Here is a 243,793-nt window from a genome sequence, read left to right as displayed (position 1 = left end):
GACGCCCAGTTAAACTTGTTTCATATAAAGGAACAATTTTTAATATATGTTCCAAAAAAACAAAAGTAAAAAGTATTTGTTGGAGTTCCAACTCTGGTGCAATGGGATCAGTGGCATCTTGGGAGAGCTGGGATGCAGCTTCAACCCCTAGCCCGGCCCGGCACAGTGGGTTGAGGATCCAGCATTACCACAGCTCTGGCATAGATCACAATTGCAGCTCAGATCTGATCTCTGGCCTGGGAAATCCATATGCCTTGGGGCAGCCAAAAAAAGAAAAAAAAACGTTGTTTATCAGAAATCTAAGTTTGAGTTTCTTGTTTTTAATTGGCAACCTTACCTATGTGGTACAAAACATCAAGTAGCAAATTTAAATTGTCCCTGGTTTATAGTGCCCCCTGGTGACATGGAAACAAACCAATATTCTTTTTTGAGGAATAGAAATTCAAATGAGGCTTCAAAGAATTTCCTCAGATAAAAAATCCAACACACACTCACAATAAAAAAAAAAAAATCACACAATATAGGAGTTCCCTGGTGGTCTAGTGGTTAGGACATAGCACTTTCATTGCTGTAGCCTGGGTTCGATCCCTGGTCTGGGAACTGAAATTCCCACATCAAGCCATTCATGTCATGGCAACATAATAATAATAAAATTTTTAAAATCACAAATAAATAGGAAAAAAGGGAAATATAAGTATGAATCAGGAAAAAAAAAGCCAGAAAGTATAGTCAAATCCACAAAGACTTCAGGAATTAGAATGAGCAGATACAAAATATAAAATAACATGGTTATTATGTTTAAACAATTAAAAGAAGAGACTTGAAAATATGGGCAATAAACTAGAAAAAAATACAAGCAGATTTCATAAAGAACCAAAAGGAGCCCATGAACGAATGAAAATATAATACTTGAAATTCAAAATTCAATGGCTGGGTAAACAACCTATTAGACAAAGCTGAAGGAAGGATTAGTGAACTGGAGAAAATATTTGAGGACCCTATCTAAAATGGAGCTCAAAGAGATTAAGAGATGGAAAATAATGTAGAGAGGTTAACACGAAATGAGGACAAAGTCAGGATTTCTAACATAAGTCAGAGTCTTAGAAGAAGGAAAGAGATTATGGCAAATAGGCAATAGTACAAAAAAACAGTGGTTGAATAGTTTCCTGAATTATTAAGAGATACCAATTCTCAGATTCAGGAAGCCTTTTGTTTCCTAGCAGATAAAGAAAATAAATTCATGCCTAAATACAGAAAAGTAAAACTATAGTTCTCCAAAGAGATTTTTTTTTTTTTTTTTTTTGGGTCAGGGAGAAGAGAGATGATTAGGCAACAGTAGTAACATATCATCAAGGTAATGAAAGGTAACGAGAGGTAATGAAAGAAAAAATCTTCTAAGGTCCTTTTGTTATTTGGGAAATGGGTAAAAATATGATCTTTAGGTTTTCATAAGTATCGCTGTTAACTATTTAGGATAACCTCTTAAAAATCGATAGAGGAATATCACTTCCATGTTAATGGATGGGGGAGATGCAATTAGAGGTTGCTGGGGGATCTCAACCAATCCAAAATACAGCAAATGAATTGGAGGGACTCAGCAAATCACTGGAGGAGCCCAGTCACTGTGGAGAGGACACCAGAGACCAGGACTGAGGGGTATGCCGCTCTCAGTCCTTCCAAACACTGAAATGAAGCTGCTGGTAAACTGCTTGCTTCTGTCAAGATTAGCTCAAGGTCTTGGGGTCAATTACTTTGTGATTCAACTATGGGAACTATGGAAGTCGAATCTCTAGTGAAAACAAGGCGAAGACTGGAAAAAAAAGTGTAGCCACGCAAAGGTTTTGGTGAGGAAATCGTTGGATCATCAATTCAAAAATATTATTTTGGAGTTCCCGTCGTGGCGCAGTGGTTAACAAATCCGACTAGGAACCATGAGGTTTTGGGTTCGGTCCCTACCCTTGCTTAGTGGGTTAACGATCTGGCATTGCCGTGAGCTGTGGTGTAGGTTGCAGACGTGGCTCGGATCCTGCATTACTGTGCCACCTGTGGCATATGGAGTTTCCCAGGTTATGGGCTAAATTGGAGCTGCAGCCACAGGCCCATGCCAAAGCCACAGCAATGTCAGATCCTAGCCGTGTCTGTGACCTATGCCACAGCTCACCTCAATGGGGATCCTTAACGCACTGAGTGAGGCCAGGGATAGAACTTGTGTCTTCATGTATACGTGGGCACTAGTAGGGTTCGTCAACCACTGAGCCATGACAGGAACTCCATCCCTGAAAAATAATTATAGTACCTATTTAAAGTGAAAAATAATCCATTTAAACATAAACTGCTTTAATACTTTTCTTTTTCTTTTTTTTTCTTTGCTTTTTCTTTAGGGCTGAACCCACGGCACAAAGAGGTTCCCAGGCTAGAGGTCGAATCAGAGATATAGCTGCTGGCCTACACCAGAGCAGTAGGAACTCTGGATCCCTGACCCACTGAGCGAAGCCTGGGATTGAACACTCATCCTCGTAAGATACTAGTTGGATTTGTTTCCATTGCACCATCAAGGGAACTCCTAATACTTTCTATCACATGAAAGGACAAGGAAACCAAGAAATAATATACAGCTTTGATTACCCCAGAAAATGGAATTTTACATAGCTCTTAACACTTTCTTTTTAGTATTCAGGAAATCTTACTAGAGAGGAACAACAATAAATCATTCTTGTAGAATGTTCAAATGAAAAGTGTAATGATTGTTTACATGATGTATATGATATAAAAAATAGCCAAGAAAACATAGTTTCAAGCTAAGAAGTTTTATAAGGTAAACTATCAAATGAGAAACTAATCCCCAGCACTAATCAAATTCAAGAAGCATAATTAGAGCTTAACATAATTAGACTTAACAGTCTAATCTCCCAATTTGGCATATGCCCAAAATGTGGTCGGGATCACTAACTAGTTTAGGGTATAAAAATAGATGATTGTAAAACCAACAGTTTAAGAACATCATTCTCTCTGAGTAAGGATACAAAACGGCATATTCATTATAATACTTAAATGTTCCCTTTCATTTGACTGAAGACACAGAAGCATGTTCTTGATGAGTATGTTCTTACAGTGATTCTTTCTTATTCTTACCCAGAAAGAAAGAAATGAAATTAGTATATAATAATTCAGACAGCTGAATAAATGTATTTTTTAAACAATTTAGAGTGTCATCGGAGTTCCCGTTGTGGCTCAGTGGTTAATGAATCTGACTAGGAACCATGAGGTTGCGGGTTCGATCCCTGGCCTTGCTCAGTGGGCTAAGGATCCGGTGTTGTTGCCATGAGCTGTGGTGTAGGTCGCAGACTCGGCTTGGATCCCAAGTTGCTGTGGCTCTGGTGTAGGCCGGCGGCTACAGCTCCGATTAGACCCCTAGCCTGGGAACCTCCATTTGCCAAGGGAGTGGCCCTAGAAAAGGCAAAAAGACAAACAAACAAACAAACAAACAAACAAAAAGAAAAAACAAAAACAAAAAAAACCAACCAAACAAAAAAAATTTAGAGTGTCATCACAAAGTTGGTGAAAGTGTTCCAGTCATGGTCCCCCAAATCCACCCACTCTCCCTGCGTGACCTCACCTAAAACCAGTTTCAGTAACCACTTGTACATCTATAACACTTCCAAATTACCAAGGAAGGTTCTTCTTTCAGTGTCATCTTCTCCTTCCAGCAAATGGTTTCACCTATTTTCATTAGGAAAACTGATATTTTAATAAAGTTGCTCTCCAACCACAACCCCATCCAAATACTTACTAAAATCCATCTGTCCTAACTTGCTTCCTACTTCTCTCTCCTATCTAGGATCAATGGCTTCATCTTGTTCTGACTTTATACTCCCAATATTCCTCAGTCTTTCCTCCTTTATTGTATCACTATCTTTTCAGGGCATTTAAATGGAACTCAGCCCAATGTCACTCTTGCCCCTCAAGATCCAGTGAAACTGGTTCAAATTTTGATGGCATGCGAAAGTCCAAATTCTTTTTTTTTTTTTTTTTTGTCTTTTTGGGGCTATACCTGTGGTACATGGAGGTTCCCTGGCTAGGGGTCGAATCGGAGCTGCAGCTGCTGGCCTACACCATAGCCACAGCCGTGCCAGATTGAGCCTCATCTGTGACATACACCATGGCTCACAGCAACACCAGATCCTTAACCAACTGAGCAAGACCAGGGATCAAATATGTGTCCTCATGGATACTAGTCAGATTTGTTTCCACTGAGCCACAACAGGACTCCAAAAGTACAAATTCTTGGAGTTCCCATCGTGGTGCAGCAGAAACGAATCTGACTAGGAACCATGAGGTTACAGGTTCGATACTGAGCCTTGCTCAGTGGGTTAAGGATCTGGCGTTGCCATGAGCTGTGGGTAGGCCAGCAGCTACAGCTCGGATTAGACCCCTTTTCTGGGAACTTCCATATGCTGCAGGTGCAGCCCTAAAAAGACTAAAAAGACAAAAAAAAAAACAAAAAAAACCCAAAAGTACAAATTCATAGGTGCTGACAACCACAGAATCCTTCCAGCCTCTGAGCACAGGAATCTTTGTACTCTCTCTGTTCCTCAGCCTTCTCATTGGTTTCCACAGCAAACTCACTCACAGGTAAGATCAGTGAATTTAATCATTGACTTTACTAAAGGGAGATTAAGGGCAAAGCGAGTCTCGTCACCCAGCTCACACTCTCCATCTTGCTCACTCCATTCCCTCCTCTGTGCATCCTCTCACTTCTCGCCTTCATTCTGGATTTTACTCTGGGAGCACCTGATTCACTCCACTTCTACGTCTTAGTGTCGGTCAACTAATTTTCTCTACATTATTGATTGCTAAATTTTGCCAGCTATTACCTTGCAATCTCTTAAATCTATCACTTTTGATTTTATTTCTAGGACATCCCCTTGGTCTGGGTTTCTGACCCTCACTCATGGATTTTGGCAGTACTACAGTGAACAAACTAGACACAGTGTTTGACTCTGCCCTCTTCAATAAATCCTGCACAGACCTCAAAGATGGATGTGTCTTTCTAAAGCCACCCTTTACCCAATTAGTTCCAAGGGCAGTTTTTGTTGTTGTTTTTTGCTGTATCCATGGCATATGGAAGTTCCTGGGCCAGGAACTGAATCCAAGCCACAGCTGCCACCTATGCCACCACAGCTGTAGCACCAACGGATCCTTTAACCCACTGCTTACGAGACAGAATACTAACTCAGGTAGTCAGTGTAGGAGCAGGGGCTTCGATGCCTTCTTTGATATGGCCATTGATTAACATTTGTGGCTTAAGGGCTCCAGGGAGTAACATCCCCATAGGCCTTGTTTACTATAGAGAGTGTACCTACACCCAGATGGACATTAATCTCTAATCCCCGGTGACTCAGTTTACTGGAAGAAAAGGGCAAAAAAAAAAAAAATCCCATGAGACTTACAAGACATTTCCACCCTTAAGACTCCTATTGGACAAAGACTGATACAGGTAATTGGGCATGACCAATGGGAGAAAACCACATCTTTCTAAACCCCATGTTGGTACCCCCCATCTTTAAGGGATAAAAACCCCTATAAGACAATAGAGAGAAGTTCCTGTTGTGGCTCAGCGGAGAAGAATCCGATTTGGAACCATGAGGTTGTGGGTTCAATTCCTCTCTCAGTGGACTAAGGATCCTGCATTGCCATGAGCTGTGGTGTAGGTTGCAGATGTGGCTCGGATCTGGTGTTGCTGTGGCTCTGGCATAGGCCAGCAGCTACAGCTCTGATTCCATCCCTATTCTGGGAACCTCCATGTGCCATGGGTGCGGCCCTCAAAAGACAAAAAAAAAAAAAAAGACAATAGAGAAAGGGGGCTCTTCTCCCTACTCCCAGCTGTCCTAGGAACTATTTGCTTTCCTGTAATAAAGACTTTGCTTGCTTGCTGTCTGTGTGTTCGAGAAGTTCATTCTCCAGCTGCGTGGACAACAACCTGGATTCCGGTAACATCTTTCTGGCATCACTGGAGCCAAGGATTGAACCTGCACCTCCACAGTGACCTGAGCCTCTGCAGTTAGATTTTTTCACCACAGCAGAACTCCTAACAAATCCCAATTCTTATGTAATAAAATCCCAATTGCTTAGTCTGGCATTTATAATTTGGTCCTAAACTAATTTTCTGGCTTTATCTCCTGGTCCTCTGCCACACTTGAACCAGTCAGACAGGTAGATCCACTCTTTTGCATCTGCTTGCACTTTCTTGCCTCCCAAGCCTTAAATGTATTATTGCCCCCACCTCAAGCTTTCTTAATCCACTCATTTTCAGATCTGGTCTCAAATATTACCTCTTCTTCCGAGTTATTCCCAGTCCTTTCAGCCTATAAAAATCTTTGAATTATCTCATTTCTCTCCACCTGCATGAGGGTGACAAACGTCTCTTTTTTGCCAGGGACTGAGGTGTTTCCCAAGACATGGGACTCTTCAATGCTAAAATTCAACAGTCCTGTGCAAATTGGGACCGCTGTAATATATGTGGTGAGGGTTCTGGGGCACGAAAGGAAGGCAGTGCTTTTTGTGGATACTGACTATGGAAATTGAGATGGCAGAGCTGGCTACGAAAAACTCTGGGACGGTTAAAGGAAGGTGGTAAAGACACTTTTTGGACCTAAAGATGGGTCAAGTGAGACTGCGAGCTTCAAATAAATACATAGACAATGGAATCCCACTTCTGCAGTTCCCTTCATTTTTTTTCTCTCTCTCCTTTTTCAGGAATTAATACAAGCAAAAGGGAATAAAAAGATACATTCTGAGGAGTTCCCGTCATGGTGCAGTGGTTAACGAAACTGACTAGGAACCATGAGGTTGCAGGTTCGATCCCTGGCCTTGCTCAGTGGGTTAAGGTTCCGGCGTTGCCGCGAGCTGTGGTGTAGGTTGAAGACATGGCTCGGATCCCACATTGCTGTGGCTCCGTGTAGACTGGCGGAGCCCCGATTCGACCCCTAGCCTGGGAACGTCCATATGCCTCGGGAGCGGCCCTAGAAAAGGCAAAAAAAGACAAAAAAATAAAAAAGATACATTCTGAGTAAAAGAGTTTTAATCACGAGTTTAGTGGGTGAGGAAAGTACAAATCTTAGAACTGAGGGGAAAATCTAGATAGGGAAAAACCTTTTCCTTTTATTGTTACCTTGGAAACAGGATCAGAGCTAGTCACTAGTAGCAGAATTACATGAAACCCAGAAGTTAAGGTCAGATTTTCTGAAGGTTTTCTGATGCCAAGTTGCACTCCAAGGTGAGTTATAAAGGTTTGGTAAAACAGCAGCAGATTAACCAGTCAGAGCTTTGTGTTAGAGATTTGTAATGTGTATTTGTTGCATTGCTTGGGAATATTCATATGTGTTACAGAAGAGAACCATTGTAATGGATGGAATGAACAAACTAAGATGTATTACATACAGATCAGTAGCTAGTGAGTGAAGCATGTACGTGTTAAATGCAGATGCTTTGGAAGGAATGGAAGGACCAAGAGCTATCTAATAATCCTGAGGCCGGAGATGTAAACAAGGCACTCATGGCCGGGAATACTTGTCCCTGTATCTTTCCAATAAAGCAGGTATGTCAGTGGCTTAGGGACACTTCTATAGATTGCTCGCACCTCAATTCGGGTTCTCCAAACCACACCATGAGCAGAGAAAGCTGATGAAGCAGCCTAAAGAGACAGGCTGCAGGAAAATTGCGGACTCCAGGATTCTGGTGGTGTAGCCCATTCACCGCAATTGCATGCAGCCCTAAGTATGTTAATGTACCTCTTTTCTTTACCCTTGTTTTCTCACTGTGTGGTTGTTGGGGTTTTTTTTGTTTTTGTTTTTTTTTGTCTTTTTTTGCCTGTTCTAGGGCTGCTCCCTCAGCACATGGAGGTTCCCAGGCTAGGGGTTGAATAGGAGCTGTAGCTGCCATCCTTTGCCACAGCCACAGTAACTCGGGATCCAAGCTGTGTCTTCAACCTCCATCACAGCTCCTGTCAGCGCCAGATCCCCGACCGATTGAGTGAGGCCAGGGATCAAACCCACATCCTCATGAATACTAGTTGGATTAATTTCTGCTGTGCCACAGTGGGAACTCCACGAAGGTTTTATTTTTAATTTTTTTTTTTTCTTTTAGGGCTGCACCCGCAGCATATGGAGATTCCCAGGCTAGGGATCAAATCAGAGCCACAGCCACCAGCCTACACCACAGCCACAGCAAGGCCAGAGCCGAGCCACATTTGCGACCTACACCACAGCTTACTGCAAGGCCGGATCCTTAACCCACTGAGCAAGGCCAGCAATCGAACCTGCCTCCCATATGATACTAGTCAGATTCATTTCCACTTTAAAAAAAAATTTTATTAAAGTGTAGTTGATTTACAATATTCTGTCAATTTCTGCTGTACAGCAGAGTGACCCAGTTATACATAAACATACATTCTTTTTCTCACATTATCTTCTATCATGTTTTATCACAAGTGATTTGATATAGTTCCCTGTGCTGTTCAGTAGGATCTCATGACTTATTCATTGTAAATGCAATAAATAGTTTGCATCTACTAACCCCAAATTCCCAGCTCATCCCACTCCTTCTCCCTACCCCTTGGCGACCACAAGTCTGGCCATATGACAAAGGTTTTAAAATTATTAATAAATAGACAGATTTTATGAAGCAGTTTGCTGAAACTTGGCCTCTGTCCACCAGTGCCAAATAGAAATGCAGAGACAGAGTTTTGGGCAAAGGAAAAAAAAAAAACTTTGTTTCTTTGCCAGGTAAACAGCAGGCTAATGCCCTAAAGACTGTCCTCCTTTGGGAGAGAACTGAAAGTGGTTTTATAATTTGGGAGTAGAAAATAGGGCCACAGAACAAGGATCAGGGCAGATACAAGCTTCTTGAAAGTTGGTGTTTAGTGGCCCCAGGGCTGGTTCTGGTGGTCCTCCTTTCATTTTCACATGTTGGGGGTTTTAATTCTGCAGAAGAACTTAGATATTGTTCTGTATATTCCTTGAAGAGGAACCAGGACCCTGTCCCTAGGCTGCAGGATAGTTTCTTGACTATTCCCCCTTTGCCTCTGCACCCCCTCCCTTTCCTGATTAGCAACGGTTTGAACCAGACTTTGGAACTCAGGGAAGGTCATGGAGGCTGATACTTACTCCCTAAAAACAAGAAATGGGGGACGTAGAAAAGGCTTGTGCTCTAGAGCCCTACAGGGCTTGCTTGGTTCGTAGAAAAAGTAAATAATCTAGAAGAAAAGTAAGCAAAAGATTTTTACAAAGAGATATGCAAATGGCTATTAAACGTGAAAAAATATTGACTCATTAATAAAAAAGTCATTAATAATTAAAGAAATTCAGGTCAGAATAGCAAGCATTCATACCTTACCAGTGAAAAATGAGGAAAGGACTTAAAATGATCAAATCTCATAAACTGCTTAAAAACATGTAAATTGGTAGATAATTTGGCAATATATTTCAAAAGTCTTAAAATGATTCATAATCTTTTACCTATCAAACCTCTTTCTGAAAATAATATAAAAAAATAATAGTAAAATAAAAAAAAAAAGAAAAAACCCTCTTTCTGGGAGTTCCTTGTCATGGTACCATGGTTAACGAATTCGACTAGGAACCATGGGAATTCGTTAACCACTGAGCCACGAGGGAACTCCTAGAAAAAAGTATTTATCATAGTGTGAAGTTTGGCACTTGCCATCAGCCTCTACATGGAGTAAAACATGAGCCACTGCAGCTCCCCACCTGCAGCATCCCCTGAGCAAAACTCTGAGTGGAGACCAGGAGCGAGGCACCCTGTCCTCTGGGAAAACTGATAGAGAAGGTCTTCAGACCGTTAGATATTTTTAGGGGATCTCAGGAGCCCAGGTCTTGTATCTCCTCATAGCTAGAAAAACTTTAAAATCTGACAATGCTGACCGATGTCTGTGACTAGTAGTAACCATCACAAAATCAGCAGCAAACTTCTGTGAAAATGGTGCATGGCTGGAGTTCCCATCATGGTTCAGCGGAAATGAATCTGACTAGTGTCCGTGAGGATGCAGGCTTGATCCCTGGCCTTGCTCAGTGGGTTAAGGATCCAGCATTGCTGTGAGCTGTGGTGTAGTTTGCAGACTGGGCTCAGCTCTGGCCTTGGTGTGGCTGTAGTGTAGGCCGGCGGCTATAGCTTCAATTTGACCCCTAGCCTGGGAACCTCAATATGCCATGGGTGCGGCCCTAAAGGAAAAAAAAAAAAAAGAAAGGTTCATGGCTGCGTGCACCTCCGCCTTCACCTTTATGACTTATATCTTGGTATTTCTCCTTTCCTCTTTGGGGCAGTATTTCAGAGCTATCTGCAGTTAGTGGACAAAACATGTCATTTGTGAGAACAGCCATTCCCAAAGCTGGGCCATTGAGCCCTAAGGGAACTCAGGAAAGAAACAAACACTGGCCCATAGTTGAAGGAGTGATTCCAGCAAGCCCAGACCTTTACATCTTCCCAAAGAAATTGGTTTTCTGTAAATCTTCCGTAACTCTGGTGATCTGTATACATTTTGTTTCTATTACCTTCCCTTTGTTGCAAAAACGCTTATATCCTAGCTCCCCCCTCGCCTCCTCGGAGTGGTTTCTCGGGGCTACCTGAGATGCTGTCTCCTGGGCTTAGGTCCAAATAAAACTTAACTCTCAACTTTCCGGTTGCATTTTTTTAGTTCACAATAGAGTTATTTTTAATAATGAAAAAACTGAGATGTATTTAAATGAGACCGAACAAGTTCCCATCGTGGCTCAGTGGTTAACAAATCCAACTAGGAACCATGGGGTTACGGGTTCCCTGGCCTTGCTCAGTGGGGTAAGGATCTGGCATTACCATGAGCTGTGGTATAGGTTGCAGATGCAACAAAAAGACAATACAAAATAAATAAATAAATAAATGAGACCGAACAATGAAAATATGTGATCAATCAAATACATTATGATACATATATGTAAAGATTTAGGAGTTCCCATCATGGCTCAGTCGAAACAAATCTGACTAGTATCCTTGAGGATGCAGGTTCAATCCCTGGCCTCGCTCAGTAGGTGAAAGATCCTGAGTTGCCGTGAGCTGTGGTGTAGGCTGGCAGCTGAAGCTCCGATTCAGCCCCTAGCCTGGGAACCTCCATATGCTACAGGTGTGTCCATACAAAAAAAGATAGAAGAAGAAAAAGAAAAAAGTAGGCTACACAGCCATATGCAACACAATTTTTTTTTTCTTTTCTGTAACTGTGGCATGTGCAAACTCCTGGGCCGGGGTTGAACTTCGGCCACAGCAGTAGCAACTCTGGGTCCTTAACCCACTGAGCCACGAGGGAACTCCAACACGATTCTATTTTTATAATAATATATGACAATGGTGTATGTGTATGTATATGTTTATCTAGAGAGATAGACTTCTGGTTGATGCCTTACAATTTTAATGTTATTCCATGAATTTTTCTGAATTTAAAAATTGTATAAAACATTACAGTTTACTTACAGATATTAGAAATTAAAAATTTGAAGTCAGAAATATTTAAAATAATTTAGAATGTCCTTCTGATGGTTATTACTATCAGACTGTGTCTGGCTACTGAGACAAATCTACTACAAAATTGAGGCAGAATAATAACTCAGGTATCAGTGTAGGAGCTTGGGCTTTAATACATTCTTTGATATGGACATTGATTAACATTTGCGGCTTAAGGGTTCCAGGGAGTAACATCCCCACAGGCCTTGTTTACTATAGAGAGTGTACCTAAACCCACAGGGACACTAATCCTTAATCCCCTGTGACTCAGTTTATGGGAAGAAAAGGGCAAGGAAACCCTGAGATTTATGGGACATTTCCACCCCTAAGACCACTATTGGACAAGGACTGATATAGGTTAACTGAGCAAGGTCAATGGGAGAAAACCACATCCTTCCGGACCCCATGTTAGTAACCCCATCTTTAAGGGATAAAAACACCTATAAGACAATGGGGGGGGGGGCTCTTCTCCCCACTCCCAGCAGCCCTGGGAGCTATTTGCTTTCCTGTAACAAAGACTTTGCTTGATTACTGCCTGTGTGTTCAAGTTCCTTCTTTGGCTGCGTGAACAAGAACCCAGATTCTGGTAACATCTTTCTGACATCAAAATAACTGAACTGATTCCTTTTTTAAAGAAATGAAATAATCATGGCCTCCTTTTGCCCCTTTATTATTATTTTAATGTAATAAATAGTGATTTTTCTTAAACAAGTATTACACTCAAATATTAATTGAAAAGCATATGCAGGAATTCCCTTCATGGCTCAGTGGCTAATGAACCCGACTAGTACCCATGAAGATGCAGGTTCGATCCTTGGCCTTGCTCAGTAGGGTTAAGGATTCAGCATTGCCATGAGCTGTTCTTGCCAGAAAAATAATACTGGAATCTGGGTTCTCGTTCACGGTGGTCAAAGAATGAACTCCTAGAACACAGGCAGCAAGCAAGCAAGCAAAGTTTTTATTAAAGGAAAGCAGATAGCTCCCAGGGTTCCTGGGAGGCGGGGAGAAGAGCCCCCCCCCCTTTCTCTGTTGTCCTATAGGGATTTTTATTCCTTAAAGTTGGGGGGGTACCAATGTGGGGTCCAGAAAGATGTGGTCTTCTCCCATTGGCCTTGTTCAAGTACCTATATCAGTCCCTGTCCAATAGGGTCTTAGGGGTAGAAATGTCCTGTAAGTCTCATAGTTTCTTTGTCCTTTTCTTCCTATAAACTGAGTCACTGGGGATTAGGAATTAGTGTCCATCTGGGCACAGGTACACTCCCTACAGTAAACAAGGCCTGTGGGGATGTTACTCCCTGGAGCCCTTAAGCCACAAATGTTAATCAATGGCCATACCAAAGAAGGCATCGAAGCCCCTGCTCCTGCACTGACTACCTGAGTTAATATTCTGCTGCACTCTGGTGTAGGTTGCAGATGTGCCTTGGATCTCTCGATCGGAACCCTTCTAATCCAGTTATCTTGCTGTGCACCTTGTTATCTGGGGAGGAATAGGGCTGTATGTATGCGTTGTTTGAAGATAAATGGAGGCATATCACAGATTTTTAAGAGTTTTTTGAGCAAAAATCAATTAGAATCTGGCAACATCAAATCTAGCAGATAGAAAGGAGCGCCGAAGGGCTGTACCAAATGAAAGACTATTATAGGCAGAAGGGAGCAGGGACAAGGAATTTATACCAGGAAAAAATTGTGTTGGTTATTGCTTTTGGGGGTGACAGGGGTCTATCAGGCAGATTACTTAACTAGTGCTGATCAGGTAATTCCAGATTGACTGCTTTAAGTTTCCATTTCTGGAAGAATAGGAACTAACATCAAACTAAGTCTCTGGTGATGTGGCATAAGCCACTCCATTTTAGGCCTGTTGTTCTGTTTTTAAGAAAAGGAACATGCTACCTCAATGAATTCTATAACTCTCAGATATCCAAGTAATCTTCCTGACATCAATCACTGTGCCCCATCTACTAAGCAGTGTAATGTATGGCGGACATATTGGTCTATTCATTTATAAATGAATTGTCCCCAGAGAACTGAGCAGATCCACCATGACCAAGTGAACCACCAGTCAGCTGATGTCTGGTGAGGAAAGAAGACTTCCTGGAAAGGAGACTGGACCAGTGGAGTTCAGTGAGGCAAGGCCTGGGCATGGGTCACAGCCTGAATGCTTCATTAGCGATGTCACAGTGTGGAACCTGAAATATATTTTGGAAGGATTTTACTAGGGGTTGGAGTTCTGGCTCGAGCAAATAGGTTCATTTAACTATCAAGATTTAGATGTTGGACGTCCCTTCATGGCTCAGCAGTTAATGAACCCAACTAGGATCCATGAGGATGTGGGTTCGTTCTCTGGCTTCAGTGTGTTGAGGATCTGACATTACCATGGGCTGGGGTGTGGGTTGGAACTGGGCTTGGATTCCATGTTGCTGTTGGCCTTTGGCTATAGCTCCAATTTGACCCCTAGCCTGGGAATCTCCATGTGTTGCAGGTTCAGCCCTAAAATAAAAAATAAATAAATAAATAAAAAAGATTTAGATGTTGGAGTTCCCTGGTGGCTCAGGGGGTTAAGGATCCAGCACTGTCACTGCTGTGGCTCTAGTTACTGCTATGGCGAGGGTTCGATTCCTGGCCTGGAAACTTTCACATGCCATGGGATTGGCCCAAAAGAAAAACATTTAGATGTTATTAGCCTCAAGCTGGTGAAACTTTAGGGAAATAAGATTAACCATGATATTGATTTTCTTTTCTTTTTTTTTTTTGAAATTTATCTGGGTGTGTTGCTTTTTTTTTTTTTTAGCAAATATGATTACAGATTTGATAGTTATAAAACTTTTATTCATTCATTCATTCATTCATTCAATAAGTAGTCCCTGAACAACCACTGTGCACTTGGAAAAACAAAACAGCCTCTGCCTTCCTAGGAAATAGTGTGGTAAATAAGGGTTGTTAGGTAAGGTCTGTTATGCAGAGATTTATTCTCCTCTTCTGGCCCAAGGGAGGGAAAAGCCTTTACAAGTGGAAATTCACGTCACCTTCACAAAATAAAATTTATGCCCTGCTTTTAGGCAGAAAGGAGGCAGGCAAAAAGTTCCTTGAGTGTCTGTTGTTTCTCAATTACTGCTAGTTCAAAATAATCTTTAATGCTAAAGTGGCATATTTTGATCCCCTTCAATGTTGACCGTGGATTTCCTTTTTGCAGCTTTTAGTTGACTAGTTATTGCAATGACTCCTGTTTCTTTCTCTGCTGTTAGGTGACCAGCTCCTTAAGAAAAAGACCCATCTTACTCATCTGCAAAACCTCAGGATGTAGTAGGCATTAGGGGAACCTGTTGTCCTTCTCTAATTATCCAGCCCATAATTGCAATGAGCCTGTCAACCAAATACTCAACTTGGTAGAATTATTTTCCAACCAGATTAATGAGCTTTATGACTAGTTGTGTAGGGTATTTCTGCCAACTATTGGGGTTGTGCGCAAGTCCTTGCTTCCATGTTCAGTATAGGATGCAGTCAAGATAAGGCAAGTGTTATCATTCCCAAGATAGTCTCTATTAATTTGTTGAAAGAGGAATCTACTTTTCCTTGCTGATTGGTTTCTTTGCACTTAGAAAACTCCAGCAGAATTTGCTTTTAAGGGCCGCACCTGCAGCATATAGAAGTTCCCAAGCCAGGGGTCTAATCAGAGCTGCAGCTGCAGGCCTACGCCACAGTCACAGCAGCCTGGGATCTGAGCTGCATCTGTGACCTACACAACTCACTGCAACACCAGATTCTTAACCCACTGAGCGAGGCCATGGGTAGAACCTGAATCCTCATGGATACTAGTGGGGTTCTTAACCTGCTGAGCCACAAGGAGAACTCTTCCAGTAGAATTCTGATCCAAGGTCAAAAGGTTTTGTTTTTCTTTTTAAGGCAGCACCTGCAGTATATGGAACCTTCTGGGCCAGGGGGGTTGAACTGGAGTTGCAGCTGCAGGCATACTCTAGAGCAACACTGGATCCCAGCTGCATCTGAGATCTATGCCACAGCTTGCCTCCAACACCTGATCCTTAACCCACTGAGTGAGGCCAGGGATTGAACCCCAATTCCCACGGAAATTATGTCGTCTTCTTAACCTGCTAAGCCACAATGGAAATTCCCAAAGTTTCTTTTTTTTTTTAAGTAAATTTTTTTCCCTAGTTATCAGTCCTTTAATATGCAACCACAAATAGCTGCTTTCCATTTAATTTCTAGGCATGAAACCAGGGTTAAAAATTTGAGACATTGCTACAACTTGGCTTTTTTTTTTCCTTTTGGCCGCACCCCAGGCACATGGAGGTTTCTGCACCAGGGATCAAACCAGCGATCCAGATGTGACCTGCAACAAGGTCAGATCCTTAACCCCCTACGCCACAAAGGAACTTTGGCTTTTTTTTTTTTTTTTTTCCTTTAATGCAAAGTAAAGATCTAATTATACAAACCGACAAGGTCTCATTCCTGCACATCTCGCTCTTTCCAAGTATTTTATAAGCAGAACGCTGTGTTTTGAAAGCTCTTTGCAAAACCAAATACACGGATTCTCAGGAGAACCCATACCAGAGAGTTCCTTCTTTAAGGGCCCAATCTCACTCCCTCCGCACGGGAAGGAAAAGCCGGGCACTGGGAAGAGCTGAGCGCAGCGGAAGACCTTAGCGGCCCCCGGCGGGGGCGGGGCAAGGAGGGGGTGGAGCGTCGCCGGGCCGAGAGGCGCAGTAGTTGCGGCTTCCCCCGCCTCCCTCGCTCGCGGGAATCCGGGTACCGCGGCCACATCGGGTCGGCCCCTTCCACTCCCTCCGGGCGCGCGGCCTGGGCATGCAGCTCCTGCGAGGATTGACGATCTGGGGGCTCGGCGCCTCCGCAGGCCTGGCTGCCGCGGCCCGAGCCCCCGCCGCCAGCCGCGGCCACCGCCCCCCGCTCCGCCCCAGCGCGCCGCCACCCGGCCCCCAGCCCCGCCCCGCCTCCCGCCTCCGCCCCGCGCCCAGTCCCCGGCCGCAGCGCCCGGCCGCTGTCGCCGGCTGCAGAGGCCTGCCGCCCGCCAGCGCCGCCACCATGGAGCACCCCGGAGCCGGTGAGCCCGGGCGGCGGAGCGGGCCGGGTGGGGCGACTGGAGCCTGGAGGCGTGGGCCCCGCTCGGCCTCGGGAGGGCTTGGTCTCGCCCCCAGACCTTGCAGCGCAACCCTGAGCCTGCCCTGCTCCGGGGCTCCTCTCCCGGCTCAGCGCGGGACTCAGTGTAGCCTCGAGAAAGCCATGCACTGGGGGTGTGATCGGTGCCTGCAAGCAAGGCTTTCAGTGCACGCACTGCTGCTGCCACATGAGGCCGGGGGTGTTTCACCTTTGAAACACCCTAAGTTTCGCACCCTAAATTTCGCTTTCGTTTTCCTTTCTGATTTTGTGACCTTTCGGAAAGTTCATGCCAACGCACACCCACCGACAGTGTTTGTGTGGCCAGCAAAACCTAGAAAAACTCCACTTTTATACTTTATCAAAATTAAAGACCTGAACCACCACTTTTAGGATTTCCTGCTAGGATTTTATTCTAGGATCCCTTTAAACTGGCGCCAAATCTGCGGTAGGGCCGGGAATTAATTTCTAGTTTGTCAGCATTTCCTGTGAACTGAACTTTGTGGGTAGAGCGAGGGTTAGAGGCTGAACTTTTGGTGAAAGGGACCAACAAACCGGTTAGAGAAAAGGAGCTCTTCCGTGAGATTTTTGTAGTATAAACGCTTAAAAAGGTATAAAAGGCGTGAAAATGTTATGCAATAGTTTACAAGAGTTAAGAGAATGGAAAAGCGAAGACCTTGTAGGTGGATGCGGAGAGCGGGAGTTTCGAGATGGATGTGGTTACCGAAGTGAACGCATAGGTGGTTGTCACTGTCAAAGAGAAAGGTTTCACATCCCGGTGTCTTGAGTGCTTTTAGTGTATGGCCAACGTTCGAATCCTGATGATGTGCCTTTAAGATGTTTGTTTGTCTTCTTACATTTCATTTCGGATATTATTGGCTTATTTTGTGTATTTATAGTGATTTGGATTGTACTTTTGTTCTCTCTCTCGTTCATTTTTTAAACGATGTGGAAACCAAATCATGGAGGTCAGGTGACTTGTTGATTATCACCCAGCGCTCAATATTTGTCCAGATGTAAGATGTTTCTATTTTTAGTAGCTAGGCCAAGACCGGCATGAATGATGGGATTAACCTTTTCCACTGGCTCTTGGGAAGTGTCCCTGCTGTATACCTAGTCGAGTGAGTTGAAGAGAATCTTGCCTAATAAAGTTGTACTTTGTTATCCAAATAGGAAGCTTGCATTTTGTGTGATAAAGGATGAAGTATCCTTGTTTTCCCCTATTGGTCTGTGACAAAATCATTTTCTAAAATGCATGTATATTCAAATATTAGTGTATATATACTTCATGTATGGTTTTGTAATATATTTTAAATGTATGCATTAATTGTTTTTTTATGAAAGTAACATTAAGGAGTTCCCATTGTGGCTCAGTGGAAATGAATCTGAGTAGCATCCATGAGGTTGAAGGTTTGATCCCAGGCCTCGCTCAGTGGGTTAAGGATCCAGCGTTGCCGTGAGCTGTGGTGTAGGTCACAGACACGGCTCGGATCCTGCGTTGCTGTGGTTGTGGTGTAGGCCAGCAGCTACAGCTCGGATTCCACCCCTAGTCTGGGAACCTCTGTGTGCCATGGGTTCGGCCCTAAAAAGATTAAAAAAAAAAAGTAATATTCTATGTAAGATGTTTGGATAGCAGAAACGGGAAAAATACAAATATATTGAGTACAACTATGGCAGCATTTAGAAATAATTTATATCCTTTAGCCTTAGCCTATGTAATTGCCAACATAGCACAAGTATATATAGTTTTATATGTGCTTTTTAAAAGGTTAGTGTAGGTATCCCCTGCTTTTCATAAGTTCTCATTATGCCACTTCGCTTTTACATTTATTTTATTTGTTTATTTTTATATTATTTTTTGTCTTTTTAGGGCCGCACCCACAGCATATGGAGATTCCCAGGCTAGGGGGTCTTATCAGAGCTATAGTTGCCGGCCTACACCACAGCTCACGACAACGCCAGATCCTTAGCCCACTGAGCGAGGCCAGGGATCAAACCTGCGTCCTCATGGATGTTAGTCGGGTTTGCTAACCGCTGAGCCACGACAGGAATTTCTCCTGGTACCTCTTTTGTAAGAAGAACATCATTGCCAGATCAGTTTACAGAACCGTAAACACTGTTAACTTTCCATCAGGCTTTTTGCTGGAAAGGGCAGGTTTTTGTGGTTGAGTAACTGGTTTCAAATTATAGCCCCAAGACCTACTAGCTTAGTAACCTGGGGTAAGTTACTTCATCGGCTAGTTTGTAAGATGAGTATGATAAGAATACCTCCCTGGAGTTCCTGTTGTGGCTCAGTGGTTAACGAATCTGACTAGGAACCATGAGGTTGCAGGTTCGATCCCTGCCCTTGCTGAGTGGGTTAAGGATCCTGTGCTGCCATGAGCTATGGTATAGGTTGCAGATGTGGCTCGGATCCTGCATTGCTGGGGCTCTGGTGTAGGCCAGTGGCTCCAGCTCTGATTAGATCCCTAGCCTGGGAACCTCCATATGCCATGAGAGGGGCCCTAGAAAAGGCAAAAAAAAAAAAAATACCTCCCTGATACCATGGTTAAATGGATTACTCTTGGTAAAGTGCTTCCGCTGTGCCTGGCAAATGTATACATGCTCAAATGTTAGCTGTTGTTACTGCTAGTGGTAGTTGACCAGTTTAACCTCATCTTTATAGTATTAATGCACTTAGCAGTATTACTTTTTTTTGGATTTGTACGAAAGATAGAATTTTGTTTTAATTGGAGTTAAACCAAATTTTAAGTACTCAGAATGATAAATTTACAGTTTAAATATTTATTTAGAGGTCGGTTATTTTAAGGCAGTTTTCCAAAAGCAAAATATATATACTTTTGTAAAAGAAAGTGTAATTGTGATGGATGTGTTTAATTCACATCTGCCAGCCTTTGCTCAAACACTAGAGCTCTGGGAACTGGAGGGAGGCTTCCAGATTTAAACCCTGTTGAGAAACATATTCTATAGAATGACCAGCAGTTCTTTTCAAGAGATAACTTGGAAGTGGTATTCTCTTTTTTTCTGAATTAATAATTCATATCTGCAAAAAATTTTTCAATTGTTCTGTAACTTCATACAACAAAGTTTGTATTTCAAATTCTAGACTCTTGATTTTGATATAATATTGCACTCAAGAGTTTTTAACATGCTTCGTTTAACAAGGTGGAGAATGATGTTGAGCAAGTTATGATTCCATTTTGGCTATTCTGTCAAATAGGATATCAGTTAGCCCGTGAAAATGAATCCGTGATGTGCTAAGAATGCCATTAAACACCAGGAATTATTTTTGGGGGCCCTGAGATAGCTGTGTGGCAGTGGAGCTTGAGTGATTTATTAACCACTCCCAGATGGGGCTCACTTCGTTAAGTACAGTGTACGGAGCACCTCCCGAAAGCCGAACACTGAGCTACGCGTCACGGAATCAACGGAGAGCAAGACACAGCAGTTAGGGAACTTAGAGTAGCACAATCCTGTAGATGGATAGGGATATAATTATGAAAAAGTCCCCCTTTCACTTTCAAAAGAGTGGTTTGGGCAGTAGCCTCTGTGGTCACTTTAGCTTAGAGTCTAATGGAGAAGACATGCCTGTGGACACCTGTAACATGATGTATTTGTGCTGTGGCTGAAGGAAGCCTGAGGTACCTGGAAGGAGATTGGATTCCCTGACTCAGCCCTGAACGTGTCATCAGGAAAGTTTTCCCTGCCAGGAGATGATTACTCTGAGTTTTTACTTTGAGGTTGATTGTTCTCAGTTGTTCATATAACTTCTTTTTTTTTTTTTTGTCTTTTTGCCATTTCTAGGGCCGCTCCCGTGGCATATGGAGGTTCCCAGGCTAGGGGTCGAATTGGAGCTGTAGCCGCTGGCCTACACCAGAGCCCCAGCAATGCAGGATCCGAGCTGCGTCTGCGACCTACACCACAGCTCATGGCAATGCTGGATCCTTAACCCACTGAGCAAGGCCAGGGATCAAACCCACAACCTCATGGTTCCTAGTTGGATTTGTTAACCACTGAGCCAAGACGGGAACTCTGTGTTCATATAACTTCTTAGTCTGGCATAGAATCAAAGTGTGGAATAAGGAAAAGGGGAGCAGTGGTTTTCAAACTTCCGTTGCACAGAAGAGTCACCCCGTGAGGCTTTAAAATATAATTAGAGGCTGGCCTCATCCCTAAAGATTCTGGTTTAGTTGGCATGCGGTGAGACCAGGATGTTGATAATTTTATTTATTTATTATTATTATTTTTTGTCTTTGTAGGGCTACACCCACAGCATGTGGAAGTTCCCAGGCTAGGGGTCAAATCGAAGCTGCATCTGTGACCTACACTACAGCTCATGGCAATGCTGGATCCTTAACTCACTGAGCAAGGCCAGGGACTGACTGTGCCCTCATGGATACTAGTCGGGTTCGTTATCACTGCGCCACGACGGGAACTCCAGGATGTTGATAATTTTAAACAGCTCTCCAGGTAATTCTAAGGTACAGCATAGCTTTAGAGCTTTTCCACTAGGACAACCTTGTCGTTTAAAAGATGAGGTAGCTACCAGGGCCTAGAGAGGTCACACAACGTGACCAGGATCACACAGCTGGTGAGTGGTAGGCTCAGTACTAGAATATCTGTGGCCTGATTTCTAGTCCCAAATCCCTTCTTCTGTGGTAGCCACCTTGCCTTGCATCATTACCCAAATGCCACCATTGTCCCTGTGGAGTTGTCTTTATGGTATAGCCAGAGTGATCCAAATAGTACTTGCTGTCTGTTGTTGAATAATTGAGCTCAAGATAAACTAAACATTGAATCATTTCAAGAACATTTTTCATTTTAAAAAATGACTACATTTAATTCCTCCTGTTATCTAATTCTTCCTTTTGCCTTGAAAATGTGTTGTTAGAGAAACGCCTTCTCTCCCCATTCCACATATTGCTGAGAATCCAGTATATTCCCAAATAGCATGTGGACTTTCGAGCTGGTATTGAAGTGTCACTGTTAGATGGGCCAATTTCATATCACTAATTTCTCCCTTTCAGCTTTATTTATTGAGGTACAGTTGACAAATAAAATTGTATATATTTAAAGTATACAGGAGTTTCCTGGTGGCCTAGCAGATTAAGGATCTGACATTGTCACTGCTGCAGCTTGGGTTGCTGCTGTGGCTTGGGTAAGATTCCTGGCCCGGGAACTTCCTCATGCCACAGGTGTGGCCAAAAAAAAAAAAAAAAAAACAGAATGTACTCTTAATTTTTTTTTTTTTTAGTTTTGGTATTGAACACAACTAGTTGATATACAAAAAACAGGATTTTATTGTCATTTTTTGCTTTTATCTAAAAAATAGGCATGTGTGTGCATGTATGTAGGGTATGTGTAAGTAAGAGTAGAAATTCCTCCAATTGTAATAAAAATTTAGGTTTTTTTGGTATATGTTAACTATCATGATATTTATTATGTTACATATTATAAGCCATATTCTTGTTTTATTTTTTCATAGTTGCACCCACGGCATATGGAACTTCCTGGGCCAGGGATTAAATCCAAGGCTCCATGACAATGCTGGATCCTTTAATCCACTGCACCAGGCCAGGGATGAACCCGTACCTCTGCAGCAACCTGAGGGCTGCAGTAAGAGTTTTAACCCATTGTGCCACAGTGGGAACTCCTAAGCCTTAGTCTTAATGGAGTGTGTTTATTGAGGTCCGATGTATAAAAATAGAGAATTACAAAGGAATGAAATAAATGACTTCTTTAATATCTTTAGTGGTAAATTAATCTTTAGTAAATATATAGACTAGAAATTATATATGTTTTCCAGGATTTTGTTTAGTTCTAATTCAAACATCTGTGTCTGTCAGTGAAAGCATGGAGAATAATGGTACAGGAGAGACCACCTACTGATAAATGTAGCAGTTGACTATCTGTTTAAACAGATACTGTCTTTCCCTTAATTTCCTCCCAAGGCATGTAGTTGTTCCATCCATAATAAGAAAACAAAGCATGGGCCAAATGTGAAATGTGGCTTTAATATTCTACATGTCCATGGGAGAGCTGTCAAGGAAACTAAGATCTTTTTGATTTTTTTAACCATTGAATTTCTGGAAAAGTATATTTAGGGTTTTTTTTTTTTTTTTTTACCTTTTTGGTCACACCCACCGCTTGTGGAAGTTCTCGGGCCAGGGATTGAACCCTCACCCAGCAGCGACCTGAGCCGCAGCAGTGGCAATGCCAGATCCTTAACTGCTAGGCCACCAGGGAACTTCCAAAAATGTAGTTTTATTTATTTATTTATTTATTTATTTATTTTGTTTTTTTGGGTCACACCTGCGACGTACGGAGGATTCCAGGCTAGGGGTCAGATTGGAGCTATAGCTGCCGGTCTATACCACAGCCACACCAATGCCAGATCCAAGCTGCATCTGCCACCTACATCACAGCTCACGGCAACGCTGAATCTTTAACCCACTGAGCAAGGCCAAGGATCGAACCTGTGTCCTCATGGATGCTAGTCAGATTCATTTCTGCTGAGCCACAATGGGAACTCCAAAAATGTAGTTTTAGAATTAAGAAAACATAGCTATAAAATATCTTAAGACCTATTGATTAACCCAGTCTTTATTTAGTCGTTGAGTTGAGTGCCGTGCTTCAAAAAATTATTGGGAGTTCCTGTGTGGCTTAGCAGGTTAAGACCTGACTAATATCCACAAGGATGCGGGTTTGATCACTAGCATTGTTCAGTGAGTTAGGGATCTGGCATTGCTGTGGCTGTGGTTGTAGGCTGCAGATACATCTCCAATTTGACCCCTAGCCTGGGGACTTCCATATGTGTGGGTGCAGCTCTAAAAAGACAAAAGAAAGAAAGAAAATTATTAAGGCTGTTTAACATAAAAGTGCATTTATAAAAATTAGAATATGGTATAAATATTATATCAATGGCTGTACAATATATTTGAATACCAGTTTTACAATTTCTTAACACATGTTAGTTTATATTGAGTTCAGTTAGTTTTAGTTTAGGCTATGAGTTAAAAAAAAATAACATACCTCTTTTTTGTGATGTTAAAGGAGGAATAAATTCCAATGAGTGTGAAAATGTGTCACGAAAAGAGGAAATGTCAGAAGAATTTGAAGCTGACGCTATGGAGTCTCTGGCGGATTTGCCATTTGCTACTGTAGATATTAAAGATGATTATGAAAGTAAGTACTTTATTAAATATGTATTTAGAAGCAATGAGTAAAAAACTGATTTTTTTCTTAATTACTTCATCTTAAGTACTTGTCATGTTTTTGAGTTTGGATTTTTTTTTTTTTTTTTGCTTTTTAGGGCCACACCTGTGGCATATGGAGGTTCCCAGGCTAGGGGTCTAATTGGAGCTACAGCTGCCGGCCTACGCCACAGCCACAGCAGTGCCAAATCCAAGCCACGTCTGCGACCTACACCATAACTCACGGCAACGCCTGGATCATTAACCCCCTGAGCAAGGCCGGGGATCGAACCTGCAACCTCATGGTTCCTAGTCAGATTCGTTTCCTATGCGCTGTGACGGGAACTCCGAGTTTAGATTATTATTAATTATTTGTTGATATTCTGTTGTCAAAACTATCGCAGGTAATACTAAGACGTGCCACGCAAGCCTTGAAACTTCTGCATGCCAAAAAAAAAAAAGATGTGCAAAATTTGAGGCTAGATCATTCCATAGTTTATAAGCTACTTCATAAAATAATGGGTTATAATATTCCAGGTTTAAGCCACCTTAGTTATTCTGGAGCCACTGCTAATTTTAGCTGTACTTATTCATCTAACAGATGTTTACTGGCCTTTTATAGGAGCCAGGCTCCTATAAAAGCATTGGGAGGGTTACCAGTGAACAAGACAGATATAATCCTTGCCCTTAGGGAGTTTAAGAGGCTAATGTTGAAAAGAGTTAACCTTTTAATCAATTATGCATTTATTAGATCAGTTCAGTCCTTGAGAGCTGCATCCACAAACTTGAGAGAGGTAGTACTTCCTGGATTGAGATACTGCTAGAACTACATTAATATCTAAATCTGAAGTTCATGTTGTGGAAACAATACATGATTTTGGAAGTTCTCTCCTCTGAAAATGTGACAGATTTGCCCCTTTTCCAGGTTATTTGTAAATAGGAAAATAAAGGAAAAGCATCAGTGTCTTCCACAAATATTTATTGACTCTGCCACTCACTGTTTGCAGCCTTACATAGAACCTTGCTGTGATTTGATAACAGTTTTACCTTGATCAGAATTCTGTAACTGGTAGGTCCATATGAAATTACCTAGTTCAGTCTCTCCATTTTTTTTTTTTTTTTTCCTTTTTACGCTGCACCAGCAGCATATGGAAATTCCCGGGCTGGGAGTTGAATTGGAGATATAGCCTCAGGCCTGTGCCACAGTCACAGCAACACCAGATCAGAGCTGCATCTGTAACAGGCAGTACTGAATCCTTAAACCACTGAGCAAAGCCAGGGTTTGAACCCACATCCTCACAGAGACAATGCAGGGTTCTTAACCTGCTGAGCCACAATGGCATCTCCTGTCTCTTCATTTTTTAGAAGAGCAAATGAGACTCAGAGAACTTAAACTGACTAACTTTGTACAATTGAGAAGAACTAGTTATAGAATTTGTGATTTCTGATTTGTTAGTCATTTCTTTGAAGAACATTTGTTGGATGCCTGACAAATGCCAGGTATTGGTGCCAGATACTGGGACTTTTGAATTGTGACAATATTGTAGCACATGACTGTCAAGAAACTGTTAAGTTTCTCTGGGGAGCCAATTCACTAACAGCCATAATCCTGTTAAGATAAGTCTTGTCTAGGGAGTTCCCTGGTGGCTCAGTGGATTAAAGATCCAGTGTTGTCACTGCTGTGGCTCAGATTCCTGCTGGAGCATGGGTTCAATCCCTGGTCCCCCAAACTTCCTCATGCTGCAGGGGTGACTGAAAAAAATGAGTGCTATCCAGGATGCTATGGGAATCCATGGGTGAGAATGTGTGGGCCAAGGCACTGACCTGGCTATTGGGTAGAGGCTCTCCTGGAAGCCTTCCCAGAGGTTTAGCAAGAATGGGGGGCCTGGCTAATAACTATGAACTATCCAGGGTTCATTCCGACATACTAACTGTCCTTGACCTTAATTGAATGGCTCTGTGGTAGACAATAACCTTGACATTGTCAAGTATGTCAACCTGGTGGTTGCCCTTAGTTCTCTCAGTTTCCTTTGGTGGGTGGAAATTGTGAGTTAACTGGCCAAGAAATTCTTGCCGATAGAAACCCTGGCAAAGCGATGAGGAAAGCAGTGCTGACAGGGAAGAACATCGTGGGCAGGGGAGTCCTTGCCAGCAGGACAACTCCTTAAATGTTTGGTTCAGAGTGTCTCTGTTGTCAGCTGTGTTACTGTCGGTTGGTGCAGTGTCATGATTAGGTGTCATGTGGTCTGGCTGGCCTGAATGGGCCTTTACAGTTTTTTGTTGTTGTCGGTTTTGTTTGTGAGAAGAGACTATGTTGCTAGTTTTATGTTGGATTATATATTAAAATATTATGTTAGAATTAAATGTAAAATATATTAGAATGATATGTATTGGAATAACATTGGAGTTCGTCTTGTGGCTTAGCGGATTAAGGACCTGACATTTTCTCTGAGGATGCAGTTTTAATCCCTGGCCTCACTCACTGGGTTAAGGACCCGGCCCTGCTACAAGCTGGGGCATATGTCGCAATTGCGACTCAGATCTGGTGTTGCTGTGGTGCAGGCCAGCAGCTGCAGCTCTGCTTTGTCCCCCAAGCCCGGGAACTTCCATATGCTGCAGGTGTAGCCATTTAAAAAAAAAAACAAAAAACCAACCAACCAAACAAAAAAATCAACCCCCTCCACATATACATAAATAAGTAAATAAATATATATGAAATAAAATATGCAAATGTATATAAAAAGAAAATCTTTTAGAGTGCTGAGGAAGCAGTACAAACTGAGCCCCACCTCTGGCTCTGTAGGTTGGGTGTTTTCTGGGAGAGAATCTAGCATTGGTGTGCTGTTGACCTGAACCTGGATGGGTCTGTTCTCTTTCCAAAGGTTAGAAAACCCAGTAAACCAGAAAACAGAAGATGTTTGAGGTTACTGTGAATCCTGTTTCTGAAAGTTAGTTGGGAGCCTGCAATGAAGAGTCACATTACTGCTGATAGAAATAGCTTACTGTCCTTCCCACTAAAAATGGGAAGTGCAAAAATTTGTGAAGGGCTTTAGTTTAATTGACTCTGTTCTCTTAAGAGAATTGCAGACCTTAACTCTGAAGTCATACTTCAATCAAGTTTCAAAATAAAATAGTGTATTAGGGTTTTTTTTTTTGAAGTCACATATCTAAGTGTGGCATTCAGTTCTCCTTGTATTGAAATTATTATAATCCTTATTTTCACCTCACACAGAATTCTAATTCTAACCTTTTTTTTTGTCTTTTTGTCTTTTGTTGTTGTTGTTGTTGCTATTTCTTGGGCCGCTCCCGCGGCACATGGAGGTTCCCAGGCTAGGGGTTGAATCGGAGCTGTAGCCACCAGCCTACGCCAGAGCCACAGCAACGCGGTATCTGAGCCGCGTCTGCAAACTACACCACAGCTCATGGCAACGCCGGATCGTTAACCCACTGAGCGAGGGCAGGGACCGAACCTGCAACCTCATGGTTCCTAGTCGGATTCGTTAACCACTGAGCCACGACAGGAACTCCTCTAACCTTTTAATTATTGGAAATTTTAAAGATATGAGAACTTATTTTTTTACTTATTCAGTAGCTAATACTATTAAGTTGTATATTAAAAATACTTCACATTTTAAGTATTTTAAAAAATTGAGACTTAGCTGAAAACAATTTTTTAACAGAAAAATGTGTATCAAATATTGAATCTCAGTACTTGGTATAGTGATTATTTTGAGTCAATTTTAAAAAAAGTAAATTGTGTTCTTTATCGTCTCTGTAATTAATTGGGGTAACCTGTAATGCATTGTCCAAATTTTATTTTATTTTATTTATTTATTTTTTTTGTCTTTTTGCCATTTCTTGGGCCGCTCCTGCGGCATATGGAGGTTCCCAGGCTAGGGGTTGAATCGGAGCTGTAGCCACCGGCCTACGCCACAGCCACAGCAACTAGAGATTCGAGCCACGTCTGCGACCTACACCATAGCTCACGGCAACGCTGGATCCCTAACCCACTGAGCAAGGCCAGGGATTGAACCCGCAACCTCATGGTTCCTAGTCAGATTCATTAACTACTGCAGCACGACGGGAACTCCCCAAATTTTATTGTAAAAGGACTTAAGGCAAATATTTGTCCCCAATAATCAAAAATAATTGGTGCCGAGCAAAGGATATAAAAGATATTCAGTAAAAAAAATATGGTAATTAGTTAAAATTCATAGGTATCAAAGGATGCAAATATGATTGTGCAAATTCAGATGATTAAAATGTGATTATAACTTATTAGATTAGCAATATCTTTTAAAAATAATACTCAATGATTTTATTGTCAAATCTTATGTCGCTTCTGACAATGTACTGTTATAGTCTTTCAGAATAGAGTTTGTTGGGATCTTCAGCAATGTTCATGTAGGGGGTAAAGCCACTCATGGAGTTTCTAATATAAGGATATGGTTTTACTTGTGGAAAGACATTTTATTCATAAATATGTGTGTCATAGTGTTTTTAGATAGTAAAAAATCCTAGGGGCAAACCTCAATGCCCATTTGGGAGTGGTTGAATAAGCTATACTAATGCCTTTAGATTACATAGTATGCAATTATATATTATGAAAATAATATTTCTGAAAACTGTTATAGGGAACATTTCCTGTACAAAATGCAAAGTGATGAAGTAGGGGGAAAATATATGTGCTGTTTGTTTATAATTGTGTTAATATTTTATGTGATTTGTCACCAAAATTCATATGGTTGTGTTAAAATAGGTTTCTGAGCAGTTTATTTTTTCTCTCTAATCTTCAGGTTTTAAAAATTCTCCTGACTCTTTTCATGTAAAAAATACGATTTAAAGTTTTCTTGCTTTCTGTGCCCCTGGCGTGAGGAAGTTCCGCGGCCAGGGATTAAACCTGCACCATAGTGGTGACAACGCTGCCGATACTTCAACAGCTGAACTGCCAGGGAATTCCATGCTTTAAGAATTTAATTGTGGTTATAAACTTGCTTTTAAAGATGTAAACTTCACTGTAAACAAAGAAGTGGATAAACCTATTTTTCTTTGATGCCTTCCGCTAAGCTATCACTAATAGCCTTAAACTCAGGTGGTTAAGAGTGAGGGCTGTCAAGATACAAAGTTTGCTCCTACACTTTCTTTTTTCTTTCTTTTTTTTTTTTTTTTTTTGCTTTTGCCTAAGCCACAGCCATAGCAATGTGGGTTCCGAGCCTCGTTTGTGATGTACATCGAAGCTAACAGCAACGCCAGATCCTTAATCCACTGAGCAAGGCCAGGGATCGAACCCGAAACCTCATGGTTCCTAGTCAGATTCATTTCGGCTGCACCGTGATGGGAATTCCACTCCTACACTTTCTTGTTGTGTACTTTTTTTTTTGTCTTTTTGCGTTTTTTTCTAGGGCTTCACACACGGCATATGGAGATTCCCAGACTAGGGGTCTAATCAGAGCTGTAGCCACTGGCCTGCGCCAGAGCCACAGCAACGCGGGATCCGAGCCGCATCTGCAACCTATACCACAGCTCACGGCAACGCCGGATCTCTAACCCACTGAGCCAGGGCAGGGATTGAACCCGCAACTTCATGGTTCCTAGTCGGATTCGTTAACCACTGCGCCATGATGGGAACTCCTTGTTGTGTACTTTGAGCAGGTGTGTAGACTGACTTACTGTCATTATATCTAAAGTTGGTATAATAATGGTAACTTGTTCATAAGATTGTTGTTATTCAACTTGTCAATAATGTAAAGTCTTGACAACAGTGTGTGGCACAGAGCTAGCCTCTGTCAATTTTTATTAGTTTAATCTTACCAAAATTTTGCCTAAATATAGTTGTTGAATTAAATATTTAAAAAAATTAGCCTCTTGAAAGGTGTATTTTGTACTGTCATTGAGTCCTAGAGTATCACTAAATGCTTTGTATTTCTTTGTTTAATCTTCACAGAAAATGAGAAGGGTAAAATTATTTTTTTAAGAAAGTTTACTATTTGCAAAAAAAAAAAATGTAAGGGAGGTCCTGTTGTGGTGCAGTGGAAACGATTCCGACTAGGAATCATGAGGTTGTGGGTTCAATCCCTGGCCTCGCTCAGTGGGTTGAGGATCTGGTGTTGCTATGGCTGTGGTGTAGGCCCGCAGCTGTAGCTCCGATTAGACCTCTAGCCTGGGAACTTCCACATGCCTTGGGTACGGCCCTAAAAAGACAAAAGACCAAAAAAAAAAAGTTTACTATTTGCCAAAGATGTTTAGAGACTAATTCTATGAAATTATAGAAGGTAATTTTTTTTAACCATTTACCATTTTTAATTTAATTTAATTAAAATTTTAAAATTATATCTGATTTACGTTTTTCTGCCCGTTTCTGCGGCACAGCAGAGTGACCCAGTCACACATCGATACACACTCTCTTTTTCATATTATCCTTCATCATGTTCACGTCATCGCAAGTGATTGGACATAGTTCCCTGTGCTCTACAACAGGAGCTCATTGTCTCTCCATTCTCAATGTAACGGTTTGCACCCATTTACCCCGAGGAACTCCCAGTCCATCCCATTCCTTCCCCCTCCCTTTCCCTCCCCTTGGCAACCACAAGTCTGCTGTCCATGACTGTGAGTCTGTTTCTGTTTCTTAAGGTTCATCTGTGCCATATTTTAGATTCCACATAGAAGTGATATCATATGGTATCTTTCTAACGTCACTTAGAATGAGGATCTCTAGTTCCATCCATGCTGCTGCAAATGGCATTATTTTGTCCTTTTGTATAGCTAAGTAGTATTCCATTGTATATATGTACCACATCTTCTTAATCCATTCATCTGTCGACAGACATTTAGTTTGTTTCCATGTCTTGGCTATTGTGAATAGTGCTTGGCTATTGTGAACATAGGGGCGCGTGTTTGTTTTTTGTTTTTGTTTTTGTTTTTTTGTCTTTTTGCCTTTTCTAGGGCTGCCCCTGTGGCATATGGAGGGTCCCAGGCTAGGGGTCGAATTGGAGCTGTAGCTGCCGGCCTACGCCAGAGACACAGCAACGTGGGATCCAAGCCTGGTCTGCAACCTACACCACAGCTCACGGCAACAACGCTGGATCCTTAACCCACTGAGCAAGGCCAGGGACCGAACCCGCAACCTCATCGTTCCTAGTCGGATTCGTCAACCACTGCGCCACGACGGGAACTCCTGCATGTATCTTTTTGAATGAAAATTTTGTTTGGCTGTTTGTCCAGGAGTGGGACTGCTGGATCATGTAATTCTATAGTTTTCTGAGGTACCTTCATACTGTTCTCCATAGTAGTTGTACCAGTTTCCATTCCCACCAGCAGTGCAGGAGTGTTCCCTTTTCTCCACACCTTCTCCAGCATTTGTTATTTATAGTCTTATTAATGATGGCCATTCTGACCCGTGTGAGGTGGTACCTCATTGTAGTTTTGATTTGCATTTCTCTAATAATGAGTGATGTTGAGCATTTTTTCCAAGAAGGTAATATTTTAAGTTGTATGCTTAAGAAGTTTTAAGAATGGTTACTTCAGAGATGTTGACGGCTCAAGTAACAAGAAAGAAGGAAAAGAGTAAAAACAAAATCAAGCTTATTCTCAGCCTTTTGGCTAACAGCAGGTGTGAAAACAATTAAGCAACAGTAACAAATGGACTACTTCATTGTATTAACTTCTCACGTAATTCATTCCCTTGTAGTTTGTTGAGGGAATGAATAAAACTTGAGGAAAATTAGATAATTTACATAAAATGAAATATGTGGTGCTTTAGGTTAAAAAAAAAAAACCCCAAACCAACACATAGATGCGAGAGTTACAGCCTTTGTCAATAAGACCAGATTCATTAGGGCACATTAAAATGGCTACTGAAATCATTATGAAAATAAACAAATGTAATAAATTAAATTTATGGGACAGGTTTACAAGCTCTACTACAACTGATTTTTTTTTTCTTGAAGAATAACATTGCTCTAAATAATCTAGTAAAAGATCCAGAGCACATGGCCAATGCTTTCTATATTTTGCTTCTATGGTCATTGATCTTTAATGTTTTTATTGTAAACTTGATATTATTTGCATACTTTGCTCATAGTATTTTCATATGAGTGAAGTAAAGAGTGGAATAGCAAATCGTATTTTTTTTTTTTTAATCTTTTTGTCTTTTCTAGGGCTGCACCTGCAGCATATGGAGGCTCCCAGGCTAGGGGTCTAACCAGAGCTGTAGCCACCGGCCTGTGCCATAGCCACAGCAACTTGGGATCCGAGGTGCATCTGTGATCTACACCACAGTTCATGGCAACGCCAAATTTAACCCACTGAGCGAGGCCAGGGATCGAACCCGCAACCTCATGGTTCCTAGTCAGACTTGTTAACCATTGAGCCATGACGGGAACTCCAGCAAATCATATTTTGGATCTTAGATTATGGTTTAAAAGTTAGAAATAAAATGACGTTCAGTAGGGAAAAAAAGGGATTTTAGGGAGTTCCCGTCGTGGCGCAGTGGTTAACGAATCCGACTAGGAACCATGAGGTTGCGGGTTCGGTCCCTGCCCTTGCTCAGTGGGTTAACGATCCGGCGTTGCCGTGAGCTGTGGTGTAGGTTGCAGACGCGGCTCGGATCCCGCGTTGCTGTGGCTCTGGTGTAGGCCGGTGGCTACAGCTCCGATTCAACCCCTAGCCTGGGAACCTTCATATGCCGCGGGAGCAGCCCAAGAAATAGCAACAACAACAACAATAACAACAACAAAAAAAGACAAAAAAAAGGGATTTTATTCTCTGGCCATACAAATAAACCTATAAATGAAAGGCAAAGAAGATATGCAAACAAGAGAAAAGAGATACTGGGTTCAGTGTCTAACAAGTTGATCATAAGTCAGCAGGACTCACTGAAATTAAAAAAAAAAAAATTCTTACAAGGGTAAATTAAACTGTACCATAACAATAAATACAGGATTCCTTTCTCCTTTTTTTGCCCAACTCTCATCAGATAATTTTTTTTCTTTTGTCTTTGTCATTTTAGGGCTGCACCCTTGTCATGTGGAGGTTCCCAGGCTAGGGGTCTAATCGCAGCTATAGCTGCCTGCCTACGCCACAGCCACTGCAACACCAGATCTGAACCACGTCTGCTACCTCCACCACAGCTCTTGGCAACGCTGGATCCTTAACCCACTGAGCGAGGCCAGGGATCGACCTGTGTCCGCATGGATACTAGTCAGATTTGTTAACCACTGATCCCCGACAGGAACACCTCATCAGATAATTTTAAACTTTACCCTGTCCGGGATAAAAGAAAAATTTAGATTATGCAATTCAGAGGAAAATTAAATAGTTATTGATAAAATAAGAGAAAGCTAAGGGAATTTAGAAAAACCCTGTTCTTTATTTTCACCAAGAGTTTATATTCTGAATTGGGGCTTAATGCTATGTTTCATGATATTAGAATTATTAGAGCTATTATATATTATAACCATTATCTTCAGAGATTATGATTTTCCTTCTCCGATGTCTGCAAAATGGACTTAGGAACATTTGAAATGGCAAAAATCAGTGGCAACAGACAGGAGGAGACTTTAGTTTTAAGCAGGTAAGGTACAACTTAAAATACTGAAAACTTCAGTGGTTTTGTAAATACTGTGTTATTAAGTCTGTTCTTAGCATTGTTCATACTGAGTAAAATACCACAAAACTGATACTATGTGTTATGTTCCCATTAGGAAATAACGTTTTTACATGGTCACCCCATATACATACAAATGTAAAAAACTGAAATTTCATGACTCAATACTACATATACTATAAGGAATGTATTATTTACCATTCCATTCTTTTCCTTGCCTTTCCTTTTCTTTCCATTCCAATCTCTTCCATTCCAGTTATTAAACAGTTCTTGTTTTATTATCTTTTAAGGTGATTTCATAACCCACTAGTGGGTTGATATTTGCAGTTTGAAAAAAGAAAAACCATAGGTTCAGGATTCTCTTTCTCCTATGTTAATTTTGACATGAACTAAAGATTATAGAATCAGCTACATTATTAGTTTGGACACCATTCTTTATTTAATTTCATCATGAAATGTCCTAATTAGTACAGGTAATAAGAGTTAGTACCTTCATGCCAGGTCACAGAAAACCAGAACCAGAAGGGACCCCTAGATCAGAGACCTCTAGCTAAGGGATTGTTCCTCCCATGTCCCTGGGGTTTTAGAAACATTCATTATAGAAACTATTAACTATTCAAAAGTACAATAGTATGAGTCTGATGTATTCAGTTCCTCTTCCTCACTGGATTATTTGGAAGTAAATCCTAGAGACGTCATTTTATCTGCAAATAATATATATCTTTAAAAGATAAGGAATCTTGTTAAGCATCTAATAGTAGACATATTCTAGATATCCTTACTGCCTGAGAAAAATAGCTAAATAAATTACCTAATCAATAAAATTATGTAATTCCTAATGTCATCAAATATCCTGTCAGTATTCATATTTCTCTGATTATATTGTCATCCATAAAGAAAAAATAGAACCCAGACTTTTTTGATTTAGGACCCAGAGTCTCTGCATTGAATTTGATACATCTTTTCAGTCTCTTTTCCTCTCTAGATCTCTTCCTTTGGTTCTCGTGTGTGTGTGTGTGTGTGTGTGTGTGTGTGTTTATGGTTGAAGAAATCAACCTGTGTACAAGTTTCCTGTTATGGTCATTTGTTGCTTAAATTGTCCCATCTTTGGCCCATGGGCAGACTTACAAATTGGCTCTATAGATCTTCTGACATGATCCCAGGAGTCTTTGAATTTCTAGCCTATTCTTGTGCATTTTATCCTCCACACCTAGAGTTAGCTCTTTCTCTTGGATTGCCCAGATTCTTAAGTTCTCAGCTAAAGAAATGAGGCAGCTTGATGGGCAGATGCTTTTGGAAGACTAGTCTTTGGGTCAGTGCGCTTTTCAGTATCTCATGCTGCCTGTGCAGGACTGAAACAGACATTGCTGGTTGCCTTCTAGGCAGCCGTCCCCCTCCCCCTTTTCCTTTTGTAGGTTACTTCTCCACAAAGGCAACAAAGGTTGATAACTGTCAGATACTACCCCAGATTGCCGTGCTGCAGAGGGTTAGTTCTATGTTATGATTTGGACAATGAGATGTAAGGGGAAAGATACTGGGATCTTATTTAGAACTGGTGTTTAATTTTACTTATAAAAAATTGTTATTTTGGGAGCTCCCTGTTGGTCTAGTGGTTAGGGTTTGGCGCTTTTACTGCTGTGGCTTGGGTTCAGTCCCTGGTCTGAGAGCTAAGATCCCACATCAAGCTGCTGCACACCACAGCCAAAAAATAAAAATAAAAAATAAAATAAATTTGCTTTTGAAAATTTTTGATAATATATTTAATTTTAATTTTTTACTTTTTAAAAAATTATTTTTACCTCACATGCCCCAGCCCACACCCTGGCCAGGTTGCATTCCTCTATGTTTTATTAAAAAAAAAAAGTGTTTGAGACTGTTTTTCATTTTTTTATACTCAAGTGGTTTGAATGACAAAAAACAATAAACAGCTTATGAATCATCTCCATTTCTTTTTAGAGTCCCCTGAAAGATCCTAGTAGATACAGGTTTATTTCTATAATTTTGTTTGGCTCTGGGTAACATCTGGCATAATTGCTAGTAATAGTGCTTACTTTGCACCAGGAAGTAGTCTAAGAGCTCTCATGTATTAACTCAGTCTTTCAGTGTTCCTATGAGATAGCTATTATTATCCTCAGATCATAGAGGAAGGAAACTTAGGTGAAGAGAATTTATGTGACTTATCTAAGATCACACAGCTAGAGTGTGGAAGAGCCAGGATTCCACCCCTGAAACTCTGGTTGCAGATTATATGTAAATTGGTTTCCATTTCCAGAATGCCAATTTACTAACAGCAGATGAAGATGGGCTAGAAATATATTTAAAATATATGTCCTGAATTAGCATGTTTTGTGGCTTCTCTTTAAAATTAATACATTTAATTAATGTTACTACAATCAAAGCTAAGATTGTTTCTTAGCTATCTGAAATTACAAGCAGCTCGACATATTGACTTGACTTTCTGTATTGAAAACGTTGCATGGGAAATAAAACCCCAGGACATCATATGAGGCAATTTAGATAATACTGGTAATACAGATGAAAATGCTAGGAACTTTTTATAAAGTTCTGAACAGGCTCACATGTGTAAAAGCTAGTTGTTTGTATTTCAAATAGGTGTTTTCTGTGAAGACGTATCATTTTAACCATAGTAACCATTACGCATGTTGTTGAGACGTAATAGAGAAATGGTTGTACAAATAGGCCAGGTAATTTTGCCTTAACCCATAATGATGCAATCAGATTTATTACCCTGATCGCCTTGCTCTTAATTTACCTCTGTCTTCTAGGTCTCCTCCTAGGGCTCACAGACATGTTAGTCCTAGAAAGAAAGCCTGTCTAGTCCTACAAACCCTTAGTTTTAAAATTTTGCTTTTCTTTTTTCATTAATGGCCACACCTGCAGCATATGGAAGTGTACAGGTCACGGAATGAATCTGAGCCGCACCTTTGACCACTCCACAGCTGCAGCAGTGCTGGATCCTTAAACCCACTGTGCCAGGTCGAGGATCAAATTTGCATCTCTGCAGTGACCCAAGCCACTGCAGTCGGATTCTTAACGCACTGCCCTACAGTGGGAACTCCTAAATTTTAGACATTTTCTATTTCTTAGAAGTTAGTATTAAAATATATGTAACAGTCATTTAAAAATTGTTTATTATTCATATTTCAAAGAGCAACAGAATAAGGACAGTTCCTTCTGCTCTTTGGTTTTTGTGTGTGGTAGTAACTTGTCTAGAACTGTCCCAGGGCAGCAGTTTCATCCAGTAAGAAGGACACTAGAAGGAGAGAGTTCAAAAAGACTGTGACACTGAGCTGCTTTTAAGTTTTTCTGCTCTTCTGTTGCATCATAGGTAAAATAAGGAATTTCGTTAATTAGATGCACACAGGTCTTGTGCTCTTGGTTGAGCTCAGGCTTTTCTCAGAGTCCTTCTCAAGTTTTGTGGGCAGATAGTCATTATGATCTGTTAGAGCTGATCCCAAAGATGAACCTCATGGGACTGAATGTAAGGTGAGGTGCTTCCTCCCTCCCTCTTTCCAAAATCCTACCTCCAAAAATATAATTATTTTTGAATTTTTTAACAAAGTCTTGATGAGAGATGCTGTGCTGAACAGTCAACTACTGTTCAAGAGAACACAGCCTGAAAATCAGTTGATGGGAGTTGTGCATGCATGTGGAAGCCCCTGATAGAATCTGTAAAAGAGACCCATGGCATTTCACACTGATTGGGAAATTATTTCTGGGGCTATAGCTTTATAATTAGAATCACTAGGTGTTGGAAATGTCTTTTTGAAGATGACTTTAAAAAGTAGGATGCTAAGTGTTTCTCACATTACCTGTAGTCAAGGACCAGTTTTTTTTCTTTAATTTCTTATTTGTTGTTGACTGATACTTTTGTAAAATACACTAAAACATGAATTACTAAAAAAAATATGTTAAAGAAAAAGGTCTCCAAAATAGAAACCAAAAATTGTCAAACAGGGGTTCCCGTTGTGGCTCAGTGGTTAACGAACCCAACTAGTACCCAAGAGGACGAGGATTTGATCCCTGGCCTTGCTCAGTGGATTAAGGATCCAGTGTTGCCATGAGTTGTGGTGTTGGTCACAGATGTGGCTTGGATCTTATGTGGCTGTGGTATTGGCCATCAGCTACAGCTCCGATTTGACCCATAGCCTGGGAATCTTCACATGCCTCGGATATGGCCCGAAAATGACAAAAAAGACAAAAAAAAATTGTCACAGAATTCCTTTGTCTAATTGGTCCGAAATGTTTGTACTGTGACACTGGCCACAAATTGAATTTTGAGTGGTACTGTTGCAAGTGGGTTTGTTGTAAAAGTTATAAATATTTGGGTATAGAATGGATGAAAAGTGATCTTTCCTAGGATCAAGAAAATTGTGGCAGAGGAAAGAGAATAGCTTTTAGTTATGCTTTAGATCAGGGGTTAGGGCACCATGACCTTGGGCCAAATCTGGCTGACTGTCTGCTTTGTAAATAAAATTTTATTGGAAAACACTTGTTCCCATTCATCTGTGTTTTGCCTACAGCAGACTTGGGTAGTTTTGACCAAGATCATATGATCTGCAAAGCCTAAAATATTTATTATGAGATCCTTTACAGAAGAGTTTGCCAATTCCTACTTTAGATTTGAAAGTGACAATTATGGATGGTTGTTACTTGTTTTTTCTGATTATATTATCTTTGTTTTAATGCATTAGACGTATTATTGTTTGACTTTTTTTCTCTAGTCATTGATGTACCGCAAAGAAATTTGGAGAGAAGTAAAGAAAGTGAATGGAACAATAAAGAACAAATAAAGAAGAAGAAAAAAAGGGAAAAAGATTATCAACCCAACTATTTTCTGTCCATTCCCATCACTAACAAAGAGGTGCTATTTTTTTTTCTGTTTTCATTGGTGTGTTTTTTTTTATTACTCAAATGAAGTTAACACATCTATAGTTGTATAAGGATCTAACAATCCAATTTCACAGGGTTTCCATCCCATAACCCAAGCACATCTCCCCACCCCCCAAACTGTCTCCTTTGGAGACCATAAATTTTTCAATGTCTGTGAGTCAGCATCTGTTCTGCAAAGAAGTTCAGTCTGTCCTTTTTTCAGATTCCACATGTCAGTGAAAGCACTTGATGTTGGTGTCTCATTGTATGGCTGACTTCACTTAGCATGATAATTTCTAGGTCCATCCATGTTGCTAAGAATGCCGGTATTTCATTCCTTTTAATGGCTGAGTAATATTACATTGTGTATATGTACCACATCTTCCTTAGCCACTCCTCTGTCGATGGACATTTAGGTTGTTTCCATGTCTTGGCTATTGTAAATAGTGCTGCAATGAACATTGGAGTACATGTGTCTTTGCCAGTCACGGTTTTCTCTGGCTAGATGCCCAGGAGTGGGATTGCTGGATCAAATGGTAGTTCTATGTTTAGTTTTCTGAGGGATCTCCATACTGTTTTCCACAGTGGTTGCACCAATTTACAATCCCACCAACAGTGTACTAGGGTTCCTTTTTCTCCACACCCTTTCCAGCACTTACTGTTTGTAGACTTTTTGATGATGGCCATTCTGGCTGGTGTAAGGTGGTACCTCAAAGTGGCTTTGATTTGCATTTCTCTAATAATGAGTGATGTTGAATATCTTTTCATGTGTTTATCGGCCATCTGTATATCTTCTTTGGAGAACTGTCTGTTTAGATCTTCTGCCCATTTTTTTTTGAGGTTGTTTGTTTTTTTGGTATGGAGCTGCAGAAGGTGTTTGTAAACTTTAGAGATTAATCCCTTGTCAGTCAATTCATTTGAGAAGATTTTCTCTCATTCTGTGGGTTGTCTTTTTGTTTTGTTTGGGGTGTCCTTAGCTGTGCAGAAACTTTGAAGTTTGATTAGGTCCCATTTGTTTACTTTTGCTTTTATTGTCATTACTCTAAGAGGTGGATCTGAGAAGATGTTGCTTTCGTTTATGTCAGAGAGTGTTTGGCCTATGTTTTCCTCTAAGAGTTTTATAGTATCAGGTCTTATATCTAGGTCTTTAATCCATTTTGAGTTTATTTTTGTGTATGGTGTTAGGGAGTGTTCTCATTTCATTCTTTTCCATGTGGCTGTCCAGTTTTCCCAGCACCACTTATTGAACAAGCTGTCCTTTCTCCATTGTATATTCTTGCCTCCTTTGTCATAGATGAGTTGGCTGTAGGTGTGTGGGTTGAATTCTGGGCTTTCTGTTCTGTTCCACAGATCTATATTTCTGTCTTTATGCCAGTACCATACGGTTTTCAGGATTGTTGATTTGTAGTATAGTCTGAAGTCTGGGAGCCTGATTCCTCCGGCTCCATTTTTCTTTTTCAGGATGTCTTTGGCTATTCTGGGTCTTTTGTGCTTCCAAACGAACTTTACAATATGTTGTTCAAGTTCTGTGAAAGATGTCCTTGGTGATTTGATAGGGATTGCATTGAATCTGTAGATTGCCTTGGGTAGTATAGTCATTTTGATAATATTAACTCGTCCAATCCACGAGCATGGTTCATCTTTCCATCTATTTGTGTCATTTTTGATTTCCTTTATCAGTGTCTTATAGTTTTCCAAGTACAGGTCTTTTGTTTCTTTAGGTAGGTTTACTCCTAGGTATTTTATTCTTTTGGATGCGATGGTAAACAGATTGCTTCCCTAATTTCTTTTTCTGCTCTTTCATTGTTAGCATATAGAAATGCAGTCGATTTCTGTGTATTAATTTTGTATCCTGCGACTTTGCCAGATTCGTGGATGAGCTCTAACAGTTTTCTAGTAGAGTCTTTGGGATTCTCTAGGTATAGTACCATGTCATCTGCAAATAGTGATAGTTTTACTTCTTCCTTTCCAATTTGGATTCCTCTTATCTCTTTTACTTCTCTGATGCTGTGGCTGGGACTTCCAAAACTATGTTGAAGAGTAGTGGCGAGAGTGGACATCCTTGTCTTGTTCCTGATCTCAGTGGGAATTCTTTCAGCTTTTCACCATTGAGAATGATGTTCGCTCTGGGTTTGTCATATATGGCCTTTATTATGTTGAGGTAGGTTCCTGCTATGCCCACTTTCTGAAAGGTTTTTTAATCAGAAATGGGTGTTGGATTTTGTCAAAGGCTTTTTCTGTGTCTATTGAGAGGATCATATGGTTTTTATTCTTCAGTTTGTTAATGTGGTGTATCACACTGATGGATTTGCGGATATTGAAGAACCCTCGTATCCCTGGGATAAATCCCATTTGATCATGATGTACAATTCTTTTAATGTATTGTTGAATTTGGTTTGCTAGTATTTTGTTGAGGATTTTTGCATTGATGTTCATCAGTGAAATTGGCCTGTAGTTTTCTTTTTTTTGTGGTGTCTTTGTCTGGTTTTGGTATCAGAGTGATGGTGGTCTCATAGAATGAGTTTGGGAGTATCCCTTCCTCTGCAATTTTTTGGGATAGTTTCAGAAGGAGAGGTGTTAGCTCTTCTCTAAATGTTTGATAGAATTCGCCTGTGAAGCCATCTAGTCCTGGACTTTTGTTTGTTGGAAGTTTTAAAATCACAGTTTCAATTTCCGTTCTTGTGATTGGTCCATTCATCTTTTCTATTTCATCTTATTTTAGTCTTGGGAAATGGTACTTTTCTAAGAATTTGTCCATTTCTTCTAGGTTTTCTGTTTTATTGGCGTATAGTTGCAAATAGTAGTCTCTTATGAGCCTTTGGATTTCTGTGATGTCTGTTGTTAGTTCTCCTTTTTCATTTCTAATTTTATTGATTTGAGTCCCTCTCTTTTTTTCTTGATAAGTCTGGCTAAGGGTTTATCAATTTTGTTGATCTTTTCAAAGAACCAGCTTTTTGTTTCTTTGATCTTCTCTATGGTTTTCTTTGTTTCTATTTCATTGATTTCTGCACTGATCTTTATGATTTCTTTCCTTCTACTAACTTTAGGTCTTGTCTGTTCTTCTCCCTTGAGCTGCTTGTTTATTTGAGCTTTTTCTTGTTTCCTGAGGTGGGCTTGTATTGCTGTAAACTTTCCTCTTAGAATGGCTTTTGTTGCATCCCGTAGGTTTTGGAGTGTTGTATCTTTGTTGTCATTTGCTTCTAGGTATTTTTTTATTTCCTTTTGATTTCTTCGGTGATCCGTTGGTTGTTTAGTAGCATGTTGTTTAGTCTCCATGTGTTTGTGTTTTTTGCAGTTTTTTTCTTTTCCAGCCAAATAGTGTTGTGGTTGGAAAAGATGCTTGATATGATTTCAATTTTCTTAAAGTTAACCAAGGTTGGATTTGTAGCCCAGGATGTGATCAGCCTTAGAGAATGTTCCATGTGCACTTGGGAAGAATGTGTATTCTGTTGCTTTTGGATGGAATGTCCTATAAATCTGGTTTAATGCGTCATTCAGGGCCTGTGTTTCCTTATTGATTTTCTGTCTGGATGATCTGTCCATTGCTGTAAGTGGGGTGTTAAAAGTCCCCCTCTTTGATTGTGTTATTGTTGACTTGTCCTTTTAAGGTTGTTAGCAGTTGCCTTATATATTGTGGTGAACCTATGTTGGGTGTGTAGATATTTAAAATTGTTGTATCTTCTTCTTGGGTTGATCCATTGATCATTATGTAGTGACCTTCCTTGTCCCTTAAAATATTCTTCATTTTAAAGTCTGTTTTGTCTGATATGAGTATTTCTACTTCATGTTTCTTTTGATTCCTGTTTGCATGAAGTATTTTCTTCCATCCTCTCACTTTCAATTTGTATGTGTCCCTAGAAGTGAAGTGGGTCTCTTGAAGACAGCATATATATATGGACCTTGTTTTTGTATCCATTCAGCCAGTCTGTGTCTTTTGGTTGGGGCGTTTTCCATTGACATTTAAGGTAATTATTGATATGTATGTTTTTATTGTCATTTTATTAATTGCTTTGGATTTGTTTTTGTTGCTCTTTTTTCTTTCCTTCTTCTCTTATTCTCTCATCTTCTGGTTTGATGACTATCTTTAGTGTTGTATTTGAGTTGATTTTTCTTTTACTTCCTGGATTTGAGTGAGTGGTTCCTTTCCCATGTTAGGGAAGTTTTCTGCTATTATCTCTGTCCCCTTCTCTATCTCTTCTCCTTCTGGCACCCCTATAATATGGATATTGGTGCATTTAACATTGTCCCAGAGTTCTCTGAGACTCTCTTCATTTGTTTTCAATCTTTTTTCTCTTTTCTGTTCTGCATCCATAATTTCCACTAATCTGTCCTCCACCTTGCTTATTTGTTCTTCTGCCTCCTGTATTCTGCTGTTAGCTGCTTCTAGTGAATTTTTTATTTCCGTTATTGTATTTTGCATCTCTTTTTCTGTAAGTTTTATATCTTGTATCTCTTTGGTCAGTGTTTCCTGTAAGTGATCCATTTTTGCCTCCAATGTCTTGCATCATCTTCAGCATCAACAATCTAAAGTCTTTTTCGGAGTTCCTGTCGTGGCGCAGTGGTTAACGAATCCGACTAGGAACCATGAGGTTGCAGGTTCGGTCCCTGCCCTTGCTCAGTGGGTTAACGATCCAGCGTTGCCGTGAGCTGTGGTGTAGGTTGCAGACGCGGCTCGGATCCCGAGTTGCTGTGGCTTTGGCGTAGGCCGGCAGCTACAGCTCCGATTCGACCCCTAGCCTGGGAACCTCCATATGCCGCGGGAGCAGCCCAAGAAATAGCAAAAAAAAAAAAAGACAAAAAAAAAATAAAGTCTTTTTCCTGGAGGCGAGAATATCCTGATCACTTAACTGTTTTCTGGGGTTTTTTCCTTTCTCCCTCATCTGAGTTATAGTTCTTTGTCTTTTCATTTTTATAGGTTTTTGGTGTGGTGACCTTTTTACAGATAATAGAGTTGTAGCCTCTCTTACTTCTGGTGTCTGCCCCCCTTGTGGCTGAAGTCAGTATGGGGGCTTGCTGTAGGCTCCTGATGGGAGGGGCTCATGCCTGCCCACTGGTAGGTGGAGCTGATTCTAATCCCTCTGGTGGGTGGGGCTTAGTCTCTGGATGGGATTAGAGGCAGCTGTGTGCCTGGGGGGGGGTCTTTAGGTAGCCTGTTTACTGAGGGGTGAGGCTGTGATTCCCACCTGGATTGTTGTTTGCTCTGGGGCTTCTCAGCCTGACTGATGGGTGGGGCAGATTTTCCCAAAATGGCCACCTCCAGAGAAAGGCATGGTGCCGAATATTCCTGAGAGCTTTGCTTTCAATGTCCTTCCCTCACAGCAAGCCACATTCACCCCTGTTTTCTCAGGATGTCCTCTAAGAACTGCAGTTAGGTTTGACCCAGATTCCTATGGAGACTTTGCTTTGCCCTGGGACCCAGTGCACGGGAAAGTCTGTGTACACTTTTTAAGAATGGGGTCTCTGTTTCCCCCAGTCCCGTGGAGCTCCTGTGCACAAGCCCCTCTGGCCTTCAATGCCAGATGCTCCAGGGGCTCTTTCTCCCAGTGCCAGATCCCCACACGTGAGAGTTTGATGTGGGGCTCAGAACTCTCACTCCTGTAGGTGAGTCTTGTGAACCAGTTAGTTTCCAGTCTGTGGGGCTTCCCATTGGGGAGGTATGTGGTTGTTTATATCACAAAATCACCCCTCCTACCTCTTTATGTGGCTTCTTCTTTGTCTTCTGGAGTATGGTATCTTTTTTAAGGTTTCTGACCCATTTGGTTGAAGATTGCTCAGCCTTTAGTTGTGAATTTTGTTGTTTTTAGGAGAGAAGTTGAGCTCCAGTCCTTCTATTCTGCCATCTTAATCCCATCTCCCAGCCTCGATAGGTGCTATTTTATTAAAAAAACTATTTTTACTAAATTTTATTCTACATTATATTTAAGGTACAGTAAATGCTTGTAAGCTCATTTGCTCTCAGGTTTTAAGAGTCCTTGGTGATAGAAGGAAGTGGTTGAGGGGAGGTGGATTGGGAGTTTGGGATTAGCAGATGCAAATTATTATGTATAGAATGATAAACCGGGTCCTACTGAAGAGCACAGGGAATTATATTCAGTATCTTGTGATAAACCTAATGGAAAAGAATGTGCAAAAGGATATATATGTGTGTGAATCACTGTGCCATACAGTAGAATTTTTTTCTTTTTTATGGCTGCACCTGTGGTGTATGGAAATTTCCAGGCCAGGGGTCAAATTGGAGCTACAGCTGGGGCCTTTGCCACAGCCACAGCAACACTGGATCTCAGCCCCATCTTCGACCTATGCTGGAGCTTCCTGCAACACCAGATCCTTAACCCACTGAGTGAGGCCCAGGATTGAACCTGCATCCTCATGGAGATTATGTTGGATTCTTAAGCTTCTGAGCCATAGTGGGAACTCCATGTATAGCAGAAATTAACACAACATTGTGAAACAACTCTACTTGAATAATTTTTTTTTTTTTGGTCTTTTTAGGGCTGCACCCTTGGCATATGAAGGTTCCCAGGCTAGGGGTCTAATCAGAGCTGTAGCCGCCGGCCTACGCCACAGCCATAGCAATGCCAGATCCAAGCTGTGTCTGTGACCTACACCACAGCTCACAGCAACATTGGATCCTTAACCCACTGAGCAGGCCAGGGATTGAACCTGCAACCTCATGGTTCCTATTTGGATTCGTTAACTGCTGAGCCATAATTGGAACTCCCTTGAATAAAATTTTTAAAAAGAGAGACTTTGTGGCATTTTAGTTGGGCCACACAAGGAGTATTGAATATATTTAAAGAATAATTTCAAAAAATATATTTAAACAGTAATTTTGCAAAAGTCTCTTGAACAAGTGTTGCCCAGTAGCACGTCAGGGTCCTTTCTAAGTGTTCATCATAGTGGAGGAATCTTTCAGAAGCAGAGAGCAAGTAGAAAAAAGAATATTCTGAAATCTTTGTGGGGAACATAAATTGAGATTTCTTGCTGCCTAGTCCTGTTTATGGTAATGATTATTGCCATGTAGTTTCTTTAAAATTATTCATTGTTGTACCAACTTAATATTGTATGATAAACTTGACAGAAATCTATTAAATCTGAAAAATTAATGTGGCCTCAATAATAGGCAATGGGACCAGCCAATTGTCCCCTACACAGAAACCCTTATAAGAGACTAAGTAAAAAAGTGCAGCAGCTAAGACTTCTAGAGCAGTGAGGTGGGAATGGAGATGCCTTAGGAAAGAACACTTGGCAGACTGACTGTTTTTGTATTGTGGCCTAACTTAAGAGCCATATCTGAATTGCTGTTTGTGGGCTCTGATATCTTAACTAGGCAATTTTTCAGGTGGCTTCTCCCTTTATTTAACTAGACTGTTTCTACAAAAGGCTAATGACTTTTTATAATCAAAGAAAATGAAATTGAAATAAAAAAAATAAATACCAAAGGAAAAAATAAATTCTATTGGGACATTCTAGGAAATAGTCTGTGAGATATAGTTCAGTTGGGGAGAAAAGATACTTAAAAAAGGAAGTTATCTGGAGTTCCCGCTGTGACTCAGTGGTTAGCAAATCTGACTAGGAACCATGAGGTTGAGGGTTCGATCCCTGGCCTTGCTCAGTGGGTTAAGGATCAGGCGTTGCTGTAGCTGTGGTGTAAGTTGCAGACACGGCTCGGATCCCGCATTGCTGTGGCTGTGGCATAGGCCAGCGGCTACAGCTCTGATTCGACCCCTAGCCTGGGAACCTCCATATGCTGCGGGAGCGGCCCAAGAAAAGGCAAAAAGACTGAAAAAAAAAAAAAAGTTATCTTACCTAACAGTCTAGGGTTTTAGAATTTGATACAGTAAAGAAGCCAACTTTGACCTTACTCGTACGTAGTGGTGAGTTAATGGCAAAAGAGCCCTTAAAAGCGTTTGGCTGATGCAGAGTTTAATGTAATTAGCAATTATGTATTATGTTAAAATACTTGCAAGTGTTTTGGACAGGTTTTCCGAGAGTTAGGATCACGTGTACGCATGGGGATCAGAAGAGAGCAGGAAGTCCAGGTGGCCCTGCTTAACCCAGCAGAGGCACGGTCCTGAGGGAACTGCATGTGAAACAGGCCAAGGGCACATGATTTGGGATCAGAAGAGTTGCCTATTTCCTTAGTGTGATTTCTTGCTTAGGAATTGTTCCACTCCGCAGTCTGTGAGTGTAGCAGTTTGGTGAGCCCTTCTCTAAGTTGCTTTGCTCAGGCCCTGCATTTTCTCTTGTTCCCTTCACACCTCTGTTTTGGCTCCCCGGGTCTAAGCCACAGCTCTGCATCACCTCCAAGCCTGCTCCAGCCCCATTACGGCTCCTCATCTCCCCTGGTGAAGACAGGTGGGCTGATGTGGTGGGCTAGGGGTAGCGGGGAAGGGCACCCAGGGGAAAGAGGGCAGAGAGATTCTTTTCTTCTGCCACTTCGTTCAGGATTCCGGCCACAATGATGAGAGGAGGGGGTAAGAGCGAGCAGTCTGTAACCCTGACGTTTTCACCCTGCAAGCTGCTGTAGCTCTTGTTTCTGCTCCTCAAAAAAAGTGAGGGGAGTACATGTAGGCCTTGGAGTCTGACAGACCTTGTTGGGTACCACCCGGCTCACAAACTACACTGTGGATGTAGGTCAGGTTATACCCTATTTCAGAATCAGTGTCTTCGGTGTAAAACGGAAATGATAATGATTGCTTTCTAAGCCCAAATTTGGACACATCACCTAGGTGCTTATTATACACTTCAGAATTTTCCCATTGATATTAGGATGAAGACAGAGGCTTTACCACATTCTCTAAGGTTCCACATGGCCTGGCCTTTTCCAGCTCAGCCCTTGCTCCTTGGGCATGAGCCCCTGGCCTGGCTTGAACTTGCCGGGTTGCCCCTGCCCTAGGGAAAGCCTTCTCTGGCTGGGACTTTTCTTTCCTCCCCTTTTGGTTTTGTTCATGCACAAATCTCAGCTCAAACCTCTCTACCTGTCACCACCCTGATTAGGTCATCCCCCCCCCCCAAAAAAACCCCCTGGCACCAAACTTTCATGGCTTCCCTTTTGTCATTTGTCATCCTTAAAATTAGATACTTGTTTGCTTTCCTTACAAAGTTTTTCAGCTCATTCTCAGTACCTAGAACAGAGCTTGGCAAGAGTAGACACGCACGCACACAAAATACTGTCTCTTGAGGGCGGAAGATGTGTTTCTGGCATACCAAGTTCCAACGGAGCATTTATAAATAATACTTCCAATGGAGCATTTATAAATAATACGGTGTTACACATGCTGGTTTTATAATATAGGTTTGTTTTCTGGGGGGGAGGGTGACTTGTAATAGTGGGGAACACAAGTGGGGAATACATAATTTAATGTTTCCCTCTCAAGGGCCTTGCCTTATTTGTGGGTCCCAGGAAGCTTACAGGCCAGTGTGGGGAGGAGGAGTAGGGATAGGATGAGACTAGGAGATACTTTTTCTGTCTTTTGTTTGAGCACTTCTTTTGTGTGTTTGTTTGAAAATATCTAATGTGAGTTTTCTTTTTAAACTACTTATGGGCTTTTGTGGAAAGGCCTGGGAAAAGGAGCAGCATTTATAACATTGTTTCAATGGGAAACTTATTCCAAGTTCCAATTAAGTGACCTGCAAACAAGCTTTTGGAAGCTAGCACATGGACAATGAGCTGCTCTACTTTTGGCCTCTGCTTGTTGGCATCCAGTTTTAAAGAAAAAAGGATTTCAGGCTTAACATGGGTCTTTGATTTTTGAAACACATTCTTAGACATTTGGAGTGCTTTATTTTTGGAAAATCATGATTTTCATATTTTTAAGAAATAGAATTGGAAAATGAGTTAGAATGTCTGCATAAAAATATCCTAATTGTGTGTATATGAAAGTATGTGTTTTTTCACTACCTGCAATTACACATTTAAAAATAAAAATGAGTTCCTATCGTGGCTCAGCGGTTAGCGAACCCAACTAGCATCCATGAAGACGCGGGTTCGATCCCTGGCCTTGCTCAGTGGGTTAAGGATCTGTCTTTGTTGTGAGCTCTGGTGAAGGTCAGACTTGGCTGGGATCCCACGTTGCTGTGGCTGTAGCATAGGCCGGCAGCTGTAGGCCCGCTTGGTCCCCTAACCTGGGAATCTCCATATGCTCCAGGTGTGGCCCTAAAAAGACAAAAAGACCAAAAAATAAATAAATAAATAAATAAATAATTTTAAAAAAAGATGAGAAATTTAATGGTGTTATAATAAATCTTCAATGTTTCTTAACTGGCTACAATTGCTAAATTATTAGTTCTAGGTAGATTTACCCATTTGTTGGCTTTGTACACATTCTTATGAGAGGTAATAATATGTAATTAAGTCACCATTGAAAAATTGCAAGGGAACCATCAGGAGCTGATTGAAATTAGGAGTATATTAAGTTTTTTGTAAGAGAATTGTTTTATACCAATGGAAAAATATGATACCCTTTTGGGGGCATTTGTTACATTTAATTCTGTATTTCATCATTTTGTTATGTGAAAATTATTGGTCTTATGGACATATGAAACGTGATTTGTGCGTTCTGCTCCTTTCTGGGAAATGTAATTGTGTAAATGCTTGGTATCATCGTGTACGCCCAGCACTTGGTAGGTACAGAAAATTCTCCTAATTGAGGATGATGTTTTTGCTTTTACACTAGTTATTGAGGTATCCATTTTTTAAGTTCTTGCAAATGAATAGATGCAGCTTTGAAGACAAGTTAGCAAATTGATGTGAAAATTCTGTTCATCTTAGTGAGGTAGCACATTCAGGAATAACCTATGTTAACAGCACAGAAAAAAAGTCCAAAAATAATGTCAAAAGATGAAGTCAAGGACATCCTCCTTCAGTGTGCTACATTATAACTCCTCTCCCCCCTACACTAACTTGAAGGCGTTTTCTTTGAGCTCATGTATGCTTTAAATCAACCAGAAAGCTTAAAAGATAGAAAAATGAATTTTCTTGCTGCATTATTTTTAGGCATGTGGAATATGGCTTAGTGGTGAGGTTTAGCAGATGGGTGTCTGTTTTTATTCTCCAAGTACAAAGAAATTACTCAATGAATGGAATATTTAAGATTTAAATAAGCTTTTATTTTTTAAAGTTTCTTGCAATGCCCCATTTAAGCATGATTCTAATATTAGGTTTAAAAATGTGCATTGTGCAGTATTGCCAGTGGCTGGGAATTATGATGACGGATAAGCTTTAATGGCTTTGTCGAATTTTAAACAGTGGCTGTAAAAATTAATTTCCTTTGGCCTTTAATGACATTGGTACTTTTTAAAATGGCATACAGAGAAGACTCTGAAGTGGTTTCCATTTTTCCTTTTATCTCTTAAGAAGGTAGTTAGGGATAAAGAGCATTAAAATTTTTTAAAGATGGTATCAAGAATATATAAATTAATCTGGAGCATCAAAGCCTAGTTAGAAATACATCACTTGATTAGATTATCTTTAGAATTTTCATAGGCTGAGGTTAATTTTGCATAAGTACTGTGTGACTTCAGAGAAACAGTCACAAAAGTGATTTTAAAAAATTTTTCTATTATAGTTGATTTACAGTGTTCTGTCAGTTTCTGCTATGCAGCTGAGTGACCCAGTCATGTATGTATATGTGTATGTGTGTTTGTGTGTGTGTGTGTATATATATATATATATATATTCTTTTTCTCACATTTCAAAGTGTTTTGTAGTTTTTAATTTGCAATTTTACAAGCTACTGGATAATTCAAAGATGTGAATGGTCTAAAACAATTTTGTGCTAAATAGTAGGACATTATACTAAAATGCTGAATATACAAATGGATGGAAAATTTTGAGCATTGTTCTGAATTTATATATAATTAGTATTTGAGCTTAGAAGACCAAGTTTTTATGAAAATGCAGACACTCTACCAAGTTCAAGTGACAAACCCCTAGTTGTGACAGTGATGATGTCTCCAGGCATTGACAAATGTCCCTTGGGGGTAGAGAACCACTAATTTCAATAATATTGGCAGCATTGCACACTTCATCCTAGGCAAATGGTGTTGAACATACAAGTGCCTTCCTGTAGCTTGTCTGCGTGATCTTTAATGCATCACTGTAAGTTAGGCAGTGCTTTGCAATTGAAGAAATCAAGACTCAGTGCGACTAGGTGACCTCTCTGAGGTTTCACCTGGGGCAGATCTGGGGTTAATATCTAGGACTTCTGATGCAAGTCTAGCACCCTTAATTTGATTACTCTGTATTAAAATTTCTCATCCTAAAGAACCAGAGCTACCATTTGTAGCAGCTAACATTTGAAAATGTAATTATGTTGTTTTGAGGTCTGACATTCTTGAGCATGCATGAGTTACTCAGCACTTGGCTAGACCCTTTCTACATGAACCTGGAGTTTTGTGAGCTGCTTCATTAGTCCTGAAAGCCAATCTCAGCACTCTATTGCACCTGGAAAATTATCTGAAAATTTTGTATGCAGAACCTTTGCAGAGTGCATAGACTTGCTCTTCAGCCATTTGTGAGAGGACGCATATGTTCTATTATGCAGGGCCAGTAAGACTTCCTAAACATCTCCTTTAAATTTTTTTTTTTTTTGTCTTTTCTAGGGCCGCACCCGAGGCATATGGAGGTTCCCAGGCTAGGGATCAAATTGGAGCTGTAGCTGCTGGCCTGCTGGCCTTTAAATGTCTTTTTTTTCCTTGATGCTTCATTTCTTGAGTCAGTGCCCCCATGTCTGTCCCTCTCTTTGTCTCCTCTTAAAAATAACATTCCTTGTTCCTCTTCTTCTGTGACTTTCTGGCTGCTTCTCCTTCTCATTCTTCCTGGAGCTCCTCCTCCAGTTGCTTTTCTCAGGTCTTCCCATTTGTCCTTTTTTCAAGTTTCTTTGCTGTTTAGGGTATATGATCTTGAAAAGACCTTTTAATCGTCTGTGTTTCAATTTATTTTAATGGAGATAATACCAATGCCTACCTCATAGGATCAGTGAGAGGCTTCAGTGAACTAATATATATGTAAAATGCTCTCCAAGATAGATGCCTAGGACCCAGTGACCACACAAGTCAGGCTTGTTACTGTTGTTATTTAAATGTTGTTTCTTGTCACTACTAGGCTCTGTGGTGAGAAGAAATAGGAGTTTACAGTGTAGTTTTATGGATATAGAGGTAGAGGAAACTGGTTCTGTAAGATCTTTGTGTACTTCTATGTTAGGAGCCTTTTACTTAGCAGACTATCAATATTCTTTTTAAAAAACTTTTTTTTAAATTAAAAAATTTAAAGTATAGTTGATTTACAATGTTTTGTCAATGACATTTATCAATATTCTTTTGTTGGGTTTTGTGCAAATGACATCTTACCTTGGAAAATCTAATGTCAGGTGTTACTGCGTAACTTCCTACCAGGAAAACACTGTTTCATGTGTTACTGTCCTCTAGCTGCAAGGACTAGAGAAACACTGGGGTTATTTTGGGGGATGTGGATTTATTGTAAAGATATGTGGGAAGTCAGATCCCCGGACAGCATCTCATGATTTGTCCAGTCACATTCTGCAGATAATGGGGACATTGTTTGGGATGAAACAGCTTTTCCAGTATCAGAAGAGCCTGCTGTGCTCATGATTCAGTTGTTTCTTGTTTTGTTTTTTTAATTGTAATTTATTTTGTGATTCAGTTGTTTCTTATCGCGGCTGTCTTTTTAGGGACTCTGCTTCTATTGCCAGCCCCCCATCTTTTGGTTTTCTAATTCTGCAACCCCCAGATTTCCAGATGAGCTCTTTTCTCTGGGTATTGCTTGGTGTGTCCAATTATTTTCCAATACAACCACATTTAGAAGTTGACTGGTATTGTCTCCAAATGGAAATGGAGGAGGAAGAAGCCATCATTCCTCTTCTTGTTTCTGAATAGCTTGAGAGGGAAGGCTGAAGAGGGGCCAGGGATTTCTCTTGGATGCAGACTGTACAGTTTTTCTAACATATGCCTTTAGACATCTCTGCAACCCTTTCTCCATAGTTACGGCCCTCCTCACATGTCTGGGGAAATGACAGTAGTCATTTCTGTTGAAATTATTGCTGTCCTAAAAAATCTTAAAGGCCATGAAGAATGGGTTCTCAGACACATTCACTTGGGCACAAATAAATATTACTGCCAACAGAAATGGAATGTTGTCTGCTGGTTTGACCTTTCTGTGGCAAGAATAAAACTTTTATTTTTAGGAAAGATCATAATTATAGTGAGTCATTCTGTATATTCCAAGTATAAGTTTCTGGAAAGATACATGGCCATTGAGAGTTTTTCCACTCAACCAGTGACCCAGTCTGTAAAATAAGGGTATTGGGCTTGATGATCTTACGATGAACAAACATCATATGATTTTTTTAAACTTATACATCCTATTAAGCTTTCCAAGTCATTGCTCCAGGATATGTGAGAATAACTGGACAGTTAAGCATTGTTTGGTTGAGGAATCTTGACACTGTTCTCATTTCAGTTCTTGCTTATTTTTCTTCTTGATTTAAATGTTGCCACAAGGAAATTTTGCTTACCTAATCTCTATTTTGTTTGTGTGTGATTAGATTGTAAAAGGAATTAAAATCCTGCAAAATGAAATAATACAACAAGATCAGCGACTGGCCAAAGCAATGAGCCGTGACGGTTCCTTTCATATTACCCTGCTAGTGATGAAGTTACTAAATGAAGATGAAGTGAACATGTGAGTAATATGTCTTTCTGAAGTATTATTTTCCATGTTATTGCTCTAAGTAAACATAGCAGGACTCAGAGGCATTGAAATTCTAAGGAAGTATTCTTTATTATAATTTATTCCAATTGATAAATCTATTTATATAGAATTCACTATGTAAGTAGTCTTCCTAATCTTTTTTTTCCTTTTTTTTTTTTTGCTTATTGAGGCAGCATCTGCGGCATATGGAGGTTCCCAGGCTAGGGATCTAATTGGAGCTACAGCTGCTGGCCTGTTCCACAGCCACAACAACGCCAGATCCGAGCTATGTCTGAGACTTTTACCACAGCTCACAGCAACACTGGATCCTTAACCCACTGAGCAAGGCCAGGGATCAAACCCACGTCATAGTTCCAAGTCGGATTCGTTTCTGCTGCACCACAAAGGGAACTCCCTCTTTTTTTTTCTTTTCATGGTGCACGTGTGGCATAAAGTTCCCCAGCTAGGGATTGAATTGGAACTGCAGCTGCTGGCCTATGCCACAGCCACAGCAATGCCAGATCTGAGCCGCGTCTGTGACCTAACGCTGCAGCTTGCAGCAGTGCCGGATCATTAACCCACTGAGTGAGGCCAGGGATTAAGCCTTCATCCTCATGGATACTAGTCAGATTCTTAACCTGCTGAGCCACAATGGGAACTCCTAATCTATACTTTTAAACTCTGTTGTTATTATCAAAGGCATTGGTTATACAGTTATTTTGTCCATGTTAACTATGTAAGCACTCTGGAGTCTGACTTTAGGTTAGGATTCCAGGTAAAGATTTGGGCACCATGGCCTGACGGCTTTTTTTTTTTTTTTTTGTCTTCAGGGCTGCACCCTTGGCATATGGAGGTTCCCAGGCTAGGGGTCTAATCAGAGCTGCAGCTGGCAGCCTGTGCCACAGCCATAGCAACTCGGGGTCTGAGCCACATCTACGACCTACACCACAGCTCATGGCAACACCGGATCCTTAACCCACTGAGTGAGGCCAGGGGTCGAACCTGCGACCTCTTGGATGCTAGTCGGATTTGTTTCTACTGAGCCCCGACAGGAACTCCCCAAGCACCTTTTACTAGCTGCCTGATTTTGGGAGCTATTACTTTTTAATGCTTTTTAAGTAAACGGAGGAAATAATAGTAAAAATACATATAAGAACTCTTTGTATAAGGCCTGGAACAGAGCAGGCCCTTGATATTATTAGCTATTAGAGGTGTCATTTACTAGGTTAATGGACAGTTTCAGTTTTACTTCCCTCATTCTTAGGGTACCTGTACATTCAGCACCCCCAAACCCAGAGTTGTGTCGGTAAAGCTGAGTACCGGTGATGGGTTGCTGCTTTCCAAGGTGGCGTGGAAAAACCCTGGTCCTCCCCCAGTTCTCTGGGATTCTCTCTGGGAGCCCCTTGCCCTGTTACCTCCTGTATTGCCCTCTGGGTTCAACTCAAGCTTAAGCTCCTTGGAAAGCCAAAGCCTGAATGGATTGCAGCTTACTTCTGTCTTCTACCCTGATGTCTAGTCTCCTGAGGGCATGAAGACCAAGGCTTGGGTTGGGAAGGGGGTTGGGATCAGCTGGTCCCAACCTGGTCCACGCAGAAGCAGGTCTTGAGCACCCTGTGATGGCAGAAGGCTGGAAGAGCTTTCTTGACTTATGTTCACTGTTCACTTTGCCAATAAGAAGAAAAAAGACAAAAAGAAAAAAGACTCTGATGCTCTTTTTATTTTTATTTATTTTTTGCTTTTTAGGCCCACACCTTTGGCATATGGAAGTTCCCAGTCTAGGGAACTTCTGGCCTACACCACAGCTCACAGCAACACTGGATTCTTCACCCCCTGAGCGAGGCCGATTGAACCCGCATCCTCATGGATACTAGTTGGGTTCATTACTGCTGAGCCATAATGGGAACTTCCGAAATACTCTGATGCTCTTAAAAGAAGCCAGAGAAAATGTGACATAAGAAGAGGAAAGCCTGAGAGGAGACAGATGTCCTCTATATTAGAATGGTGTACTAGTCAGGGTTCCCCAGAGAAGCAGAACCGATAGGATGGATATGCATTTGGATATCTGGATCTAGATATACTTACAGCTACAGCTAGAGCTATATATAGAGAGATTTCATTTAGGGAATTAGCTCACGTGATTGTGGGCCGTCTGGCAGGCTGGAGACCCAGGGGAGAGTTGATACTGTGGTCTCATGTCCAAAGGCAGCTCGGAGGCCGAATTCCTTCTTCCACGGGGGAACTCAGTCTTTTCTCTTAAAGGCTGCAACTGATTGGATGAGGCCCATCCGCATTACTCACAGTCTACTGATTTAAATGTTTATCACATCTAAAAAATTCCTTCAGGGAGTTGCCTTGTGGCACAACAGGTTAAGGATCTGGCATCACTGCTGTGGCTCAGTGATGGTTGGCTCAGGTTGCTGCTATGGCTTGGGTTTGATCCCTGGCCTGAGAACTTCCTCATGTCACAGGCACAGCACAGCCAAATAAAATAAAATTCCTTCCCAGCAATATCTAGACTGGTGTTTGCCCAAAAACTGGGCACCATGGCCTCAGCTGACACATAAAACTAACCAGAACAAAGGACAAGAGCAAGAGAAAATTCTGAGCTGGGGTAAGGGGTAGCGAGTAGGAGACCCTGAACCAGCAATAACTTCCCAAGAACTTGGTGTGGACAGTGGAGGCACAGCCAGCTTTGAGGGCGATTGTTGTCCAGGGTGGGAAGGAGTGAAGAGCCCCTCTGGTGCTGGAGGGAGGCGGCAAATCAGAGGGAGGGGCACGAAGCCAGACACATCCCCCAGGGGTTGAATGTTCTCTCCAGGCCCAGCCCCAGCAGCGTTGAGCAGAGAACTAGGAGTGCGACAGAATCCCAGAAACAACCTAAAAGAAGAATCCTGTAGAACCTGAGCCATAAGGAAACAGTACCATTGATACTAAAGGCACAGCATGGGCAATAAATCAGCTTTCAGCTCATCCACATTGATTTCCAAGAAAAGAGAGAAAGAGGCAGGTAGCCGGGAAAACTCAAGCTCCGCGGAGGCGTTCCCATCCAGTAATGCTGGGAGGGCTTGCCACCACTTAGGTGGGAGAGTAGAGCCCAGGAGACTGCTAACAGGCGGACATGGCCTATCAGGGCATGTGGATGGATCCAGAAATTGCCTTGCGCCCCAGTGGGTAGACTTGGAAGTTGAGGGAGAATCAGTGGATCAGAAGAAGCAGACTGAGGGATAATGACACTGCTGAGTGGCCCTGTTTCGTGATCAGCGGCTTGGGCAGGGGTCTTTGCTTCAGCAGTGCATGCGAGTACGATGCCCAGTACAAGCGGGCTTTCAGACACCAGCATGGGGCACCCAGGGATGTGACCAGACTGGTCCCCCCGAAAGGGAATCTCTGAGGACCCAAACAATAGACAGACCTTCTTCAGTCCCCTTGCCAGAGTATGCTGGATTCGCTGGGAAGGAGGAGGGGAGACGGAAGGGAAAAACAGCCTTGAATGGCTTGAATTAATGGAATAATTGTACCCCAAAGAGACCTTTGTAAACCAGAGAAGACTGAGGTACCATTGATTGACAAATTAAGGTTTGATCTCTGTCATCAGAAATGGGTTTGGCCACAGCATGTATATTTCAGTTTCTGCTGCTCAGCCTCCATTCTCCAAACAGGTACTTCATTTTATTTTCCTAACCCGTGTTGTGAGTCAGGCAGCACAGAAATGCCCTCTTTCTTGTTCATGTGAGGAAACCAGGAGGCCTAGGAATTAAATGGTGCTGGTCAGTGGAGAAGCCAGAACTAGTCTGTCCTCTTTATTATTCCATGGAGTGTGATTGTGAGAGACAGGGAGGCAGGGGGAGGGGGTGGGATGGGGACAGGAAGGAGAAAAGATGAAAAGTGCATGAAAGAGACAGGAGAGGTTAGCCTGCTGGAAGTACGAATGGCCTCCTGTATCTCTGTGGATAAACCCACAACTGACTAGAAATACTGTTGAGTGGTGTGCCGGGGAGGGTATGTCCTCTATGTATTGTAATGTTTATGTTTCTCAGTGGAGATGGGCCTGCCTTCTCTAGGAGACTTTTAGAAATATTTGGGGGGGGGGAGTATTTTTGGTTGTCACAATTATTGAGGAGTACCATGGGCATTTTATGGGCAGGAGTCCAGGTTACTAAGCCACCTGGGCCAGTCCTGAACTAGGAAGCATTGTCTTGCCCTAAATGATGGCATTGCTTGTTGAAGAGTTACTGTACAGATCACAGTCATTCAGCCATAGGTTCCACAGTGTCTCTTTGCAAATTTCAGTTTTGTGTAAAAAACTGTGTAGCAATCCATCTTGTGTTTGAAGAATTAAAGTGACATTCTTATGCTGTTTTATGATACTGGGACTCATAACTCTACTGGAAAATGATGACCAGACATTTGATATTCAGCAGTTATTCCTAAGTTATAATGAAAGATCTAAAAAAAATAAAATAAAAGTTTGCTATACAGACAAGGTAGGTAATCTTTTGCAATTCAACCAATGTTAATTATCAGCCATGTATAAGATACTGAGTTGAGTGCTTTGGGAAAAATGAAGATGAATCCTGATTGGATCTTGTGCTCACAGATTGTAGTTGACTAGATTATATGAACCCAAATAACTCTAAGAGAAATATGTAAAAAGGGTATGTTTAATTAGGTATAAAATATTAAGGGGATTTGAAAGGAGGGAAGATTTGTTTCTGGTTTGAGAACCAGGGAAGTGTTTGTGGCAGAAATGTCGGCTTTTAAGTGGTGATGAGTTTCAAGGTGTGCCTTCCCTTTGGGTAGCTGTGAAGGGAGAGTGAAACTGATTGGCTTTTCTTGGAAGACATTGTTTGTATGAAGAATTTGCCAAGTCCCTAATCTTTTAATTTTGTTTTTCATCTTACGCTGTATAATATGCGAGACATTCATATTGTCCGTTTCTTGTTCTAGATTATTACTTTTCAAAGTCTAGTATCATATTTTAGGTGTTTAATGGAATATTGATCAATGGCTTGGATATGGAGTGTTCAGGAACATTTGTTTTTAAATAATGAATTTCTTCAGGTAGATATCATCCTTTGTGTCCTCACAGTGTAGACGAAAGACATAGAAATATATTAGCCCAGATCCTGATTTGAAAAGATGGCTGTTCTGTCTTAGTTTTAAATACAACCCTTGTGTCTGAACTCCAGTTTCAGAATTCTGTTTCCTATATGCCTATATTCTATTTGTTTTATTCTAAAGAAGTCTTCCCAGAAGTTATTCTTGAAAAGATGTTCTATTTAAAAGACTCTGGAAGCTAGTGAATTTACCAGTAGGCACTGATTGCTTCTCACTCTGTGAGCAATGACGTCTCTTTAGGACAAATTTATTGATTTATGCCACTAAAGGCCTGAAAATTTGGACTGAGTTTAGATCATCTACATTTCTGTAAAGGGAAATGGGATATAGAATCCAATATCTCTGAAAAACTCTAGCCTTTGCCTAGCCTGCTTTTGTATATGGTTACATTTAAAATGAGTATCCTGAATTCCCTGATTTAGCATAGATGAGCCCGTAGATGAGCCAGAAGTGCTTGTTCTGTTTTCACATGCTCTAACTCAGTAAACACTAAAGAACCGTGTTGCAGTAGAAGTGTGTCTGTACACTGTGCCTTTTTGGATGAACATAAATAAGTTAAGAAAGATTGAATTTCAGATGTGGATTTGGAAATACAATTATGAATGTTGACAGTTCTAGGAGTTCCCATCGTGGCTCAGCAGAAACGAATCTGACTAGCATCCATGAGGACGCAGGTTCGATCCCTGGCCTTGCTCAGGGTTATGGATCCGTTGTAGCAGTGAGCTGTGGTGTAGGTCACAGATGCTGCTTGGATCCCGTGTTGCTGTGGCTGTGGTGTAGGCCAGCATCTACAGCTCCAATTCAGCCCTTAGCCTGGGAACCTACATATGCCGTGGGTGCAGCCCTAAAAAGGCAAAAAAAAAAAAAAAAAAGAAAAAAAGTTGGCATTTCTAAAGCTATTTTGAAGTATTATACATTGTTTTGACAAAGAAATGAGATGGTGTGGAAACTATGGATGAGTGTTAAAAACTTTATATGAAAACTAATTTAGAAATGTGAAAGATCTAGAAAAATGCCTAAATTTCTTGTGCACACATGACATAATTACTGCTGGTGAACGAATTGCTGATCAAGATAATTTAAATTATAGTGGTTCACCAAAGTGGTGTTTTAAAGCCCTATCCATAATATGTGTCCTTATTTCTTTTTTGAGGAATTGCTGCCCTCTAGTGAGTTTCATTTTTATCCTATAGTAAAGTACTTAGACCAAAATCCTCTTCAATTTGAAAGTAACCGATCTTAATTTTCAAACAATTCCAAACCTGATAAGGTCTAATTCATGAATATAGTAAAGATTTTTTTTTTTGTCTTTTTGTCATTTCTAGGGCCACTTCCTTGGCATATGGAGGTTCCCAGGCTAGGGGTCTAATCAGACCTGTAGCCACCAGCCTACACCACAGCCACAGCAATGTGGGATCCGAGCTGCATCTGCAACCTACACCACAGCTCATGGCAATGCCGGATCCTTAACCCACTGAGCAAGGCCAGGGATCGAACCCACAACCTCATGGTTCCTAGTCGGATTCGTTAACCAGTGGGTCACAATGGGAACTCCAACATTTATTTTTATAAAGAAAAAATAATTCTTTTGAAACACAGAATAGCCCTTTAATCACGTAGGCTAAACAGATATGACAAACTTCTGTAGCTGTAGTTGGCAAATGTGAACTTGTACTTTGGTTGAACCCAAGTACAGTAAATTGTCTTATTATGGAGACTATTATATTTCAAAGAGATAATGTGTTTTAAGTTTCAGTAGACTGCCTTACAAACACTAAATACTATATAAGCATTAGTACTTCTAATAAGAATCTAGAACTTTCACATAATCTAATGTACAGTGTAGGTATTAGGGTTTTTTGGAATATATTATCAGTAATCTTTTTTGGAGTTGTCCATGCCATTTTTCCTTGGTTAAAAATTTTGGTGAATTAGGAGTTCCTTCTGTGATGCATCAGGTTGAAGGACCAGCATTGCCACAGCTGTGGCGTTGGTCACAGCTGTAGCTTGAATTCAGTCCCTGGCTGGGGAACTTCCATATGCTGCCAAAAAAAAAAAAAGCAAAAAAACAAAAAACCAAAAAATGAGCCTTTGGTGAACCATAAAATAGCATCTTCTTTTATGTCTTTAATATAAAATAAATTAATGATGGCCTTTCTGACTAGTGTGAGGTGGTATATAATGTGAGAAAAAAGAATGTATACATGTATATGTAACTGGGTCACCTTGCTGTACAGTAGAAAATTGACAGAACACTGTAAACCAGCTGTAATGGAAAAAAATAAAAATCACGTAAAATGATAAAATAAAATTAGGTAAAGATTAATTCACTTCTAAGGATTTTGCTTAAAAATTAATATTAGTTTTATTTTGATCATGCAGATTAGATTTTGAAGGTATTTGCACTTTAAAATAATTAATACAAGTATCAAAATTAATTATCTTTCTAAAACTCATGATTTTGTTTCTCATTTGGCTTTGTGTATTTTGTCACTTAGTATCTTGCTGAAAAATATATTCTCTCTTACCAGTGGTATTGACGCCCTTTTGGAACTAAAACCATTCATAGAAGAAATCCTGCAAGGAAAACCTTTGACTTTGCCCTTTGAAGGGGTTGACACTTTTGGAAATCAGGTTGGGTTTGTCAAGCTGGCCGAAGGAGATCACATAAACCCACTTTTGGAGATTGCAGGTAAGGCAAACAGTGATATACTTAAATGAAACCTCATCTGTTGAAGAAGCACTTTTTTTCTCCCAATTATTGTGATAGATATTTGACATCTTTTAATTTGGGGGAACCAGTGTAACCTCATTTTGTAACTGAGCTGCTTCAGCATCTGCTTATGTAGGTAAGTAGCCAAGTAAAAGACCAGAAAAGTTATCTTGATTCTTAGCCCCGAGGAATACGTTGATTCTGGAAAATGATGGACTGGTCTCAAGTATTTGTGAGGACTGACCATATCATAAGTCTGAAGGATCCCAGTGTTTATCATGATATTTGACCTGTAGCTGGCATTTAATAAGTGTTGAAGGAATTAGTAAGAATTACCAGTTCACAGGTTTGTGGGGATTGTCAGCCCCATTCCAGAGAGTCAGTGGATGAGTCAGCAGTGTTTTCCTCTGTGCTTCCTTGGTGCTTCCTGTTTAGGTACTGTTCTCAGAGCGGAAAGTCCACTGGTGGTAGTAAAAGGTCTCACGTCCATTGGAGAGCACATTGTTTTGTGCAGCACGATGAAAATGTTAGGGACATAGAAGCAGAAGATCATAAAACCTGGATAAGTGACTTTTGAGTAGATCCAGAGATCATAGTTTGGGTGTTTGTCTACATAGTGTAAGCAATTTTTATTTTCCTTTCCTTTCATATCATGTCAGATCATTTCATGTCATCGCATTTCAGGTTCGGTAATCTTTGATTCATAACATACTCTCATCATTGCTCCATGCTGGGTTTTTTGTTTTTGTGTTTGTTTTTGGCCATGCCTGTGGCATGTGGAAGTTCCCAGGCCAGGAATTGGTTAGAACCCGTGACACAGTGGCAACCCAGGCCATTGCAATGACAACCCTGAATCCTTAACCTGCTGTGCCACAGAAGAACCCCTTTGCTGGGTTTATTTTTATCTATGTATCTGTTTTAAAATAATATTTTATTTTTATTTTTATTTTTTTGTCTTTTTGCTATTTCTTTGGGCCACTCCTGCGGCATATGGAGGTTCCCAGGCTAGGGGTCGAATTGGAGCTGCAGCCCCCAGCCTACGCCAGAGCCACAGCAACGCAGGATCCGAGCCGCATCTGCAACCTACACCACAGCTCACGGCAACGCCGGATCGTTAACCCACTGAGCAAGGGCAGGGACCGAACCCGCAACCTCATGGTTCCTAGTTGGATTCGTCAACTACTGAGCCACGACGGGAACTCCTAAAATAATATTTTAATCATAATTCCCTGGTGGCACAGCAGGTAGAGGATCTGGTGTTGTCACTGTAGTGGCTCCAAATGCTTCATTCGTGGTGCAGGTTCAATCGCTGGCCCAGGAACTTCCATATGCTGTAGGTACAGTTAAAAAAAAAAATTAGTAATGTAATCATCTGGGAATCCACTACCCCAAACAAAAGCTATGACTTTAGTAGTAATCTAACATATCATCCTTTTCGTTAATCCATCCTTTGGCCCACCTTCATTCAAGCTAACCATCATCCTAAAGTCACTATGTGTTATTCTTGTAGTCTCCCTGGCTATATGTATTTGTAATTGCTTTTAATCTTATTAAAAGGTATGAGACTGTATTGATCTTTTTTTTGTTTGTTTTGTTTTTGTCTTTTTAGGGCTGCTCCTGTGGTATATGAAAGTTCCCAGGCTAGGGGTTGAATTGGAGCTATAGCCAGAGCCACAGCAACTCCAAATCTGAGCTGTCTCTGCAACCTACGCTGCAGCTCACGGCAACGCCGGATCCTTAACCCACTGAGTGAAGCCAGGGATTGAACCCACAACCTCATGGTTCCTAGTCAGATTAGTTTCCACTGAGCCGTGACAGGAACTCCTGTATGTGATCTTTTGAGACATACTTTTTAAAAATTATATATTGTCTTTATGCAGTTGCCCAGTCAAAAGCACACCTCTTTTTGGGATGAGGGAGGCGTGAGGATCGGATTTCATTTCATTGTTGGTTAAGTTTTTCTTTTGTGGAGCAAAGTATGTGTATACAACAAGCAAGCAACCAATCAAACAATATTTATGAGTCTAGTAGGACTTAAAATCATTAATTGGCCAAGGAGAAAGCAACTCTAACAATTTTGATGGCAGAGCATTTGGGGCAACCCATTCCTATGGTTAACAGACTTCATCTGTTCTTCCTGACTGCTCTGGAGAAAATGCTAGATTCAGGTCTTTCCTTTTGTAATATAAAGATCCCTGAGCTCAGGAAACATTTCTAATTAGTCATTCATTCATTGTTCTTTTAAATAATTCAATGGGTGCTTGCAACATTGAGAATTCCATCCATTCTTAGCAAATATTCTCACAAAGGCAGTTTCCAGTATTGATGAAAGATCCATTGTGTGCTCAGGAATGTGGAATCTCGCCAACTTTAGGATGACTCTGAGCTCAAGGGTGTTGGTTTGTCATTTTAGAAAAGGCCACTGCCCCTGTAATTCCTTTCTAGATGCCAGAGGCTGTTGCTTAAAAATACATATACTTTTCTAAGCATTAAAACAAAACATTACAAAAAAAATGGAAAAAGAGGGAGAACACTTCTCTGTCCCTCTCATATAATCACTTGCTTTTAGGCTTTTATGTGTATATTGTGCTTTTGCTTTGGATTATAGATTTTTATGCTGTTTTTAAGAAAGCTAAATATTTGAATAATATGTATATAGAAAAATTTCATTGTTATTTAGTCAATGCTCAATTTATATAGCATTTAGATAGTCCAGGTGTTCAATACATGGAATTTTTGTTAGTATTTTACTTCATTAGATTTATTTTTTATTTTTTATTTTTGTCTTCTTTTGTCTTTTCAGGGCCACACTGTTGGCATATGGAGGTTCCCAGGCTAGGGGTCTAATCAGAGCTACAGCTGCCGGCCTACACCACAGCCACAGTAACGCGGGATCTGAGCCACGTCTGCAACCTACACCACAGGTCACGGCAAGGCCGGATCCTTAACCTATTGAATGAGGCCAGGGATCGAACCTGCAACCTCTTGGTTCCTAGTCAGGTTCGTTTCCGCTGTGCCACAATGGGAACTCCCCCCACCCTTTTTTTTTTTTTTTTGTAGATTTATTTTTAAAAGAATGCCTCAGGATTAATATTGCTGTAGTCTAACAGTATCAGTAAAATAATATCACATCTGTTTTTGTGAGATATTTTATAAGCTATTCAAATAATCCTACTTTCAGAGGAATATATTCTACTGAGTAGGGTAAGACGTTTCTTAGATTATAAATTATGTATACGTATGTGCTTATACAGGAATATTCAAACTTTGTATGTTCAAAAGTATGGAGACAGAGCTAGTTTGACTTAATGGAAGGCAGAAAAATTATTAAAGAACATAAATTTAATTTTTAAAGTGTTGATAAAGAAGTTAAGTACATGTTATGAAGCAAAACGAACTTGAAAAAGTGTCTATAATTATAGTTCATGAGCAATCTGATTTATCTAACTTTCATAGAGTTTTTCAATTTTCAAGTTAAAGGAAACATCCTTAAAATGTTGCATAGTTATTATGAACAAAGGACTGAGTTTTAGATACTAATAATTGAACTCATTACTGAAAATTTTATAGGATAAAGAATAATGTAGAACTAATGTATAAAGTTGAAGAAAAGTTACATATTTTGAACTAATAGAGGCTGAACTGATGAGCTAGTAACTGTGATTTTTGGAAGATGCTGGTGGGCTGAAGAGACCAAGCCCATCTCTGCACACCCTGTACGTGTAGGTGCATGGTGGTAGCCACTTAAGGGAGCTGCTGAGGTGGACGCCATCCAGGCTCTGTTTCTCAGCTTCCCACCTTGACTTCCAGTGATCTTATTTTTCCAGAATAAAACTGTACCTTCTCCTTTCCTAGCATTGCACAATAGCTCATAGAGCTAAGAAGGTATTGAAAATTATGCATTTATATGTAATTTCTCCACATTTTACAGTGATAAAATTGCACCGAAAGCTTTTTGCATAGAAATGAATGTGATTTCATTCATTTTTTTAGTAAAATGTAATTTTGTTAAGAAGTATATTAGATTGAGAGATTGCTAAAAAATTTAGCCTGCTGGAATTATAATAGTCCTTGCAAATCTTTTTTTTTTTTAAACGAGAAAAGTGCCCTTGGTTTGCATGATAAAAGATTCCAAGTACATCTATCTCATAAAAGGAAAAATGAAAGGTTTTTAGGATGTTCATTTGAATATTACTCTTTCTCTTTTTTTGACTGTCATATCCTCCAGAAGATGGAGAGTATATGCTCTGTGTTTTCAGCTCCTTGTGAGAAGTCTGTTCTGTTGCTGGTATCTTTGGGTCTTTCCAAGCTGCTCTGCTCTTGGACTTCTAACCACGACAGGCTGCTGGGCATCCCAGCATCCTACTGACCCTTCCGCATACAAGCCTGGGCTAAGCTGCCTTCAGAAACATCAGAACACCTTAGCCACACATCATTTAGAACTAAGCAAAGATGCAGCGTTTTCTTGTGTGCAGTGGATCCTATGTTGTCACTGCGGCGGCTTGGGTCGCTGCTGTGGTGTGGGTTTGATCCCGGGACGGGGAACTTCTGCATGCTGTGGATGTGGTGGCTAAAAAAGCAAACGAAACAAAACAAAAACCCCCCAAAACTAAGGAAAGCAAGCTTGTCTCTCCAGCTAGAATGTCGGAATCACAGGCCTGCTCCGTGGAGGACCTTCAGAGCCTGTCGCAGGCCCTGCCTCCGTTCAGGCCGCCAGGCACTGATAGATCCTCGTACTTCCTCTCCTTTCTCACCTCTCTTTAACCCTTTTCATTGTCCCCAAGGGGAGGAAAATTATTTTTCCTTCTGCCATCCTAGGTTCTTCCCCAGGGACCCTGTAAACATAGGCTGATTAATAAGGGAGAAACAAAGAGTTTATTAATATATCCAGTACACATCACTTGGGAGAAGCCTCAGTGAAGAGTGACTAAGCGGGTGGCTAGAACGTGGGCTGGTATAAGCAGGAAAGTAGTGGTTTGTGGAAAAGAGACCAGATAAAGGAATAAGGTTTTAGGCTTTCTAGAATGGCAGGTGGTGGGAAGGTAGATACGTCAAGGTCCACCTTGGCCGTAAAACTTCCCTGGGAGAAGGGATTTTTAGGGCAGTACTCACTTTTTTTTTTTTTTTTTTCATTTTTGGCCTCCCCGTGGCATATGGAGCTCCCAGGCCAGGGATCAGATCTGAGCCGCGGTTGTAACCCAAGCCGCAGCTGTCGCAATGCTGGCTCCTTAACCTCCTGTGCCAGGTCGGGGATCGAACCCTCATCCAGGGCTCCCAAGATGCTGCTGATCCCATTGCGCTGCAGTGGGCGCTCTGGGAAGTCCTCATTTTTAACAAGTGTCTGCTTTTAGTCAGACAAGGGAAGCTTTGGGAGTTTCTCTCTGCATCTGTTGATTTTCTTTGCCTCTAGCTCCAAGTAGCCCTTATGCCCAAGTGTATTTTGGGGTGGCATATCTGATTCCCTGTAGCCCTTCTTTTATTTTACTTGGTTTTTAATCAAACACTTAAATAGATTCACTTTATGCCAGGTATTTTTCTAATCATCTTACAAATGCGAACTCATTTAATCTTAACTCTGTGAGATAAAGATGATTATCTTTTTCTTTTTTCAGGGCCACACCTGCGGCAATGGACCTTCCTGGGCCAGGGGTCAAATTGGAGCTGCAGTTATAGTCCTATGCCACAGCCACGGCAATACAGGATCTGAGCCACACCTGTGACCTACCCCAAAGCTTGTGGCAATGCCAGATCCTTAACCCATGGAGCGAAGCCAAGGTTTGAACCCCCATCCTGACAGAGACAACCTCACAGGTTCTTAACCTGCTCAGCCACAATGGGAACTCCCTTACTCGTCAGTATTCTATTGCATCATAATTTATTTAGCTATTCCCCTGTTGTTAGACTTTTTAAAAGAATTGAGATGTAATTGATACATACCTTTATATTTGTTTCTGGTGTTCAGCATAATGGTTTGCTATTTTTATATATTCCAAAATGACCACCACAGTATGTCTGTTAACACCCATCAGCATGCATAGTTAAACAATTTTTTTCTTATGACGAGAATATTTAATATTTACTCTTTTAGCATCCTTTAAATATGCAAGACAGTATTGTTAACTATAAGTGCCATGCTGTACATTACGTCCTCAGGACTTATATTTTTATTTTTTACTATTTATTTATTTTGTCTTTTTGGGGCCGCACTCACGGCATAAGGAGGTCCCCAGGCTAGGGGTCGAATCGGAGCTGTAGCTGCTGGCCTATGCCAGAGCCACAGCAATATCAGATCTGAGCCGCATCTGTGCCCTACACCACAGCTCACTGTAATGCTGGATCCTTAACCCACTGAGCGAGGCCAGGGATCGAACTTGCCTCCTCATGGATACTAGTCAGATTCTTTTCCGCTGAGCCACGATGGGAACTCCAAGGACTTATTTTTTTAATAAGTGGTAATTTGCCCCTTTTGACCCCCCTTCAATCATCTTGCCAACCCCACCAGATTCTGTGTTCTTACTCACTAGGCTAATCTATTATAGTGTAAACTGACAAGAGGGCTTCTAACCAGCTTCTGGGAGCACCCACTTACCTTCCTGCCTGAGCCTAAGACTGCCTCCAGTCTGAGATCACACCCTTGTTCCACCAAATGCCTAGCACCACGGGACCCAGAGATGTCACCCGTGTCATTCTCTTAGTTCTTTCTTTTTTTTTTCTTCTTTTGACCTCGCCTGTGGCATGGAAAAGTTCCCGTGCCAGGGACCAAATCTGCACCACAACAGTGAGCAGAGGCACAGCCATGACAACATCAGATCCTTAACCCGCTGAGCCAGAGGGAACTCCCCTCTTAGTTGTCTCTTACTTTGTCCCTGTTCTGCCTTTTCTTACTGGTGGTTCATGGTGTTAGGTCTTGTTACCCTCTACCTCTCCTTTTTTGCTGTTGTGTGACTGTTTCCTCTTGCTCATGGAGGGCTTTGTTCCCTCTCTTGCTGCAGCACCATGAGCACAACCATCCAAACATCGTGGTTCGAGGCGAGCTGTGGAGTTGGTCGAGCTGACCGTACTCCCATCCTGACACCCGCCCGCCAGTGCAGCCTGCGACCAGCGGAGTGACTTTAAGCAGTTTACTTAATTCCTTATTTAATTTCCTTACTTGTAAAAATGAGCATTATAGTAACTCTTTCCAAGTAAAGTGAGATAGCGTGCATAAAGTGCTTTAGCATAGAATTTGACACACACATACCTGCCTTTTTTTTTTTTTTTCTTTTTTAAGGCCACATCTGCAGCTTGTGGAAGTTCCCAGGCTAGGGTTTGAATTGGAGCTGCAGCTACAGCTGCAGGCCTACACCACAGCTGCAGCAACTTTGGAACCGAGCTGTATCTTCGACCTACACTGCGCCTTGTAGCAATGCTGGATCCCTAACCTGAGCGAGGCCAGGGATCGTGTCCACATCCTCACAGACACTATGTCAGGTTCCTAACCAGCTGAGCCACAATAGGAACTCCCCCTTGGCTTCTTTGATGGTAGCCTTCTATACTCAATTCCAGCAGGTTTAAGCCTGGTGAGATCTTTGATGCTTCATCTGCCAGAACTGCTCTGAGACCTTAAATCAGGTATAGCTTTCTGTCACAACTTCTCACCCTTCCTGCTATTTCAGTTTCTTTTCATTACTGTTCATTCTCTGGAAGCCTGTGGAAGCCTCTGATCTCCTCTTGTGGCCAAAATGGCTGAAGCCTTCTTAAACTAGTTAAGGTTTCGTGGTGGAGCCCTCTCTTGGTGGTCCTTAATGGTGTCCTGTCTTCTTGCTCTTCTTTTTGACGTGGCTGGCAAACACCAGGGGTAGATCGGTTTAATCCTTTGCTTTTTTTGCCCCAACATCTTGGAAGAATAAAACCCAGACTCCATGCTATGGCCCCCATGGTATCCTCGTATTCTGGTCTCTTGCTGGGAACTGCTGTCTTACTGTGGTTCTCTCTTCTCATTCACTGTGCTCCAGTTACACTGCTTCCTTTCAGAGACAGGAAGGGAATTAAATAAATGCAAAAAATGAAAAAAATGAATGAAATCATATTTTTTCTGGCTACAGAAGTATTGTCTCTCTATTATTAATTTTGGAGGTCTTTTATGTAGCAAAATCTTGTGTTTAAAAGATATATTAAGAAATTGCCCTTCGGGAGTTCCTGTTGTGGCACAGTGGAAACGAATCCGACTAAGAACCATGAGGTTGCGGGTTCAATCCCTGGCCTCACTCAGTGGGTTAAGAATCTGGCATTGCCATGAGCTGTGGTGTAGGACACAGATGTGGCTTGGATCTGGTGTTGCTATGGCTGTGGCGATGGTGTAGCTGGCAGCTGCAGCTCTCTTTCCACCCCTAGACTGGGAACTTCCGTATGCCGCAGATACAGCCCTAAAAAGAAAAAAAGAAGAAGAAATTGTCCTTCAGACAATTTGCTTTAGCTATGAGGTGAAATATATTATTTAGAGAGCATTCTTAGCTGATTTTTGAAGAATATCTGATGTATTTGTAATATGCTTTTCTATTTAGTGCTTGAAGGAATGTCTCTGGTCCTAGGAGGAATTGAACAGCCTCTTAAAATATTCATCAGCTTTCCTTCCAGATCGTGAGTTAACAGAGATGAGAAATGACATGTGGTTTTCACACTAGCAAAATCTTTTCTGATCTCAAGAATGATATTTCTATAACCATTACCCAGTATTCTGGCTAAGCAATAGATTATGCAATTAGGAACATAAAATCAATACTGGAAATTCTTTCCCAAGTGAAGCTGGCATTTTTTCCTTTTATTTCTGTATACCCAGAGAGTATAGTGTGCTAGAAAAACACATTAATAAAAATTAAATGTGCTTTGTGACAAATATTATTTAAAAGAGTATGGTGGAGAGATATCCAGCATCATAGAGTTTAGGCCCAGTGAATGATGAGAACTGTTGAGTCAAAATTTGATGTAACCGAAGCCAGTAAGTGTTACTTGTTTAGAATTAATTGGTAACATCAATTGCTATATCACATAAAATAATATGTAAAATGATGAATGATAAATACCTACTCTTTTGATTTCTGTTAACAAAGCTCCTTTTCTTTTAGCTCTTGTTTTTTTTTTTTGTTTGTTTTTTGTTTTTGATAATTCTGAACATTGTCTTTCTCTTATTGGGCTGAAATCTGCCCCATAAAAGCAGGGATATGTTTTCTGTCTTCAGCACATGATATGCCTTGCAATTATAGGGACTGCTCAGTAAATAACTGAACCTATGAATTTTACCTTTTGCACCTCCATGCAATTTCTATTTTGGGGGTTGGTGTGAATATATTGCTAAGTTGCTATCTGAAGCTCTTCTCTGTGATAATTCTTCAAATAATTGAAGACTTAGAAAATATGCCTTCCTGTCTTTAGTCAAATCTTCGGAATTTAATAAGTTAGTCCATCATGGTATGGGTTAAACTGTCAGATGGTGCCAATATTTGACTGTTTTTGAGCAATAAAAAGGACGGTTTTATATGATTCAGCTTAATATTTTGAGGCAGTTGAGAATATGCCAAAATAGAGAGAGTCAAAGCTGGATTACAGCAGGGTAGTTGAGAAAAGAAAGCTGTTTGTAACTTTTGTTAACTAAAAGTTGACGAGGTAGTTATAACAGTATAGGCAGGCTTCCTTTATTGCGGTTCACTTTATTGTGCTTCATGAGTACTGTGGGTTTTTTTTTCTTTTTTTTCCTTCTGTACAAATTGAAGGTTTGTGGTAACACTGTGTTGGGGCAAGTCTATCAGTGACATTTTTCCAACAGCATTTGCTTACTTAGTGTCTTGGTGTCACATTTTGGTAATTCTTACAATATTTCAAACTTTTTCATTATTGTATTTGTCATGGTGATCTATGGCCATTGATCTTTGGCGTTACTCTTGTAATCATTTTGGGGTGCCATGCCCTACGCCCATGTATGATAGCGACCTTAATACAGGTCTGTGTTCTTACCCGACTGCTTTACTGACTGGCTCATTCCCCATCTCTCGCCCTTTCCTGGGTCCTCCCTATTGCTTGAGAAATGATAATGTTGCAATTAGGCCAGTTAATAACCCTACAATGGCCCCTAAATGTTTCATTGAAATAAAGTGTCAGTTTGGCTTGTTGTCTTAAGAAATTGCCAAGGCCGTCCCAACCTTCAGCAACCGCCATCTGATCAGTCAATAGCCATCACCATTGAGACAAGACCCTCCACCAGCAAAAAAAATTTCTAGTCCAACTGAAGGCTCAGATGATGGTTAGCATTTTTTTAAAAAAAACAAGTACATTGTTTTTTAGATGTAATGCTATTGCACACTCTATAGACCATTGTATAGTGTATATATAACTTTTATATGCACAGAAATTTGTATGACTCACTTTATTGGGATATTTGCTTTATTCCCATGGCCTGGAATGAACCCTCAATATCTCCGAGGTCTGCTTGTAATTCTTATGAGTACAGTCTTTAAAACACGCGTATGCTGCACTGTTGTCCTTTTGTCTGAGATGTAAATTCTTCCCCACTACCTCTCATGTCAGATATATTCTTTCAGAGAGTTTTCTTTTTGGTTCTGTGTGATCTTGCTTTGGCCCAGACGTTGAGTCAGAAGCTAGCAACCTAAACAAAGAAGGACTGTGTGGCATTCTTTCTGGGGGTAGGTTGTATCATCAGTGTCTAAGGCAGGTGGCAGGGGTCTCGCCCTTTGGGTATGTGCATGTATTTGGTAATGCCAGGTAGAAGAGGTGGTGCCATTGCTGGGCCTGTTCTTCACATCTTTTTGGCTTCCAGCCTGGAACCCTAGTCCTCCCAGTGTTGTTTTTTTTTTTGTCTTTTTTTGTCTTTTCTAGGGCCACGCTTGCGACATATGGAGGTTCCCAGGCTATGGGTTGAATCGGAGCTGTAGCTACCAGCCTACGCCAGAGCCACAGCAACACCAGATCCAAGCCTGAGACCTACACCACAGCTCACGGCAACGCCAGACTCTTAACCCACTGAGCGAGGCCAGGGATTGAACCCACAACTTCATGGTTCCTAGTCGGATTCATTAACCACTGAGCCACCATGGGAACTCCCCTCCCAGTGTTATTGTGTAAATTCCTTTCCTGCACAACTCAGCCAAAGTTGTCATCTGTTACTTACAACTAAGAGTTAGTGCTTCCTTGGTATTTTAATGGTCTATTGCTTAACCTTTTTTATATCATAGAAGAGAGAGGAAAAACCCTATGGTGGCAGTGACTTGCAGTGAAGGGTTTTTAGGACATGCTCCAAATTTACAAAGTGGGATCAAAATATCACATGTAGTGCATACTGGCATTTGGTAGATATTACAGAAGTAGAATAACAAAGTAAGATTTTGAAAATGTGGTGCGATTGTATTTCGAGATACTGAGTTTTTATCTGCGTGTTTCTTGTATCCCTTCTTTTATGCCTGGTCCCCTTCCAAGCAGTAGCACCCTTATGCTCAGAAAAGAGAGAATATGGAAGAAAAAAATAGGGAAAGTGCTTTGGGGTTTCAACGACTAAGCATAATGATAAGCTTTCCTGCCCTGCTGCTAGAAAAGATCCCCCTGTTTGGGTGAAGAAGAGAGTTAGGGGTCAAGGCAGAGTGTGAGTTCTTGCCCCTCCTTCATCCCATGAACGAGGCAGCAGAAATTCACAGAGACTCTGGGAGCAGATATCATTGCTTAATAAATATCATGGGTATCCTTTTAGGTCAATGTATGTTGCTCTAACCCATGCTTTTGTTTATGATAGTTCCTAGTATGGCCCTGTGGTAGTTTAGCAAACATCTCTTTATTGGTGAAGGTTATTTCCAGTTTGTGATAATTCAAACAACGCCAAGTATCTTCTACATAGAATCTTGTGTATTGGTACTTTTGTTTATTTTCCTAATATTGGAATTTTTGTTTGTTTGTTTGTTTGTTTTTGTCTTTTTGCCATTTCTAGGGCCGCTCCCGCGGCATATGGAGGTTCCCAGGCTAGGGGTCTAATCGGAGCTATAGCCACAGGCCTACACCAGAGCCACAGCAACTCAGGATCCGAGCCGCATCTACATCCTATACCACAGCTCACAGCAATGCGGGATCCTTAACCCGCTGAGCAAGGCCAGGGATTGAACCCACAACCTCATGGTTCCTAGTCGGATTCATTAACCACTGAGCCACAACGGGAACTCCCCTAATATTGGAATTTCTTGTTCAGAACCCTTGTGCAGCTTCAGTTTTAATAGTTGCTGTCCAGATTATTTTCTGTTGTGGTTGTGGTAGTGGTAGCTCTCATTCCCTAACAGCTGTTAGTGCCAAGTATTTTCTCAATCTTTTTCAAGGATTCTACTTACAGCTATATTAGACAACCTAAGTTGTCTCGCAGCTCATTGATGATCTCTTCTTTTTTTGTGTGTGTGGTATAACTAAATAATTCACTTGTTTTTTTGGTACTTCTTAACATGAATTTATATTACGGGCACTTGCCTAACTTTTTTTTTCTAAAGCTCCCAACCTACTTGGGATAGATGAAAATAAAACAGTCAGGGAAGAACAGGCATCAGTCAGACAATTGTTCTGGGCCCAACCCAATCCGCATTTATTCTGTAAATATCCTAAGAACACGTAATTACCAAATAGAGTGGGACATTTAAGCTCATCATCAAAATCAAGTATCCTTAGAGATGCTCTCACCCTTTCTGACTTTTTTTAAATTTTCCAGATAGTTTTATTGAGATATAATTGACTTACAGCACTGCATAAGTTTGGGGTATACACCTAGAGATTATACTACATGCATCATGAAATGATTACCATGATAAGCTTAGTGAACATCTATCGTCTCATGTAGATAAAAATTAAAGAAATAGAAAAATGTATTTTTTTTCTCATGATGAGAAGTCTTAGGATTTACTTTTTAAACTTTCATATGTAACATATAGCAGTGTTAATTGTATTTATAATGTTGTACATTATATCCTTAGTGCTTATTTATCTTACTATTGGAAGTGTGTACTTTTTGACTGCCTTCTACCAGCTCTGCCTCCCCTCCCCTCCACCTCTGGGTAACCATAAATCTGATCTCTTTTCTAGGAGTTTTGTTTCTTTTTGAAATATAATTGACCTGTTTTATTTTGCCTTTACTCAGCTCCTATTCTTTGTCAGTATTTTAAATTATTTATGAACGACATTTTGTTAAAATAAAAGTTTGCGTGGAGAGTTGAGGCTTTAGTTGCCTTGCCCTTTTTTCTTACTTCCTTTTCCTCTGTTTTATTTTGGGTGTTTTTTGTTGCTATGTCTTCAAATTTAGTAATTTTTTTGTTCTGCAGTGTTTAACCTGTTCTTAATTCCATCCAGTTTATTTTTTTCAGACCTTTCAGTTTTCATCTCTGTAAGTTAACGGGGTCTTTTTTTTTTTTTTAATAGCTTGCATGTCTCAACTCAACTTTCTGAACATGAAGAATACTGTTATAATACCTACTTTGAAGACTTTGTCTGCTAATTCTAACATCTGTGTTAGTTCTGGGTCACATTTGATTAATTGATATATCTCCTCATTGTGGGTCATATTTTCCTGTGTGTTTACATGCCTGGTCTTTTATGTATGTATTTATTTATTTGTTTAGTCTTTTCAGGGCCGCACCGGTGGTACGTGGAGGTTCCCAGGTTACAGTGGCTGGCCTACACCAGAGCCACAGCAATGCCAGATCCGAGCCATGTCTGTGACCTACACCACAGCTCATGGCAATACTGGCTCCTTAACCCACTGAGCGAGGCCGAGGATCAAACCCGCAGCCTCATGGTTCCTAGTCAGATTCGATTCCACTGTGCCACCATGGGAACTCCCTGGTCATTTTTGATTAGATGTCGGGCATCATAAAATTTACTTTATTGGGTGCTGGGTAGTTTTGTCTTTATATAATCATTCTTGTGCTTTGTTCGGGGGATACAATTAAGTTACTTGGAAGAAGGTTTTCCCTTTTGGGTCTTGCTTCTGCGATTTGTTAGGTGGGACTAGAGCAGTACCAGGCCAGGGCTAAGTTTTCCTCTGCACTGAGGCAAGGCCCTTAGATTATCCTGCACAGTGTCCCATGCATCTTGACGTTTTCCAGTCTGGATGATGGGAACACACAGAATTCCTGAGCCAGAGTGAATGCTGAGCCTGTTTCCTTTCAAATGTGTTTTCCAGGCTCAGGTAGTTTGCTCACACTATGTGTGAGCCAGTGCTCAGCCGAATCCTCTAGGGGCATCCTTTGCAGATCTTTGGAGTTGTTGGACTGTGCAGCATTCATGTCTCTGGCACCCTGTCCCATGAGCTCTAGATGCCTTGGTCTGTCTACTCTTGGCTCTTTTTTTCCTGAACCAAGTGTGATGGCTGGGCTCCATCTGGGTTTCTCTTCCTTGAACAGGGTCCTGGACCCCCAGGGATGTAAACTGGCAGTCAAAGGGCACACTTTGTGTCTCATCTTTGAGGGATCTCTGACCTTCATTGCCTGGTAGACAATGTCTCACAAAGCATTGTTTCATATACTTTGTCCTTTTTTTGGTTATTTCAGATTCCTATTATTTCATCTTGGTTAGAAGTCAAAGTTTTAGATATGAAGCATTGTAGATAAGCTAGATCTTTTTTATAAATATAGACACTGCTGGGCTATTGTGTGAAATCAGTGCTATATCAGCCAGATGGTTATTTTATTTATTAAATATTTCCTTTTCTATTTTCCTTTTGTGTACTTTATCCAAAGTTTGACATCACTGCAGGTTCATCTGTCATAATGTGTTTGTTATCATACACATTGTGTTTCTTCTCCCACTCTTTCAAAAAATAATATCTCAGGAGTTCCCATCGTGGCTCAGTGGTTAACGAATCTGACTAGGAACCACGAGGTTGCTGGTTCGATACCTGGCCTTGCTCAGTGGGTTAAGGATCCGGTGTTGCCAAGAGCTGTGGTGTAGGTTGCAGATGAGGCTCGGATCTGGCGTTCCTGTGGCTCTGACGTCGGCCAGTGGCTCCAGCTCCGATTTGACCCCTAGCCTGGGAACCTCCATATGCCACGGGTGTGGCCCTAGAAATGGCAAAAAGACAAAAAAATAAAAAAAATAATAATACCTCAAACTGGTTTATAATCTTATTATAAAGTAATTTGTTATTTTTTGAGTTGCCTTTTTTTAATAATTAAAGACAGTCTGTGTTACAGTAGCATTTTTGTGCTGCTTTTTATTTCCTTCAGATACTGCAAAAAGGACATTTCAAGAAAAAGGTGTCTTGGCAGGAGAAAGCAAAACTTTCAAGCCTCATTTGACCTTCATGAAATTGTCCAGAACACCATGGCTCCGGAAGAAGGTGAGTGGACATTTTTTATTGTAGCCTTGTTTCACCAGCCACACCAGCCTTAAGCGTGGTTGGGGAGTGAGTGACCTTTGTAGTGGTTTTCAACACCCTACCTGGATTGGTTTTCGACACCAATCCCATTGTTCCTGGGATGTTGAGGATGTTGGTTTCAGTTTGGTTTCAGTTCCCGAGGATGTTGAGGATGTTGAGTTGGCTCGTGAGCCTCCATGGAGACCATTACAGCTGTCCCCTCCTTTGACCCCAGGGTTTTAGCCACACACTCCGACCATCACTTATGGCTGCTTATTCTGTTGCCACATCTGCTTCATCCCCTGAGAAGCTCGGGGGAGGTGCTAGCATTTTGATTTGTTGCATTTTTTGCTCATGGTTGTTTGCAGCCTGGGGACCTTAAAGCTTCCTCCACTGGCCTGCATAGACGCACTGCAAGGGTTCTTCAAGACAGAACAAGCGCTATACCCCTTTGAGTAGCTCTTTCAAGGTATGCAAGGAACCACCTTGCTCTTTCAGCAGTTGTCTCCATTGAGGGTGTGGAGCAAGCGTTCCAGGGACTGGGCAAGAGGGTGACTAAAGTGACCGTTCTGCAGCAGCATTTAACAGGACTTCTCCCTGAGGAGGGTCAACAGTGACACAAGCCAGGGGACCTGTCTTTTGACTTCCCCTATCTCAGCGTGACTTTCTGCCTTCCTAGGCTACTGCCTCCTCCCCCAGAGGTTGGAGGGATTTTTGACCTTGTCTGGCATCAGGAGCAGTTCTCTTTGGAATCCTAAGGGCCCCCTTCATTGTTTTTCCCATTTCAGCCTAGGGAGGTTCTCATGCATATTAAGACATCTGCTGACCTGCCCTGAGGTTCCAGAGATTTGGAGATGGGCATGCAGATTAGTATTTGCTCCTGCTCTCCATGACCCTTTGCTGCAGTTAAGACTGATTTGCAGCTCTGTAAATGAAGGTCATATTTAGTAGTAAGTAGATCTTTTTTCTAAATTCAACACAATTTGTATTTAATGTCTTTGTGATCAGAAAGTATTTTTAGTCCTTTATAACATGCATTTGGGTAATTGAACACCCTGTAATGGTTATGAGTTTTTGACAGACTATTGTAAAAATCCACTCCCCTGCCAATATCTTCCAAGGATTTTTTAATAATTATGCTCAAATTAAATAATAATTATATTAGGTACCTTTCCAGAATATTTAGGTAGAAATAATTTGGGTCAATCATAGATTTTGGAATCAGGAATGATAACAATTGACGAAACTTTTAGACTGACAGTATTTTTTCACTTGTTATCTTTCCTTGCTTTGCTTTCAAATGGATTGTCCTCTTCCCTGTGGTTTCAGACTTAATCACAGAATGACAAAACAGTGGTGAAGGTAATACCCTCATTTCAGAATATTTTTGTCTCAATAATATTCACTTTTGAAATGAGAGCACCCAAGGACATTTATCAAAGGGATGTTTAAATTATCTCTAGAATCTGTGTTTCAGCATTCCAGACTGCATGCATTTAAATAACATCTTAGCAGCTGATTTCACAGAATCTATTCCTTTACTTTGCAGAAAAGGGATCTGAGACAGAGGCTAAGTGACTGAAATGAGATCATACTGCCCTTAGTTGCAGAGCCCCGTCCAGAATCCAACCTCAGTCTCCTCTTCTTCCCTCCCAGTCACCAGGTCCTGTCCCTCCAGTTTCATTTCTACATGTGGGGAGCTCCTTGGTCCAAATCATATTAATTCAGCAACTGTTTATCAAGTGTCTACTGTGTGTCAGACACTGGGTGCCAGGCAAAGAGTGACAATTAGAATAGAAATAGTCCCTGCTTAAATCTTGTGTAAAATCTAAAACAGATTGCATTTTGTTTAGATTAGAATGTTTAATCTTTAGAAAGTAAACTATGATCGTATTGTCTTTTGGAAAGCCAAATAAGAATTTTTCCTTTTAATTTGTGGAATCACTTTGTTCCTATTTATAACTAAGATGGTCAGTGTTTCTGAATGCTTAAGAAAATATATCTTAAACTTTGGGATTTATGAGTCACCTGGTATGCTTTTTGAAGCTGAAGATTTGCACCTTCTAAGTTCAGATCTGGAGTGGGACCTGAGACCTTGGCTTTCGAGTTTATTCCATGCCACAGGGATTCTGGTCGAGATGGTGTACAGAGTAGTATACTTTGAGACTTACAGGCTGAAATAAATATCCAGTATTTTCTTTATGCAGCAAATCATTGGTCCCACTGTAAAAGTTAAAACCTGTCTGAAAAGGTGACATCCGTATCAGTGGATTTTTATTATGCTTTGTGATTTAGAAGGCAGAGTATTTTAAAATGTATGACTCTTAAATTTCTTAGCTTTTTTACATTTTCAACTATCTGTTTTCTTATCTCGGCACTAATTTTCTTCTGGGTTTTCATTCTGGGTCCATCTGTTTGCAAGGGAAAGGTCATTGATAAAGTCAGTAAGGGAATGTATTACTAATATTCAGTTTGCTTTAAAATAAAATAGAGGGGAATACAAAGAGAGGTATAAAATAACTTTTTAAATTCAAATATTAGGAAGTTGGTCTCATTTCAAGTCCTTTTCATTTTAAAAGTTGATATTTCAATTATATAAGTGTTAGATAAATAAATGCTCACTGTAAACAATCCAAATACACACAAGCCTACAGAATGAAAGGTACAGTATTTTCCTTATCATCCATTTCCCATCCCCTTCCTCCCACTGTAATTCCTCTCTCTTAGGTACCACTGTTACTATATCCTCCTGACCTTTTCCTGTACACTGCAAACACATCGATCCATATGCATATTTATTATTTCTTTAAAACAGAAATAAATATGTATATAATTTAAATATATAATTATTTAAATATTTAAATATATTAAACAATTATTTAAATATATTATTAAAGATATAACTTAAATACTCTTCTCTTGATGAATAATTATATTATCTGTTTCTTTGCTCCCATAAACAATGTTACAGTGAACATTCTTTTTTTTTGTGTGTGTGTGTGTGTGTGTGTTTTTTGCCTTTTTTAGGGCCATACCTGCGGCATATGGAGGTTCCCAGGCTAGGGGTCGAATCGGAGCTGTAGCCGCCAGCCTACACCACAGCTACAGCCATGTGGGATCCGAGCCGCATCTTTGACCTACACCACAGCTCACATCAATGCCGGATCCTTAACCCACTGAGCAAGGCCAGGGATCGAATCCGCAACCTCATGGTTCCTAGTCAGATTCGTTAACCACTGCGCCACGACGGGAATTCCAAAGCAAACATTCTTGTTCATGTTTCTTTGGGTAGATATGCTAGTATTTCAAAGAATGAATTCCTTGAATTGGAATTTCAAGATCAAAGGGCGTTGTACATTTTAACTTTTCAAAAACACTGCAAATTGCCTTTTAAAACAATGATGCCAATTTATACTCCCAACTACATTGTATGAAGAATATTTTTAGCAAAAATTTAAGGTGGAAGGATCATCAAAGATTATGAATGGTGGCTTACAAATTGGATGGGCCTTTGAGCAGTGAATTGAACAGTTCCCATCAAAAATGTTAAAATTTTGTATTCTTTTTAGAAATCCATACTGCTGAGATTATCCTAAAATTTTTTTTATTGAGATATAATTGACATATAACATTGCATAAGTTTAAGGTGTACAATGTAATAATTTAGTATATGTATTATTGCAAAATGATTACCACAATAAGATGAATTAACACTTCCATCATCTCACATAGTTACCGTTTTTGCCGGGGGATTGAGAACTTTTATGATCTATGTTCTTAGCAACTTTCAAATAACCAATATAGTATTATTAACTATAGTTACCATGCTGTATGTTACATCCTTGGGACTATTTTATTTTATAACTAAGAAATGACTTAAAAGAAGAAATTCTTTATGTGTAAAAGATGTTTAGTGACGTTTTGTCTATAATAGGGAAAAATCAGAAATAATATCTGTAACAATAGGGGAATGTTTAAGTCACTTATGGTAAACCCTATCATTGATTTAAGAAGCTATTAAAATATTTATAAGAGCTATGTGACAGAATAAAATAAATTTTATTTAAAGATAAATGAATAGAATTAAAGTTGTGTAGGAGTTCCATTGTGGTGCAGTGGTTAACAAATCCGACTAGGAACCATGAGGTTGCGGGTTCCATCCCTGGCTTTGCTCAGTGGGTTAAGGATCCGGCGTTGCCATGAGCTGTGGTGTAGTTTACAGACACGGCTTGGATCCCGTGTTGCTGTGGCTCTGGTGTAGACCGGTGGCTACAGCTCCGATTCGACCCCTAGCCTGGGAACCTCCATATGCCGTGGGAGCAGCCTTAGAAAAGGCAAAAAGGCAAAAAAAAAAAAGAATTAAAGTTGTATACAAATAATTTACGTGATTTTGCCTTTAACATACATTATGTACTTCAGTGTCTTACGGAGGTAAAAACTGGGTTTGTGCAGTTGCTTGTTTAGCCCATGATTTTTCTGGTAGATGTAGTCAACAGAACTCACCTTAATACCACCTTAATATAGTAAGTCCCTCTTGTCATATACAGGATTTCCATCTTGATTGGTTGGGGATTTGCTGGGGTTCTAAGGACATGCAGAGCTGTGGTGGACTGAGCATAGTGGTGATGGGCAACTTAGATGTCTCATAACAATTCAGGGGTGAGAAGAAGAGATGCTATGTGGAAAACTTAAAGGTTTCGTTAGCTTGAGAGTATCCCTGGACCTTCTGGTGTGGATGGGTGGTGCCCAGTGAGAGTATCTAGAAAAGAGCTAATGAGATCTCCCACTGAGATGCTGTGTTTTGAAGATTGGTGCCAAGTTGGCCTACCTGTTACTTTTCAATTAGACCTGCCAGGAGTTCATCTGGAAATCATTTTGCGTAACCAGTAGATACTGGTGTGCTCCTAAGATACTGGTTCTCCTTTTGTCCAGATGGACAATGTAATTGTTGCTAAAAAGTGGTGTTCTGGGTAGAGGAATGTTCTGGATCAATATAAGTTAAATCTGAGTTAGTAAGACAGATGACGCATTCATTATTATCTAAAGGAAGCGTTTGCCAATTATTCTATAGTAAGTAGTACCTCAATTGATTTTTCTTTTCACTCTATAATGTGTCACTTTAAAATGACCTAAAAATCTTAAAAAAAAAAAAAGAGAGAGAGAGATTCAGGGCGTTCCCTAGTGGCTCAGCAGGTTAAAGATCTGGCATTGTCACTGTTGTGGCTTGAGTTGGTTCTGTAGCTTGGGTCACTGCTGTGGCATGGTTTTGATCCCTGGCCTCGGAATTTCTACATTCTGTGGGTGTGCCCCCCCCCAAAAGATTCAGGGTTAGAGACATAATTGGTCTGCTCATGAAGACAGAGCACTTCATTGACATAAAAGATGTGGACAGGTGTCTGGTGCAGATGTCCGGCTGAGTGTTCACATAGGGATGATGGTAAAGAGCCTGTGTGATAATTTCCCCGCAGTGTTCAGTGCTGGTTGCAGAGGTCCCTGCTTTCTGAACTACCGTCCTCATGTAGGCACCTGTTTGCAAGTAATACCGTTTAGTAGAAGTAACCAAAATTCCTGTGGGAGAACTGAAAGTTCTATAGACTGTATTCAGAATTTTGAAAATGTAGAAACTCTCTTTCCAATTTCCTGACCTGGAACTTCCTCTGCTACAATGTGGTATTTTGGTTCCCAGACTAGAGAACTAAATTCTCTGAGACTCTGAAAAGCAAAAGACTTTTTTTTTTTTTTGACAATTATATATTTTTCTAACACCATAAGACGTTCAGTCAGTGTGTTAATTTTGTGTATTCTTAGTTTCATGGACTTATAATGGGGTGTATTGCATAAGAGAATACTGAAAGTAGTTTTGTGTATTTTAAGGCTATTTTGATTATCACTGTGATTTCAAAGTTTTAGCTTCTTTAATCAAATGAAGCCTCAGAAAATCTTATTTAATTACTTTGTCTCTGAAATAATAACTAAATATCAAGTCATCTTTATAGTTTCTTTAGAGTATATTTGTTCCACATGGTTAGACAACTAGTTTAGGTTTATGCTTTTTATAATGCATTCTTTTGGATTTATTTTTCCCATTGAGTGACTGTATTTCTGTGATTTTTGAACATTGCAGAAATTGGTTGGTTAGAAGTGTGTGCTAACACTTGGTGGCAGAAGAAGACCAATTTCAAATCAAACATGCAGGTCCAGATTCTTTAAGAAATAAATTCAGTATTTCCATGGATAGACCAGTTGTTTTTAAGCATAAATTATTTTGTAAACTTCTGAGATATCTTTCCTGAGTTATGATTTTCAAATTTCAAAGCTGTAAGTTATTAATGTGCACTTCCTTATAGCAGCTTTTCAGAGAGTCAGACAATGAGAGATTTTTAGAATGAAAGAAATGATCTTCTTTGAAATTATTAGTTATTGTCATTGAGGCTGGTTTGTTTTGAGTGCAGAATTTGATGTGCACAAAGCAGGGGAAGAGGGGTGGTTGTCAGACTGTGTGATGATGAGGTTGGGGGAAGTAGGGAAGAAGATATAAGGCAGACATCAGTGGGAGTGGCAGTAAATAGTAGAAGAGAAGAGTGTGAGGGGAGTTCCTTTTGTGGCTCAGTGGGTTAAGAACCTGACTAGTATCCATGAGGATGTGGGTTTGATCCCCGGCCTTGCTCAGTGAGTTAAGGATCTGGCATTGCTTCAGGCTGCGGTGTAGGTCGCAGATGCGGCTCAGATCTGGTGTTGCTGGCTTAGGCCAGCAGCTGCAGCCTTGATTCAACCCCTAGCCTGGGAACCTCCGTATGCCTTAGGTGTGGCCCTAAAAAAAAAAAAAAAGAAGACCACGACGACAAGAGTGTGGATGGAAATGCTTTTCTGATGGTACCATTAAGAAGAAAACCCAATCCCTGTATTATTTGGTGATTGGATATACAGGATCAAGATTGTAATTTACAGTTTCTATGTTAGGTTGGCTGAATCCCAACCTTCTTGACATCCTGCCCAGCCAGGATTCTCTGCTGTCATCTTTCCTCACCTACAACCATTATTTATTCTTGTATCCATCAGGTAGCACATTTTCTTAGGATCTTGTTAACTGGCCTGGTGTAATTTGGCTGCCACTCAACCTTCCTGGGTCTGTATGATAATGGGCCTTTACAAACCATTTGAAACTCAAGGATACTGGTCTATTACTTTTCAAAGGAGCCTCTGTAATATATTTGGCTGAGTGTGAATTTTCTTGTTTTAGCTCTGTTGTTTAACTGGACAAATCTCCTAACCTCCCTTGACCTCTGTGCTCATGATGCAAGAGGAGCTTAGTCCTAATGACTCTTGACCCCTGCACTCTTCGGAAATGTTGTGTGAAGTAAGCATTTTGACTAAATAGGCTAATTTGGCTTCACATGGAGAATTTTTTTCGACTATAGACTGGCTTTCTTGTATGCATGGAAGGAGAAAATGACACACAGGGAAAGGCCTTTAAGAACTGTTAGGAAGATGGTGGCAATCTTTCCACCTTTCCTCCTGGAAAACCTACGAAGCAATAAAGACGATGGGGACAATATCACAGACTACATTTTGAGTGAAACTGGGAGAGAGAAAAATCTATAGATGCCAAATTATGTGCAAGTGTGGCCTGAAGCAACAGGGACCAGCAGAACTTACGTGAGACGCTGCTTGAGGGTGCAGAATACTGTACAGGTCTATTGGCGTGAGAGCTCAGAAGCCATCAGCAAGTCTTCACTCCCAGAGGGTGAGGGCTCCACTGTAAGAAGGGACAGACGATGCCAAAGGGGGCCCAGAGGGCATGAGTCTCAGTATGTACCATCTTCAGAAAGGGAGGGGAGTGCCTTCAGGGCGAGTAGTGGAGACGCTGAGCAGGGACCCTTATTGTAAAGAGGTGTCCATCACTGCACCCAAGAGGGCCTGCCAGGCCACATGCCACTGTCATTTTTTTCCCCACACTTGAGGTGCCCTTGATATTAGGGATCCTTTCTTTATTATTCCTGACAATACTGGTCTTGGTACAAAATAAAGCAGATTGTTTCAGTAACCCATTCCTGAAAATACATCTCTTTTCATATTATTAGGTACACTTAGATCTAAGGCTCTAGTATGGAATTCTTTGTGGATTTTTCTTAGTTAAAAATCAGTAAATAAAGGAGTTCTTTTGTAGCACAGCAGGTTCAGGATCAGGCATTGTCACTGTAGTGGCTTGGGTTGCCACTATGGCTCGGGTTTGATCCCTCGTCTGGGATCTTTTATATGCAGTGGGCGTGGCCAAAAAAAATCAGTAGAGAAAACACAACAACACATCTCTTTGTTTGAGGTTTTTTTAGCATTAAAAATTCAGTGAAATCCTCTGTGAGATGGGATTGCAATTTCTTCTGAGATTCTAGGTGCCATTATTCAACTGTATCATCTATAGTGTGTCAAAGAGCGCTGTATATATAGCTACTGATTTCACTTCTGTTTCAAATGCATTTTTCAGCGTCATGCTGTTGTGTGTTGTCTGTTTCCATATATTGAAAAAAACTAAATAAGTAAGCTTATGATTGTTTAAAAATTAGGAATGAGATCTACAAAGGTAGACTGACTAAATGTTCATTTGTAACCTTTGCATACTTTATACATCTTTGAATATTGAAATGTATAGGACATAATAAGAAGAAATCTGTATTATTTGAAGGAAGAATTCTGGGAGTTGATTAATATCAAAATACCCAAATGGCTTCTGGTTAACCCTTTTTCTATTAGAGAGTTTGAAAAATTTGAAAACCCTAGAAGAAATGACACAGCCTCATGTTAAGTCTGTGCAAAGTGGAATGGAGATTAAAAAAATTATTATTATTAGTGTATTTTTGATTTACAATGTTGTGCTGGAGTGGAGATTTGAAGTTCAGTATTTTCATTGACATTTTCTAAAAATCTTCTCTCAGAACCTCTCTTAGGGTTTTATGAGAGATAAGGATTCTGTGATGGGTTAAATAAAGTTAATTTGAGTATTTATTTTAGAACTTCTTAGGATCTCTGACATAGGAATGTTTATTGTGAATCTTGAGCACTTACAGTGGCAAAGGTTTAGTTTTTGCCCCTCAACACGTGTCATCTGTGGCTCTGCTCCACCTTGTCTGTGTTTGGAACCTTGGCTGAGTGGCTTCTGGCTAGGACTTTGCTGGTCCTTTGGCAGAAGGCAAAGAAAGATGGTGATTCACAAGCTGAATGCTTCTGCTAAGAAGTGATGCACATCGTTCTTGTTTATGTCTTACTGGCCAAAGCAGGTCATATGGTCTCTTCTGATTTCCGCAGAACAGGATGTATATAAACCTGTTTGCAGAAAAGGACACCGCAAGGAAAGCAATGAATGTTTTGAACAGTTTTATCTTCTACCCCAGCATCGTTTCCCAAGTATACTTGATCAGCGTGTCCTTTTTTCATCCACTGCATTTGGCAGCACCTTGTTTAGGAAATGCTGATCTTGATAGTTCAGGCTTAAATATATGTATAACACACACACACCACACACACATAAATTATATGTATACACACACACACTTTTTTTGCCCACACCCACAGCATACAGAAGTTCCCAGGCCAGGGATCGAACCTCTACCTCAGCAACGACCCAAACCCCTGCAGTGGCAATGCCGAATCTTTAACACGCTACCCTACAAGAAAATTCCTAAAATGATATTTTTGCTTCAGGCATATGGATTCAGTGGACGTTTTTACTTATTTTCTAGCATTTGTATCCACAGGCGAATTTCTGATCTAAGTGTAATTTAAGAAACAGAGTTTTAGAGCTGGCATTAAAAGATGCAATGATGAAATATTCAAGGCAATGAGAATCGAATGAGTTTGCCTTAACCCTAGTAAAATATAAATGTTGTGTCTATCTTAACAATTACCATTAGTGATGGGAAAATTTTTTTCTCAGAAAGTAATCTTTTGACATTTTGAGACCTCTACTAATTTTATTTTTCTAGTCAAGGACAGGATGGAGCATAATGATCTTGTATGAAATTGGCAAACCCCACAGTGGGTTGATTATGGTTAAAGCAAAATAGAACATATAAGCAAGGAAATGTAAACTTGATTGCAAAATGGTGTTGATATAATAGTAGCTTGTTTAATAGATGACTGCTAATTTCTGACAAATGTTTTTAGTCATATAAAAGCAAAGCAGGAAGTTCCCATCCTGGTGCAGTGGAAACAATTACGACTAGGAACACTAAGATTGTGTGTTCGATCCCTGGCCTCAGTTAATGGGTTAAGGATCTGATGTTGCCGTGAGCTGTGGTGTAGGCTGGTGGCTGCAGCTCCGATTCAACCCCTAGCCTGGAAACCTCCATATGCGGTGGGTAGGGCCCTAAAAAGCAAAAAAATGCAAAAAAAAAAATTATAGCACATGAAAAGATGTTCAACATCACTCATTATTAGAGAAATGCGAATCAAAACCACTCTGAGGTACCACCTTACACCAGCCAGAATGGCCATCATCCAAGTCTACAAACAAGTGCTGGAGAGGGTGTGGAGAAAAAGGAACCCTATCACATTGTTGGTAGGATTGTAAATTGGTGCAACCACGGTGGAAAACAGTATGGCGATTCCTCAGAAAACTAAAAATAGAACTCCCATTTGATGTAGCAATCCCACTCCTGGGTATCTAGCCAGAGAAAACCATGACTCTGGATAGACGCATGTACTCCTATGTTCCTTGCAGCACTAGTTTCAATAGCCAAGACATGGAAACAACCTAAATGTCCATCAACAGAGGAGTGGATCAAGAAGATGTACGTATACACAATGGAATATTACTCAGCCATTAAAATGAACGAAATACCAGCATTTTTAGCAACATGGATGGACCTAGAAATTATCATGCTAAGTGAAGTCAGCCATACAATGAGACACCAACATCAAATGCTTTCACTGACATGTGGAATCTGAAAAAAGGACAGACTGAACTTCTTTGCAGAACAGATACTGACTCACAGACTTTGAAAAACTTATAGTCTCTGGAGGAGACAGTTTGGGGAGTGGGGGGATGCACTGGGGTTGTGGGTTGGAAATCCTATAAAATTGGATTGTGATGATCATTGTACAACTACAAATGTAATAAATTCATTGAGCAATTAAAAACAAGCAAAAAACAAACAAAAAAACAAAAAACAAAAACAAAAACAAAAAAACGAAACAAAGCAGCTAACATTATTTGAGTGGCAGTAAGGCTTTCTCTACCACTGTGAAGAATGGCCAAATTCACTGGCCAATCCACCTCCTGTTAATTATAATAAGCTACAAAATTAAAGAAAGTAATGCTATATTTTTCTTGAGAGCCCCATTTAGATTTGAGAAGAAGCTAAATTTGCCACTCTAAACTATAGTTTGCATTGGAATTATACTTTCATTCTTAAGTATGAGCTGGTTTATTTTGACCATTTATTAGTATCTTATTCTCTCAAGCAGAGGTACTTAAAAAGAGAAAACTAAATTGCTCAGTTTTTCTAATTGGTTACTCTTTTTTTTTGGTCTTTTTGCTATTTTTGGGGGCTGCTTCTGCGGCATATGGAGGTTCCCAGGCTAGGGGTCTAATCGGAGCTGTAGCCACCGGCCTACGCCAGAGCCACAACAACGCGGGATCCGAGCTGCGTCTGCAACCTACACCACAGCTCACAGCAACGCCGGATCCTTAACCCACTGAGCAAGGGCAGGGACCGAACCCGCAACCTCATGGTTCCTAGTCGGATTCATTACTAATTGGTTACTCTTGTAAATTAAAAAAAGAAGTTTTATTGGTCTCGTTGCCAGGGCAAAACTGCATATTGTAGTTAAAAACCTAATAAAAAAAAAAAACCTAATAAATAGAGCTCATATCGCCTAAGGGATTAGCCACCGTTGGCTGCAGGAACTCCAGCTTGTTTTCTCCAGTAAGTGGTCAACTTTTTAAATTGTTGGTAAAATTTATGACACCATTTTGAAGACTCACCTTTTTTTTGTTTTTTTTGTTTTTGTCTTTTTAGGGCTGCACCCATGGCATATGGAGGTTCCCAGGCTAGGGGTCGAATTGAAGCTGTAGCTGCTGGCCTACACCACAGCCATAGCAACTCAGAATCTGAGCCGTGTCTGTAACCTACACCACAGTTCACAGCAATGCCGGATCCTTAGCCCACTGAGTGAGGCCGGGGATCAAACCCACATCCTCATGGATACTAGTCAGATTTGCTTTTGCTGAGCCAGGACGGGACTTCCTGGAGACCCATCTTTAAGGTGTTCTAAGTACATCTGTATCTTTACCTGCCCTCAAGCTTGTGGCAAGAGTATAAACATACGTTTCTTCCTTCCCTGGCTATTGCCTTCCCCATAGCTGGATTCAATTATAATAACTTGTTAACTTGATTTAGATCAGATCATTTTTTTTTCGGAGTGATTTTATATTTCTCTTCAGCGCTACTGTGGATCTTAATCAACCATCACCCGGGAGAATGTTCTGGGACTCTCTCTAGTGACCCTGCACCTTTAGCAACGTCCCCTCCTTATTCATCTTCATCCTGTTTTTCATGACTGCGTCCCCGTGGATTGCATGTTGCTCCTTACTCTTCCAGGCCTGATAATCAGAGAACCTTGTGCTCTGGAACTTCAGTGCAAATATTTCTAGAACTTAGGTCAAAGGAATTAAGGGGTGGGAGTGGGGAAGTCACCTGGGAATTAGCTGAATGAATAGGAAAATCATGTCAACACACTTCTCAGCAGATTGTAACTCTGTCACACGGATCCCTGCTGGCATGTGCCTGAATTGTAGGAAGTGGGGATGCAGCAGACACGCAGGGGTGGGGTCAGCTTTGGCTGGTCTTGCTTTCCTGGCTGATGAACATACTGAGTGGAGCAATAGAGCAAATGGGATATGCCAGTGTGCATCATTTTGGCATACTGTCACCCTAAGATTCCATGCTTCTTATTAGCGTCTCTTATTTTTTATTTTTAATCTTTTTTTGCCTACTGCTTATTTTCTTAGTCTAGAAGTGCTTCTGAAATTTTGAAAACATTCTTAATTTTTAAAATCTCTGAAAGAGAAAGCTGTATGAAAATTACTGGCTGGCCTGATGTCTTTTTTTTAACTCTACTTTTTTTTTTGTCTTTTTGCCATTTCAATGTATGTTGCTCTAACCCACACTTTTGTTTATGATAGTTCCTAGTATGGCCCTGTGGTAGTTTAGCAAACATTTCTTTATTGGTGAAGGTTATTTCCAGTTTGTGATAATTCAAACAACACCAAGTATCTTCTACATAGAATCTAGTGTATTGGTACTTTTGTTTATTTTCCTAATATTGGAATTTTTTTTTTTTGGTCTTTTTGCCATTTCTAGGGCCTCTCCCGTGGCATATGGAGGTTCCTAGGCTAGGGGTTGAATTGGAGCTGTAGCCACCGGCCTATGCCAGAGCCACTGCAACGCTGGATCCGAGCTGTGTCTGCGACCTACACCACAGCTCAGGGTAACGCCGGATCCCTAACCCACCAGGGATGGAACCCGCAACCTCATGGTTCCTAGTCGGATTCGTTAACCACTGAGCCACGACGGGAACACCTCTACTTTTCTTTCAAAGCAATATATAACTGAATATTTATTATGCTGACTGTGAGTTCATTAGAAAAACTATGTAATCCTTCTAATTCTGATTTTAAGAGTATACCAAGGGGAGATTTCACAATTAAATGTGAGATTAAGTTTGAAATGCGTTCAAAAGAAAGATTCCAAATGCATATATAAAATTATTTTACATAGCAATGGGTATCACACTGAAAAAGAAAATCTATGAATATATTTCTTGCTGTGCCTGGAGAGAAATATTGGTTTTGAAATTGCTTTAAGGGCCACACATGATGCCCAGGACTTATGTTTAATGACTATTCCATATCCAATTATTGTAGGTTTTTTTGCCCCCCCATCTCCTTTTATCTAATATGAGATCTAGGGAACATTTCCAGCCAAATGAAGGGAAAGGGCTTGTATCAGTGAGCTTTCTCCCTTGTTCCATTTCCTACCCTATGGCACACTCAGTGTAAATCTTGATAGTGTTATTGCTCTCTCATTCCTTAGCTTAGTTTTTGTCACACTCACCCTTTGGGACACCTTCCTGTTAGGGAGGGGCTTTGTTCTCAGTGGTGTGTGGGGAACATACCCAGGCAGTTGAAAGAGGGTGGGTTGGGTGAAGTGAGGTATCCTCTGAGAAGGAAGGGGGGAGGAAGGAAGAATGTTAATGGGAGGGGTGTCCAGAAAATTGATTAATTCCTAAAAAGTGGGAAAAGGAGCAAATCCTAGATGCATAGGAGCAGGATGAGCTACAAAAATGCTCTAGGAGAGTTCCTGTCGTGGCTCAGCAGAAACAAATCTGACTAGCATCCATGAGGACACAGGTTTGATCCCTGGCCTTGCTCGGTGGGTTAAGGATCCAGTGTTGCTGTGAGCTATGGTGTAGGCAAATGTGGCTCGGCTCTGGCTTTGCTGTTGCTGTGGCTCCAATTCGACCTCTAGCCTAGGAACCTAGGTCTTTCTTGCTTAACATCAAATATTACAATTAGTGGTGTCTAATGAATTTAAAATATGCTGCCAGAAGTTCTTGTCGTGGCTCAGCAGTTGATGAACCCAACTAACATCCATGAGGATGATGGGTTTGTTCCCTGGCCTTGCTCACTGGGCTAAGGATCTGGCATTGCTGGGAGCTGTGGTCTAGGTCAGACACGGCTCGGATCTGATGTTACTGTTGCTGTGGCTCTGGCATTGGCTGTTGGCTACAGCTCCAATTTGACTCCTAGCCTGGGAACTTCCATATGCCGCCAGTGTGGCCCTAAAATAAAATAAAATAAAGTAAAACCAAATATGCTGCCAATTGTACAGTTCCTTCTACAGTGTCTAGGTGTTCAACTCTCATTTAGGTTGGATCTAAGGCTGCAGTTAGATCTGAAATTCTGTCTATGGGTAATCCAATCAATTTATATGGATGGTTCCATACTTTTGACTTCCAGGCTATAAAACCTAAGTACATCCAACCACAATATAATAAGTATGTTGCAGTATATAGGCCAGTGTTACAGGACAAGTTAAAATTGTTAGGATTCTTGTATGAACTTATTTCTGAATTCACTTCTGTAGAGCAGCTTCGCTGTCCTCTTTCCTTGTTGAGATCCTAAGAAATATTTACACTAATGGCTTGCTGGCCTCACTTACTTAATGTTTAGAGAATTATTGATTAGAAGGGAAAGCTATGGCAGTGAAGGAGGAAAACATTATGAATTACGTTGTGAGTATGTAGCTCATATTCGGTGAGAAATTTGGTGAGGTAGGGATACTTTATGTGCTATCTTTAGTGTATAGAAATAAATGGTTAAGTTGGTGAATTCAGGAAGACACGTCATTATTTGCTCCAAGGAGTGAAACTTAGGAAAACAGATGTGATAGGGAGGAGTAGGCTGTAGCTTGTTTATAATTGAGTGACCACAGGCTTCAGAGGGCCAGGAACACAGTTGGCATTTGGTCAAGGGGAGTTGAGGGTCCAGCTGAGATGGAGCTGTCTCGGAGGCAGTCTCAGATGCCCAATTATGAGACTCTTTGCTTCTTTAGAATGAGCAAATCCACATGCAAATATCATAAAGCGTTATATGGCCAAAGAGCATATGATGTCTCAGGCTATATTGAGAAGCTTGAGGAGGAGCTGAGGTTCGTTAAGTAGACAGAGAACGAGTTTATATAGGAAGAGGCTGTGCTGTAAATAAAGGTATTGTAACGACCCCGTGATTGTTGTATTGAGCCTGCAACCTTGAGAACTTCCTGGGTGCTACTGACTTGTTCTCTCTCCTGATAACATGTCATTAGCTGGTTATAAATGAACTAAATGTTCATGGCCCAAATCCGTATTTCTTCCTCTGTTCTGTTTGATGCTGGCACCTCATGGGAAGGAACTCCAGGCCCAGGAAGTAATACATCATATTCTCACGGTGCTTTTTATGAAGTGGCTTGTGCTCCCAGGAGTTGTCTGTCACCTTCCTTCTGTGACCACTTTCCTTGCCACTTGATCCTCCCAAGGAGCATCCAGCTCTTCGCAGAGTGTTAAGATCAGGAGAAGGAGGTGTCAACAACAGTAAAAACTTAGCTCCAGCAGCTCTGTTTCTACTTGTTGAAAGGTGCAATATTGTAAATGTTAGATACAATGCTAGGGTAAAGAGTTTCTACTTTTTCTTTCCATAAAGCCTCAAGATCAAACAAAACAGCAATGCTAAAAGCAAGTATATAAATGGAGGGATTAAGAGGGTGACCTACCTGAAAAACCTCATGGCGAGACACATAGATGCTCCAGCAGAAGGTAAAATGAAGAATCGAGAAATACTGTATACTCAAATGAACAGCTGGTTTAAGAAGTGCAGATAATCTCTGCCAGGATTTTCGTTGATTATTCGCGTATTAGCAGTACAAGAAGAGTTCTTTTTAAAGACTGGATTAATTGGATAATTTTTACTATGTGTAACTGGCATCCATGAATTCTTTCTCATCTCCCTTTATGAAATTCATTTACTATGGACATATAGTTGTCACTTAACTTATTAATATTAATACAGCATGTTAAGGAGTTACCGTCATGGCGCAGCAGAAACGAATCTGACTGGGAACCATGAGGTTGCGGGTTCAACCCCTGGCCTTGCTTAGTGGGTTAAGGATCTGGTGTTGCCATGAGCTGTGGTATAGGTCGCAGACGTGGCTTGGATCTGGCGTTGCTGTGGCTGTGGCTGTGGCTGGTGGCTACAGCTCCGATTTGACCCCTAGCCTGGGAACCTCCATATGCCACGGGTGCAACCCTAAAAGGACAAAACACACACACACACACACACAAAAGGCGTGTTAAAAGCAGGTATTTTAGATGCTAGAGGTCCTGAAAGTAATTTTTACATTTGTTTTATAAATATGATAGAATATGTAATTATATCTTAAGAATGATTAATATCCTTAGAATTTTAATATTTTAAATCGTGAAAGAGCTTGAATATTATCATTCTGCTCTTTTCAATTTGTCTGTGTTCTCCACTTTTCCTGAATCTGATTCTAAGCTCTACCTCTTAACTTGCTTTGTGTCCTTCGGTAAGTGACCTAATTTCTCTGTGATTTGGTTTCCTTATCTGGGGATAATAATGGTACTACTCTCATAAGGTTATTGCAGTTATTACATAAGTTTAATAAGTTCACAGAGCAGTGCCTGTACATGGCAAATACGATGTACGTTATTTTCTATTATTGTTGCTAAACTGATGGCAGACAGCATCATTTTTTCAGATTGGGATAGAACGATGAGCCAAGTACCACTGCCTTTTCTATTTTCCATCACTCATTACGTTTTCATCTCTAAAGTCATTGACAGGCACTAGGCAGGTGTCAGGGCCTCAGCCAGGTAGGAAATGGGCATTGCTAGATGGGGGGCGGTGGCAGGGAGGCGCTCAGGCAGAGCCCAAGCTCACAGGCTGGCTGAGAGGGGCAGGAAGAGGAGATGGGAGCGCTGCAAAGGAGTTCTTCCGGGGGTGCTGGGCACTAGTTCTGAAATCACCAGACTCTTCTAGAGCGGATTTGCTGTGCAGTGAAGACTTCTCCCTTTCCCCTCGCCCGCCCTGGTCATGAACAGGCTTGGGAGGCACTGAGCCTGAAGGGGACAGGCCTGTTTCCCCTGCTGAGAGGGCTGGGGGAGGAAAGCAGCTGACAGGGAGGTCATTACGAGGTCTGCATCAGGGAGAAACGGAAATGAGACTGTACAAATAAGAATGGAAAAAGTTCTTTTGCCAAGGGATGGAGTCATTAAGAATTCCAAAGTAAGGTTTGCTTTAGGGGAGTCTTTTGAAGTTATGTAATCAGTTTATAACTTCAGATCACCAATATGTAACTTTTCACTTGGAGCAGTGATCAGTCAAAATAATTTTGAGAATATATATCTATGTGTGTGACTGGGTCACTTAGCTGTACAGTAGAAAATTGACAGAACGCCGTAAACCAGCTATAACAGAAAAAATAAAAAGCATTATAGAAAAATAAAAATAATTTTGGTTTTTAAACACTATTGTATCACTAAAGATATGTAACTTTTTTCCATTTATGCAAATGAGCATAAAAGATTACCATTCAACTTTAATCAGCTGATGCCAGACTAACAGGCCCGTTTGGTTTGGCTCTTTTTTTTTTTTTTTTTTGCCTTGTGCAAGTCATGTGGAAGTTCCTGGGCCAGATATTGAACATGCACCAAAGCAGTGACAGTGCTGGATCCTTAACTGTCAAGCCACCAGGGAACTCCTGGTTTGGCTCTTAATTTAATTCCAAATTCTGGAATTTTGGTTTATGCCATTATCACAGGAAACATGCCTTTCTTTCATAGCTGCTGCAAGACAGGAATAAGTGATTGGAAGACAACAGTGCTCCAGGAATATCAAGTTTAACATCAGAAGGACACAATTTTTTTCGTGTTTGATATGCAGCCTGTTTATTTTTTTCATCATGGAAGTTGTGATTATTGTAATAACAAATAACAATATGAAATTACCTTCTCTTATAAAAACTGGCATCTTATTAACAAAACTGGCATTTCATTGTTTTTCTGATCACAATAACTTTGTCGAAGAAACTGAAGGTGAATAATAAGTATTTTATCTTTCAGAACCTTAAAGATGTTCACATTCCAATTGTTAATGAATGTGAATTTTCATATTGTGTAGCTCTGTTTATTTCCTATATTGAAAATAGAGTTGGATGCATCGTAATGTGAGACTGAGCCCTCTTTGGTGTGTATTAAATTATACACATCATTTAACTAAATGCAAATGATATGGTGAGTACTCCCTGAGTAAATAAATTTCCATGACTTATCAGATGCAGCCATCAGATGATTCTAAAAATACCCATCATGCTCTCAATGGCGTTTTTGCTGTTTGGATGCCAAGTTACAATCAAGAATGAAGTTCCTCAGGGTTTCATGGTCCATTGTATTAGAAATTATCAAGTGGCTTAGCACATCACTGATAATTTTCCCTAAACTATACCTGAAACTAGACCAAAGGGAAATAAAACTTCAGTCATTTTTGATGATGAGTTAAGACAGTCTTGACAGGTTTTTCTCTTTGGTGTTTCTTGCCATTCATTTATTGTTTCAAAATGTGACATTCTGTGTTTAACTTCCTATTTTCTCCTTCAGTGTTACAATGCATAATTTTATGTCAGTTATATTGGGTACAATTTTCAGTGTGAAGCCTTAAAAAATATACCCTGTCTCTGTTAGGTCCAAGGCAAAAATAATTTTCAAGCATAGTAATAGACAATCAGCAGGCATATTCAGAATTCCAGGTTGCAACATCTTTAGCATGGTTTTGTTGAAGATACCCTATGTATTGTTTGAAAAAAAAAGTCCCAACTCTCTTAGCCTTTATAGGTCAAATATAAAGGCTTTCCTTTTATATATAGTTTTCTTTCCTGGCTTTAACTATTTTGTTATTTTTCTTTGAGTTCTCTTAACATGTTATACCTTCATCTTTCTTTAAATGACGAGGTACCTTGTCTGGGCTGTGAAGAAGGGAGGCAAAGAATAATTTGTGGTCTAAAACCTGAAAAGCAGCCTTTTTAGTTTTAAACTATAACCTTGCAGGGTGATGTCTCTGGGACTAGTTTGGCAACCTAAGGAATCCACGTAGAAAATAGGAGGCTACTTAGCCTTACCCTAAAGATACCCAACTTTGATGTACTTGTTTATTTTCTTTGAATGATAGTCCTTTCTTTTATTATAAAGGAAAGACACCATTTATTGAAGCTGGATGGGGAGACTATTCACATTGATTTTACTAGGAGAGACATCTATTGCCATGAGACAAAAGAGCCTAAAAAAAAAAAAAATCCCACAAAATATATTGTTAAACAAGACATTTCCTAGTGAACAAAGATCATGCTAATATTATATATCAGGCAAAGTAGATTCTTACCTATCTCTAGATCCTTTATTGTTGAAGATGTTTTCTGATCAGAGTATATTATTTCAGTGCCTTCTAAGGCCTTATGCTTTGTTGAACCATAGTTCTCTATAAATCATGAGTTAAAGAATCAGTTCCGTTTCACTCTCTAGTAAAAAATAACTCCTTAAGATTCATGTTGGAAGTCATCTGTGGAGAATTCTTGCAACATAGTTGGTGCTTACTTTTTGCTAAAATTAAATTAATTAGCCTAACAGATTAGAGTAGCTCTCATGTTTCCCTTATTTCTTATTTAGAAAAGTAATGACATCTTACAAAATGGGAAAGCAGATTATATTGGTTAGTCAGTGCTGGCAGTGGTATCTTGAAAACTGAAGTTCCTTATTTTTCTGCTAAGTTATCACTAGACTTCTGCTTGGTGGAAGGGAATGACACCCTCACCCCCCAACAAACATACACAAAGGAAAGAATGTTGGAAAGAGAAATAATAACAGTTTCCATTTACTTGGAACATTTTTTTTTCTCCTAAAATCTTATCTTTAAAATATACATTATAACAATTACTGTTTTAAGCACTTTTTATAAATTCACTCCTTTAATGCCTGTAACACTTAGAGGTAGATCCTGTGGTTGACCTCATTTTATAGATAAGGAAACTGAAGCCACGTGGCTGAAAAGTGACCAAGCCAGGACTTGAGCTCACACACCCTGACTGCCTCTCAGCTTTAGGCTCCACTGTCTCTCTCAAGGCATGCTATTCACCGAGTCCAAAGAAAGCCATTCGGTTTCATTCTTGTTGAACTCTGAATGACGCAGCAGTTGATATTGTCAATTATCTTCTTGAAACTTTATCATCCTTTGCACCTGTGACAATTTTTTTTTTTTTTTTTTGTCTTTTTGCCATTTCTTGGGCCGCTCCTGCGGCACATGGAGGTTCCCAGGCTAGGGGTCGAATCAGAGCTGTAGCCACCGGCCTACGCCAGAGCCATAGCAACACAGGATCCGAGCCGCGTCTGCAACCTACACCACAGCTCTCGGCAACGCTGGATCGTTAACCCACTGAGCAAGAGCAGGGATGGAACCTGCAACCTCATGGTTCCTAGTCAGATTCGTTAACCACTGCACCACGACGGGAACTCCTGTTACAATTTTTTATTGGGCACTGTGCCATGTCAAGCACTGTTCTGGGCCCTGGGGTTATTTCAGCCAGTAAAAATCAGACAACAATCCTTGTATGGAACTCACATTCTAATGGAGAAAGATTATGACAGACAATGAAAATAAGCGTAAATTGCATAGTATGTTAGAAGATAGCAAGTGCTATGGAAATATATATCCATAAGTACATATACAGAGAGAAGGGTAGAGAGGATGTGGGAGCATCTCCTGGGGCCGAAGCACAAATTAAATGGCGTGGTTAAGTGCAGCCCTATCAAGAAAGTAATGTTTAAGCAAGGAATTAAAGGAGGTGAGGGTATGTGGGGAAGAGCATTCAAGGAGGAGGGAACAGGCAGCACAAGGGCTGTGGGGTGGGCTCCACCTGGCATGTTCATGGAAGAGCGAGGAGATAAGGGAGGCTGCAGAGGGACGAAGGTGAGAGCGGTGGACCCGAGGCCCGAGAACTATGGAGAGGGCAGCATAGGACCTTGCAGGATGCTCTGGGCAGGTTGGCTCTTCCTTTGAGAGACATGGGACCCTTTGGAGAAATTTGATCAGGGCGGTGACCTGATCTGAGTGTAGGTGTTTATAGGATCCATTTGGCTTAAGAAGAAGTATCAGCAGGGGTCAGAAGGCTATCGGGATAATCCAGGTGAAAGAAACAGAGGTGGCTCAGACAGAGGCGGCTCAGACAGAGGCAGCAGGGGATGGTGAGAATCGAGTCTGTTTTGAAGGTAGAGCCAACATGATTTGATTGGAAGTGGGTTGAGGGAAAGAGGAGAATCAAGGATGACCCCAAGGCTTTCAGCCTGATCACCTCAAACACAGTTCCTGTTACCTGAGGTGGGAAAGTCTGTAAGAGGAGCAGATAGGAAAGATCAGCTCAGTTTGGACGTAGAACAAAAACATATCAACAAAAACATGTTAAATATTAACATTAAAAGTTAAGACCAACCTAAATGTCCAACAAGAAACAACTGAATGGATAAACTATATCTCCATACAGTGGTGTACTAAGAAGACATAAAAATATTTTGCACATCTATATATTATTTATTGGAGTTCCCATTGTGGAGCAGCGGAAAGGAATCTGACTAGGAATCATGAGGTTGCGGGTTCAATCCCTGGCCTTGCTCACTTGGTTAAGAATCTGGCGTTGCTGTGAGCTGTGGTGTAGGTTGCAGACGCAGCTCATTCTGCATTGCTGTGGCTGTGGCGTAGACCAGCAGCTGTAGCTCTGATTTGACTCCTAGCCTGGGAACCTGCATGTGCCATAGGCGTGGTCCTCAAAAGCAAAAAAAAAAAAAAAAAGAAAAGGAGAATGCTGTATATTATTTATTGATATGACATATTAACTGAAAAAAGCTGGTTATCAAATAGTATTCATGGTACAACTCATGTCTTGCATGGGAAAAATAAGATACATAACAAAATTATGTAGTAGTAGTTTGAGGTAATTTAATTTTTTTGTTTTTATATCTATTTAAAAATTTTTATAATAATTTTCATGAATAAAAAGGGAAACTATTTTATTTATACTTTGGTAAGCTTCATATAAGTGTAATGTGAAAATAACATCTATGCATAGAAAAAGACTTGAAGGAAATATACCATAGGGTTAATATATTTTATATAAATAACAGGGTCATGAATGACTTTTGTTTCTTTTTTTTCTAGATTCTGGATAATTTCTTAAGTTTTAGCAAATGATAGCTAGTTCCAGGGCAATGTAAAAATATGTATAAATTAAAAGAAAAATGTCACACATGGTCAGTCAGCCAAAAGACTTTCCCTGTGGGGTACTGTATCTTCCTTCATTTTATGGATTGTGTTTTGAGATTATGAGACAGGTGTAGGACCATTGTATTATAAGGGGAGAGGAAGATATTCTTTTCCATATTTTGGGAAGCTCCAGAGGTACCAAGAACATCCCACTGTAATTTTTCAACAACCAGCCCTCTTCCTGCTGTGAAAACACACTGAGAAGCAGGAGGGGCAGGTTGGGAAAGACCTGGAAGCTCCATTGACTCCTCTACACCACTTCAAATAAGCTTACATAAGGAGTTTAAAAATGGCATCCATTTTATTAGAACATTTTACACACTATAAAATATTAACTAAGATCCATCTAACTTTTAAAATATTCACCCTTTTCTCTGTTGTCATTGGTGATGATTACTCTTGCCTTGATATCTCAAACTTCAACGTGATGTACTTTTTCTGAAGTTTAAAGCATATGAAGGTTTGAATGCTTCCAAGTTCAAACCCAACACTCCTTAATAGTTTTTTTAATACAACTCATTCTAGGCAGAGAGACTTTAAAGACACATTTACAACATTTTTGTGGTATCATTTTCAGATGCTGGTAGGCAGCACCGTATATCAAAATGTAATATCATGTTCTGAAAAAGTGATAGAGATATGAACTGGTTTCCTAGGTGAAATGATTGATTGACGTGATTTTGTTTTGTGATTTCAAGGGAGTGAAAAAAATAGACCCCAAAGTCTATGAAAAATTTATCAGTCACAGATTTGGAGAAGAAGTGGTACATTGCATAGATCTGTGCTCCATGCTGAAGAAAAAACAAAGTAATGGTTATTATCACTGTGAGTCATCAATTGTGATTGGTGAGTGCCATTTACAAATTATTTCTAATCTTTAGTTTTGATTTCTTTAACACCCTTTTGTTTTGGCATCTATTTTTTTGTTGTTGTTTTTCTCCATGACATATTCTGTTAAATATTATGTTAAGACAATAATACATTAAAATTTTTGTGGAACATAGGTGGAAAAATCCAGTGAGGAATTAAAAACTTCCTGGGAAATAAAAAATAAATAAATATTGAGATCCTGCTGTGTAGCACTGGGAACTACGTCTAGTCACTTATGACAGCATGATAACGTGAGAAAATAGAATGTGTACATGTCTGTGTAACTGAGTCACCATGCTGTACAGTAGAAAAAAAATTGTATTGGGGAAATAACAATAAAAAAAATAAATGTCAAAAAATTAAAAATAAATAATTTTTTGTGGAACATATTAAATATTCATATCTGTTAACCAGTATTTATTTATTAACTTTTTTCTTTTTGAAATTTTATTTTATGATTTTAATTTTTTCTATTATAGTTGATTTACAGTGTTCTGTCAATTTCTACTGTACTGACCCTTACTTTTTCTCCCATTATCCTCCATCATGCTCCATCACAAGTGACTAGATATAGTTCCCAGTGCTATACAGCAGGATCTCATTGCTTATCCACTCCAAATGCAATAGTCTGCATCTGCTAATACCTACAGTTTTTGTACTTTTGTGCTTTAAATATAATCATGTGAAGTCCTGAAATGTTGATTCAAAATTCATTTCAATTTAATTTTACTTCGTGAATATGAAGAAAGGATTTTTTTCTCAAAATGAATGTCTACATGGCCACAGCATTCTATACCAGGCATCTTCATGTTTGCTGCTTTTAATGAGGAATAGAGGCGTTCCTGTTGCAGCACAGCAGAAACGGATCTGACTAGGAACCATGAGGTTGCGGGTTTGATCCCTGGCCGTGCTCAGTGGGTTAAGGATCCGGCGTTGCCGTGAGCTATGTTGTAGGTCACAGACGCGGCTCGGATCCCGTGTTGCTGTGGCTGTGGTGTAGGCCAGAAGCTACAGCTCCCATTTGACCCCTAGCCTGGGAACTTCCATATGCCGTGGGTGCGGCCCCAAAAAGATAAAAGACAAAAGACAAAGAACAAAAAAGGAATAGAGTGTGCCAGGCCAGAAAGATTCACTCTAAGAAGGGAAAGCCTAGGGGGCCTGCACAAGCTGAAAACTTGTCCTTCAATTTCTTCCCTAAGAAAAACATGTTTTGAGGAGAAACAAAGATTCATACATAAATGCTCTATCATCTTGTCAGGGAGATGGCATCTGATGAGACAGATTCATACAATAATTATGTTTCCAAGGGCAAAGTGTGCTCACCAAATGAAGAACGTTTAAAGCCAGAACAGGGTATTTCTCATCGTTTGCAATGTGAATGAATTTCAAAGGAGCCTGATCTGCTGTGATTCAAATTTACTATTTCAAACCGGGCAATCTTCTTATAAAATTGTGAACTTGAAGACAACCTGATTTTCACACTTTTGAAGTAACATGAAAGTATTCAAAGAAGATAAATACGTCTATCTAAATATTTCAAGGTCTGCAACCAAGGTCATTTCTCTCCACATCAGCTGGAAGAAAACCTATGGAAATATACATCCTGAAGAAAACCTATGGAAATATACATCCTGAAAAATCTTAATACTGAAGTTTGTTTTAAAGCGTTTTTAAAATGTTCAAGAAACACAGTTTTATGTCTCAATTCCGAGATCTTCAGAGAAGTCATCATCATTTTACCTTCCAAAGACCTTAACTATCTCAAACAGAAGACAATCTGACATTTGAATTTTATGTTCTGAAACATTTCAAGTGTATTTTAAGGAAGATTTTCTTGTTTTCAGAATCTCTCTGAGAGAGCGGTCTTCCATCAGTTTTGATGAGAACCAAACATTTCATTTTAGGTTCATTGTAAAAGGCAAATTTAAATCCTCCTAGTGTAATACAGATTTTTGGCTAGCTTTCCGTATCTTCTCTGTAATTACTTTAAGCCAACCTTGAAGGAGAACTTAGTGCCTCATTGTCTCTCCCACTCCCATTTAAGAAAAAAAGAGCAGAACATAGATTTTATTGAAGGTATTGGGCTGCATTATACAGCTCACAGCATGTATCACCTATATTGCCATTAGACAGCTCTGTTCAGCTACCCCAAATTACTGTGTTCCACCCACTGAATTTTCTTTTATTGCTCTTTTTCAGCTTAGTTTCTAAAATTCCTCTTATTCTAGGCAATTTCTCCAGATTTTTTTCTCAAGCTTCTTTATCTCTTACCCTTTTCTAATGCAGAGCAATTTAGCTTCTTTCAAACTTCACAAATCTTGTACCCCCATATTGATCATTTAACATTATTTGAAAAATGGTTTTGGCCTATTACACGTAGTCTATGTTCTTCGGTCACATTTTGCGATGCCAGTCTGAACTTTAAAGTGATACCTGCATCTAAAATGATAATTATGTAGTAATTAACCAATTTTAATGCACACTAGAGTTGTATTTGCTTCGGATAATTACTGATTATCTTGATCTCACCGGAGTTTTGCAACAGAGAATATTTAGCAGGATTCAGGACTCTTTGTGAGTTTTGTTTCCTGTTCAGACTTAATTGGCTTACACTGGTTTGACTTCTTTTTGATTGAATTCTACCTCAGATTTAATGTCCATTCCCTTGAGCCATGAACCAATATTGTGTTGTATGCATTAATAAGAAGGACAGATTTTAGATCTTAAGATATCTTGTATTCAGAATTCTTGAGTAGAAGTTGGGCTTCAGGGACTCTGAGAACCTTCTGAAATTGTTTAAAGAGCTTTGTATGTAGGTACATGTGTGAATTTTTTCTGGGGAGAGAATTTGTTAGATTTGTGTATTTCCTATCTCTTCATTTGTTAATGGTGCATTCTTGGAGAGTTCTGGATTCCAAATCACTGATTTTCTTTTCAGCTGTCTCAGTTACACCATTTAAGACATTTAAAAAAATTAGCAGGAGTTCCCGTCGTGGCACAATGGGAACGAATCTGACTAGGACCCATGAGGTTGCGGGTTCAATCCCTGGCCTCACTCAGTGGGTTAAGGATCTGGCGCTGCTGTGAGCTGTGGTGTAGCTTGCAGACGTGGCTTGGAACCTGCGTTGCTGTGGCTGTGTGTAGGCCGGCAACAACAGCTCCGATTAGACCCCTAGCATGGAAACCTCCATATGCCGTGGGTAGGGCCCTAAAAAGGACAAAAAAAAAATTATCAGTGCTTCATTTCCAAGATTTCCAGTTGATTCTTTTTCATATTTTCCTGTTCTGATCTTTGCTCCATGGATACCATAAACTTCACTTCTTTCTTTGAGGATTTTAATATAATTAATTTTTAAAATTCTTTTCATATTTTGAAAATCTGGTTCCTTGAGTATGAAGCCTTCTATTTGTTGAATCTTTTGTGGCACTCGATTTCCTTTGGTGCTTTTGAAGTTTTTTTTGCATGTTTTACCCTTATAACCACGTTTGCAGATGTTTCAGCCCTAGTCTCACAGAGTACAGGGCTTTGTATTATATTGGCTTCAGTTATTTTCCAGGGTCTATTTTGCATTTAGTTTTGGCCACAAGGTAGTTTTCATATTAAAGTTATTAAATTTTATAAAATTATATATTAAAAATTCTGTGATTTCTTTAATTCTTATGACTAGAGTTGTCTCCAAACCAAAGATTTGATACATTTTCATTTGTATTTGTGATATATTATTAAGTATATATTTCTTTTATGTTTTCATTTATATTTTATTTTCTTCTTTTTTTTTTTTTCTGGTCTTTTTTGCCTTTTCTAGGGCCACTCCTGTGGCGTATGGAGGTTCCTAGGTTAGGGGTCAAGTCGGAGCTGTAGCCACCGGCCTATGCCAGAGCCACAGCAACACGGAATCTGAGCTGCATCTGCAACCTACACCATAGCTCACAGCAATGCCGGATCCTTAACCCACTGAGCAAGGCCAGGGATTGAACCCGCAACCTCATGGTTCCTAGCTGGATTCATTAACCACTGCGCCACGACGGGAACTCCCTTTTTTGGTATTTTTGCATTTGAGCTTTTCATCTACCTGGTATGGTCATTAATTAAGTACTCAGACACAAAGGATTAATATAGAAATCCAGTTACTAAAAGTGGCTATGAAATAGAGATTTAGTTTTAGGAAATTTTTTTAATACCCTATCAACCTTACCATGTGTTCCAAAGATGACAGATTAGCAGCCCTTCCTGCTGTACTTGACTAGCACAAGATTTTTTAATTTGTTTTTATAGTTTATTTATTTAATTTATTTATTTCTACTGCTGCATCTGCTGCATATGGACGTTCCCAGGCTAGGGGTCAATTTGGAGCTGCAGCCTTGGGCCTACGGTACAGCCACAGTAAGGTGGGATTCAAGCTGCATCTGTGACCTGTGCATCAACGTGCAGCGAGGCCAGAGATTGAACCCGCATCCTCATGGATACTAGTCAGGTTCTTAACCAGCTGAGCCACAACTTGAGCTGCTATAATTTTAATTACTTGCCAATTTGGGGGTGATTTTATGTAAAAAAAAAAAAAAGTTTGAGTTTCTGCTGCTTTTGAATGTTCAAAAAAATGTGGCCACACTTGTTTCATGTTCTTGCGTGAGGTGATTTCCTGGGTGGGGTAGTACGCACATGACCTTGAGGTAGCTGCCTTTCATCACTGCTTTACTCTTATTCTTCTTTTATATTTAACTCTTTCACATGGCCTTCTTGAGTCCTGAAAGTATCTGAGTTTGGATCCCCTGCCAATGTTGCCGTTCCTTGGGCGTGCTTTATGTTTCCATGCCGATCATTTTTCTCTCCAGCTTCTGCCATTGTGCACCTCCATGTGGAGTCTTAGGGGCATCTGGTAGGGTATGGAGGCAACAGTTGTATGTTCAGATACCAGAAAAAGGTACTACATTTTAGTTATCTCATAATCAAACATTTGGTTGGTACTATGCTTACTTAATATTGGGCTATGACTTCTTAAAAACCTAACTGTATTAACCAGCTAAAATTAAAAAACAAAAACAACAACAACAACCCCCAAACCATTTTTTCCTGGTGAATCCAGGCATGAAATATAGCTCAGATATCCTACGAGAGTGAAAGCTGTTCTCTGTGAGCCACTATCTAAAATTGAGTGAATTTTTCTCTGAGTAATAAAAAAAATTTTTTTTCTCAGCTCTGTTCCATTTATATTTCCTTAGGGAAGGTAATTGACTAAATGACACCCTTTGTAAGATTGATGAGCAATTTAGTATTCGCAAAGACTAGTTTACTTTCAGCTGTCAGACATCTCTTATAGGAGGCAGTAGGGAGTTTGGAAAGGTCTAGAAGGTATTTTTTGTTTTGGCAGACCAGTGTACTTCTTTATAACTTCTGCAAGCAGAGGTAGAAATATGATTTTCTGGGAACCCCAGCTGTCTTTTGGTTTAATAATAATTGTTCATCATTAATTTAATGAATGGTATTGAGCCTGTACCATGTGTGTATACTCTTTGGGTATCACGAGATCCAGAGAAGTATAAGACCCAGTCCTTAAGAGTGATACAGCATCACCGGGGAGCTAGAACTACTGCTGAGAAATGGTGAGGGAGGAGTAGGTGAATAGGGCTTTGTCCATAACAGTAGTGAGCTTTGATAGGATGTGTGGAAGAAGCTAACTTTAGCTTCAAGGAGAGTATGGGGGTGGGGAGTGGCAGAGTTGGATAAATAGGATGAGATGGATAGTAGAAAAAGGACACTGTTCAGAAACAATAGGTACAGTTAAAGGCAGGGAGGTGGGGGGGGAGCAATAGATTGGGAGGCAGGGTAGAAATAATATTAGTGATAATATTAAGTGATTGGAATAATAGAGTGTTAGTGATAGGAGGCCCCTTGATTGAGTCTGTAGTCTAGTTCGCTGAGGAAGCTGCAGGCGGAGGTTTGTGTGTTGGTGAGGGAGGTGGGAAAGGAGATGGGCACAGTTGAATATACTGAGTTAGTGAATATGTTTTAAAGGAGATTGAGTAGATAGATGTGAAATAAAGAGAGGATGAAGTTTCATACTCAACGTAATGACATAGGATTGGACCATAAAAATAATACTTTTAATTACTTCCAGACTGCAGAACAGAGGCAATGAGAGGGTTAGGGTTGAGTCAACCATCAGCTGAAACAGAAGCAAACAGGTCTGTGCAGATACGGTGATAGAAGAGGAGAAGCGTTGTAGTCAGTACAATGGAGTCATCAGAGCTGTAGTCAGTGGTCTGTGTTCAGTGCCAAACAGGTCAGGTCAGCAGGGCACCGGGCACAGATTTTATGGGTTGAAACACTATGGTGGTGAATTCTGAGTGAGTTGAGTCAATGAATGTATTCTATCCAGATGTCCCCGCTCATTGAGAATCACCTTTAAGAAACCTGCTCAGACCAGTCCTTTGTCTTAAAAGACTTTTCACGGTCCATCCAGTGTTTCCCAGTGGTCTTGCGTGGGCAGTGGTTGGAGGTTGTGTTTAAGAAGGCACTCAGCTTTAACATAGTTGTCCTCTTCTTCAGTGTTCCTTTACCCTTGGGGGCTAGGACAGAAGTCCAAAAGCTCTGGATCTTGCCCAGTTGGTTATGTAAGCATGGGGATCTTCTCTATGGAAGATAATGTGGTCAATGTGTTGACCCTTTGGTTGAAGGGGCAGCTTTTCTTCTTTGGGTGAAAGGTGTAGCTAGGACAGAAATCTTTGAGCTTTCTAGAATCCTTAAATTTGAGTCTCTCTCTGACCAGTGATGAGTGATATGTTTCTACAGTGTTTAATTTGAAAATAGTTGTATTGCTTAAATGCCATATGCCCACTTGAAGGTCTCCATAGTAGATAAGGATATTGGCAATAGATATGTGATTAAATGTATTTTTTTCTCATGTGAATCATTACTTTTTATCAGTAAAAGTGTGCTTCATTGTGCTTATCTTATGAAAGGTTTAATAGTCTAATAATTTAGAAGTTCCCACTGTGGCTCAGTGGGTTAAGACCCTGGCACAGTCTCCGTGAGGATGTGGGTTTGGTCCCTGGCCTTGCTTAGTGGGTTAAGGATCCAGTGTTGCCACAAGCTGCAGTGTAGGACACAGATGAAGCTCAGATCTGGTGTTGCCATGGCTGTGGCTCTAGCTCTGATTTGACCCCATATGCTGCATTTGCAATGAAAAACAAAGTCTAGTGAATTTATATGGCTACAGTTTGTTGGATTTTAAACTCTTTTAAAATGGCTATAATTCACTAGTTCTCAAAGTTTGGCCCATGAATCCCTGACAGTCCCTGAGATATTTTTAGAGTCTGTGAAGGCAAAAACTATTTCGGTAATAATACTAAGATATTATTTGCCTTTTTATTTTGGCTTGGCATTTACACCGATGATGCAGAAGCAATGGTGAGTAACACTGGGGGTGGCCAGTGTGAATCAGGGCAGTTGCAATTTTATTTTATTATTATTATTTTTAAATGATTTTTATTTTCTTCCATCATAGCTGGTTTACAGTGTTGTCAATTTTCTACTGTACAGCAAGGTGACCCAGTCACACATACATATATACATTCTTTTTCTCACATTATCATGCTCCATCATAAGTGACTAGATGTAGTTGGTAGTTGCAATTTTTAAAAAAAGCTGATTTCACATAAGAATCTTCTTGCTGAGTAGTAAAAATTATTAATTGTATTTAATCTCAACCTTTGAGAATGTCTTTTTATTTTTTTATTTTATTTTATTTTATTTTTTTGTCTTTTTGCCATTTCTTTGGGCTGCTCCCTCGGCATATGGAGGTTCCCAGGCTGGGGGTCGAATCAGAGCTGTAGCCACTGGCCTACACCAGAGCCACAGCAACGCGGGATCTGAGCCGCGTCTGCAACCTACACCACAGCTCACGGCAACGCCACATCGTTAACCCACTGAGCAAGGGCAGGGACCGAACCCGCAACCGCATGGTTCCTAGTCGGATTCGTTAACCACTACGCCACGATGGGAACTCCTTATTTTTTTTTAATTTTATTTTATTTATTTTTTCCACTGTATAGCTTGGGGACCAAGTTACACTTACATGTATACATTTTTTTTTCCCTCCCTTTGTTCTGTTGTGATATTAAGTATCTAGACATAGTTCTCAATGCTACACAGCAGGATCTCATTGTAAATTCATTCCAAGAGCAATAGTTTGCATCTGATAATCCCACGCTCCCGATCCCTCTCACTCCCCCCCCTTTCCCTCCAGGCAGCCACAAGTCTATTCTCCAAGTCCATGATTTTCTTTTCTGTGGAGATGTTCATTTGTGCTGTATATTGGATTCCAGTTATAAGTGATATCATATGGTATTTGTCTTTGTCTTTCTGACTTATTTCACTCAGTATGAGAGTATGTCTTTTTAATATTTAAGAAAAAAAAAGGAGCTGTTCCTATAGTACCCATGCATATCAAAGTTGGAGGTTGACTCGAGGAAAAGCACTGTGTAAATATTTAAGCTGTGAGCTAAAGTAGCCACTTCCCTTTATGGAATACCATTTTACTTGAAAAATGACCCACGGAGGAGGAGTTCCTGTCGTGACTCAGTGGTTAATGAATCTGACCAGGAACCACGAGGTTGTGGTTTCGATCCCTGGTCTTGCTCAGTGGGTTGCGGATCTGGCGTTGCTGTGAGCTGTGGTGTAGGTCTCAGATGTGACTTGGATTCCTCTGTTGCTGTGGCTGTGGTGTAGGCCAGCAGCAACAGCTCTGATTAGACCCCTAGCATGGGAACCTCCATATGCCATGGGTGCGGCCCTAGAAAAGACAAAAAAAAGACAAAAAAAAAAAAAGAAAATGACCCACAGACATTTTCCATTTTTATACTTGGGTATTTGGCAGACATTTTCTTGAAATAATAAACCCATCACCTCAAGGACAAATGATGTGACTTACTGCTAAATGATAAAATTCAAGCTTTCAGGCAATAATAAGAATTTTAGAAAACTGTTGACAAATTCCTAAACTTAAAAGACTTTTTCCCACTTTTTTAAATAGAAAATTTTATACACAAAAGTAGAGACCGCAGAGTAGAATAAGGAACTCCATTTCCCAAGTTTATCTATCACACTGTCTTGTCTTTATTGAGGTGAAACTTACAAAACCTGCGCCTGTTTAAAGTATATAACTTGATGAGTTTTTAACATATGTATGCACCTGTGAAACCATTATTACCTTCAAGATACTGAAAATTTCCTTCACCTCCGAAAGATTACTTGTTACCTTTTGCAATCCTTAAAGACTTTCGTAATGATAGGATGTGATATTCATGAATTATTTGATTTTATATAATGAAATATGTCAAAGTATGGAGAATCTGCATAACTTGGTGAATCAGTATTTTTACAATGACCAATGCATGTGGGTACAAAGACATGCATGAATAAAAGAGCCATTACAATTTCAAGATGGACCAAAAAATTTGACTGTAAAGAGTATGAAAAGTTCATCGATACGTTTTAAGATTCTACCTTTCAACCAAATGAAGAAACTGCAACTTGTCGAGTTTTGGTGTAATATCAAAGAAGAACATCCACAGTTATCTGAAAAGGCAGTTATTCTCTTCCCTTTTCCAGCTATACTTCTGAGTGAGGCTGGATTTTTCTTATACTTCAAATAAAATAACATATTGCAACAGATTAAATACAGAATCAGATAGGAGGGTAAAGCTGTCTGATTAAGACAGATATTGAAGAAAATTAGAAGAATGTAAAATAATGCCATTCATCTCACTATAAAATTTTTAAATTAAAAAATATTTATTTTCACAAAACATTATTTATGGTACATGTAACAGGTTTATTATTGATATTTTGAAATAATGAGTAAATTTTTAAAAATTCTGTTTTAATTTCTGATATAGTAAATACTGACCATATAAACAAAAGCTCTTGGTAGAGAAAGATTGCAGGTAAATTTTATGAGTGGAAAGGGGTCATAAGGCCAGAACATTTAAGAACTCCTCCTTTAGTTAATGGGTCTAAGAAAAGCATGAGAAAATTGAATCCTCAGACAACTCTCCAAACTTAATCTGGACTAATATTTCCAATCTTTACTTTGAACAAAATGATTTTGATGGCTACTCAGTTATCTCTTTATAAAATATAAACTGGTTTGATTCCTTTCTCCTTAATATTTTTTGTTCATCCTTTTTAAAAACATTCTGTGGTAAAAATGTAACAAGTGCAGAAATACCCAAGACTGACAGTAGCATATCTATATGAATGACGTATTAAAAAATCATTACTAGGTGACATTTCTAATCTGTGAAATAAGAATGTCTCTTTTGCAGTGGGCAGGACCCAAAAAATGTATCTCGTTTTCTTTTGCACAGGCCGACAGGGAGATGTTAAAGAAAATTTCATCTTTACTTAGTCCGATTAGGATGAATCTATTTCAAGCACGTTAGAAGAGGGCAAAGTGAAAAGACAGTTTTTCATCTAAGGGAATTGTACTTTTTTTTTTTCACTTGAAAAGTGTAGTAGTTGGAAACCTTCTCTGTTCCAAATTATTGAGTAATTTAATACGAGCTGAGTGCAAGGTGCTTAATTATTTAATTTATGACACAGAAATTGAGTCACCATGTAATTGATCATCCAAATGGTACACTTGCTCAGTGTACTGTGCTGAATTAAAGGAAGAAAACCAAGAGTCTCCCGGTTTATCTGGGATTTATGTCATCCTACCTAGAAAGCATAGTGTTCTTCACAAGTGGAACCTCTGACATGGTAAAATATTATATTTCAAATGCTAATCTTGTTCCTTTTCATAATTGAATTGTCTTCTCCTTACATGTTTCCTTGATGAAACCTGTCTTCTAAAAAGAAAGTATTTGGAATTTCATTGTGATGCCCCTAATAAAAAAGAAAAGCAACTGATAGTTGGAACTCTCAGCTTATTTCTTTAAATCTACTTGAATTAGAGGAAATTTTAGGAGAGGTAACTGAGCAAATTAATCTTAGTGATGGCTCACCATATCTTAACTGGTATATCAGTTATTAATCTGATGCTAACACAAAGTGGCAGCTGTGGCTCAGGCTGTTTTGAAAATCCAACCATCTGTTGGCCTGGTTTCAAACCTTATGATTTATTTTAGATGCCTTGGGGACCTTCCATATTAATGGGGCAGTGCCATGCAGTAAGTGTAACTATCTGACAAATGAAGCAGCACTGCTCGAATGATGCAGTGATAATTTATGTTATGACTTATGTATAGAGCCTTTGACTTGAAGGATATTTTTGAAAACATGAAAGTAAATAATGAATTCCAAATTAGAGAAATGAAATTCCAAATAAGAAAGTGAATGAAATTATGGGAGGCAGGGTCTGCAGTCAAAAGAAGCCATTAAGATATAGGAAATTAATGTTAGGAAAGCCTTCTAGCCGCCAAAAGTTATGGCTAACTAGCCCATCACATTGCCTTGTTGCCTCTAAACACATTTTTTCACCAAACTGATTAATGCCTATTAATGTTTTAAAAGTACCTAGCACAGTGCCTGACATATAAAGTTACAAAAATGTTGGTTATTAAGATTAATAACAGTACTAGTTAGGAGTTCTCACCATGGTGCAATGGGTTAAGAATCTGACTGCAGTTGCTTGGGTTGCTGTGGAGGTCCGGGTTTGGTGCCCAGCCCAGCACAGTAGGTTAAAGGATCCAGTGTTGGCATAGGTTGCAGCAATAGCTCAGATTCAGTCTCTGGCCTGGAAACCTCCATGTGAGGTGGGTGAGGCCATGAAAAAAAAGTAGTACTAGTTATACTAGAATACTTGTTGCAACAGCATTCTTACTTTCTTAACATCAAAACACCCATTCAGATGATTATAAATTCGCATTGTTTCTAATGCTTTCCTTAAATTAGGCGTGGGATTAACATTAGTCCATTTCAAAAATAAATGCATATTTATGTACACATATATGAATATATCTTTGGATGCCTTTTTATGTATTTTTGCATCATTTCATATTACATATATCTATATATAATTTATGTATATAAATATAATGGTGAACACAAAAGATTGACTTTGTTTTTTGGGCTCTGGGAAAAACACGATAAAGCCAGCAAATCTATTCTATTTAATGTAGTGGCACAAAGTGTGAAGGGATTTATAAAATGTCTTTTTTGGGGGGGGGGGGAGGTGCATCTGTGGCTTGTGAAAGTTCCCGGGCCAGAGATCGAACCAGTGCCATAGCACAGCAGTGACCTGAGCCACTGCAGTGACAATGCTGGATCTTTAACCTACTGCACCACAGGGGAACTCCATTTACTAATCTTTGAAGATGGAAGAGAGAGTACCATATATGAGGTTCTCTAACCTGGAGGTCTAAGTGACTTCATGAAGTTTCTTCCATCATTATAATTAATCAATTCTCTATTTTGTGTTAAATTGTTTAAACTTTGTCAGTTAGACTTTGATTATTCTTGCATCTGATTAATTGAAAGAGAAGTACTGAATTTCTCAATGCCCAGCTCTGTCTGAAAATTCAATTCCTCTATATTCTTCTTTTGTTCTCTATCTACTTTTACAGTAGGAATTGGAAGGGAGAGTGTGATTGTGGTGAATAAACTGTAGGTTGTCTACGTCTGGCCCAGTGAACTTGGGACTCATCCGTCCTGCCTGAGCTATCAGTTCATTCCTGGCTCCCTCGGAGTGTTGGAAGAGCTGCTAGCTGTGTATATAAGGATGCCTTCTCTTTAACATCTCTTCAGGAGTTCCTGTCATGGCTCAGTCATTAACGAATCTGACTAGGAACCATGAGGTTGCGGGTTCGATCCCTGGCCTTGCTCAGTGGGTTAAGGATCTGGCGTTGCCGTGGTCTATGGTGTAGGTCGCAGACTCGGCTCAGATCCTGCGTTGCTGTGGCTCTGGCGTAGGCTGGCGGCTATAGCTGCGATTAGACTCCTAGCCTGGGAACCTCCATATGTCACAGAAGCGACCCTAGAAAAGGCAAAAAGACAAAAAAAAAAGAAGAAAAGAAAAAAAAATCTCTTCAGTCTCTTTTTAGTTGTTGTTATTTATTTGTGCAATTTATTGTACAGCTATTTATTGAACCTACCAAGTGCCAGGCATTATGCTGTATATTGAAGATCAAACATGGAGCAACAGCAATCATGCTCTCAGAGAGTTTACTTTCTAGTGGGAAGTCATGCAAACAAAGCATTACAACTTAAAGCAATAGTGAGTGTAATGAAGCTAATGGGAATCAAGTGAGGGTACGTCTAAGTCAGTCTGGGATTGTCGGGAAAGGCTGCCCTGAAGAGGAAAGATTTGGGCTGAAAAATAAGAAGGCTGGAAGGGAGCCAAGTGAAAGGGAGGTGTTTTCCAGGCTGAGACGTGATCGGAGGAGTGTAAGGAGTTCACTCGGGGCACACATTACTTATCGTTAAGATCTTATCTTAATTCAGAGTTTATTTTCTAGGAGCTGGGAGCCATAAAATACGTGGAGCTTGAAATGATCAGATTTGTGCTTTAGAAAGGCCACACTATAAGTCCTATAAAAGCATGGTGGTTAAAAGGGAACAAGAAACAATCAATAAGACAAAAAAGGGAGGCTCCAGTGCTAGTCCACAGGTCCTGATAGTTCCTGCACTTCACGTTTGAGTGGAGGTGAAGATGGAGGGGCGTGTAGGCAGATCTAGGTAGGTAGGAGGCATTCAGGTTCAAGGTGGATTATGAAAGACAGGGGAGAAGGTTAGGATGGCTCCCAGATGGGGGGTTTAGATACTAGGCAGATGGTAGTGCCCTCTACCAGTGGCAAAGACAAACAAGAAAACAGATTTTGGTGACAAGAATATGAGGTCAGTTTTGGACATATGAAAGCACCTGTGTCCCGGTCAAGTACATGTCTAGGTGGGAGGTCTGAGAAGTGGATGTGGGGCTCAGTGGGATTCGGTTGGTAGTTAAAGCTGTGGAGATGAATGAAGTAGCTGAGGGGTACCTGGGAATCCTGGGACTTCAGACTAGTTTTGCAGCAAGTTACCTGACAAAACTGTTGTAGAGGAAGGAGGAAGACCCTAAACAAAGGGGCTAGGATGGAGATAAAAGGTTGTGGTTGTGCAAATTATTTAAGCAAATATGATGTCTGTTTATTTCTTGTTGGTCTGTGCAATCTGGCCAGCAGTGGCGAAAAATGCCCCTTTACTATTCAGGTTTGCTCCTTTAATGGGAAAACTTGTTCTGGTTAAAACAACAACAAAAAAGGAGTTTCGCCTGAGGTGCAGATCTGATCTGCAGAGTCTCCAGAGAGCTGGGATGCAGGTTTGATCCCCATCTGGGCACAGTGGATTAAGAATCTGGTGTCGTAAGTTGCAGCTGTGGCTGGATCTGATCCCTGGCCTGGCAACTCCATATGCCATGGGGCGGCCGAAAGAGAAGAGAGAGAGAGAGAAGTTCCCTGGTGGCCTATTGGTTAAGGATCAGGTGTTGTCACTGCTGTGGCGTGGGTTTGATCCCTGGCCGGGAACTTCTGCATGCCGTGGGTGGAGCCAAAAAAAAAAAAAAGATACCGAGGATTAAACCAACACAGAGCATACTTATTTCCCTTTCTCTTTTTGCATTAATCCATAAAAATTCTTGGATTTTTATTTTATCTGACTTTACTATTTTTATATGAAATACCCAAAGCACTAAGTGCAGCCAACAGAGAGTACAACATTTTGTCAGTTCATGAATTGTGGCTCTATTTAATCATCTATTGACTAGGGCATTCGGAGGAATATTTTGTCTTGATTCTGGCTCTAAATAAAGGAAATTACATTTGATCATCACACTTCATATTTCATACCAGGGACTCATAGCTGCCAAATATATTATCATTGCGAACAGCTCTGATCAAAGCAAAAACTTTGACATAAGAAGTTAGTCTTAGCTTAATACAGTTTAGAAGAAAAACAGTTCATAGTTTTGCTCCAACTATGCATTTTTAGCAGGAATTTAGTTTATAAGTGTGGTATATATTAATCTAGATATGATAGGTTTTTTAAAAAAATTAGCATGCCACCCTTTTTCCATAATTTGTTTTTTAGGGCTTTTTTCTTTTTTTGCTATACAAAATTATTTATAGACTCTTTCAATCACTTTTTTAACTTTGACGAAACGGTAAATACTGTGTTTTTATTAAAAATTAAATAGAAAATTCTAGTGGACTCTAGTGGTTTGGCTGTTCTGAGTCCATTCTTTTCCAGCCCTGATTCTCTGTTGGCAGAGCCCTCCCTTCCCTGGGAGGTGGTGGGTTTCAGGGCATAGGGCTTCACTTTAGCCCTACCAGTAGTTGGTTCCATTCTTCTTGCCAGTGATTGGTTTAGACCATGGCATGTGACCCTGTTCTGTGAAGTGAGGGGAAGTCTGCCTAGTCCCTCAGAGAACAGTTTTCTTGATGATGCATAATTCATTGATGTACATCATTTTTTTAGCTGGAAATTGCTGAGTGTACATGTTATTCCTGGCCTTAGCAGCCATCTTAACCACAGGAACACTAGGTGCCTTCAAGCCCATGTGCTGAGGATGGGAGACTGGAAGGTAAATCTTGATGATCTTCTTAAGTCAGTGAGTTAACCAACCCTAGAGCAACTCTACCCAGAGTGATGAGAGGTAATGACATTTAAGATTTTCTTTAACCATTTTGAGCCAGGAGTCTTCTGTTACTTGCAGCTGAATGCATCCTAACAGATACACATTTTAGATGTGAATTATGAAATGTATTAACAGAAAATAGAACCAGTGTTTTGGTTTTATGGATATTTAAACCCAGTTTTGATAGTTATCAAAACTTGTTAGATGAATCCATAAACAAAATGAATACTGACACGGTGTATCAGATGAATGTCAGCCTCGGTCATGGTGGATCATGACAGATCCCGAGACCTGCCAAAATCAATCTTAATTTAACTGCATTTCATCTAGGACAAGAGAATTTTTTTTTTCATTATCTTGGGGCTTCCGTTTCAGTCTTCTGTATCCCTTTATGTGTTATTAGAGGACAAAAAAACTTTAACAATGATTTAAAGTCTTCACATACTTTAAGTAGCAGGACATGTGACTGTTGTCTTAAACAGTGAATCACTTTCAGAGTTAAATATAGATTGACCATATTCTATGTAAAGAATTAGGACTTGTGTAAAACCCGCAATAAGTTGGGAACCGTAGAACCAAATTTTGTGTTGTTTACATTGCGACAAATAAAATCTCATTGCGTCCTATTGGCTTTTTAAAATACAGTTTTTCTTTCTATGAAGGATGTCGCTTTTTCTCTCAAAGGTTCAGGGCATTAAAGGATTAAAGGCACTTGAAGAAGAAATGTCAGGTAATACAAATACTGGCCGGCAGATTCAGTGTGCTCTTTCTTTGCTTTTCCTTTTTTTTTTTTTTAATAGGTTTTAGCATGCAAACATTTAACTTGTTTGTAAGTAACTTATGTCAGTTTTTGTGATTTCATTGTAAATGCCCGCAAGGAAGGACAGACACTGTAAACAGCGGGCCTGAGCAGTATCTATCTAGAATAGATGACTGTTCCTGGCCTTTGTTCTCCTGGTCCTGCATTGCCTTCATAAAACTGGAATTTATCACAATGTGAGGCTGAGCTTCTTCCTGTTCCCTCCCACGCATGCCTACAAATGGGGGCCTCCCAGCCTCCTTTGGCCCAGACTTTCTCTCTCACCTCCTCTGACAACAACCCTCGACTCAAGAGTTCACTTCACCCCCAGAGCTGATGTGATTATCATATTAGCACATTCTCAGTGTTTAACAAAGTGCCTGGAATCAAATTGGGTTGATAAAATGGAATGATACACATGCAAGGTGTCCATATATACATTGTAACTTTATAGCCCTTCTCCCAGTCTTCTACCTTAAGAACAGGACTGGCTACTGATGTGTGTTCTCTGAGCAGGGAAATAGATTCGCCACATTAAATTATGTCTCACCATTAAGGAAAAGACGTCAACAACATATATTGTTTAAGGTTGGGCCACATACATAGAAAATAACTGTCTGAATAATGAGCATGGAGGAGGCCTTTGGAAATTGGCACTAAGCAGGCATGCATCAGGAGAGATTTAGGAAGGACTATTATGGATTGGTAGGTAAGGAAGGACTTCTTTTGTAGCTCTGGTTGTCTGCTTGTTTACTCTCTTTTTTCCTAAATGCACATATGCTGTATATGGTATGTTTTTCTCCTGATATTTCATATATAGGAATAAACACCTTCTCTTTCCAATGACATACTGAAACTGTAACATACGGCAGTTTCAAATACAAATACCTATAACTTTCAGTTTTTGAGAAAAATAGCTTAAAGCACTGTAGAGAGAAGTTGAAAAGTCTTTGTTGGAAATATGACCGGGAGTTCATGCTGTGGAACAAGAGGATTGGTGGCCTCTCTGCAGCACCAGGACATAGGTTCGATCCCTGGCCTGGCACAGTGGGTTAAAGGATCTGATGTTGCTGCAGCTGCGGCGTAGGTTGCAACTGCTGCTTGGGTCTGATCCCTGGCCCTGGAACTCCATGTGCCTTGGGGTGGCCAAAAAAGAAAAAAAGAAAAGAAAATATGACTCAAGTAGGAATAATATTAAAAAATAATTCTTGGCTCCCAAATTTCAGATCAAGATTCTTTTACCTGGTAATTAAAAAAGACTTTACCGGTGAGATTTACAGATAATCCTGAAGTTTTTTAGTTATAATTTTTTCAGTTTCTTTCCCTTGCAGACAGATACTCATAAGAACAGCTTTCAAATATCAGTATTTAATAATGAAGTTTCAGAACCTTGCCCTTTGGTTGCAAAATGGCTACAAAAGATGTAGCATGACTAAACAGTGGAAGAGCATCTGTGTAATTGATATGTGCTTATTGTTATATGCTTATCGTGGGTTAATTATTGAGAATAGAAATTTGGATTTATAAGAACATAGAGAAACAGAATACAATATTAAGTCCATCCAACCTTCTTCAAGCCCACACTAATAGTTTGCTTTTTAGTACCCAGATGTCCACATGAGAAATTGGGATATATTCTAAAACATTCCAATTTTTATAAATTGTCTTTCCATAAATTGTCAAGCACTTCTTGAACTTACGTGCCTTTTCACGGAAACTGTGACATTTCTTGGTGTAACGTTTTCCGTAAGGGTTCCACCACTTTATTAGGAAATCTTCCTGAAGTGTGTCTTTTGTGCTTAAAGACATGGTTCCAGAATTTGGAAGGATAAAGCATTTTTTTCCCCCGGTTTTTACACTCACGATTTAATGCCCTCTTTCTCTCCACTCTTTTGAATGAAGGAACATTTATTTTTTTTTCTTTTCTTCCTCATCTATTTTGATGAGTTTTCAAACTTAGATCCTTTCTTAATGAATTGGAGGTCTCAGAAGAGTTGATAATCTGTACGGTTTAATAGAGTCAGAATTGTACAGTGAGATTTTTTTCTTTATCTTGAGTCAGATTTTTACAGCAAGGTTGCTCAGAAATCCAAATATACATGTTTTCAGTTATAGATAGAGAAAAAGGCCAAACAATGACGCAGAAAAGAGAGTCTTCCGTCATAGTTAAGAATTATACTTTCCCATTGGAGACAACAATCAGGGCTGATATTTCAAACTACGTGGAGAAGAGGCAGCTGCTACGGCCTTATACTTGTTAGTTTTCTTTCTGCCATTTGAACCATTATAATAAAAATTCAAACAGCTATAGCAGAGAGATATAGGCAACTGTTCTAACCACGATTTGTTCGTAGCCAGGCCTGTGAAAAAAAAATATGAAAATTGAAATTTATGAACATCCTATCAGTTATTTCTTCTCATCGAGGTTACTTCGTAGTCTAGTTTTTTAGCTAGGTAGTGCTCTTTATATTACTGAAAGGAGCTAGTTAACCCCCTCATAGAACCCCACGAATATTTTGCATGATTCCTTATGAATGGTGTGAGTTGCTCTTTTTCCTGAAAGAAGAGTGCTTCGCGGGCCATTCTGGTGCCTCTGTGCTCTTTTTTTTTGGCTTTTGTTTTTGTTTTTTGCTGTTTAGGGCTGCATCAGTGGCATATGGAAGTTCCCAGGCTAGGGGTTGAATCAGAGCTGCAGCTGCTGGCCCGCACCACAGCCACAGCAACTCAGGATCCAAGTCACATCTGCGACCTACATCACAGCTCATGGTGACGCCAGATCCTTAACCCACTGAGCAAGGCCAGGGATTGAACCCTCATCCTCATGGATACTAGTCGGGTTCTTAACCTTCTGATCCACAACGGGAACTCCACCCTAGCACTATTAATAAAAGGGTCTGATGACAAAATATGAGAAACCAAGGCATTTAAAATCTATTACCATAGAGCTTGGTTAAATAACTATTTTTCTGCACATTATTCTGATATTGTCATAAGCAGTTTCATGAAGTATCTACCTAATACCACACACAAATTGTGTTTAATAATATAGAACTCTGCAATGAGATGCTTGGGGTTTTTGCAAACAGACAAATTGAGTTCACATCTTGTTATTGTCACACACTCTCTAAGAGATTTTGGCCAAGTTACTTTTCTGAACTTAAGTTTTTTCACCGGTGCAGTGGGCATAATAATAGTACCCACCTCACAGAGCTGTGGTAGGCGTTAAAGAAATGAGTAAATGTAAAGCACTTAGCAAGTGCCTTGTATATAATAGGCATCCATTAAATGTTAGTATCTGTTAGGAATTTTAACCTAAAATTGTTTAGGTTAAAATGATTGTTTTTGTGAGATGGGGAAGGGTGAAGAGGAGCTTATACCTTAAACTATTCAAGTTAATTACATACTCTTGTATTCCCAAATGGGTAAAAGATGGCTACTTTCTAGCTCCTTCTGAACTGTGGCTGTTCAGGGCAAAAAACATCTATTCAGTAGAATTCCACATATATATATATATATATATATATGTATATGTAGTTTTGTTTTCTAAATGAAAAAATCTAGACACATGAATTTCTTAGTTTTTTGAGTTGAAAAATTATGTATATAAAAACTCTTATGAAATCTATGGAAGTGAAATTACATTTGATTTTATGTCGAAGGAATCATCTTTATTGAAAAAAACCACAACTATGCAGTATGAAGACCATTCTTGGAAATCCTGGGCTAGGAGTAGCCATAAACCTACAGTGTGAAATTACAGCCTTTCAAAACTGAGTAAAACCTTAGTGACCTTGAACTCAGACTCCATCCCCTCTTTGAGGTTAAATGATGTGCAAATTATTTGCACAATTAAAAGCCAACTTAAAAATTCCTTTCTTGAATTTCTCAGTTGTTTTCTAATCTTTTATTATGGTTAATTCAATTTTAATGCTTATAAAAAAAAAAAGTCTCTGACATTTATAGCCTCCTCCCTTGGACTGCAGGATCTCCTGAGATACACACTGTTACTTAGCTAATGACACATTTTATGTCTTTTATTTTATTTTATTTTATTTTTATTTTCTTGCTTTTTAGGGTCTCAGCAGTGGCATATGGAGGTTCCCAGGCTAGGAGTCCAATTGGAGCTACAGCTGCTGGCCTACGCCACAGCCACAGCAACGCCAGAGCCGAGCTGCACCTGTGACCCACACCGTAGCTCAGGGCAACGCCAATCTTTAACCCACTGAGGGAGGCCAGGGATTGAACTGGAAACCTCATGGTTCCTAGTCGGATTTGTTATCGCTGCACCACGATGGGAACGCCTGTATTTTATTCCTTTTTTAAAAAAATGTATTCCATTTATAGTTGTCCAGTGGTCATCACAATCCAGTTTTCTAGGATTTCCATCCCACAACCGCAGCGCATCCCCCTCCTGTATTTTATTCTTAATTGTATGTTTTCATTAGTAGCGCTAACTGGGACTGTGCAATAAAGTGAAGTTGGTAGGGTTCATCACACAGAATGTTATCTCTTGACTGCTGCATTGGAGCGGGGGGGGGGGGTTGCTTGGAGGTAACAGGTATAAGCAATAAGTCAAGATGGGGGCTAGCAGGGCCCAAAATTGGAAGAGGAGGAGGTGAGATTGCTAGTTGGTGCTGGAAAGACTGAGGCATGTATAGATACAGTACTCAGTCTCATCTCCTTTCTCTCCTCCCAAACACTACCTACTCTGCAATTACAAATTTAAACTTTATAATGAATTTACCTGATTTACAGATGAAGATATCAAAACTCTGACAAGCCAAAATTTCAGAACTGGTAATTCCTGGTAATACCCTGACAGATCTGGGATTGAAACCACTGGCTTTTTATTTCGAAAGATTGTATCACTGCACAGTGTCAGGACTAGGGAATGCCAGGAGTTACTCACTTTCCTCAGTGAAGAGTTTCAGGAGTTCTCTTGTGGTACAGTGGGTTAAGGGGCCAGTGATGTCAGTGCTGCAGCTCTAGTTGCTGCTGTGTCTTGGGTTCCCTGGGAACTTCCAGAGGCCATGGGTGCAGCCCTCCCCCCCCCAAAAAAAAGGTGTTCACTGCAAATATTTCTTCAACAGAAAAAGTAATACTTAGGATTTTAAAAATTGACAATATTTATTCTTCAGACAGCACACTCCTTTTTGTTCAGAGGAGTAGGAAGTAGACACCCTGCATGCAAAATCCTGCTAAGTTTCATCCTCATCCACTGCCCTCTCCTTCCAACGCCTGGCAAATGGGTGTGAGTGCCCAGCTGGGAAGTAAGAATTTAGATGGTGTTTAGATGGTATTCCTGGCACTGTGAGCAGTCTTTTCTTCCCATAGTGTCATAAAACAAGGCTCTTCCCCACACACGATAACAACTCTGGAACAATTACATGAAATCTGATCTCATGTCCTGATGTTCAAAACATATCATATCTTGAAATCACTTGTTTTACTGTCCCTGAATTCGCTAAACCACTTGTGGTTTCTTTCAGAAAGAGGCCATCATCGCCGATCTTCTTTCTCAGTGGTGCTTCTAGATTTGGGGCATTTTCTGGGCTGCTGATATACTTGATGCTCTGATTTGAAAATTCATAGTATTGATTTAATGCTTTAAGAGAGCAGCAAAGCAGTGTTTCAGAAAGCAGGTATTTAACTTTAAAAGATGTGCTGTAAAGTGCAGACAATTGATGTTCTCTTTTAACCTTCCCCAACCCCCACCCTGGTCATTTCTACAGTTCTTGCAGTTTTTTAAGTAGTTCCTGGTACTTCATTCAGGTTGTGTTTTCCGTGCTGTGCAAAGTCAGGTTCCCAATTCCCAAAACAAAGAAACAAAAATCTCCTGGGGATAAAAGAAAGCTCTTCCTCTTTAAATAGCAGACAAAAAATATGGGGCATTTTTTTTTTCCCCTTTGGATTTCCCTGTGTAATTACCGTATTTGTCTGCAGGAGAAAGGACTCCTTGTGGTTTCTTCTGGATTACCTTTCTTAAAGACACATCCACGTATCCGCATCGCGCACGTGGCTTTCCTCCCGGGGTCAGAGCTCCCAGTTTTGTGAGAATTCGGCGAGCATATGGCCACTTGTTTCCCCGAAAGCCAGTCCCGGGGCGGTAGGAGCGGTGGCGTTGGGCTGGAGCCCGGGGAGGTGGAGCCTTTTTGCTCGCTGCAGCCGGTCCCCCCTCCTCCGCCTCTGTCTCTGCCGGCCGCCGCGCATCCTGTGCATCTGGCTCTTCGTGCTCCGCGTGCAGCTCCGGCTCCGCGGCGGGGAAGAGGCAGGGTGTGCTCGCAGACCGTGGGGTAAACTGCAGTCGCTCTTTGGGGAGCCCCGGGAGAACACCTGGAAGGAGGGAGAACACCGGTACCATGGGCCAGCTCTGCTGCTTTCCTTTCTCAAGAGAGGAGGAAAAAATCAGTAAGTGTGATTTGTACTGTGCGGAATCCTAAGTCCTTGGCTATTTTGTGTGGCTGTCTTCTGGGGGTAGTTTTGGTTTTTTTCTTGCGGGAAAGACTGTGGAATAAGGAGCTGTGATTTTTCATGTGCATTTCTTAAAAGGGCTGGTAGGTGTGTAGTTAATAATTAACTGTCAAAGTACAATAACTCAATGAATGAGGTTTTGTTCGAGATAGAAAATACGGAAAAGTCGTTTTTCATTTTCCCCTGTTGGTAGTCTTACAGCTCATTTTTATCACGCTCTCTAGAGTCAGAATTTAGTTTTGAGTTTCTTTGTATCACTGAATACAATTTGGTATGTTACACAAGCCAGACTATTTTTCTTCTCTGAAATTGGGATGTTTTCAGAGTCCTGCTCAATGATTACATATAGAGAAGTCAAGCTGGCTCAAAAATGACATATAGTATACATTTGCAGGTATTTTCTTGTGTCCTCTGCTTTGTTCTCTGTGGAGGGGATTCCGGTGTGACTGTAAGACCCCTCCAAACAAGTGATGCCACTTTGATTTCTGCAAAAACCACACTGAATATTTTCAAACTAGTGTCAGGCGGGTTGCATACCTGCTTATAGCCCAGGAAACAGAACTTAAAGTGATAACACTGACATTGAAATTTCTTCCTTGCTGGCTTATGTGTATTCACTCACATTTCAACTTTGTTAAAAACAGTGCTGGCATTTTATGTAGTAGGCTGGACAGAATTTGCCTTACGCTAGTTGCCCCCAGATACTGAATTTTTACTTCTTTTTCGATAAAATGTTTGCAGACATACCTACCAAAATTTGCAGCCACATTTCTGTCACGTCAGTCCTTTATTTAAATAAATTTAAATAGGTCAACAGAATCTCATGCTATCTGGTTCAGATACTCAGAGATCCACATCTGGCTTGTATTTCCTGCTGCTTGTTCCTCAGGAAACTAGCCAGGGACAGATTTAAAAATAAGTAATACATATCCTATACCTAGTCCCTTGGGAAACAAGCCGGTTTTGACAAGAAATCATCTGGGGGTGCTTTGGAATAAATGTTGGGAGACTTTGGAACATTTGCTTATTAAGAAGAGCCCACAGCTGTGCTCTAAATTTTACTTGTGAAAATGGTACATGACAGTCCCCATCTTCAATCCTGAGATGACTTTACAACCGAATTGTTTTCTGACAATGAGCATTGTTATTCATCTGGCAGCATGAAACTTTTCAGATATTTGTCAGAATGATTCATTTGTAGTTCTTGAGGATTTGGGTTGATGGGTTGATCCCTTGAGGTAGATGGAGCTTTCTATCGGAACATCCTCCGTCTGGGCAGATCTAGGGGATGTGAATTCTCTCCTCATCTTTCTCCACTTCCTGTTCCACTGCTCCAGGTTTTCTTGGAGTACCTGCTTTCCTACTGTTCCACTTCTCTTCTTCTCCTGTCTGTAAGCAGCCTTTTCTCTTCAAACCCTGTCTGTCAGCAGACATCTCAGCTCCACCTGAAGAAGTCAAGTTTTACCTCAGCGAGGAAAACACTCTTTTCCGTCTTTCTTATCTGGAATCACCAGAGAGCAAAGTCTTCTGTTTTACGTACAGTGCTTGTCAGTCTTGATCGACAGGAAGCATTTTGGAGGGTTTCTTTTCTTAAGCTGCAACATTTTAAAAAGCAATGAAGATAAGACCCTGCCTGAAATGACGTTCTAGTCCAGCAAAGCACCTGTGTCCGCTTTCCTCTCGCTGCCCTCTGGTGTTCCCCATCCTCGCCCCATTATTCTTTCTTCTGTCTTTGATTTTTGCCATTGCTTCACTGTGTTTCCCCTCCTGATCTGCTCCACATCCCATCAGCTGTTTTCTGGTGCCGTGTTTACTTTCTCTGCTACAGGATCGTCTAAAGAGAAGGTTCTCTGCCAAGCCCTGCTGTGTTGCTGGTAGTACTTGTCTGCCAGTGCTTACAAAGGGGACTTGAGGGAAAAAGGCAGAGAAGTCATTAGTAAGCATGCCTCAAGGCACATGCAAATTAGCACTCACTGTAAATATCCAGTTCATCAGTTGTGTTGACAGCATGTAAAAGAATCCACGATTGGGAGGATCTGATCTTATTCCTGGGTTGGACAGTAACCTCCTTGGTCTTCCTCATCTTTGTGACCCCACCTAGGAGCCTGGTTAGTCTGCTCTAAGCCACATGCTCAGAGAGGACCTACCAGGAGCAGAGCAAGAAAATGCTTGTGCCTCTACCCTTCTGCTTCTACTATAAAGGGCCATGACCCTAGACTGTACCTTTAGAGCAGCTCAAATGCAGAGTTAATGGAGTTTTTGGTGAAAGTTTAAATTTGTGGATGTCGTTTTCAAAACACAGGCGAGTTGGAAAGCCCATCCTCTGTAGCCCTGCAGAAATACAGAAAGGATGTACCCTGCTGGCCAAGTGGTAAGAATCAAGACATCCTTTCCCCTCCTGCTGCTGTTTGATCCTGCCTTTTGCCCTCGGTGGTGGTGGTAGATGGAAAGTGTTCTCATTTCATTGATTTATCAGTGCTACTATTCTAATCTATTAATAGCAAACAAAATGAGTTTTTTTTCAGTCAACTTGTTGTGCAAGAGCCTGCGTTTGTGTGGAAAGTTAACTCTGCATAACCAGAAAGCTTGATAATGGGATGGATAGTCAAATACCGTAGAACCCATCATGGTTTATTTTTCATTGAATGCAGCACAAAGCAGCCGGACCCTTTTTGTTTAAATCCCAGCAGTTAAACATTTCCTCAAACTGTATGCTTTTGGGCCACACTCGGTAGGTTATACGGACAATAAATGTGTATTTCTTGGAAGATTAAGCGCTTTCTTTTGCTCCACAGGAACATACTTACATTACACATCCCTTTGGATACCGTAGGATAACCAAATGTAAACGGTGTCCAGTGTAGTTTTTGCTGACTTCTTCCATAGCACTCATGGTCTTTGAATTACCTAATTCTCACAGTGAACACAAGTGTTGTTGCCCAGGTTTACTGGCCCCTGCAGTTTATCAGTTTCACCAAATAAACCTGAAAAGAAAACATAATAACCAAAGAGACACCCCGACATCCCTAGGACTAATTTAGAAAGCATTTTACTTTCTCCCTTTCTTTTTCTTTTTTTAGTAATTTTTTTTTTTTACTTGCTCGTTTCTTATTGCAGATTTTCCCATTTTGGAGTACATTTATTTTATGTAGAGGAAATAGGGGAATGTCTAGAGATGAGCCATACTTCCTCCTGTGGTAGTTTCCTGCCACTGGAGGTCTTCAAGCATAGGATGAGAGCCATTCACAGGGATGTGTTGGGGCCGAATGGAACAGCTTGTGGATGGATACAGTGACAATTCAGTTACTCTCTAGCCTTGATTTTCCCTGACCCTGAAAATAAAAGTATTAGTATTCTATTTTAACAAGACACATATTTTAATTTTGTAAGTATGTGTTTAAACAATACACATTTTACTTCTATATATGAAATGTGTTTCAGAATAGTCTTTTTGTGTGGGATGAATTACATAGACCATTAATTTTATAAATATGAGTCATATCTCAAGATAGTTTATTTCTGATGATTTGGAATTTGATGGTATAACATCAATGTATGAATGGAGGTAAACTGTGTTAATTTCATGTCTGGTGAATGCTTAGATTTTTGAACCTTAATTCCTGTGTTGCTTATTATTCAGTTATACTCAGGGAAGTCTGTGTTCAGAGGTTCCAGTTCTCCTAAAATCCTACAGCCTTAGTCTATGCTCTTCTCATTTGCCCTTAGCTACACAGACCTCAAGGTTAACTTTCATATGTGTGCTCAGTCTCATCTCATAGATTTCAAGCACCCCACCTACAGGACCCAAGTCATATTCCTGTCTTCATAGCATCAGGCCCTAACAGGTCCTCACTGAGACATGACAACACGGGTCCCGGGAAATGTGCTCCCATCAGTGACAGCAACATTCATTTCCTTCCTTGTCTGCAGAAATGTGTTTCTCCAGGGGATACAGCATGACTCAGGTCTGTTGCTATGTGGCCTACCCCTTGGCATGTAGTTTTTACTGTAGAAAGAGTACAGGACTGGGAGAAAGGAGACCTGGATGGTGAACCCAGCTCTGCTACCAGCATCTCATCTGATTGTGGGCAGGTTGCTAACATCGCTGAGCCTCATTTCTTCATATTTAAGAAGTGGGGGGTTGAACTACCATGATCTTAAAAATTTTTTCACTTGTTTCCCCATGGGTCCCTTAGAGCTAAGAGTCTAGGAAATAAATATTATAGATATGAGGTGGTTCTTTCTTCTTCCTGGTCTCCCCCAACCCTTCATCCTTGTTCTCTTCTTTTAGTTTATTGAATGCTTACAGTGTACCATGTACTATGCCAAGATCATTGGAAAACTGCTTATGAAATGACACTTGTATAAAATAAATGCTTCCCATCTGTCTCCTTTAAGAGAGGAAGTGGCTGAAAGCCGATAGCTTGAGGGACTTCTCAGTTGTCGTCCTCCACGGCTGTTAGTCCTCCAAGAGCTGGAACGAGGCTGGGACCCCAGGCAGCTCATTTCTGGAGCAGCAAAGCCAGTGGTGCCCTGTGTAACCTGAGACTACATTTTGCATAAGATTTCTGTGAGTAATAACATGGTGGCAGCAGTAATGTGCAACAGAAAATACTTAACCATGGTCACGAAGATTAGATTTTTTTCTTTGTTAAATCATGTACACCGAAGATGTTTATGTTTCTGAAATTAAGGATAGGAACAGTAGAGCAAGTGCTAATAGTTGCTATTCCTGTCTTACCTCCCTGATTCCATAGGCTATAGAGTGGCTGAATTTCCTTCTGTTGCTGATTTTGTGATCAAATGCTGAGTAATTTTCACTAGGAGCACAAAGGTTGTAGTTTCCCAGCCCCTAGTGCTCTCGGGCTGCTGAGACCTCTACCCAGATGCCCTGTCAAGCAATGTGATGTGACCTGTCCCTATGTCTTCTTTCTTGGGGGCCATATAAAAGAAGGAGTGGGGAGTCTCATGTACATAAAGGTTTCGGCTAATAAAAGAAAGCTTCCTGTGTTCTCCTTTCCTGGAGACATTTAACAAGACTGAATTATCCCAAGTGATCTTGGGAAGTATTTGTTGTAAGATAACGAAGTAAGCTGAGGTATTGGCTTAGCCCCAAATAGTCTTTAAGGGAGTAATTCCAGGCAACTAGTAAACTCGGGGTATCTGATAAATCACTTCTTACAGATAGTTGCCTTCTGTTTAACTAAATTGGCCCTGCCTAATATACAGGTCTTTGAGCTTTCATCCACCAGCTTCTAATGTCCATGGTAAAGAAATTCTGGGAGTTCCCATCGTGGTTTAGTGGTTCACAAACCCGACTAGTATCCAAGAGGATGCGGGTTCGATCCCTGGCCTCGCTCAGTGGGTTAAGGATCCGATGATGCTGTGAGTGGTAGTGTAAGTCACAGACACGACTTGGATCTGGTGTTGCTGTGGCTGTGGTGTAGGCCAGAGGCTCCGATTTGACCCCTAGCCTGGGAACCTCCATATGCTTCAGGTGCAGTCCTAAAAAGACCAAAAAAAAAAAAAAAAATTCAAAAAAGGCCCAAACTCTCAGTGCTGAAAGCAGGGGACTTTGGAGGCAGATGGACTCAGCTTGCATCCTTGGCTGTACCACTTAGTATTCTAAGTAACTTCTCTAAGCCTCCATACCCTCATCTTAAATATCTATTTATTGTGAGAATGAAATAAGCCAATGTCTATAAAATTCCTGACACTGTGGTTGGAATAATTCTCTTGACCCAGTAAATAGGATTTCTCTGTAACAAATGAGAGTGTACTGTACAAATGTTACATCTAAGAAATCAGCTTGGCAGACTATGGTTTTATTTTCATCATGTCCAGGAGGGGAAAAGAGGGATTTGGGATTTCCGACCTTGGATTGTGGAGTGGACGTCCAGCATTTTTCTGTGCAGCTTCCGTCCCTCTGGGGGCCTCCCTCTCCCTCTCCTTGGGTTTCTGTCCATCACGAAGTCCTGCTTTCCTGCCCTGAGAGGGATACATGGTCCAAGTGGAGTTAACCAGTCTTCCTAAAGATTTGATGAGAGGGTCTGCCTTCCTTTTGGGTTGTGAATGGAAAGCTGTAAGCTTCAGATTGATGGCTGGCAGGGAGTGAAGGGGAGTCTTCCTGAGAAGGAACATGGCACAGAAGGAGGGGGCCAGAGAAGGAAAGAGGAGATGATCCTGAGGATATTGTTGGAGCCTCTGAGCTCAGCCGAAGTAGGACCCTCTCTGTTATATTGAAGCAATAATTCGTCCTTGTTTAACTTGCTCGGGTTAAATTTTTGTCACCTGCAACCAAAAGGCTTCCGTTATATTCTAGAGGACACTCCGTGTATGTAAGAGCAGCCCCATTCTGGAACAAATCTTTTAAACCTAGTGAAGAGGTAAAAAGTCTTTGATTTCTTCGGACCTTTCATGTTCCACCTTAGTGGCCATAAAATTTAGCCTTAAGTGAGAGCTCTTACAAAGACTAATTCCGTTCACTTCAACTAGGAAACATGGTGGAGCACATCACATTTGGAAAGTTCAGAGCCAAGGGTTAGGAAGATACAGTGAAGATACATGATCTCTATTGTTTCTTTTTTCCATGTTTAAAGTGTTATTGAAGTATAGTTGTTGTGATAATTTCTGCTGTACAACAAAGTGATACAGTTATACGTATACACACATTCATTCGTTTTCAGATTCTTTTCCCATACGCATTTTTGAAGGAGATATATTGGATCCCAACACTTTTCATGCCCTGAAAGGAAAAAGCCAGTAGGAAGGATCTTGATGTTCTCAGCCCAACAAGCAAACCCCACCCCTTCCATACCGGGGAAGTTACAGAGCTAAGTCAGCCAAATAGTGAAAGTGAGTTAATTCCCTATTACAGAAGCTCCTGTCACACAGCGGTTACAGCTTGACATGGGCAAACAGTTTCTACAACAAACAGCTTAGCAGATAAAATTTCCTTTAAACAAGCATTTATAATGTCAGAGGTACAAATTAATAGATCTTGAAACTATTAAAACCAGCCTTTGCATTGTATAGTAACGTTCTTTGCCCTTAGCAAATACTCAGAGGCAAAAACTGAATTATATGATGAAAATATAAAGAATAATTGTAGTTTTAATTTAAAGTTATGCTAGCTAGGACATAAATAATGTTAATTTTACTAAAGGTTGAGGCAGAGGCTTATTTGAGGCTTATAATTTTGTTTCTACACACTGCCCCCTAGACTTACAAATTTAGTCAAGAACATTTGTAAACCTCAGATATGTATACAGAAAAATTATCTTTATAGGAAGAAAGTGACATGAAAACAGGATGTTTAGCGTACATAGAGAGAAGATTTCATATTCTCCAGAGAGAGAACTCACCCAGTTGGTAAGAATCCCATGGTAAAGACTGATTCACTTTTTTTTACGTGTCTTAGCGGCCCCTCCCCACCCTTTGTGGTTAGATAGTTGGTGTTGGCATTTGCCATGTGAATTACATCAGGTTTCAATTTGATGCCTTACATCTGACTGTTAGAGCAAAAATAAAATTCACACTTTCTAAGCATTTAAAATATTCAGCTAAAGTTAGCTGCGAAGCTCAGCTTTTCCCGAGTTTTGATTGATGCTTATGATAGCTAATAAACTGGCAAGCAGATGATGTGTTAATCTAAAACTTTCTATCTAGATCTGTAGCAGTCAGACCTTATTTAGAATTCTGACAATGGGGAGTGTGTCTTGAGGAGGAAGGCCAGGGTGGCGAGGAGCCTGGAAACCACAGCATAAGAGGAAGACTGAAGGACTCCAGGTGCTTAGCTTGGATGGGAAATTGTCTTCAGCCATTTGGAGGATTCTTTAATGTGGAAGGGAAAGAAGTTATTCTGTATGGCTTCAGGGGGCTAACATTGGGACAGTGAGTGTTCATTTTAACACATTTTGGTGATTTTGGAAGCCAAATGATATAGATATGTTAAACCCAGTAGTGTTTGAATTATGCTTGGATAACTCTTGTTATAAATAATGAAAATACTGAAAGGGAGTTCTAAAACACAAAGACTTTATCATAGTCAGATTCTGCATTAATCATTTTTATTACCTAAGAGGATATTTTGAGGCAGAGTTTTTCAAACTTTTTTAAGCCACCATCCTCTTTCTTTAAATAGAAGACCAACATTTTTATGAAAAAAAGTATGCCTCTGTATTATTTCATATTTTATAGTGACTATTAATGGCTCTTTAATTAATACCTATAGGCTCAGTAACCTTGCTTTAAATGTAAACCAGCTATAAAGGAAAAAATCAAAACCATTAAAAAAACCCAAATGTAATGTACAACTTTGGGTTCTTGTCTAGGTACACTGTTGTATTACTGATGTGCCACATAAAATGTTGATTATTGAACTCCGTAGTAACAGTGGGCGATTGGTATCAACAGGTCCTAGAGATAACAAGCTAAGATATATTACCTATTGTATGATTGTCTTTATGAATGAGATTTTGTGAAAACATTTTGTCCAAATTTACATCTGTTTTAAATTAATTTTCTATAGTATGGGTAGAGTAAATTTAAAATAAAAATTCATGTGATACATTCATACTGTGTAATGTACACCATATACTTACTCTTCAATGTAAAATTAGATACGCAGATTTTTAGATTTTATAAAACCTGAAAGTATGTATGTAAAATTGTATGAAATCTGAATATTAAATTGAAAGGCAGAGTAAACAAATTGTTCTAAGGGGAAGCAAGGTCATGAAGTATGCAGTTTTTATTTTTAAAAATCAGCTTCATAGCTGCTCTTAATTCTGTACCCTTTGCCTCTGTTATTCATGTCTTAGTCCTCTCTGAATTTACATTGTGGGGGAAAAACACAGAAATAATTTATGTCAGGATCCAGTTAAGAAAATAGGAATTACGCCCGTTATTTTAACAGAGAGAATTTAACACAGGGAATTAGTTAAACAGCTTTGGGAGAAAATATATTTTTTAAAATTAGGTATGCTACAGTGATTCAAAGTAATTGTTAATAAGGTATTTCTAAGGAAAACTCTCACCCAAATCAATTTAACATACTTAAAAGAACAGATTATTTTTAGACTATTTTCACACACAGTTTATGAAAATTCTGTAAAAATAATTTATTCTTTTAAAATTTCTCAAGTATGTGTTCTGAAGGCTTACGATTTCTTTGGTGAGTATTTCTTTTTTTTCACCAGTTTTACTGAGATACAATTGACATAATCTTGGTGAATATTTCCTTAACCCCCTTCACTCATTCAAAGTTAATGATGTTCACTGTCCATGCTGCTAGAGGGACAGGTTGGTGAATTGGGGGGGGAGGGCATTGGCAGAGGAAACCTGTAGGCAGGTGGAAACCTGTAGGCAGGGGTTTGGGAGTGATAAGTGGTGCTCTCGGGGTTTTGGATGTTAAGAGGAACCAAAGGCTCAGACGCTGGGGGGCAAGGCAGTCAGTAGAGTGTTCTGAAAAGTCTGAGGAATTCTTCAGAGGATCTGGGAACCAGTCAGTCAGAGCAGAAATAGAAAAGGGCAGCAAAAAGAGTCAAGGCAGTGAAAGGACAGATGCAGGCAGATTTATTCTGTTTTTATTGAAAGGGAGAACTGGTTGCTTTACACATGCAAACAAGACAGGGATAGAGACTGACTTAGAGACAGTACCACCTCTCCATCTCTCCATCGCTTCTTTCAACTTTGCGTTCTCACCCTCTCAAGCTTCATTTGCTGGTGGGGGCTGTGTCCTCACCGTCTCAACTTCATGCAGTGATGGGAATGTGACTTCCAGCAGCTCTGGGGAGCATTTTCACCGTTGAACATTCAAGTAGAAGGAGTTCCTCTCTTCTAATTCCCATATGTAAAATCTGAGAGACGGTGCGAGTTGTAAACTACACAACCTGAAGGGCACTGTACATATCAGAGACCTGGTAATTTATGTATTATGGCATAAAGGACCTTTATGTACCAACAAAAGCATATTACGAAAAGTTTCCAAGAGGTAGAAATGAAGTGGCTTTAAAAATTGGAAGTGTGTGCCATTGACCCACTGGTAGCTCTGGTAGACCAGCAGCCCCACTGGAGCCATATGGACCTGGAGATGGGCAACCACCTGAAGGGGATGGGCAGCAAGGCTGGAGGGTAGGAAAGGAAGGGACTTGGGACCAACTGTTGTAAGGTGTACATGGCCTGAAGCCCCGTGGGAGTGATCAGCCTTAGAGTTACTCTGATCCTGAAGGAATGGTGATTTGTGCTTTCTACTCTTGAGAAGAAGAACCAGTGCACTCTCTTTCACTCTGAATGTGAGGAAGCTCAAATGCATTTCATGCCTCTCATGATCTGCACTCCTGTGATCTTCATTTCCCTCTGTTCTCTACTTGCTACCAGACTTTGTGTTTTTTCATCATCTTAATTTTTACTTATAATGTACCTTTCACTGTATTTTTTTGCCGTTAATTATTCTAAAGTCTTTTGAATATTCAACAAGGGATGGATGAAGAGCTGCAAAGAAGCACTGTGACTGAAAGTATGAAATGGTTCTACTAGGAAGACAAGAGCAAAGTTGAGGCTATGAAAGGTGTGACATTGACCGTGTGTGCATAACTCATGTTCTGAAGTGGATATGTTCCTGGGAAGCTGCATGTAGACTAAACGTGAGGTAATTATTCTTATCTGTTGTGATTTTCAAATACAGAAAATCGCTATTTTCAATGCCTCACATTTCAGTTTGGTGCATCCAGAAACCTAAAACCATCTGTATCTCACTCTTGTAACTACTATCTGTTCATCTGTCTGCTTGAAGGCCTTTTGCAGGATTAATTAGCAGTAGCTCTTCTCTTTCTCTAAGACAGAGCATCATTTAGTTGCAAAAGAACATGAATGTAAACTCTATAGAACAACGCATAAATTTCTTATTTGCATTTATTCCATTTGTTTCAAGGACCATACTGTATAAAGTGAATAAGTTGTCCATATCAGGTTTGCTTACAGAGATGTGTAGCAGGAAGCTCATAAACAAATAGCCTTGTAGCCTTGTAAATTGAAAGAGGGTTGTAGCATCCCTTTCATTTAAATCAAAACAGTAGTAAGAGGGGCGTACCCGTTGTGGTGCAGTGGAAACAAATCTGACTGGTATACAGAGGATGTGGGTTCGGTCCCTGGCTTTGCTTAGTGGGTCAGCTGAGCTGTGGTGTAAGTCACAGACTGGGCTCAGATCTGGTGTGGCTGTGGCTGTGGCTGTGGCCAGCAACTGTAGCTCCAATTTGACCCCTATCCTGAGAACTTCCTTAAGTGGCAGCTACAGCCCTAAAAAAGCAAAACAAACAAACCAACCTCCAAAAGACCAAAAAACACCCCACAGTAGTAAGAATACTGCTGATTTTATTGAATACTTCCTATAAGAGGAGAACCATGCTAAGTGCTTTGTATTATTATCCTATTTAATTTTCACAGCAGCCCTTCGGTATAGAACCACAGTAACCCATGATTTACAAGTAAAGAATGTGAGCCTTAGGGGGCAAAGCAAATTTCCAGGGATACAGAGCTAGTGAATGGGAAAGCTAGAATTCTAGTCCAGGTATTCTGACTCTGTAACTTAAATATTTTCTGGTTGGAAGTCTCATTGTAGAGCTAAGAATATCATAGGACGTATCCTAGGAATGTATTTCCAATTGCTAGATGCAAAGCAGTGTGGTAGTGTGAAGAGTGATTTGAGTCCCAACTTCGCCATTCTTTTTTTTTTTTTTGTCTTTTTGCTATTTCTTGGGCCGCCTCTGCGGCATATGGAGGTTCCCAGGCTAGGGGTCGAATCGGAGCTGTGGCCACCGGCCTACGCCAGAGCCACAGCAACGCGGGATCCGAGCCACGTCTGCAACCTACACCACAGCTCACGGCAACGCCGGATCGTTAACCCACTGAGCAAGGGCAGGGACCGAACCCGCAACCTCATGGTTCCCAGTCGGATTCGTTAACCCCTGTGCCATACCGGGAACTCCCCCAACTTCGCCATTCTTTAGTGATGTAGACTCGAGCAAGTCACTTGGCTTTTCTAACCTTTGCTTTTCTCACAGGTAAAATAGTGATAATAACAGTAAGCTTTTGACTTAAATGTGAAAAAAATCCAAGCACATAATAGCCAATTAATATTAGGCAGGTTTATTGTTATTAAAAGGATCCATAAATAAAACTATTACAACTAGAGTTATATGTTACGTGTTATGGAGACAAACAAACATTTGCAGAGTCTTGTGATTCCAAATGCAGAGCTTAATTAGGTCTTAGAAGAAGCTGGTGATGAAGGAACTTGGCTTTTTAGCCTCTGAGGCTCCTGGGAAGTGAGTCTAAGCAGTTAGGGGAGTGGGAGGCGGAGTTTTTTTTGGACGTCATGGGGGACAGGACCATGATCATTTCTGATCTGTGTTAATGTCTCTTTGGTGCCCTGCTTTCCCCAGGGACATGACACATGCCTCTAGCAGGGCCAGAGAGGAGGAGGCTCAGGGCCGTAATGATTGTCCTTTGTCCACCCCATACCACATGTGTGTATTTCTACCCGATTCCTGACATTCCTTGACTGGAGCAATTCTTCCCTATTTGGAGATGAAGAGCTTGAGAAGTAAATGTCAGCTGGAAGAAATGAATTTACATGTACATACCACCAGCAATTACAAAACAAGTTCAAATGCTCACTTAATTTTCACTAGTAAGAATTCACATATTCAGAGAATTTTTATGAACTTTAAAAATCATGTGCTTTTTGGAAGCTTCTAGGAAATTGATAGTTTTAGGTCATGGAGAAAAGAAAAGTATATCCTCAATAACTTTTCTCAGTCATTCTTCCTGAGGCTATTAGTGGATGAGTTCCCCAAGCTTCATTTTAAAAGGGAGTATAATGAAACCCTGTGTAATGAACACAGGTTAGCAGTGTAGGCGAGGGCTGTGGGGGCTGAAACAGAGTGTGGGGGGGGTTTGAGGTCTGTCCCTGGACAGTGACAATGCCTCCAGCCCCTCTCCCTGCCCTATGGACTCCTGCCCCCCTCAGAGCCTCTCAGAAGTGCTGTGGGGACCTCAGTGCAGAATGACTTGTCCCATTTGATAACTGGGGAATCCGTCCCAGGGCTCAGGACTCAGTGCGTGAATGTGTGCTCAGTTTCCTACTTTGTTTTTATTATATGTCCAGAAGAATGATCAAGGGTGACCTTCAGTTGTCAGTTTTCTCTTGATTTTATCCTAACAATGAATGATCTCATCTTCAAGTTTTCTCTCGTATGGCGCATGCTCTGTTTGACCCACCATCATTGCTGGTGTGATGGCCAGTCAGTGTGGTTTGCAGATGGCTCAGTACTCAAAGCCAAACGCACTGACCAAATAGTCTTGTGCCCCTGGATTTTCATGGTAAGACTTTAAAAATTATGTTTTGGAAGCCACCAGAGAAAATGAATGGAGGCAGTTTAACCTATTTGCTGTGTTGACTCGTTGAATAATTAGATGGAAAATTGTGCAGCATAAATCATACTCTATATGCTCATCCCAGAAGGGTTTGCCTTGGGATTGGGCAGCTTGCTGAGCTGAAGAGAGCTCCGTTTTGAATACTTTAAAAAAATGCAATTTCTTTCAATGTATGTATCATATTTCAAGGTGCTCTTGATCACATTGTAGTTATGCTTATATTTTGTCCCTTTCACTAAGCTTAATGACTGGTTATTTGCATCAAACTTAAAACCAAATGGAGCAAAATCGCTGGTTAGTGGCTTCTCTGATATTTTCCTTTAAAATAATAGGAGTGTTCTGAGACCCAAGCTTATGTTTTTAATAAGCATTGGCAGGGTTGTGAAAATCTGATTTTCTTTAACATACACCTCATGGTTGAAATAAGTAATTCCTTGAAGACAAGCCTTAATAATTTGTGTACATCTCAGAAATGAGACGTGTAATTTGGTCATAGTAGGTGCTCTGGAAACAGGTGATGTGCAAACTCTGCAGTGCCTCCTACAGGAGCCTTCATGGTCTTTCATGTAGTTCCCTGCCTTATCATTCTCCCTCCCTCTCACCTCATACTAGACAGAGTTCTGTGGTTTCCCAGACAAGCCAGGCTCATCTTCCTTCCCTGACACTCCCTTTCACCTGAGAAACACTCATTTCACAAGATCCAGCTCAAGTATCACCTCCGACAGGAAACTTTCTTTTGATGGTTTCCCCTCCATAGAACTGACCGCTCTCTATGTATCCACTCTGCATTGGTCATCTTTCCTGGTGAGCATTCTTGATCCCTGATGTATTAGCTGCAGGTGTCCTGAAGGCAGGGCCTTCACTTCTGTATTCATAGTGACAGTACTTATCACACATAGGGGGTGCTAGATGCCTGTGTGGATGGAAGGATGGAAGGAACAATAGAGTCCATCAACAGAGAAGGAAGGCAGGTGGAAGGAAGGAGGGGATTGTACTGCATTAATCAGCATCTATTAGTCTAAAATTTTCAATCTTCCAGTGAAACCTTCTGAATCCTTCTGTTTTCCAGTAAACTGATCGTTAAATGATCCGGTATTTCTCACATTTCCCCCAAGATGAGGGTGTACAGGGAGCTGTGGAGTGTCTGCCTGGGGGTGGGTGACCCGAAAGAACTCATCTTCCCGAATCCAAGCTATGGATTTCCATCCCTTCTGTGTGGTATTATGTGATGTATGTAGCCTTTCGTAGCTCGTTGTTCTTATTTGTAATATGGAAGGATACCCTTACGTTACCTTATAAGATTTCTTTAAGGGCCACATGAGATAACAGCTCTGAAAGCCCTTTGGAAAGTGTGAAGTGTTACCTAAAATAAATGGAAGGACGTATTCCTGTTTATGGCTGTTTGTGACCTGTTCCCAAGGTTTTTCTTAGACCGTGAAACCTTTTGATTTGGGTGTGTCCTTATTGCTTCTAGGAGAGATAAAGCAGTATCTCAGTTCTGATTTCTTTCACCAGTTGGATTGACGGCAACATTTATGCTGCTGATCTGCCTTGGTGAACATGGCCTTCAGAACAGGAAAGTGACATTTATTTCTGCTTGAGTCAACTCCTAACCTGGAATATCAGCCTCGAAAGAGAAGTACATATTCTCATGAGCAGGTGTGTTGGTCAGACAAGCGAAAATTAGTTCTAGTTAGTTGTGAAACTTTTACTTAAAGTTTTATGTAAAACTCTCTTAAATAGAAGATAAAGAAATTCCATGAACATAGTAATTTTAAGATTCAAAGCAATGCTTATTTTCTAGCCTTCTTGTTTTTCTGCCAGACAAGAGCATGATTATTTGAAAATTCATGCTTTTGGCCGTGTGTAAAACTATATTTATTTCTTCTTTGTCATAAGAATAATTTTCCAGTGACAGCCATACTTCTGTAGGTATTTCTTTGCACTAGGACTTGTGTTTGGAACATCTGCTTCTTATATCACTGCTCAGATGTCACCCCTCAATCAGTTTTGCACAAAATGATATATAGTGGTCCTGAGGAAATGGTCAGAGATATTGAGAAAGCCTTGTATTCCTATCTGAACAAGTACAGGAATCAAAATTCAGAGAGGAAACAACCAGGGTTTCTGTTTAATAGAGAGCAATTTATGATATGGAACAGCAGAGAGGCGCCTACAGATAATACGAGGCAAAACAAGTGAGCAAAACAAACCACAGTGAGCACAGTACCCTCTTGGAAATAGATTCCAACGACAGAGCGACGGTAATCACTTGTCATTCAAGTCCTAGGTACCAATTTAGTTTGCCGTCTTTGAGCAGATTGGAGCAAGCAATACATGTCTGACACACCAAGGAAGAGAATGAAAATGATTTGGGTTTATTCATGCTCAGAAGCACCCCACTCTTTCATGGAAATTATTTTCAAATTTTGATACTGAGCACAAGAGAAAAATAGGATTTGAAGGAAAGCACCTGAGAATCTGAGGCCTGTAGCTGTGAAGAGATTGCAGATATCACAGTTGAGATGTGTTTCTTAGAGCAGGGAGAGGAGCTGAGAAAGTCACCTTCATTACTATGCTAACTGCAAAGAGTGACAGGACACTAGTCATTCAGCGAGTCATGTCGATCCCAATAGACCCCTTGGTGGTCCCTCATCGTGGGGAAGAAATTGTTCTCATTGGTCTTTTAAAAAAAATTGAGGTATAATTTACCTGTAGGAAAATTCACTCTTTTTGTGTGTGCGTACAGTTCTAGGAGTTTTAATTAGCACATCGAGTCATATAACCACCACCACAGTCAAGACTGGGAATAATATCTCCCTGTGTTTACTCTTGTGTCCTTCTATAACTCCTGTCCTCATTCCCAGCCCCCGGCAGCCCCGGGCTGTTTCAGTACTGATGGTTTTGCCTCCCTAGAATGTCGTAAAGGTGAAATCATATGGTAGCAGCCTTTTGACTCTGATTTTTCTCGCTTAGCATAACACACCTTAGATTTCATCTGTGTTGTTGCACGTTTTGATATATTCATTCCTTTGATGGGCTGCGTACTGTTCCACCTGGGTGAATAGCTCACAGGCTTATTGACTCATGAAGGTATTTCAGTTGTTTCTAGTTGGGGACATTTATGAATAAATCTACTTACAGACGTTTCTTGTAGGTTTGTGTGTGAGCATATGGTTTCATTTCATTTGTTTTTAGTTCTAGCTAGGAATGAGAGTGCAGGGTTACATGCTAAGACTATGGCCAACTTTCAGAGGGAGAACTTTTATTACAAATTTCCAAACTGTTTTACAAACTGGCTATGCCATTTTTGCATTCCCGCCAGCAACAGGAGGTCCACTTGCTTCGCATCCTCACCCCCATTTGATATTGTTAATCTTTTAAATTTTAATTTTAGCGAATGAGTAGTAATATTTCATTGTGACTTTAGTTGTCATTTCCCTGACGGCTAATGATATTGAGTGTCTTTTCACATGTTTACTGGCCATCTCCACATCATTTGTGAAGCTACTCTTCAATTCTCTTTGACTGTTTTTTACTTTATTTTGTCTTACTAAGTTTTTGAAGTTATTTTTGTATTCTGGGTACACTTTCTTTGTGTGTATTATGCATATATGTTTTGCAAATATTTTTTCCAGGCTGTAGTTTGTTTTTTTCCCCTTAACAGTATCTTAAGAAGAGCACAAGTTTTACATTAAAAAAAAAAAAAAAATCTGGCCATGCCTACTGCTGTGGAAGTTCCTGGGCCATAGATTGAACCTGCATTATAGCAGTGACCTGAGCAACAGTAGTGACAATGCCAGATCCTTAACCCACTAGACTACCAGGGAACTCCACAAGTTTTACATTTTGATGAAGTCCAATTTATCCTTTTTGGAGGATAGATTGTGAATTTGGTGTTCTATATAAGAATCTTTGCCTAATCCAAGGTCACTGAGAAGTTCTAGATTTTCTTCTAGACACTTTAGAATTTTAGCTCTTATAACAGGTCCATGATCCATTTTGAGTTCATTTTTGTATATGATATGAAATAAGGGTCATGGTTCTTTTTCACATATACCATTTTTCCAAGCACCTTTTCTTAAAAAGAGTGTTCTTTTACTGAATTGTCTTGGTACCTTTGTTGAATATCGGTTGGCCATGTTTGTAAGTCTACTTCTGGATTTTGTTTCGTTTCATTGATCTGTGTGTGTGTCTTTATACCAATACCACATTGTCTTTATTTCTGTAGCTTCATAAGGCCTTAAAATCAAGTAGTACAAGCTTTCCAACTTTGTTCTTTAAAAAAAAAATCATTTCACCTGTTCTAGTTCCTTTACATTTTCGTATACCTTTTAGAACTTGTCAATTTCTATGAGAATGCCTGGTGGGATTTTGAATGCAAAACTCTGTAGATTTGCATCTGTAGAGCAATTGGTGAAGAACTGACATCTAAACAATATTGAGCCTTGATCAATGAGTGTAGTTTATGTCTCTGTTTATTTAGGTCTTATTTACATTTTGCAGTTGTTAGTGTTTAGATGTTGCATACATTTTGTTCAGTTGTCCCTAATTATTTCACACATTATGCTATTAAAAATATTTTTTAAATTTAAAAAAATTTTTCCCCAATACAATTTTTTTTTCTGCTGTACAGCAAGGTGACCCAGTCACACATAACATATACATTCTTTTTTCTCACATTATCATGCTCCATCATAAGTGACTAGATATAGTTCCCAGTGCTACACAGCAAGATCTCATTGCTAATCCATTCCAAAGGCAATAGTCTGCATCTATTAACCCCAAGTTCCCAATCCATCCCACTCCCTCCCCCTCCCCCTTATCAATCACAAGTCTATTCTCCAAGTCCATGATTTTCTTTTCTGTGCAAAGGTTCATTTGTGCCCCATATTAGATTCCAGATATAAGGGATATCATATTATAAATTCATTTTTCAGTTGTTTATGGATCATGTAGAACTACAGTTAACTTTAGAAATATCTTTTAAATGTATATCTTTCTGTTATTGATTTCTTATTTGACTCCATTGTGGTTTGAGCACAGGCACTGGGTAGATTCAGTAACTTAAAATGTATTGATACTTGTTTTATGGCTCAGAATATGATCTTCTCTTGTAAAGGGTTTCTGTACACCAAAAAGACTGCATGTTTTGCTGTCGTTGGGTGAAATGCTCTATAATGATCAGTTTGGTGGATTTGTCTACTACTGTTCAAGTCTTCTGTGTTCCTTCTGAACTTTTTTCTCCTCATTCTGTCAATCACAAGAGTGTTCTTGAAATTTCAAACTGTAATTGTGGATTATCTGTTAGACTTTCCGTTCTATTGGTTTTGCTTTAGGTACTTTAAAGCTCTTGCTCTTAGTTGCATGCACATTTAGGGTTTTTATATCCTTTGGATGAATCAACTCTTTCGTAATTCTAAAACGTCCCTCTTTATGGCAGCTAATATTCTTTTTTACCTGAAATCTGCTTTGTCTGGTATTGATTCTCTAGCTTTCTTTTGATTAGTTTTGGCGTGATCATCCTTTTCCATCCTTTGACCTTCAACCGTTCTCTGTTTTCATACTTGAAGTAGGTTTTTTACTTGAAGTGGTAGACATTCTGGTTGACTCATGTGTCTTATCCAAATTAACCATCTGACTTTTTATTGGCGTCTTAAGACAATCTTCCTTTTCACATGGTTAGCAGTATGGGTGAGTTTAAATCATACCCCTGGCTAATTGGTTTCTACTTGTCTCATCTACTCTGTGTTCCTTTTTCTTCTCTTTTACTGCTTTATTTTGTATTAAGCAGTTTTAGGATTTCATCATAGGTTCATTACTAGTTTGTTAGCTATGGCTCGTCTTTGTTTTTACTTTAATGGTTGCTCTAGGGTTTTAAAATATACATCCTAAGATGGTGTGCCTTTAAATAATAATATGCCACTTCGTATTTAGTGCAAGACCCTCATGACAGTTCTTTCCATTTTCCATCTCAGTCTCTGCCTTAGTTGTTGTGTACATTTTTTCTTCGTATTTTATAAATTCCATTAAAAGCAGTTATTTGTCTTTGAAGAAGATTAACAAAGAGAGAAAGTATTTTATTTTTATCCATATATGTATAGTTTTTAGTTCTCTCCTCGCCTTTGAATAGATCCAAATTTCCATCTGGTCTCATTTTCCTGCCACTTAAGTTTTTTCTTTAACATTTCTTCTAAGTGCTGGTTGGCTGATGATGGATTAATTCAGCATTTATATGTCTGAAAAAAATCTCTCAGCCTCATTTTTAAAAGATAATATGTCTGGATAGAGAATTCTGTGCTGCCTTTTCTTTTTCTTTTAGTAAAAATGCTGTGCTGTTGTCTTTCAGCTCACATTGTTTGTGATGCACAAGTCTGCTATCCTTCCTGTCTTTGTTCCTCTATATAATGCACCCTTTTTCCTTTGGCTGCTCTAATGATTTTCTTTTAATATTGGTTTTCAGCAATTTGATCATGATGTTCCATCTTCACATTCCTTATACTTGATATTTTCTGAGATTCTTGATTTTAGGTTATGGTTTTTTATAGGATTTCGAACATTCGGGCCATTATTTCTTCATATGTATATTTTTTTGCACTCTCCTTCCTCTTTCCTTGAAAACCTCTCCTGATCAGATTGGTGCAGTGGCCAGCCTTGTTATTCCCTCACTCTCTCTGTAACGTTTCCTTTTCTTTCCTGTTGCATCTGCCACAGTTCAGGTCCTCATTGTTTCTTTTTTTGTCTATTGCAACAATTTGTCTCTATTTTTGCCCCTCTCCACTCCTTCCATATTATATTCCACATGGCTATCACAGTGAGGTTTCTAAAATATGCTGTGCTTAAAATCCTGCAGTAGCTCCCCATCGCCTATAGGATGCGCTTGACTCCATAGCATGGTCCATAGGGCTCTTCACCCCTACCTACTCTGTAGCCCTTCCCCCTGTGCCACCTCCACCGTAGCCATGGCACCCTGAACTCTTCATGCCAGTACCGTGAAGGTACCTCCAATTCTGCACGTACATCGTGCATTTCCATTCTTCTATGCACATGCTCATGCCTTTCTTAAATCTGGAAAACCTTCCTGCTTCCCCTTTCCCTGCGCCTGCAAACACCTGTTCACGGAGCTGACGTATTTCCCCTATGAAACGTAACTTTGTTATCCTTCCTGACGCCACTGGACCTTGAACATGTTCTGTTACAGCACTTCACCTGTTGTTTTGCAATCACTGTTTATTGGTCATCCTCCTAGACCCACTTCTGTGTGGTCAGAGACTGTGTCATTTTTACATACTTAGTAATGGCACATAGTAAGTACTTTTATTAAAGTCAGTTATTGAGTGCATGAATGGTTGGTATTTAGTAGGTGTTGAACCGTTCTTAAAATAATGTGAACTCATTTAATCATAGCACATGTATGAAATGCACAAATAAAATATTTGTCCTATCTTGAGAGCCAACTCTATTCCAGCACGATGTTAGACTTTTTCCATCCCTTCTCTCTTATGTTTACAGCAGCACTATAGGGTCCATTAGCCTCATGAGTGGCCCATTTGAAACTGTATACCTCAGTCTGGGACTCGAACCCACAGACTGGAACTCATACCCAGACAGAGGCCAAACTGGGACATGAAACCACTGTTTTTTTTCATTAAAATCACACACCTGGTCTCAGGACTTACTGGAGTTCAGGTTGGTTGTGTCTTAGCACAGAAGAAGTTTGGTGAGAGGCAGAGCGACAGGTCAAAAGTAGATTTATTGAGAGATGGACAGAGTCTGGGCCATCTCAGAAGGTGAGAGAATGGCCCTGGGAGAAAGGCATTCCATAGACAGAGTGCGGGCCATCTCAGAAGGCGAGAGGTGAGAGCCTAGAGGCCCTGCAGTACGGGGTGGTGAGTTTTCATGGGCTGCGCAATTTCACAGGCTAATGAGGGGAGGATTATTCCAGCTATTTCTGGGAAGGGGCAGGTTTCCAGGAATTGGGCCATTGCCACTTTTTGGCCTCAGAACGGTTGTGGCACCTGTGGGCGTGTCACTTAGCATGCTAATCTGTTACAGTGAGCTATGACGAGCTTCAAGGTCCGTTGGAAATCAGATCATCCACTATCTTGGACCTTGTTAGTTTTCACCAGTTTTTGTCGCATCCTCAAGGGCTGTGTCGTTCTTTTAAGGGTTGTGCTCTACTCCCTTCCCTCCTGTTTCACACTGATGGGAAATTTCAGTTTGGAGAGATAGTGGACAAGGCTGTGAAGATAGAAAATGGCAGAAGTGGATTTCAACCTCATATGTATATCATATTTTTCCCCTCCTTGCACATGCATTAGGAGTTCTGTCGACATCACCACCGATAGTACCATCACGCTATCAGGGTTTCCAATAAGAAATGACCGCATTACAACAGAAATTCTGCAGAGAACAATGTGGATCAAAGTGTGGACTCAGAAAACTGAGGTTACAAACTGAAAAAGAGAAGTCTGTCTAAAAGGCTACAATGTATGTCTGGAAAGAGTTCTTTGGTAGCCTGTTTGGCCTATAAACAGCCAGGGTCTGTGTCTTGTCCCATCTCCCATACGACCATATGACGAGCAGTCTTGAGGGTACAAGTCAGAGAGATCATCCTAAGCCATGTGATTTGGAGGTTCCTGCAATGATGTGTGAAGGGATTGGCCTCAGGCAGTGACTCGGGAACGGTGGAGGGAAGGGCACGTGCCTGATCTGGAGGTACCAGCTGTGTTAATAAAAGACTCAGGGGGCTCAGAACCCCTAGTCATCCTGACAGCTGTGGCTGGGGCTGCCTGGGTTGTGCCCCGCCCACTCAGGCTACCGGTCACCCCGTTGGACCTTATCTCCTCTTTGTTTTCCCAGGAGGCTATTATTGATATTTGGTCTGATTGCAGTCCACCCCCACCCCTCCAGTTTAAAAACGATGAGGGTAGGGTGTTGGAGTGTAGTGTTTTCCAGAAGCCCTGAAGGTCGTTCTTTTGAACATAACGCATCATCATTTAAAAAACTCATTTGTGCTTCTGAACCCTGAATAAAACTTACAAAGGCATGGTTCTTTCCTCTTTGGAATTTTTATTCTAGAAAACATTTCTGTTTTAATTCTAAAACTTTCTGGTGTGTGGAGGGGGGGAAGAGGCTTTTTTTGTCTTTTTTTTTTTTTTCCTTTTCTAGGGCCACTCCCACGGCATATGGAGGTTCCCAGGCTAGGGGTCGAATCGGAGCTGTAGCCACTGGCCTACGCCAGAGCCACAGCAATGCGGGATCCGAGCCGCGTCTGCAACCTACACCACAGCTCATGGCAATGCCGGATCCTTAACCCACTGAGCAAGGGCAGGGACCGAACCCGCAACCTCATGGTTCCTAGTCGGGTTTGTTAACCACTGTGCCATGACAGGAACTCCGGGGAAGAGTTTTGGTATTTGACAAAAGGAGAGGAGCTTGCTTTACGGCCACTCTATTTCCCAGGGTGTTGGCAGACAAGGGTCCAAGGACAGTGTCAGTTTAAATGTGCACACGGAGGAGTTCCCATTGTGGCTCAGTGATGACAAACCTGACTATTATGTATGAGGACATGGGTTAGAGTTGCCGTGAGCTGTGGTGTAAATCGCAGAGATGGCTCGGATCCTGTGTTGCTGTGGTTCTGGCGTAGGCTGGCAGCTGTAGCTCCGATTGGACCCCTAGCCTGGGAACTCCACATGCTGCAGGTGTGGCCCTAAAAAAAAAAAAAAAAAAGATAAATGTGCGCATGGGGGCAAATCTTGACTTGCCCCTCATCTCAGACGAGTTGCAGGGGTGTTCAAGGAAGCTGAACATGCCACCCAACTTTCTGAATACCCTATAGATAGATCTGTATTTAGTGTTTCTTTTAAAGGCAAGTGGAAGAAAAGGTCAGCTCAGTCAAAGAGAATGCTGCTTCTAAGGAGGACACATGAAGCTGCAGGAACGAGAAGGGCAAGATGCACACGTTATGGGCACATGCTTGGGAGGCCTTTGTTCAGATACCAAATTAAAGTTTTTGGTAGTTGGGATGCCAGCAAGTGAGAATTTTTTTTTAGTTAAGACTTTATTATTTTTAGAGCAGTTTTAGGTTCACAGCAAAATGGAGAGGAAGGTACAGAGGTTTCCAGTGTCCTCTCTGCCATTCTCAACGTCCCCCACCAGGACAGTGCATTTGTTCACAATTGCTGGACCTACATGGACACATTGTAATCACCCAGAGCCCATAGTTTAATGACCGTTTACCCTTGGTCTTGTGCATTCTGTGGGTTTGGACAATGATAATGACATGTATTGACCATTATGATATACAGAGTATTTTCACTGCCCTGAAAGTACGCTGTGATCTGCTTATTTATCCCTTTCCTCCCTCCCCAAACCCCTGGCACCCAGTGATTTTTTTTTTTTTTTACCATCTGCATGGTTTTACCTTTTCCTGAATGTTATGTGGTTAGAATCATATAGTAGGTAGGCTTTTCAGATTGGCTTCTTTCACTTAGTAATTATGTGTTTAAGGTTGTCCCATGTCTTTCCATGGCTTGATAACACATTTCATTTTAGCTCTGAATAGTATTCCATTATCTAGATGTACAGCACTTTATCTATTTCCCTAATGAAGGATGGCTTGATTGTTCCCAAGCTTTGACAGTTATGGATAAAGGTGCCACAACATCCCTGTGCAGGTTTCTGTGCGGATACAGGTTTTCAGCTCTTTTGAGTAAATATGAAGGAGTATGATTGCTGGGTCATATGGTAAGAGTAGGTTTAGTTTTGTAAGACGGCCACACTACCTTCCAAAATGGCTGGGCTGCTTTGTCTTCCTATCAGCAATGATTGAGAGTCCCTGTTGCTCCAAATGCTCACCAGCATTTGGTACTGTCGGTGCCCCAGTTTTTGCCTTTCTCATAGTTGTGCGGTGGTATATCCTTGTTACTTTAATTTTCATTTCCCTGATTACATATGATGTGGAGCCTTTCTTCATATGCTTATTTTCTATCTGCATATCTTCCTTGATGAGGTGTCTGCTAAGGTGCTCAGTCCATTTAAAAAACTTGACGTACAATTGACACACAGTATTATATTCGTTTCAGTTGTACAACATAATTATTTGATATTTGTATATATTGTGAAATGATCACCACAATTAGTTAACATCTATTACCACATATAATTACGGAATTCTTTTTCTCATGATGAGAACTTTTATGATTTATGCTCTTAGCAACTTTTAAATATGCAGTACAGCATTGTTAACTATAATTACCATGCTGTACATTACATACCCATGACTTTTTTGACTCCCTTAACAGCCATCTCATCCACCCCAAATCCCTCATCTCTGGCAACTGCCAATCTGTTCTTTATATCTCCAAGTTTGAGTTGTTGTTGTTGTTCTTTTTTTAGATTCCACATATAAGTAAGATCATATAGTATTTGTCCTTCTCTGTCTGACTTATTTCACTTAGCATAATGCCCTCTAGGTCCATCTGCATTGTTGCAAATGGCAAAATCTCATTGTTTTTATGACTGCATAATATTCCATTGTATGTATGTACCACAGTTTTTCTCTTTATTCATCCATTAATGTTGACCCAATAATGGGCAGTTGGGTTGTTTCCTTATCTTAGCTCTTGTAAATATTGCTGTGTTGAAAATGGGGGTGCATATAACCTCTTCGAGTTAGTGCTTTTATTTTCTTTAGAAAATACCCAGAAATGGAATTGTTGGATCACGTGGTAGTTCAGTTTTTAGTTTTGCAGAACCTTGTACTGTTTTCCATAGTGCCTGCTCAATTCACATTCCCACCGACAAGGATTCCCTTCCCTTTTATCCACATTTTCTCCAACACATCTCTTGGGTTTGTTTTTTTGGAGTTTTGGTTTTTTTGTTTGTTTGTTTTGTTTGTTTCATTTTGTTTTTTTTCTGGATAATAGTCATTCTAACAGATGTGAGGTGAGTTCTCACTGTAGTGTTGATTTGTATTTCCCTGATGACTTGTGATGTTGAGCATGTATTCATGTACCTGTTAGGCCCATTTTTGATCAGACTGTTTGTCTTCCTACTCTTGAGCTTTTAGAGTTCTTTGTAGATTTTGGATAATAGTCCTTTATCAGATGTGTCTTTTGCAAATGTTTTCTCCCAGACTATGGCTTGTCTTCATATTCTCTTGACATTGTTTTTCACAAAGCAGAAAGTTTTAATTTTAGTGAAGTCCAACTTATCAATTATTTCTTAATGGATCATGCCTTTGGTCTTTGGTGTTGTGTCTACAAAAGTCACTGCAATACCCAAGGTCATCTAGAATTTCTCTTGTGTTATCTTCTAGGAGTCTTATAATTTTGCACTTTACATTCAGGTCTATGATCCATTTTGAGTTAAATTTTGTGAAGGGTGTCAGAGCTGTGTCTAGATTTATTTTTTTGTATGTGGATGTCCAGTTGTTCCAGCACCATTTGTTGAAGAGACTGTCTTTGCTCCATTGTATTACTTTTGTTCCTTTTTCAAAGAGCACGTTGCTTATACTTGTATGGGTCTATTTCTGGGCTCTTTGTTCTGTTCCACTGATATATTTGTCTATTCTTTTGCCAGTACCACTCTTGATTATTGTAGCTGTATGGTTAGTCTTGAAATGGGGTAGCCTCAATCCTCTGACTTTGTTATTCTCCAGCAATATTGTATTGGTTCTAATGTTTATTTTTGCTTTTCCGTGTAAGCTTTTAATCAGTTTGTTGGTATCCACAAAATAATTTGCTGGGATTTTGATTGGGACAAATGAGAACTTTTAATGTGGTTGTACTCTCTCTCTTAGCTCTTACATGGCATTGTAGTGAAGCTTTTTTTTTTTGGTTCTCCCTTAAAAAACATTAGAATGACTTATTCTTGTCAGGACAAATAGGTTCCTAGATATTGGCAGTGGGTGGAGGGTGGTGATGGTTTCTGGAGCCCTTGACATGGTATCAATGAAGCAATTACTGGGTCAGCTCACACATTAATGTTGACCTTAACATATCCTAGTAGGTAGCAGATATTTTGACTGCCACGAAGGAGGTCACTTATTTTCTTTTTTATAATTACAATAATAAATTTAATCTATGCACTGGCTTGGTATCAGAGATCTCAAGTAATATAGACACAAGCGGAATCTTGAGTACCTACTGTTGATTAATGATGTTGCAACTCTGTTACAGAGAGTAGACTTGCTTACTTCAAGCTTGTTGAAAGTTTCTTAAGTCTGTTCTTTTAGGGATAGTACTGTGTTTGATCAACTTGAGAGAATTTCTCATTACCTCTCTTTGGTTTTTTAGTATTCTCCTAAGAAATTTATAAAAGATATTCTGAGAGGATTTACTAAAAAAAAAAAGAAAAATAAACCAGTGTCAAAGACAAAGGTTAATATGTCATTATAAAAAGGTATTATAATATTAAATAACCTAGGGAGACCAAGAAAGAATTTTTTTTTTATAGAAAGAAAGATTTATTTTAAGGAATTGACTCACATGATTAATTTGCCATTCTAAAGACAATTCAGTAGAATTCAGTATATTCACAAGGAGCAACCATCACCACTATATAATTCCAATATATTTTCCTCACCCCATACCCATTATCGGTCACTCTTTATTCCTTCAAGAAAGAACATTTTTGTCAAGAGGTTGCTGCATACATTGGGAATATCTTTTATGTGTCCTTTTGTTAGAATACCAAGATAATAGATCATCTACCTTGTAGTGACACATCAAACCGCCATTGTTAAGTAGGCCTCAGGTAAAATGAATGCAGTCATTTATCTTAGAGGTCACTATGGGAGACAGACCCTTTATTCAAGAAGTGGGCAGAAGATAAATACAGCGTAGCTTTAATTTTAAGATGCCTCTTTAAGTTGAAGAACCTTAGTAGTTTTCCATAGTAACCACAATGATTTACATTCCTACCCATAGTGCACAAGGGTTCCCTTTTCTCCACATCCTCACCGGCCTTTGTTGTTTCTTCTTCTTCTTTTTTTCCCCCTTAATAGCCATTCTAACATGTGAAGTGATATCTCGTGGTTTGATTTGCATTTTCCTGATGATTAGTGATTTGAACCCCTTTTCATGTACTTGTTGGCCATTTGCATATTTTCTTTGGAAAATGTTTATTCAAGTTCTCTGCCCATTTTTTAAAGATTGTGGTTTTTCTATTGAGTTGTATGAGTTCTTTTTATAATTTGAAGTGAACCCTTTATTAGATATATGACTTGCATATATTTTCTCCTATTCTGTAGTTGCCTTTTCATTTTCTTGATCACTTCTTTTGCTGTGCAGAAACTTTTTAGTTTGATATAGTCCCACTTGTTGATTTTTGCTTCTGTTGCTTATTCTTTTAGTGTCATAATCAAAAAACATTGCCAAGACCAATGTCGAGGATCTTTTTTTTCCCGTGTTTTCTTCTAGGAGTGTTATAGGTTCAGGCCTTAAGTTTAAGCCCTTATTTCATTTCAAGTTAATGTTTGTGAGTAGTGTTAAGATAGGGGTCAAATTTCATTCTTTTGCATGTGGATATCCAGTTTTCCCAACATTGCTTATTGAAGAGACTGCCTTCTCCCCATTATGTATGCTTGGCTCTATTGCCATATATCATGTGTGAATTTATTTCTGGGTGCTCGATTCTGCTCCACTGGTCTATATGTCTGTTTTTATGCCAACACCATACTGTCTTGAAATCAGGAAGTGTGATTCTTCCAGCTTTGTTCTTTCCCATGATTGCCTTGGTTACTTGGGATCTTTTGTGGTTCCATATGAATTTTATAATTATTTTTTCTATTTCTGTGAATAAGCACCATTGTAATTTTGATAGAGATTGCACTGAATCTATACATGGCTTTGGGTAGTAAGGACATTTTAATGATAGCAGCTCTTCCAATCCAAGAACATGGGGGTATTTTTCCATTTATTTGTGTCTTCAGTTTCTTTCATCAATGTCTTATAGTTTTCAGTGTATAGATATTTCACTTCCTTGGTTAAATTTATTCCTAAGTATTTCATTGTTTCTGATGCTATTTTAAATGGAATTATTTATTTTTTTAATTTCTTTTTCAGATAGTCCATCATTACTGTATAGAAATGCAACTGACTTTTGTATGTTGATTTTGTATCTTGAAGCTTTACTGAATTCATTTATTAGGTCTAACTTGTTTTTTGGTAGAATCTTTAGGATTTTCTATACACAAGATCATGTTATGAGCAGAGACCATTTTACTTCTTCCTTTCTGGTTTAGACGCCTTTTTTCTTTTTCTTGCCTGATTGCTCTTGCTGGGTCTTCCATTACTCTGTGGGATAAGAATGGCAAGGGGGTGGGCACCTTTGCCTTGTTTCTAATTTTAGAGGGAAAGCTTTCAACCTCTTACTATTGAGTGTGTTAGCAGTTGACTTGTCATATGTGGCATTTATTATGTTGAGATATGTTCCTTTCATACCCAGTTTGTTGAGTTTTTATCATGAAAGAGTTTTGAGTTTTGTCAGTTTTTTTCTGCATCTGTTGAGATGATCATATGACTTCTATCCTTAATTTTGTTATTTTGTTTATTTCTGCTCTGAGTTTTATGTCCTTAGTTCTGCTTAGTTTTAAACTTAGTTTGTTCTTATTTTCCTAGTTCCTTGAGGTGTTAAGTTATGTTGTTTACTTGAGATCATTCTTTTGCTTACTGTAGGCATTTATTGCTATAAACTTTTCTTTTAGCAGTGCTTTTGTTGGATAAGTTTTGGTGTGTTGTGTTCCCATTTTCATTTGTTTCAAGATAGATTTTAAAAATTTCCCTTTTAATTTTATCTTTGACTCATTCGTTGTTTTGAATGTTTGTTAAATGTCTATTTATTTGTAAATTTTCTAGTTTTCCTCTTGTTCTTGATGTCTCATTTCATACCATTGTGGTCAGAAAAGATACTTGGTTTGATTTCACTTTTTGAAAATGTGCTGAGACTTGTTTTCTGATCTAACACATAATTTATCCTGGAGAACGGTCCATATGTGCTTGAGAAGAATGTATATTCTGGTGCTATTGGATAGAATGTTCTTTGTATGTCTCTTAGGTCCATTTGGCCTCAGGTATAGTTCAAGTCTAATGTTTTCTTATTGATGTTCTGTCTGGATGATCTATCCATTGTTGAAAGTAGAGTATTAAAGTCCTCTGCTCTTATTGTATTTCTGTCTATCACTCCTTTGAGGTCTGTTAGCATTTACTTAATGTATGTAGATGCTCAGATGTCTTTGCTTTTAATCATCTGCCTTCCTGGGTCCACAGCTCAGTGGAAGGAGATGAAGGACTGAATGGACATGAGAGGTGAGCCCCCTAGTTTTTTCCCTCAGTTCAGGGAGACAAGAAAGAGAGTGAGTGGGGAATATGCAGCATTTGAACAGATGAGAACCAGCCCTTTTGCAGAAAAATGAAGGGATAATTATACCTCAGTCATCACTAGCAGGGACGCAAAATGGCCATAAGATATTAACGTCTAGTAATTTACTATCGTAATCCCAGCTCTTCCTTGAAGAGTTCCTGTTTCTTAAATTGCAGTGATAGCACTGAGATTAAAAAGATTAGTTTAAAAGCTGATTTTTAGCTGGTTTCTAGCAGGAGTAACTGCCTTCGTCTTCATGAGAGTGCTGAGAGTTTGTTAACAACCATCCAGGCCAAGTATTAGAAAATTACTGGATCCCAAGAGGTTAGTTGATTGGAAAATCCCGATTACCTGACTTGTGGGAATGATGAAGCAGACACAGATCTAGCTGGTGATTTCCCATGTCTGAGGATCCAGGTGGTAGGCCCATGGACTTCAGTAGTAGCTGTCAATCTCGGATGAGAGACAAACAAAAATCCCCTGTAGAAATGGGGACCTTCCTGCATTGCTAGGTAAAGTGTTTTTAGATGGGAGCTAATGAACTGCTTCTCAACCTGAAGCCTTCAGGTACAGTCAGCTGCTTGCTTCTGCAAATACCAAATGAAAAGCCAAGCCCAGTATCCTTGGATTTATAGGTCCAGTTTACCAGACTGAAGGACGCTTGCTTTCTTTAACTAACTGAACTAGCCAGCCCCTGCATGCTGAGTTTCTATGGCAATATGATCTCAGTGACCTCTCTTCTCTATTGTGGAATGTAGGTGATAAGAATGGAGGTGAGCCCGATGATGCTGAATTGGTAAGGCTCAGTAAAAGGCTGGTGGAGAATGCGGTGCTCAAGGCCGTCCAGCAGTATCTGGAAGAAACACAGAACAAAAACAAGCCAGGGGATGGGAGCTCTGTGAAAACTGAAGAGGCTGATAGGAATGGCACTGACAGTGACAACAACAGGAAATGAGACCCGAATGCAGGCAGGCCCCCACTGCTCCGTGAGAAGCAACCCTGCTCCCCTCTGCTGAGTCAATGGACTGATTTGCATCGTGCTGTTTAAGTATCCGTTGTCCAGTCTGTGGAGATTGCCTAATATTTTCATGATTGGTGTGTTTGCATTTCTGAAACACAGCAGATGAGAAATTCAGTGCTGCCTATCAGAGGAAATTAATTGATGAAGGAAGAATGGCCCAGGTGTCACTTGCCCTCTGCCGTGGTCAAGGGAGAGGGGACTTTGGGTTCTGCCCTGTGAACTCAAAGTAAAGGCCATGGAAGGGGCCTTGCCATAAATGGAATACTGCCACTTATATTGCTGAGCAGGGCATTTGACTACCTTATCTCGGCCAAAAGGCACACACAAAGCTAACAAGTGCTACATTTCAAACGATCACTGTTGAAATTACTCTCCATCTAGTTAGCTATATTGTTTCATGTTTGTCCTATGTGTGCTGTCACTATGCAGTGATCTTTATTTACATTTAGTGATCAAATTTACTAAATTTGTTTCATGTAAATGATATATTTTTGGTGAAATGCAACCTTTTCTATAAAATGTGGGCAACATTTTAAAGGTTTCTTTTTAACCCTCTTTTGATAAGTCACTGTGCCACGTTTAGTGTTTTTCATTGGCATTCATATGTAAAATGTATTATATAATTTTTTTCTCCATAGGCAAGAAACCTGTGGGAATCCGGGACTTAATTAATGAAGCTTTGCGTCGAGAAAGGATGGGTCTGCAGTCCAAAGTGAAACAGATAAAGGAACTTATGTTAAGGCCTGAGACTCAGGCCAGAATTAGGAGGGAGCTTTTTGAAGGAAGATCCATTAACCACAGTTATCAAGGAAAAGAGGTTGATTATTTCAGCACAATTTTGACATAAGCTCTACATTGCTCTCATGGTACCAGAGTTTATGAAATCTTTTCAGTTCATTAAATGGCTCTTTGGTAAATACCAAAGAAGATAGTGTCTGCACAATAGCAGACCAACATTTGGTAAGGAATTAATCATTTCTTGCCAAAGAAAACTGATTCTTCCCTGTTATTTTTAAGTCAGATGTGTTTTAGAATGTTTATCTCTAATATCAAAATTCATTTTATAGAAAAGACTTCTTAACTAGCTGTTGTGAGATGGTCTTTGGGTCCTCACAGATAAAATGTACAGACTGTGAAAAATCATTTACAGACAAAAAAAAAAAAAATACAGCATTTTAAGGTCACTGACATGATTTTTGTTAAATCAAAAGAAGCATTGTTCTCATGTATCTATATCTCGTGTGACTTTTAATGAGACTTTGAATGTTTATTGATCACTGGTACTTGAATGAACATTTATAAATGTAAATGTAATTATTGTAATCACTGGTTACGAATGTTTTATAACGTCCATATGTATTACTTTTCAGTGATCAAAATGTAGTTTGCTTTTTCATTTCTTAATGAATGTTCGGAATTTTTATTTTCTACTTTTATGAAGATAAGCCCCAAGTCTTACTGTATCCCTTATAATCTGAATTTGTTTGCACTGGTTCATTTTTAAAGACAATTCTTAAAAATTTTCCCTCCCCTATGATCATCACTGGTAACAGCTTTTTCTATAGTCATTGTAAAATCGCTGCTACTAAGAGATCATGATGCAGGGGAAAATTATTGGAGATCAAATATGTAGTCATTTCAAATATAAAATCCAGTTTACTCATGGATTTTAGCTATTTTTTCACTGGGTAAATTATAATTATATTACATTTATTTATAAGTGAGTTTATGCATTTTCATGCCTCTTAATAAATGCATTGTTTTCCCTTGTTGCCTTTCTTCATTTTTTCCCTTCACTCTTAGAAGCTGTTGGAACTGTGTGATTGTAAAAGTCAGAAACAGGACCTCTGATAGTTTCAGTGTTTCTTAACATTTGTGTTCTCGTCCTTCATGCTAATATTGCACAGTTGTCAGAGCACCTTTAACCTGAGACTTTTAAATCACTTCGAATCAGTTAGCTTCACTGAGACTTAACAACAGGAATTTAAAGGCAAAGAAAATCTGAATAGCGTCTTATAAGCTGCCAACATTGGGTCACTAAAGGGACATCCATAGCGGAGAAGAAGAGAGCGGGTCCATCCGGCTGCAAAGACCTGGGAGCTGCTTAGCTGCTTGCCGTGATCCCTTCCCGGGGGAGGGCTTTTCTGTTTGTAAGTCAACCCTTGAGTGGGAGGCAGAGATATCTGGGGGCTTGCCTTGTTTAAGTGAGGAAACAGTCATAAGGGGATCAAGTGCCTTATCCAAGGTCACACGGCTGTTAGGGAACTGGACATGAATTCCAGCCCAGGGCTCCATCTCAACATCCCAGGGCTATTTCCGCATCCCATAACCTTAACAATATTTCAGGAGAAACAGCACTTCTTAGCATGTATCTATAAATATCTTTATCCTTAAGGAGCTCCTCCAGTCCTTCCCAACAATTTGAATGGCTAATAAGAATGTCTCCTTTTCGTAGTCTTGCATTACATGACTTCCTGTGCTGTTAATTAAGAATCATACCTTCCTTTTTAAAAAAAATTTTTTTCCATGGTAGCTGATTTACAGTTCTGTCAATTTTCTACTGTACATCAAGGTGACCCGGTCACACATACATGTATATGTTCTTTTTTCTCCCATTATCATGCTCCATCACAAGTGACCAGACATAGTTCCCAGTGCTATACAGCAGGATCTCATTGCTTCTCCACTCCAAAGTCAATAGTTTGCATCTCTTAACCCCAAATTCCCAGTCCATCCTACTCCCCCCCTCCCCCTTAGCAACCACAAGTCTGTTTTCCATGTCCATGATTTTCTTTTCTGTGGAAAGGATCATCTGTGCCATATATTAGATTCCAGATATAAGTGATATCATATGGTATTTGTCTTTCTCTTTCTGACTTACTTCACTCAGGATGAGAGTCTCTAGTTCCATCCATGTTGCTGCAAGAATCATATCTTCCTTGGAGTCCCCGTCGTGGCGCAGTGGTTAACGAATCCGACTAGGAACCATGAGGTTGCGGGTTCAGTCCCTGCCCTTGCTCAGTGGGTTAACGATCTGGCGTTGCCGTGAGCTGTGGTGTAGGTTGCAGACGTGGCTCAGATCCCAGGTTGCTGTGGCTCTGGCGTAGGCCAGAGGCTACAGCTCCGATTCGACCCCTAGCCTGGGAACCTCCACATGCCGCGGGAGCGGCCCAAAGAAATAGCAAGGACAAAAAAAAAAAAAAGAATCATACCTTCCTTTTGTTAAGTACCCAGCTATGTGCCTGGTGATTTAGGCACACTATTACATTTTTTCCCTTCAGTGACCCTGTTAAGGAGTTGCTAGTACTGTTTTAGGAAACTAGAAAGTGGGGCTCTAAAAGGTTAAATGGCTATTTAGAAAGCTAATAAAAGAACTAAATTTAAACTTGAGTCTCTTCTTCAAAGCCACACTCTTTCCAAAATGTGACAGTTCCTCTCTCCACCGAGAAAAAGTCATTTCACAAGTTAAGGACGTGGAACAAAGGGAAAGTCACTTTCTTTTGACTAAACCAGATCCCATGCATCCCTGAAATTCTATGAATGTATTGAGAGTGGTCAGCTGATGTGATGGACCTGGGGGAAAAAAAACTCACGGATATTTAATTTAGGGATTAAAGATTTGAATTCTTATCAGTGAAATCTTAATGTAAGCAGATTTACAAAAACAATAGAAAGTATACACTAAAAATTGGCATTCCCATGGTGGGTCAGTGGTAACAAACCCAACTAGTATCCATGAGGATGCGGGTTCAATCCCTGGCCCTGCTCGGTGGGTTAAGGATCCAGCATTGCCGTGAGTTGTGGTATATATAGGTTGCAGACATGGCTCAGATCTAGCATTGCTGTGGCTGTGGCCTAGGCCAGCAGCTGCAGCTCTGATTTGACCCCCAGCCTGGGAACCTCCATATGCTGCGGGTGTGGCCCTAAAAAGACAGAAAAAAAAAGTATACAGTAAAATAAATTTTCTTCCTGTTTCTGTTTAAAAAAATCTAATAAGACAGTAATTTGCAAAAATTGAAGTTTAGGATCTGAAATATTTGAAATGATGGTTCCCCCATTAATCAATCTGATTCCTAGAATAATTCTCGTTGGGTCACATAGACAAACTGTGTTGTCCTAAATGTTATGTAGACTTATCTTCCAAGAGGGCAGCTGTGTGGTCCATGACAGAGCATTGGTTTGGTCTCAGAGGCAGATTGTGGCCTCTAGACTGGGGTCCACCACTGACAATGATTTTGAACAAACCAATTTCACTCTTCTGTATTTGAAAAATTTGGTGCTGGCAATTTGGCTGGGTGATTTGCAAAGATCCTAGACTCTTTGTGACTGTACCTCGATGCTGCTTGAGCTGATGCCACGTCTCAGCCAGCTGCCCATGTCTCATGCCTTTTTGACAGGGCCTCTCCAGTGTACCTGCTGTCTCTAAGGCTTTGTCAATGTCATGCAGGGAAACCCAGTGGCACATACTCACATTTACAGCCAGATTCCAATATTTTCTATCATTGGTAAAGTAGTAGATCCCATGTGAATATTTTAAGGGATGTTCAACAGTAGGGCAACATCCTGCCAGCTTTGAACTTGGTCCCATTTATAGCATCTTAGATAATTACTGTTTTAATCTACTTCTCAGTCTAAACTAACTACAGGCCTTTATATCTTGATTTATATCTCGAGCCTACTGAAGTGAACTACTCACTCCAGAACCCCAAATGTGCTTTTACCTGGTTATCCTAGCAGTCAGATGTTCCTGAAAGGAGATGTTCCAGCAGTTTGACTTCATAATCTGGATGTCATTTCAGACATAAGTCTGATAAAGATATGTGTGCACCCCTGCACTTGATCACAGATTCATAAGCCAGCTACCATATTACGTAACAAATTAAGAATTTATTTCATTATATAATCAAAGAAAACAAACCTTGGAGTACTCTTGTGGTGCAACGGGTTAAGGATCTGGGGTTGTCACTGCAGCAGCTTGGGTTACTGTGGCACGGGTTCCATCCCTGGCCTAGGAATTTCCAAATGCCACAGGTGCAGGAAAAAAAAAAAAGAAAAGAAAAAAAAAGAAAAGAAAGAAAACAAACCTATAATATCTCCAAATTTAGATTGATGAATGGATAATCTATCATCATTATTTTCATCACTTTCAAATTTTATCTTTGAACAAATTGTGAATGCATTCTTGAATTCCAATTTTTCTAGATATTCATATAAAAAATAAACCAAGTAAACTTATAAAAATACTTTCTAAGTCCCTACATGAATTTGGCAGCACACCTTCTTAACAAGACAAACCCTTGGATTAGTCATTCACAGTAAAAATAAATATTAGAGCAACTCCCTCTGAATCAGTGACTTTAAAATTCTGATTTTAGCTAGAGCATTTCTTTCCTGGATCACTATTTTGGGGGTAAGAAAGCTTGTTTGTAAAGTAACTTGAGAACTGAAAGAAGGTGCTATTATCATCTCTAATATCCTGAAAACTACTTATTTGCATCCATTAAATGTAACTGATAAGTTTAGGCAATTTGAGATGATTTTAAAATGTAAACTGCAATACTTATTTTTCTAAGTAATCCACCATTAGCTACTCATTGGAAGACCATGAAATTTTGTTATAGCCTCAAAGATAGGATTAGTAAAACTAAGAAATCAATTCATTGTTTCCAGGAGCCTTATGTTGCTTTCCCTTTAGTGGTTCAAATTATTTTTGAAAAGCCACTGCTCTATGACACTGCCGTATGTATTTTTGTGTAAAAGTCTTTGACTTAGCTGCATGCAGCCCTGTCTGTTTAAACTGCCGTATGGTATATGGAAGACTTGTTCTTAGGTAACTATTTGGCAAATGGGTACAACACTTCAGATTATTCCCCACATTTTCTGCCAAAAACCACATGGGCACTGTGTCACCAGACTGTTTTTTTTTTTTTTTTTTTTTTTAATGGCATACCCACGGCATATGGAAATTCCCAGGCTAGGGGTCAAATCAGAGCTGTAGCTGCTGGCCTACGCCACAGCAACACCAGATCTGAGCAGCATCTGTGACCCACACCAGAGCTCACGGCAACACCAGATCCTTAACCTGCTGAGTGAGGCTACGGATCGAACCCTCACGTTCATGGATACTAGTCAAGTTCGTTACCACTGAGCCACAAAGGGAACTCCCCAGACTGTGTCTTTGAACAAAAGTGCACTGTACTTTCTTTGCTTTTTTAAACCACATGTATATTATCTTACCCTGTAATTTAAAAATTTTTTTGGTAAATCTCATGTGGGATATATAAAGTTGGTAAGAAGTGAGAGGACAAAAATAATAGAGCTGGACAGGAATTATAGTGCTAAGGAGAGAAACAGAAGTGATATATATGCAATGATCCAAGAAATAGCTGATATGCTAATTGAGACAGAAAATAGAATGAGTATGCAATAGTGGGAGAGACTAAGTATAACTTTTTAAGATTCTGGAGGAGACAACGCTGGAGGCTATTTTTATCAGGTCCATGCTTGGGAAGTGTCTTTATGGAGGGGAATGTGATGAGAGCTTTGATGATTTTATGGACATTTGTTAGTTAATGACAAATGCCCAGCATTTTTTGAACAGCTTTCCTGTGTTTGGGGAGCCTCCTGCCTTACAAGCATTGCTTCCTCAGGTAGAGGTCTGAAGTGGGGACCAGGAACTCACTTTCTTAGCCTCCTTTGTCACTTTCTTAGCCTCCTTTGTCACATGGGTTCTGGGCTCCACCTTGCCCGAGGGAAACTGCATGGAATCCGTCCATTCCGGTGAGGATGGTGGGAGAGACCCAGCTCTTGGAAACTGTAATGGCAAAGGTGCTATCTGGGGTCCCATGCCCCGTGTACGTGGTCCATGCCGGCAGGGGACAGTGGAAACAGCATTCCCTTTAGCATCTCGCAGGGGGAATTAGGCATTATACCTCATTGTACCTCAATCAGACCTCACTGGGAATGAGGTCTGATTCTCTAGACCTTCTGGGGATTCTGTGAGCTACTGAATATCCATTATTATAAAGTTCCTTTTCCATTTACTTATTTATCTATTTGCTTTTTAGGGCTGCACCTAGGGCATATGGGGAGGTTCCCAGGCTAGAGGTTGAATCGGAGGTACAGCTGCCGGCCTATGCCACAGCCAGAGCAACGCAGGATCCGAGCTGCATCTGTGACCCACACCATAGCTCACAGCAACACCAGATCCTTAACCCACTGAATGAGGCCAGGGACCAAACCCGCAACCTCATGGTTCCTAGTCAGATTCATTTCCACTGCACCACAACAGGAACCCCTCTTTTTCCATTTAAACTAGATAAACTTTTTATCTTATTTTATTGAAGTATAGTTGCTTTACGATGTTGTGCTAGTTTCAGGTGTACAGTAAAGTGATTCAGTTATACGTGTACCTATACAGATATTCATTCTTTTTCAGGTTCTTTTCCCATATAGGTGATTGGAGAATGTGAGTTCCCTGTGCTTTGCAGTATGTCTCTGTTGGTTACCTATTTTATATATAGTAGTGTATATATATGTTAACTCCTAATTTATTTCCCGCCCCCCGCCCTCCACCTTTCCCTTTTGGTAACCGTAAGATTGCTTTAGAAATCTAAACTAGCTAAACTTATTCTGTTGTTTGTAACTAAAAGTCCTGAGGAATATAGGCTACACTCCACTAAGTCAGTATTTCAACACAGGGCACAATTGGCATTTTGAATTGGACTCTCCTCTGTGTTGTGGAAGAGTTCTGTGTATTATAGGAAGTTACCGTTCCCGACTAAGTGCCAGGGGCAGACTCCAGTTGCTGCGACAAGTAAACATGCCCCTCACGTTTTCCAAATCCCCTCCAGATGGAGGCGACATGACCCCTACCTGGGAAGCACAGTGTTAAGTATATGCTCTCCTAGCAGCATAAAGCAGTTAAAAATGCTTCCTCTCATGCCCATCCTAGCAAGTCGTTTAGGGAGTTTCTGTTGAGGCTCACTGGTAATGAACCTGACCAGTACCTGTGAGGACACAGGTTTGATCCCTGGCCTCACTTAGTGGATTAAGGATCTGGTGTTGCCATGAGCTGTGGTGTAGGTGGCAGACGTAGCTTGCATCTCACATTGCTGTGGCTGTGGTGTAGGCCACTGGCTGTAGCTCTGAATTGACCCCTAGCCCGGGAACATCCATATGCCATGGGTGTGGCCCTAAAAAAAGCAAAATGAAATGCAACGAAACAAAGCAAAACAAAAGCAAGTCATTTAGGTCTTAAAAAGGACGTTCTCAGTGTGGCTTTGTACACACCTTTATCAGGTTTGTGGATAGAAACAGAAAAATGAAACCACCTGCGTATTTGATGTGACATGGATCAAAACCCAGTTCTTGCCGGAGGAGAATGGTGGGAAGGATCGATTGTGGAGGTAATGATGCCACTGTGGAAATAATTTTATTGATTTATGTGATTCTTTGGTCAGACTTAGAGACTGAAAACAGTTAACCTCCAAATTCTAAACCAATAGGACATGATTAGCATAGTATTGTAATAACCAGGGCTATTTCTTGTCCATTTCATGAATAAAATAAGTTAACTATTTTACCTTGTATGCTTAAGGGCAAAAGTTTACAACAAACAGATGTACGGACATTTTAATGTAAGGAACGTTAGAAATATAAAAATATTTTAATACACCCAAACTATGAATTTTTCCTGAGAGGATATGGTAGAAGATTTCAGCTTCAGAAATGAGAAAACACCGGCTCTACTAAAACCTGGAGAAGGGGGCTTCCTGAATTAAGTGACATGCATAGAAATCCAGAGAAAATTCAATGGAGCACTCAAATCCAAAGAATGTAGTGGTGCAGTGGGTTGGGAATCTGACTGCAGCAGCTCCGGTCACTGTGGAGGTGCGGGTTCAGTCCCTGGCCTGGCACAGTGGGTTAAAGGACCTCGTGTTGCCACAGCTGAGGCACAGATTGCTGCTGAAGCGCGGATTCAATCCCTGGCCCAGGAACTACCATATGCCACCTGAGGCCATTTGAAAGAAATAAAAAAAAATGTAATGAATAGGCACAAGAAAATGAGTATGTTACCTTAGCTATTGATTGTGGAGAATTCAAACTTTATGTCTTAAGAGAAATTACCAGTCTTTAGGGCATTCAGAATGTATCTTTCATGTTTATGCTAAATAAATGTTACAGTCAATTGTTTAACATAATGAAGCATTATTAAAAAAAATCTGTGAATATCCTAGACCTAACCAGAAGGAAATGATATAAACAAGGATGATTAGGTCCAGGGTAGATTGGATTATTGTTTCCAGTTCTTCTCTCTTCCCTGTATCCTTCCCATTGTTTTGCCTGTTTCATGAGATTTTACAGTGAACCCCACCAAAGGCAGAGTATTTTTCTTTGCCCTATTGCTGTTGGGTTTGGTCATGTGACTTGCTTTGGCCAATGGATTTGGAGACATAGTGAAGCAGACCTGAAGCAGGCCTGCAGCCTGGAGCTTAAGCCCAACCAAGTGTACTTGTGATTAGCAGACCTGCCCCTGCAGACGTGAATGAGAACCAGATGCTTATCATGCTGTGCCACTTGTTTTTTGTTGTTGTTGTTATGCAGCCTTATTGTGGCAAAAACCGACTAGGGTAGTGTATCAGACCGAAACACAACAGCAGACTTGAGCAAAATTGTGCTTTAAAAAAAAAAAGGCGGAGTTCCCGTCGTGGCACAGTGGTTAACGAATCCGACTAGGAACCATGAGGTTGCAAGTTCGGTCCCTGCCCTTGCTCAGTGGGTTAAGGATCTGGCATTGCGTGAGCTGTGGTGTAGGTTGCAGACGTGGCTCGGATCCCGCGTTGCTGTGGCTCTGGCGTAGGGCATTGGCTACAGCTCTGATTCGACCCCTAGCCTGGGAACCTCCATATGCCACAGGAGCGGCCCAAGAAATGGCAAAACGACAAAAAAAAAAAAAAAAAGGCAATAGAATCCAGGGAGGATAGACCATTTGTGGCTATATGGATTCCATCATATAGTTTAGTATTTTTACTTTTGAATAACATACATAATATATAATTATATACGCATGCAAAATGTTAACAGTGATGAGTTCTAAGTGGGATTGCAAGTAAATTTACTTCCTCATTTGTGCACTTCCACATTATCAAAATGTTATATGTTAAATATGTATTCTTATAAATCAATTCTCAAATGCTCTTTTAAAATGAAACTGACCTATTCAGATGTTAGACAATTCCTTGCATTGCAGTCATGGAAAGTACTGCATAAAGACCACATTACTCAGAAATGAGCTCCATTCATTCATTCACACATGCATTCCTTCATTCCCTTGTATTTTGAATATTTCCTCTGGGCCAGATACTGGGCTGGGTGCTTAGTATGTAAAAAACCCATTTTGGAATGACTTCCAGATTTTTTTTTTTCCTGGTGAAAGAGAAGATTGCTGCATGGAATAAAGTTTTATTTTTTATTTTATTTTTTATTTTTTTGTCTTTTCTGGTGCTGCTCCCATGGCATATAGAAGTTTCCAGGGTAGAGGTCTAATTGGAGCTATAGCTGCTGGCCTACACCAGAACCACAGCAACGCGGGATCCAAGCCGGATCTGCAACCTACACCACAGCTCACGGCAACACCGGATCCTTAACCCACTGAGCAAGGCCAGGGATTGAACCCACAAGCTCATGGTTCCTAGTCAGATTCATTAACCACTGAGCCACGACGGGAACGTCCATGGAATAAAGTTTTAAAGGAGGGGAAAACAAAAGTAAGCTGTATTTGGTAAGGTCACCAGTCTTGTTTACTCAACAGATTGTTCACATCAGGATGACTGACTGAATTCAGTTCCCATTGCCTCTGCCCAGGCCAGATAAGGGCCTCAAACCTGGGGGGTGGGGGTGGAGAGAATTGGATGCAGAGGAGGCAGGTGGGCAGCATTTTCCCTGTCTTGCTCTGGTTGGGGTGGTGCTGGGACCCCTTTCCCATTTAAATCTGGGCTCTGAGGGTAAAGCCACACTTGGCCATGTGTCTGCTGGAAGTGCCAGAGAGGTGGCCAACCTGAGATATAAGTGACCCTTTGCTGCTGTCCTGGAGGTCATTTGTAGGAGTAGAAATGGTTGTAGGGTTTGTTTGAATTTGAGGAGGCAGAAGAGAGCCTGTGGCTCACTGCCTGATGGGTTTTCTGAAGACTCAGAGCATCATGGGAAAAGATCATAATTGATTCTAGAATGCGCACAAGATAGAAAACAGGCCCAAATCAAACATCATATGCAAAGATACGGACCTCACTAATGATTAAATAAAACAAGTTAGAACACTAATGAGATAGATACATTTTTAAAAATGTATCAGAGAATAAAGCCTTAAGTAGAGATTTAAGTTTGATAACATATGAGCCTTGTGAGGTGAAGTTGTGTGTGTTAGAAACTCTTGTATATAGAAATATAAATTGATAGGAATATAAATTGATACAACATTTTGGGAGGACAATTCAGTGAAATTTATTATTTATTTATTTATTTATTTTTGCTTTTTAGGAATGAACCCATGGCATATGAAAGTTCCCAGGCTAGGAGTAGAATCAGAGCTACAGCTGCCAGCCTACACCAGAGCTCACAGCATCACTGGATCCTTAACCCACCGAGAGAGGCCAGGGGTCAAACCTGAGTCCTCATGTAGACTAGTCAGATTCATTTCCAATATGCCACAATGAGAACTCCTCAATTCAGTGAAATTTATGAAGATGAATAAGCTGAAAGTGTTGACCCAGCAATTGATTCCACTTCAAAAGTTTTCTGTAATTATATTTGCATGTGTTTGCAAAAATACAAGTATGTTCACTGAACCACAGATTACAATGGCAACGAGAACAGAAATGAGTCACTGAAACTCAATCAATAAAGGTGTGACTAATGAGTTAAGGTACATACCAATTATGCCACCATTGAAAAGAATAACGTGGGTATAGTTATTCTGAAATACAAAGATCAGTAAGTGTATTAAGCAAAATGCAAAGAATAGGACAATATGAATAATATGTTTCTATTTGTGAGTGCGTTCGTCAATGTGTGTGTGTGTGTGTATGTGTGTGTGTGTGTGTGTGTGTGTGTAGAGTATGTATGTACAAGAAAGTTCTGGAAGGATACCCAAGAAATCATTGAAGATGCTTCCTTTGGGGAATGTGACTGAGGATCAGGAAGACACTGAGATTCACGTTCCATTCATGCACACTGGGAAATGCAAGCAAGTCTCAGACCAAGAGACTCAGCCAACGTCAGGCATTCAGAAACCAGAAGACAGAAGTTGGAACAGGGAAGACCTCAAGAAGAGGTCAGAGTCCCTGTTGCAGGGATAAGTAGAGTCACTGTGATACACAGAAACCAGATAGCAAGGGATGGAGGGCAACTAGGAAGCGGTAGGAATGAATACACCCTTCTCAAGGGAGAGATGCAAATCCTGAGTACTAAATCCAGGCATGGAAGGGCTCCAGGGATCTGTGGGGAGAGACCTTAAGATATGTGACCAGAGGACAGTTTCTTCCCAGGTTTACTGTAGGGATTCACTCCGTGTACAGGATTTGCAGCACATGGTGTGTACATGTTCCAGAAACACAGCAAAACAGCAGACATTCAGGTGGAGGAGCTAGCGCATGGACACCTGGACCACAGTGCACTGAAGTGGGAAGTCTTCCCTCTGATGACTCTGGGTTTGAAGACAACACGCTCTCTGGCAATTACATGTGTTCAAACACACAACACTGTGCTAGGTTTTGTTAACAGTAGGCACATGGCAAAGGGGTAAGGAAACCAGGGAGAATGAGGAAAGGAAGAGTTTATGAAAGTCTTTTTCAGCCTCTATCCGTGGTACCATTTTTTTTTTTTTTTGCTTTTAAAAATTTTATTCCAGAACATTAGAAACATGCAAAGAAACCATGTTTAACTTAAAAATTCATTTTATTTTCTTTTGACCAAATTTATTGAGAAATAATTGACAAATATAATTGTATTTCAAGTGTACATACAGTGTGGTGGTGGTGGTTTGAACACATCTCCATTGTGGAATGATGGCCAAGGTCAAGATAATTAACTCATGCAGCCCCTCACATAGTTAACTCTTTGTGTGTGTGTGTGTGTGTGTGTGTGTGTGTAACTCTGAACAAATGTCAGGTATACAACGCAGTATCATTACCTAGAGTCACCATGCTGTGCATTAGATCCTCAGAATTTATTCCTTTTATAACCAAAATGTGTACCCTTTGACCCACATCTCCTCATTTCCTTCTTCCTCCGCCCCTGGCTACCACCACCTTAGTCTCCATTTCTTTTTCTTTCTTTCTCTCTTTCCTCCATCCCTCCTTTCTTTTCTTCCTTCTTTCCCTCTTCCTTCCTTCCTTTTTTCCTTCCTTATGGCTGCATCCATAGCATCTGGAAGTTCCCCAGCCAGGGATTGAATCTGAGCCACAGCTAAAACCTACACCTTAGCTGGGACAATACCAGATCCTTAACTCACTGCGAAGGGGCCCTGGATTGAACTAGTGCCTCTGTGGTGACTCAAGAGGCTGCAGTAGGATTCCTTTTTTTTGTTGTTGTTCATTTTTTTTCTAGGGGCACACCCGCGGCATATGGAGGTTCTCAGGCTAGGGGTCAAATCGGAGCTGGAGCTGCCGCTCTACGCCATAGCTCGGGATCCAAGCCACATCTTCAGCCTACACCACAGCTCACGGCAACGCCAGATCCTTAACCCACTGAGCAAGACCAGGGATCAAACCTTGTCCTCATGGATACTAGTCAGATTCATCTCTGCTGAGCCATGAAGGAAACTCCCTGCAGTAGGATTCTTAACCCACTGCAATACAGTGGGAACTCTTAGTCTCTATGTCTATAAAGTTGGCTTAAAAAAAAAAACCACCCAAGATTCTACATATAAATGATACCATGCAACCTTTATCTTTCCCTATCTGGCTCATTTCTCTCCACGTTTATAGGTCCTGGCATCCTTGATACCCAGTTACAGGACAAACTTCTCAGAAATGTGTGAGTAGTAAAATTTTCTTACAATTTCTGGTGATTCTTTCAAACAAAGAAGGGTGATGGAAAAAAATGTAGAGAATTTCTGGTGAAGTATACATTTTTTGGTCTAAGACAAAAATATCCTGCTTTTTATGTATCTTGCTAGTTGTGTATTTAAGAACAGTGGCCCACAAGTGAGAGAAGTAAAATGAAAGCCAGGAAAATGGGAAAAGTGGATGCTTCACATCAACTATTAACTACTTTAGTTTGATTTATTTACTTAGATAAGTAGCTGAAGAGCTGAGGTGACCCTGAAGTAACAACGCTTTAAAGATGATGGAAATAATGCTGTAATAACTTTCGAATGATGTTGAAATAATAACACTCTAATCATGCTGATTAAGACTGTAGGTGAGATGCTGAAAATTCTGCATCATTATAACAAGGAGAATTTCATGTTGTATTGCTACAAAACAGGCACTCACATTATTTCTAATCCAGTTAAAAATTTTCTATACAGGGAAATTCACCCTTTTGATACACAATTTTTACACACACACAGATGCTTGTAACCACCACCACAGAGGAGATACAGAATAATTTTAATATCCCCCAAATACCTTCCAGCTTCCCCCTTCTGTTCAGATCTTCCCTCTACTCCAAACCCCTGGCAATCACTTATCTGTTCTCTGTTCCTGTATTTTTGCCTTTTCATAATATCACAGAAATTGAATCATAGTGCAGTACGAATTCGAGAAACACATCCATTCGAGGCTGAGTTCTCTCAATATTCTACAGAACAAATTTTTTATTAAAAATGTTTATCTTTGGAGTTCCTGTCGTGGCGCAGTGGAAACGAATCTGACTAGGAACTGTGAGGTGGCGGGTTCAATCCCTGACCTCGCTCAGTGGGTTAAGGATCTGGCATTGCCATGGGTTTTGTTGTAGGTTGCAGATGTGGCTCGGATCTGGCGATGCTGTGGCTGTGGCTGTGGCCGGCAGCTCTGGCTCCGATTAGACCCCTAGCCTGGGAACCTCCACATGCCACAGCCACAGGTGCAGCCCTGAAAAGACAAAAGACAAAAGACAAAACACAAAACACACACACACACACACACAAAGTTTATCTTTGCTGAATACAAGATAAAGGAAGAAGACAAAAAAGACTCAGTTACTGCAGAACTTGCATGGACAGCATCTTGACATTTTGAAAGAAATGGAAAAGTAATTAAAACTTTGCTGAAACACTGTTTTCCTTCCTATATACCAAGAGGTTGGTCTATTTAAAGCATATGGATTTGGATTTGCCTTTTCTATTTTGAGCATGTTCAAATATATGTCCTCCAGAGGCTCAATGGAAGAAAATTCACCTTTCTACAGCCTGCCCTTGGTCTCTGCATATGAAAACATAATTATTCAGTTCTTAATTAAATTTTTTAGTTAGTTGGGCACTTAAGCTTATTCTATCTTCAGTGAGATGATGCTTAGCAGCATATTTCCTTGTTTCCTGGAAAACCGCTGACCTTCTTGGCTTTCATAGGTTTATTCTGCACTGGCTGCTTGGCTCCGTGCAATTATGCACAACACAAAATCAAGCTGGATCTCTAAGAGGTGAGAAGAGCTATGGCTTGCATTGTACTGCCTGGGGGGCATTGCCATTTTCCATCGTTGTGCTTGCACTTCCCTTATAAGTAACATATCCTCCTGTGCTGAGCTCTGCTCTTTCTTATGAGGGAAACCATTATTTAGGGAGGAAAGTAATATCGTGCTTTGGAATTCCCGTGGAGATGAATATATTTAGCAGCTAGAAGATTCAGACATGCTGAGTAAATAAAAGCAGCAACCTCCATTTCCGGCTACACACAGACATACACAGACATACACACACAGACACACAGACACAAACACACACTCATATGTGGTGTAGGGGTTGCAGATAGGTGACTTTCAGGGAACAATCCACATTGCAAACAAGTTCGCTGTAGTGTTTTGAAAGGTAGGTTCCCATCAAAAAGCAGCCGTGCTGTGAGATGTATAAGATGGACTAGTGCCTAGAGAATAGTTCTATGAAAACTTGTTTGCTTCCTTCAAATGGTTACCAGCAAGCCGTTGGAATTGATCAAGTTTTCCAATGGGCTCAATTCTGTACTTCCTAGGGTTTTCTTTAAAATGTGCTATAATTACAAATAGATTTGTTTGCAGCTTTAATTTCGGTTGCATTTACTTTGAGGTTGATTGTATTCTCTCTTTGCTTATTAAAAACTTCACATTGGAAATTATGAAAAGTTTGTCATCCAGAAGCAGAGGAGTTCAATAACCAAGCAGAGCTTGAAATATGGTTTCTATTTATATCACTATTGTGCTGAGCAAACCTCAAAACCCTTTCCTGGTTTGTCTTTCACACAAGAGAAAAATAAAGTTCCGCCACAAAGACTAAAACGTGAGTAGGCCATTGTCTCCATCCCAGTGGGCAAGTCAAATTGATTCTATTTCTTCTGGCCGGGCTACCTTGTGTTGAATTCAGGAATGTTGTAATGAAAGATCTGAACTGCATAGGTTTCGCTATTATCCAAAAGCATATTTCATCTTTATGCTCTCATTATACATTGGACATAGTCTTTTTTTTTTTTTTTGTCTTTTTACCATTTTTTGGGCTGCTTCTGCGGCATATGGAGGTTCACAGGCTAGGGGTTGAATCGGAGCTGTAGCTGCCAGCCTACGCCAGAGCCGCAGCAACGCAGGATCCGAGCCGCATCTGCCACCTACACCACAGCTCATGGCAATGCCGGATCCTTAACCCACTGTGCAAGGCCAGGGATCGAACCAGCAACCTCATGGTTCCTAGGTGGATTCATTAACCACTGAGCCACGACGGGAACTCCCACATTGGACATAGTCTTATACTCACTGGCTTAATCCAGCTCTTTCTCTCTCAGGTGTCTCGGAGGCCTTCAACAGCAGGAATTTTTCTTTGTACACATAGGAGCTCAATAAATATTTTGAATAATTATTCATGTATTGAGAATTATAGTTGTTCCGCTGTTTCTAGAATTAAGAGACAATATACTATGGCTTTGAAAATGAAGGTTGGGGAGTTCCCATTGTAGCTAAGTGGGTTAAAAACCTGATATAGTGTCCATGAAGATGCAGGCTTGATCCCTGGCCTCCCTCAGTGGGTAACGGATCCAGCGTTGCTGCAAGCTCTGGCATAGTTTGCAGATGCAGCTCGGATCTGGTATTGCTGTGGCTCTGATGTAGGCTGGCAGCTACAGCTCCGACTTGACCTCTAGCAGGCGCAGCCCTAAAAAGGAAAGAAGGAAAAAAAGAAAGAGAAAGAAAGAAAGGAAGGAAGGAAGGGAGGAAGGAAGGAAGAAGGAAAGAAAGAAAGGAAGGAGAGAAAGGAAATAAAGTTTTAGAGTTCTAGTCTGTAAAATGAGTCAGTCATTGGCCAGGTCTTCCTTCCTACATTGCAAGTATTTCCGAGAGGACTTATCCAGTATTTTCTGCCCTAGTGCTATAGAATGGTGGTGGTGGTAGTGTGTGTGTGTGTGTGGGGGGGGGTCCTGCTGCCCACTGCTTGCAAAATTAATACTCACAAAGGGTAAAAAGGAAAGGTGTCTTTAATTAGAATTCCAACAAACTGGGGAAAAGAAGCACTCAGCATCCTCTGAACACCACCTCTAAAGACTCTGCTCGGCCATGGAAGTTTTAAAGGGAAACAGAAAAGTGATCTCAGTTAATCATGGAGATGGGGGTCAGAGTTGATGCCATCCCCTCTGCTGTGTGAAGACTTATGTCGACTCCTTGTGATCTTCCTCTAGATGTTATCCTGCTCACACTGTTTGGTCACACAGTGTGATCAGGAGATGACTCAAATGGAAGCTGGGGCAGAGATCTGGTCATCTATCAATTACTTATTCTTCATTTCTACCTCTTTGATCTTTGGAAGGAATGTTAGGCAAGGTGCTGTGTGATAACAAGATTTGAAAGGTGTGCTTGGGTTAGAGATGACTAGAGCCTAGGGGTTCCTGGTTTAAAAGTTAGTTACAGGGAGTTCCCATTGTGGTGCAGCCTAAACGAATCTGACTAGTATCCATGAGGATGCGGTTCAATCCCTGGCCTCACTCAGTAGGTTGGGGATCCGACGTTGCCGTGAGCTATGATGTAGGTTACAGACTTGGCTGTGGCTGTGGCTGTGGCTGGCAGGTGTAGCTCTGATTCATCCCCTAGCCTGAGAATGTCCATATGTCACAGATGCAGTCTTAAAAAAAAAAGTTAGTTACAGTATAGCTTTGCTTCCTGTTGAGGGCAGTTTGCTGTAAAGAGCTGCTTACACTAGCTGTTGTTTACTGCCATTCTTCTGCCAGAAAGATGCCCAGCCATTAGCTTCAGAGGCTCTATCATTCACTCCTGTGCTCTGCCATGAATGCCTCTGTCGCCCCTTTGGAATAGTATTGTCCCAAGTGGGGTGGTGGTGTTTATTTCATCTCCATGGTAGAAACCTTTGAGGTGACAAAATGGTATTGCCTTCCCTACATTCCTCACAGAATGGAGCAATAATTGGTCCTCAAGACATGCAGAGCATGCTCCGTTCCTCAGCGAAACAGCTTACTTTATCATCTGGACTTCTAAATACTTCGTCCAGTCTCATACTGTCATTCATGAAAAACTACTGAAAACTTCCACTTTGGGCCACAATGGAATAGCAATGATTGTACATAACTTTCCCTTAGAAATACCTTAAAAACTAGACACAATATATTACACAACTGTTTTCAGACATTAGACAACAGGTAGCATAAGACAGTGATCCTTGTAGAAGAAAAACAAACCCTAAATGTCTCAGCTTTCACCCAAAGGCAAATTCCAGTCTGGGTAGGGAGCCCCTTCAAAACACTGGTGGCTCCATTGAGTTGAAGATGGAAATCAAAAGTTTAGAGAAACTGACTGGACAAGTTATACGTTTAAAAGGATTGAAATATTGCAGAGTATAGTCTCTGGCCATAAAGACATTGAGCTAGAAAGAAATGAGAAAGATATCTGGAAAATGCCCAGATGTTTAGAAACAACCTCCCACTCCAAATTTACGGATAATTCATGGGTCAAAAAATGTTACAAGGGCAATTATATAAATTATTTGAAATGGAATGAAAGCAAAAATAAAGAACACTGAAGTTTGTAAATACAGTTCAAGTAGTGATTAGAGGAAAATTTAGAGTTTTAAATATTACAGTGTTCCTCAGAAAACTAAAAGTAGAATTACCATTTGATCCAGCAATCCCACTCCTGGGTATCTATCCAGAGAAAACTATGACTTGCAAAGACACATGTACTCCAATGTTCATTGCAGCACTGTATACAATAGCCAAGACATGGAAACAACCTAAATAGCCATCGACAGAGGAGTGGGTAAAGAAGATGTGGTACATATACACAATGGAATATTACTCAGCCATTAAAAGGGAAGAAACAATGGCATTTACAACAACATGGATGGACCTCAAAATTATCATGCTAAGTGAAGTCAATCAAACAGTGAGACACCAACATCATATGCTGTCACTTACATGTGGAATCTAAAAAAAGGACACAATGAACTTCTTTGCAGAACAGATACTGACTTACAGGCTTTGAAAAACTTATGGTTTCCAAATGAGACTTTGAAAAACTTATGGTTTCCAAATGATGTGCTGGGGGTTTGGGATGCAAATGCTATGAAATTTGGTTGTGATGATCATTGCACAACTATAAATGTAGTAAAATTCGTTGAGTCAATTAAAAATATTATAGTAGAATAGAAAGAAGAAAGGTCTCAAATCAATGATCTAAGCTTACACCTTCAGGAGCTAGAAAAAGGAAAGAAATTAAACCCAAAGGAAGTAAGAGGAAATAAGAAAACAAGAGCAGAAATGAATGAAATAGAAAATGGAGAAACAATTGAGAATGTTTGAAAACAACAAATCCTCATTCTATGTAAAAAATCCAATTAAGTGATAAGGCTCTTGTCAGACTAATCGAGGAAATAGAAGGAAGGCACAAAAGGACCCATGCCTTGTGTGAAAGAGGAGACGTCTCTATGGGTCTTACAGATTTTAAAAGGATATTAAAAGAAAAATTAAAATGTATGTCAATACATTTAATAACTTAGAGGAAACGGATAAATTCCTTGAAAGATTTACCAGAACTGACCCAAGAAAAAAATATAAAATAATAGTGATATATCTATCAATAACATAATGAATAATAAATTACATTATTACATTACATATTAAAATCATAATGAAAAACTTCCCCATGAAGAAACCTCTAGGCTCAGATTGCTTTGCTGTTGAATTCAAACAAATGTTTAAGGAAGAAGTCTTATAAATATTATACAAACTCTTCAAAATAATGGAAGAGAGGGAATATTTTTCAATTCATTTTATGAAGCCAGATAACTTTGATACCAAAACTAAAGAAAACGCAAGGAAAAAAGGCACTATCCTTCATGAACAAAGAAATATCCTTCATGAACAGACACAAAAACAACTAAAAAAACCTTAGCAAATAAAAGATAGCTGCGTGTGTGTGTGTGTGTGTGTGTGTGTGTGTTAATTATGTATGACAAAGTGTGGTTAAGATTGAAAGGTTGATTTAATATTTGAAAATCAATTTAATTTTGCACTTTCAAGAGATGCAGGAAAAACACTTGACAAAATTCAAAAAAATTATTATTAAAAAAACTTTCAGTAAACTAGGAAAAGAAGAGAACTTTCTGAAAAAGGGCACTTATTTAAAGAAACTATCACTAACATCGTGTTTGTCTTTGTAGTGGGGGTTCTAGCCTGTACAATAGGCAAGGAAAAGAATAAAAAGAATACAGATGAGAAAGGAATAATTAAAATGATTTTAATTTTTAGATGGCATGATTATATACATAGAAATTCATTTAGAGTCTATTAAAAGTCTGGAAGAACTAGTAAGTGAATTCAGCAAGGTCCTAGAATACAAGCCAAATGTGCAAAATTCTATTATATCTTTAATATATTAGTGATTAAAATTAGATGCTAAAACTAAAAAATCACTTACAGTAGCACTAAAAAACACAAAATACTTAGGAATAAGTTTTGTAAAATATGTATAAGATAGGTACAGTAAAAACTACAAAATGCTAAAGAAAACCTAAATTTATAGAGAGATATACCATGTTGATGAATCAGAAGACTCAATACTTTTCAGACACCTGGCCTCCCCAGATTGACTTGATGTATTCCATGCATTCTTTGTAGAGGGTGTTTGCTTTTGCTTTCAGCAGGGGGAATTTTCCCTTTGAAACAGTTCATTTATATGTTCGGCGGAGCTGGAATGCCAGGGGTGAGCTCATGGTCTCTGGAGTTTGTGCTGCATGTAGAAACTGATATTTTTTTTACTTGACTTCTATTAAATTTGATACCTTGGGAATTTGCTTGTCTGGATGGAATGTTTTCTTTGGTAGCAAAGGTGATGATATTTCAAAATTAAATTTTGTGAGATGTTCTGGTTTTAAATTAGTTCTCCATAGAAACCATTCAAGAAAGAAAAAGGGTGAGCCAGCTAGTAATAAGTATTTGAGCTCAGTTATTTCAAGGTCATTTGTTGCACTAATTGCCAAAACATAACTTTATTCCTCCTTTTCATAAAACAAGTCTAATAACCAGGGTCTCCATCGACGGTGGTTAAGTTCATAATGATTTAAGTCTCAGGATGTTGTCATTAGAAATGAAGTTGACAGCAATGACCTCTTCTTATTCTGTATTGCCTTATTTCTCAAAGGGTAGTCCATAAACCAGAAAAATGGACAACCCTGGTACTCAGGTTACAGATGCAGAAGCTCAGACCCCACCCCAGATCAATTCAAATAGAATCTGAATTTTAATACGATTCATAGGTGATTCCCGTGGATGTTAAAATTTTAGAAGCATTGCATATTTATTTTCCATAACAAAGCCTCCAGCCAGTCTACGCTGACATAGCAGGAATAAACAGCCCAGTTAACACCAATAAGCATTGTCATCTCACTGAGACCACTTCTTCTCAAATTGAACACATGAAATCTCCAATGACTTGGATTCACTATTTTCCCTGACAAGATATAGAATCATGAAGAATTATTCTCAGTTAATATATTATAGAAGTTTTCCAAGCCTTACATTTTGGATTTGGATATATAAAAAAATTAAAATGACATATGCTTTAATGAACTCTATGTATGATTGGGACATAGATAATGGAAATAATTTTATGACTTGCCTTCTAATTAGAATGGAACAATTAAAAACTTTGTGTACGTCATACATCCTAGGTAGATGTTTGCTCATTTGCTCATTCATTCACTCATCTATTTGTTCTCTTGTTCATTCCTTCATTACCTATTCATTACCAACAGTGTATCAGATTCTGTATTAAATGCCAGGGATATGAAGCAGGGATAAAACGTGGTCCCTGCTTTTAAGAAGGTAACAGCTGGGAAGGAAGGAAGCACTATAAAGCATTGAGTACTAGGATAGAGGCATCTACAGGGGTTGGGGGCTAAGGAGAAATTCTGCCTTGTGGAAGCAGTGTTTAGGAGGGGCTCAATAGAGGAGATGCAGCCTGAATTGACTATTGAAAAGCGCCCTGAGGAGGGGTCAATCATGAAGGAAGGTGACCATGTTTTTTTAAAAGCCATGTAATGTTAAAGTCCATTCTTGTGAAATAATAGGTGTGTGTGGGAAGGGTGTGTGTGAGCTGGTGAGGGGCTTTACAGACATAAAGAGATTCACGAAAGGATGGCCATATAAAATGTTAACGGTGCCATCTGAGGGTGTTGGCATTCCTGGCCAAAATGAGTAGGCCTAGAAGTGAAGCATTTCTCATTTTAAGACCAGGCTAATTTCCTTTCCTGCCTTAATATATAGCTGTCATGTACCTTTTTAAGGCATTCCCAACCTATGACTTTTCTTGATTCTCATGTCAGCCCTCTGTACCAGGTAGCATAAGGGTTATTACTTTTATTCCACAGACGAGGAGACAGAAGCTCACAGACTCTAGTGCCTCATAAATTTAGGGCCTCATGGAGAGCAAATAAAAACGAATTAAACTCTCCTGAATCTCAGCCTAGAAAATCTGGTAAGGGTGCTCCCTACCTTGTAGTTAGCAGATAGTTTTGAAGCTGATTTTAACAATATCCTATGGGAAAGCAGGGTATGCTGTGAAATAACACATCTATGTGCTCGTTAGAATTTAAAGACCACTTTACATATATTACAACAACCTTGTAAAATAGTTCGCTATGAACCATGATTGACAAAAAAAGAAACTGAAACTGCATGAGCCTGACTGGCCTAAAGGAGGCAAAACAAGTGGGGCAGCTCTGTGACTTTGTCTTGGTCTCCTGGTCTGTCTGTTACACAGCTAAAGAACCTCACTGATCACTTTTCGGTCATGGTGACAACATTATCCAGCCTTTGGGAATACCCACTCGTCAACGATGAATGCGTTCCAGTGAGTAGCTTTTCCTTCTTTCTTACGATTTCCTCTCTTCTGTCTCACTCTTTTCCTGCAAATCTTTGGTTTACATAGTTATTTACATCCTGATATATGCAAATTGCTTTTTCCCCTCTCATTTGTATTCCGACTTTGTTGAGGACTAGACAACATCTCCCACATGATGATATAGTCCACAACACCCAACACAATGTCTTGCAAATACCAAATGCTCAAGAGAGGGTTGTTAAGTGAGGAAACGAGTGAAAGAACAGGTGAAGGAACACTCTGGTGATATGTGTAAGGTCACACAGAGATCAGAGTGAAGCCAAAGAAGAATGAAGGTGCTTGGCTATAGAACTGGAGATAAACCCATGCTATCCAGCTTAGTAGCAAGATCTTGAGATGAAAAAAATTACAACACATGGTACCTTAAAGTCAGATTTAGACCTCTTGTCTGGCTCTTGTTTTGTGGATGACACCTGGCAGATTCCATATATGGGATTCCCTTTCTGGGCAGAATTGAAGTTTGATCCAGTTCTTAATCTAAGTAGTGAAAGGAAACACACAGTGAATGCAAATTCAACGTCTGTGCCAGAATCCAGCCCCAGTGGTCCATCAATTTTCAACTCTGTAACCAAGTATCTTTTAGATGTTACATAATCCAGTTAACATTTCCACATTCAGGGAGTTCCTGTTGTGGCTCAGCAGGTTATGAACCCAACTAATATCTATGAGGATGCAGGTTTGATCCCTGGCTGTGCTCAGTGGGTTAAGGATCCGGCGTTGCCATGAACTGTGGTGTAGGTCACAGATGTGGCTCAGACCCAGCTTCTGTGACTGTGGTGTAGGCTGACAGCTGCAGCTGCAGTTCGACCCGTATCTTGGGCACTTCCATGGGAAGGGGGTGGGGTCTGGGTTTTCTGAATGGATCCCTGAAGAAATGAGTTCCCTAGATGCCAAAGTGATTGATTGACTTACATGAATAGTCTGCATGACTCATCAAACCAATGGAGAGCTATGTATGAGGTTATGCCAGAGCCCCTCTGAGGGTGTAGTACCGAAAAGATTTTGGCCACACCCACCACCTGCAGAAGTTCCAGGGCCAGGGATCAAACCCACGGCACAGCTGCAACACAAGCCACAGCAGTGACAAAGCCAGATTCTTAACCTGCAGCACCATCAGGGGGATTCCTGGAATCCTTGTTAATATAGCCTGTCTTCTGCAGAATATATAGTGCTTCATTAGTTATTAGTCCCCACTAGTTTGGAGACTAAAACTCCACAGAGAGTTTACAGTAGGCTCTATAATAAGATACTGATTTTTTTTTTTTTTGTCTTTTTGAGGCCACACCTGCAGCATATGGAGGTTCCCAGGCTAGGGATCTAATTGGAGCCGTTGCCACCAGCCTAGGCCAGAGCCACAGCAATGCCTTATCCGAGCCATGTCTGCGACCTACCCCACAGCTTACGGCAATGCTGGATCTTTAACCCACTGAGTGAGGCCAGGGATCGAACCCACAGCCTCGTGGTTCCTAGTCGGATTTGTTTCTGCTGCACCATGACGGGAACTCCAGTAAGATACTGATATTGATCATCCAGTCTCAAATCCATGGATTTTAGGTCTGTATCCTGTGATGAGTTGAAGAACGTATATTGAACTTCAAAGATCATCTTCCTACTTTTCCCCATTCCTATCGGATGCTCCTTTTTACCCAACCCCCCTCATTTTCCCTTAGTGATTCTCTTTCCTGCTTCCTTTGGATACAGATGGGCCTTGCTTCCCCAAATCCTTGGGACAATAAGTTTGATCTCAATTCATCTTATTCTCAGATCTAGCCAAGTCTAAGGTGTAAAAAGACTTTTCTGTGATCCAAGTAATCTTGTTTGCTATTACTATTAGTTAAAAAATATCACGGAGGCAGCAGAGGACATTCCAGAAGACAACCCAAAGCTTTGGCAACATTGACTTCTGTTATGAAGTATATATTTTCTATAATGATTCTATTATCAGGTCCCAAACGGCAGCAGGAGTTCCTAGGTGAACTTTAAGGTCAGCTCTGACCAGTCCTCAGAAGGCTTCAAAGGTCTTCCGCAAGTTTTCTTAACTCTCTCCAGTGACTCCTTAAATCATGGTGGAGGCCTGGATTCTATTAAATTAACCAGCAACTGGATAAGAAATTATGCACCAGGCACACAGTTAATGTAATTTCTCTTAGAATTCTGCTATCTGCCCAATCTGATCATCTATTCTCTTTTTCAAGATTCGGCATTAAATCAGGAAAGAACAAGCTAAAATGTTCAGCTTTTCTGAGTGGTTCACACTGTGTTTACCAAAGAGAGCAATTAGTTTTTCCATTTCAAGGACTAGTTAATTCCTACACTATAGAAAGATATTTGGAATAGAGAAAAAGATTAAATAGTATTCACTGTGCAAAATAAATACGACCCCAATATCAAATACATGCAGATAAGATACCATAAACCAATCTTTCTCTTCTCTCTCTCTCTCTCACACACACACATCTGAAAAATTATAAAAAGATCAATAGATTTTAGTAGTTTGTATAATAATAACCTACCATGTATAATGGGATTTATTCTAGGAATACAATGGGAGTTAAATCTAATATTAGGAAACTTACTGAAATAATATAACATGAATAAATTAAGAATGGAATATGTTTTTCTCAAAGTAGGTCAAAATGTATTTGAGAGAATCCCTTCATATTTTTATTTAAATAAAATAAAGCAAATCTATTTCTGAAGTAAAAAGGGAAACATCTTTCCTTAATATGACAAAGCATGTGAATGTGAAATAACAAACTAGAGCCTATTAAATAATTAAACATTTCTTTTGAAATAAAAAAACTTAGATGAGCCATTATCAATATTATTTATTAATATTCTGGAATTTTGGGTCCATGCTATAATGGATATGAAGCTGGATTAGTATATTAGACATTATTATTTTTGGATGACACTATCATACACTTATCATACATTTTTATATATTAACAACTCAAAAGACTTGACAGAAAAATTCTGGAAATTAATTTAATTTTTTTCTTTTTAGATCCACACCCACAGCATATGGAGGTTTCCAGGCTAGGGCTGAAATTGGAGCTGTAGCTGCTGGCCTACGCCACAGCCACAGCAATGTGGGATCCGAGCATCGTCTTCAACCTACACCACAGCTCACGGCAATGCCAGATCCTTAACCCACTGTGTGAGGCCAGGAATGGAACCTGCATCCTCCTGGATACCAGTCAGGTTCATTAACCACTGAGTCACAATGGGAACTCCCTGGGAATTAATTTTAAAGCCCAATGAAATGGCAGGATACATGATAATCTACGAAAAATCAACCTGCATGCCAGAAATGAATTTTAACATGAAAAAAAGAAGTGGCACTCACTGTCGCAACCAATATTTAAACCACGCCACCAAAAAACTTTAGTATTTTAGCACACATGCATTTCATAGAATTCATAAAATAATACCAAAAAAGTCATTTAGGAAAAGTGTAGGTTGTCCTAGTAATGAGCTATGAGCAGAGACGGGGTGGTATGGTGTGGTTAAATTCCTCAACATGAAGTGGTAAGAAGTACAAAAGCGAATTTTTTCTAGAGGTCACTTTGAGTATTCATCATGGCATTCCTAAGGTATAACCATGCCTAATGGTCATATGGCAAAAGCCATGAAGGCACAGTAATGCACCTTGAGTGTGTGGTTATCTGATGGTCTAGCTTGATTTAAAGACAGATTAAGATAGAAGCAGCACAGAGTTGACCTGGGATGGATAGCTGTTGGGGTTGGGGGATGTGTACAAGGAGGTTCGTTATACGAGTCTGTCCATTCTTTTCAATTCTTGTGGGTTCTGAAATTCTCTATAATAAATGGTTAAAGAGGCAAAACTAAAACAGCAGGGTTTTTTTTTTGTTTGTTTGTTTGTTTTTACATTTTAGGGCCGCACCTGTGATATATATGGAGGTTCCCAGGCTAGAGGTTGAATCGGAGCTATAGCCACCGGCCTACACCGCAGACCCAGCAATGCAGGGTCCGAGCTGCGTCTGTGACCTACACTACAGCTCACAGCAACCCGGATCCTTAACCCACTGCGCAAGGCCAGGGATTGAAACTACGTCCTCGTGGATGTTAGATTTGTTAACCACTGAGCCATGATGGGAACTCCCCAGCAGTTCTTAATATAGGCTCAACTGACCCAAGGAAGGATTTCAGTGGCTCAATAACCCTTCTGGAATCAGATACAAAGTGCTGTATGGACGGGCATGTGTGCATTTTTCCTAGGTCCCAAACTCTGATCAGATTCTTGAGTCTCTTTTGCTAACATCAGAGCAATTGGAGTAAATAGCTTTCCTAACCTTTAGACAACCGCCATGAGGAATTATTTTTGGAAACTAATATTTATAATCGAAATTGGAAATAGAGTTTTGAAGGCTAGGATCTTTCACACAGACCTTGAAGTACAATGAGACTTGCCAAACTATGAGGTTTCATGAAATCATTGTGACTGAAGCATTCGTGACTGAGGAGCCTAAGACCTTATAGGAAAATAGTGTTGGGGAAATTGGAGAGGCCATGAAGCCATGGAAGCTGTTATGATATGCTGTAAAGCTATTAAAACAGCATGTTTGGGGCAACACATTAAATAAAGCAAGTGAAAGTAACATTCTAGAAATCTTAAAAGAGTAATTATGGGCATTATAATTGTTAATTTCCATTTACCACTTCTAACTGGAGAAACTTAGTCATCGGGGTCCCTATTGAGCTGCTTTCTAATTGACTCGGTTTGCTGCTGCTAATATGCATTCTGAAAAGCTCTCCCCGTCCCTGCCTCCCACTGCCTACTTTGTCTCATTCCCAGTCCAAACGTTCAAGATCTTTTAAATTTTGTCACTAGAAATTGTTGATTCCCACCTCCCAGGCCCACGATGTTCTAAAGACAAACATAGCACTTCTTAAGAATGTTTTAATACTTTCTCTGAGAAAAGATGGAGTCCTGCAATGATTTTTCCTCAAATTCCTATAAATCACACATATCACACATGGTTTCATTAGAAAACTTCTCGGTCATTCGCTTTGTCTCCTTCCCCCCGCCCCTCGTTTTCTTTCTTTCTTTTTTTTTTTTTGGTCTTTTCTTGGGCCGTACCTGCGACATGTGGAGGCTCCCAGGCTAGGGGTCTAATCAGAGTGTAGCCACCAGCCTACGCCAGAGCCGCAGCAACACAGGATCCTAGCCACGTCTGTGACCTACACCACAGCCCAAGGCAACACTGGATCCTCAACCCACTGAGCAAGGCCAGGGATCAAACCAGCAACCTCATGGTTCCTAGTCGGATTTGTTAACCACTGTGCCACCGTGGGAACTCCATCCTTTCCTTTTTTAAGTAAATAATTTTTCTTTCTTTTTTTTTGGCTGAACATGTGGCATGTGGAATTTCTTGGGCCAGGGATTACACCTGAACCACGGCAGTGACAATGCAGAATCCTTAACTTCTAGGCTACCAGGAATTCCTCAATGATTTTTTAATGAATAATCAAAAGTCAGAAGGTGCAGCTGTGATGATGATTGATGATCGCTAATAATTACTCTGTGCCAGGCACTGTTCTATGTGTTTTGCTTGTATTAACACATGTGATTCTCAGGTCAACCCTAGGAGTTAGTATCAGAAAAATTATCTGAACCCTAGAAATAGGTAAAGGAGATAAGTGAGTATCTTTCCACGGTATTGCTGGGCTTTCAAGTTTGATTTTCTATTGCCTGGATAGACTCTTTTACAATTCTGTATAGATAAGAGGTGTTTGCGTTGAGATGTAAATAATTTTCATTGGGAAAGTGGACTAAAGGGGAGCCATGATAATCCCAAAGTTTATGGTTTATTGTCCTCTTGGACATCAGCCAATTTTGTTTTCAATTCAACTCTTATCTGAACCTTTCTTTATTAAATTGACCTTAAGTACCTACCCTCTCAAATGCCCTTTGGACCAGTTTTAACATTTTACTCTGCCCTGATTAAGTAATGAGTTAAATGAGATCTTTGACATGTTCATTTTTTTTAAACCTTTTGAAAACCATATCCTAATACTAAGCATTTGCATGATAACTTTTAAAAATTTTCAAAAATTTTTTTACTTTGTAGGGCCGCACTTGCAGCATATGGAGGTTCCCAGGCTAGCAGTCAAACTGGAGCTACCCCTGCAAGCCTACGCCACAGCCAGGGCAATGCAGGATCTGAGCTGTGTCTGCGACCTACACCACAGCTCACACAGCAACGCCAGATCCTTAACCCACTGAGCAAGGCCAGGGATCGAACCTGCAACTTCATGGTTCCTAGTCTGATTCATTTCTGCTGGATCACAACAGGAATTCCTGCATGATAACTTTTTAATGATTGCATATTATTCTGTTGTATGGACTATAGGCAGTTTACTCAATGTATTTCCCTTGTTGTAGGATCCTGAAGTTGCTTCCAACATTTTTCCTTTTAAGAAAAAAAAAATGCCGTATTAAATATTTTGTGGCGAAACCTTTGAATTTTAGTAGTACAAATGATATTTCTGGGGTCAAAACTATTCATTTTATAATATATATAATACCTTTTATTTTACTTATTTATTCTGGCCATGTCTGCAGCATGCAGAATTTCCCCCGTCCAGGGTTCAAATCCATACCACAGCAGTGACCTGAGCCACAGCAGTGACAATGCTGGTTACTTAACCCGCTTTGCCAACAGGGAACTCCAAAGCTATTCACATTTTAAATAATTTTGGTAGACATTGCTCAGTTGCCCTCCAGAACTTTTGTGCCAGCTTATGCTTCAACAGGATATGAGAATGCCTACTTTTATTCTTCAGATCCCTTTTCTCTAATGATTTCCAACAGAAGTGACTCATACACATAATAAAAAAGGAGGAATTGATGAAAATATATAACAAAAACTTTGAGGAAAAAGAACCTAGAGTGGGGGATAAGTTATTGCATTATGTATTAAGGACAGATTGTATGATTTGAGAATCAGTTGAGTAGGGTAGACAATATTAAATTATTTCCTAACTCATCTAACTAACATATCTGGGTAACTGTCTAATTCTGCTCTCTGTAAAGAAAAAAAAAGCTAAGAAGTGAGTTTTAAAATGTTTTAATAAATACCTGTTTTGAAGTGCATATAACAAGGCAATTTCTTTATCTTAGTCTTTGAAAACTTAATTCTATTTTCAAGGCATGAAAAATTTAAACTCTTTAGACTTGCAATTGCTTAAAGTTAGCGGTGAGAACAAGTCCCATAACACTGCTGTTAGTACTAGCAGTTTTACAAGCTTCCCCTGCTTTATGAACATTTGTTTTAATATTTAATGTGAGATGTCCCTAAGTCCAGTGGGTTGCTAGAAATCTATTTAGGGCATAAAGAACTAGGGAGGAAGGCGGGTGTGTGTGGGGGGATGGTGGCGGGGTAGGAGGGTGGGTGTCAGGGTTGGGGAACAGATGGAAAGAAGAAAAGGGAAGAAAATCCAGTGCTTCCAGAAAGGAGTTAAATGCATTTTCTTCTTGCTACCAAAGACTTTTTTTTTTTGTCTTTTTGCCTTTTCTAGGACTGTACCCGTGGCATATGGAGGTTCCCAGGCTAGGGGTCGAATCAGAGCTGTAGCCTCTGGCCTACACCAGAGCCACAGCAATGCAGGATCCGAGCCGCGTCTGTGACCTACACCACAGCTCATGGCAATGATGGATCCTTAACCCACTGAGCAAGGCCAGGGATCAAACCCGCAACCTCATGGTTCCTAGTCGGATTCATTAACCATTGAGTCACGACAGGAACTCCCCAAAGACTTTCTAGTAGTCTGAAGGCACTGACACTTTGTCTTGAATGCCCCACAGCTTTCCACCTGGGCCCAAAGTGATCTCAAGTTGGGAGGGAAATATACATATTAACAAGTATAAGCTTATTATATACTCAAGCGTGAACAAGAACAAACCTAAGAGTCTGATGGTAGATTAGAGGGTCTTTGCGGCTGGTCTCTGTGGTTCCCCAGGGAGGTGGGAACCAGGCAGAGTGAGGGGGAGGAGGTAAGAAGGGGGTGGCTGAAGATCAGGGAATCCAAGGAGCTGTGCCCGCACCTCACCAAATTCCTGCCCTGATATCAGACCTGTGTGTGGGAAAAAAATACCCCTGTTTTGCTCTTCTAGGCACTTCGTGTTATTCTTCTTTTGTGTGTTTATTGAATTTCTGCTAAAAAAAATTTTCTTCTTCCATGGTCCAGGCTTTCATAATCACTAACGTGAACAACAACCAAAGGGTCACCAAAGTCATTAACCTCTGTGCTTGAATATCCAGATGCTGGGGGATGTTTGCCAGAAATTTTCCCTAATGAGCCAGCCCCTTTTCTCACTTTGGCACAGATTTTGGGTGTTGTTAGAAAGGCTTTCTTGAAAAACCATTCAAGAATATCCTCTTTGGCCAAAGGGCCAGGCCTCAGGTCTGAAGTATATTTATGTATAAATACATTAATAAATAATATCTTAATAATTATGATATTAACAAACATGTAAATTAATAATAAATCTCAGACTCAAGATTTATTTATTTATTTATTTGCTTTTTAGGGCCGGACCCATGGCATATGGAGGTTCCCAGGCTAGGGGTCCAATTGGTGCTACAACTGCCAGCCTACACCACAGCAACACAGGGTCCGAGCCCTGTCTGCAACCTACACCACAGCTCACGGCAACGCCAGGTCCTTAACCCAGTGAGCAAGGCTAGGGATCGACCTGCAACCTAATGGTTCCTACTTAGATTCATTTCTGCTGTGCCACGATGGGAACTCCTGAGATTTATTTTTAATTGAGATATTTTTCGAGACAAAAAGACTGGTGTAGTCAGAAATTAAAACAGAATCCACAGTAAGGTTTAAATGGCAAAGAGTTGGAAGGATTGAGATTTCTGCAAACTATAAAATATAGTTTTAGGACACCTGAGTGTAGCTTTAATGTAATGAACAGATTAGGTCAGTGAAGAAACATACAGGGAGCTGTACAAGTCATACTTTCCCCAACTCCAGTTGCATGTACTCATCATACTTAAATTCCCAAGAAAAACATTTTAACTGAAGAAAGGGGAGCACAGTATAAAGATGTTCCTAAGCATCTCTGTCCAATTTCCTTGAGGAAATCCATTTTCCTTGAAGTTCAGTGTTCGCAGGATTCCTTGCCTCTCCACTCACCGAGACCAGCCCAGTATTCCAGCTTGGCATTTGGGTAGCGATAATGTCTTGGGTAGGAGGGGCCCAGAGACATCCTGGAGCTGCCACAGTGTGGGGTCTCCTGGGTGTTGCTGTTACAGTACCAGTCTGAAGCAGAATAGTAGGATAGCCACATGAAGGGATGCTTCAGAGGAGATGCTGGGCCAACCCAGACTCCTGAAGGCTTCCTCCAAATGGGATCATATGTTATGAGTTTGAATCTCGGGGGGGGGGGGGCGGGGTTAGGTATTGGAGATAGAATTATTTGTCCTAGGATTGGTAAGAGCAAGATTTGCCTCTCTGAGAAAGGTGATAAAAGTTGAGGTGGCTTGTTTCTCAAAACAAGTGTCTGAGTATGTTTTCTCCCACATCGAAGATCAAATTTGACTTTTTCTACAAACAAAAAAATAGGGGACACCAAGGGGTTTTGTTACCTCAGAGAGCCATGCAGGTCCTGCTTCGTTTCAGTGTTAACTTCAGATAGTGAAAATTGTGGTTTTTGAAATAACAAGGCTCAGGATACCTTAGCTTTCTGAACAGAAGTACCCTGCCTCTTGAAAAGCTCTTCATCCAAGCTAATTTGATTTTTCTACATGTCCCCTGTGTTTTTTTCATTTCTCAGAAACCAATTTGAAGTAAACCATTATCTGTCAATTTCACTAGATTAAACAAATGTAAGATAATTGTATAACCCTTCACTATTTCCCAATTACCCTTCTTATGCCACACATTGCCGAAGGAGCATTTATGATGACATTAACTTGTTGATCTAAATCCTAGGCAACTTCATTTCTAAATAAATTGACATTTATATTCTTTCAATGTGATGCTGCAAATGGAGGGCTAATATCTATCATGCAAATAAGTATTTTCTGCACATGGGTTTATGTCCAATTTCCTTTCTTCTTATTACTCCTTCAGCTATTTTATTCTGATATCTCTCAGATTACTGCAGACTCTAGAGAAACTCTTTTCAGATTTAATTTAAATATTTTCTGTGACAATTTCTAATCCTGGTCAGAAATACCAGTTGATGGAATATATAGATTTCAGGCTTTATTTGTCATTAATGTGAAGCCCAATGGCTATATCTTTGATCCTATTTCAAAACAAACACTAATAAATTTGGCTTTAAAATGTGTATGAATTATTAGCCATAATCTCCTAAGGTTTAAAAAAAGCTGTTAAAATTGTTGGGTAGATTGTACAGCTGAATGGCAACAATAGCAATAATAATAGTTCTGTGTCCCGGGAGATGAAATAAGCTCTTTTCATGCATTTTCCCATTTAATCCTCACATTATACAGTGGACATTATAGATAAAGTACCTGAAGTTTAGAGGTTAAGGAATTTGTCTGAGGGGGTGGGGGTAAAAAAAAAAAAGGAATTTGTTTGAATCACATAGCTAGTAAGAAGCAGATTCAAGATTTGAACCCAGGTTTTTGGTACTAGTGCCTTATATTTCCAGAAAGCCTCCTTAGTCAGATTTAGAATCATAAATAGATAAATGTGGTCATACCTTTCTTCAATGTTCATTAGATCTCATTCTTTGGTTTTTAAAATTTTCCAGTTTCCTAATTTAAAATTTTGTCTCTGTGAATGACAATATATGATGACATTTAGCATCAAGGAAATAGGCTGATAGATAGTACTAGTTCTCACCTTGATATCCTAAAATTTTTTTCTTTTCTTTTCTTCCTTTCTCTCTTTCTTTCCTCCTTCCTTCCTTCCCTCCTTCCTTCCTTCTCTGCCATACCTGTGGCATATGGAGTTTCCTAGGCTAGGGGTCAAAAGGGAGCTGGAGCTGCTAGCCTTTGCCACAGCCACAGCAACACCAGATCTGACTCATGCCTGCAACCTACACTACAACTTGAGACAACGCTGGATTCTTTAAACCACTAAGTGAGGCCAGGGATCAAACCCACATCCTCATGCACACTAGTCATATTCTTAATCTGCTGAGCCACGGTGAGAACTCCGATACCCTAAATTTTTAATGAAATTCATGAATTTGTGTTTGCAATATAGCTAAATCCTAATTTATGGTTGAAACAACATGACTGGGAACTGAAACAACTTTTGTGCCTACCTACCATCAAATTATTTTATTCGAATTTCTAGGTTTTCTATATGGCATAAACTTCCTTGTCTTATGCCTGATTCCTTCCTGTGTAATTTCATGCAAAAGACCAGGGATTTTCCATGTCTTAGAAATCAAACAAATCTACTTCTAAGTTCCTTCTGCGCTTGATGGCTTATTCAGTAAATGACACGCCCTAGCCACTTGCAAAAACATATTCTCTAGGTAACATGCTTCCTGACTTCACTGTTGGCATAAATTAGCAATGATAACATGAATTTCTTACTCCTCTTTTTTCACCCCCATTGTATTCTTCTCTTCTGCATATGTATCTTTGGGGGAATTTAAAGGTTGGTTGTACCATTATTTAGTTTGATTTATCAGCAGCCATTTGGATTCGGAATGGTCTCATTTATGATGAATCAGGGCTCTAATTAGTTAACCAAACGGTGTCAGATGCCAAATGTATGAGTTTCCATTTCTAATTTTGGCCCTTAAGTAGAATTTAATGTTCGCAAGAATGAAATCACCTCACCCAATGTTCAGTACACATCACATTAACCATTATGGTTTCTTTGGCTGCTTTTGAAGTTCTTTGGTTTCGCACATATTTGATTCTGCTTTGAAGCTCCCACCAAGACTTGTTCCTATACTATTGAACTGGGTAACCATTGAAGAAATTCAAAAGATGACCCTTTGACCTATTTTATTTTATGTTATTGCCTCGTGATAAAGTATATTTAAAAGAAAAGCTAATATAGAAAAGAAAGTCCACAGGATAATATATCAGAATTGAATCTCATGTTCTTTGCCACTTCCCCAAGGCCAGTTTCCAACCCACATTGCTTTCACAATAAAGCAGCTGAGTTCACAAAACATCTGTCGCTATGGTGACAATAGAACAATGATAGCTAGAAAACTAATTGTGTTTTTCTAACTTGCCTTCTGGAATGTGTAGTAGATACAAAAGTGATTACTGAATGGAAAGGTCAGCGAACCCATCTGGTGAGGTACCATCTCTTCTCCAGTTTAAGAAGGGCAAGGAGGTTTGCCAGCCATTCCGCTGGAGTTCCTGTGTGTGTCCAGCCTTTATCTCTTTGTCTGCCTGAGTTCCTTGCAAAGATATCAAAAGAACGACAACAAACATTACTAAAAAGGCCACGAAGGAAGGGAACAAAGGGTTGGAGAGATGAAAACACAAGTAGCAATGTTCTAGCTTCAAAGGATGTGGGAAGGGGGAGAAAGGCAGTGGGAACGGGGGTCAGGTGTAAATGGGGAGGAAGGGAAGAAGGCATGGCGGTGCGGCTTGCTCTCAGTTGTATGACCCTTCCCACAGCCCATGTGGTTAAAGTCTACAAGCATTAGCTCTTCATACGGCAATGTACATGTCCGCCTCTCTGGCTGTGTAGCAGTATTTGAGCATAGATGAAAATACGTGGATACATGGATATGTGGATACATGTAAGCAGTTAATATGGGTTACCATGGAGATGGGGTGTATGTGGGAGAAGGGGAGAGAGCCCGGTGGGACCCCAAAAATGAAAAAATAAGACGATGCACTCCGTTTGAAAGTCTCTAAAATTATAAAAAGATGTATAAAGAAATGAACTCTTCTGAGGGCGCTTACTTAGTACCAACAAAGCCTTAGCACAAAAACCCCAGGCTGAAAGGATTTTTGCTTGGACACCCCGTGGGAGGGACTGACTGTGGGCCAGAAGATGATATGTAGGCTGTTTTCTGCTGCCCCAGAACTCAGTTCTGGATCTTTTGTCCACTGTTCTCTTGTGCTTTTGGAGAGGAGGTGGGGAGGCATGGTGGGTAAGGTAGGGAATTCTTTCCTGGAAAGGTGGAAAGGTAGCAAAGCCAGCATTATACCTAAGAGAAAAAAAATATTACTGAGTGATTTAAGGAACCTATAAAAGTTCTTAAAAATATCTTGGCGTTCCCGTCGTGGTGCAGTGGTTGACAAATCTGACTAGGAACCATGAGGTTGTGGGTTTGATCCCTGGCCTTGCTCAGTGGGTTAAGGATCCAGCATTGCCGTGAGCTGTGGTGTAGGTCGCAGACTCAGCTAAGATCCCGTGTTGCTGTGGTTGTGGTGTAGGCCAGTGGCTACACCTCCGATTAGACCCCTAGGCTGGGAACCTCTGTGTGCCGCGGGAGCGGCCCTACAAAAGACAAAAAGACAAAAAAAAAATCTTACTTGTAGGTGCTTAAAATTTCACCTGTAATTAGGCAAGGGGTGGTTAATAGGTTTCAACTCATGGATAGCTCCATATGGTTGCCTATCACTGTCCAGTGTGCCCTTCTAATTATTTATGGCTATGTATCAAACCATCCCAACACATCCCAAACCATCCCAGGGGCTTAAAAAACTCTAAACATTTTATTATGACTCTTGGTGTCTGTAAGTCAGACATTCAGGAAGAGGGCTCAGCTGTGTTATTCTGGCTCAGGGTCTTCCAAGCAGAACAGTCAACCAGTGGCTGGGGCAGCGGAGGTCTGGAGCAGCGGGAGGCTGACAAAGCATCTCCTTCTCTCTTTCTATATATGTGATCTCTCTGCAAGGCTTCCTCACAGCACTGTGGGCTCAGGGTTGTGGAATGCCTGGAGACTGCAAGACACCTTATTCCACCCTAGGGCGTGAGCATTTCAGCTAAGAAGACAGAAACCGCATCATCTTTTATGACTTAACCTTGGAAGGCCAGCAGAGTTGAACATTCTCTTGGTTACAAGTGAGCTACAAATCTGCCCAGACTCAAGAGGAGGGGAAGTGGACTCCACCCCTTGGTGGGGGAGCAACAAGGTTCTAGAAAGCAGGTGGGATGGGAGTTATAGTTGTGGCTCTGTTGGAGGAATGCCATCTACTGCTGGTGCTTTATTGGGAAGGATTTAAGAGCCACGACCAGAGTGTATGGGAATGTAGAAAATGTTATCATGTGGGAGTAGGTCTGTGTGGCAGGTGACAAGGGATGGGTGCTCGTGTCATGTATTTGCCCTCCCTGCACTGTGCACTTTCTTTCCACAGCATTTTTATAAAATGAAAGTACCTTGCAAATAATATTCCCATGTTGTTTTTTTCCTCTTCTTCCTCCCCCTCCTCCTCCTCCTCCCCTTCCTCATCCTCTTCTTCTTCTTCTCTTTTCAGGGCCATACCTGCAGCATATGCAAGTTCCCAGGCTAGGTTACAAGTCAGAGCTACAGCTGCTGGACTACACCACAGCCACCGCAACATGGGATCTGAGCCGCATCTGCACCCTACACCCCAGCGCACAGCAATGCTGGATTCCCGACTCACTGAGTGAGGACAGGGATTGAACCCCCCTCTTCATGGATACTGGTCGCGTTCATTACCACTGAGCTATGATGAGAACTCCTATTTTATTCCTTGATAGAACACATCAAGTCTGCAAACAAAACAAAACAAAAAATAAAAACAAACAAAAAACAACAACCCACCCCCTACTCCCCACCCACAAAATCCAGAGCGACTTAGAGAATGGAGCATAGGACGAGAGCACATAGATGTATGTAGAAAAGAGTTTGGAGAAAAAAATAGAGGCTGGTTCTGAAAGATGTCATAGGAACCTACAGCTGTAAAGGCTACAAAATGCAGAGAATCTTTGTGTATCTCTGCAGTAGAGATTGAGGGTAAACTTCTTAGAAAAAAAGAATACTAAAATTTGACAGAAATTTTTTACATAGAAATTAAAAGCTTCAGTATGGCAAAAGAAAACATTAAAAAAGTCAAAAGTCAAATGATCAAATAGGCTGGGAAAAAATGTTTGCAATAAACATAGCAAAGGATTCTATTTCAAAGAGTTTCTAGCAAATGTGCAAGCAAATTATAAACAATCCAATAGAAAAATGGCCTAAGGATATCAAGAGACAGTCCACAGAAAATAAAGGGAAAATGTCCAATGAATATATGAAACTTTGTCATCTGGGAAATACAAATTCAAACAAAAATGAGCTACCATGTTTAACCATTAGATTTGAAAATTAAAAATGATAATATCAAGTGCTGGCTGGGGTATGAGGGCACATGCTGGTGTGACTGTGAATTGCCAAAATTTGTAAAAAAGTTATCTGGAATTTTTTATTAAAGTTGCAAGTGCATCTATCTTGTACAGAGCAATGTATATCTTTGAGAATATACTGAACAAAAAATGTGCATGTAAATGTATACATTAGAGAATGTTTATTACGGCAATTTTCATATTCACAAAAGCTAGGAAAAAACTGAAGATCTGTCAACAAGGTAGTGACTGAATGCTGGGGCTGAGCCCGAAGCATGTGGAAATCCCTGGGCCAGGGATCAAACCTGCACCACAGCAGTGACCCAAACTGCTGCAGTGACAATGTGGGATTCTTAACACTCCCACGAGAGGACTACTGAATTTTTAAATGATGGAATTTTAGTCTATAAAATACTGTATGGTACAGTAAAATAATGAGGTATATGTGTATCTTGTCTTAGATGTGATTCAGTTTATAGTGGAGTGAAAAAAGTTACGGGATAATATGTGTATGGTTTATAATATTTACAGTATAAAGAAAATGATAAAGATATGTGCATGCTATGATTATTTAAATAAAGGCGCTAGAGAAGGAATTATTTAATAGCTAATCATTGTGATTAGCTATTATTAACATGGGAGGGAGACAATTTTACTTTACAAACATTTTCATCTTGAGAGTCCTGGCTCAGTGGAAACGAATCTGACTAGTATCCATGAGGATGCAGGTTTGATCCCTGGCCTTGCTCAGTGGGTTAAGGATCTGGTGTTGTCGTGAGCTGTGGTGTGGGTCGCAGATGTGGCTCGGATCTTGTGTTGCTGTAGCTCTGTTATAGGCCAGTAGCTACAGTTTGTGATTCGACCCCTAGCCTGGGAACATCCATATGCTGTGGGTGCAGCCCTAAAAAGACAAAAAAAAAAAAATTTTCATCTTTGGAAATGTTTCTGCAAGCATGTATGTGTATTTGATCCAAAAGATGAAAGAAAAGGAATGTCCATTTCATGAGTTGGCTAGCCTGGCTCCTGGTCAAATAGCTATTGAATAAATACATGAATATTTTGAATCAATTGTCTCACTTAGGTATGTCTGTTTCCTACTTAGAGGGAGCTTGAGATTTCTGCAGTTACATCCATTAAAAAATCATAGGGAGAATACTTTTGTTGTTCCCATGAAGAAGAATATTCCAGTAAATCAGGTTTTTATTTTGATAATTCAGGTCTATGTAGAATCATCAGAATAATTCCAGTAAAAAAAAATACAGCAAAAAGAATTGTAAACATCTCTAGTGCTCCTTTATTTAGTTGGAAGATCAAAGATGTGCAGCATGTATTTTCCAACTTGATTCAATTTTTCTGCCCAAATTAACTAGAAAATTCTCATTTCATGCAATTAGAGATCTTTATTACCTTTCATTATAGAAGGGTTCCCTTAGGAATGGGCCATTTTCAAGAAAGACTAGTTTTCTGGAGTAATTAAACAGTGATAGCTAGCACCTCATCGTCCCCAATATGGACTTTGAACAAAATCCAAGAACAGTTTAAAATTCAACTTCCTACTTTGGAGGACTTCATCATAAACTCATCAGTACCAACCATGTACCTAGGAAGTTCGTTTGTATATTTCTATTCCTAATGTAATTTTTATCACCTGATGAAAACAGTGGCTTAATTGTTGCTGGAAATTTGAGTCCTTCCCGCCCACGTGATTATCTCTGTATGAAGCTGGGTGATCACTTAGTGCCCTTATTCTCAGCAGCAGCGGGGAGAGGTGCCGCCTTCAGTATTGCCTCTTCCCCAGGCACCTCCCATGACTGACACCCCAGACTGTGGGTTCTTTATCACACAGCAAACGGGGAGCAGGATCTTCTCTGCAGGTAACCTAGGACCCTGTATCTGACCTAGTGGGCTGGTCCATGAAGGCACGACACTCACTAGAAGAAGCTTTCCGTGAACTCCTGTCTCCGTCTAGTCTGCGAGCTCTGCACGAAGGCTGTGGTCCCTCAGGAGGGGGAGTCCTCAGTTTCTCTGTCACTTGCAGACAGGTTGGGAGGCTTCCACCGACCTCCATAATACAGTACCCCTCGTGACAGAGGCAGGAAACCTTCGGGTGCCTTGAGAGTGTCTGGTCACAGGAAATATGATACAGAGCAAGGGCTTTTGTGAGAATAAGGAATTTTTCCAGGAGAGGGGAGGGCATCTCAATATAGATGGTTTTTTCACCTGCCAGACTCAGGAAACAGGCAGCCCTCCTGAGCCAGTGACAGGAGGCTCAGAGCCTGGGGGGTAGGGGGTGGAGGGGATGGGAGGTGGTCGGGGGTGGTGGAGGGTGGTGTGTGTGTGTGTGTGTGTGTGTGTGTGTGTGCAGTGTGAGTGCAGACCACAGAACTGTGCCTTTTCCCGGGGACAGACATTTTTCAGAGAGAGCTGGATGTTGAGGGAAGCACTTTAATTCTGCGTAATTAGGGAGTGAGCTAGAGCACAGCAATTCATTTGAGCAGTTTCAGTGGATAAGAGCCAGGCTTTGAGCTATTACAGGATGCCTGGAAATGTTGGGATGCTGGCACTGTGTCATATCATGAGGAAATGACAAGCCTAAAATAGAAGAGGACGAGGGCACCATGCAGGTAGCAGACAAATTAAAAACAAAACAAAACAAAAACACAACAACACTATCCATACCAGACCAGGAAAAAGAGAATTCCTTGAACTACATCTGACTAATGATCTTACTGATTCCCAGTGAGAAGGGATTGAAAGTTAATAGGAAAACCACAGGATATTCAATTTGTAGTTTCAATGAATTAGCATATATATATTCATGGTTAAGTTACTTTTTAAATAAGTTTTCTGTTAATTCTTGGTTTTTATGTGTGCGTGTGGAATTATGCATTTGTATCTCTCCCTGTGAGTGTAAAGCAGAGGCCATCTCAGTCAGTGGGTCCTCTGGACACTGAACCCACTGGAGAGGCCACAGAATCATGGACACTGGAGCTGAGACGTGCGCTGGGGTCCTAAATGCTGCCCAGTGCTCCTCTCAGAGGTGGTCACTTCTCAACTCATCCATTCTTGCCCTAGGTGTGTGGGCCAGAGGATGCAGGGATGTGATGAAGTCATGGGCAGTAATTAGCTACTCCATGGAAGCTGAACCATTGAGGAAATGAGTCATAAAGTTCGTTTAGGGTCACATTTATACCTTCTCCAAGGCAAAAGTTTTAAAGACTCGTTGCTGTTAATTGCAGAGTCTGATCCAGCAATAGGTCTGCCATGGAGCCCAGACATTGGCCTTTTCCCTAAGTCTAATGCAGGTGGTCCATGTCCCATAATTTGAGAAATACTGCTTTAAGGAGGCTCTGGTTCTCGAGCTAAGCGATTTTCTGATTTATTGCAGAGGAAACAAGTGCAATTTCACAGCAGATCTTCCCAGTCTGGTTGTGTGGAATTGAGTTGCGATAACAGGTGTTGTTATTAAGAGTTTCGGGGGCCCAGTTGGCCTGTCACCCTTTGGGCTGCCGTAAGCATTTTCCACACAGTAGAGTGATTTCCTTCTTGGAGACCAAAATCAGACTCTCATAAATATGGAAAGGGGAAAAGGAATTTTTCATGCAGATTAAAAATAATATTCCAAGTTCAGCCTCTCTACCCCTTCAAGTAAATCAATGAAAATATAAGCTAAAATAGGCAGAAAAGGGTGCCCCTGTGCAGGAAAAAGAGGCAATGGGAATAGTTGTGAAAAGGTCAGCAAAATGCACTCTAGAAAAAGAAAATCAGCCTCCTGGGTGCAGTGGTAATTTTGAGGGCCCACAGAACTCTCTTCTCCCAGTGGGCGAGTTCCTGTTTCAGCCACTGGAGTTAACACCATATATAAGTACCAGTGTGTTCAATTTTTTCCTAGTATATCCTTGGAATAGAAGAAAAAAATTCATTTAGTGTACTGGCAGACATAAGAAATAAGAGTTCTTTTGAAGAGACCTTATAAAAGGAAAACTAGGGCAGGATACTTTATGGGGATCATACTACTGAAGCCTCCCTAGGTGGGAATGGAGAGATTGTCTGCTCTTGGCCTCTAGGTCTATGGAGAATGGTTTTACCTTCTTTTGATGTGTCCTCACAAGAAGATAATTCAAAGCTGATCTTAAAGTTCTTCTCCCACCTCATCACGTATCATTATTGATAAGGCCAACTGTTGACGTTTCCTGTAACTCTGACCTGCTTTAGCGTGGTCTCACGGACAACCTAAACCTCAGCTGTAAAGATGTGTTAGCAGTCAATACTTAGTTTGAACTTTATCTCCTCTAGTCATTCTTTGATGCAGATGCTGATAAACCATGCGGAACAAGACACAGCTAAAGCAAGGCAGATGGGGGATATGTGGATTAAAAAAATAAGTCCTGGTTTTTGACCTTTCAGATTTTAACGGTGTACCCGTGGTATCTTCCTGTCCTCTGACGTCATGCCTACCCTGAGTGAGCTCACCGCTTAGTACACACAGTAGACTCTGACTAGATATTGCCTGAAAGTCACCATGTACTCTGTTAGTATTAAGTAATAATGGAATTAAAATCCATCTTTATTTTTAACCCACCTCATCTTAATCCTTGCCTTTATTTTTTTTTAATTTTAAATTTTTTAATTTTTTGTCTTTTTAGGGCCACACCTGCAACATATAGGAGTTCCCAGGCTAGGGGTTAAATCAGAGCTGCAGCTGCCAGAGTACACCACAGCCACAGCAACGTGGGATCTGAGCCACATCTGTGTCCTACACCACAGCTCACTGAACACCAGGTCCTTAACCCATTGAGAAAGGCCAGGAATAAAACCTACATCCTCATGGATACTAGCTGGGTTCGTTACCACTGAATGACAATGGGAACTCCTCAACCCTTGTGTTTAAAGGCAGTTCTCCTGTTTGGAGAACTCTCCAAACCACCTGTGCTTCTGGATAGCACGGCAATCCCGTGCTACCCTTATTCTCTGTTCATGTGAACATTTCATGCATGAGCATCTATGTTTAGATGGCTCATCTCTCTGTGGGTGACATGAGGGTAAAGAGAGGAAAACAATAGACACCAAAGAGCATCCTTTTTGAGAAAAAACAAACAAACCACAAAGCTGTCTTAAAAAAAAAAGAGGGAGTTTCTTGGTGGCCTAGAGGGTTAAGGATCTGGCTTAACTGTGTTACTGCTGTGGTTCAGGTCATTTTTGTGACGCAGGTTCGATCCCTGGTCCAGGAACTTCTGCATACCTTGGGCCCAGCCAAAAAAAAGAGAACAGGTTCTACTACTTAATATGTTTATGATTATTTCATATCACTTCTGAGTCTTAGTGTCCTCGCCTGTAAAATGTGAATGATCTCTATTTCAGTGATTATCCCAAGGATCAAATGAAATAATTGGGGTTGTCAGATTTAGCAAATAAAGTCCATATATGTATACCCCTGCAATACACTAAAGAATACTAAAAAGTTATTTGTTGTTTACCTGGTGTCTTATATACTTTTTCTTGTATCCCTAAAAATAATGTGTAGAAATAGTAGCCATTTGTTGAGTGCTTTTCATGTACCAGGGACTGCTAGGTACTTCAGTTACAATTGGCCCTCATTGCAACAGTGGCTGAAGGCAGTTCTTACTCAATCCATTTTGCACAGAGGATGTGAAAGTTTTCCAAAATCAAATAGCTAGTAAATAGCATAGTCCCAATTCAAATCCACTGTAACATACTGCTTCTTGGGTGGATGAAAGCGCTTTGCAATTGGAGGATACCCAAGTGATTTATTATTATAAAGGGTCTCTCTGTTTATGACTCCTGTCCTGGGGAGAGCAAAAGAACTGGAGAGAGTAATGGGAATATGGAGATTAAGAGGTGCCATCAAGGGTAGGAAAAAGCCTGTATTTGTTTCTCAACTTCTAGGATGATGGTCTCCTGCCAGGAAAGCTGTGTTTCTAGGGATACCAAGGCAAGGGGGTAGGGCCTCTAGAACAACATCACAGTGTGTGATGCAACACATGGGATCATCTACTGCCAAACCCAAACCAGAGCAGAGATCTGTTGACTAACTGGGCCTTAAAATAAATTAGTTATGTATGCAACCATAATCACAGTTTTACCTTCTCAGGAAGCTTTCAAATAACCAGAATATCCAAATAAGAGGTTTCATTGCCTACTACAAAGGACAGCTAAACATACTTGCTATTAGGGATTTTCTCTACCTCCTCCCTTCTCATCCTCCTCCCCACTGATAACTTCCAGCGCTGCCAGTGGGGAACAACATTCAGCTGTATTGGAAAGATGCTTCCAGTCTTTCAAGTAGTCAGACCTCCAGTCATTCACTCATTCGTTGAACAAGCGTTTAGGTAGCACTTTGCAGACACTGTTTTAAGCACTTTACACATATTAACTCATTTAATTCTCATGATCATCCTGTAAGGCAGGTAGTATTGTTTGGAATGGTTAGGAATGAAATTTGGGATGGTGCTCCAGATTCCAATGAGGCTCTTTTTGGTAACCAGCAATCACTCCCTCCCCTCAAAGATGTTCTTGCTTTAACCTGTGGAACCTAAGAATAGGTTCATATAAACCTATAAATTAACTAAATTAACTAAAGGTGTGGACCTTAAAAATGAGGGAACATATAAATTAACTAAAGGTGTGGACCTTAAAAATGGGAGTTTATCTTGGATTTTTGAGGTAGGCCCCATCTAACTGTACCAGCTCCCCAAAGCAGAGAACTTTCTGTGACTGGAGGCAGAAAAGCTGCAACAGAAAAAGTCAGAGATGAGAGGCAGGAAGGGGACTTTCTACACTGTTGCTTGTCTGAAGATGGAGGTCAGAGCATGATGGCCGTAAGTGATGAGGGGGACTTCCAGCTGATAGCCAGTGAGCAAATGGGAAACTCAGCCCCAACGCCACATGGAACAGAATGGGGCCAACAGCATGAGAGACTGCGGAGGCAAATTCTCCTTCCAGATGGGGAGCTTCAGATGAAGGCTTCCGAGGACTCCTTGGGCCAGCCTTCTGAGACCCAGAGCAGAGGAAGAAGTGGAGCTTGTGGGAACTGGCCATAACAAGGGTGGGGTAATATATTTGTACTTCCGTAAACTGTTAGGTTTGTGGTAATTTTTATAGCAGCAAAAATAAAACTAATACAGGCCTTATCATTTTAGAGTGTCCCTTTTCACGTCTTAGTATGGTAGCAATCCAATCCTCGGTTGACCAGCATATTTAATTAAGGAGACTATTTCACTTTGTAATGATTGTGCTAACCAAGTGTTCTTTGTATTGCACAGCTAAAGAGGCTCAGGATACTGTTCCCCAAGTAATGAACCACCACCCAATTCTAGGACTCAGTTCCTAAATTATTGGTTTGCTTGGAAGGGAAGTCAGGCTCAAAGGAAACTGTGGAATAGAAGAGGGAAGGTTCTTCCAATGTTGAATCAGGAAAGGCAGCAGAGGAAGGGAGCTGAGAGCACAGCTTCTCAGCCTGAGTCCAGATTTCAACCCAGACCCTGTTACTTACTAGCTATTTGACCTTGGGAAAGTTACTTAACTGTTTTGGTTTATCTTCAAAATGTGAATGATAAGTATAGAACTTAGGTTGGCATCATGATATATTGAGTAAATATACATACAGAGCTGTTGTATTATGGCCTCGTGGAATGTGCATGCATGATCTAGTGTTAGCTGTTATTAATCTTTGTTGCAGAAAGTGGAGATGGAAACACAAATAAAAAAAACGTTCACAATGATAAGAAATCAGAGAAATGGAAATTATAAAATAACAATGAATTGGATGTGTGTATATGTATAACTGAATCACTTTGCTGTACAGCAGAAATTATCACAACCTTGTAAATCAACTATACTTCCAAAAAACTTTAAAAAAATGAGATATCACTTATGCAAATTAAATGGTACAAATGAGAAGGGTGGATAAGCCAGTGTAGGGGAGGATGTGGAACACGGGTACCACTCTCACCGTTGCTGTGGGAAGTGAGATGTTGTATAGTCATTCTGCTGAGCAACTGGCTACTACTTAGTCTTGATAGATAAACACACACTTATGTCTTGAGTTCTCCCCAAACAGACCCCAAAATAAAGATCAGAAAGGAAGTAATTTATGTGGGAGATGATAGGAAACCCTGGTAGGAGAGTGGACTGGAGAAGTGAGGTAGAGAAGGAAAAGCACTCAATAAAGGGAATTGTTTTCAGGCAAGTTACCACTGGGGGTTAATGGAGCTTAACTGGGGAAGTCTAGGACACAGTGTAGAATAAGACTCTCATGGTTTGCCCTCCAACCAAAGGGGTAAAGAGCTGGAGTATTTTTTTTATAACTCTCATTAGGCATTGGTTGAGGTCTGCTGAGAAAACCCACACAGGCAAGGAGATGCAGATGCTGATATAGGGCAGCTGGGGAGCATTGTGTGTGTGTGTGTGTGTGTGTGTGTGTGTGTGTGTGTGTGTGTGTGTGTGTGTGTGTGTGTGATGGGGAGGTTGACAGGTTACATGTACGGCACTGAAATTCTCTGTGCAGAATGGCCCAGGACTTTCACTCCCAGGCATCAGCCTAAAGGAATGATTGAAAAATTTCATCTGGGACATGTATGGGGATGTTCTTTGCATCATAATTCGTGGTGTCAGGGAATTATAGCAAGCTGAGTGACCATTTTTGGGGGAGTAAATAGATCCAATGTGAAGAACGGGCACATTATGTAGTAATTAAAAGCAACAGATTGGGTTATATACAACTACGTAGTGAATCTTTTTTTATTAATGTATATTTGATTTATGAGGTACATGGTGAATCTTAAAAATAATCCTGAGTGAGAATTGAAACAATAAAATTTATAATACACACATAAACATACCCAAGGAACATTTTGTAGAAACACATTTATTTATTTGTTTATTTTATTTTTTTGTCTTTTTAGGGTCACACCTGCAGCATATGGAGGTTCCCAGGCTAGGGACTGAATCAGAGCTGTAGTTGCCAGCCCACAGCACAGCCACAGCAACACCGGATCCTTAACCCACTGAGCAAGGCCAGGAATGGAACCCACATCCTCGTGGATAATAGTCAGGTTCATTAACCACTGAGCCACAATGGGAACTCCTTTTGTAGCAACACATTTAATTTAAAAAAATGTATACAAACACATCAGAAATGTTTTTTTTTTTAAATTTAAGTATAGTTGATTTCCAATGCGTTAGTTTCTGCTCTATAGCAAAGTATATATGTATACATTTTTCTCATTTCTTTTCTATTATAGTTTATTACAAGGTATCAAACATAGTTCCCTGTGCTATACAAGTTCCCTTGTTTTACACGTAGTAGTTTGTATCTGTTAATCTCAATCTCCTAATTTATCCCTTCTCCCCCTTTTCCTTCGGTAACCATAATTTGTTTTCTGTGAGTCTGTTTCTATTTTTTAAATAAGTTACTTGTATCATTTTTATTAGAGTCCACATACAGGGGATATCATATGATGTTTGTCCTTCTCTGTCAGACTTACTTCACTTAGTATGATAATCTCTAGGTCTATCCATATTGCTGCAAGTGGCATTATTCCATATTTTTTATGGCTAAGTAATATTCCATTGTATATGTGTACCATAGCTTCTTTACCCATTCATCTGTCAATGGACATTTAGGTTGCTTCCATGCCTTGGCTATTGTAAATAGTGCTGTAGTGAACATTGGGGTGCATGTATCTTTTGAATTAAAGTTTTCTCTGGGTATATGCCCAGGAGTGAGATTGCTGGATCATATGCTAACTCTACTTTTAGTTCTTTAAGTCACCTCCATACTGTTCTCCATAGTGGCTGCACCAATTTACATTCCCACCAACAATGCAGGAGGGTTTCATAAAAGTTTTCCATAGGGGAGTGGAGGTAAGTGAATTGGCTATAAGAACAAGATAATATAAAGAAAATAATTGATTTAATTAATTTTTTAACATCACAAAAGGAAACCTTGTATAGATGGTTGATGATAATGTGGTATGAGGTAAGGAGTTATTATAATTCAATAACCTATGCCTGACATCAGAGACAAAATTTAAACACTAGTTTCTTGTGTGATGATTTCCCAGACTTCTGTCTCCTCAGTGGAAAATCTGGTGCATGAGGAGGGTGCCTGCAACGAGAGGGCAGTGGAGGTCAGGGCATTTAGACCTGCTCTGAGGGAAAAGGAGAGGGAGCGAGGTCACATTGGGATGGAGGGTTGCTTGGACATCCCTACCTGAGAGCTGGAGTATGAGCCAGGCTCAGCCTAAAGCAAGTGGGAGGCAGTGGGGGGTAACACCAAGCCAAGGAGAGAATCAGACAGGAGAAACAGGACAAGGCAGCCCCAGGCAGAGGCTGAGACCTTGGGTGCATGCAGCAAGTTCTAAGGCGATCTGGTGGATGACCCCCTCAAGTGCATTTATATATGCTTTTATCTTCCACTGCCTGATAATAGGAAAGTTATTTTCCCCCAATGAAACTGTTAGGAGTATTAAAATTTATGTAAAATACTAAATACAATTTGAAGGTGGTTATACTAGCTAGCGATGGCTCAGATTTTTAGCTGAATATAGTCTGTGTACTAACAACGGACTTGAGTTCCAAATAGGGAATAATTCTTTTTTTTCCTATTTGGTCTCTTTAAATTCTAATTTTTCACTTAGAAATTCTATTTGTACTAGTCAAGAATAACAACCTTGCCTTTGGTGATTTCCAGCAAGCACAGTGCAAATATTTAACAAATAAATATTATGGAGTAGATTGTTTTGCACAGTATGCATAAGAAATTTGTGGATTTAAACTGAATTTGAAAACATAGTGAATTCAAGGTACCATTTCCAAAACAGTTGGGTAGATAAAGATTAAAAAGTCCTAGTCTATAAATTTGATCTGTCTTAAAGGTGTATTATGCTGTTTGTAAGTCAAGGAATGTCCCAGAAAAAGACTAACAAAATACCCAATAAGACGGTTTTTTTTTTCTTTTTCTTTCTTTTTTTTTAATATCACACTTCCAAAAGGAATTTAGAAATAGGGCTTTTCCTCTCGGATAGTACCCAGAAAAAAGGCTTTGACCAAGGGATTTGTCAAAAATTAGAAGCGATTTAAGTTCGTTATAGAGGTTTTTCTTCAATCACATGCTGCCTGGCACTCTTGAGTTGTGTTATAAAGCGTTCTGGCTGGTCTCCTTAGTTAGATGGATGGTAAGATTATTTCTGCCTTCTTAGGACTGAGAATGGTGATGGTGGACTCTGATCAATCAAAATGGTTCGCAGTGGCAGAATGCCTTCCATTGCCAATGCTAAGAATCCTATTTAATGGCAAGTTATAAAAGCTCGGAGTAGCTCCCAGATGAAATAGTTTGTTTGTGTTCTCCATAACAAATCCTTCCTTTGAAGTAACTGCTATTTCAGAGGAGAGTGTAGGCATTTAAAAAATCTGGGTCACGACTCATGCACTATGATAGAAAGAAAGAAATCTATGATAGACTAAGGCTAAGGACCCATCTGCAGTTATGTCGGAACTGTGGGAGGTTGTAAATAAAGCCTATGGCGGGGGGGGGGGGGGGGGGGGGGGAGCCCTGAGTAGCTTTCAGACCCTGACCCTCAGCACCAAGATTGCCAAATACTGAAAACTGTGGGTGGGAAAAAACTGAAAAATGGGACCTTTGTGTAAGTACATAATTAGAATGCTAAGCATAGTCACATTAATAATGATGATTTTAATATTGAAGCATGGATGACAAAGGAATTGGATTACATGAACGGATTATTAAAGCTTACAAAACTTTTTTTTCCTAACCGTGACCATTTTTTAAAGAAACAGTCACATTAACCTCTTTTTGGTTAGAAATAAAGTCACATTGGTTTTTTTTTTTTTATTAGGGCAAAAGATCATTCACAACACTTATCTCTAATTGGTCAAGGAGACAAGTAGCAGAAGGAGTGAAGTTTACTTTCCAGAATCTAAAGGTCAAGCAAATACACACACACACAAACTCGTAGGACTTCTTGGTACTTTTTACTCTCTTAATGTTTCTTTCAATACTTTCTAACTACTTAATAATAAACAAATTGCATGGTGAGGCAGTATAGAGTGATAATTAAGAGGGCAGATATTGGAGCTGGACTCATTGCTAGACTCTACCAGTTACTGGCTTTGTGACCATGGGAAAATCATCTCCCTTCTCTGTGTCTTATCTATTTATCTATTAAGGGGTTTAATGTCATATTTTAAATAGAATGCTCATCATATTCAGGATAACAATGAATATTTCAATATTTTAATATTGATGAGATTTTTGTGAGCATCACATGAGTAAATACAGCAAAGTAACAGCATCTGGTAGGTTAAAACCTTCAATAGGTATTGGCTATTATTCATTCTTGCTTAATGACCTAAAACCAGAGAGAGACGTCATGTATCAGAATTTTTAGTATCACCTGGGGATTATGATTATCAGCAAGCATTGCCAAATTCATTTCTACCATTTAACAGCTTCTAGATTGTTTCCTCAGATTGACGTTTACCAACCTGGGGAACACCTCCGTATTTACTGAGCTCCTACGCTCTGCCTCTTAAGCTTATAGGAGGGTACAGTGGGAGTACTGACAACGTCCTGAGCTTCAGTGATGATGCTGATTTACAGGTGCCATAACAAAGTACCACAGAGAGGTGATTTAAACAAGGTAAATGTATTTCCTCACAGTTTGAGAGGCTGGAAATTCAAGATCAAGGTGTTGACAGGTTTGTATCTTTGGAGGGTCTTTTTCCTTGGCTTGCAAATGAATGCCTTCTGATATCTTCAGGTGATTTACCCTCTATGCATGTCTGTCTGTGACCTAATCCCTTCTTTCAATCCTATTGGATTAGGTCCCCCACACAGGACCTCATCTTACCTTAATTACTACGTTGAAGGCTCTGTCTTCAAATACAGTCACATCTGAGGTTAGGACTTCAACATATGAATGAGGTGAGAGGCATGGCTCAGCGCATAATAAGGAGTTTTGCTTTCCAGTTGGGAGATGGAAGATAAGGATGAATGCACGGCAGGTGCCTGTCAGCAGATTCAGCTCAATCTTGCCTTGGGGTTTGGCTTCAATTCTGTTGTCCCTCAGAGGATTTTACCAAGTTCTGGTTCAGTAGCTCAATGTGACTACTCGAATCATATCACTCTCCCTGTAAGTCTTTCTTGGGCTTTCTGATCCAGTTCTGAAAATAACATTAGCTAACACATATAGAGTGCTTACTATGCGCCAGCTGCTATGCTAAGTGTTTTACTTATATTTTCATTTTCTTCTTGATGACTCTGTGATCCACATAATCCACTTATTTATTTAATTGAAGTCTAGCTGATTTACAATATTGTGTTAGTTCTAGGTGTATAGCAAAGTAATTCGGTTATACATATGTATAACAATTCTTTTTCAGATTCTTTTCTGTTATATGTTATTACAAAATATTGAGTACAGTTCCCTCTGCTATATAGTAGGTCCTTGTTGGTTGTCTATTTTATATACAGTAGTGTATATCTATTAATCCCAAACTCCTAAATTATTCCTCCCCTTACTCCTATTCCCCTTTTTGTAACCATAAGTTTTTTTTTCTATGTCTGTGAATCTCTTTCTATTTTGGAAATCAGTCTATATGTGTATATATATTCCAGATGTAAGTGATGTCATATATTTATATTTGTCTTTGGTTTACTTCACTTAGTATAATAATCTCTAGATCCAGCCATGTTGCCTCAAATGGCATTATTTCATTTTTTTTATGGCTGGGAAATATTTCATTTTCATTTTTGCTTCATTTTTATTCATTCACCTTTTAATGGACATTTAGTCTCCCTCCATATCTTGGCTATTGCAAATTTGCAAATAGTGCTACAATGAACATTGGGGTACATGTACCACTTAATCCACTCTTAAAATACTTTTACCTAAAAGATATATGGTCAACCGTCTAAATATAATTTTAAAATGACCATATTCATTACTAGAGTTTCCTCAACACTGTGAGATTAAGTATAGTATGTAAGATTATGTGTATAAGATTTCTCTGTGTTTTTTTTTTTTTTTTCCTGCACCCATGGCATATGGAAGTTCCTGGGCCAGGTATTGAGTCTGTGACCTACTCTGCAGTTGTGTCAACGCTGGATCCTTTAACCCACTGTTCCAGCCCAGGGATCAAACCCTCACCTCCACAGTGATGGAGCTGCTGCAGTAGGATTCTTAACCCAGGGTACCTCAGCAGAAACTCCTCTGTCTTTTGTAAGAGAAATAGTCTCAAAAGCCCCTTTGCTCTCCTAGAGACTGGATCTCCAGTCTTTCTTTCTCCAAAATCCTTGAAAATTCTTCCCTCATCCTAAACCTAGCAAAAACACATCTTGAGTTATATTCCTCCTGATCTTCTCCCCAAATCTGTATCACGAAAGCCCTAGGAACAACTTGGGCAGTAACAGGGCCTTCTTTGGAGGATATGGGAACAAAATAATCCAAAAGGTGACCACCAGAATCTCCTTTAGCAGACAAAGAGAGGGAAAAGCCAGGCAACTGCAGGCTAAAACTTTGTCTCATCACATGAGCATTACTTTCTACACCAACTCTGGCAAAGTTCTATTCTTTTCTCCATTTTTCAGATAAGTAAAATGAGGCTTAAGGAAATTGAGGTGCAAGGAAGTACTAGACCTTTAGCTTGAATGGAGGCAGTCTTATTCCAAAGTCTACACTCTGAATCACTGCCCACACTGGATTTTAATGGGGCTGGATGTTTGCCATTATTCCTGGCCACTCATCATTTGAACATCCTTTTTTTATTTTTTATTTTTTTGTCTTTTTTAGGGCTGCACCTGCGGCATACGGAGGTTCCCAGGCTAGGGGTCTAATCGGAGCTATAGCCGCCGACCTATGCCAGAGCCACAGCAACGCCAGATCCAAGCCACATCTGCAACCTACACCACAGCACACGGCAATGCCGGATCCTTAACCCACTGAGCGAGGCCAGGGATCGAACCCTCAACCTCATGGTTCCCAGTCAGATTCGTTAACCACTGAGCCACGACGGGAACTCCCTGAACATCCTTATATTGGAGAATAGTCCACAATATTTCCCAGAGTTCATGTGCTGCGATAGAAGGGGGCAGTGACTATATCCACTTCACAGCTTTCTTTTGGCTAGGGCATGGCACAGGGACCTGGCCTGCCAGCTGCACTTGGCTCTCTGCCCTCTGCTTCCCACTCCCAATGCCCCCAAAGTCACACAGGGATTGGAAGCTTGCGACCTAACAAAGCAGAGGCCATGCACAATGCACTCTGGAGAAGGTGGCAGCCACATCTGTTAACCACCGCTGGTTGTATCTGAGAGGCAAGCAGTGCTTGGCTTCTTTGCCGGACCAGGTTTATGTTGTGCTTTGGCAGTTGGCCCTGTGTCTCCCAAGCCTGATTCTTTGGCCAACTTAGAGATTCTGGTGTTGGATGCGACACCATTGTAATAAATTCTCTTTCTGCTTAATTTAGCTAGACATAATTTCTCTTCCCTGTAAAGATGAATTCAAACTGACTAGAGTGCTGAGCTTTTCTCTTTGTTTTCATCAAGCTATTACATCATTCTCTGTTTCTCCCAAGAACATTCCTTGCCTTATCTTTAAAAACCTTCCCTCTCACATTTGTTCCCCAGGAACTAACATTATGTCCCTACGGTTTCACCCTGTGACTGAATCTGGCTTGCTACCTGCTACCAGATCAAATAACGTCCTGATGTTGCCTGGTCCATTGCTCCTGAGTGTCATGTGGCTGCTGCTGCACATATGACTGTAATAATACAGAATATCCAAGAGCCCAAACCCAGAGCTCACAGTCAGGAATGGAGAACTTGGTCCTGTCAATGAGATGCATGTACTAATTGAATTCTACAGAGTCCCCCCTCTCTGCTATATACTTTCCATTTAAAAAAAAAATAGATTTTGGATGTGCCAAAACATAAATCTCACTTGATGTTATATCATAATCACTGTGAAAATATTTATGGTAGAGTCAAAATGCTCTTGGCTGACAGTGACTGAAATCCTTCTCATGCCGATTGAAGAATGCTAGGAATCCTAAGGGTGAGTATGGCTTCAGGCATAGCTAAATCTAGGTGCAACAGTAAAATCAGGATTCTGTCATTGCCTCCCTTAGCGGGTCTCTCCATTTTCCAGGCAAGATGGTTGTCTATCTATAACCCCAGACTTATATCCCACCAGTGCAACAACAAAAGTATAAAGAAATAATATTTTCCCCAAACTTTGAAATATACCTTTCTAGAGAGGATTCTGATGAGTCAGCCCTTGTCTGTGGTGGAAGAGGGTAGAGTGCCAAAACAGACAGATTCACTGAGTCCACATACTGAGTTTGGCATGTAAAGTTCACAGGAAGAATAGGATGCTGCTACCAGAAGAAAGAAGGACTCTCAGCAGTCAAAACCAAGAGATGTCTATGCAAAGCTCTTCTCAACTAACATAGGTGCTTTAAAGAAGGGTCTGTGTTAGACCTGCAAGTGAGTGGAATTATATGGCCCCAAAGGTACAAGTGTTTGCTTCAGGTTCCAGTGTTCACATCTCCATTCTTGCCTTTCTTGAACAAACTCTCAGCATCCTTCAACACATGGTGATTTTGTGCATTCTTGAAACGCTTTTCTTCCCCTACCCTCCTGATCCCTCCTTCTCATTCTTCTTCCCCAGCTTTTTCTCTTCTAAAATGTTGGCCTGCTCACTGCCCTGAGTTTTATCTTTTCTTCATTTATATTCTCAAATAAATGGCCTCAGTCCCCAAATAATAAATAAGAGCACTAACAATGATGGTGGTGATAGAATGATGAAAAATACTTTTCTGGCCTCATGTGCTAGGAATAGTCTTAAGCACACTGTGTATATTACATACCTTCATCTACCACAGCCCCTATGATGTAGGTACTATCATCCCTGTGATTGCTAAATTTATGTGTCACCTTGACTGAAGGTCAACCTGGGGGTTGTCCAAATCAAATGTTTTCTTCTGGGTGTGTCCATGAGGGTGTTTCTGAATGAGATTAGCCTTTGGATCGGTGACCTCAGGAAAGCACATTGCCTGCCTCAATATGGTGGGCATCAGCAAATTTGTTGAGGGCCTGAATAGAACAAAAGGCAGGGGAAAGAAGAATTCGCCCTGCTTTTCCTTCCTGTCTGCCTGTTTGAATTGGGACATTGGTCTTTTTATGCCCTGGATTGGGATTTACACTACGAGCAACTCTGGTTCTCAAGCTTTTGAACTGGGATTGAGTTACACCACTGGCTTTCCTGGATTTCCAGCTGGCAGATGGCAGAGCATGGAACTTTTCAGCTTCCATAATCACATGAGCTGATTCCTCATAATTAACCTCTCTCTCTCACCAAACAAATTCAGCAAAATGTATTTGGTTAAATACAAAATCTATACTGAAGTCCTCACAATTGGGCATTTTAAGAAGAAAAACACTTCAGAATTCCTTTTTTTGTTTGTTTTTGTTTTTAGGGCCATCCCCGCAGCATATGGAAGTTCCCAGGCTAGGGGTTGAATTGGAGCTGTAGCTGCCAGCCTACACCACAGCCACAGCGATGTGGGATCTTTAACCCACTGAATAAGGCCAGGGATAGAACCTGCACCTCATGGATACCAGCTGAGTTCGTTACAGTTCAGCCACAATGGGAACTCCCAGAATTCTTATTTGAAAAAAACATATGAGGGTTTTGTTTTGTTTTGTTTTGTTTTAAAGAATGAGTGATGACATACTCTTTAAAATCATTGAGGTAAAAATATAAAACATTCCAATTAAATTTTCCATAAAGATTGGTGAAATTCTGAAGTGAGGGAAAAGTAGTAGGACATGGAATAGACTTGCAGACATTTCAGATGTTATATGTTTAAAATTTTCATTGCAGTGAGTACAAACACTGGAGTATTCCTGGAGTAGTTGATTCAGGGTCAACAGTCTTACCCCTGGGAAGGGTCTGGTGACAAGAGAGCTGTCTAGCTCCTGCTTTGTATAGTGGGCAAAACTGAAGATATGTAAACAAATAGGTAAGATTTTTTTCAGGGGGTTCTAAGTACCATGAGGAGAATAGAAGAGAAGGATGTTTTGGAGGACTACGGCTTTAATCCATTACTTCAATTATATCACTTGAGCAAAGAAGGCACCAAGCACAAATCTGAAGCCCTTTATCTCATTCTGTTGCTATTTTTCTAAAGATGACTTTGAGCAGCTGATCTTTTAGAGCACACAGTGACCTCTTCTCAGATGGAAATATTTTAGCAGATAACATGAAATGAATCCAAAATAATTGTTCTTGGAGACTTAGCTTAGAAACTAGTCAGGGTCACTTCATAAACAGCAGGATAAAAATGGTGCAGCAGCTTTCCCTCTGCTCTGGGATGAAGAAATTTCCCAATCAGAACAACAGAGAGCAGATAGACTGGAGAAAAATTAAGTAGTCGTTAGGAATCTGTGAGGCTATAACATAAGATTTAGCATTTGTTTCATTGGAGATTTTGGAGAAGAAGAGAGAGAGTGAGTTTGAAAAAGTACTCAAAGAAATGACGGCTGAAAAGTCCCCAAACTTGGCAAAAGACATAAATCTATAGATTTCACAAGCTCAGTCAATTCCAAGAAGAATAAACACAAAGACGTTGACATCAAGATGTACCACGGTTAGACTTCTGAATGCTAACTACAGCTAGTAAATGATGAACAGTGCTCTTCTGTGTATTTTGTGTGTAGGAGGGTGCCTCCTATTTTGTTTGCAGTGGTTGAAAAATGCATAAATGAAGGTCAGAGGGACCTGGTTTTGAACCTTAGATCTGTTATACCAACATGTTCATCCTGGAGCAAATTACTGAAGCTCTTTGAGTTTTAGGTTTCTCATCTGAAAAATGGGATAATAATGTGCCTCCCCAACTGCCGTGGAGCTACTGTCAAAATTAAGTGGGACCTAAGTACTTAGTACCTTGCAGGCACTTAGTAAGTGTTACTCTCTTTCCTCTGCCCTACCTCTGACCTCACTTAATCGATGAGAAGGCCAAGAACACTAAAGTTGGATATAAAAGCCTTTGGACCAGACTAGTTGAGCTCTGGCCCCAATTACCTGAAGATCTATTATACTTTCTAATTTCTTTGCAGCTCAAATGTTTATTTTCTCCTCAGTTGATCCTTCAGCAGATGTAGTTTCTTTTTATGGAGGCAGTTTTCACATTGTGGTTAAGAGGCTATTTTCTGGAGTCTGATAGTCTAGGTCTAGGCTCTGGGTCCACAGTGAGGTTGGTAATTTACTCAGGGTCCCTGCGGCTCACTTTCCTCAAATGTGTTACAGCATTCAACTATTTCCTACTCCCCACTAGGGCTGCTGTCCTGATTAATGAGTTAATATACCTAAAGAGCCTGGAATTGTTCCTGGCCTGGAGAAAGTGCTCACCAGGGAATGTTATTTGTTGGACACTGAAGCATGGCTTATCCTGACACCTGAGGGCTGTACTTAGGAGTTACCTCTTCTCCACAAAATTAGCCTTAGACTCTGTTCCTCATGCACAGTTGCTGCCCCTAAACTTGCCTTGCCCACCCTTCACCCCACACTTCTCTATTGGTGCAGAGTCTTCCTTAATGTCTCAGCAGGTGTCCACTCTTTAAATATTAGTCCAAACTGAATTTGGTAGAGATATAGTGTACTAGGGTTGTCCAGAGAAACAGAGCCAACAGGACATACACACACACACGTAGAGAAAGAAAGAGAGAAAGACAGATTTATTTTTAGGAATTGGCTTATGTTAGTGTGAGGGCTGACAAGTCTGAAATCTGTAGGGCAAGTCAGTAGGTTGGAAATTCAAAGAGTTGGAGGTGAAGTCTTGAGTCTGAAATCTGCAGGCTGGAAACTCAGGCAGGGTTTCTATGTTGCAGTCTTGAGGTTAAATCCCATCTTTCTGCCTTTGGGCAACCTCAGCCTTTGCTCGTAAGACCTTTGATTGGATGAGGCCCATGTGCAGTATGGGGAGTAAACTGCTTCGCTCCAAGTGTACCCATAAATTGTTAACATCTAAAAGATACCCTCAAAGCAACTAGACTGGTATTTGACTAAACAACTAGATACACAGAAGTAACAATCACATAAAGAGGAACTAGGAGTTCCCCTCGTGGCGCAGTGGTTAACGAATCCAACTAGGAACCATGAGGTTGAGGGTTCGGTCCCTGCCCTTGCTCAGTGGGTTAACGATCCGGCGTTGCCGTGAGCTGTGGTGTAGGTTGCAGACGCGGCTCGGATCCAGCGTTGCTGTGGCTCTGGCGTAGGCCAGTGGCTACGGCTCCGATTCAACCCCTAGCCTGGGAACCTCCATATGCCGCGGGAGCGGCCCAAGAAATAACAACAACAACAACAACAACAAAAAGACAAAAGACAAAAAAAAAAAAGGGGAACTAACCTGACACTTATTAAAGTTATAGACTTTTTTTATGTGTTCAAGATAAATTTATCACATATATTTCTTCCAAACTAGGTGACTACTTGAGGGCATAGTAATCCAAAATTGGAATAGTAGAATAAATGAGTCATTTCTGTAAACAGTACAACATCATGTAAAATTGCCCCTTGGTATCCACAGGGAATTGGTTCCAGGACCCCCAAGGATGCCATGGATGCTCAAGTCCCTTTTATAAAACCACATAGTATTTGCTTGTAACCTATGCACATCTTCCCATACACTTTAAAGCAGCTCGAGATTATTATAATACCTAACACAATGTCAATGCTAGGTAAATAGTTGTATATATAATGTAAATGCTACGTCAATTGCTACTGGCACACGGCAAAACAAAATCAAGTTTCACTCGTTGAAACTTTCTGGAATTTTAGGGGGAATGTTTTTGATTCACAGCTGGTTGAATCCGTGATGCAGAACCCAAGGCTATAGAGGGCTGACTGTACTAGTATCTTTCAGAATGTCAGCTGTCTGACTTTGCTGATCTCAGGTAGCTGTCTACTGCTGACTTAGTGTGATGGTGAAGCCAGCAGATGGTGAGCCTCTCGAGTGCACAGCGAAAATACTTGATGGCTGATTTTCTTTTTCCTCCTCTAGCACTGTCCATCTAGTTCCGACAGAGACAATTTTCATTTCTTCAGTTATGCTGCATATTTAATTTTATACTGTGAGGGTTTAATGTCATGTATAGATCAGTGTTCTGGGCATCTCCTGTGCTAACTCAGCCTGTGATGTTCTCTGTTATATGCTCAGTTGGCAGGTCTGACTAACCCACAGGGAAAGGTGAATCTCTTGCCTGAGGGATTATTTGTCCTTTCTCTTAGGAGAAGCACCTCTGAACGTGAGCCATACCTGATCCATTTTACACACATCTAAGCTGTGAGCCTTAGGCTCCTGGCCTGGACAGAAGGAAATGCTTTAAAGAAGTCAGAAGGAGGCTCTGAGAAGTCTTTGTCCCCCTGACCGCCCCCCTCCCCCCAAATGTAGAAAATCTTTTAACAAATATGAATTAGGTAATTTTAGTGAAAATTTACAGTAACCAAGATTATGAGAAAACCAAATCTTAACATATTATCAATTTTATGTTGGCACCAAAGTGTTTTCACAGTTAATTAAGAGAGCTGGAATGGGGTTAGAATCACCTAACTCAGATCTTTGTTCTTAGATATTGAAGACAAGTGTAGAAAGGCACCATGTTTGCCAATTCATTCATTCATTGTGGGACCGTTGGCCAAACCAAGACAAAAACCAAACATCATGTCTTCCAGCCCAAGACTTTTTCTACCATGCCATGTGGAACATTCTTCAAGATTGTTAGCCTTTTCCTTTATTCCTTTAAGAATTAACTTTATAAAATACAGTTTTGCTTCAAGTTATAAAATCTTTGATGGAGGCAGGGACTTACAGTCAGAGGTACTCAGGTGTTTGTATTTGTACACCATTGCTTTTCTCCAGATGGGTTTATTCTTGCAGTGATTTAGGAGATTCCACTGGGTCCTCTGACTACAACAATGGACCCTGAGGATTCAGGATCCATTGGAACTCGTTCATCCTATTAAGCACTGGCTATGTACCAAGCAGTGTGCTAGGTATTGCCATCACGGAGATAAATAAGAAGTGATTTTTGCCCCAAAGGGGCTTTGTTTACCTGAAGAAAGTCACATGTAGTCAAATATCCTACACAGACAGGATACAGTAAATTCTGTAATAGGGGTACAATATGAATGGAAGACCTGGGACTGGGAATGAAAAATAAGTGCCCTCAAGAGTGCTTCCTTGGGAAGTTCCTGTTGTGGTACAGTGGAAATGAATCTGACTAGTATCCATGAGGATGTGGGTTTGATCCCTGGCCTTAATCAGTGGGTCAGGGATGTGTCATTGCCATGAGCTTTGGTGTAGGTCACAGACACGCCTCAGATCTCGAGTTGCTGTGGCTGTGGTGTAGGCTGGCACATATTGGCTCCAATCCAACCCCTAGCCCGGGAACTTCCATATGCCACAGGTGCAGCCCTAATCCCACCCCACCCCACCCCCCAAAAAAAGAAAGAAAAAAGGAAAAAAAAAAAAGAAAAAAAGAAGAAGAAAGAAGAGTGCATTCTTGGGAGTTTCCGTTGTGGCCCACAGGTTAAGAACCTGACATGGTATCCCTGAGGATGCAGGCTTGATCCCTGGCCTCGCTCAGTGGGTTAAGGATCCAGTGTTGCAGCAAGCTGTGGCACAGGTTGCATATATGGCTCAGATGCTGCGTTGCTGTGACTGTTGTGTAGGCTGGCAGCTGCAGCTCTGATTTGAACCCTAGCCTGGGAACTTCCACATGCCAGAGGTGCAGCCCTAAAAAGAAAAAAAAAAAAAAAAAAAGAAGAGTGCCTTCTTGCAAATTACCATTTGAAACAATCTAAGAGGATGAGAGCAGTTTTTTTCAGGTGAGGGAGGAGAGGCCTTCAAGGTGTGCAGAGCAGGGCTGGGTCGAGAGTGGGGAGGAGAGGGTGGAAGGGCAGCTTGGGGTCATGGGGGAAGGGTCTTATGCTACATGCTTTTACCGTGGCGGTAAAAAACCCATGTAGTACAATGTCTCATCACAGAGATTTTCCAAAAGAGGGAATGGAGCTTGACAGAGTCAGTCTCATTTTTCTGAAAGATAAGGCTGATCCTTAGTTACTTCACCTAGAAATGAGATAAAATATTCCTGCTGTGACATTTGCTATAGGAATAAAATAGTGCATGTGAAAGTGCCTGGTAAATTATACAGCAAGATACAGATGTGAGATATTTATTAATGTCAAATGATAGTGAAATCTGATGGTCAAAGTTGTGTGACAATGAATACTGGGCAGACAGTACACTTCTGAACATCCACAGCATTTTGAGATTTAATCCCGAGGATATTTCCACCAGCTTCTGTAGGACATGACAGAGAATGTATCACTCATGCCTCTCTCAAAACTGCTTTAAATAGATGGCACAGTATTGTTTTATACTTGCCTTTAAGTTAGGGTCCTTATAAGAAACAGTATAGAAACTGCTTTTTGAAATTGCTGTGAAAACCTTTTCAAACTTTGGCCATTAAGCAGCTCAGTTTTTGGCATATGAGTAAGTGTGTTTAATAAGTTAAGTAATACATCATCATACATCCTTATCATAATCATTATGTATAAATAAATTAAATTAATAACAACTAAGGAAATGAGAGAAGATGTGCACAACATGTTCACTGGAGTGTTGTTTATAATTAGGTAAAACTGGAATTGATGTAAATGCTTCTCAATCACAGTAGACATTACATAAACTATAGTTTGTCTACATGGTGCAGTATTTTTGAACTATTAAAATCATTATTTCAAAGACTAATGATATGAAAAAAATGTTTCCTAGTGTTAAGTGAAAAAAATTGCACAGCATACCAATCGCTACTAGTTGGGGACCCAAAATTACTAGTTTTCCACAAAAAGATTGAAAGGAATAGATCAAATTGTAATATTTAAATTTTTCCACATAAAGTTCTTTTTTTTTTTTTTTTGTCTTTTAGGGCTGCACTCATGACACATGAAAGTTCCCAGACTAGGGTTCGAATCGGAGCTACAGCTGCTGGCCTACGCCACAGCCACAGCAATGCCAGATCCGAGCTGCATCTGCTACCTACACCACAGCTCATGGCACTGCTGGATCCTTAATCCTCTGAGCAGAGGCCAGGGATCGAACCTGCATCCTCGTGGATGCTAGTCAGATTCATTTCCACTGAGCCATGATGGGAACTCCTCCACATAAAACTCGTAGGAAAGATTTTTCTTCGCCTTTTAAAAAGTTTTCCAAACTTAAAAAAGTGTTACTAATTCTATAATGAGGAAAAATGAAAGTTTCAAAGGATGTGTATTAAACAAACTTGTGCTAAGAAATTATTTGCTTTGATTATCTTCTGTGGTTTATGCTTTTATACTTTTGATAGAGTCTCTGCTTTCACTATTGTTGCCAGCCGGGAAGATTTTACTCCAATAACTGGAAGTTTGGGGGTTCCTCAATCTCATTTTCTCTGAGAGAAATGAAATACCCCTCTACTTTCTTACCACTTCACTGTCAGTGGCTTGATTAATAGAAAAAGTAATTTTGTTTCAAAAACACTTTAATATGGCCTGCCAAAATATTCTGAGTTCTGTAAAAACTAAATGTGCTGAAGACACAAAAGAAGTTTAATGGGTTACTTCTGCACATGAGAGCTTATGATTTTTTTTTCTTTTTACAGCCACACCGGGGCATATGAAAGTTCTCAGGCTAGGGGTGAAATCGGAGCTACAGCTGCTGGCCTATGCTGCAGCCACAGCAAGGAGGGCTCCAAGCCAAGTTTGTGACCTATATCACAGCTCAAGGCAACGCCAGAGTGGGGAAGAGGAAAGAATCCAGCTCAATTGGGCTGTGAATTAGTCAGGATGCTTTTAATTGCAGGCAGGCAACAGAAATCTAACTCAAACCATAACAAAAGAAATAAAGGAGGGAAGGCATTCGTTGATACATAATTGGGAAGTCATGGGCTTGAAATTTGGCAGGTTCTAGGAACCTAGATGTGGTTGGCAGGGCTCTGGCCCCATCTTTCTATCTTATTTTGTCTCTGCTTGGCTTCATTCTTTGGGCAGGTGTTCCCAAGGTACTTGGGAAGATGGCTTCCAGAAATCAAGGCTCACACCCTACTGTTTAGGAAGCCCCTAGAGATGCCTCCCTAGAAATCTCTATAGAAAAGTCCCTGAGAAGATGCATATTCCCCAGGCTCTCCATGTGCCTGTCCCTGAACCAGTCATTTTTGTAAGGGCATCTGATTCTTTCGAGATTCAGTCCCATCCTAACCAACTGAAAAGGACTCCCCTGTGTTCTATGAGTAGAAGAAGAGTTGGAGGAGGAGAGGGGGTGCTCATCAAGTGTCCACTGGGGAAGGTTGTGCCAATGACCTAAGTATTAACCGTGTAATCCAGATGATAAATACGAAAGGAGGAGTTCCTGTTGTGACTCAGCGGAAACGAATCTGACTAGCATCCGTGAGGATGCAGGTTCAATCCCTGGCCTTGCTCAGCGGCTTAAGGATCTGGCATTGCCATGAGCTGTGGTGTAGGTCGCAGACTCGCCTCCAATCTGGCATTGTTGTGGCTGTGGCGTAGGCCAGTGGCTAGAGCTCTGATTTGACCCCTAGCCTGGGATCCTCCATAGGTGTGGTCCTAAAAAAAAAAAACACACACACACACACAAAAAAAAAAAAGAAAGAAAAAAGGAGAGAAATCTATAATGGGGCTTAAGGCTCAGTTTCCGAGTAAAGACAGGTGATGGCACCTATAAAATAATATAGAGTTAATATCCCTATAAAATAATAAAGGGTTAAGGATAGACTAAAGAAAACCTAATGGCAAAGTAAATCTCCTTTTAAGAAAGCTCACACTAAACTCACAGAGATTTTTTTTATGACATATGCTTTTAGGGGTCATTGCAGTAACTAGACCAGTCCAACTTGCAGCTATTAGGAACGAGGTACTCTTTTTTTTTAACAAACAGACTAAAGTCTAAAAGGCAGAGTTGTGATAGCAAATCTTTATAGATAATGACTCTAGAGACTAATCATTCATACAGCTAATGGAGATTTTAATTAGACAGCATAATTTCTAAAAAACAGTGGAGGAAAAAGCCCCCAGCATTACCTGCATGTCAAAGTGAATTCTCTAATCACCAATGTGATGGGTGGAGAATTTATCACAACCATAATTCCTCCTGACATTTGTGTTATGCTTTACACTGTCATATATTAACTCGGTTGATTTTTATAACATTCCCAGGAAGTAGGCATTATTTTAATCATCTATATTTCATAGATAAGAAAAATGAGGTACAGAGAGGCCACACAGATAGTGAGAGCGAGACTTGAATTCATCCACTGGTGTTTTTCCATAGATCAAACAAGAAGAACACAAGTTTGATGAGAGAGAACTGAGTTTGAATCCTGCCTTCACCACCTACTAACTTGGTCACTATGGCCTTTCGACCCTATTTTTTTCAGAAGTAAAAAAGTGATAATCACACCTAAGATACTGGGTGTGCTATTAAAACCTGCCTCTCATCGTAGGTCCTCTTATGGGTTTTCTTTCTCAAACCCCCTATGTCATTAAGTTCAGCCTTGAACCCGGAGTGGGGAAGAGGAAGGAATCTAGCCTGCCCTCCTGGAGCAGGTCTAGCAGAGGAAGCACCTCCCATAGGAAAGGGAAGTAAAAATGCAGCCTTCTTGCTTGAGGGCTAAAAACAAGAAATGGAAATGGAGGAAAAGGTCAGAAGCAAAGTTTTAGTTTTCTCCTTCCACCTTCTCAGGGGGGTAGGGGTGTCGGTGGCCCCCAAAAGGTCTCCTGCCTCCCTTTGCTTTCAGAGTGGAAGGAAATCTTGCAGCTGCAGCCCATGCCCCCCACCCCAACCTCCACACTCCCACCCACAGGCTGGACCAGCTCTGTCCTGAGTCTCTATCAAAAACCTTGCACACAATGTTGGGAGTTCCCATCGTGGTGCAGCAGAAATGATTCCAACTAGGAACCATGAGGTTTCGGGTTCAATCCCTGGCCTCGCTCAGCAGGTTTCAGGATCTGGCGTTGCTGTGAACTGTGGTGTAGGTCATAGACGTGGCTTGGATCTGGTGTTGCTGTGGCTCTGGCCTAGGCTGGTGGCTACAGGTCTGATTGGACCCCTAGCCTGGGAACCTCCATATGCCATGGGTGTGGACCCTAAAAAAAAAAAAACAAAACAAAACTTGCACACAATGTAATTAGGCAGAGCCCCTTGGCTGCTCATGGTGGGGTGAGGCATGGTTGGGAATTTACTAGTCTCTGCCAAACTGAGGGTCCCAGGTGGAAGGAAGTATCTGAAAGATGCAGAGGGGCCAGAGATGTCTGTCTGTCTGTCTGTCTTTCTTTCTCTTCTTTCTTTCTTTCTTTCTTTCTTTCTTTCTTTCTTTCTTTCTTTCTTTCTTTCTTTCTTTCTTCCTTCTTTCCTTCTTTCCTTCTTTCCTTCCTTCCTTCCTTCCTTCCTTCCTTCCTTCCTTCCTTCCTTCCTTCCTTCCTTCCTTCCTTCCTTCTTTCCTTCCTTTCTCTCTCTCTCTCTCTACCTGTATTGCTTTTTTAGGGCTGTACCCATGGCATATGGAAGTTCCCAGGCTAGAGGTCAAATTGGACCCACACCTGGTGGCCTATGCCACAGCCACAACAGCGCAGGATCCTAGCCACATCTGTGACCCACATCACAGCTCACCGCAATGCCGGATCCTTAACCCACTGAGCAAACCCGCATCCTCATGGATACCAGTCGGACTCGTTTCTGCTGAGCCACAACTGGAACCCCACACACAACTGAGTGTGCCCAGGTCTTAGATTTGGAAATTGTAAGTCTAATAGAATATTTTTGCTTTTCCTTAGGAAAGTACACTTCTGTTTTTATTAATGAAATTAGCAACTGGGTTCTCCACAAAATCATTTGGCAGCCATTATCTCTTCAGTCTGAAAGTGAAGAATTCCTTCATATCCTTCAGAAACATCAACTAGCACAGAATAAATAGTAAGTGGGAATTGTCTCTGTTACGAAAAAGACATTTCCACTTCCCTTCACAGTCTGGAGGCTCAAACTGAAAACATGAGAGAGTAATGACGGCAGAGAGTTCCCGTTCAGGGCTTTCTCCACAGCCAGTTTCCATGGGGCCCTTGCTCCTGAGAAGAAGGAAAATTGTTTCCTCTTCCCTCCTCAGTCAGCTGGAGGCCTTCATTATTTATTTCCCAATTAAAATCTGAAAAGATGGGGGCTCTTACCCAGAAAAGACATTGTGGCTATTTGACACAATTAGCCCACCCCCAAATCAATACCCTAGGCTGTGTACATCTGCAGGCTTTTTTCCCCCCTGAAAAATCAATATGCTTGGCTCAACTAGTTTTAAAAAAATGAGAACTGAAACAAACAGCTGGATTCATTTCAACATGAAATAAACTTTTCAGCAGATCGCCTTTGTGGCAGTTGAAGGCCAACATAAATTTAAACAGTGGGTTGCTTGCCTTCAAAAACCAAGACTTCCTGGTGCCTGGGCCAACAAAGCCTGGCTGGGGAGTTGGCAGGCAGCTGCAAAGCGCAGGACTCTGTCAGCCTCCGCCACAGAAGGGGGGGCGCCTGCTCTCAGGGAAGATGTGATCCATTCAAATACAACTTGGCTGTCGGGGGGATTCTGAGGAGGGCTCACAAGCTGTCAACCGATCCCATACCCTGCTATTGACCATGGCGCCCTGCCCAGCCTGTGGTGGTTTCTCTCCATTGCATACCTTCTACTCAGGCAATAGCAGGTTGCTAAGTTTCCAAAGGGGGGAGAAATAAGTGATAGCACGCTGTGAAAATCTCTGTTGACTGTGCAAAAGCTGTGTTTGTCCCCATTTCTCAAGCTTCAGCTTTTGTTAAGGTTGATCATTTTCTCAGTGGGAACAAGGCAGCCTAGATTCCCAAAGGATTTTTGTCCTGAATCCGAAGCAGGCACGCCTGGGATCCTATCCGTGGATACCATCCAACAAATCGAGAAGAGAAAGTTGAGGAGGGCAAGGTGACAATTTCATTTGTTAATTCATTCAACAAATCTAGATACTGAAGAGTGATTATGTGCCATCCTCTGTGCTGAATGCTGGAGACACGATGGAAACAGACTGGGTTTGCACCTTCATTGGGCTCATTGATATCATGTAGATAATAATTTGAATATATGTATCAGCACAAGAGCGCATGGAAGCGTGGGAGACCTTGTCAGCGAATTGGCCAGACCCAGGGGCCAGACCACACAAGTTCGCGTTTAGGGTTATGTCTTTGTCTAGGAACAAAGAGCATATGGGGGAGTTCCCATCGTGGCCCAGCAGAAACGAATCCAACTAGGAACCATGAGGGTTCAGGTTTGATCCCTGGCCTTGTTCAGTGTAGTATCCAGCATTGCCGTGAGCCGTGGTATAGGTTGCAGACTTGGTTCAGATCTGGTATTGTTGTGGCTGTGGCTGTGGCCGGCAGCAACAGCTCTGATTAGACCCCTAGCCTGGGAACCTCCATATGCTACAGTTGCAGCCCTAAAAAGACAAAAGACAAAAGACCAAAAAAAAAAAAAAAAGAAGCGTATGGATTTGCTTTATGCATGCATTTTTGCAAGAGTGTGAGACAACCAACTTGTTTTAGCTCACTTTGTGCTTAGGAACTGAAACCCTGGTAGATTATAACTTGCTATTTGACTTATGTTTGATACAGAAGGTATACTTGTTAGTGCTCCGATTGATTACCTGTCTGGCTTGGAGAAACTAGGATAATAATGTCCTTTTAAAATTAAAAAGATATACTGACAGCCAAGGTGCTAAGTCATCATGTTGCCCTCATCAGATGAAATGCACTGAAAGTATTAACTCAGATAGAGAATGATTTGGATCTTGGTTTACGTACGTTTATACTCTACAGGCAATACTAACTAAGGACAGCTAATGAAATTATTTCATGGGTTATAGAAGGTGGAAGAGTCTCCTCCCCAAATCCAGGTCCACTCAGAACCTCAGAATGTGACCTTATCAGAAATGGGATCTTTGCAGATGTAATTAGTGAAGGGTCTCCAGAGGAAATCATGCTGGATTTAGAGTGTGTCTAAATCTAGAGACTGGTATCTTTTTTTTTTTTTTTGTCTTTTTGCCTTTTCTAGGGCTGCTCCTGCGGCATATGGAGGTTCCCAGGCTAGGGGTCCAATTGGAGCTGTAGCCACTGGCCTATACCAGAGCCACAGCAACTCAGGATCTGAGCCACGTCTGCAGCCTGCACCACAGCTCACGGCAACGCCGGATCCTTAACCCACTGAGCAAGCCCAGGGATCGAACCGGCAACCTCATGGTTCCTAGTCAGATTCATTAACTACTGTGCCATGACAGGAACTCCCAGAGACTGATATCTTTTAAGAGAAAGGAGAGGGAAGTTTGGACACAGAGAGACACAAAAGAAAGCCATGTGAAGACAGAGGCATGTTATGCTGCCACAAGCTGAGGAATGCCAGAGGGTACCAGAGGTTGGAAGAGGCAAGGGAAAGATGCTCCCTTAGAGCCTTGGGAGGCCAGAGTCTTGCTGATGCCTCTATTTTGGACTTCTGGTGCCCCAAACTGTAAATTTCCCCAAAAGTGAGTAAATTTCTGTTGTTTTAAGCCACCAAGTTTGTGCTGATTTGTTATGACAGCTCTGTGACACTAATACATGGGTGCAAACAGACTTCTCACTACCAAGATTACACTATAATTAGGGAAAGTTTTTACGCTGGTGTTGAATCATTACAAAATTGTTTTGTTGCATGTATTTTAGCAATAGTTTTTAATCTCTCATTTTTTAAAAAAGAAAAACAAAGGTCAATATCTCATGGTTCTTGCTCTCCGGTTTAGCAGCATTTGAGGGAGGATTTGTAAAAACAAAGCTTTAAAAAAAACAACAAACCAAACCAAATCCTGTTTATTTATTTTAAACCTAACAAGTTTCTGTGGGATTAGAAAAATATTCTTTTGTCTCTGACCTTCCTCCAAGGCTGGTGTGGCCTGATTTACACAGGTTCAACAATGAATTCAGGTTTTAGAGTGCCTGCATCTTATATAATTGGGAAGCCCTCATCAAGGATAGGAAAGTACAAATACAAAATACACAGGGGCTTGAAAGAAGCTGTGACAAGTGGCTTCACTAGTTTTAGTACCTTTGCTTTTGCAGTGGTAGGAAGAATCAATAATACAAATGATAGTTTACTGAGCCTGCTTTACTCAGCTATAGTTTTTTAAAGGGTCTTATTGTGAGAAAGAAAACAAAATAAAACAAAGCATCACTGAGTATAAGAGTCAACTCGCAAATGATGTTCTCTGCCCAAAGCTTTGGTGTGTTCAGTAGTGAGAAAATATTATTAGCTTAACCGCCATCCCAGTAGAATTGTGTCTCTAGCTTCTTCCTGTGGAAGCTGTAGGTACATTCTGCTAAGTAGCCGATTGACGGTGAGGCCAAGAGAAAACCACTAATCAAATGGGGGATGCATTGCTGATTAATATCTTTTGTACACATTAGGTAAACTGCTCCTGAAAAGACACATTTGTAATATGAAAAAGCCCTTAAAAAGATGACTCTATGGATGTCAGTTTAGATTTCATCTCTCCTTGGAGAATCCAAAGTTGAAGGAATTATCCATTGAGCTTAACCTGGAAACTAAAGGCACAAGAATTTCAATTTGGTAACTGTCAACGATATGGTTCCATAAGACATGAAATGTCCCTTAGCTGTCAATTTAAATGTATTGCTGATCAAACTCATGTAGCCAAAGGGAAGAAGAGAAACTGTAAATATGAATTTCAATGTTTTTTTTCCTCCATAGCCATTTCTCAATATTGCTATTAAACATTTATTGCCTCAAAGTTTGGTTCCATCCATATTACTAACCTAGAGATAATTCAAGCTAAATTCCTGCTTAGATTCTGTCTTCTGACTCCCTGCAATCTAACCTCCATTCTTATTGCCTGAGTCACTTTTATTATGCTATTATGCCCCATTTCCCAATAACTACGGAGCATGGTGTGAACTCTTAGTATGACATACAAGCATTTCCACATGGGGCCGTGACTTCCCACCCAGCCTTCCTCCCTCTGACAATCCCTTCTTCTTTTTTTTTTTTTTAATTAGATGCTTATTTATTTATTTATTGGCTTTTTGCCATTTCTTGGGCTGCTCCTGTGGCATATGGAGGTTCCCAGGCTAGGGGTCTAATCGGAGCTGTAGCTGCCAACCTACAGCAGAGCCACAGCAACGCGGGATCCAAGCCGCGTCTGCAACCTACACCACAGCTCCCTGCAACGCCAGATCCTCAACCCACTGAGCAAGGGCAGGGATCGAACCCGCAACCCCATGGTTCCTAGTCGGATTCGTTAACCACTGAGCCACAACGGGAACTCCTGACAATCCCTTCTGAGTCCTGCCCCATTCTGGCTGCATGAGTACTGTTTCTCCCCACCGCCCCCCAAAATCCCCTCTCTCCCATGGACCCCTGCCCAAAGCACATTGAGCTCTTTAGTTAATTATTTGTTTACATGGCATTCTCTTGGTTTGAGTCTATAAATCCCTAAAAGGCAGAGGAGACCTCAGATCACACCTTATGTCACACTCTTTTCTGCATGGCTGCTATTTAGTTTGGTGCAGGGTACAAGGTTACTTAATAAACATTTGATGAATCATTAGGGAATGCATTGGAGCAGAGCTCTGAGGGGAACTGTATGAAGATGTCAAGTAACACTCTCCCTCCTGCACTTCCATCCCCTGCTCCTTTTTTCCCCATAATACACTACAGTTGTCCCTTGGTAGCTGCAGGGCATTGGTTCCAGGGCCCTACTCCCACCTCTTTAAAATATCAGATAGCGAAATCTTTGGATGCTTAAGTCCCTTATATAGAACAGCAAAGCACTGTTAGTGGCATATGTGGGTTCTGCATCCTAGGATTCAACCTTGATTGAATCCTGATGTAGACCTGCAGAAATAGAGGGCGAATCATATATATTTACCTGTTTCTTTGTTGATTGTGTGCCTCAGTTCCCATCAGAATGTAAGCCCTAAGAGATTTTGAACAACAACAGCAAACGAACAAAGGACTATTTGTTATCCTCTGTTCCTAGCTCTGAAAACAATGCTTGGTAGTTTATACGTTTCTATTGAACAACATTAATCTAGGGATTTTTCAACCAGAAAGCATGCTCCCATAAGGAGAGGCTTGGAGTTCTGTAGAATATGTTTGCCACATTTTGCAAACGAAAAATACTGGATGCCCAATTCAGTTTGAATATCAGGTATATAATGAATAATTTTTCAGTGTAGGTACATTCCATGGACTATTTGGGATAATGCTAAAAAATTATTTGTCATTTATCTGAAATTCAAATTTAACTGTATGACTTGCATTTTATCTGGCAATCCTAATTAGGCAGGCTTTTTCAAACTTTATGGAACCACCTCTCCTTAGAGATTCTGAAAAAATTTGATTTAAGATCCATGCTGTATTTTGCCATTGTTGCTGGTGGGATTATTTCATTTCCTTCAAATGCATTGGGGTAGAGAAATGGTTGCTATTGTTCACCAAGCCAATGTTTTTTTTGTTGTTGTTGTTTAGTTTATTTATTTATTTATTTATTTATTTATTTATTTTTTTAGAGCCACACCCGTGGCATATGGAGGTTCCCAGGCTGGAGGTCTAATTGGAGCTACAGCTGTGGCCTACACCACAACCACAGCAATGCAGGATCCAAGCCACATCTGCGACCTACACCACAGCTCATGGCAATGCCAGATCCTTAACCCACCGAGCGAGGCCAGGGATTGAACCTGCAACCTCATGGTTCCTAGTCGTTCATTCGTTCGTTCGTTCCTAGTCCCATTTGTTCCTGCTGCGCCACGATGGGAACTCCACCAATCCAATGTTTTTATTTATAAATGAGGAACATGTAGGGCCAAGAGAAGGTTGGTAGAACCAGTGCGGTGTAGGCTAATGGTTTTCCTAATGCACCTCACTGTGTTTTATGTGCCTGTTGCTGTGAGTAGTCTTACTACAGAGTGAAAGAGGTCCCTGACTTAGTTGGACAAAGGAAATCAACAACATGAAATAACTAGAGAGCAGAGGGAACACTAAATGGCTTGATCTTGATTCTAAAGGTGAAGGAATCCAGGAAAGGTGAGGTTGCAGATGAGTCCAATTCTGGGGGGAAGATTGTAGGCACTGAACTGGATGGACACAAGCAAGTAATGGTGTGGCTGGGGCTGCCTGGGGTACAGCGGCCCCACTGCACAGAGGTGAGAAGGGCCTGGCATTTTCAGGATAGACCAAGGAGAGGGACCTGCCTAAATGGAGAAGAGTGTGTGTGAGTGTAGCAGTGAGGGATGTGTGTGTATTGTGGGGTAAAGGGATTGTCGGAGGGAGTTGAAGGTTCATGAAATATAGCAGGGAAAAATAATGTGTGGGCTGCAGTGGCCAGGGGTATAACTTGTCCTAAACATCAAAAGTCTGGTGGGCTGGGCTGGTTTTTCTGCTCTGGGTGTCCCCAGGCCTAAATCAGGGTGTTGGCCAGTCTGGGCTTTGATCTGGACCCTCCAGGGGAGAGCCTCCTTCCAGGCTCATTTAGGCTGTTGGGCTAGTTCAGTTCCAAGGAGTCGTAGAGCTGAGGCCCTGATTCCTTGTCGGCTGTCAGTGGGGAGGGGTGGGGGGCACTGTTCTCAGTTCCCAGAGCTGCCAGCATTTTTTGGTTCATGGTTCTATTTCTCCATCTCCTAGGTCGGCCATGGTGTGTTGAGTGCTTCTTATGCTCTGAATCTCTGACTTCCGCATCGGCTTTACCTCCCCTGCTTCTTCCGCTGCTGCTTGACCCTCACTCCTATAATCCAAGGTACTCTCCTTATTTCAGTCCCCATCACCTTAATTCCCTCGCCATGTCCATTTCTCTACCTAATGTAACGTATTCACACACCTGACACCAGGGGATGAAGATCATGAGGGCCAAAATCCTGCTTACCACAGCTACCTCTGGCCTTAGAAAATGAAAAATACCTACTTGTATTTGCATAAAGGAACACTTGACAAATAAAAAGGAAATGATATATGTGGTTAGCTATAGTTGGTGGTTGGGATGAGAAAAAGAGCATGGATTGAAACTTCTGAGTGTAAAGCATTTTGTATCATTTTTATTTTTGAATCGAGTGAATATATTACTTGGTTTAAAAATAAATATCCTCAAAAAATTAAAAATAAAATTATCATAGGATCCAGCGATTCTATTTTGGGGTACCTAGTTAAAATAATGGAAAGCAGAGTCTCAGAAAGATATTTGTATTGTATGCCTGTGTTCATAGCAGCATCATTCACAGTAGCCAAGGGAGGGAAGCAACTTAAATGCCCATCAGTGGAGGAATGGATAAGAAAAATGTGATATTTACATCCTGCTGTGTAGCACTGGGAACGATGGAGCATGATAATGTGCGAAAATGGAATGTGTACATGTATGTGTAACTGGGTCATCACACTGCACAGTAGAAAAAAAATGTATTGGGGAAATAACTATTAAAAAAAGAAATAAATATTAAAAGAAGAAAAAGAAAAATGTGATATTTATAGACAATAGCACATTATTTAGCCTTAAAAAGGAAAGAAATTCTGATACATGTTACAATGTGGCTGAACCTTGAGGATATTATGTTAAGTGAACTAAGCCGGTCACACAGACAAATACTGATTTCACTTATATGAGGGGACAAGAAAGTCAAATTCCAATAAGCAGATGGTAGAATGGTGGTTTCTAGGGTGGTGGGGGGAAAAAATGGGGAGTTTTTATTTGATGGGGACAGAGATACAGTTTTGCATGATGAAATGATTCTGGAGTTTTGTTGTCCAGTGATGTGAATGCACTTAATACAACTGAATCATAAGCTTAAAAAGTCAGATGGTAAATGTTGTTATGTGATTGGACCACGATTAAAAATTAAAAAAAAAAAATTAGGAAAAACTATGTTACTTCAGAATGTGGGTGAAAAGCAAGTGGAGGGGTTGGCATTCCTGGGGACCAGGCTTTAGGCCACCTCTGCAACCCCTGCTCACCCATGTGAGCAACTGGGAGAATGTGGGTGGTGATTATTGAGCCCATTGGTGGAACTAAGGCTGCTGCCAAGCTCTCTTTACCAATGGTGTAGCCAGCAAAAGCCCTGCATGGCTTTGTCCCTGTAGCAGAGGCTGACATCCCAGCACTGGGAGTGTGGCCCATTACTGTCTGTGTGTTAAACTTCAGACCCTGTTCTCCAGAGGCGCTCCTGACACTTCCTTAGGTGATGACATTGAGAAAGTCCAGTCCCTTCTGCTGAATCCCCATCCTTCCGCTCAGAGTAACGTCTTGCTCAGCAGAAGAGTTACTTCAGAATGATCGAACTTCAGCACATTTTGGTCACTATTTATAGAGCAGGGAGATCCGTCCACTATCTAATTGAGATGCTAGAAGCCTAGACCAATTCATTTCGTGTTTTTTTCTCACATACATCGGGTGGTGTGATAAGCTGAATTGTGTCCCCCCTGAAATTCACATCTTGAAATGCTAACCCCCAGTACCCTGAATGTAGCTCTATATGGAGACAATTTTTAAAGTGGTAATTAATTTAAAAAGAAGTCTCGTGGGTGGGCCCTAATTCCCATATGACTGGTGTCCTTATGGAAGAAGAGATTAAGACACAGACATGCACAGAGGAAGACCATATGAAAACAGGGAGAAAATGGCCATCTGGAAGCCAACAACAGAGGTTTCAGAGGAAACCCACCCTGCCAATACTGTGGTCTTGGATTTCTAGCCTCCAGATTGTGAGAAAATACATCTCTGTTGTTCAAACCACCCGTCTGTGGTACTATGTTATGGCAACCTTGGCAAACTGATACAGGCAAACCGTGGGCATTCCCCAGGAATGAGCAATAATTCCATACTCCAAAGAAAACCAATATTTTCCTGGAGAAGCCCAAAACAAAATCTGCTGAGAATTACCTCTGGCCACGCATACACGCAAATATACTTTACCAAAATGAACATGTCCTTTTCAGGCTACGACATCTGTTCTTTTAGTTGTTTAACAGTTTTCTTGAAGACCCACGTGCACTACTTTAAATCTGTGTAATGAAAAGGGTGGGGTGTGTGTTGGAGCAGGAAGGGAACTCCACAGCACCCTGGGGAGAGGGGTTGCTCCAGCTTAAGCCCACAGGGCCTCAGCCTTGGCCAGTGGCCTTTCAAGCCTGTAAACATAGTGTTTCTGGAATCCTCCCAAAGGGTTGCTCAGCTGACTCTGGACTCAGTTCCTCAGCATCCTTTATTCTCCCTTTTATTTCATATTGTGTTTCTTTTCCACCCCCAAATCAGTGTGTGTGTGTGTGTGTGTGTGTGTGTGTGTGTAGGCACAAATCATTATTGAAGTTATGTAAACAGAGAGGTGGCTGCTTTGCCAGTGGCTGCAAAACACACCTGCTCCAGAAGTGCAAGGAGAGACACAATGATGGTGTGTCGTCCTGGAAGAGCAGACCTTTTCCGGGTGAAAAGCAAAGCACAGAAGTGAAATCAAGTTCAAGGCCTTCTTTAACTTGAAAATGTGACATCTGCATATAATTGTTGGAATATTCATCCTGCTTTGCTCCACTCCTCACCGTGTATGCAGGGAGAATGAAGTAGGACAATGGCTGGCTAGGAATCCCTTGTTTGTGCTGTTGGAGGTGGGGGGGTGGGAGTCCTGTCTCCCCAGATTTGCATGCCCTAACCCTGAGCCACACGCAAGTAGACAGCATTGTGCCTGTGCACACTTGGCAGCCCTCCCTAATTTCATGGGGGAGACTTTCCTTAGTGAAGGGGGCATGGGCTGAAATAGACTGGCCTTGTTAGGCCCCTGTTGTCTGCCCATTCATGATGCTGGGGAAATTTGAGTGGGGAAAAATCAAGCTGTCCTAATAGCTTCTTTATAAACTTGCTTAGATCCAGATAAAATGCTAAATAATAAACAGGGTATGAAATGGCTGATTTTTCTTTTTCAGCCATAATGGCTTTTTGTTGCAGTTTCTTCAGCTGAGCTGGAAAGGAGCTGGAAGGCTCAGGGTTTATTTCTGAAGACACACACACACACTCCATGTCTCTCATTTATTTATAAATATGTAGACACTATGACATAGCTCTGAAGAACCTCGAGTCCTTTTCTCATGATTAGAGCTGAAAGACAAGTCTAAGTATTTTGAACGTAAACACTTTAGGTTTTCATGGAATTAAGACCCTTTGGATTTGACTTCATTGATCAACAAGCCAAACTGTTATTAAACAGTGATTGTTGATAATCTAAACAAGGAAGGAAAAAGTATCTAGAATTACTAAATGTTTAAAAAATATGAATCACTTGAAAAATTGTTGATAGAAACAGAGACCTGGTATCCTCAAAGTCATACAGATTTGCTGGGACAGAGAATTACTGTGAATTCAAACAGGTGAAATCCCACAAACCAGGACCTCCAAGGGTGTGTTTCAGTTCCGCAGAAACACCTCCAAGGAAAACAAACAGGTCATTTGTTTAGTCGACTTAGGTCTGGGACCATCTTGTCTGTTTATATAGATACGAGAGGAACTCTGAAGCTCACATTTCAAACAATGACTTGTTAATCAGGTAAAATCACCCTCAAAGGTTGAAGGTGCAGCCAATCTATGTCCACTGCTAAGGACTGCACAGCATAGGGTGATCCCATGTAGCACGTGGTCTTCAGGGACACAGGTGGCACTGCCTCTAGGATATGACACATCCCTATGGAGCTGGGGTCACTTATCCCTCAGGGAGCTGGCAAACCAGGGAAGCTAAATTGCGGGGGGCAGGAGGGCCTCAAGTTCTCATGTGTAAAGTGAGGATGTTGGATCAGCTTGATGTTTCCTAAACTCTGAGCCCTAAAAATAGGATTCTAGGGGTAAGTTGAAGAGGTCTGGATTTAATAAGTTAAATAGGATTCTTTACCTCCGTAGTTTTTTTTTTTTTTTTTGTCTTTTTGCCATTTCTTGGGCCGCTCCCGCGGCACATGGAGATTCCCAGGCTAGGGGTCGAATTGGAGCTGTAGCCGCCAGCCTACACCACAGCCACAGCTATGCAGGATCTGAGCCACATCTGCAACCTACACCACAGCTCACGGCAACACCGGATCCTTAACCCAATGAGCAAGGCCAGGGATCGAACCCACAACCTCATGGTTCCTAGTCGGATTTGTTAACCACTGAGCCACGATGGGAACTCCAACCTCTGTAGTTTTGAGATTTTATATAGCAAAGATATTGTGACTGTCTCCAGTGGAGATAAGATGAATGATGCTTTCCAAAGAGGCTGGAACTCAGGACCCTTTGGGCGGTGCTGAATGCACAGGTCTAATTCTCCATGATTCCAGGTAGAGGATGAGGCTAGGAGATGCAGGAGTAGGGGAAGAGGGAGATCCTTGGCTCCTATTTCCAGAACCCTCTCCATGCCTTCCTAAGGATAGAAGAAGTGGGATGGGCTTTTTTACAAAAAAACAGATGACACCAGCACTTTCTAATTAAGGTGAAACTCATGTCTAGGCAGCATATGTTCTCACCTGTCATGTGCTGCTTTAGGTGCTGAAAAGTTAACTCAACCCTCTCAAAAGTCTTTAGCCACTAACAATGAATCCCTTAATTCCAGTCATGTTCTTTGTGTCATGTTAAAATGCAAATGCCGCAGGAAAAGGAGACCTTTAAACCTATTATCCTAAGTGTGTATGAAGTTGACACTGTCAGATCTTTTTCTGAGGGGAAATTTTTCTTAAAGAAAATGTAGAATATTGACTGATATGGAGGAAAGAGAGCAGAAAGGGGATTGTAGAAATGGTGTAAGAGGATTTCAGATTTTATCTAGTTGCACCGCCTTAGGTTGGCTTCCTTAGAAGCAGAACCTGACACAGGGATTCTTGTGGAAAAACTTTGTTGAAGGAATGCTCTCTGGAGAAAGACTAGAGAGCAAGTTCTGACAGGGGAGGTAAGCTACGTGAGGATGAGTTCTCCTGAAGACCAATTTCAGCTAGACCCCCCAGGATGCTCTGAACCAGAGTGGTCCTGAAGTTTGTCTCACCCTGAGGCAGAGCCCAGCCTTTGTCCCTGTGTCAGGCAGTCATTGGTTGCCAGCTGTCCCATCCTCCATCCCTGGGGCAGGGTCCAACCTTCTAGAAAGGAGACTCACTCAGCTGAGGGTGCTGGGCTTGCCAAGGGGTCAACCATCATGGCGTCAGGGCCAAGGAACCCAGCAGCTGAGCCCGGATGATGGGAATCTGGGCAGGGCATTGGCTGCACCCACAATTTACATGTTCAGAATTGACTTGGTTTGCTTAATAAAATTCCAAGTAACTGAAATAGCTTGTGAAATTCCTGTCACTTCTCCTTCCTTTGGAGTCCTGGGTGTTGATTAAAGGTCTTCTCTGGTGATGAGGGGTTGACATTTCCTTGAGGGAACTTTAACAAGACTTTAAGCTCTTCCCTCAGTTCCAGTAATTATTAATTAAGGGTTAAAGGAACTGTGATATTTTCCTATCTGTCTAGGTTATTTTTCTTTCCTACTATCAAAAGGATTTTTTTTATTTTTTATTTTTTTAATTTTTTAATTTTTTGTCTTTTGTTGTTGTTATTGTTGTTGTTGTTGTTGCTGCTATTTCTTGGGCCGCTCCCACGGCATATGGAGGTTCCCAGGCTAGGGGTTGAATCAGAGCTGTAGCCACCGGCCTACGCCAGAGCCACAGCAACGCGGGATCCGAGCCGCGTCTGCAACCTACACCACAGCTCACGGCAACGCCGGATCGTTAACCCACTGAGCAAGGGCAGGGACCGAACCCGCAACCTCATGGTTCCTAGTCGGATTCGTTAACCACTGCGCCACGACGGGAACTCCAAAAGGATTTTTTTTTTAAAGGTCCCTTTCTATGTCCATATTCTTTTGAGCAATACTAAAGTTTGTATTGCAAAAAAAAGAGAGGTTAATGATTCAGTGTGGTCATTGCTGTGGCTCAAGTTCAATCCCTGGCACAGGAACTTTTGTATGCCACAGACCCAGCCAAAAAAAAAAAAAGTGGGAAGGGGTATTCATCCTTTTGGGAAAAAAGAATCTAGTTTCTTTTTTGACTTCCATTTTTTTCTCACTGATCTGCCCACAATGTAAGACAAAGAAAAACAAAGAAAGGGAAAACCTTCTATCTTTCAGAATTTCTTTACCAGAAAGCAATTATAGTCTAATTTCAAGGAGATTTCAAGGTAATCCTTTGTGGTTCTTAGCATAAGCTAAGAGTAGTGTGCGTCTTATTATAGAGGTAATTTAATTAATTTGCCTAATAATTAGTATTTAGCTATAAAGGCTCTTCTAGCACATACCTTGGAGAACTGTTAGGGCTCAGATTTTCTCTTTTAAAAGCCTCCAGTTTCCTTTTTCTAAGTATTTATCAAGTGATGGCGGCAGGGGGAGGTCATTCTGCTTAATCAATTCCCCTATTTCCGCTGGTGTTTGGTAGTTTATCTGGTGGATTTGCATATTTTATAAAGTTACGATTCTAGTCCTCCTGGAAATTCATCAGAGAAAGGTCTATGAACATTTCCAGATCTTATCAAAAGTTGTGTGTTTTCTGGAAGCCCAAGCACAAAGCCATGAATCATAACGAAGTCTAGGTCAACGCGTCTCTATAGAGAAGGCTTATCCATTCCTCTCATTGACTTATATGATGCTTTTCAATAAAGGAAATCATCTTTTATTTCCCAAGAGCCTTGCACAAAAGAGGCACTTAAAGTCAATTATAAAGCTCTATGTGTTTCTGCCTGCTGACCAGACTGTATTTCTTTTGATGGGGTGTGTGTGTGTGTGTGTGTGTGTTGTGTGTGTGTGTATTTGTTGGGGGTGGGTGGGGGGAATGATATCATGTGGCAAAATAGTTCTTTTGTGCTCTTTCTGTTCTTTGTAGTTTATTTACAAAATCCGTGCTTTAGATTTTCCAGGCTTTGGCTCTATATTCAAAGATCGGCCCTTGGAATTCCAAACAAACAAACAAACTCCTCCATACTCCCCACGCTGCCAAAAGAAAAAAAAAAAAGGCCTGGCTTATGTAAATAAAAAAAGTGCTATGGCTTCGAAGCAATTAAGTCTGCTATGAATTTACCAAATCCATGACGCAATTCCTTTGACTGTAAAGGCTCCCCACCCTGGAAAGCAGTGTCTGTAATTCTAGGGAAAGCAGTATCTGTAATTCTAGGGAAAGCCAGACTGCAGCTTGAATGGTAGAAAAGTGCAAGGAATAGCAGGGAACAGCAGCCTCTTAACGTAGCCAAACACTAGCTCCAGTATATCAGTTCCTATCAGTAGAAGTAAATTGAATGCCGTGGACATAGCTAGGGGTTTCCAGCAGGTGCAGGGAAGTGGAAGGCATGCTCACCAGCTGGCAGCACCTCTGGTCGAAAGATAATGCAGCCCAGTGACTGGTCCTTCCTCCTTCTCACGCTTCAGAGGGAAGACAGAGGTCTTTGGATACAACGGCCATCGGTGTTCTTCTTCCCCAGCCCCCACCTCTAAACTAACTTCGGTTAGCATGCATTCTTTGCTTTTTTCCCCCTGATTCAAAAGATAAATAGTTCCTGCTTCCATCTAATGGTGATCCTGGAAAACGTCTAATTCTCTGTTAGGATATGGGCTAAATTTCCTCTCTTCTGTGACTCCGTAACTGACACAGCATCTGTCACATCTGTCATTCTTCCTTTGTGCACCTCTGTTTTGGCATTGCTCTCCCTGCTCTGTATCTCTGGACACATCTCTCTCTCTCCCACTGGATCACGAGCTGCTCAAGCGTGGAGACTGTGCCTTATTTTTGCTTATCCTCAGAATCTAGCACAGGGCTTGCATACAATACATTCTCCTTATAGGATTGTAGAATAAATGATAGAATGCATTACATGCTTCAAGGAAATTAATATGAGAATGGTGCATAAAATGGATAGGAGAGTGGAAAATTTGATGATGAGGATAACTGTAAGAAAGCTGTTGTGACAATCTAGTTGATAGGTAAGAAGCGCCTGGATAGCCAAATATAGCAGTTAGAAGAGCCATGATGTAGACTCGTAAGGAGATGATTGGAGTCAGAGAAGATTCCAGGTTGTGAAAGCTACAGTCAAATTGTGATAGTATTCATCCGTTCACTGGGTATATAGTGCCCCTTCTCATGCCAGGCCAGGCACTATTCTAGGGGGTGGGGGTACAGAGATAAAAAAGAAAACAAAACAATAAGAAGAATATAAACTCACTAGAAGAATCAGATTTAAGAAGGGAATAAAAGTAATACATTTAATTGTTTTTAGCTAGTTAAGTTTGACAGGGAGAAGGCAGTTGGAAATCTCATACTGGGGCTTTGGAAAGAGTTCATTATATTTATGTAAATATTTGGCAGTCAATATGCAAAGGAAATACTTTAGGATACCCAAGGGTAATGATGGCAGGAAGAATTAATGAGAAAATACAGTGTTCTGAAATTTTTGAAATATAAATTTTAAAACAGAAAGAAAAAAATCCCTTAAACATTTGAGCAAGAGAATCAGAGGTTACCTCTTTCGGGGGAGCGCAGGCTAAGACATACTAAGGTAGAAGCTGGGATAGTTATCAGGACTAGTCACAAACACTCTGGTTTTCTCTTCCTTCTGGGAGCATGATAGGATTACCAGTCTGTAACCCTCTTTGCATTAGGTGGGACTGTATGGCTTGCACTGTTGAGTGGAGTGATGCGGTTGACTGCCAGCTGGAAGCTTTAAGGGACGGAGGGCAGTGCACCAGGTCCCTTTCCCTCCTGTGTGCTCATTAGAGAACTTATTTAGATGAAGCCCTCCATTAGGCTGGATCCCTTAGTGATTATGAGCAGAGCTGTTCTACTGATCTGTGTTGGATGTATAGCATGATATTGTGCTAAGCCATTATGCTTTGAGAATTATTTGTTACTGCAGCATAGCTTAAACTATCCTTACTGATGCACAGACTCATCTGTTATAACTAACAATAGCCTTCCATCCCCTATTGTACGTCCTCACCCACATGGTTAAAGATTGTTCTCTAGCTCCACTTCTGCATTCCAGATCTAGGGAAGAAAGCAAGGGCAATTGATTTACTTCTAAGGAAGCAAAGTTGCACATATAACTCTTTTTTGTTTGTTTGCTTGTTTTTGCTATTTCTTTGGGCTGCTCCCGTGGCATATGGAGGTTCCCAGGCTAGGGGTCGAATCAGAGCTGTAGCCGCTTGCCTACACCAGAACCACAGCAACGAGGGATCCGAGCTGCGTCTGCAACCTACACCACAGCTCACGGCAACGCCGGATCCTTAACCTGCTGAGCAAGGCCAGGGATCAAACCCACAACCTCATGGTTCCTAGTCGGATTTGTTAACCACTGAGCCATGACGGGAACTCTTCCTTAAATCCCATTCATGAAAACCTGGTCACAGCATCACACCTAACGGCATGGATGGCTAATAAAAGTAGTAACTACCTGGGTAGTCACGTGCCCTACAAAATCTGGAGGAGAGTAGAATAGGTTCTACTGCAAAAAGAAGAAAATGTATTATGGGGACAATTTATAGTGTCTGCCACAGGGTTCGTGGCATGTTTAAGGAACTAAAGTAAATGAATAGTTATGGCTGGAGAATCCAGTGAGACATAGAGAGTGGCTCAAACAGAGGCAGCAGAGAAAAGTGGGGCCAAGATCAAGGAGCTCCTTCCAAGATTTATTTAAACATAATGGAAAGGCACTGAAGATTTTTAAGTAGGGAAGCAACAGAGTCAAAGATGCATTTAAAAATATTCTTCTGGTTGCAGGGGAGAGAGAAGTTGAAGAAGAACAATTAGGTAGTTTCTGCAGGATCCAGGTGAGAGCTGGTAGTCAGATTGGGGCAGAGGCTTTGGAGGTAGAATATGAAGCTGAATTCCACTGTGATGCAGGATATGGGACACAATCCAAAATACTGAAGATGGGGGCGGGGATGTAGGGGCTGAGAGAAAGGGGGAGTTAAGGACAGTCCCAGACTTTCTGGCTTTAGGATTGAAGTGGACAGTGCTGTCATTTCCTGGGGGAAAATTCTGGCAGAGGATCAGGGTAGTGGATTCTTCAGGCGCCTGGGATAGAAAGAGGGGGCCTACAGGTGGGCCTCACCATGTGTGAGTGTGCTCTAGTTCTTAAGTTAGGTATTGCTTTCATTAAAAAATAATAATATTTTGGAGTTCCTGTTGTGGTGCAGTGGAAACGAATCTGACTAAGAAGCATGAGGTTGTGGGTTTGATCCCTGGCCTTGCTCAGTGGTTTAAGGATCCGGTGTTGCCATGAGCTGTGATGTAGGTCGCAGATGAAGCTCTGATCCCTTGTTGCTGTGGCTGTGGTGTGGGCCAGAAGCTGTAGCTCTGATTCGACCTCTAGCCTGGGAACTTCCATATGCAGTGGATGTGGCCCCCAAAAGCAAAATAATAATAATAATAATAATATTTTTACCTTTTACATTTTATATACCTTTTTGTATGTAGCAAACACAGCATAATTTAAACATTTTACAAAGGTGTCTACCCATAATCCCAAATCGAGAAACACTGCCACAGAGAACAACTATGATTTTTATCTTAAAAAAAATTCAAAGTCAGTGTTAACAAGCCTTTTTCATGCCATTAAAAAAAAACTCCAGCAAAGTATTCTCAGAGGCCAAAATTTAATTAATACAACTTCTTATTAGATAAGAAGCGCTTGTAAAATGTACTCTTAGATTAACTGAATGAGTTGTATTCTCAAAATGTTCAAAGTCATTTTCCAAAAATTACAGCTTTTACTTTGGAAATATTGAGGTGTAGCTATAATTTCTAATAGTGCTATAAATAGCAGGGCCAGGCTCCGTTAAGATAATTACTGTTGTGTGACAATGAATCATGTTGCCTGCCCATGGAAGAATGCTTATTGTTTGATGCTCCATGCATTCAGCTCATCCAAAAGTGATCTCAAATCCTTTGGGGGCAGGGGGCCAGGGCATGCCCCTTATAATTCCAGGAAACATTGTTATTGGACCCATGTGAAGATTGTTCCCGCAGGCCCTGACAAATGTACCGATAAGGAGCTGGTTCTCTATCAAAATCAATAGTTGGGGTTCTATTTTGAATTCAAAGAGCTTAGCTCATGTTTGGTAGCAGCGCATGGCGTCAAAGGCTGAGAAAAGATCGGCAAAACTGAACAACCTTACTCCCTTGGCAGATTTTTCCCCAAAGTGCTGCTAGTAAGAGAAAAGTCACGGCTATAAGCTTAAGAAGCCCGGGTTTAAAAAAAAAATTATTAAAAAAAAAAAAAGAAGCCCGGGTTTACAATTTATTCAGAAGGAAATTGATGCAGACTTTACATAGAATATTCAGTGTGTTATTAGTTAAAGTAGAGAGCAACAGAGATTTCCCTTTATTTTTTAAAAAGAGGATAGATTATTGCATGTGTTCAAGAAAGCAATGATCTTAGAATAGATGCATGTTCTTGAAAAGGTCTGGAGGCTGGGAGTACTCCCCAGGTACTCTATCTTCCTAGAGGTTTTCATACCACCTTGGGAGAATTTCTGAATCTCGTTAGAAAGAAATCTTAGATTTTTTTAAAAACACTTTTCGGCATTTCATGAATTTTAGACAATAAACATAGTCATCAAATGTCATTTCCATTTTAAATCAACCTCCCTCGGTTGAGTCAGCATAAGGTTTTGACCTACAGAGGCTGGAAATACTTGACAAACTTCGAATGTGTGAAAAGTAGCAGAGCAAGAACCATATCTGTGAAGATGGGAGCTTACGGATGGGTTTCTACGGGCTGGCTCTAGGCCGAGCACCATACACAACAGCCTGCTCTCATTCAATCCTCGAATCATTATGATGTCAGTGTTGTTATTATCCTTGTTTAACAGATGAAATCTAGAGCCTTAGAGGTTAAAAATTATGCTGCTGAAAAGAAACTCACGGACTAGGAGAACAGACTTATGGTTGCCAAGGGGCAGGGGGAAGGAGTGGGGTGGACGGGGAATCTGGGGTTAATAGATGTAAACTATTGCATTTGGAGTGGAAAAGCATTGAGGTCCTGCCGTATAGCACTGGGAACTATATCTAGTCCCTTATGGTGGGGCATGATGGAGGGTAATGTGAGAAAAAGAATGTGTATATATATATATGTGACTGTGTCACTTTGCATTATAGTAGAAAATTGGCAGAACACTATAAACCAACTCTAATGGAAAAAATAAAAATCATTATACAGGAAATTATACTGCTGGATCCAGAACCTGGCCTCTTCACCTCTCCCATAAATGAATAAATACAAGATATATCGGTGCAAAACAATTGCTGTATAGGAGGTGTGGAAAAATTTAGCTTCTATCAGTCCTATTAATACCAGAGCTGAGTCCTTCCAAGGAGATCAAAGTCCTTCCAAGAAGGGATGGTTTGGAAGACGTGGCACTCCTTCTTTCCCCTTCCAGGTTTGCTTTCTATGTCTGACCAAGAACTATAAGTTGCCACCCAGCCCTTTAAGGAGCAAGAAAAAGTCCTCATCAACAACTACCATCCCTTTATGAATCAGGCCATCAGTTTACCAAGTAAGTCAACAGACACATTAAATTCCCACCCCAGGTGAAGGATAAGTAGATGAACAAGGCAAGATGCACGTCTAGTTGGGAGACAAGATGTTAGCTGAGTGATACATTCAGTTACACACTGCTGGTGGCTCAGTGCCCTTTCCCTCCTGCACATGCTTAGTGTTCGCTGGGGGCTTGCATCTGCCTTGTGATAGAACTTGAAGTATTTACCCTTTCAAGTGTGTATATCTTTTACTCTCTTAGATGATGCAAACCCTTCATGTTTAAAAAAGATGATGCTTTATTCCAGAAGATGCTTTCTCCCAAGCTAAGCATCTTTACAGACCTGATTAATGAGGCATTGCATTTGTAGATATTAAGAGCAAACTCTGGAATTGAAAAGAATTTACCCTAAATTTTAAAAAATTGTCAGCTTTTGGGAGTTGCCACCGTGGCTCAGCAGTAATGAAGCTGACTGGTATCCATGAATATGAGGGTTCGATCCCTGGCCTCGCTCAGTGGGTTACGGATTCAGCATTGCTGTGAGCTGTGGTGTAGGTTACAGGTGGGGCTTAGATCTGGGTTGCTGTGGCTTCGGAGTAGGCCGGCAGCTGCAGCGCTGATTTAACCCCTAGCCTGGGAACCTCCATATGCTGTGGGTGTGGCCCTAAAAAGAAAAAAAAAATTTTCGTCTTTTGATATTTACAGTGCTTAAAAGAATTTTAGATGACCAAAAGACCATCACAAGCCTAGAATATTACATTTAAAACAGAAAAATATGTCAGTTTATACTAAATTACATATCCTAATATAATAATTTTGCTATATTCACAAGAATAAATATCTTGTATATTTGTGTTTCAAGAATTACTGTGGTTATTTTTAAGTGATGTTTTATAAACAGAATGAGTTTAAGTATTTTCACTATTAGACTTAAAAATTCCAGATCTTTAGGAATCAGCACTTTAATCGTATGAAACAGTCTTAAGGAAATAAATATGTGCCAAAAATTTAGCTGTAATCATGTTCAACATCATATTATTTATATAATACTAAAAATACTTGGGGTTAAAAATGAAATAACCATCAAAAGGGCAATGGATTATTACGTGGACATATAAAATATTTTCATGAAATAGTTAATAATATGGGAAAATGTTAATGTTAAGTTAAAAAGGAAGGAACTAGCAGACAACCAAGATAATGATCTCAGTTCTGTAATAACCACACACCCACATGGCATGCCCTTCAGCAACTATTTTTATTTTCTGTGAACCTGATTTACTACCCATGGAATTTAGAATTAGGATTGAGATGGAAAGTCAGTCTTCTCGACTGGCCTCACAGGTAGCTAGCTATGTGTGCATGAAGCTGGGAAGGAGGCAAGAGAGAGCAGAAAACACATAGATGCCTGGCTTCTCAATGGCTTCAAGTGCTGTATCCAGGCACTTACTGGTACCACTTCAATTCTTCCCCTTTCCACTTAAGCTGAAGTCATTGCATGAAAAATTACTCACATCACAATTAGATAAGTAAAGAAGACACAGAAATTTTTCATCTTAAAAATAGATCTGATCTTCCTTACAAACTCCCCTGGGTGATGAGAAAGCTGTGTTTCAGATATATCCAGCAAATGCAGTGATATTCAATGACTTAAAGAGTCTCTGCAGATATCACATGCCATGAAGGCCTCAGTGTTTATATTTTAGATTAGTTTCCCCCTCACTGTTCTTCTCTAAAATGGTGTCTGGGGATTTTAGAGGGCTTATATCAATCCAGTGTCCTTCTGGCAGACTTTGCTGAAACATGCGGCTAGCATAGTTCAAGGTCTATTTTTGTGTTATGTAGTTAGCCTGCTACCCACTCTTCTTCAGCCCTGGCTCTTTCTGTGGGCCCCTGAATTCGATTTTGCTATGTCTTCTGTTCCAGTGGTGCATTCCTCAGCTCCAAGTTCTCTTTGTCCTAAAGATAGTGATCTCTTCCATCAAATATCTACCTGAAGGCTGACTCATTTCAGAATAGCTTCTGGGGCATTCAGGAGATCCTGGGATCCTACTCCTGCCATGTAAAAACTGAGGATGACTTGGGAGAGCCAAACTCAAGTTCACTGTCTGCCCATCTCAGTAGGTGGTGGGGACCACTTATGAGAAGGCTCTCCTACAATTCCAAATGGACAATGGGCAATGGCCTTGCTCTTCATGTCCTGCCCCCTCCTTCCGGATCGTTGGCCAGATAGGAGGTACAACACTGTCTCTCAGCATGGACATGCTTTCCTCATCCTTTCTGTTTCTCACAAGCCACCAGAATCAGAAGGGATGGGCTTTCTCCCCTTTGTCCTTAACATTCTCCTACATCATGTGTTCTACCTTCAAGTGGTCATACTTAAACTCTAGGGCCATGACAGCTGATGAGGTGGAGGAGGTGGGGAAGAAATTGACCTCCTGATAAAGGAGCCATCAGCACTGGAAGGTATCAGAATGAATAAAGTGGATTCTTATTGTCAGAAAAGAAAAAAGACTAAGATACCAGGATATACACAGTATGCATAAGATTAGTCTAGGTCTGTACTCACACACACACACACACACATTCAAAGGCTTTTTTTTTTCTTTTATGACTTTTATTTTTTCCATTAAAGGTGGTTTACAGTGTTCTGTCAATTTTCTACTACACAGCAAGGTAAACCAGTCACACATACATGTATACATTCTTTCACAGCCTCTTTAGACTATTGTCTGTGCTTTATTTAGATTTGAAATGGGGCTGTGCTCTTATTAACTGAGAGTTTTTGTTATAAAGAGTTCAGTTAAAGAGACCCTAAGATGAAGCTTCTTCGTGCTTTGAAATGTATGTATCTTCTTCTGCGACCCCCATACACCAGTCCCAGCTAGGTTTTCTACGAGTGCTTCCTCGTAATTATTTGACTCCTGTGGATTAGGAAGTGACCTTGGCTTTTTCACAGAAGAGAGGCAAATATTTTAAAAGAAGCTCTAAAAGATCTTTCCAGTTACATTGCCCTGCGATTCTACAAAGCTGAATCTGCCAGAAAGTTGAAGGAAGAAAAGTGGTCTTTGACATTTGCTTCCATCATCTCCACAAAGTTTTTCCTGAACGAGTCAGATCAATCTAACTCAGAAGAAGTATAAATGTTTTCCTTGGTTTCCCTTCCCGGTCCTGTTCCATTAAGCAAGTTGCATAAGCACTCATGGGTAAACCGATGATTATAATAGCGCGTATTTGAAAGGGCTGTTTTGAAGGTTAGACCAGAAATAGAAATGCTTCGTAATCGCTAAAGGATTCTGGGCACCCCTGAGTCATTGTTGGAGGCAGAGCTTGTCAGAACTTCCAACCAGACAAGTCACTTTCTTCATGAGTGTCTTAGAGAATTGTCCCATATCAGGAGGTTGAATACAGTGAGATGAAGGGAGCTAGAATGAATTGATCTGTGTCTTGAGAAGAGAAATGGCTTGAGGTTGGATTCTGAGG

The 243,793-nt window shown here is 40.5% G+C and overlaps 1 protein-coding gene and 1 non-coding gene across 4 annotated transcripts; both read left to right on the top strand.

Moving 5' to 3' along the window:
• Positions 1-528: 528 nt before the first annotated feature.
• On the top strand, positions 529-600 carry TRNAE-UUC (transfer RNA glutamic acid (anticodon UUC)). Its single transcript has one exon. It is a non-coding gene; the product is annotated as a tRNA-Glu (tRNA).
• A 15,871-nt stretch (positions 601-16,471) lies between these two features.
• Positions 16,472-155,533, top strand: AKAP7 (A-kinase anchoring protein 7). 3 transcript variants are annotated; one of them, XR_007131954.1, is made up of 10 exons: positions 16,472-16,618; positions 23,725-23,856; positions 38,214-38,353; positions 52,929-53,065; positions 60,724-60,884; positions 76,142-76,254; positions 99,886-100,033; positions 122,411-122,875; positions 133,419-133,589; positions 153,502-153,628. XR_007131954.1 is itself a non-coding variant. In XM_047758652.1 (8 exons), the coding sequence occupies exons 1-8, from the start codon at positions 16,600-16,602 to the stop codon at positions 154,609-154,611; spliced, it is 1,059 nt and encodes a 352-aa protein (XP_047614608.1). In that variant the 5' UTR covers positions 16,472-16,599; the 3' UTR covers positions 154,612-155,533. The 3 variants fall into 3 exon arrangements, 2 of the variants coding, with proteins under 2 accessions (XP_047614608.1, XP_047614618.1); XM_047758652.1 differs by lacking the exons at positions 122,411-122,875; positions 133,419-133,589; positions 153,502-153,628 and adding an exon at positions 154,403-155,533; XM_047758662.1 differs by lacking the exons at positions 122,411-122,875; positions 133,419-133,589 and having other exon boundaries at positions 153,502-154,359.
• The last annotated feature ends 88,260 nt before the right edge of the window (positions 155,534-243,793 follow it).

The sequence above is a fragment of the Phacochoerus africanus genome, chromosome 2, assembly GCF_016906955.1.
Source record: "Phacochoerus africanus isolate WHEZ1 chromosome 2, ROS_Pafr_v1, whole genome shotgun sequence".
Classification (NCBI taxonomy): domain Eukaryota; kingdom Metazoa; phylum Chordata; class Mammalia; order Artiodactyla; family Suidae; genus Phacochoerus; species Phacochoerus africanus.
The sequence above is the reverse complement of the archived record's forward strand: the minus strand, read 5'-3'. Positions and strand labels throughout refer to the sequence as shown.

Bases quoted from the DNA above. Each gene is read 5' to 3' on its own strand.
- AKAP7 (XM_047758652.1), top strand. The intron at 38,354-52,928 runs GTGCTATTTTTT...GTGTGTGATTAG, and splicing joins TTCCCATCACTAACAAAGAG to ATTGTAAAAGGAATTAAAAT. The intron at 53,066-60,723 runs GTGAGTAATATG...CTCTCTTACCAG, and splicing joins AATGAAGATGAAGTGAACAT to TGGTATTGACGCCCTTTTGG.